This window comes from Heterodontus francisci, chromosome 26 (assembly GCF_036365525.1).
Source record: "Heterodontus francisci isolate sHetFra1 chromosome 26, sHetFra1.hap1, whole genome shotgun sequence".
Classification (NCBI taxonomy): domain Eukaryota; kingdom Metazoa; phylum Chordata; class Chondrichthyes; order Heterodontiformes; family Heterodontidae; genus Heterodontus; species Heterodontus francisci.
This window is the reverse complement of record NC_090396.1, coordinates 58,168,843-58,457,200: the sequence shown is the minus strand read 5'-3', so window position 1 is coordinate 58,457,200 and position 288,358 is coordinate 58,168,843. Positions and strand designations below refer to the sequence as shown.

The 288,358-nt window shown below is 43.5% G+C and overlaps 2 protein-coding genes across 8 annotated transcripts; both read left to right on the top strand.

The window, feature by feature from the left end:
- Positions 1-55,018: 55,018 nt before the first annotated feature.
- On the top strand, positions 55,019-233,632 carry LOC137384377 (inward rectifier potassium channel 16-like). Of its 4 annotated transcripts, XM_068058331.1 has the most exons (3): positions 55,019-55,107; positions 95,481-95,543; positions 230,032-233,632. In XM_068058331.1, the coding sequence occupies exon 3, from the start codon at positions 230,162-230,164 to the stop codon at positions 231,377-231,379; it is 1,218 nt and encodes a 405-aa protein (XP_067914432.1). In that variant the 5' UTR covers positions 55,019-55,107; positions 95,481-95,543; positions 230,032-230,161; the 3' UTR covers positions 231,380-233,632. The 4 variants fall into 4 exon arrangements, with proteins under 4 accessions (XP_067914432.1, XP_067914431.1, XP_067914433.1 ...); XM_068058330.1 differs by lacking the exon at positions 95,481-95,543; XM_068058332.1 differs by lacking the exons at positions 55,019-55,107; positions 95,481-95,543 and adding an exon at positions 188,880-188,979.
- LOC137384376 (inward rectifier potassium channel 2) lies at positions 55,021-266,231 on the top strand. Of its 4 annotated transcripts, none has more exons than XM_068058326.1 (2): positions 55,021-55,107; positions 261,259-266,231. In XM_068058326.1, the coding sequence occupies exon 2, from the start codon at positions 261,488-261,490 to the stop codon at positions 262,775-262,777; it is 1,290 nt and encodes a 429-aa protein (XP_067914427.1). In that variant the 5' UTR covers positions 55,021-55,107; positions 261,259-261,487; the 3' UTR covers positions 262,778-266,231. The 4 variants fall into 4 exon arrangements, with proteins under 4 accessions (XP_067914427.1, XP_067914428.1, XP_067914426.1 ...); XM_068058327.1 differs by lacking the exon at positions 55,021-55,107 and adding an exon at positions 250,396-250,487; XM_068058325.1 differs by lacking the exon at positions 55,021-55,107 and adding an exon at positions 250,539-250,705.
- The last annotated feature ends 22,127 nt before the right edge of the window (positions 266,232-288,358 follow it).

Genomic DNA, 288,358 nt, shown 5'->3' with positions numbered 1-288,358 from the left:
CTGAGTTCAAATACTTCATTTTCTTTCAGGAACATGAATTATTTTACATAAAACAGGCTCTCTGTGTAACTATTTAAAATTTAGCAAAATGAGTTCTAGGAAGTCATTCCCTTTAGATTTTGTGGTTAATCCATTGTCATGCAGACCCCCACCTGCCAAGAATGAGGCATATTAATTTTGTCATATGAACATTGATTTTAAACTGTTGTTGGAGCTAGGAAATGACTTGTTAAGCAGATCAGCCATGGCTGGCAAAAACATTTTCATACTAACAGACAGTGCTTGGAGGGATAAAAGGACTATTCTCTGCTCTAATTTAACCCATAATGGACTTTGAGCACGAGGTATTGTGTGTAAGAAGAGACATTCCAGGATTGGCCAAGACAAGAGAATTGACAAACACTCATGGTCAGACCAGCTAGTCACATGACTAACCTGCTTGGCAACCTGGGTTTTTCTGAATTGTACAAAGAGTTTGAACAGAGAAAGACTTTTTGCTTCTGGACTGAGAAGACTTCTCCTGTCTGCTTTCATTTCTTTCGCACAAGCCTCTGTACCCACTGAGGACACATGAACCGCAAGAGAGAAAAGTCTTCTACATCCATCAAGGTTTAAGAAGAATGCTGGGCCCCAACGAAAAGCAAGACCTACCTACAATCAAGAACCTTGCAGCGAGCTTGGAGACCAGTAACCAAAACCATCTTCAGGTATTGCCTCAAAGTTTTCCACTTTATTTCTTCTGCTCTTTTCTGTCTCTATCTGCATGTGTGTATCGCATATGCATGCTAGCATGGGTGCATTGTGTATCCATAGGCGTTAACTGAATTAGAGTTCAAGTTTAATAAAGTTCAACCTTTTTTCTTTAAATCTAAGAAAACCTGTTTGGCTAGTTTCTTTGCCTTATAATTGGAAGTTCGTGAACAAGGGTTCACTAAGGGGAATCTAATAAAATGGTGTATTTCAAACAAAACCCTGTTACGGTAAGACTGAAGGCTGAGAGGAAACCCTAGACCCCTTCCACACCTGGTCGAAACACCATATTCTCTTTAATCACATAAATCTGTGACCACATTGGATTTAAACTATAAAATGTGAAGTACAGACCACCATATGTAGCTCCTCAGGTATTTAGGTCAGAATAAAAGGAGCTCTAATTAGTCTCATTTCTATTTAAAGAGACTGTTTCATTTTGCAGAAAGGTGTTAGAAGAACTAAGCAAATGTATATGTGGGGATGACATAATTTGTAATGTGATTATATTTGAAGCTTGGCAGCTACTTTGAGAAATAACTAATATTTTACTAATGCAAAGACAATTTCACAAAAGTACTTTGGTTAATCTGAATTTCAGCAGTGCATCCACTTGTAAAATAGTTAACATGATGTTGTTTGGGTCTAGATAGTTTTCAGATGTTCCAAGAACTGTACTGGGCCATGAATCTTTCCCCAAAAGAATGATGGAGTCATTTAGCCATCTGCAGCCAACAATAGCTATGTAACCAGGTGTTGAGTATAAAGGAAGCTAAAAGAACCCCATTGGGGACTATATCAATTCAGTGGAAGGCCAAAAAATAGCAGATGGACTTCAATGTGCAACACAATGGAAAAGGAAACATAAAATGCGTACATAAATGAAGGAATGTCTATCAGCAAAGATGAAAATGGTTCTGATCATGGATCATAGCTGAAATGTTTGCCTCACTTTCTCTTTCAGATCCTGTGCATTTCTCGTATTTTCTGTTTCTATTTCAGCTTTTCAGTTTTCTTTTTTTGTATGTGTTATGACCTTAGTAGAGATGGTTAACTTTAAAACGAGAGATATGAACTCGCCAGATCAATTAAAGAATTACACGACAGGTTTTCACGTTTTAAGACTTTTACTGTAGCAACTAAACTAAAAATCAACATTAACTAAACTGTATTTATTAGGAAGCTAATACGCTAAATTACAGAGAAAGGCATTTCCCATTAACTTATGAACGCACTTGAAAACCCCACCCCATATTTATATGTTACACTGCGTTCTCAGCAAAAAAGGTATCCTTGTGGTTAAAAGTCCCAAACTCCTCCCAGTTACAATGGGTTGGATCAGTGCCTAGAGAGAGATTTCTAATGATGTAAAATAAAGTTTTTGCAGGTCAAAAGATTGAGTCCATGGGTAGTTGAGTTACTACAGAGGAAAATGCTGTTGAAAGTATGTTGGGCCACTATGTTGAATTTACAATTCTGGAAAGATACCTCAAAGAAGGAGGTCATTTAGCCATTGAGCCTGTGCTGGCTCTTTCTGCTACATACAATCTTAACACTTTGAGTAGATGTTGCACTTGCTAATGATCTCATTTGTGAAAGTTTGCCATTTGGCTCTTGCTGCTTGCAAAGTTGTTTCAGCAGCAATATCCGCCAGCTAACTGTTAGTGTCTTCCTCTACTCTGCAGGTGGTGTTCCTTCTCCACCTGCCTCTCTGGATGAATTGGACAACCCTCAAAAGAATATCAGGAATATGGGTGCATATTCACCATTGCCCCAGCAGTGAGCAGATAACCCTATTGATGTGCAAGAAAATTCAATTTTTATTACTTTGAAGTAACATTTTTGTTGCACCAACCATAGATAGCTCACCACCTCCCATGACAGTATGAAATGAATGTTAAGATATGGTTGCAGTATGATCAGAGGGTTGTTTGTTTTGTTTGTCACAATGTTTGAAGGTTAAACCAACCTGAGACCATGAGCTGAATTTTCACTATGGAGGTGGGAAACAGGAGCTGGGTTTGGAAACCCACCTCTGGTGGGAAACTGATTAAAGTTAAGATTTTTGCATGGGTAAGCCCGTAATTGTTATAGAGATGGGTTTGCTGCCTATTTAGAGCCAGTGGGGGCTGGAACAGAGGTGGGTCAGATGAAGTAAGAGATTGATGTAGACTCCCCACAGCAGCCATCTCTGAGGCTGCTGGCTGTTCTAAGGGAGAAAACTGTTGATTTTGCCAAACCCTTCTACAGCACCAGAGGGAAGCGAGATATCACGGGGGAGCCGAAAGCCTGGCACCTGGGGCAGGGCAACCTTTTGCTTCATTGATGCTGACCTGGATCTATGGCTGGAGGCAGTGAGGGAGAGGATGGAGGTCCTCTTTCCAGAGGGTGGCAAGAGGAGGCCACCTTGCCGTGCACTGGGGCACAACTCTATTCAGCAACATCACTTTCCGCCACCTCTTCTTCCTCCTCTCTCACCTCTTGCTCTTACCTGGTGAACTGTCTCCTCCCTGGGACTCAGTGTCCTCAAGGTCCACACCTCTCTGGAGGACCATGCTATAGAGAGTGCAGCAGACCACAGCATTGACCAAGACCCTTGCAGGAGGGTATTATAGGCACCGGAATCGCATCTTCAGAAACCAGATGGCCTGCTCAATGGTTGTCCTACTGAGCAGGTGGCAATGGTTGTATTGCCTCTGTGCCTCTGTCTGGGGCTCCCGCAGAGGGGTCAGTAGCGATGTCTTCAAGGAATATCCCTTGTCCCCTAGGATCCATCCACGAACTCTGGGGTTTGATGTGAAGATCTGAGGCGGCCTAGATTGCCTGGAGCATGAAGGAGTCATGGCAGCTGCCACGAAGGTGAGCACACATATAGAAGAAGCTCTTGTTGTGGTTGCAGACAAGTTGGACATTGAGGAAGTGGAAGCCCTTCCTATTGATGGATCTGAATGAGCAGTCGCTGGGTGCCTTGATGGCCACATGGATACAATCGATGATGCTCTGGACCTGGGGGAATCTTAATGCCCTCGGTCCCTGGGAGGCCTCATCTGTCATGAAATTAATGTACCATTCAGGCCTGGCAAAAAGGGCACCAGTGATCAGTGAGATGTAGTGGTGTGCAGGCATTTGCGAGATGCCACTGAGGTCCACAGCTGATCCTTGGAAGGAACCAGAAGCGAAGAATTTCAAGGCCACAGTGACCTTGACGGCCACTGGCAGGGCATGGCGACCAGTGCTGCGAGGTGCGAGGACTTTGGTGACAAGGACACAGATGTCTGTGACCATCTGCCTGGAGAGTCGCAGTCTCCTGCAGCACTGGGTCTAAATCATCTCCAGGTAGCTCCGTCATTGGTGATAGATCCTATGTTGAGGGTATGGCCTCCATTGCCTTCCTGCTCCTCTTTCCTTCAACATGCCTTGTTGCTGCTCGTGGTTCTGCCGTTCCTGTGGAGGGTGCTGCCCCTCATTGCCACTGGGCCCAAAATCTGAGATCATCCTCCCATTGCTATCTGCAGCTATCGTTTTGGACAAGTGGCTGTCAAATTGTCCTTGGCAGCCTTGCATCCTACTCTTCTTCCCCTCGATGCCAGGGGGTTGCCTGGGTGCTGAATGCCCACTCTCCCCGCTACCTGCACACCAAGTGCTGAATCCCCTTTTGCCCCGCTGACCCTCTTATGGGGATGGGGTGATGCCCCGGGCCATCCTTGACTGGCTCACCACTCTGTACCCGCCTCCCTTCAGCTGATCAGAAACAGTTCCTGAAAGGTGTGTTCCCCTTTAAAAATTCCACCCTGCTCCCTAACAAGCTCATAATGAGCTTTTTAACTAATTTAATCCACCTCAATTGGGACAAAGCAAGGTCCCTGTCCTGCTCTACCCCCGCCCTGGTGAACATTGCTGGCGCCGGGAACAGAGCCCGATAACTGACACACCCCCGGCGCCAGTATGTTCAGTCCCTCCCCAACCTTTGTTCCTGACTTCGAGGGGTGGGCCCGAAAATTCATCTCCAGGTGACCTACACTGTGGATTATCTAAGTATTTATGAATTTACTTCAAGTGACCTATTTCTATAAGATTGAGTTGCCACCAAACTCAAGTGTCAGATATTCAAATTCTCAGCCTCTTTCAGCATCTTCCACACCCATGGCCTCTACCACCTAGAAGGATAAGGGCAGCAGGTGCATGGGAGCCTGCAAGTTCCTCTCCAAGTTACACACCATCCGGACTTGGAACTATATCGCTGTTCCTTCATCGTCACTGGGTCGAAATCTTGGAACTCCCTCCCTAACAGCACTGTGGGTATACCTACACTACACAGACTGCAGCGGATCAAGAAGGTGTCTCGCCACCAGCTTCTCAAGGGTATTTAGGGATGAGCAACAAATGCTTGTCTTGCCACATTCCTTGAAAGAATAAAAAAAGTACAGGAATAAATCATCATGCTTATGAGTTATTAATAATAATTAGGGCACATGATTTGTTATAGTGCCATTTTCACTGCCTTCCAGAATTTTTATCTGTTGCTGTACCTTTGAGGGAGACCCCCCCCACTTACACTTGTAAACAACATCTCTGTTGAACTACCAGCAAAGTTCCAGTGGGAGAAGGAAGAATCCTGAGGAAATTTGCCCTTCATGGGCTGGATTTTGTGCTGAAGGCGGAGCTCCCGGTGCCAGGCCAAAAAGGTGGGAGGAGCCCCACCTATGCCTTTTAGTGACACCCGGAGCAATCCTCCGGTGTTTTTAAATGTACGTTTCAGGAACCAGGATCCCTGTCCCTGTAAAGGGGATCCCACCACCAAGAGCTGCCGGCCAATCAGAGGGCTGGCAGCTCAGCAGCTTTGGCAGCACCATCAGCGCTGGAACCCCAGACAAGAGGTAGGTGAGGTGGGGTTGCCAGGACCTGGCTGAAGACCCCGGTGAGTAAGGGGTTGGGGGTGGGAGGGGTTGTTAGTGATGGTTGCGCAGTCTGGGGAAAGGGAACCGGAGGGGTTAAAATTGTTTCCGGTGGGTGTCCTCCATGGGCCACAAACTGCCCACAAAGGAGGGACATCCCCAAGCCTGCAGGGAGGGCACCTCATGTTGCAAGATGGAGGCACTCTCGGCTGCTGGAAAGTTCCCAGCAGTGGCAGGAAGAGGAGCTTAATTGGCCATTAATAGGCCACTTAAGGGCCTCAATTGGCCTCTGGGTGGGAAGGCTGTTGTTAGCCTACCCTGCTCCTGGGAAGATCACTTGTTGATGGGTCCTCCCCACCGCCTCCTGTCGTGATACTCCGTGCACCCCCATCCCCGACTCCACCTTGGGGCCAAACAAAAATCCAGGCCCATGTGTCTGAGAATCGGCAGGAAGAGTCAAATAGAGAGTGCATTTTAAAACCACTAACAGTCAGCTGCACGTGAACTATTTTCCTTTATGTACTACCTGCTTGGCTCTTTATAATCTTTTTTCCAATGGAATTTAATACTAATACTTTGATCTCTGACATGAAGAAACTGAAGTAGGATTTTGGCAGATAAACCAGCAATATGCCTTCAGCATTTCTTGGTAAACCTTTTATCTCTTTCTGATCTGTCTACATTAAAAAACAATCAAAGCAAAGACTTTACTTTCCAAAAGAATTGATTTGGTTCAATCATCTACTCTTCAGTACTCGATGTTTATGAGTTAATAATAATAATTATGCCAGATGATTTCTAGAACCATTTTAACCATCTTTCAGAATTCATATCCACGTTTAGGAAATATAATCAATTGATTACATTACACATGGAAATTTTCAGGATTTGTTATGGATGTCATTCTGTCCTATCAAGATTATTCCAAATATGCTCAAATTGATTCCTTTTCATAACAACAGTAGCTGCATTTTAAAAATAATTCACTGATTGTAAAGTGTTTTGGAACATCCGAGGACATAAAAGGACTTAAAAGCAAGTTCTTCCTTTCTTCTGAATAATTTTTAAAAATCCAAATTCACCTTTCTTCAGTACTTTCCATGTCCATAGCACTCGCTACACTGCTACCTTTATTTGTCTTTGTTTCATATGATGATATTGTGCAACATGAGGTACAGGCACAGTCAACATTTTCACAGTTACACGTGTGGAAGCCCAGTATTGATCTTTTACCATACTAGAGAATCGAGTTTCCTCAATCACCTGGTGAATATATTTTCTTTGCAACATTCAGAATTAACAACATTCCTTTTGTAAATCCAGTAATTTTTGCAATGTGCAATAAAAGAGAGAACTTCCAGAATTCCATCTTTTAATTGTTTTTCCTCACCACTCTATGCCAATTGGTTCACTGGTACAAATGGATTGTTTGGCCCAACTGTCCCAACTTATACTCAAAAATGAGGCTGGTTTAGGGAGGTCTAAATGCAATCCTTGTTAATTAACCTTCGTCAGGGAAAAATACATTAATATTGACTTTATAAGAAATATAACATAATTCTATAATGTTTCCCACATCTCGCTTAAATGCCTTTTAGTGTTTGACTTGAATTCTTTGGCCTCCTTGTCTGGAGAGACAATGGGTAAGTGCCTGGAGGTGGTCAGTGGTATCAGTGTTAAAAAACATTATATAACCTCGGACCTTTTGTTAATACTGCCACGAAAATTATTTTAAACCAGTGCTTAGCATAAAATCATACATTGCAATAGGTTAAAAAAATCATGCTTCATTTTTTGAAATTCTAATTGTTTGGTATTTTAGGACAAACATTTAACAGTGTTTGGCAATAATTCATTAAAAATATTATACTAAGGGTGAAACATTGAAACCCATCCTGAAATATGACCACAAATATCAGTAACATCTGTTTACTTGGTCCAACATATAATTATTGGCCGAGAGTTCTTCTTATTGTTTAATATTACATCTAACTTGCCTGAATGTCAGTAATTTACACAAACTAGTCAATAATTATACAGAGATATTAATATCTGGCGTCAATAGCATCAGTGAATTTGTAGAACTATCAGTGAATACACTTGTTAGTTAATTCTGTATAATACTGTTCCAATTAAAAAATCAAATCTGGAAAATGCACACACATATACGTATATTATAACACAAAATAGTATACATTTCAGACTTAGCGACATACTTTCACAGTCTAGGTGCCGGCTGGAATTTAGACAACCAAAATGCTTAACAGTTTTCTTATATCTCTTGATTTATTTTAATTAGGAGCACTGAGTTTTCACTTGAACAGTCTCCAGTTTTTTTGCCAGTACATTATGTAACTGCTTAATCTAACATCAAGCCTGCATTACCACATGCATCAACTTCCCTTTGATATCTTACACCAGTGTTTGAAAATATTCAATCAAAATAACTCTTTGTGTGGTACAAATCAGACTAAATCATTTACTGGAAAAATGAAACTGATTGGAAGTAATGCAAGTCAGTGTGACCTCACAACTCACAAGATCCTGTGAAGCTATGAGGCTAAAAGTTGGCCTGCATCCGTTTACGGGTGTGGGGGTCGCGATTCGTGATCTGCCATGCCTGCTGCCATTGAGGCAGGCCAAGGAAATCTTGTGCTGCCTCCTCATTTCCATGATTGTGGTGTTCAGCTGAGTGCAGCCTGTGCTGTTGGCTGGCTGAATGCTCCACAGAAGGCCTAACAGTGCGTAAGGCTAACATGTGTTCTAGCTAGCCTCCAGCTCTTAAAGGGGATCTGATGCTGACTGCCCGCACTGCAATTAGCTGCAAGAAGAAACAAAAAAAAAGAGCACCAGGGAAGAGAGAGGGCTTCCAGGTTCACAGATGTACCACTAGAGGCCTTAGTGATGGAGGTCGACAGAAGGAGAGAGGACATGTTTCCGTAGGGGGCCAGGAGGCCCTCAAGGAATGCCCTCTGAAGGGAATGAGAGCAAGTGGCCAGGGAGTTCAATGCCTGGAGTCGGACGCTGAAGACATGGCAACAGTATGGAAAAAGTTCAATGACCTCACACAGGTGGTTAAGGTCAGAGAATGAAAATTCACGTGACATCCCCTATCCACAACACCATCCTCCCATGCTATTTAATGTACCACATGCTCAGCAGTCCTTAGCAGTCAAGGCTCAGGCCCAACATTCAGATGCTCCAGCTCACCCTCACACACTTTCCAATGCAACCACCTCTCGCAGCCTCCACATACCTCTAGCTATTCAGCTATGACAGGCACATTAACCAAACACAGTGCTACACAATCATTGACATTCTTCTCTCCCTCTTGCAGGACAAGGTCACACACAATAGAAGGGAGCAGTGTGGAACCAGTGGGGGGCATGCATGCCTGCATCACCTAAGCCCTGCAGAAGAGATGGTGCTCTGCATTAGGGTCCTGCTGTGACAGAGCTCGTTACGGCCAATGTTGCCATGAAAATTGAGGATGACAGCATATTCCTGCCTTCTGGCTGTCTCAAATCCCACCGCGCCTTCATCCTGCTATCTGGCATGAAGTGCCAGATGGTGTGAGCCTGGACCTGTTTTGCCTCATCCCTGTCCATCACCCCAACCCTCCCCTTGGGATTTTCTGATTTCAGCCACCCAAGATCTGCTGTCTGCCCAGCTACAGCAGCCTCAGGAGGAAGGGTGAGAGCAACACCCTGATGAAGAAGCACCGTCACTTGATCTGTTGCTTGCAGCTGCCAGCTCAGACTTTAGAGGCATGTATGGAGTTAGGATCTGCAGTCAGGCTAGGTGGGGGGAAAGGATAGCTCATGTGCCAGCTCATGGAAGGTAAAGTCATAGATAACCTCTGCTACAGGAGACTCAGATGAGGACTTTGATGGGGCAGCCTACAGGAGAACGCTAACGAACATGCATACTGAGATACTTGGTGCATTAGCAGGCCCGCCAGACAGCCTGTTGTCACTGTCAAGGAGCATGGAGGAGTCCGGCTCCAACATGGCACAGAGATTCATGCAGAGCTTGGGGTCCATCCTTTCCAGCATGGAAGCGGTAGCCAACTCCGTGGCAGCATTTGCGGACCCCACCACGATGGAGCATCTAGGGGCTGCTGTCTCAGTTTCCATTGCAGTACAGGTGGAAGCCACCCAACGTCTCAGTGCTGCAGTGAAAGTTCAGACTGACGTCATGAGGTCATGCTTGTTGTGATTCAGGCTCCGACTGCTGCCATCATGGCTGCAGATTTCAATGCATGAAAGGGTCATGCAGGTGCTCACAGCAGTGCAACAAATGTCTTCCAGCAGATTGGTAGGATTGCTGAAGTCCTGTCCAGAGGAATGGAGCGACTCTGTAGAGCATGAAGCTGCTAACCTCAGGCAGGATGACAGCATTTGTCCTCTCACTCCTGCCACTCTGCCTGTGCCTTTGCTGTTGCCTGTCAATCCACCATCTCAGACTGCTGCCCATGCTGATGCGGTACAGTCCAATGCCAGGTCCTCATGGCACAGAGCTGCTCGAGGGTGTCCTGCAGGTCCATCAGCAGTCTCCTTCCGTGAATGTCAGCAGCCCTCCATCAGCCATGCTGTAGCCACTGGGTAGCACTGTGTAAGAGCACTAGGACTGGCAAAGGTACCTGCAAGACAGGCACTAAGGGAATGCACAAGGGTGAATAGTTCATTGTTGTTAGATAAAATGTTATGGAAAGGTTTGTTTGTGCCTTTTATTGCAGTACCTTGACCAAGAGGATGCTGGGGGATGGGTCTCAAATGGATGGGAAGGTGGGAAACCATAGTGGTGAAGGGATGATTTTTTAAGAGAAGCAGAATCTGATTAGGCGCTCCCAGACAGCCCATCAGGGGTGAAGGGATCCCAGGTGCCTCCTCCTCCTATTACTCCTCCTCCTGAGGTGACCTCCCGATGCCTGGTGGCAATGGCTGCATCCTCATGGTTATGATATTGTGGAGGATATAACAGAACACCGTGATCTTTGATACATAAATGCAGAAATCCAGAAGCTGCTGTCCATGATTTCTTGCGCTGTTAAAATGCCCACAGATGGCAATTTTTAGAAAACACTGAACTGACAAGGACTTCCCATATTATGCTGTAATATTGCTGCGAATCCCCCCCCAACCCTCGCCGAAAAATTAGACCTTGTTAATGAGGTGAAACTGGGTTTTTAAAGGTGTAATAATTCATAACTACTGTTGAAGAGCCTCTCTGGCCCTGGAAAAACAATTTTATATCTGTGTGTTGTCAAATTTTTCCAATATGATAAAAAATCCATTGTTTTCTAATATAATAAACATTTTTAAGTTGCTTTATAATATTTCATCTTCTAGTGTGTAAGTCCCAATATTCATTTCACTCTCTGTAAAAGTAAAGAATAATCAGTGCATTTTACTGCAGAATAACGTATATTAGCTGTTGCTGAGTAGATTATATATATAGACCTTAAACATCATCACAGGATGTGATGTCATGTGTCTGAACCTTGTATTGCTCAGTGTTAATGTAGATGTCTAAGAGATAAGACCCCTGTAAATAAACTCCTGTTACTTTGATCCAAAGTCTACTATTCTCATTTAATAGTAACGGCACACTGACCACTATAGTACATTTACTTCCTGGTTTGCTGGCTGTGAGAATTCTTCAATGTGATTGGCTGCTTAGCTTGCTTGATCCCATAGTGTAGCTGGGTGCCTGGAGATCCCCTTGACTTGACGCCATTATATTAACATTGGGAAAGGTGAAATCCATGCCACAGTGATCACTAGCTCTTTGTGGGCAACTTTCTTCAAGTTCAACAGCGAGCACTGTTGCTTCTCTGCTGACTTCAAAATCCAGGTCCTTATTGAATCGCTTCCATCACCCTTCCAGACAGTGCATTCTCGATCATAACAAGTTGCTGCATGAATTCTTTTTACCTCATGTCTCTTGTTCTTTTGCCCTTACCTTAATTCTTACTTCTAGTTACTAGCCCTTCACAGATTTCAAAAGGCTGGTCTCACATTAAATGAGAAGTGTGCATTCTCACACTCGACAATGAGGTTCTTTGGCCATATAATTGGTGAATCTGGTATCAAGATAGATCCACACAAGACAAAGTCAATAAAGGATTTCCCAGAGCCAAAGAATGTAACAGATTTACAGTGATTTCATGAGTAAGGTTAAACAGGTAGGTACATTCCGACCAAATCTAACGACTATTAATGAGCCTTTACGACAACTGCTAAGCAGCAGCAATGTCTAGTGCTGGGGAGACTACCAGAAAAATTATTTTGAGAAAATCAAGGAAATGTTAAATTCATCAGAAATATTAGCACACTATGATCCCGAGCTCATGACCATTATTGCAGCAGACACACGGCAACAGGATTAAGTGCAGTCTTATTTCAGATTCAAAAAGATGGATGACGCAGGCCTGTGTATTTTACCTCTCATTCATTCACAGAGACAGAACAAAGATATGCAATAACTGAGAGGGAGGCATTGGCAGCAACATGGGCATCAAGAAATTTTCGGGCTACATACTGGGCCTGAAGATTAAGATCGAAACTGACCATAAGCCACTAGTGATGTTGCTTAATTCAAAGGAGCTAGCAAAATTACCCCCAAGGGTACAGAGATTTCAATTACAACTAATGCGATATAACACAACAACTGAATATGTCCCAGGTAAACAGCAGGTAACAGCTAACATGTTATCAGGAGCATCAATTACTATACCTGAAGTGGGAGATGTATGTCTCATTCCTGGACGAAGTGGAAGTCTCTGCTTTAGCTATAACCAAAGATTTGCTGGCAATTGCTCAAATATTATACCAAATTAGAAACCTACAGAAAGAGGACGAAGTCTGTGAAAAAGGAGGACAGTTTTGCCAATAAGGTTGGCCAGAATATATGCCTAATAACTCGGTTTTTAGAAAATATCAGAGCAAAGAAGCCATCTTACTTTTGTGGACAACTTACTAGTCTATGAAGAAAGACTAGTTATTCCAAGGGCTTTAAGGTTGACATCCATTAAGATTCATCAGACTGATTCCTGAGATGGTGGGATTGTCCTATGAGGAGAGATTGAGGAGACTGGGCCTGTGTTCTCTGGAGTTTAGAAGAATGTGAGGCGATCTCATAGAAACTTACAAAATTCGTAAAGGGATAAACAGGGTAGATGCAGAAAGGATGTTTCTACTGTCTGTGGGGTCTAGAACCAGGAGACACAATCTCAGAATAAAGGGAAAGCCATTTAGGATTGAGATGAGGAGGGACTTCCTCACTCAGAGGGTGGTGAATCTTTGGCATTCTCCATCCCATAGGGTGGTGAAAGCTCAGTCACTGAGTAAGTTCAAAACAGAGATCGATAGATTTCAAGTTGCTAATTTACATCAAGGGATGTGGGGATAGTGCGGGAATATGGCGTTGAGATGGACGATCAGCCATGATCTAGAATGATGAAGCAGGCCCGAAGGGCTGAATGGCCTACTCCTGCTCCTATGTTCCTATGTACTCTGGAGAGTACTGTAGGGCTCCCTCCAAGTGGTCCATGCAATGAAACCTTTGCTTGAGGACGGTGATGGTATGCTCCTGGTGGCAGCATTGCAAGCTTTTTTTTCCGTGAATGGTCGTGTGACGGAGGGGGTTGTCAGCCATGTGTAGAGGGGGTATCCCTTTTCTCTGAATAGCCACCCTCTGGTTCTTCTTGGTGATTCAGACGGTGGGAACGGCAGACTGCCTCAGGATGAAAGCATCGTGGTTGCTGCCAGGATGCCGTGCATTCACTGACATGATGGTTTGTGCATGATCACACACCAACTGTATATTGATGGAATGATAGCCCTTGCAGTTCCCGTACCTCTCCTAGTTGACATGGGGGCCTGCAGAGCCATGTACCTGTAGTTAATGGCTCCCTACACCTTTGGGAATCCTGGAAAATTCACAAGCCCACTGATCCTGCTTCTCTCTGCTTAGAGACAACATGATGAGCTTGCTTGTCTTCAGATACAGGGCCTTGGCCACCTCTCAGATCAGTGATTGATGGTGAACTGGGAGATATTCGCTATGTTGCCCGGTCCTGCCTGGAACAATCCTGAGGCATAGAAATCGAGGGCCACTGTGACTTGATGGCCACTGGCAGTACCATCCTTCCCCTGTTGCTAGGCTGCCAGTCCCATTGAAGAAGGTGGCATATTTTGGGCCCACCTCCTTGTTGAATCTGAGACACCTCAAGCATTGTGCCCCTGGGTGAGGTGAAGGTAGGAGAAGTTCTTTCTTAAAACCTGTGGTGGGTAGGGCTTTCTATGGAGAGCTCTCTTCCTCCTCCATCTGTGCAAAGATTCCCCTCTCTGCAGCTTCAACTCCATTTCACAGACTAGAGGTCCTTCAACTACAGCCCAAATACCTCTTGCAGAGTTGGCAAGGACAGTTGACCAAAATCTCTGCTCTCCCTGTAGGGATACATTAACTGACCACAACACCTCCAAAAACAATCCACAGTACTTCCACAAACTTTGCTACAGCAGAAGTAAGTTGACCTGCAAGTTGGATGGCTGACCCTTTAAATAGGCATCAGTGAGAGGTCCCTCATGCAGCTGAACGTATGTTCAAGAGTGAGTGATCAGCACAGGCATTCACTGGAACTGCATGGCCCAATTTACCAGAACGTACATCAAATCAGCTGGAATGGATTGATGTCACGATCCGACCACTCCTGACACTTCTGATGCACGCAAAACGCACCCGGGCTAGCACCCTTCCCAGCATGCAGCTCACGCAGGCCATGCTAAAAACGCATCATGTGCCATTTTCTTATTTCAGGTCTTCTGTAGTGCTGACACCAGTGGTGCTATGAAGCTCAATTTCACAGCCTATGTCACTTGCTGTCACTTCCCTTATTTTATCATAAATGTTTAGTTTGGGGCCTCTAGATGTTGTGTGCTTATGCACTAGTAATTGCAATTAGGCTGACTAAACATGTTCTGGTCTTACTTCATCCTCCCACCTCAGCAAGAAAACATGCACTTTAAGCTCTCCAACTTGAATTTGAAGGTTTCATCTTCATGTTCTTTTTTTCACTTTTCACCCTTTAGTAACCGACCATCATGCAGTATGCTGTTGATGGGGGACCACTGTACTGTGGTACACTAGCACTGTTTGTTTACTAACTGGACATTGTTCAGTTTCTCCTTTCTCAAGGTGGCATAATCATTCTCATAATGTGCTCTATCTTAGAGCCAAGTAGGTACCAGGTGTGGCTCAGTTGGTAGTATGCTTTCCCCTGTATCAGAAGGTTGAGGTTTCAAGTCCCACTCCAGACCATGAGCACATTATCCAGCCTGGCATTCCAGTACAGTATTCAGGAAGCACTGCACTGGTGGAAGGTGTATTGGATGAGCAGTTAAGCCAATGCTTCAACTGCTCGTTTACATAGACGTAAAAGTTCTCATGGCACTATTCAGAAGAAGAGCAGAGAAGTTATTTCCTAGCCAATATTTATCCCTCAACCAACATGACTGAAATAGATTGTCTGGTCATGAATCTCATTTCTGTTTCTGGGATCATGCTGTGTACAAATCAGCTGCTGTGTTTTTTACATTACAACAATGGCAGACTCCAATAAGAGAGAGTCTAACCACCGTTGATTGACATTCACTACCAACACCAAATCCTCCAATCATGGGAGTCACCGATGACCAGAAATGTAACTGGACCAGCCACAGAAATACAAGAGCAGGTCAGAGACTGGGAATTCTGCAGTGAGTAACTCCCCCCCCTGACTCCCCAATGCCTGTCCACAAGGCACAAGTCAGGAGTGTGATGGAACACTCTCCACTTGCCTTGATGGATGCAGCTCCAACAACACTCAAGATGCTCGACACCATCCAGGACAAAGCAGCCCACTTTATTGGCAGCCCATCTACCACCTTCAACATTCACTCTCTCCACCACTGGCGCACAGTGGCAGCAGTGTTCACCATCTACATGATGCACTGCAGCAACTCACCAAGGCTCCTTCGACAGCACCTTCCAAACTCGCAACCTCTACCACCTGGAAGACGGGGGGCAGCAAACCCATGGGAACACCACAACCTGCATAGTTCCCCTCCAAATCACAACTATCCTAACTTGGAAATACATAGTTTTTCCTTCATCGTCGTTGGGCCAAACTCCTGACACTCCCTGCCTAACAGCATGGTGCCTGTACCTTTATCACAAAGACTGCAGAGGTTCAAGACAGCAGCTCATCACCACATTTTCAAGGGCAATCAGGGGCGGGCAATAAATGCTGGCCCTGCCAGCAAAACGGGCATCCCATGAATGAATAAAGAAAAGGACTGGAAAGCACTTTGGGATGTCCTGAGGTTGTGAAAGGTCAATGCTAGTCTTTTTTTAAGAATGAAATGCCTGACTTGAACAGCCCATGTTGACAGTGTGGTACTATTTTAGTGATGGAGCAATTTTGAAGCAACAATGCTTTAAGAATAGCATGTGACAGCTGGTGTTGATGCTATTGCTCATTTTCTGCTGCAAAATAGTTTTTCAGAAATGACACAAGTGCTGTTTTATTGAATTGCATAGGTTTTTGCAAGAGTGCACAACGTAAGGAAAGCTAAACTCAAATATCAAATCCAATCCAAAGTCATGAAACATAAAGAACGAGAATCAGAATATTTTAAACAGGAAGAAGAGTCAGCATTTTTCAACAAGACCCAAACTGGACCTGCAATTTACTGGCCACTAAATTCTTAATGTTGAGGCTGCCAGACATTGACACTGCAACACGAGCTCCATTTTGCATGGTTACATTTACTTCTGTTCACTTTGCACTTCTGTCACAACCCAACAGTTGCATGATCCAATTTTACACATTTATGGGCCAATTTTCTGGGGGCCAGTGGGAATGAGCATAATGCATTTGAAAAACAAAAAATAAGTTCTCCCCTAATGTAAGGATTGTGTGCCTGCTGGCTTTGATGTGGGCAGGCGCTTAGGTGTTCCGCTGCAGGCAGTAGTGATGGCTTAGGAAGTAAAGTGGTGCTGCTGGCCATTAAAGGCTGATGCATGCTTAAAGGGCAGGAGAGCCTCAGGGCCATGGAAAAGGATGGGAGGAAACAGTGAACTCTGAGATGGGATGGACATTTTTCAAGCCCATAAACTGCCAGATTAATTGTAGAGTGCTGCTGTGGACTTAGTTGTGCCAGCACATCATTTTACAATTGGTCGTGCTGAAAGACGAAGCAGTTGGAAAAACACTGATAAGAGCATGGGTTGCCTAACCTGCTTCGATGACAAGGTCATTGAGCAATGCCTTGGGGAGGTGGAACAAAGGAGAAATGCACTCTTTTCCAGCCATGTGATAAAGGTCCTGAGGGCTGTAGCACGCAGGGCATGGCAAGAGGTGGCTGCAGCCATCAATAGCAGAAGAACTGCACCAAAGACATGGATCCAATGCAAGAAAATGTCCCATGATCTCTCCAGGAAGGAGGATAAGTGCAGATCTTTACATAGATGTAACATGCTTTATTTGCCTGTGCCTACTCCTGAACGTCTCCTGTCATTCATAGTTTGTTCCTTGGTGATGTAACAATCTGTAAGATGGTATAGACTGTTGTCCACCTAAGAAACACTCCTTGGCCATAAGTCTCAGAGACTGCACATAAATCAGTGCAAGGGTTTAATGCATGAAACAGCAACAACTTAGCACCACCCTCACAGTCACTGCTACTCATTCTTAATGCAAAGAGAAAAAGATGGGCAAATAATTGGTTACCCTGAGGCTGCTTCTATCCAGGAAAGTGTAATATTTCTCTGCAGAAGGATGCATTTACCAAAAGGCAGGTCACAGATATTGGAGGAGGACCTCCTGTAACACAGGCAATCTTCCCATTGAAGAATGGCTAATGGGGTGCCAACAAAGTAATTGACAGAGGTCGCAGGAGATGGAGATGGGTGGGCATGCCTCCACTTCGTTCCCTCTTTCCCATTCCTGGTTATTATTTCTGAAAATCTCAATGCTCAGGAATTACCCCTGCAGATGACAGTCATGATGCAAGCCCATGAGTGCACATGAACATAAATATTAATGTGCCTTTCTGTTCATTCATCTTTATGTCTTCACAGGAACATCAAGAAATCAGAGGTCACACCCTCCAAAGCACCTGCAGGAAACAAATGTCTGGCATTCTGTCCTAATTCCGAGACCTAGCAACAATGGCCCAGCTATATCCACTGGGAGGGATGTAGATAAAGAGCATGAGGGGAGCATTGAGATTGAATTACTAAGCATTGGAGAGCAGGAACAGGAAGAGGTGGACCATCCTTGGAGGATGGGAGTACCTCTTCCAGCAGCTGCACCAGCAGTGGAGCCAGATCATTGTGACCCTGTCTTCAAAAGAAGATTGCTTTCAGAACATGATAGACTGTTGTAGTCATTGGGTGATGTAACGAGCAACATATAGCACCATGGTGACATGTATGGAGGAATACAAATTCCACAAGAGAGGAGATGATGCATGGTATTGAAAGTATGCAAACATCTGGAAAGTCAAATTAGGCTGGATAGCTCTTTGTCAGCAGGTACAGACACAATGGGCTGAATGGCCTCCTCCTGTGCAGTTAATGTTCTATATGTCTATACATCCCTGAATAAAGTTCCAGAACCATTTCTGCTCACAGCTAAGGTCTTAGGTTTTCTGTGGGAGCCTCCACAGGCAGACTTGCAGAAGGGGAGCCCAGACAAGGAAAGAAATAATTGCCTGTCATGCACCCTGCCAATCCTGTGATGGAGCTGACCACATCAGACCTACAAGCAGAGAGGTTAGGAGGAGGGGAAGGTTACAATAGACCTTGAATATTGGTGCTCATTCTCCTGACGGCTCTACATTCACAGCTCCAAATCTCCCCTCTGACAAGGGTCTGAAAGCTTGCCAGGGCCAGGCTGTCGCCAGCATAGTTACAACTTGAAGCTGATCTGTCTGTTCGCGAGCTCACAGAAATGAGGTGTCACCTCACCTCCCAGACACTCACAATGAGACACAGCGACCATCCTTCTGTCCTTATCGTGCCTAGGGAGTGACTTAGACCGAACACCAGACCATGCACAAGACAACAGCCAGTGTTAGAATGGGGAAGCACTGTGGTGGGAAATGTTAGATTAACAGTGACATACTGTTATTTTGTAAAATAAATGTATTATATAGAAATGATGCATTGTGCAGAGTTCATTGAAAGATTTGGGAGGTAGGGCAACATTTCCAGATTATCAGAATTCGGGTTTTTGTTTAGCAATTCAGCTGGTCCAGGCCTAACATGATCTTTAACTTTTCACAGTGTCTCCTTTTTATGGGGACAGCTTGCCTGCAACCTATGATTGGCACTTTGCCTGCAAATCAGGGAGATGGTGGCGTAATGGTAATGTCACTGAAGTAGTAATCCAGAGGATGCTGAGTGGTTCCAGCATTTCTTGTTTTTATTTTATTAATCCAGAGGCCCAGGCTAATGTCTTGAGTCAGGATTTCAAATCCCATGGTAGCTGGTGGAATTTAAATTCAATTAATTAATAAAAATCTGGAATTGAATGCCAGTCTCAGTAATGGTGCCATGAAACTATCATCGATTGTCGTAAAAACCTATCTGGTTCATTAATGGCCTTTAGGGAAGGAAATCTGCCGTCCTTACCTGGTCTGGTCTACAGAACCACAGCAATGTGGTTGACTCTTAACTGCCCTCAGAAATGGCAATTAGGGATGGGCAACAAATGCTAGCTTTGCTAACGGTGCCCAAGTCCCGTGAAAGAATAAAAAAAAGCTGCCTGTGATAAGATATACGTGATGTAAATTTGGATTGGCATCATGGAGATTACCTGAGGAGCAGCGTTATGGGATTTGTCAACAATCAAGCCAGGATTACAGGTCCACGCCCATATTTCCAATTGATTTAGCTTATTCTGTGACTGCTCCTGGGTGCTCGGGAGAGAAAAATTATCTATGTGAATATTTAGACTGTGGAACTTGTTACCAGAAAGAGTGGTTGAACCAAATAGCAAAGATGTATTGATGTGGAAGTTAGATAAGTACATGAGATATAGAGAAATAGAGGGATATGTTGATGGGGTGAGATGAAGTAAGGTGGGAGGAGGCTCATTTGCAGCATTAACACTGGCATAGACTAGTTGGTCTCAATGGCCAGATTCTGTACTGTAAAGGCTATGTAATTCTATGTTTGAGAACAGACAGAAATCTGATACCTTCGGCTTAAATAATTGTACTTAATTTTTTCTGTAAAAATTGCAGGGAAGTGCAAGTGATTTAAATTTAGATAGGGGAGTACATTTTTCTGTGATTGATTGTCAGGTTATAAATGTTCTGGTAGAAGTACGCAAAATGTCATTTATGTTGACTGTTTAAAAGTCTCAAAAGTCTTTATCTTTTTACTGCAGACATGTAGAGGTGTTTGGTGAGAGTGGGAGGGATGGTATAGGCGGCAGTGGCCTTAGAAAGGCTGGCAGCAGTTTTGGAAAGGAGTGGCAGTGTTGAAAAGAGACTGTTGGTAGCATTTACTTTGGAGCGAGAAATAGTGCCAAGGGGAGGGAAGCAGCAGATAGGAGACAAGTCTAGATTTGAGCGAGCACAACTATACACTCCGGTCTGATTAGGATCAGCTTATTGTTGTTTGTTCATCTTATCTTAGTGAATATAGGGTGTGCACTCAAAAAGTAAGCAATTAAGAAATAATTAGCTGAGAAAAGCTCTTTCCAGTCAATGTCCTGTGTGGAAAGACAGAATAATAATAATAGTTGAAAGCAAGAGTAAAGACAAGAATAAAATTAATTGTTCGCTAATTTGTTTTATTGTTGAATGAATTTGTATGTGAGGTGTGGACTCCTGGAACTATTTGTACAGTAGCTTTCAGCACTGAAGGCTCAAATCTCTGAACATCGCATTACCAGCCTTGCACATAGTGCTAACTTTCTGGTAACTCAATCAGCCCTTCAGTTCCTCACAAAGAAATATGTCACGGCAAACCTGACACATTTTACCACTACTGATGGCCCCTAAGGGTAATGTAATGGTTATGGTAATAGACTAACAGCTCCACGTGATATCTAGAAACAGCCGAAGACTGTGGGCCCTGACAATATCCCAGCAGCAGGACTGAAGACTTGTGCTCCAGAACTGGCTGCACCCCTAAGCCAAGCTGCTCCAGTACAGCTACAACACTGGCATTTACCCGACAATGTGGAAAATTGCCCGGGTATGCCCTGTTGACAAAAAGTAGGACAAATCCAATCCAGCCAATTACTGCCCTATCAGTCTACTCTCAATCATCAGCAAAGTGATGGAAGGTGTCGTTGACAGTACTAGCAAGCAGCACCTACACAGCAATAACCTGCTCACCATTGCTCAGTTTGGGTTACGCCAGGGCCACTCTGCTCCAGATCTCATTACAGCCTTGGTCCAAACATCGAGAAAAGAGCTGAATTCAAGAGGTGAAGCGAGAGTGACTGCCCTTGACATCGAGGCGGCATTTGACTGAGTGTCGCATCAAGGAGCCCTAGCAAAACTGAAGTCAATGGGAATTGGGGGAAAACTCCCCACTGGTTGGAGTCATACAGAGCACAAAGGAAGATGGTTGTGGTTGTTCCAGGCCAAACATCTAAGCCCCAGGACATCACTGCAGGAGTTCCTCAGGGTAGTGTCCTAGGCCCAACTATCTTCAACTGCTTCATCAATGACCTTCCCTCCATCATAAGGTCAGAGGTGAAGATGTTCTCTGTTGACTGTACCATATTCAGTACCATTCCCAACTCCTCAGATAATGAAGCAGCCCATGTTCATATGCAGCAAGGCCTGGACAACATTCAGACTTGGGCTGATAAATGGCAGGTAATGTTCGTGCCATACAAGTGCCAGGCAATGATCATCTCCAGCAAGAGTGAATCTAACCATCTCCCCATGACATTCAACAGCATTACCATCTCTGAATCCCCCAACATCAACATCCTGGGGGTTACCATTGACCAGAAACTGAACTGGGCTAGCTATATGCAGAAGAGCAGATCAGAGGCTGGAAATTCTGTGGCGAGTAACTCACCTCCTGACTCCCCAATGCCTGTCCACCATCTACAAAGCACAAGTCAGCAGTGTAATGGAATACTTTCCACTTGCTTGGATGGGTGCAGCTCTAACAACACTCAAGAAGCTCGACACCATCCTGGACAAAGCAGCCTGCTTAATCGGCATCCCATCCACCAGCTGAAACAGTCACTACCTCGACCACCAGAGTATAGTAGCAGCAGTGTGTACCATCTACAAGATGCATTGCAGAAACTTGCCAAGGCTCCTTCAACAGCACCTTCCAAACCTATGACCTCTACCATCTAGAAGAACATGGGCAGCAGACACATGGGAACACCAACACCTGCAGGTTCCCCTCCAAGTCACACATCATCCTGGCTTGGAACTATATTGCTGTTCCTTCACTGTCGCTGGGTCAAAATCCTGAAAGTCCCTTCCTAACAACACTGTGGGTGTAACTACACCGCATGGACTGCAGCAGTTCAAGAATTCGGTTCACCATCACCTTCTCAAGGGCAATTAGGGATGGGCAACAAATGCTGGCTTAGCCAGCGATGCTCAAATCCCATGAAAGAATTATAAAAGCTACAGAGGTGGCCTTAATATTCGACGGCTATTATCCATTAAAGAATTTGATTTTTTAAACAGATAGAAAGTGGTTATACCACAAACCATGAATAAAGAGGTTCAAAACTCAATAAAGATTTCACTGTTTATGCAAAGAATTTGGAATATTCCAACACATTTTGTGACTCATTGCGCTGGCAAATATATATACAAGAAGCTTCTGAAAGCAGTGTGACTGAATTTGTTTCTGTCCTGTTATCAATTAGTAAAATTTTCTAACACACATACCCACAGTAAAAGCCTAAATTAACTGGTTTTGTGCATTGACGGGATAGTAATTTTGCTTCCACAGCATCATGCAATCCTGTAAGATGACTCTGTGTTAACAGCATGCATTGTTCAATAATACGGAAGTTAATTCAAACTGTAGACATTCTGGAATTGTTTTTCTTTATGCTTGAGTTTTTATAGGCAGTGTAATTGTCTTAATTTCTGTCCTATGATCCAGCAGTATAAGTTTATTATATCCTATCCTGGCAAGGGAAACATACATTTTAGAATTTATGGTGCTTAAGTTTTGGTATGGCAATAATGATATGAATATCAGGGCTAATTTATTCTCCTGGCTCAATCTTGTGTATCGGGCCTTTTGGGCTTTGCATAGTTTGTTTCTCTTTGACACTGACTCTCCTATCAAGGAGTTAAAGAAAAGGATCGTTGGTCTTTCTGGCAAGCAATGGACGAGTGCTGTTGGAACGTTGCTTCTCCATTATTTCAATTCTTCTTTGTCCCAAGCTTTATTATCTTAAAATTATGTTGGCATGACATGGTTTTATTTCATATCCATCATTATTTGGCAAAATAATTACACCCATTTCTTGAGCGAGTAAGTAAGTTCTTGGATGTTAATCCTAAATTCTCTGTGCAGTGCAGATTCAGGTTACTTCCTCCACTACAAACAACAAGTACTTGCATTTTGTAGCACCTTTTGTAGCTCTTCACAAAAGCATTATCGAACAAACTTTGACACCAAGGCACATAAAGAGATATTAGGACAGTTGACCGAAAGCTTGGTCATGGGCTAAGACTCATTTATAATTTTTCAAATCTAAAACTTGGCAAATGTTGTAAAGTACAACGATTATCTGAACTGACTGGTGATGCATTATAGCATGATAGAACATCAAATGGCTCGAGAAAATTCAAAAGATTAGAGATTTTGTATGCTTTGAAGGACATTACGACCTAGGTAAATCTGTTTTTTAATCTTAATAGTCCGGCATCAATCTGGGTAGTGGATTTTCATTTACCTGAAATTGCATGACCTAGTTAAACTCCTGAAAGAGTCCCATTCAGAAATTTCAGGTCTAGTTTTCAAGCTCTATAATATCTATTCTGGAGCAAGGACTACTGCTTATATATTTTAATGATATTTTAACTTTCCAGGATACCAAAGAAGATAGACATCTAAACAAGGAGTATCAAAACAAATATGATCATTGATTATAACATTCCAATTGTTTAAAAAGATCAGTGGAAGCATCCAGTCCTATCTTCCTGGAATGAAATAGAGGGGAACATTCAACTTAGGAGCTATTACTTGGAAAGAGACAGCCATAGCAACCAACATTCATAGCAGGAATTCGAAATCCTCCCAGGTACTGACAGAACCACTGCACAATTCCAACCTCTTTAACCCATATTATAGTGCCTTGTTTCTGAGCCAGTCCAAATGTGATAAAATTATCCTGTTATGTCCTACAGGTGCCATGTAGTTGACAATATATGTTTTCTACTCAATCACTTAATATTGCTCATTCTTGCAACTACTAAAGGTTGTCCTGCATCTTACCAGTAGACTAACCACTTACTGAACCGTATTTCAAAATATTTCAAATATATGTATTGCGAAATATGAATTCATGCCCTCCATAAACACTTAAAGAATGTTTATGATGAACAGTTCTGATCAAGGGTCATGGACCTGAAAGATTGGGGGTAATTTTAACTCACAAAAATGGGTGTATTTGCTTTGGGTGGGAAGTTGAAATTAAAAAAATTTCAAACATGGCCCCAACCCGCCTCTAATCTACCCATGACCTGTTTTAATGGAGGCGGGACAAGTGGCGGACGGCCAATATGCTCTCAGGAGGCCGATCAATCAGTAAAACTTTTTAAGGAGGTTGTGTGTCTCCAATTTAACAGTATTTCTATTTTTAAGCCATATTGGCAGGGTTTCCCTGCCTTGGGAAACATGGCAGGTAAAAGGAGGCACAAAGGACCGGATCCATAAGCTAAATGTCTTTACAGCATTGCTGGTGGGCCAGCAGGAGCAGGAGCCTTACTGCCAGGCCTAACAAGCTAATCAGTAAAACCCCTGCTTCTGTGATCTGTCTGAAACTCCACCTCCATGATCTCTGTGCCTGATCTACCCCCTATGCTGAACAACCCTAGTGTCTCCCCTCCACCATCTCCCCCAAGATCTCGCCCCTCCCCCCATCTCTCCACTCCATCCATCAATCTCTACCCACGTTCTCTCCCCTCCCTGATCTCTCCCCTCTCTGATCTCACCCTCCACATCTGTCTGCTCCATCCATTGATCTCTTCCCCATGATCTTGTCCCTCCCCCCATCTCTCTGCTCGCCCACAATCTCTCTGCTCCTTCTGATCTCTCCCATCCCTGATCTCTCCCCTCCCCCAATTTCTCCCCTCCCCCAATTTCTCCCCTCCTCCAATTTCTCCCCTCCCTGATCTCTCCCCCCACATCTGTCTGCTCCACCCATTGATCTCTCTCCCACAATTTCTCCCTTCCCCTAATTGTAGTATAAGTCTTTGAAAGGTTTAATGTTTGGGACACGGTTTGTTTTACTAACCTATTTATAAAAAAAAATTAACAAATCTCCCACTATGATGAAGTAAGAGATCACATGAGAGACACTTGAGGGAGAAGCAGCATGGCATCAGTGGAGTTAGATGTACTTGTATAAAGCTGTATATGGTTCTCTAATTATGCAATAAACTAGTTATTGTTAAACCTTACCTAAGACTCAGTAATTTCTCCTAGCTAGACTAGCCAAACATACAACACTGATCTCTCCCCTCCTGATCTCGCTCCTTCCCCACAATTCCTTCCCTCCCCCGATCTCTCTGCTCCCTTTGATCTCTCTGCTCCTTCCCATTTCTCCCCTTCCCACAATCTCTCTGCTCCCCCAAATCTCTTCCCCTGATCTCTCCCCTCTCCTCAATAGATCCCTTCCCCAATCTCTCTGCTCCCCAAACTTTCCCCTCCTCTCTGACCAATTCTGAGCAAAGGTCATCGAGCTAAAATGTTAACTCTGCTTCTTTCTCCACAGATGCTGCCTGACCTTCTGAGCATTTCCAGCCTCTTCTGTTTTTATGTCAAACTGAAGAGGGGAGTCAGGGCAGAGCAGTGGAGTTGCCGTTGCATGTCTGATTGACATGATTGGTGTGGATAGATTACTTTTAGATATGTCATTATGTTTTACACAGGAATGCAATTACATTCTTAGCATTTCAGTCTTGTGCTTCAGTGGTACTGGGGAAAGGGTTAATCATTAATTTGTACTTTAAAATGAATGAAAGCAGATGTTACCTATTTAAAATATGGACAGACCATGGGCAAAGGAAAATTACTGTGGCAAACAATCTAACTACCTTCTACAGGCAATAAAACTCAAGCTATCCATTTTCTGCTAATCTTTTTCAGTTTTGAATGCATATTGTTAACACCAAATCATAGGAAAATAACAATAACAATTATTAGTTAAAGAGGAAATTGCCTATTGTTGTAACCTCAATAGCCTGCTGAAGGTAATATGCTTCATTTTGTTCCTATTTCCTAATAACCCATGTGTGACAGAAAGTGATTTCCTCAGCCAGATGCCCTGCTTTAAACTCCAGTTTCTTGATAAAAACCAGCCACTTCCTTTTAAATATATATCATATTTGCCGTGACTTGTCGTACATCTACCCCGATGTACAGTTTAAAAGGTTCAGCCAGTTTGAAGTTGGGCCATTTGGGTCCAAATTTGGTTTAGTCAGCCAAAGGAATGATTCGACCATCTGTTGCTGTTAACCTTAAACTGTGGAAGAATTGCAACCTTTAACTGTAGGAGATTGTTAATATTAACGTGTGGATGAGAGCTCACAGAAATTATAGTGGCTACTAATTCTTTTCAATTTTATTCTTTACTTAATGATCTAATCATCCCAATTACCACTTTCTTGCTATATGCACTAATGAAATAATTATTAATAACCCAATTATTAACATCTCATAACAAAAATTAATAAACAATTTTTAATAATGTATAAAAACTATAGCAAATTGGCATTCTATATATGTTTAATAATACAATAATATGATAGTTAAATTACTTTATTCTTCCTTAAGTGCCTGTTTTGGGTAAGCAGTGACAATATTGTGAAAAGTCCAGCCTTCCTTCAAAAATCACCACTGAAAACAGATTAACTGGTCATTCTCTCATTACTGTTTGTGGGATCATTCAGTATAAAATGGCTGTCATACTCGCTTACATAACATGTCACTGCATTTCAAAGGCATTCATTACACAAAAAAAATTGAGATGTTTCTGAGAGATGCAATAATGCATTATATGTTAATGAAGATCTCTTTTTACTCTAATAATGTGTTTATTTAGCTCTATGTATCAGAGGTAGTTGTGCAGTGACAGTTTTAATACACTTGTCCCTGGTCTAATAGCCTCTGCTCAACTCAATACCTCTCAACAAGATAATCTCTGGTCCCCTCTTGGAATCCAGGCTTTGATACTATGAGTCGCAATATTAGATTGCTTATTAGCATATATCTTTGCAGATGTGTCCCCACCACCTTAGTCATTTTATTTAAAAAAAGAAAGACTGCAGAGGGCTTATTGAACATCTTTGTCTTGGAATTGCTGCTTTTTCAACATTCCAAGAATGTGTCACGCAAAAGACATCTGGAACCTGTCTAGCCATTTCTCATAGATTACTTTCACAGCTCAGACCTCGTAGCCATTTTTATTTAGGGAAGTTAGAGCTGTATATTTTCTCTTTTTCTGGCCACACGCACTTCATTGGATAGTGATCAGAGCGGAAATCCTGGCCAATTTGTTTCTTCCCAACCCAAGTGTTCTGAAATCAATTCAACTGCCCCTACCACCATCTGGATGATCAACTAACAACACAGACTGTAGATCAATCGTTCCTGAACTGTTGCTGTACTGTTGAGCACTTTCCTGTTATGGCCATTTTATTTCTGTAACAAATAAGCAATCAGGAATGATTTCTTCTTTTGTATTCTGCATTGCATTTTTCTGAAAAGACTGTTGGAGAAGCTGATTGAAAACAACATCCAAGATGTAACTGGAACAATGTTCTGGTCCATTAAACAAGTACTTTTTCAGTATTGAGAAATGCATTAGAACTACTGTACAGGCAGAAGAATTCACATGCATGCTGTCAGTTCCAATTATCGAAGCATTTCAATCCCTTCAGTCATGCTTCAAATAATAAAAGTTCCTGTGTTCAATTTTTTAAATAAGCCTTCAAGATAAAATGTGGTAGATAATTGTCTTCACCACCTGTCTGCTAATCTGGTGAAGCAGAAGAACACCCATTATAGAATGCACCCAACCTCCATTGCATTAATTTCAAGAGAATGAAAATTGGCGGGTTCTAGAAAGCGTGGAAGATCCACACCTTCCAGATTACCATTGAGGCAGTGAAGATGAAAATTAAGCCCACTGTATTTTAACATAAAAGAAAAAAGAAAAAATTGTATTTATACAGCACCTTTCACAATCCCAGGACATCCCAAAGCATTTTACAGCCAATGCAATACTTTGGAAGTGCAGTCACAGTTGCAATGTAGGAAACATGGCCATTAATGTTTGCACAGCAAGCACCCAATGTTCTATTGGGGAGCAATGTGATAATGACCAGATAATATGCTTTTGGGATGTTGATTGAAGGCTAAATATTGGCCAGGACACCAAGGATAACTCCCCTGTTCTTCTTTGAAATAGTGCCATGCGATCTTTTATGTCCACCTCAGACAGCAGAGATGGCCTTGGTTTAACATCTCATCTGAAAGACAGAACCTCTGACAGTGCAGCACCCCCTCAGTACTGCATGGGAGTGTCAGTGTAGATTTCTGTGCTCAAGTCTCTGGAGTGAGACTTGAATCCACAATCTTCTGACTCAGAGGTGAGAGTGCTACTCTAGACTTAATTGCATCTACAGCACAGAAACAGGCCATTCAGCCCATCTTGTCTATGCCTGTGTTTATGCTCCGCACGAGTCTCCTCCCATCCCTCTTCATCTAACTCTATTAACACATCCTTCTATTCCTTTCTCTGTCATGTGCTATCTAGCTTCACCTTTAGTGATAGTCTTTAAAAAGACTAACTTTTCTTCACGGGGAAAAAGAAAATACACAAATATTTCCCATGGATGTCTACACTTCTATGCATCATTAACTAGTTGATTTTCTCGAGGGAATTTTTTTTACAAGTTAATTGCATTAAAAATTCCCTCCATCCGTTGAGATGTGAATGGATAGAAGCTTTCAGACTCATATTCGAGGCAATTTGACTATCTAAAATGTAAGGCAAATGTCAAAAGCAACCTAAACCCATTAAATGCTGGCAGTCTGCTATTCACACCTAGCTACATAAATGGTAAAATAAATGAATAACATGATTGCCAGCATAATGGGAAAGGATTTCTTTAACCTGTTGTGCCAAACTCCTGCTCTGCAGTTGGATTAGTGCTTTCCCTATTATCCAGGATCCCACTTGCTTTCCCATTGCATATTGGGACAGTGGTAGAGGCCACAAGGACCTGGTTGCATTCCTTAAACTCATCTGACACCCAATCAGAAGATTCTGAAGTGGACACTAGTTTCTGGGCTATATTATTTAGTTAAGAAGTGGTTAATTATTGTCTGAGTTAAATATTGCATTGTTGTTTACTGGTTGTATTCCTTTGCTTCATTGTAATTCTCAGGGTAATTGATGTCCTGATGCAGCACTTTGCAGGTCACAATTTCTCAATGTCAGAAAAATACATGTTTAACGGACCAGAACATTGACCATATCTAAGAAGTAACTGGGACTCCAACAGTCTCTTCACCAAAATTCAATACATAATACATAATGAAGGATTTGCATTTCATGACCTCAGAACACCCCAAAGTGCTTCATAGTCAATGAAGTGGTATTTTGTGCCAATTTGCACACAACAAGATCCCACAAACAGCAATGTGATAGCGACCAGATCATCTGCTTGTTAGTAATATCGGTTAAACAATAAATATTGATCAGGACATGAGGGAAAACTCCCCTGCTGTTTTTCAAAATAGTGTCATGAGATCCTTTGTGTTCACTGTGTGCTGAAATGGTTCATAATTCCACATTTGTTGTTGAAAACAAGTGAACATAACAGGAAAGGTTAAATTGATCCCACCCTCAAAATCTGTACATCACAAACTTTGGTATGGGAGGGGAGCAATATTTGCCGAGCCTGGAGATCTCCGCTCCTGAATTCGCCATTGCTCCCGATATGCAAAGCTTTGTGGCAGAAGAATGATTCAGAAAATATACCTGAATATTCCTTGTAAATAAATCTGACCAGCAGCTTTAACCTGAGCCATGTGGTCTCACAATGGGTGTTTTCTGCCTTTTGGATTAGACAAGAGAACACAGTGGGCAGCCGACAATGCCTCCAGTGCATAGTGCCACAGGAAAGAGTAACTGTTAGCCCTATGATTCACTGACCCATTCACTTCACACATAACATAGCAACTTCAGCAGATACAGTTGTATTTGGATTAAAGAAAGGAGAAGTGTACAACTGACACACGTGGCTTACATATTCTCCAGCAAATAGGGTAAAAACTATAATAGCTACTAATAGAAGAGAATAAGATGTAAAATAGATGGTGTTTGAAATAAAGGCCACTGAGAAGAACTGTCCATAATAAAAGAAAGAGCTTGCATTCATGACTTCAGGATGTTTCAAAGTACTTCACAGTCAATGAAGAACTTTTTAAACTGTAGTCACTGTTGTAACGTAGTGAAACATCTACTGAACAATGCTATTTTTATATTACGCTTGACATGGTAAAGACCAAGGGAAATGTAAAATTATTTATAAGTCTTAAATATAAATGTAACATTTTAGTTTTGCCATTTATACAGTTGATCAAGACAGAAAATCCCATTTGAAACATTGTGCTGAGTTACCTGAAAGCTGTGGTGGCAGCTAGGGTGCAATAACTGGCCTCTATGTCCCTGAATTGGGAAGGTAAATATCAGCTCAGATTTCTGCTCCTCATTGTTGATGTCTGGACAGAGTGAGACATAGGGCTGGATTTTACGTCGGGTGGACGGGAGCTGGCCACAGACGAAAAAGTCGGTGGCGCACCCGCTGCCGCCCAGCCCAGGGATCCGACCTGCATTTTACGGGTCCCCTGGCTTTAATTGTTCCGAGGCGAGACTTCCATCCGCTTGAGGCCAATCATCGGGCCGGCAGCTCTTAGTCCCAGCAGCACCACCAGGAGCGGTGGCCATTGTTGGGACTGCAGCCCAGCCGCAGACATGGAGCCAGGAGTCCGGGTAAGTTAGGGTTGCCTCGCTGGGCTAATCGGTCGCACCCTGGTGAGGCAAGGATGGTCGTTTGAGGGGGAGGGGGGGCATCTCAGGTCCTGGGGGTGGTTGGGGAAATGGGGGCAGGCCTCAATTGGGCACCCTTTGCTTGTTTGTCCTGCCCCAGTGCACTGAGAGGCTGCCAGGTTTCACTGGGCAGCCTTTCACGTCTCCCGGACGCCCGCTTGCCATGGGTAAAATCCCCGTGGAGGTGGGCTAAGGCCCTTAAGTGGCCGTTAAGTGGCCACTTAAGGGCCTTGATTGGCCTGGGGCGGGCAGAGGCGGGAGGGGTTCGGGAAGGCCTCCCGGAGCCTCCCGCTCAATTTTACGCCATGCCCCCACTACCATCCGGCTCGCTGGGGTGACGTAAAATTCCAGCCATAGCCGTGATACCTTATCCATAGTTAATAGCCTGTTACCACAAATTCACACAAAAACAAAATGGAGACTTGAATGTGGTTGTGGAGAGGAACAGCAACTGATCAACTATATCTTGCCAGCACTTATAGGAGAGAAGGGAGCGGGGTAGGGGGGAGGTGGTGGGGCAGGATGAAGGAAAAGCGGTAAGAATTATCAAAAGAAATGTTATAATTAACTTGCTTCTGATCCTCTGAATCTTCCCCCTCCGACAAATGCATTTCCTCTTCTCTCTCACTTTTACTATTTTTTCAACCTAATCTACAAACCTATTTATTTACAAAATTAGCTCTTAAACTTACTTGCCTTGTTTGTGTTTCCTCCTGTATCACACCAACTAATGAGAGGTGAGAAGAGTTGGGGACAGTTTGGGTTTTAATTGTCAAAAACAAAATGATTCCAATGGCTATTTTTGTAGCCCAGTGAAAGTCGGAAGGCTAAGGAACGATCCATTGAAATATAGCAAAACAGAAAGAGATTCCAGCAAGTAGCTCCTTGAACAAGTAAACTCATCTGCAACATGTGAAAGGTTAATAAACAACAACAACTTATATTTATATAGCCCCTTCAATGTAATGAAACATTCCAAGGCGCTTCACAGGAACGTTATAAGCCAAAATTTGATACCGGGCCATATAAAGAGATATTAGGGCAGACGACCAAATCTTGTTCAAGGAGGTAAGTTTTAAGGAGTATCTTAAAAGAAAAGAGAGGTAGAGAAATTTAGGGAGGGAATTCTAGAGCTTAGGAACTAGGCATGGCCGCCAATGGTGGAGCAATTAACATTGGGGATGCTCAAGGGACTAGAATTAGAGGAGCGCAGATATCTTGGAGGGTTGTAGGGCTGGAGGAGATGGGGAGGGATGATGCCATTGATGGATTTAAAAACAAGGATGAGAATTTTAAAATTGAGCCATTGCTTAACCGGGAGCCAATGTAGGTCAACGAGCACAGGGGTGATGAGTGAATGGGGTACGGTGCGCGTTTGGACACGGACAGTAGAATTTTGGATAACTTCAAGTTTACAGACAGTAGAACATGGGAGGACAGCCAGGAGTGTGTTGGAATAGCCAAGACTAGAGGTAACTAAGGCATGGATAAGGGTTTCAGCAGCAGCTGAGCTGAGGTGGGGCAGAGTCGGGTGATGTGACAAAGCAAATAGGTGGCCTTATTGACAGCGCGGATGGGTGGTCAGAAGCTCATCTTGGGGTCAACACCAATTAGAAAATAGAGATGATTTAAAGCTCTTAATGTATTATCGGGATGTGCTTATCAAGGCTACACTTACCATAATTTTTAGTCGACATATTTATACTTTGAGTCCAATCTATAAAATGTTTGAAGTATAGAATAGAGCTATAAATTGCTCTCTATTAAAAACTTCATTGCATTAACGACTAGAATTACAAGCCTAACCTATTAACAGAGAAGAGATGTATGATAACATCATTGGTGACTGCAACTTGTTTTAATGAATGGTCTGCAACTGAAACACTACAGCCTATCTTTCCTTTAATGCTGACAGTCCTGCTGTGTATTTCTATCATTTTCTATTTTCATTACAAATATTTCAGCCTTGCATGGAAGGTAATGGACTAGCCCAAATCCTCAACTGGTTAATGGCTGGTCAAAGAAACAGCCAGAATTTATAAAGATGTTGTGTTTTAGGGTCCAACTAAATATAAAATTGTTCTTGTGGAAATATATTAGTGCAAACTATGTTTGAGCAAGCATTCTCAACAATCAAGATTCTAAGGCGTACGACTGGCTGTTCAGGAATTGAACATCCTACAAAGAATTCTTATCCATTGCTCCTTAATTTTAAAGACTTTTAGACTTTGAGCTTTATAAAGTTTTGTACTGCAACAATGAACTCACTATGTTCACTGTGTGTGTTATATACTGTTAATCTTTTACCTGGAAACTTCTTCAATCACCAATCTGGATATGAATAACAAGGTTATTGCGTAAGAGCTTTGCTGCTGTAAAAGGTGCCTCTATGTCTTCATGGTCAGTGCAATTTACATCAGATCTTGCTAATTCAATTCGCTATGTGTGACATTCACATTGACCTGGGCTTCTTGGAAAATTCAACGGATCTCAATGAAGTGAAATATCATGCATACAGGACTTCCCAGTTATCTCTATTATCACATGGATACATGAGACTCCAGAACTTTGTGAATTTAAAAAGTTTGTTGAAGTCCATCCTCATCTGATAAAATTAAAAGACAATTTCTTATTGAGCACAAAATGATTGTTTGGATGCATTGAGAGTGAAGCTGGTCTTTGGTGCAAGCACAAAATAGATGATTGCATATTGCAAAGCTATGTCACCTGCAGCCACAGACTCACCCATGGACAGCACTGTCTGTTGCTGTCATGATCACTGTGGCCTTATTTACAATGCAAAAGTCTCCTTTCAGGCTGCAGCAGATGGTATCTCCCAATTTGCAGTCCACTGTTGTATCAGAGAGGACATTGAAGCTCTCTAGGAACCTCCACTTGCTTTCCCCATGGACAGAGCAAGGCAGGATGAGGCAGCACTAGGCTTTGCTTGCATGGTAGGCTACCCCCAGGGTTCAAGGTGCCGTAGACTGCACACAAATTGCCTTGCATGCTCACGATCGCCATCTTAATAGCATTCTGAAAAGAAAGGGACCCCACTCCTTCAATGTCCAGCTTGTTTGCGACCACAGGTGTGTGCCGGGCTTTCTGGCAGTATTCACAATGTATTCATCATACACCAGTCCTATATTCCAACCAGGTCAACAGGATACAGGCTGGTTACTGGTGACATGGATCATGACATTTGTCAGGGACCCGGGCACCGCTAGAGTTGGTCTACAACAAGAACCATGCTGCCATCAGAAACTGCATTATATAGACATTTGGATTGCTCTAGCAATCTTCCACTGCCTGGCCCAGTTGGAAAGAGTTTTGCAGTACATTTCTGATATTGAGATGTTTGGTGGTCTGCTGCATGGTTCATAATTTTATCATCATGAGGGAGCAGCTGGCAGAAAGAAGTGCAGCAGGAGGAGAAGCATCAGGTTCAAGAGGAGGAGGTCAGTCGCATGTAGAGGCAGAAAACCACCATCAGCATCGACCATTATTGACCCCAGCTGCAGAACTCTCAGAGAGTGGCTCGTCCAGAAGTACTCCACATGAACCAGCCCTTTCATTCCCAATACAGCAACAGTCCCAAAAACATTATTACTACCATCCGATTGCCTATCTTCAGTCCAGTCTTTTTTTTTTTTAGAACATTACAGCGCAGTACAGGCCCTTCGGCCCTCGATGTTGCGCCGACCTGTGAAACCATCTGACCTACACTATTCCATTTTCATCCATATGTCTATCCAATGACCACTTAAATGCCCTTAAAGTTGGCGAGTCTACTACTGCTGCAGGCAGGGCGTTCCACGCCCTTACTACTCTCTGAGTAAAGAAACTACCTCTCACATCTGTCCTATATCTATCACCCCTCAACTTGAAGCTATGTCCCCTCGTGTTTGCCATCACCATCCGAGGAAAAAGACGCTCACTATCCACCCTATCTAACCCTCTGATTATCTTATATGTCTCTATTAAGTCACCTCTCCTCCTTCTCTCCAACGAAAACAATCTCAAGTCCCTCAGCCTTTCCTCGTAAGACCTTCCCTCCATACCAGGCAACATCCTAGTAAATCTCCTCTGCACCCTTTCCATAGCTTCCACATCCTTCCTATAATGCGGTCTTATAGGTTTTGACTTCACCTCACTACAAATATGAACATCAGCACCAAATCCAGGACAAAAAACAAATGTATTCAACAACTCAATTCCATCTGTGTCTAATAGTTAATAGAAATAATTGTGAATCACCCTTGTGTAAGTTCTTTGTGCCTGCCTTCAGTGTTTCTTTACCTATCCTAATGCTCCTACAAGGCATATTCCACAATGGCTACTGCTTGGGTGGTAGATGGCTGCTAAAATTCCATTGAGAACACTTCAGATGGATTGGAGCTGGGCTCGGGCCTAGAGGATACGCTGATACACTGCAGCATCTCAGCATGGGTGTACAGCCTTGACACAAGTTGGAGCCAAATTTCCTTCATGTTCTGTGACATTGTGCACAAGCTTGCTGGAAGGATGTTTAGTGCACCCAGTGTTTCCTGGTGTGTGCCCAACAGTCTTCTTTGGTGGCCTAGGCTCTCAAACTCAGCATCTGAATCCTCTGCGGCAGAGTTAAATATGATGTCACCCTCTGGCGAACTGGCACCTGCAGTTTCCTGTCCCCTGTTGTTTCCTGTCCCCCTGCTCTAACACCAGCACATGCAGTGATTCACCACGGGAAGACCTCTCCTCTAATCTAACCTCTAAAGTACGTGTCTCACTTTCTGAGCTGGTGTTTGCTAGGGTCAGATCAAGTGACAGTGCATCTTCAGGAAGGCTGGGCTCCTGTTCCTGAAATGACAGACGGGCACCCACATTTTAAGCACTTGAAATGAAAAAGATGGGCAAGGGTTAGCTTTAGTGTGAATGAAAGCAGAGAGAGAAGTGCCTGGTGAAAGAAGCTGCAGTTTATTATTCTATATGTGTAAGTGAGATAGGAGAGAAGAGGATAAGGTGATAAAGAAACCCTGTGTGATGTTCCTTCAACATTACATGAGAAATCTAGCAAAGAGAAAGATCCTGAAGAGTGACTAATTAGACATTTTCTAGTCCAGTCAACAGGTAATGTCTACTATATAACTAATGTTTGAGGAGCAAACAAAAGTGAATATTGAAAACTGCCAAGAAATACAATAATTATTCAACTTCAAAGTTAGACAGTGCTGCCAGGCTTACATTTTGGCATCCCTCACCACCTTCCAATAAACTATCACTGACATGCCCTAAAATTAAACCAACATTCCCTTTTCTGAAATCAACTCAATGCCTAAAGGTTGGTTCATTCAATTAAATTGATTTGAAGTTAAGAGTGAATGCTTAGAAATGTTTGGCAAGCTGAATCCAGCTATTTGAAGTGAACATCCAGAATGATGAAACACATCTGACAAGAAACCAGGATTTGCGTGTCACATTTTGCAGACCAGCTAGTAATGTTGGAGATAGAACCCAAGAATACTCAATCATGTTCAAGGATAGAAAGAGTCATGGCTCACAGCTATGCAAAGGTAGTGAAGCTGCTAATTTAAGTGCATGTGTGACTGAAGCATATCAACAACCACAAGGACACAAGCATTTTACTCTGGATCAGGCAAGAACCAACTTCTCTTGGATTCATGGTCCCTTCCTTAAAGATGCTTTGTAAAGTTATAGGCCCTGGTAGGCGAGAGGCAGAACCCCAGCTTAATATCAGAAACAAAGTCTTTTTATTAATTGCAATTATTTTATAGGGAGCCAAAAAGTACAGAAATGTGTTGACAGGCAATCCTTGGACCCCAGCTCATAAACCTATGCTGGATTGTAATCAGATGCATGTGGAAAAAGCTGTGCATTCTCAGCTTTCAGATGCACAGTTGCTTTATACTACTTTTCTTCAAAGATTTCTATGGTCTATTTTCTACCTACTGCATTAAAAAGAAAGACTTGCATTTATATAGTGCCTTTCATGTCCCAAAGTGCTAAGCAGCCAATGAAGTACTATTGGAGTGTAGTCATTGAGAGTGAGAAACATGGCAGCCAATTTGCACACAGCAATGTCCCACAAACAACAATGTGATAATGACTAGATAATCTGTTTTAGTGAGGTTGGTTGAGGGATAAGTATTGGTCAGGACACAGGGGAAAATTTCCCTGCCTTTCTTTGAAACAGTGTGAAGGGCTCTTTTACATATACCAAAGAGGACAGATGGGGCCTTGGTTTAACCTTGGATCCGAAAAGTGGTACCTCCGATTGTGCAGCATTCCCTCAGTTCTGCACTGCAGTGTTAGCCGTACGGGCACATGAGAGTATAACTGCCCTTCTGACTTATATGCTACAGGCATTAGTATTTCAGTCATTCAGTTTATCAGAGGCCAGAAACATTGCTGTCTATACCAGTACAGTGCTTTGTGTTCATGTCTGAGGACGTGATACTACTGGGAGAGGTCAGGTCCTTGTGATAGTCCCAGTAAACTCCTTTACTTACTGGCTTATTACAGCAGTCAGAGCTGCAGTTAGTGGTAAAGTGCCAAGAAAATGCACTCTCGCTTCATCACCTGCCTCTCTGTTATAAAGATCACTGATAGGTATCATTTTATATACCTGCATAATTATAGTATTCCCTGAACCCTTAACAGATTACAACAAACAAGGTCATTGCATCAATTATTGAATAACATAATTCACAAGAAAATAGTTTTACTTTTTTATTAACCCTGACTTTATAGAGGGTTAGCGAACCTACCTTGACTCCTGCTTAAGCAACGCCTTGATTTTAAAATTCTCCAGGAGGAAAGAGAGATAGAGAGTTGGAGAGGTTTAGGGAGGGAATTGCGGAGCGTGGGGCCCAGGCAGCCGGAGACATGGCTACCAATGATGGAGTGATTATATTGGGGACGCGCAAGAGGCCCGAATTACAGGAGTGCAGCTATCTTGGATTGTTGTAGAGCTGGAGTAGGTTACAGAGATAGGAAAGGGCCAGGCCATGGAGGGATTTGAAAACAAAAAAAGAAATACTTGCATTAATATAGTGCTTTTCACAACCATCTGACATCTCAAAGTGCTTTACAGCCAATGACAAGGATGAGAATTTTAAAATCAAAACATTGCTTATCCAGGACTCAATGTCAGTTCGGGAGCAGTTCAGTGAGCACAGGAGTGTTGAATGAATGGGACTTGGTACAAGTTAGGATACAGCTGCAGAGTTTTGGATGAGCTTAAGATTATGGAGGATGCAAGATGGAAGACCAGCCAAGAGATCAATGGAATAGTCAAGTCTAGAGGTAACAAAAGCATTTATGAGGGTTTCAGCAGCAGATGAGCTGAGGCAGTTGGGTGATGTTATGGAGGTGGAAAAAGATGGCCTTAGTGATGGGGTGAATATGTAGCCAGAAGCTCAGCTTGGGAACAAAATTAACACCAAGGTTGCAAATAGTCTCGTCTTCAAATCTCTCTCAAATCTGTATTCACGATACCCTCTGAACTTCCCCTCTTTGATTCTGAACAATTTGTCCTCATCGAAGGCCTCAATTTCATCCTTTTACGCCCCCACCTCAATGAATTTTGAGCTCGGCATGATGCTGAGACCTTCTTCCGTCACCTCCACATCTGCGTTCACTCCTTTGGCCAGGAGTCATCCCCTCATGCAGCGGACCCTTTTATCCATCTCCAGTACTCTCTGACACTTCCCCTCCCTTCCTCGACTTCTCTGTCTCTATCTGTGGAGATAGGCTGCCTACTAATATTCATTATAAGCCCACCAACTCCCACAGATACCTCGACTACACTTCTTCACACCATGCCTCTTGTAAGGACTCCATTCCATTCTCCTAGTTTCTCTGTCTCTGACGCATCTGCTCTGATGATGCAACCTTCCACAACAGTGATTCTGATATGTCTTCCTTTTTCCTCAACCAAGGATTCCACCCCCCCAACTGTGGTTGACAGGGCTGTCAAACGTGTCCATCCCATTTCCTGCACCTCTACCCTCACCCCTTCCCCGCCTTCCCAGATCCGCAACAGGGTTCCCCTTGTCCTCACTTTCCACCCCACCAGTCTCCACATCCAAAGGATCATCATCCGCCACGTCAAGTGTAATGCCACGACCAAATGCATCTTCCCCTCCCTTCCCCTATCAGTATTCCGAAGGGAACCTTCCCTCCGTGACACCCTGGTCCAATCCTCCATTATCCCACCACCTCGTCCCCTTTCCACGGCACCTTTCCCTGCAATTGCAGGAGGTGTAATACCTGCCCATTTACCTCCTCTCTCCTCACTATCCAAGGCCCCAAACACTCCTTTCATGTGAAGCAGCGATTTACTTGTACTTCTTTCAATTTAGTATAATGCATTCGCTGCTCACAATATGGTCTCCTCTACACTGGGGAGACCAAACGTAGATTGGGTGACCACTTTGCAGAACACCTCCGCTCAGTCTGAAAGCATAACCCCGAGCTTCCAGTTGCTGGCCAGTTCAACACACCCCCACTGCTCTCATGTCCACATCTCTGTCCTGGGATTGCTGCAGTGTTCCAGTGAACACCAACGCAAGCTCGAGGAACAGCATCTCATTTACCGATTAAGCACACTACAGCCTGCTGTACTGAACATTGAATTCAATAATTTCAGAGCATGACGGGCCCCCCTTTTTATTTTTATTTTTAGTTATTTTTTTCTTTTTTCTTTTAGTTTGTTTAGTTTGTTTCTACTGTGCCTACCCACTGTTTTTTTCATGTTTGTGCTTGGGGCCAGGGCTGTTCATTTTTCTGTCAATTAACACCCTTTCATTCTAACGCTTTGTCTTTCAGCACACCATTAATATACCGTTTGCCTTTGCTCCATGACCTTCTGGTCAGTTATTCTCTGTGACCTTGTCCTATCAACACCTTCTCTTTTGTTATCTCTGCCCCACCCCCACTTTACTTGCTTAAAACCTTTTACATTTCTAACATTTGCCAGTTCTGATGAAGGGTCACTGACCTGAAACGTTAACTCTGCTTCTCTCTCCACAGATGTTACCAGACCTGCTGAGTATTTCCAGCATTTCTTGTTTTTATTCCAGTACTCTCCCTCCACCTGGACCCCTCCTCTGGCCTCTAACCATCCCTTGTTCTTTTCATTGAGAACTCCCGGTGTGACATTGCCTGCCTCAATTTCTCTGCTCCCCTCACTCACTGTTACCTATCTCCCTCTGAACTCACATACTCTGTCCTCTCAGGTCTAACCCTAACATTGTACTCAAACCCGCTGACAAGGGTGGTGCTGTTGTTGTCTGGCCTCTACCTAGCAGAGACTGAATGTCAACTCTCCGACACATCCTCCTACCTCTCCCTAGACCATGACCCCACTACCAAACACCAAGCCATTGTATCCAGGACTGTCACTGACCTCATCTCCTCTGGAGATCTTCCCTCCGCGGCCTCCAACCTCATAGTTCCCTAACCCTGTACAGTCTGCTTCTACCTCCGTCCCAAAATCACAAACAAGACTTCTCTGGTAGACCCATTGTTTCAGCCTGTTCCTTCCCCACTGAACTGATTTCTTCCTATCTCCACTATACTTTTACTTCGCTTCTCCAGACTCTTCCCACCTACATCCGTGACTCTTGCGATGCCCTCCGCTACTTCAACAGTTTCCAGTTTTCTGGCCCTCACTGTCTCCTATTCACCATGGATGTCCAATCTGTCTGCACCTCCATCCCTCACCAGGATGGTCTGAGGGTTCTCTGCTTCTTTCCTGAACAGAGGTCCAACCAGTCCAAATCCACCACCACCCTCCTCTGTCTGGCTGAACTTGTTCTCACATTGAACAACTTCTCCTTCAACTCCACCCACTTCCTCCAAATAAAAGGTGTTGCTATGGGTACCACATGAGTCCTAGCTCTGCTGCCTTTTTGTGGGATATGTCGAATATTCCTTGCTTCAGTCCTACTCAGGCCCCCTCCCCTCCCCTCTTCTTCCAGTGCATTGACGACTGTATTGGTGGCCCTTCTTGCTCTGGCCCTGAACTGGAAAATGTCATTAACTTTGTTCTCTCACCTTCACATAGACCATCTCTGACTCTTCCCTTCCCTTCCTCAACTTCTCTGTCTCCATTTCTGGGGATAGACCATCAAGCAATATTCACTATAGCCCACGGACTCCCACAGCTACCTGGACTACACTTCCTTATACCCAATTTACTGCAAGGACCCGATTCCATTCTTTCAGTTTCTCCATATCTGTCGCAGCTATTCAGACGATGCAATCTAGCGCTTCTGATCTGTTTTCTTTTAGTTTAGTTTAGTTTAGTTTAGAGATACAGCACTGAAACAGGCCCTTCGGCCCACCGAGTCTGTGCCGACCATCAACCACCCATTTATACTAATCCTACACTAATCCCATATTCCTACCACATCCCCACCTGTCCCTATATTTCCCTACCACCTACCTATACTAGGGGCAATTTATAATGGCCAATTAACCTATCAACTTGCAAGTCTTTGGCATGTGGGAGGAAACCGGAGCACCCGGAGGAAACCCACGCAGACACAGGGAGAACTTGCAAACTCCACACAGACAGTACCCAGAATTGAACCCGGGTCGCTGGAGCTGTGAGGCTGCGGTGCTAACCACTGCGCCACTGTGCCGCCCCCGAGGATTCCCCCCACCATGATTGACTGGGCCCTCGATGTGTCCAATCTATTTTATGCATTTCTGCTCTCACCCCTTCCCCTCCCTTCCAAAACCATGATATGGTTTCCATTGTCCTCACCCTCCACACCACCAGCCTCTGTATTCAACGGATTATCTTTCCCAATTTCCACTACCTCCAGCATGATGCCACCACCAAACACATTTTCATCTCCCTTTCCCTTTCAGTATTTTGAAGGGACTGTTCTCTCCGCAACACCCTGGTCCATTCCTCAGCCACCCCAACACCTCTCCCCTTTCCTGCAGCACCTTTCCATGCAAGCGCAGGAGATGCAACACCGGATCTTTTACCTCCTCCCTTCTCGCCATGCAGGGCCCCAAACACTCCTTCCAAGTGAAACAGTGATTTACTTGTAGTTCTTTTAATTTAATATACTGCCTTCGCTGCGCACAATGTGGTCTCCTGTACATTGGGGAGACTAAACACAGACTGGGTGACCACTTTGCGGAACACCTCCGCTTAGTCCACAAGCACGACCCCAAGTTTCCTTTCACTTGTCATTCCAATTCTCCACCTTGCTCCCACTCTGACCTTTCTGTCCTTGGTCTGCTACAGTGTTCCAATGAAGCTCAATGTAAGCTCGAGGAACAGCACCTCATCTTTTGACTGGGCACTTTACCGCCTTCCAGACTCAACACTGAGTTCAATAATTTTGGATCATAATCTCTGCCCCCATTTTTTTCTTTTGTTGTTCCATGTTAGTTGGAACATTTCCTATACCTACGCCCCACCCACCACCCACATCTGTTTCTTTCTTAATCCCTTCACTGTGTGTTTGGATGGCTGCTCTCCTGCCATTTTCACCTCATCCAGACATATCCTTTGTTTCTTTACTTGTCCCATGACCACACCCCTTGGCTTTGTACCATGAAATCTTTTGTCATTTAATCTCTCCTCCCCTCCACCCTATCACAGACCTTCCCTTTTGTTCTTCTTCCCCACCTCCTGCATTTTACTTGCTCAAAACCTATTACATTTCTAACTTTTGCTGGTTCTAATGAAAGGTCACAGACCTGAAACGTTAACTCTGTTTTTCTCTGCACAGATGCTGAGTATTTCCAGCATTTTCTGTTTTTGTTGCAAATAGTCTGGTTCAACCTCAGACCATTGCCAGGGAAAGGGACGGAGTCGGTGGCTATGGAACGCAGTTTGTGGTGCGGACTGAGCCAATGGGCAACCATGCCAAAGGCTCCAGACAAGTGGAGAAGGAGGAGGAGGGCCAATGGCTTCAGTCTTCATAATATTTAGTTGGAGGGAATTTCTGCTCATCCAGTACTGGATGTCGGCCATGCAGTCTGAAAATTTAGAGACAATGGAGGGGTTGAGAGAGGTGGTGACAATATGTTGTCAACACATATGTGGAAACTTATGCTGTGTTTTCAGATGATGCTGCTGAGGGGCAACTTGTACCAGAGAAATAGTTGGGAGCCAAGGATAGATCCTTGGGGGATTCCAGAGGTAACCCGCGAGAGCTGGAAGAGAAACCATTATAGGTGATTAGCTACGACTGAATAGATAAGAATGGACTAGGTGGATGGTGATGGAGAGGCATTGGAGGAGGATGGTATGGGCAACCATGCCAAAGGCTCCAGACAAGTGGAGAAGGAGGAGGAGGGGCAATTTGCCTTGGCCACAGCTGTGGCTCAGTGAGAGCACTCTTGCTGCTGTATCAGATGATTGTGGGTTCAGGTCCCATACCTGGACCTGAGCACAATCATCTATACTAACACTGCAGTGCAGTACTGAAGGATTATTACTGTCGGAGGTGTTGCCTTTCAGATGAGATGTGAAGCTGAGGTCTGCTCTGCCCTATCCATTGGATGTAAAAGATGCTACAGCATTATTTTGAAGAAGAGCAGGGGAGTTATCTCTGGTGCCCTGGCCAATATTTATCCCTCAATCAACATCACCAGTAAACAAATTATTTGGTCACTAGCACACTGCTGTTTGCAGGAGCTTGCTGTGTGCAAATTAGCTGCTGTGTTTCTTACACTACAATAGTGACTACACTTCAAAAGTAATTCATTAGCTGTTATTTGCTTTGGGGCATCTTGAGATCATGAAAAGTGCTATAAAAATGCAAGTCTTTCTTTCTTTCTCGGAGTTTTGGCACTGAGGCGGGGCAGAAACCTAATCGGAGGGATTCAAACATAGAGTTTCAGGAATATTATAAATGATGGGAAAAGAAGATCCAGAAAAGGTGATTGTGATCATTAGGTCACGTTTCAAGAATGAAAATGATCTGCCTTCAGAGGTACATGTAGCAAGAAGCCAAGGGAGACTGAGGAAGATAATGTCAAGTTTGACTTGTCACAGAAAGGGATACAGATGACTGAAACAGGTTCAGAACCAAAAACAATGGTGTGAATTCATTCAGTCCCATTGTCACTGATGAGCTGATGGAGATAAATTTAGCAGTAGTATGGGGAAAGAACTGGCTGCAGTGTGATTTTCTTTACGTTAGGCAAATACAATTGAGCAAAGTCAATTGAATTGATATCCAAATTGGTTATTGTGTGTAGCGATATTGTAAGTGCATTTAAAAAGAACCTTTTCAAATTGCACCAATATAGAGTGCCCACAGCAGTTCTAACCCTGCACAAATGCTGAAAACAACCTTCGAATTGTTATCGAATGCTCCAAGTTAAAGAGACAGATTTGCAGTATTTCACTTGCAGGCTGATGGTGTGCCAACTATTCCTTCTGTTACAACCAGTTGAGAAATGTGTCCAGGGGTCCCTCTCAACCTTCACCTGGTCTTACCGTAGCAGGGTTTAATTTTAAACACACCGTGTTTTTTTAGCTCCCCCTAAGTGAATCCTTGTTCACCGTTTTCCAATTATAAGGCAAAAAAACCAGCTCAAACAGGCTTTCTCAGGTATCAAGAAGAACAGTCGAAAGTTATTAAACTTAAACTTTAATTCAGTTAACACCTATGGATGCATGACTTACCCACGCCCACCTCTGTGTCCCTGAGAATCACCATGGGCTTGCTTGGCCCATTCGAGGAGTATGGGGTTACTTTCCCTTCGGACACAAAACCTTGATCGCCTTCAGGAATCCTATTAAATTTTCCTGCACTTGCAGTGTAAACTTCCTGGGTTTCACTTTTACTGCAGTTAAAGCTACAGGTTGTTCTGTTGCGCTCTCCTCCAGGATTTCTTCTTCACTGAGCGAATCTGCCCTCATTAACCCTACAGGTTTTCCCTTTAGTTTCCAGCAGTCAGCTTTCAGCTGATCTGCCTTATTACAATAGAAGCACACAGGTTTCTGGGTCTCACTCTTGCTCATAGCACCTTCCTTTTTGGCTAGAGGAGGGCCCCCTGTGACTCCTGCTTTTCTTTCTCTCCCAGGACTAATTGGACTCCTATCACCTTCTCACCCTTTGTCCTTTTTGGAATTGTGGGGGTGACTAGGAAAGGTTCTCCCCTGAGAAACTGACTTATAAATTAAAACAAACTCATTGGCCAGAACGGCCGCTTGCCGGGTTCTCTGGACCCGCTGCTCCTCTACATGGGTCTTTATGGAGAATGGGAGAGAATGTTTAAATCCCTCTGAAAGAATTACTTCTCTGAGATTCTCATAACTAAGCTGTACTTTAAGAGCCCTCAGCTACTGGTCAAAAGCCAGCTGCTTACTTCGTTCAAACTCCAGATAAGTTTGATTAGCTTTCTTCTTGAGGGTTCTAGACTTTTGGCAATAGACCTCAGGTACAAATTCATATGCTTTACGGATAGCATTTTTGGGTCAGTTCATAATTTGATGAACTCTCAGCTGGCAAAACGGAATAGACCTCATGGGCTTTTCCAGTTAGCTTGCTTGGCAGTAAAAGAGGCCAGGTCTCAGCTGGCCATTTAAGCCGCCTTGCCGGTTTCTCAAAGGGCACAAAAATCTTCTACATCCTCCTCATTGAATCATGGAATTATTTGAGCCATTTTTAACAATTTTGTACCCAGCCCTGAATTATGCTCCTCCGTAATGGCCATGCTTTCACTGGGGTTACTCTGTCACCCCCTATTTAACTCAAACCACTTCAGCTCCCTTTCTTCGCATTCTTTCTGGAATATTCTTTCTCTCTCTCTCCTCTCACTCTTGTTTCTTCTCCTGTCCTTTTCTCTCTCTCTCTCTCTCCTCTCTTTCTTTCTCTTCACATTCCTTCTGGAAGGCTCTCTCTTTCTCTCTCTCTCTTTTCTCAAATTCAAGTTTCCTCTGTCCCAATTCCTCTGTATCTTTGCTAGCAGTACCCTCTCTGGGTCTGCTTCTAACCCTGTTTCTGCTTCTTCAGATTCAAGGGAAAAATGGTTGGCCACTAGCCTTATGAGTTCAGACCTCCTGGCCTTGCCACGTACAGTGATCCCACACGGCTCAGCCATTTTCCTGAACTCCTCCATAGACAGTGCTTTTAACTTATCCCAAGTTACTTCACCCTGGCTTGGAGAGTTACCAGCTTCAGTTGCAGACATGTTAGTATTCAAGCACACACAACCACAAGAAAATGTGTATTGAAATCTTGCTCTTTTTTGATTGGGAACGATTTGGCTTCCCACTTCCAATTTCTCTTGTTTGTCTGTGGGTCAATTCCCGACACTAGCACCCAGATTTCTGTTTGTAGCTGGTGAAAAATGTGTCTAGGGGTCCCTCTCAACCTTCACCTTACCGGTCTTACCGTAGCAGGGTTTAATTTTAAACATACCGTGTTTTTTTAAGCTCCCCCTTGTGAATCCTTGTACACCGCTTTCCAATTATAAGGCAAAAAACCCAGCACAAACAGGCTTTCGCAGGTATAAAGAAAAAAAGTTGAAATTTATTACATTTAAACTTAAACTCTAATTCGGTTAATGCCTATGGATACACGACGTGCCCATGCTAGCAAGCATACGTGATGCACACATACAAATAGAGACAGAAAAGAGCAGAAGAAAAATAAAGTGGAAAAGTTCGAGGCAATATCTGAAGAGATGTTGTTACGGTTCTTCGAGCTCACTGTAGAGTCCTTGATTGTAGGTAGACCTTGCTTTTCGTTGGGGCCCAGTATTCTTCTTAAACCTTGTTCGCTGTAGGAGACTTTTCTGTTTTGGTGTTCATGTGTCTTCAGTGGATTCAGAAGCTTGTGAGAAAGAGATGGGAGCAGACAGGAGTGAGATCATCTCACTCCAGGAGCCAACAGACACTCTGCCTTCGAACTCTCTGTGGCCAGTTCAAAAGAAAACCCTGGAACAGCCAGGTAGTCATGTGACCAGCTGGTCCAACCAGTCTTGGCCCTTGTGGATTGTATCCTCCCTAGCAGGCCCTAGAATGCGCTTCCTAACCTTCGATGTTTGTTAGTATGTAAATAGTTTCTTTTTCAGCCACGGCTGATCTGTTTAACAAGTCATTTCCTTGCTCCAACAACAGTTAAAAATCAATGCTCATGGCAAAATTGATGTGCCTTATTCTTGGCAGGTGAGGACCGAGCATGACATTCTATTCTTCCATTTTGATGTAAATTTCTCTTTTTGGCACAGACCATCAGCCAATCGTTAGCCTCTTCCAGACCACAGGTAGCATTTAATCTCTCAGTGAAGCACATTGAACTTTCACTTACTTTCTAGTGAGTGTAACTTGAGAACTTCAGAGAAGCAACTTTGTCAGTAAATTAGAAGGTCATGGAAAGGGCTTTAGAGAATGGGACAGCTTCTCAGTCATTCCTTTACTAAAGTTACTACAAAACAATGCAATTGTGACTTTGAACCAGTTCTAACAAGCTCTCAGAAGTAGAGAATTACACCTGGGTTAAAAATCTCAGGATAATCTTACATGCAATGTGTATTGGAGATGGTTGACAATATTATTTAAGTTTTCCTAGTTTCCTTTGTTTTATGATTTAGTTCTTTATTAGTTGTGCCCTTTCTAAAAAGGGGACACTGTTGTTATGTTTTTGTCACCCCTGTGCTCACTGATCTACGTTGGCTCCCAGACCAGCAACACCTCAATTGAAAAATTCTCATCCTTGTTTTAAGTTCCACTCTATCTCTGGAAGCCTCTCCAGCTCTACAACCCACTGGGATCTCTCTGCTCCTCCAATTCTGGCCTCTTATACATTCCCGATTTCCATTATCCCACCATTTGTAGTCGTACCTTTAGCTGCCAAGGCTAAGCTCTGGAATTCCCTTCATAAACCTTTCCGCCTCTCTACCACTCTCTCATCCTACAAGATGCTCCCTAAAACCTCTCTCTTTAACCAAACATTTGGTCATCTGCCCTAGTATCTCCTTATGTGGGTCACTGCCAAATTTTGTTTGACAATGCTCCAGTGAAGTGCCTTGGGACTGCATTAAAGGTGCTATATAAATGCAAGTTGTTGTTGTTTCATGACACTTTGGTAACTCAATATCTCCGATGGGTTTAATTAGAAAAGGAATTCTACTTTTATCTGTAATCATTCAATTTTGTGAAATATTGGCAATTCAATGCTTGTGTTTATTTTGTTTGGGAAATCTCATTAAGTATTCAGCTTGATATAAGCCTTGAGACTCACAACCGACTTCTTGTGCAGTATCCAGAAGTGGAAGTACAATCAAATGCTTAACCTTTACACTATTCATACTGTTCAGTGAACCAGCAGCATTCTAACCGCAAATGCAAATTTGCAGTTGTAATGTTGCAGTGGAGGTTATATCTGATGACTCATTTCAAGCAAACATGGATGTTAGTCTTGTCAGAATTTGCAAATATTTCCTTGTAAGTTTACAAAACCACTTGCTTATATTGAATGAATTTCGCAAATCAGTAGGCAGGTAAAATAAGCACCAGTTGCTATTCTTCTGCTGTCACATAACCATCTCATTCATTTGCCTCATTTCAAGAAGATGCCAATTAAAATTAAGAGAGAAAGCAATTCAAAGGGATTTCTGTATGAAACAAAGCAAAGAAATTATTTCAGAGTTTTTTCTTTTGTCCCTTGTCATAGCCAGGTGGGCGATGGCATGGCTAATTTCCACCTCCCAACTGACTACAGCAAGTATTTTTATTACTAATGTTTTAGCCCCTTGTATTTTATTTGCCAAACACGCCCCCTTGCTCTTATGTAAAAGCAAAATACTGAAGATGCTGGAAATCTGAAATAAAAACAAGAAATGCTGGAAATACTCAGCTGGTCTGGCAGCATCTGTGGAGAGAGAAGCAGAGTTAACGTTTCAGGTCAGTGACCCTTCTTCAGAACTAGCAAATATTAGAAATGTAAAGGGTTATAAGCAAGTAAAGCAGGGGTGAGGCAAGAGATAACAAAGGAGAAGGTGTAAATAGGACAAGGTCACAGAATAGCAGACCAGAAGGTCGTGGAGCAAAGGCAAACAATATGTTAATGGTGTGTTGAAAGACAAAGCATTAGCACAGATAGGGTGTTAACAGACTGAAATTGAACAGCTGCAAGTACAAACATGAAAAAAGTGGGTATGCAAACTGAGCAAACTAAGATAAAATAAAATAAAATAAACACAAAAAATATATTAAAAAAGGGGAAAAGAAAAAAAACTGAAAATAAAAGTAAGATGGAGCCCGTCATGCTCTGAAATTATTGAACTCAATGTTCAGTCTAGCAGGCTGTAATGTGCCTAATCAGTAAATAAGATGCTGTTCCTCGAGCTTGTGTTGATGTTCACTGGAATACTGCAGCAATCCTAGGACAGTGATGTGAGCATGAGAGCAGGGGGGAGTGTTGAAATGGCCAGCAACCGGAAGCTCGGGGTCCTGTTTGCGGACTGAACGGAGGTGTTCCGCAAAGTGGTCACCCAGTCTGCGTTTGGTCTCCCCAATGTAGAGGAAACCACATTGTGAGCAGCGAATACAGTATACTACATTGAAAGAAGTACAAGTAAATCGCTGCTTCACTTGAAAGGAGTGTTTGGGGCTTGGGATAATGAGGAGAGAGGAGGTAAATGGGCAGGTAGTGCACCCCCTGCGATTGCAGGGGAAGGTGACATGGGAAGAGGATGAGGTGGTGGGGGTAATGGAGGAGTGGACCAGGGTGTCACGGAGGGAATGATCCCTCCGGAATGCTGATAGGGGAAGGGAGGGGAAGATGCGTTTGGCAGTGGCATCATGCTGGATGTGGCGGAAATGGTGGAGGATGATCCTTTGGATATGGAGGCTGATGGGGTGGAAAGTGAGGACAAGGGGAACCATGTTGCGGTTCTGGGAGGGAGCAGAAGGGGTGAGGGTAGAGGTGCAGGAAATGGGCCAGACATGGTTGAGGGCCCTGTCAACCACAATGGGGGGAGGGGGGGGAATCCTTGGTTGAGGAAAAAGGAAGCCATATCAGAAGCGCTGTCATGGAAGGTAGCATCATCAGAGCAGATGCGTTAGAGACGGAGAAACTGGGAGAATGGAATGGAGTCCTTACAGGAGGCAGGGTGTGAAGAAGTGCAGTCGACGTAACTGTGGGAGTCAGTGGGCTTATAATGGATATTAGTAGACAGCCTATCCCCAGAGATGGAGAAAGAGAAGTCGAGGAAGGGAAGGGCAGTGTCGGAGATGGACCATGTAAAGGTGAGAGAAGGGTGAAAAAAGTTGATAAAACTTTCCAGTTTTCCAGGGCCCCCTGCTCTTATGCCTATTTATATCTGTTCTTGGCCTGCTGCAGTGTTCCAGTGAAAATCAACGCAAACTCGAAAAACAGCACCTCATTTCCCAGTTAGGCACTCTACAGCCTTCTGGACTGAACATTGAGTTCAATAATTTCAGAGCATGACTGGCCCTTTTTTATTATAATTTTTTAAAATCTATTTTTTACCATGTGCCTGCCTTAAACTTGATTTTTCATGTTTGTGCTTTTGGACAGAACTGTTCATTACTCTGTCATTATCACTCTCTCTGCACTAATGTTTTGTCTTTCACACCAATAGAACTCCCTTTGCCTTGGCCCCATGACCTCCTTGTCAGTTAATCTTTCTTGCCCTCTGCCTATCACACACCTTCCCTTTTGTTCTCTTACCCCCCACCCCCATTTCACTTGCTTAAAACCTATTACATTTCTAACGTTTGACAGTTCTGATGAAAGTTCACAGACCTGAAGTGTTAACTCTGCTTCTCTCTCCACTGATGCTGCCAGACCTGCTGAGTGTTTTCTGTTTCTGTTGGCACTATCTGTTTTTATTTCAGATTTCCAGCATCCACGGTATTTTGCTTTTATTTTAGTGACAGGTTTTCTGGTAGGTTTAAAAGAGCAGATTAACAATTGAGCAACACCACTCATGCATCCATTCACTCTCACATGCACACTCAAGAGAAGATAGAAAGAAAAGTACAGGGTAAGAGGTGTTCAGAGTTCAGGTGATAAAAGTCTGTTGTTTCAGGCATAACCTGTGGGATCCCCTTGGGAGGTGAATTTTAAAGTTGCAGGCCTGTTTGATGTTTGTCTGGTAATCATTGCGCTGTTGTAGTCTGGCATTTCATTTTGGGTTGAAGACAGTGCTGATGTCTTAGGTCAATTCTCACTGTTAGAAGAGTCATTTTTACAAAGGCACTCTCTTGTCTCTACTGTAGCTAGCTTCCAACTTGTCTCAGCAGGATTCAACTGTATTGGCTGGAATCGATCTCTCTCTCTCTCTCTCATACCTCTCAAAGCCTTGCTTTTTTGTTGTGCTGCGTGGCTGAGGATAGACCAGATTGATGATGTTGTCTCCAGTTCCTGTCCTGAACACTCCCTCTTTTGTTCCTCAAAATGATTACCATTTAAGGTGAATTTTACAAGGGTTGGCTTCATCCATGTGACTTCAGGTTTTAGTCCGAGCTGGGCTGCATAATGACAGGGAGAAATTATTTCCTCTGGTGGGAAAGTCCAGAACAAGGGGATTTAAATTTAAAGCAAGGGCTTTTTAAAAATTATTCATTTGTGGGATGCAGGCTTGGCTGGCTAGGCTAGCATTTATTTCTTTTGAACTGAGTGATTTGTTGACCATTTCAGAGGGCATTTTAAGAGTCAACCATATTGATGTGGGTCTGGAGTCACATGTAGGCCAGACCACGTAAGGACAGCAGATTTCCTTCCCTAAAGGACATTAGTGAACCAGATGGGTTTTTACAACAATTATTTCATGGCCACCATTAGTAGCTTTTTAAAAAAAATTCCCAGAGTAATTGAATTCAAACCCATATCCCCAGAGCATTAGCCTAGGTCTTTGGGCTACTAGTTCAGTAACAGAACCACCATCACCACCACCACCATCACTGCCGCCACCACCGCCTCCCCTTTCAGGTATGAAGTCACAAAGTACTTCTTCACATAAAGGATAGCGGAAATCTGGAACTCTCTCCCCCCATAAAACCTGTTAAGGCAAGATCAACTGAAAAGGTTAAAACTGAGACTGATAGATCTTTGTTAGGCAAGGGTATTAGAGGGTAGATGGAGTTAAGATACAGATTAGACATGGTCTCATCAAATGGTGGAACAGACTTGAATGCTAAATGGTCTCCTGTTCCCACATTCCTATGTTTGTATTTTTATGTTCCCATGCATGCTTCATGTGTCAGCTGTGGCTCAGTTGATAGCACACTTGTCTCTGAATTATAGGGTTCAAGTCTCAGTCCTGAAGTTAAGCACAAATATCAAGTATGACACTCCCGTGCAGATCTGAAGGATGTTTAAACTGAGGACCTGCTTGCCCTCTCAACTGCACATAGAAAGTCCTTGGCACTCTCTCAAAGAAGAGCAGGGAGTTTTCATTGGTACCCTGGCCAAAATGGGGACAGTAGCAAAGTGGTAATGCTGCTGAATTAATGCTCCAGAGACATGAGTTCAAATCCCACAGCAGCTGTGGGAATTTAAATTCAATTAATTGATAAATGTGGAACAAAATACTAGTTTCAGTAATGATGATCATGAAACTACTGGATTGTCATAACAACCCATCTGGTTCACTAATGCCCTTCAAGGGAGGAAATCTGCCATCCTTGCCTGGTCTGGCCTACAAGTGGTTCCAGATCCACAGCAATGTGGTTGACTCTAAATGCCCTATGAAATAGCCTAGTAAGCCATTCAGTCGTACCTACACCACAAGGGTTGCAGCGGTTCAAGAAGGTAGCTCACCACCTTCTTGAGGACAATTAGGAATGGGCAGTAAATGCTGGCCTTGCCAGTGATGCTCATATCCTAAGAATGAATTTTAAAAGAAAAATTGTCCCTTAATCAGCATCACAAAAAAAATTACCTGGTCGTTATCATATTGCTGTTTTTGGGAGATTGCTGTGTGCAATTGGCTGCCAAGTTTCTTACATTACAATGGTGACTACACTTCAAAAATACTTCATTGGCTGTGATCGTGAAAGGCGCTATATAAAGTCTTTCTTTCTATATGTATGACAAGAAACCAAGTAACTGACATGCTTTCCCCTTGAAAAACAAATCTGTAACTGATGATTATTATCATAAATGCAAGTTGTCATTGTTTACAATTAATAATCTGTAGTTCAATCATTTTCTTCTGTGAGCAATTTAAAAATGTTCATATCACCAATGATAAGAACATCTACCACATGAAGGGCAGTTTGCTAGCTGTTCTGTTCTTTGCAATGGGAATACTTTCCTTTCAGCATCAACCTTTCATTGGAAAAAAACAGGCTGAATTTTCCCAGGCTTTAACTGCAGAAAACCTGCAATCTGTTACCAGTGATAAATTCAACAGCTTTGTACCGTTCCAATTGAAGTGCACAATAGCTTTTGATGAGATTCATGTTGCATGTCATTAACAGTATAATAATACCTGCAATCCTCCAGCTCATCGAAACAGGCCATCGCCTGTGCCAAAAGCCTTTTTGGATGAGCTGGTAAATACATTCGCATGGCTGGGGAAACAGTTATAGTTCAATGTCAAGGTTGTTAAGGTCCTTTCAACAGTTTCAGCTGATTGTGTGAATAGTTGTGATGCTACCAGAAATGAATAGCTCAGGGCAAAAGTTCAGTAAGTGGGTGATGGTCTGTCTTGGATGGCCACAGTCACAATTTGAGCTGGTCCTCGTGTTCCACTTGTGAAGCAAGTGTCCACATCTTTCTTGGCCTATCCTTAAACAGTTGAGGGTTGTCCAGCTTTTCTGTGGGAGGTTGAAACCTGGGACTTCACCACTTGGTTCAGTTACCAGGTTGTGGTTGGTGATGTTAGCAGTCAACGAGGAGATGCGTCATCATCAGTTTGTAGGGTGTGAAGTGTGTTCCAATAGGGGCTATGAGATTTCAGGCAAGTGTGTGGAGTTGTTTGAGGTCCTGTATCAATGGGAGTGCTTTGTTAGCTGCCAGCCGATGGTGTTCTTCGAGGAGAATGTTTTCTCTGTGGACATCAGGAGGTTCAATGTGTGCTAGCACAGGAAGCCACTTGAGCTGTGTTGGTCTCAACATCTCAGAAATAATCCTCATGATTTCTGGGAGGTGGATATCTACCATGTTCATGTGGCGGCTCCTGAGCCAGGTTGAGCAGCAGTACTCTGCTGTTGGATAGACCAGGGCGAGTGAGGCAGTGCTTAGTGTGTTGGCTCTGCTGCCCCAGGTGGTACCCGCCAGTTTCCTTATGAGATTTACTCTTGTCTTGACCTTGGCTCTGCTGTTCTGAAGGTGTTGCCGGTAGGTCAATGTACGGTCAAGAGTGATGCCAAGGTGTTTTGGCGTTGGATCATGGGTGAGTGTTCGGCCTCAGAACTGGACGTGAGGTTCTTCCCTGGCCTTCGAGTTGTTCAGTTGGAAGGCTGAAACGACAGTCTTGGTGGCATTTGGTCAGAGTGTCCATTTCCTGAAGTAGGCTTCCAGAGAACTTAGACCTTCAGTGAGTGTTTTCTCAATGTCCTGAAGTTCTTTAGCTTGGAAAACCAGAGCCAAGTCATCAACATATACGAAAAGCTGTGACTTTGTGGGAAGGAGGCCGCTGAGTCACGTTTAAGTCTTTGTTCTCAAAATTAGTGTCTCGACTAGATGTTTATCTTTATATGACTGCATCAGATTATTATCAGCAAATATTTATGCAACTCGTAGGTCCTGATAAGTGGCCGTGGTACAAAGACTAAACATTACAATCACCTGAAATTCTTCACCAAAACCAGAATTATTTACTTTTATCGACTATTATTTTTTTTTAGAAAACTGAAACAAACAACCAAGCATCATGTATTTATGCAATGCAAGCTAACAATAATTTATCAAGCTGAACCCACAAGCCAGGGTTTGAGAGACAGCCTCCTATGGGAGGTGTCAATGTTTAACCTAAATGCTGTTTCGTAGGCTTTTCTCATAATGAACTAATCCTTACAGTCAGTTTATGACTCTGCCAACAACTCACCAGGTGCACTGTTGCACCAAGGCACTTTTTTTTTAAGCAACAACATTTCACTGACTCCTCACAATTAATCGAGAATTTAAAAAGAGGAAGCTGTTTTAAAAGGTAGGAACACATTTCACTCTTGCTTTGATATGTAGCACTGTTAAAAAATTAGGTGATGAAGAATGGTGATGCGTTGTAAAGCAGGGCTAAATTGTATCGAATTTATGTGACAAGAAATAAAACTTAATACGTAAAACCGATTCTGAAACATTTTAGTCGATGTATAAATAGGATTCGGGTAACAGTGTTATTTTCAACTATCAATGATGCTGTGATGTGTAATGGCTTTAGTGACTGAAAATAGAATATTTGAGGAGTTTTATAGGACTGAAGCTATCACAACAAAAGATATCTTTTCATTATGACCATCAGTTCCATTTCACAATGTTTAACACAAGATCGGAGTTTTCTCTGTATATTCAATTATTTCATATTGTGCACCACATAATTACAGGCATGCGGTAAATCTGATACTCAAGCCAAAGTCTGCAAGAAGGTGTGAGTTAATGGGTGAATAACTCAGGGCTATAGGTATGAGGGTTTATGGACAACTTGTGCCCTTCTGTGAAGTGTAAAATATAGATGTTAGCGTCAGAAAACTATATTGATTAAACTTTTACCTAAAAATTACAGTGAGTGAGCAGTCACTGAGTTCATAATTATCACCAAAATAATCTCGACACCGCAGTCTCTGATGCTAAACTGCTGAATAGTATCTAAATTGAAAAATATAAATGTTTTGCTAATTGTTTGTTCATATGCATGTATTGCTGTTGTCTTTCAGTTAGATTGTTTGGTGCAGACATATGTAAATGAGGCTAACCATTACATGCTGATGTTTGATCGGATGATACGACAGGGACTTTGGACTACTTTCTGAAGAATTAAATATGCTTTAGCTTTAAGTTTAAAATGTGGCCAGTCTAAGGGCCAAGAGGAAAGCAACAAATTAAGGAAAATGAAATCCTTGGACCATTTAAAAATGAATGAATAAGAAAATAGTGAACAAGGTATTTGAAAAATTATGGATTGGTTTACCTGGAAACTAGATAGGATAAACTTCTATTTAGAAATACTTTGGGATGAATTATCTCCGGTTGGATTTGTAGGGGGTGGGGTTTGGGAGGGGAAGTCAAGAACAAGGGAACATAATTTTAAAATTAGATCTGGGCGATTCAGGAGCAAAATCAGGTAGGATCTTTAAACAATGGTAGAAATTTGGAACTCTCGCCCGCAAAATGGTGTGGATACTCGGACAACTGGAACTTTCAGTAATGTGATTGATAAGAATTTTGTTAGGTAAGGATATTGAGAGATATGGAGCAAAGATGGGCAAATGGAGTTGAGATGCAGTTTAGCCATGATCTATTAGAATAATCGAGCAAGTCCAAATGACCTGTTCCTATGTTCCTAACTAAATCTCTGCTTTCTTCTGCACTCCTCACCTCTGCTAATGGGCCTGTTCTGCTTCATAGAATATTTCATAGAATGTCGGATCAAATCAAGAGCACATTCTTCATAAAAGGCACGTGAAAAATCTACTGTTGAAACTACCCCAAATGATATTGAAAGTAAAAATGCCAACAGAGTTGGTCTGGCTGCCATCATCACCTCCATCGCATTATTAATTTTTGTGTAGGGAATAGCTTTTAGGTTGCATGACATGATATGTGGCTTTTAGAAAGTGCTCGCAGTAAATGTACCATATAAGTACAATTAAATGAAACCTTGTACTCCTGCATAACCCTATTTTCCATTGTTCTCCTTCATAATTTGCTACTTTTGTGGCAAATATCCAATAGTTTTTTCTGGTAAATTCTGCTGTGTAAAAGCAAAGCTGACAATGTTTATCTAGCAACGGTTAGCAACGGTTGTCTTCCAGATCTAAACAGATGTCTTGTCCGGGATGTTCTCAACACCTTTTCCACATCCCGTAAGATTATAGTGATTTTCGCAAATCTGCTCAAAGCTTAATACGTCACAAATGTGCTGTACACTGCCTCACAAAACACTGACTGACAACCTTAACTCAGAGATTAGACAATTTTATTAATGATCTTAGGGCTCTGCTGGTGAAGCAGAGCTTGTGTTGGAATGTCTGAGAAGTCCTGTCTCTCACATTGAATACACTCCTTGCAGAGCTATGAATACTGCTGGGCTGATCTCTTCCCTTCTTTACATGTAATTAAATTAAATTATATTTAAAAATGAAATGAAATGTTTGGCTCATTTGTAGTTCGCTGAATTGACCAAAAACAGCTGATCATGAAACCAGGGCCAATGAGTCTGCATAGTTTCATATTTATTACCGAATGGTTGATTATAAATTAAGTCTTTGCCCCTGTACAAGTGATCAGAAGGTCAAATTTGTACTGAAAGCAATGACTCTCAATCTAGAAATGTTCAGCGTAGGGTATTTACATATTAATTTAGAAAGAAGGAAGAAAGGAAGACTTGGATTCATATAGCACCTTTCACAGCCTCAGGACACCCCCAAAGTGCTTTACAGCCAATGAATTACTTTTGAAATGTAGTCACTGTTGTAATGTAGGAAATGCTGTGGCCAACTTTCCACATAACAGCAATGTGATAATGACTAGATAATCTGTTGGTTGAGGGATAAATATTGGCTAGGATGCCAGGGAGAACTCCACTGCTCTCCTTCGAAATATTGCCATGGAATTCTTTAAGTCCACCTAAGAAGGCAGTCATGGTCTCTGTTTAACGTCGCTCTTTATTTGTGTCAACTGTTCTGGCCAAGTTGCAAGGACTAGCTGCTTGTTATGTGAGTTAACAAGCACGGAAATAAATGCATTCAATTAGTTAACCATTAAAATGAAACACTAGCAGGAAGGCAATTATACCCCCAAAGTTAACAGCATTCCCCACGAGGTGTGGGTTCTGCTGTATAATTTTTTGGTTAACATTAGTTCTCAGAGGCAAGGTTATAACTTAAATGGTTTTTCATGTCACTAAAATACAGTCTTGATTATTCAGCTTTAGATCTTGTGATCTGAAAACAGTGGATTGGAAATCTACATCATCCAAATATGACTTTGCATTGCCAAAGTCAATGAAAGACTGTTCCATCCAAATATCCAATTGCTTATTAAGTTGCGTAAGAAATATATTCACAAAAGGATATTTTAGCCTCTTCTGCATTGATTTTAACCTTGCTGTTTGAGTATTTTACTTTCAGCTTTTTCATACTGGTTCTGTGCCTCAATCCTCTTGTAAATGAATCTTTAACTTTTAGCCTGTAGGTTTGAAGTAGTGTATTTGCATTTTTGAAAGGAGCAAGGAGAATATGATGAACATACCAGTAGCTGATTTCATAACAAAAGGATAACTGTTAATCCCAGGTGCCCTATCTCAGACACACCATGCATACAGGCATAGGTTTCAGATCATAGTAGGCACGATCTGCTTATGGAACCTACAGGAACTATTGAATATGAACACACAGCTATAGCATATGGTGAAAATCATAGCCAATGATTACGATGGTAAATATTAGTTGGTGTGTGCACGTGTTCAATGTTATCAAGCCTAATTCAAATGATAATCGCTCTCCCATTAGCTTCATTATTCTTAGTTCCAATGAAGTGAATTATTTCCCCTGGGTGATTCCACCACCTGTTGCACTTCTTGTCCTTGCACTGTGTGTTGACTTAGCCCATAAATTAAGCCTCAAACAGCTGTTAGGCCCCTTACTTGCATATGCTTCAGGCACCGACCCTAGATGGCACTTTTTTTGCCTTAACCAATATGGCAGGTGGCACACTTCCAGAGCAGTGTGTGCATGTGCCTGAAATATTGGACATTAGAGCACCCATTTTATGCCTGTAAAATTGGTGCGCTGTCAACCAATTTCTAGGCCTTTTTTTTAATGGTATCTTTTCTTACTCAGGCTTAACTTTAATTTCAAATGAGCCTTCATCCCCGCATTAATAAAGTCTTGCTTTACCTTTTTGATCTTCTCCCAGTTCCACTCAATGTTTCAGCCCAGGTTCACATGCTGTGTGATGTCCTGCCAAATATTTCTGTTGCCTACTTGTAGGCTGCCGATCTGTACTAAAAAGGTCAGGCCTTTTCAACACTATGCAACCTACAAGAGCCCCTATGTCATTGTCAGAGAAATAAGCTTTTCTTAAACCTTCCTGTACCTTTACTGCAAAGTTTTGAGCTCTCAGCCCCCATATTGATAAAGTGTTCATTATTTATACCAAGTAGATGGCTTGTTCGCTTAGAAAGTGTGAAAGGAGGATTACCACTGCTGCATTCTTTTCTTTAGTTTTTTTTCTGGAAAAATCAAATTAACCAGAGTAAAGTTACCTTCACCCACCAATTTGATTGGCAGTCATCAAAATGATCATTAACCCACTTTCTACCAAATAAAGGAAAGCATAGCCCCTATTTCACTTTAAGGAACATCCTTGATTGCAAAGTGCTATGAAGCATTGTGGGAATAGGGTAAGGCATTATAGAAAGACAAGTTTGATCCTTAGTTCCAGTCACATTAAGTTATATTGAAAAATCAGTAACAATGGATGCAGTTCATATTTACTCAATACCGAAGTGCCACAATAATTCTTAATATGTTCGCTGCTTTTCTTGTTTGGTTTGTAATTTAGTAGGAGAAACAGACCTTTGATGCAAAGTAATCTAACTGGCTTCTTCATTCATAATGTGACTTAATCATCAATAAAAAGCATGATATATATATATATAGACATCTTGGAATCCTAAGCACAAATGAGATTTTGTAGTTGAAACGATACGGCGAGAATTTTTGTGCCAAAAGACATTTAGTTTCTTAAATTTGTAGTCAAAAATTAATTATTATTAATTATTAGTATGTTTATACTCTGATTCTGGGCAGGGGAAGCATCTGAACAGTGTACTGAAAGAATATTCTTAATAATCAAGTGAAACCTTTTGATCTGATGTAAACATCTAAACCCTGTTTCTAGCCATTTCTAATCCATGCAATGGACTGTTCCCCTTGACAGCTACTTCTGTAACAAATAACCAATCAATTCCAAATGAAAAGTAAGGAAATACACACAGCACAGTCACAAATTAAATATTGAGTGTTAAACACATATTTGTGGATGGCTCATATTCCATTGTGAAAGACTTGACAATAAGTAGCTGGGAAGCTGTGACCCATTCCCTGAAGTGAGTATCAATTTCAAATAAAATATCCAGAGTTTTAAAGCAAATGGTTATGACTCCAAGGCAGTGGTATTCAGGGTTAGGATTTGCTGTAATATTTATATTTCAAAACAAAATACGCAAATTTAATCCTGCGGCAAAGAGGCTGTTCACTTACATGGGATTGGTGACAGAACCATTCAGAAGGGTAAAGGTTAAAACAGCAGCAACTGCAGAATGTTTAAAATATTTACCACTATCAGCTAGTTTTACATGAGTGGCGTAGGTAGCATTTTGTGAAGCTTGTTTTAAGAGGAACAAACTGGTAATGAGACAGTCTTTCCTCTCCACATGACCTATTAAAATAACTTATTGGCACCGGGTTAAAACAGTGAGCATTCCTGAGAAGTGCTTTAATAACATACTAAATGCAGTTATAAAGTATAAGGAACAATGCTTACCCATTTTACGATCACTTAATGAACAGTAGTTTGATCCACTGTTACAACACCAGGAAGTAAACCTATGGCCCGGCTGGCTGCGTGAACAAAATGTTACTGACTTTCTATAGACGAGTATGGGGCAAGTTGCTCAGAGAGATAACTCCAGATAATAAAAATATTTCTGTTATATTTATACATTCCATTATTTTTGCTTCTTTTTTATCTTGTTGCAATTTTTTAATGTTTCAATTGCATGGATTTCAACTCTGATGCCAAGTGCAAGATACTCACAGACTGCTCTCTGCTGGGTCTGAGTCTGACTGTCTAATCTCTGTGCTGGGTCTGTGTCTGACTGTCTAATCTCTGTGTTGGGTCTGTGTCTGACTGTCTAATCTCTGTGCTGGGTCTGTGTCTGACTGTCTAATCTCTGTGCTGGGTCTGTGTCTGACCACTCTCTGTGCTGGGTCTGTGGCTGACCGCTCTATGTGCTGGGTCTGTGTCTGACCGCTCTCTGTGCTGGGTCTGTGTCTGACTGTCTAATCTCTATGCTGGGTCTGTGTCTGGCTGTCTAATCTCTGTGCTGGGTCTGTGTCTGACTGTCCAATCTCTGTGCTGGGTCTGTGTCTGACTGTCTAATCTCTGTGCTGGGTCTGTGTCTGACTGTCTAATCTCTGTGCTGGGTCTGTGTCTGACTGTCTGCTCTCTGCCAGGTCTGTGTCTGACCGCTCTCTGTGCTGGGTCTGTGTCTGACCGCTCTCTGTGTTAGGTCTGTGTCTGACTGTCTAATCTCTATGCTGGGTCTGTGTCTGGCTGTCTAATCTCTGTGCTGGGTCTGTGTCTGACTGTCCAATCTCTGTGCTGGGTCTGTGTCTGACTGTCTAATCTCTGTGCTGGGTCTGTGTCTGACTGTCTAATCTCTGTGCTGGGTCTGTGTCTGACCACTCTCTGTGCTGGGTCTGTGGCTGACCACTCTATGTGCTGGGTCTGTGTCTGACCGCTCTCTGTGCTGGGTCTGTGTCTGACTGTCTAATCTCTATGCTGGGTCTGTGTCTGGCTGTCTAATCTCTGTGCTGGGTCTGTGTCTGACTGTCTAATCTCTGTGCTGGGTCTGTGTCTGACTGTCTAATCTCTGTGCTGGGTCTGTGTCTGACCACTCTCTGTGCTGGGTCTGTGGCTGACCGCTCTATGTGCTGGGTCTGTGTCTGACCGCTCTCTGTGCTGGGTCTGTGTCTGACTGTCTAATCTCTATGCTGGGTCTGTGTCTGGCTGTCTAATCTCTGTGCTGGGTCTGTGTCTGACTGTCCAATCTCTGTGCTGGGTCTGTGTCTGACTGTCTAATCTCTGTGCTGGGTCTGTGTCTGACTGTCTAATCTCTGTGCTGGGTCTGTGTCTGACTGTCTGCTCTCTGCCAGGTCTGTGTCTGACCGCTCTCTGTGCTGGGTCTGTGTCTGACCGCTCTCTGTGTTAGGTCTGTGTCTGACTGTCTAATCTCTATGCTGGGTCTGTGTCTGGCTGTCTAATCTCTGTGCTGGGTCTGTGTCTGACTGTCCAATCTCTGTGCTGGGTCTGTGTCTGACTGTCTAATCTCTGTGCTGGGTCTGTGTCTGACTGTCTAATCTCTGTGCTGGGTCTGTGTCTGACTGTCTGCTCTCTGCCAGGTCTGTGTCTGACCGCTCTCTGTGCTGGGTCTATGTCTGACCGCTCTCTGTGCTGGGTCTGTGTCTGACTGTCTAATCTCTGTGCTGGGTCTGTGTCTGACTGTCTAATCTCTGTGCTGGGTCTGTGTCTGACTGTCTGCTCTCCGTTAGATCTGTGTCTGACTGTCTGCTCTCTGTGTTAAGTCTGTGTCTTACTGTCTGCTCGCTGTGCTGGGTCTGTGTCTGACTATATGCTCTCTGAACTGGGTCTGTGTCTGACTGTCTGCTCTCTGTGTTAGGTCTGTGTCTGACTGTCTGCTCTCTGTACTGGGTCTGTGTCTGACTGTCTAATCTCTATGCTGGGTCTGTGTCTGGCTGTCTAATCTCTGTGCTGGGTCTGTGTCTGACTGTCTAATCTCTGTGCTGGGTCTGTGTCTGACTGTCTAATCTCTGTGCTGGGTCTGTGTCTGACTGTCTGCTCTCTGCCAGGTCTGTGTCTGACCGCTCTCTGTGCTGGGTCTGTGTCTGACCGCTCTCTGTGCTGGGTCTGTGTCTGACTGTCTGCTCTCTGTGCTGGGTCTGTGTCTGACTGTCTGCTCTCTGTCAGGTCTGTGTCTGTCCGCTCTCTGTGCTGGGTCTGTGTCTGACCGCTCTCTGTGCTGGGTCTGTGTCTGACCGTCTAATCTCTGTGCTGGGTCTGTGTCTGACTGTCTAATCTCTGTGCTGGGTCTGTGTCTGACTGTCTGCTCTCCGTTAGATCTGTGTCTGACTGTCTGCTCTCTGTGTTAAGTCTGTGTCTTACTGTCTGCTCGCTGTGCTGGGTCTGTGTCTGACTATATGCTCTCTGAACTGGGTCAGTGTCTGACTGTCTGCTCTCTGTGTTAGGTCTGTGTCTGACTGTCTGCTCTCTGTACTGGGTCTGTGTCTGACGGCCTGCTGTCTGTGCTGGGTCTGTCTCTGACTGTCTGTGCTGGGTCTGTGTCTGACAGTCTGCTCCCTGTGCTGACTGTCTGTGTCTGACTGCCTGCTCTCTATGCTGGGTCTGTGTCGGACTATCTACTCTCTGTGCTGAGGGTCTGTGCCTGACCGCCTGCTCACTGTGCTGACTAATTGTGTCTGACTGTCTGCTCTCTGTGTTGGGTCTGTGTCTGACTGTCTACTCTCTGTGCTGACTGACTGTGTCTGACCGCCTGCTCTCTGAGCTGGGTCTGTGTCTGACTGTCTGCCCTCTATGCTGAATGTCTGTGTCTGACTGCGTGTTTTCTGTGCTGGATCTGTGTCTGACCGTCTTATTCCTGTGCTGTGGCTGTGTTTGACCATCTGTGTCAGATCTGTGTCTGACTGTCTGCACTCTGTGTTGGGTCTTTGTCTGACTGTCCGCTCTCTGTATTGGGGCTGTGACTGACTGTCTGCTCTCTGTGTTGAGTCTGTGTCTGACCATCTGCTCTCTGTATTGGATCTGTGTCTGACTGTCTGCTCTCTGTACTGGGTCTGTGTCTGACCGTTGGATCTCTGTATTGGGGCTCTGTCTGACTGCCTGCGCTGGGTCAGTGTCTGACTATCTGCTCTCTATGCTGACTGTCTCTGTCTGACGGCTGCTCTCTGTACTGTGTTTGTGTCTGACTCTCTGTGTTGGGTCTGTGTCTGACTGTCTGCTCACTGTGTTTGGTCTGCATCTTACTGCCTGTGTTGGGACTGTGACTGTCTACTCTCTGTGTTGGGTCTGTGTCTGACCATCTGCTCACCATGCTGGGTCTGTGTCTGACCGTCTGCTCTCTGTGATGGGTCTGTGTCTAACTGTCTGCTCTCTGCAATGGGTCTGGGTCTGGTTGTCTGCTCTCAGTGCTGACCGTCTGTGTCTGACTGTCTGCTCTCTGTGTTGGGTCTGTGTCTGACTGTCTCTTCTCTGTGCTGGGTCTGTGTGGGACTGTCTGTTCTGAGCTGGGTCAGTGTCTGACTGTCTGCTCTTTGTTGGATCTGTGTCCGACTGTATGCTCTCTGTGCTGCATCTGTGTTGGACCGTTTGCTCTCTGTTAGGTCTGTGTCTGACTGTCTGTGCTGGGTCTGTGTCTGATCATCAGCTCTCTGTGCTAGGTCTGTGTCTTACTGTCTGCTCTCTGTTAGATCTGTGTCTGACTGTCTAATCTCTGTATTAGGTCTGTGTCTTATTGTCTGCTCTCTATGCTGGGTCTGTGTCAGAATGTCTGTGCTGTGTCTGTGTCTGACAGCCTGCTCTCTGTGCTGTGTCTGTATCTGACCATCTGCTCTATATGCTGTCTGTGTCTGACCGCCTGCTCTCTGTGTTGGGTCTGTGTCTGACTGTCTGCTCTCTGTGCTGGGTCTGTGTCTGACAATCTGTGTTGGATCTGTGGCTGATTGTCTGCTCTCTGTGCTGGGTCTGTGTCTGACTGTCTGCTCGCTGTTAGATCTGTGTCTGACTGTCTGCTATCTGTGTTAGGTCTGTGTCTGATTGTCTGCTCGCTGTGCTGGGTCTATGTCAGAATATCTGTGCTGGGTCTGTGTCTGACTGTCTCCTTTTTATGCTGACTGTCTGTGTCTGACCGCCTGGTCCCTGTGATGGGTCTGTGTCTGACCGTCTGCTCTCTATATTGGATCTATGGCTGACCGTCTGCTTTCTGTGCTGGGTCTGTAGCTGTCTCTTTGTGTTGGGTCTGTGTCTGACTGTCTGCTCTCTGTATTGAGTCTGTGTCTGACCATCTGCTCTCCATGCTGGGTCTGTGTCTGGCCATCTGCTCTCTGTGCTGGGTCTGTATCTGACTGTGTGTTGGGTCTGTGTCTGACTGTCTCTCTCTGTGTTGGGTCTGTGTCTGACTGTCTGCTCTCTGTGCTTGGTCTGTGTCTGACAATCTGTGTGAGATCTGTGTCTGAATGTCTGCTCACTGTGTTAGGTCTGTGTCTGACTGTCTGCTCTCTGTACTGGGTCTGTGTTTGAATGTCTGCTGTCCGTACTGGGTCTGTGTTTGACTGTCTGCTCTCTGTGCTGACACGCTGTGACTAACCGTCTGCTCTTAGTGTTAGGTCAGTGTCTGAACATCTGCTCTCTGTACTGCGTCTGTGCCTGACTGTCTGCTCTCTGTGTTGACTGTCTGTGTCTTACTGTCTGCTCTCTGAGTTGGGTCTTTGTCTGACTGCCTACTCTCTGTTCTGGGTCAGTGTCTGACTGTCTGCTCTCTCAACGAGGTCTCTGTCTGACCATCTTCTCTCTGTGTTGGGTCTGTGACAGACTGTCTGTGCTGGCTCTGTGTCTGACTGTGCTGTGTCTGTATCTGACCATCTGCTCTTTATGCTGACTGTCTGTGTCTGACGGCCTGCTCTCTGTGCTGGGTCTGTGGCTGACTGTCTGCTTTCTGTGCTTTTCTGTGTCTGTCTGTCTGTGCTGGGTCTGTGTCTGACTGTCTCTGCTGGGTCTGTGTCTGTCTGTCTGCTCTCTGTGCTAGTCTGTGTCTGTCTGTCTGTGCTGGGTCTATGTCTGACTGCCTGCTCTCTGTGCAGGGTCTGTGTCTGACTGTCTCTGCTGGGTCTGTGTCTGACCGTCTGCTCTCCGTGCTGACTGTCTGTGTCTGACTGTCTGCTCTCTGAGCTGGGTCTGTGTCTGACTGTCTGCTTTCTGTGCTGGGTCTGTGTCTGACTGTCTGTGCTGTATCTGTGTCTGACCCTCTGCTCTCTGTGTTGGGTCTGTGTCTGACCGTCTTGCTTTCTGTGCTGGGTCCATGGCTGACTATTTGCTCTGTGTTGGTTCTGCATCTTACTGTCTGTGTTGGTGTTTTGTCTGACTGTCTCTATCTGTGTTGGGTCTGTGTCTGACTGTCTGCTCTCTGTGCTGGGCCTGTGTCTGACTGTCTGTGCTGGGTCTGTATCTGATCATCTGCTCTCTGTTTTGGATCTGTGTCTGACTGCCTGCTCTCTGTGCTGGGTCTTTGGCTGTCTGTCTGTGCTGGGTCTGTGTCTGACTGCCTGCTCTCTGTGCTGGGTCTGTGTCTGACTGTCTGTGCTGGGTTTGTGTCTGTCTGTCTCTGCTGGGTCTCTGTCTGACTGTCTGCTCTCTGTGCTAGTCTGTGTCTGTCTGTCTGTGCTGGGTCTGTGTCTGACTGTCTCTGCTGGGTCTGTGTCTGTCTGTCTGTGCTGGGTCTATGTCTGACTGCCTGCTCTCTGTGCAGGGTCTGTGTCTGACTGTCTCTGCTGGGTCTGTGTCTGACCGTCTGCTCTCCGTGCTGACAGTCTGTGTCTGACTGTCTGCTCTCTGAGCTGTGTCTGTGTCTGACTGTCTGCTCTCTGTGCTGGGTCTATGTCTGACTGTCTGTGCTGTGTCTGTGTCTGACTGTCTGTGCTGTGTCTGTGTCTGACTGTCTGTGCTGGGTCTGTGTCTGACCATCTGCTCTCTGTGTTGGGTCTGTGTCTGACCAGCTTGCTTTCTGTGCTGGGGCTGTGTCTGACTGTTTGCTCTCTGTGTTGGTTCTGCATCTTACTGTCTGTGTTGGTGTTTTGTCTGACTGTCTGCTCTCCGTGCTAGGTCTGTGTCTGACTGCCTGCTCTTTGTGCTGGGTCTGTGTCTGACTGTCTGTGCTGGGTCTGTGTCTGACCGCCTGCTCTCTGTGCTGGGTCTGTGTCTGACTGTCTGTGCTGGGTCTGTGTCTGACTGTCTGTGCTGGGTCTGTATCTGATCATTTGCTCTCTGTTTTGGATCTGTGTCTGACTGCCTGCTCTCTGTGCTGAGTCTTTGTCTGTCTATCTGTGCTGGGTCTGTGTCTGACTGTCTCTGCTGGGTTTGGGTCTGACTGCCTGCTCTCTGTGCTGGTCTGTGTCTGTCTGTCTGTGCTGGTCTGTGTCTGACTGCCTGCTCTCTGTGCTGGGTCTGTGTCTGACTGTCTGTGCTGGGTCTGTGTCTGACTGCCTTCTCTCTGTGCTGGGTCTGTGTCTGGCTGTCTGTGCTGGGTCTGTGTCTGACTGCCTGCTCTCTGTGCTGGGTCTGTGTCTGGCTGTCTGTGCTGGGTCTGTGTCTGACTGCCTGCTCTCTGTGCTGGGTCTGTGTCTGGCTGTCTGTGCTGGGTCTGTGTCTGGCTGTCTGTGCTGGGTCTGTGTCTGACTGCCTGCTCTCTGTGCTGGGTCTGTGTCTGGCTGTCTGTGCTGGGTCTGTGTCTGACTGCCTGCTCTCTGTGCTGGGTCTGTGTCTGGCTGTCTGTGCTGGGTCTGTGTCTGACTGCCTGCTCTCTGTGCTGGGTCTGTGTCTGGCTGTCTGTGCTGGATCTGTGTCTGGCTGTCTGTGCTGGGTCTGTGTCTGACTGTCTCTGCTGAGTCTGTGTCTCTGTACTGTTTCCCTGCACAATCTCCATTTATGATCCTTATTTTCCCATGTTTTACAATAACAATATTATTGCTCTTTCATCTGCCATTTGAGGTTCCAAGTGGTTTCTTGTTTCCAAATGTTTCTTGAACTCAGTGAACCCAAGTCTTCACCCTTTCCATCACAGTCGTGCAACCTCCTTACTCCTTTCTTTCTGGTCACCTTTACATCATTAATGTGATGCACTTTACCACATCATTCATTCCATAATGTTCATAGAACCAAAGAGTTCTCACGATGGGCTTGTAAAGCATGAAGTACCATCGACTAATCAACAAGAAGTGCAGGCCACATTTCTCCCTGATTTGCATAATACTGGTAGTAAAACACAATATATAATTTGTTCCTTCAGGCAAATTTTAATCAGCTCCAATATGCTGGTGCAAGTGATTTTCCATCAGCCAGCTGACTGTTGTAAAAGCTATCATTGTAACTATTATATGCCAAATTTAGAAAACAAGGGCATTTGAGAAAAGGGATTCTTGTATTGCTGTAAAATTAAATATGATATTACTTATGACAGAAATTACAGCGAAGTACAAAGCATTGCGAATAAGGCTTTACAATGTTAGCAGCCCATTTCAAATCCTGACACTGAATGGATCTCATATTAAAATCCATAGAAGTTCCAAATTCTGAATATTTAATTTTTATTGCCAAAAAAGAAATGTTCCTTCCCTCCTGATACATTAACTGTTTCACTTGGCGATTGACCTAAAATATCTTACATTGAACTGTTAAATTTGGCAGTGACGTTTAAGATATAAAATTCAAGTCTTGGAACTTATAACCATTATGGTTTTAATAAGGATCTTATTATTTTTGTCAGAGTTTCAAAGTATGCCATTAGCATAGTAATGAAGTGTAAGTTATTCCACATGACCACTAAGCTTTAGCTCTGGGCTCCACTCAATTTAGATTACAACAGAGCTGTGAACCAAAGTGCTGACTGGTGAAGGGCCTATTATCATTGTTATTCCTGTTATCCCTGTTGCATAGAAATCCCAAATGACAACTGTGATAGACTCTTTGTTACCTCTAGACTTAACTATTACAACAAGCTCCTGGCCAGCCTACCATTTTCTACCTTCTGTAAACCTGAGGTCATAACCTGCATGACGTCCCGGTCACCTATCACCCCTGTGCTCACTGACCTACATTAGCACCTGGTTAAGTGACGCCTCGATTTTAGAACTCTCATCTTGTTTTCAAGGCTCTCCGTGCCTTGCCCCTCCTTTTCTTGTAATCTCCTTCAGCCCTACAACCTTCCGAGACATCTGCGCTCCTCCACGTCTGGCCTACTATGCATTCCTGATTTTAATTGCTCCACTATTGGTGGCCATGCCCTCAGCTGCTGAGGCCTGAAGCTCTGGAACTCCCTCGCTAAACCTCTCCGCCCTCCACCTCTCTTTCCTCCTTTAAAATACTCCTTAAAACCTACCTCTTGTTTGCCCTAAGATTGCCTTATGTGACTTGATGTCAAATTTTGTTTGATAGAGCTCCTGTGAACCACCTTGGGACGTTTTACTGCATTAAAGGCATGAGATAAATACAAGTTGTTGTTGTAGATGTTCTATCTAACCCATTGCACTTTATTTCTATTCCTAGTTTTTTTGCTCTCCCGTCAGTAGCAAGAGTCTTTGGGTCCTTGTTAAACAAAAGGCTATCACAACTGAAACCAGGGCCCTGGAAGCACAATGTGCGAACACTAGCCAACAAACTCTTCAAGCATTTGTATGAAGTTCCTTTGTCTCAAATGCTAAATGGAGGCATCAACCTATTCAAAATAAATGCTTCAGCTGGGCTGGAGACCTGGACTTTCTGATTTGATTTGGTACACAAGATGACGACTGCAAATCTTTCAGTTGATTCTGACTAATGATAGTATTGCTGTGTCACAAAGACTTTCAACCTCTTTAGGACCTGTCATTCGCCCTTACTCAAAAGCTGCCACCCTGGCCTGCTCAATTGATTGCCCAAATTTATATTTGAACAGGGTCTATCTGAAGCAATACACACAGGCTGACAAACATTGCAATGGGATTTTGCCAGTGAACGATTGTGGGGGGCAGAGTTTCCTTAGCAGCTCCATTGATTCCTGATGTGTCTCCGATGGGTAGGACTGGAAAAGCAGGAGTGGGAGGTGCATTCTGACTCCCTGTAAACCGCTGCTACTTCCCGCAACTCCTGGTGGAAATGATGTCCTGTTTTCAATATGCTTTGCCCAAATACAGGTAAGCATATTGAAATAAAATGAAATGTAACTGAAGGGAATACGTCTCTGAGAATCATAGAAAGTTTAAGGCACCGAAAGAGGCCACTTAGCCCATCGTGTCTGTGCCAGCCGAAAAACAATCCACCTATTCTAATCCCACTTTCCAGCATTTGGTCTGTAGCCCTGCAGATTACGGCACTTGAGGTGTATATCCAGACTCCTTTGAATGAATTGAAGGTTTCTGCCTCAATCACCCTTTCAGGCAGTGGGTTCCTGACCCCCACCAGCCTCTGGGTGAAAAAAGTTTTTCCTCATCGCGCCTCTAATCTTTCTACCAACCACTTCAAATCTATGTCCCCTAGTCACTGACCTCTCTGCTAAAGTGTATAGACCCTTTACCTTCACTCTATCCAGGCCCCTCAAAATGTTGTACATTTCAATCAGATCTCTCCTCAGCCTTCTCTGTTGCAAGGAGAACAACCCCAGCCTATCCAATCATTCCTCATAGCTGCATTTTTCCAGTCCCGGCATCATCCTCGTAAATCTCCTCTTTACTCTCTCTAGTGCAATTACATCCTTTCTGAAATGAGGTGACCAGAACTGCACACAGTACTCAAGTTGTGGCCTAACCAGTGAGTTATAACAGTTCCAACGTAATCTCCCTGCTCTTATATTCTATACCTCGGCTAATAGAGGAAAGGATTCCATATACCTTCTTAACCACCTGATCGACCTGTCCTGCTACCTTCAGGGATCTGTGGACATTTACTCCAAGGGCCCTCACTTCCTCTACAGAAAGTAGGAAGGAACTTAAGCAAGGAGTCAGGAGAGCTAAAAGGGGTCATGAAAAGTCATTGGAAAACAGGATTAAGGAGAATACCAAGGCTTTTTATACATATATAAAGAGCAAGAGGGTAACCAGGGAAAGGGTTGGCCCACTCAAGGACAGAGGAGGGAATCTATGCGTGGAGCCAGAGGAAATGGGCGAGGTACTAAATGAGTACTTTGCATCAGTATTCACCAAAGAGAAGGACTTGGTGGTTGATGAGTCTAGGGAAGGGAGTGTAGATAATCCGGGTCATGTCATTATCAAAAAGGAGGAGGTGTTGGGCGTCTTGCAAAGCATTAAGGTAGATAAGTCCCCAGGGCCTGATGGAATCTACCCCAGAATACTGAGGGAGGCAAGGGAGGAAATTGCTGGGGCCTTGACAGAAATCTTTGTATCCTCATTGGCTACAGGTGAGGTCCCAGAGGACTGGAGAATAGCCAACGTTGTTCCTTTGTTTAAGAAGGGTAGCAAGGATAATCCAGGAAATTGTAGGGAAATTGTTGGAGAGGATTCTTCGGGACAGGATTTACTCCCATTTGGAAACAAATTAACTTATTAACGAGAGGCAGCATGGTTTTGTGAAGGGGAGGTTGTGTCTCACTAATTTGATCGAGTTTTTTGAGGAAGTGACGAAGATGATTGATGAAGGAAGGGCAGTGGATGTTGTCTACATGGATTTCAGTAAAGCCTTTGACAAGGTCCCTCATGGCAGACTGGTGCAAAAGGTGAAGTCACACGGGATCAGAGGTGAGCTGGCAAGATGGATACAGAACTGGCTCGGTCATAGAAGACAGAGGGTAGCAGTGGAAGGTTGCTTTTCTGAATGGAGGGCTATGACTAGTGGTGCTGTGCAGGGATCAGTGCTGGGACCTTTGCTGTTTGCAGTATATATAAATGATTTGGAGGAAAATGTGGCTGGTCTGATTAGTAAGTTTGCGGACGACACAAAGGTTGGTGGAGTTGTGGATAGTGATGAGGATTGTCAGAGGATACAGCAGGATATAGATCAGTTGGACACTTGGGCGGAGAAATGGCAGATGGAGTTTAATCCGGACAAATGTGAGGTAATGCATTTTGGAAGATCTAATGCAGGTGGGAAGTATACAGTTAATGGCAGAACCCTTAGGAGTATTGACAGGCAGAGAGATCTGGGCATACAGGTCCACAGGTCACTGAAAGTGGTAACGCAGGTGGATAAGCTAGTCAAGAAGGCATACGGCATGCTTGCCTTCATCGGTCGGGGCATTAAGTATAAAAATTGGCAAGTCATGCTGCAGCTGTACAGAACCTTAGTTAGGCCACACTTGGAATATTGCGTGCAATTCTGGTCACCACACTACCAGAAGGATGTGGAGGCTTTGGAGAGGGTACAGAAGAGGTTTACCAGGATGTTGCCTGGTCTGGAGGGTATTAGCTATGAGGATAGGTTGGATAAACTCGGATTGTTTTCACTGGAATGACGGAGGTGGAGGGGCGACGTGATAGAGGTTTACAAAGTTATGAGTTGCATGGACAGAGTGGATAGTCAGAAGCTTTTTCCCAGGGTGGAAGAGTCAGTTACTAGGGGACATAGGTTTAAGGTGGGAGGGGCAAAGTTTAGAGGGGATGTGCGAGGCAAGTTCTTTACACAGAGGGTGGTGAGTGCCTGGAACTTGCTGCCAGGGGAGGTGGTGGAAGCAGGTATGATAGCAACGTTTAAGAGGCATCTTGACAAATACATGAATAGGATGGGAATAGAGGGATATGGACCCCGGAAGTGCAGAAGGTTTTAGTTTGGACAGGCATCAAGATTGGCGCAGGCTTGGAGGGCCGAATGGCCTGTTTCTGTGTTGCACTGTTCTTTGTTCTTTGTTTTTTGTTCTCAGTATTTTCCCATTAATCGTCTATTCCTTTGCCTTGTTTGACCTCCCCAAATGCATCACCTCGCACTTCTCCAGGTTGAATTCCATTTGCCACTTTTCTGCCCATTTGACCAGACCATCAATATCTTCCTGCAGCCTACAGCTATCCTCCTCTCTATCTACCACACGGCCAATCTTTGTGTCGTCTGCAAACTTCTTGATCATGCCCCCTACATTTACATCCAAGTCGTTAATATATACAACAAAAAACAGGGGATCCAGTACTGAGCCCTGCAGAATGCCACTGGAAACAGCCCTCCAGTCACAAAACCACCCATCAACAACTACCCTTTGTTTCCTGCCACTGAGCCAATTTTGTATCCACCTTTCTGCATTTCCCTGGATCCTATGGGATTTTATTTTTTTAACCAGTCTGCCTTGTCAAAAGCCTTGCTAAAATCCATGTAGACCACATCAACTGCACTACCCTCATCTATCTTCCTTGTTACTTCTTCAAAAAATTCGATCAAGTTGATCAAACAAGATCTTTCTTTAACACATCCATGCTGACTATCCTTGATTAACCTGTGCCTTTCTAACTGACAGTTTTCCTGTCTCTCAGAATAGATTCCAATAATTTGCCCACTACTGAGGTTAAATTGACTGACCTGTAATTATTCGGTCTATCCCTCGTTCCCTTGTTAAACAGAGGTACAACATGAGCAGTTCTCCAATGCTCCGGCATCACACCTGTATCCAGTGAGGACTGGAAAATGATGGTCAGACCTTCTGCTATTTTCTCTCTTGCTTTTTTTAACAGTCGAGGGTACATTTCATCTGGCCCTGCTGATTTATCAACTTTCAAGGATGCAAATCCCATTCATACTTCCTCTCTCCCTACATCCAATACTTCACATTCCTCCTCCTTAACTACAATATCTGCATCGTCCCCCTCTTTCGCCCCTACACATAGGTTACCTTTTTGGTCTTTTATGGGCCCTACTCTCTCCTTAGTTATCCTCTTACTCTTAATGTATTGATAAAACAGCTTTGTGTTCACCTTGATTTTGATTACCAATATTCTTTCATGCCCTCTCTTTGCTTTCCTAATTTTCTTTTTGATTTCACCCCTCCACTTTCTATACTCCTCTCGGCTTTCTGCAGTATTGAGTTCTCGGTGTCAGACATAAGCTTTCCTTTTCTGCCTTATCTTACCCTGTAAGTTCCTTGACATCCAATGGACTCTAGATTTGGCCGTCTTACCCTTTTTCTTTGTGGGAACATGTTTATTCTGAACCCCTTGAATCTCCTAATGTACATCTCATCATTTGTGCCATGAACCTGGTCGGAATGGTGTGCAGTGGTGAAATTGATATGACGTGCAGAGAGGTGTTGAATATATAAATCCCCCCCATCATGACTCAGCCCCCGATGTCTCCTCGATGATCATCCCTATGACCCTTCAACCCATAGTCTATCCAACTCCACCGTCATGATCTCTGTCCCGAGTAGCACGAAACGTACCTGCTCCTGGGCTGAGACCTCCTCTGCAGCGTTCTCTGCCTGACAGGGAGCCATGCATGTCAAACAGATTGGTTTCCAGGCAGGGAACCTGTGAAAAAAAAAGAGTTTGGAAATCCTGTGCCAGTAAATTAGAGGGCCTCTGATTCTCGTGCAGTCAGACTGCTGCAAGCCCATCCCATCCCTGCCACAGCTCCAGTGGGAATTGTGGCAACAAATCTGAGTTTTTGAGGAAGCTTATAATTTCTGAGATTTCTATCAGCTGCTGATCTGATTAGGTCAGCTCCTCTCTTCAGTCTGATCGCAGGTGCACTTTGCTGACATGTTATTATTTTATACTGAGCTCTACATATGGACTGAGTTGGATTATACTCAGTCTGGCTGGATTCACTGCATTGACCAGTTCAGCCAACAATTACAACCCCACCAAGATACTACCTGATGTACAATGACTTGCAGTTAGACAGCGCCTAGCAAAATATCCCAACACACATCACAAGAGTGTTAGGAATCAAAATTTGCCCCCGAGCCACATAAGGAGGTATCAGGACAGGTGACCAAAGGCTTGGCCAAAGAGGTAGGTTTAAAGGAGTGTCTTAAAGGTGGAGAGGTTTAGGGAAGGAATTATAGAACTTAGGGCCTTGGCAGCTGAAGGTACAGCTGGAGTGATTAAAACTAAGGATGCTCAAGATGCCTGAATTGGAGGACAGCATAGAAGTTCGAGGGCTTGTTGGAGGTTACAGAGATTGTGAGGGGCGAGGCCATTGAGGGATCTGAAAACAAGAATAAGAATTTCAAGATCAAGGCACTGCCGGCCAGGGAACCAATGTAGGCTGGTGAACAGAGAGGAGACGGGTGAACAGGACTTGGTGTGAGTTAAAATACAGGCAGTAGAATTTTGAATGAGCACATATTCATGTATTGATGTAGGGTGAAAGATGGGAAACCAGCCAGGAGAGCATTGGGATAGGAGGTATGGAAGGCAATCGAAGAGGGTTTCAGCAGCAGATGAGCTGAGACCCTAAAATAGTGAATTACTGACAGAAATCTACCAGTAGGAAGTATAATTCTACCATGAAGATGCCGATCTAAATCTGTACAGATCAGGTGCTGTCAGTAGACGCCAATGCTGTTTTCAGTTTTGTTGTGCTTTTTATTGCTATCTGCACCGAATCCTCTCCTATTGACTTACAGACCACCACCTAAAATATTTCACATGCCTCATTTCACACAGACCCTAAGGATTGACCCACATGGTTTGATCCTGTACTGAGGCGTTACAGTTATTTAGATCTGAATTCAAACTGTATTAGACTGCTATAAGTTTGTCTGGGGCCTTGGACCGGTCAGTTTGTGGATCAGACTAGAGGGGCTGAATGGTCAATACCTGTTCCTCAACAAAGAAAAGTGAGGACTTGAGTATTGCTGAAAACAGAGAAATTTTGTCGAAGTTTTTTTTCTTGCACTCATCAGGACAATTCGCAAGAATACCAATGCAAGGGAAAGCAAAATATTTTTACTATATGAGAAGAGAGTGCTGATTGGTTGGCAAGTGGATTCTGATTGGTAACGGCGTTGCCATGGAGAATACAGCAGTTTATGGCGACCGACAGTTAACTGCCACGCTTTGTTTGAAATTTAAACTGGGCAGCTTGACTCTGATTGGTCAAGGCATTGCCCTGAGGAATGAGCCAGCGAATGGCTGTCACTTATTTTGTTTAGCTGAAACAGGCACAATGTGGGTATATGTTCTTTCTGTCTGGCAGATCGTATCAAACAGCATGTCTCTTTTGCTGTTCACAATGGGCAAAGTACACACTGTAGCCAACCAGCCCGTGCTTGCAAAACTCAAAACACAGTGTCCAACATTAGATGTGATATTGCGATTGGACAACATTTGCTAAATAATCCTCAATGTGCAAAGTTTTACACTGACAACCAATTTAAGATTGTCAGTTGGGCTCACAGTGTGAAGCATTTGGGGTGATATGAGAGTGACTGCCCTTGACATCAGGGCAGCATTTGACCAAGTGTGGCATCAAGGAGCCCCAGCTAAACTGAAGTCAATGGGAATCAGGGGGAAAACTCTTTGCTGGTTGGAATCAGACCTAGCACAAAGGAAGATGGTTGTGGTTGTTGGAGGTCAATCATCTCAGCTCCAGGACATTACTGCAGGAGTTCTCCAACCATCTTCAGCTGCTTCATCAATGACCTTCCTTCAATCATAAGGTCAGAAGTGGGGATATTCGCTGATGATTACACAATGTTCAGCACCATTCGTGACTCCTCAGATACTGAAGCAGTCTGTGTAGAAATGCAGCAAGACCTGGATAATATCCAGGCTTGGCTGATAAGTGGCAAGTAACATTCATGCCACATAAGTGCCAGGCAATGACCATCTCCAACAAGAACGAATCTAACCATCTCCCCTTGACATTCAATGGAATTCCGATTGCTGAATCCCCCACGATCAACATCCTGGGGGTTACCATTGGCCAGAAACTGAACTGGAGTAGCTATATAAATACCGTGACTACAAGAGCAGATCAGAGGCTAGGAACCCTGTGGCAAGTAACTCACCTCCTGACTCCCCAAAACCTGTCCACCATCTACAAGGCACAAGTCAGGAGTGTGATGGAAGACTCTCCACTTGACTGGATGGGTGCAGCTCCAACAACACTCAAGAAGCTCGACACCATCCAGGACAAAGCAGCCCGCTTGATTGGCACCCCATCCACAAACATTCACCCCCTCCACCACCGACGCACAGTGGCAGCAGTGTGTACTATCTACAAGATGTACTGCAGCAAAGCACCAAGGCTCCTCAGACAGCACCTTCCAAACCCGCAACCTCGACCAGCTAGAAGGGCAAAGGCAGCAGATGCAGGGGAACACCACCACCTGCAAGTCCCCCCCGAAGTCACACATCATCCTGACTTGGAACAATAACGCGTTCCTTCACTGTCGCTGGATCAAAATCCTGGAACTCCCTTCCTAACAGCACTGTGGGTGTTCCTACCCCAAAGGATTGCAGTGGTTCAAGGCAGCTCACCACCACCTTCTCAAGGGCCATTAGGGATGGGTAATAAATGCTGGCCTAGCCAGCGATGCCCACATCCCGCGAACCAATAAAAGAAATATCAGTTTAGGCGAACGGCCTCTCGTCTACATTTTCTGACACCCACATTCCATGAACGAAGCATTAAAAAAAACTGGAAGCTATATATATTAATACACAGGGCCTTGTTCTTTGCAGGCAGAAAGAACATGTACATACATTGGGCTGGATTTTATGTGGTCACTGTCGAGTACGGCGGCGGCCCACATACACGGCATTCACTCCGCGGTGCCACCGTGATCTTAAACGCGGCGGCTCATTAACATGCCCTGGGCGGACCGCCCCTCCCTGCCCGATGATGTGGAGGGAGCAAGCGAGCTGCCCCCGGCAATGGTGTCCGGTGCCACTTTTAAAGGGCTCAGAACCCTAAATGACAATTTGAATTTTTAAAGGAACAGTTAATTTACAATTATTAAAAGTAATTCAAAAAATCTCTCGGGGTCTGTGGTCTCCTGTGAGCGGTGACATGCAAGGTACAATGCAAATAACATATACGTGGGTTAGGCTAACCACACTCCTTTAGGACAGCCTGCCAGAGCTAATTAATCATGACTATTGCATTTTTATGTAATCAGCAATAATGATTCTCTTGCACTGGGACCCCGAACTCCATGTCTGAAATGGCAGTCTGAAAATGTGGCATACCATGTAGTGACAACCAGATCACACCAAGCAATTTTGGAATGTGCCACTTACCTTTGCTGAACGCAGGAAGCCATTGACCCTCTTCCTACACTGGACCCAGTTTCATTGGGTGACCCCACAGCTACTAACCTCCTTTGCGATCTCCGTCCAGGCTTGCTTGGTCAGGTGGGAGGACCTCTTCTTGCCATTGCTGCGTTTTCCTTGTAGCCTGGAGGACAGTAAGCAGGGAGACATCACTGTGGGACCTACCTGGCTCAGACCTCCGACGTGATCAGAAGAATGCCCAGTGGAGTGGCTTGCTGAGTTTTAACTTTTTGGAACAGCACAGAAGTATTGCTTCAGTGAGCTTCTATACAATGCAGGGCTGGCAGGCTTTTAAAGATGGCACCAGCACCTGGTCCTTCACCATTTCCAGCCGTGCCACATGACTGGGGAAGATGCCCACCTCCATTATGCAAAATGGCCACCCACTGTATAATCACAGCGGTGCGGGGATCACAGGACAAGTGGGAGCGCTGCCATTTTGCTGTACCTGCTGCTGCTCCTGGCGGCATGATCAGAAAATTCAGCCCCATGAGTGCATTACCATTAGAATGCAGAGGGAATTCCAAAAAACAGATGGGAATCCCCTGGATTTGCACAGGAATAAGATGCACAGGTGCGTGTCAGCCCATTTGAGACAATTACATCCTGTTGGTTGTGTAACCTTGGTGTACAGTCACTTTATTCCACAGATCTTATTCCTTATGCTCTCCTGTGCTATGTCCTACAGAGGGCATTAATGCACAAGTTTTGTTTCATCTTATGTCATCAACCTTCAATACGTGATCACAGGATTTTATGCTAAATGCTTCTCTTCCTAAAACATTATTTCTGCAAAGCTTATTTTCCTAACAGGTAAGGTAGCTGTTTGCTAGTATCACTCTGTGACTGGCTATCAGAAGCCTGTTTGCCAGGTTTTCTCTCTACTTCTGATGCAGAATCCTAATACCAGTAATATCAAAAGAAGACTCTTATGTTTTGTTGCCTGGCACAAATCACTTCAGGTAACTATGGATCCTTGTTTCCAAGAACAAAATCAAATGATGTGAGCTATTTCTGAATTCAAAGCATTACCAGCAGCATTCAGCATTTGTCAGTCTTCACATAGAGCTTGTTACTAGAACATAATAGAATTCAGTGCCAACTCATGTAATATTCTCAGATCTTTCATGACTTCTACATAAGTATGCATTATTCAATGGATAATTGAACAAATGGAACATCTAACAGCTTAGGTTCAAGCTAATGTCTACGTGTTCTAAAAATGGTTTCATGTTCCTTAAAGAACCACCATAAAAAAGCAATGAGCAAAGTATTAAAAGGATAAATTTTACATTTCTAGTCATTTACCATTTTTTTGCTGCTGGCATCTTTAACTTATTTTACAAGTAACATGTAGTGCTTGTCATTTTACAACGAGACAACTGCATCCTCCAGACTGAACCTAGTCTTCCAGATGTTTCTACCAGCTTGCCAACACCTACACAAATTTTCAAAAGGCAAGAATAACTTGTTTGGTGGTAAATTCCATTAAGTTCAGTCAGGCTGGTTATTTCAGATCAAGGCTTTGTTCTTTTCCTGGTGCTGCACCATGGGTAATCATTTCTGCCATAGTGACTTCATTCCACAATAACTTCATGTCAATCATCCCTGGAATAATCTCTCAATTGTGCAGAATAGAAGCTGTCTTTATTGTAAACAATGCAAACCAAGTATGTACACGTCGAGGCATGGGACAGAGAACCTATACACAGACAAGGCAGGGAGAGGGGACACTGAGAGAGAAGGGAGAGGAGATACTGAGAGACAAGGGCAAGAGAGGAGACACAGAGAGACAAGGCAGAGAAAGGAGACATAGAGAGACTTGAAGGAGAGACAAGGGGGAAAGAGGAGACATAGAGAGACTTGAAGGAGAGACAAGGGGGAGAGAGGAGACACGGCGAGACAAGGCAGAGAAAGGAGACACAGAGAGACACGGGAAAGAGAGGAGACACAGAGAGACACGGCAGAGAAAGGAGACACAGAGAGACAGGGCAGAGAAAGGAGACACAGAGAGACAAGGCAGAGAGGAGACACAGAGAGACAAGGCAGAGAGGAGACACAAAGAGACAAGGGAGAGAGAGGAGACACAGAGAGGCAGGGCAGAGAGAGGAGACACAGAGAGACAAAGGAGAGAGAGGAAACACAGAGACAAGAGAGAGAGAAGAGACACAGAGAGACAAAGGAGAGAGAGGGGACACAGAGAGACAAGGGTGAGAGAGGAGACACAGAGATGAGAGAGAGAGAGGAGATACAGAGAGAAAAGGGGGAGAGAGGAGACACAGAGACGAGAGAGAGAGAGGAGACACAGAGAGACGAGGGCGAGAGAGGAGACACAGAGATGAGAGAGAGAGAGAGGAGACACAGAGAGACAAAGGAGAGAGAGGAGACACAGAGAGACAAGGGGAGAGAGAAGACACGGAGAGACAAAGGAAAGAGAGAGAAGCAGAGACAAGAGGAAAGAATGGGGAAAAGGAGACAAAGAATGGAAGCAAGTTGAATAAAATGGAGCAAACATATAAAATGATTGCCTGTTACAAGAGAAACAAAGCAATTCATTTTCAGAGTATGTGCTGGTGGACACGTTGTCCATGAACTTCCATCCATTGAAATCAATGAATGGAAAATCATATGCTGTTTGCACATGATTTTCTGATATACGCTGCCAGTGTGTAAGGATTCCCATCACTCACAATGCCCTGAAAATTGCACCAAAAATCCGAGCTCAAGACTCATTGCTCAAAACAGACTCACTGTTGGCAGTGAAATGATTTGGTTCGGATCTGTTAGGCATGCAACAAAAGGGCATCTTTCAGTCTATGTGTGACGTCTTGTACCGCAGATTGAGTTGAGGCAAAAAGCAAAGCAGTTGCATGGAGAGAAGGCCACAACTTACACTGGCCTGTTACTCAATGCCCCCACTCCCCAGTAGGGGAGTTTAGCCTCACAGTAAGCTTTGCTAAAACCTTTCACAAAATTAGGCAGCTGATTATGAGTAAGCCTGGCACAAGCTACAGAACATGCATATCGAGAGCATTGCTACGATTTTCGTAAGTTTTGGACGAAATATTTTCTCAAAAAGAGCAACTCTGCTCGCTGCCATTAGCAGACCTTGCATCTCTTGCATGTATTGGCAAGTATAATCTCGTTATTCTGCACATTGTCTTGTCTTTACAAAAGGCAGACTGAAAAGTGCTCTAGTGGGAAGAGATACAGTTTGTAAACCAACAAACTGGTCTATTTTACATTAAGAACTGCATATAGCTCTCACAGTGAAATCCATCAATTTTCTATTGCTACCTGTTCTGTGTGAAAGAAAACAAAAATTCAGCAACTTAATTTCAATCTAGCTGTTCCTAAACTATTTGCTACTGTGTTTATGTTACAAGCTGTATAGGTTTGCATTTTCCAATATGATGTGTCTAAGCTTTCTCTGATTCACTTAACTGACAATGGGTATCCAACCCATCGGACATGTCTGCAGGATGGAAAATGGTCGCATACCCAAGGACATTCTGTACGGTGAGGTGGCCAGGGCCAGATGACCAGTGGGGCACCCAAAGCTCCGCTTCAGGGATGCTTGCAAGTGTGACATGAAGGCCCTAATGTCGACTATCGCACTTGAGAGTTACTAGCTGCCAAAAGAGGAAAACGGACAATATCCGCTGGACTGTCGTACATCACCATAATGACCAGTGGCTACAGCAGCTTGGCAATAGGCGCCAACATCACAAACAACAACTCACAACATCACTTGGCAGCTTCACGTGCAGCACTTGTGGCAGAACCTGCCTTTCAAGGATTGGCCTTCACAGCCATCAACAAAGGTGCACCAAGAGAAGACACCCCGACTAAATGGATTGTTTGCTGTGTGTCCATCATCTTTCGTAGATGGAAGGATGCCAACCAAGGGTGTTCAACCCACATTGATTAAAATGACCATCCATTTGATGTACCACGATATTTTCTCGATGATATGCACATTTTAAGTGACCAATTCCTAAGGTTCTTTCCATTGTTTGAAAGCTATAGTAACATGGAGAAAAAGTTTCATGACTGTCCTTCTCTGTTTAACACATCATTAACACATCAATCATCCTAGTCTCATGCCTGACAATTAATGTTACATTTAAAATGCTGCATTAATATATATATTTATATGTATATAAGAAATATAAACTGACAAACTATTGCTTGTGCAATGCCAGTAAAATACAAAATGTTGCAACCATGAAGATATTTGGTGTTTTGTTCGCTGCCCTGCGTTGGTCAGTGAGCATTTTGCTGTTCACCATGGAGTTCCTGCTGAGTTATTTAGCTCATGTGGGCTCAAACCTATACTTATTAATTGTCCGATAGTCTAATCCTCTGGTGGCTATCCTCCTTAGGAGTGGAAGGGGGGAATGTGGGGTCACGTTGGTGTTGAGTTTGCTCCAAGGTAATATATCTTTGATGGAAAATGGGAAGACCTGTGCCAGATTCAGTATTCTGACACCAAATCCAGGCAGATCCACAGTAGCTCAGGACAGTATTGATGGTTGCCCAGCCAACCTGGTTCATTAATGGAATCTGAATGATTAGACCTGCCACAGGAGCTGGAATTATTCCGACTCAGCTCCAGATACTAATGCATCCCAAAGACCCAATAAGGAGAATGGTCCTATCTGAAAAAATATTGGGATGTTTATTGGTGATCTGGATGGTAAGACATGTTGCTTCAGATGGTTGAACTCTAGCATTATCCCTACAAACTCTTTGAGATTTCTCCGACTTGGCTCTTGCTAACCTGTGCTTGAGCAACCTGGATTTAGTTAAGTAGGGTATTTATTTTTGAGAAGGGAGTATTTACTCCATATTGGGCAAACAGAAGCTCTGTGAATTTCTTGATATCATGGTTTGGGAACTCTTAACATGATGATGTGTTTCCCACATGTCAAACGTCTCCCTGACCAATTTTGCTTTTAATTTGATTCAACTCTTAGGGACAGTGACTTCAATCCATTAATGGGGCTGAAGGAAAAACTCCATTCAACTGACAAGCCCCACTGGAATGGGGAAAAGAGAATCCCAAATTGGCCAGAGATCAATATTTGTTTGTGTTTTCCTGGGAGAAAGTGTTAGTTATCGCAGTGTGAAAGGACTCATGGCAGAATAAAAAGGTCCAGTGGAGAAGTTTAACTGAATTTCTGTTTCCAAAATGGTTTTCAATGAACTGATACCCAAGCCTGGAATAATGCATACTGGAATGCCTTGGTTTTCTTCTGCATAATCAATTTAATGATCATGGTACACCATATTAAATGATCTGCTTCCATCGACAGGATCACAGAATTCCTCAGTCTTTTTTAAGAACACATTTTTAATTTCAAATGCTTGCATTTAGGTGGCCTGACCTAAATAAAATGGTGCATCTTTTAATATATATATATTTTTTAAAAGAGTAGGCCCTAGGTCATTTTCATGTAAAATTACTGCTGAGTCGAATTCAGGCGAGAGTGACATAAATAGTGAATGATGTGAACTTCATGGTAAATGCGCAGTTCTATTCTAGTTGTAAGATATACCTCTGTCAAAGGCCATTTAATCAGATAGAAATACAACATCTGCCCGTTTAAATCTCCTATGTACAGATATGATATATCCATTATAAGCATTTACATAGAACCTTTCATGCACTCAGAATATCCCAATAAACTTCACGTCCAATGAATTATTTTCTAAATATAACCACTACTGTTATGCAGTCAAATGCGGTGGTCAATTTGTTTACTGCAAGATCCAACAAACTACAATAAGATAAATGTCCAGATAATCTGTTTTGGTAGGAAGGGGAATAGTGGGGGTGGGGTATTTGCCTAGAGTGTGCGTAATGAGAATGTTACAAAATTGTGATAGCCAAGCAGAATGCTGCTCTCCTTTCATGAGTAATTTAAAGCCATTTTGTTTGTTTGGTTATCTTATCTTAGAAGTAACATTTCTCAATGGAGGTACAGGTGTTAGAGAATCTGAGCTCCATTAATAATAATTGATGAGAACAAAAAATGCTTCCTTTTAAAAATAAAATGTGAGATCCCTTTTACAGATCTTCATTATTGGTTCTGCATTGAATTCTAACACTAAAAACAGCAAAATCGTATTACTAAAGTTCAGTCACTTTTCCGTGTCATTTTATTTCAGTAACCTAGCTACTAATTGTTAAATTCCAGAAAGCTGGTTGTTGAAGGATAATGCTGGAGCTAATCTTTACTCAGTGTAACATTTATTTAATAGAGTTAAATGATAACAAACATGTAGCTCCTTACTCAAAACTTCCACCAGGTTCAGTAAGTGTCTCTTTATATGTGCTCCAGTAAGAATCCAATTAACACCACCATCTCCCATCTCCCCATGACATTCAATGGCATTATGATCGCTGAATCCCACACTATCAAAATCCTGGGGGTTACCATTGACCAGAAACTGAACTGGAGTAACCATATAAATACTGTGGCTACAAGAGCAGGTCCAGGGCTAGGAATCCTGGGGTGAGTAACTTACCTCCTGACTCTCCAAAGCCTGTCCACCATCTACAAGGCACGAGTCAGGAGTGTGATGGAATACTCTCCACTTGTCTGGATGGGTGCAGCTCCAACAACACTCAAGAAGCTCAACACCATCCAGGACAAAGCAGCCAGCTTGATTGGCACCCCATCCACAAACATTCACTCCCTCCACCACCAATGCACAGTGGCAGCAGTGTGTACCATCTACAGGATGCACTGCAGCAACACATCAAGGCTCCTTAGACAGCACCTTACAAACCAGCAACCTCGACCAGCTAAAAGGGCAAGGTTGTTATGTTTACCCTGGATTACTGGTTTTAGTTCCTATAGCCGATTTAACTCTGAGCAATGCAGATATCACACTGTGTTAAATATCCAACTGGTTTATTACAAAACAAAATTTAACTATAAAAGCTGGAAATACTCAGCAGGCCTGGCAGCATCTGTGGAGAGAGAAGCAGAGTTAATGTTTCAGGTCAGTGACCCTTCATCAGAACTGGCAGAAATGTAATAGGTTTTAAGCAAGTAAAGCAGGGGTGGGGCAAGAGATAACAAAAGAGAAGGTGTTGATACAACAAGGTCAATTGGGGAGACCAAACACAGACTGGGTGACCGCTTTGCAGAACACCTCCGCTCAGTCTGTAAGCATGACCCCCGAGCTTCCAGTTGGTGGCCATTTCAACACACACCCCCGATCTCACGCCCACATCTCTGTCCTGGGATTGCTGCAGTGTTCCAGTGAACATCGACGCAAACTTGAGGAACAGCATCTCATTTACTGATTAGGCACACTACAGCCTGCCGGACTGAATATTGAGTTTAATAGTTTCAGAGCATTACGGGCTTCCCTTTTTATTTTTATTTTTAGTTATTTTTCCTTTTTCTTTTTTCTTTTTTATGTGTTTATTTTATTTTGTTTAGGTTGTTTCTACTGTGCCTACCCACTGTTTTTTTCATGATTGTGCTTGGGGCCAGGCTGTTCAGTTTTCTGTCAATTAACACCCTCTCTGTACTAATGCTTCGTCTTTCACCACACCATTAACATATTATTTGCCTTTGCTCCATGACCTTCTGGTCAGTTATTCTCTGTGACCTTGTCGTATCAACACCTTCTCTTTTGTTATCTCTTGCCCCACCCCTGCTTTACTTACTTAAAACCTATTACATTTCTGGCTCTGTCAGTTCTGATGAAGGGTCACTGACCTGAAACGTTAACTCTGCTTCTCTCTCCACAGAAGCTGCCAGGCCTGCTGAGTATTTCCAGCATTTCTTGCTTTTATTCCAGATTTCCAGCATCTGCAGTATTTTGCTTTTATTTAACAATAAAAGGTCTTACAGATTTCGGCACATGTCTTCACAGCAACCTATGTTCAGTGAGATAGATTCAAAATGTCGTGGTGGCGTAGTGGTAATGTGGCAGATGATAGGAAACTTGGAAGCATTGTGAACTGTGAGGACAGTGTAGAACTTTAAAAGGAAATAGACAAGTTGGTGGAATGGGCAGTCAGGTGGCAAATGAAGTTTAATACAAAGAAATGTGAGGTGATTCATTTTGGTAGGAAGAACATGGAGAGACAATATAAAATAAAGGGTACAATTCTAAAGGGGGTGCAGGAGCAGAGGGACCTAGGTGTATGTGTGCATAAGTCATTGAAGGTGGCAGGACAGGTTGAGAGAGCAGTTTATAAAGCATACAGTATCCTGGGCTTTATTATAAGGGCATAGAGTACAAGAGCAAGGAAGTTATGTTGAACTTGTATCAGACATTAGTTCAGCCTCAGCTGGAGTATTGTTCCCAATTCTGGGCACTGCACTTGAGGAAAGAGATGAGCATTGGAGAGAGTACAGAAGAGATTCACAAGAATGGTTCCAGGGATGAGGAATTTCAGTTATGAAGATAGATCGGAGAGGTTAGGACTGTTTTCCTTGGACAGAGAAGGCTAAGAGGTGATTTGATAGAGGTATTCAAAGTCATGAGGGGTCTGGACAGAGTAGATAGGGAGAAACTGTTCCCACTTGTGAAAGGATCGAGAATGAGAGGGCACAGTTTTAAAGTATTTGGTAAGAGAAGCAAAAACGATATGAGGAAAACCTTTTTCATGCAGTGAGTGGTTGAGGTCTGGAATGTACTGCCTGAGAAAGTGGTGGAGGCAGGTTCAATTGAAGCATTCAAAAGGGAACTAAAGGAAGAATGTACAGGGTTATGCAGAGAAGGCAGGGTAATGGGACAGAGGGAATTTCTCGTTCAGAGAGCCAGTGCAGATATGATGGGCTGAATGGCCTCCTTCTACGCTGAAACAATCTGTGATTCTGTAATGTCACTGAACTAGTAATCCAGAACCTAGGCTAATGCTCTGGGGGCATGGGTTTGAATCTTATCATGGCAGATGGTGAAATTTGAATTCAATTAATAAATCTGGAATTTAAAAAAAAGCTTGTCTAATCTTGACCATTGTCAATTGTTGTAAAAACCCATCTGTTTCACTAATGTCCTTTAGAGAAGGAAATCTGCCATCCTTACCTGGTCTGGCCTACATGTGACTCCAGACCTAAAGCAATGTGGTTGTTTCCTTCAATGCCCTCTGAAATGGACTAGCGAGTCACTCAGTTCAAGGGCAATTAGGGATGGGCAATAAATGCTGGCCTGGTCAGCGATGCCCATATCCCACAAAAAAAATCTTAGTTTAAAACGCATTACTTAAGAGTAAGTGAAAAAGAAAATGTTCTTGTTTCATGTGAATTTAAGGTATCAGATTACTCTGATGAGAACAGGTCACATTCAACAATTGGTGCATTAAAACAGAAAAGCAAAAGCTTTGGCACCATGAAATAGAAGTTCAGGGACGATTCCTTTAAAACCTGAATATGTAAAAAATAAAAACTAGAACCAACTGTAAAAAAAAACACTTACGACAGGGTGGCGCAATGGTTAACACCACAGCCTCACAGCTCCAGTGACCCGGGTGCGGTTCTGAGCACTGCCTGTGCGGAGTTTGTAAGTTCTCCCTGTGAACGTGTGGGTTTCTGCCAGGTACTCTGGTTTTCTCCCACAGCCAAAGACTTGCAGGTTGATAGGTAAATTGGCCATTGTAAATTGTCCCTAGTGTAGGTCGGTGGTAGGAGAATGGTAGGGAATATGGGATTAATGTACGAGGGGATGTGGTAGGGAATATGGGATTAATGTAGGATTGGTATAAATGGGTGGTTGATGGTTGGCACAGACTCAGTGGGCCGAAGGGCCTGTTTCAGTGCTGTATCACTCTATGACAGAACAATATCTTCATACCCAATCTAATGTCTATGTTTTTTCTAAATACTGAGTGAGATTAGTAATATTGTGATGAAACAGTGATATTAAATAATATATCAAAATGGGAATAAAACATTTGTGTGTATTGACACAGGCACGAACAGTCGATTTGCCTCCTTCTATGCTGTATCACTCTATGATTCTGCTCTTTTAGTTTGATTAAGATCCTGAACAGTCAGGAGCAGCAGTTAAATTCTTTGCTTGTCTATCGACGAGGTAACGGTGGAGAAGAGCTTGTGGAGGAGCAGGATAACTCAAATAGCAACTTCCTGATCTCTACGCATGTGCGGACTCCATAAGTTCCATAACAACAGTGAGCACTGTTAGCCTCATTGAAACGCTTAACACAAAATCTGGGCCGATATCATCTCTGAAGTACAAACTACATTGTGAGAATCCCAGAATTAAATCAGAATTTAAACAGGCTGAGTCAAAAAAAACTGTCCTAAATCCTGGGGAGAACTTATATACCATTACTCGTTCTATTTAAACTTTGAAAAACAAACCATATTTATTCAGAACACACTGTTTGCACTGGTACAGCACCAATGGGTTTGGCCAGAATTTGATATGTATGAAGGGCTGTAACCTTCGAAATGCATTTCAGTGTATATGTACTATTTCTAAATTGCAAATTCCCCGCTGCAGTTGATAAGGTACTCATCGAGTTGCAAGCACTGGAATCCGACTGGTAGTGGCCAGTTTGCACTAGACATTATTGTACAGCAGACAGAGGCAGCATTCATTGCTAAAATAAAACCAGATAAAACTTGTACTGAAATGTATCTTTGAGAATTGATCATAGCTTGTGAAAATAGAACACAAAAATGTTTGTTAACTGATTCAGTGATAACATCTTTTGAGTGATATGGTTATTAGATAGCTCATTAAACTAATCCAATCAAAATATTTGCAACTTCTCAGATACTGAAGCAGTTTGTGACCACATGCAGCAAGACATGGACAAACATCTAGGCTTGGGCTGAGAAGTGGCAAATAACCTTCACACCACACAAGTGCCAGGCAATGACCATCTCCAGCAAGAGAGAATCTAACCATCTCCTCTTAACCTTCAACAGTTTTACCATTGCTGAATCCCCCAACATCAACATCCTGAGGCTTACCATTGACCAGAAACTGAACTGGATTCGCCACATAAATACTATAGCTACAAGAGCAGTTCAGAGGCTGAGAATTCTGTGATGAGTAACTCATCTCCTGTCTCCCCAAAGCCTGTCTATCATCTACAAGGCATAAGTCAGGAGTGTGATGGAATACTCTCCACTTGCTTGGATGAGTGCAGCTCCAACAACGCTCAAGAAGCTCGACATCATCCAGACTTCTCAATGTAGTTGAGTGTTTGGCATGCTGTCATGGGAAGGAATGCATTCCACCCCCTTCATCTACAGATCGCAATTATCTTTTCACCCTTTCCTTCAGGTATGCCCATCTCTCCATCACTCACTTGGTCCTGCAGGGCCTGGTGATTTCCATTGCTGCCTCATCCATCGTACTCATGGTTGCAAGCTGGGGCAATCCTTCTCCAGTGCGTGCCATCTCCCTGGCATATTGTGCCTTTTTCTCCTTCAAGGACAAAAGAGAGAGAGATAAGGCACTGCTGATCTCTTTGACCAATGCCCAGTGGCTCATTTACATAAGAAGCTGCAAGTATCAGTGCTGCCAGGTCCTCAACAGTGTTAGTGCTCTGGGTCTTGCTGAGGGGTCATTAGGTACCCTGGGTACACACTCCTCCCATGTTCAGCATGCACCCTCAGGCTGCTCAGCTGGTGTGTCTGCTGGCGATTGAATACCCAGAGGCATGTCATCAGGTTCTTGTGCTGCGCTCACCTTGAGTCTGTTGAATTTGTTGCGGCACTGCACCCAATTGCTCCGCACGACGCTTCTGCTGCTCACAGTCTCAGCCACCTCCAACCATGCGTGTTTTGTTTGGCTGGGTGGCCTTCTCCTGCCACACTCTGGAAATATGACCTACCTCCTCTCCGTCACAGCCTCCAGGAACAACTTAGGGTCAGCATCAGTGAAATGAGGGGAAGCCATGTCCAGGTTCCATGCCTTTCCTGCTGTCACCCTGGTGCTTGTATCCTGCTTCTAAATGGCTGCCTCAACAGTGGCTACCATGATGACTTTAAATCAGGCCCACACTTTAGAAGTCCTGCCTCCATCCCGCACCGACCTCCACTAATTAGCCGCCCAACCCGCCCACCAGCCAATTAGTAGTGGGCTATGTGAAAATGTGACTACTTCCCCCCAACCCCCACATATCTGGTTGGAGTCGGGACCTGGAAATGGTCCTGATGTTGGATTCCCAACCCCAGAGGCAAAATCCTGCCCACAGTGTCAGCCATGGATCAGTTGGTAGCAATCTAACCCCTAAGGCGTTAGGTTCTGGGTTCCGGTGCCACTCCAGAGAAATGAGCACAACAGTCTCTACTTTCATAGTCTCAAGGCATCACAAAGCACATACAGCCAATGAAGTACTTTAGAAGTGTGGTCATTGTTGTAATTAGGTAAGTAGATAGGGGGAGACTTCAACACATGGGTTATTGGTTTAAAGAGTTCCTCTATTACATAGAGCTATTCCAATACAGAGTGGATCTTATTGGAGGTAGAGCAGTACTGAGGAAGTGCTGCACGGCCAGAAGTGCCATCTTTCAGATGAAACATTAAACCAGTGAACTGAAAAGATCCCTTGGCACTATTTCAAAGAAGAGCAGGGAGTTATCCCTGGCCAACATTTATCAGTCAATCAGCATCGTCAAAAGAGCACATTATCTGATCATTATCACATTGCTGTTTGTGGGAGCTTGCTGTGTGCAAATTTGCTGTTGCATTTCCTACATTACAACAGTGACCACACTTCAGAAATATTTCATTGGTGGTACAATGCTTTGGGATATTCTGAGACTGCAAAAGCGATAAATCAAGGCAAGTCTTTCTTTTTTAACTCCTAAAAACTCAAAGTGCTGAATATGCTCATACTAAATGTCATACAATACTAGACAGTCTACATGCACTTTCATTTTTAAGTTCTTTCATGGGATTTGGACATCACTGGCATGGCCAGCATTTGTTGCCCATCCCAAATTGCCCTTGACAACTGAATGGCTTGCTAGGCCATTTCAGAGGGCAGTTAAGAATCAACCGCATTGCTATGGGTCTGTAGTCATATGTAGGCCAGACCGGGTAAGGACAGCAGATTTCCTTCAATAAAAGAGATTAATGACAATCAATGATAGCTTCATAGCACCATTACTGAGACTAGTTTTCAATTTCTCATTAATTCATGAATTTTTGAAATTATTTAATTGAATTTGAATTCCACCAGCTATGTTGGCTGGATTTGAACACATGTCTCAGGACACTGGCCTGGGCCTCTTGATTACTAGGTCAGTGACATTACCACTATACCACCAACTCCCCTGTAACATATTTTCAGCTATATCTGTAGTCCCTTATTATTGCTTTCAGAATCATGCAGTAATTGGGAGTTGGGAGCCATTGTGTTAAATGATATAACAAAATTGCCAAAATTCACTCCTCCCCCGGCGATGTTGCTTGTGTTGCAGCACTGACTTACACTGGCAGATAACTCAGGGATGTTTAGTGGAGTTTCTGCAGCAGGTTGCTCTTGGTTGTCATTTCATTTTTTTCCCCCCCGAACATATACTTTATTCATAAAAATCTGTATAATATACATTACAAAACAGTTCAAAACAGCTCCAAGTTGACATTCCAAAAAGTGCATAGGAAATCAGTTTTCTTCAATACAGGCCTCACAACCCTTCCATTCCATTTTACATGCCAGGTACATTTTATAGCAAACCCATATTTGGTGTATACAGCCCAAGGGGTTTCCCATGTGTCCAGACCCTCAGTTCACTATGGCAGGAGGACCTTACACAGTGGTCTTTCCCCATTGAGCCTTTGCAGCTGCTGCCCCAAGCTTTAGTGCATCCCTCAGCACGTAGTCCTGGACCTTGAAATGTGCCAGTCTGCAACACTCGGTCGTGGACAACTCTTCGCACTGGAAGACCAGCAAGTTTCAGACAGACCAACGAGCATCTTTCACCAAACTGATGGTCCTCCAGCAGCAGTTGCGTTCCTGGGAACAGCCCGCAGAGCACAGACTGCTGTGTTACAGAGCTGCTTGGGATGAATTTCAATAAAAACCACTGCATCTTTTTCCACACCTGCTTCACAAAGGCACATTCCAGAAGGAGGTGAACAATGGTCTCTTCCCCACCACAGGCACCTCGAGGGCAGCGTGCGGAGGGGGTGAGACTCCGGGTGTGCAGGAAGGATCTGATGGGAAGGATCTCACCACCAGCCAAGCTACGTCTTTGTGCTTGTTTGAAAGTTCTGGTAATGAGGCATTCTGCCAAATGACTTTGGCAGTCTGCTCGGGGAACCATCTGACAGGATCCACCATCCCCTTTTCCTGTAGGGCCTTGAGGACATTCCGTGCAGACCACTGCCTGATGGATTGGTGGTCAAAGGTGTTTTCCCGCAGAAACTTTCCCACGAAGAATAGATGGTACGGCACGGTCCAACTGGATGGAACGTTCCGCAGCAATGTGACAAGACCCTTCCTTCACAACACCGGGGACAGATAGAACCTCAGCACATAGTGACAATTGGTGTTTGCGTACTGGGGCTCCACACACAGCTTGATGCAGCCACACACGAAGGTGGTCATCAGGATGAGGGCGACGTTGGGTATATTTTTATCACCCTTATCCAGAGGTTTGAACATCGTGTGCCTCCAGACCCAGTCCATTTTGGATCTCCAGATAAAGCGGAAAATGACACGGGTGACCGCCACGGTGCAGGAGTGGGGTATGGGCCAGACCTGTGCCACATACAGCAACAAGGTGAGCGTCTCGCACCTGATGACCAGGTTCTTACCCACAATGGAGAGAGATCGTTGCTCCCACATGCTTAGTTTATTGTGTACCCTGGCTACTCGCTCCCTCCAGATTTTGGCGCACGCCCTGGTCCTTCCGAATCATATCCCCAGCACCTTCAGGTAATTTGACCTGACGGTGAAGGGGACAAAGGATCGGTCAGCCCAGTTCCCAAAGAACATGGCCTCACTTTTGCTGTGATTAACTTTGGCTCCCGAGGCCAGTTCGAACTGGTCGCAGATGCTCATCAGTCTGTGAACGCACAGCGGATCCGAGCAGAAGATGGCGATGCTGTCCATGTACAAGGAGGCTTTAACCTGAGTGTCTCCGCTGCCTGGGATTGTCACCACTCTTATGCCCGCATCCTTCCTAATGGACTCATCAAAAGGTTCGATACAGCAAACTAAAGTCAGTTCATGCAATACCTTTGATATGGGCAAAATGCCCTTTGAAGCTATGGTGTCAGCTTGACAGGACATTAAGTCAGAGAGCCTTACTGTCCACTTCTCATTTATACTGCTTTGTAAAATTAATCCTGCTGTGAGCATGCTGAATTAAAACAATCTCCATGATTTATCCATGATATGCCAGTAATATCTTCTGAAATCAAACACTGAGCAGTATGTATTGGCACAAACTAATTTGAAATTCACCTGCTCTGCCTCCAATAAGATCCACTCTGTATTGGAATAGCACTATGTAATGGAGGAATTCTTTAAACCAATAACCCATGTGTTGAAGTCTCCCCCTATCTGGCCAAAGAAGAAGAAGAATTACAACAGTGACCAGACTTCGAAAGTACTTCATTGGCTGTAAAGTGCTTTGTGATGCCTTGAGGCCAGGAAAGTTACAAGGTTCTTTTCCTCCTTCCCTCCCTTCCAGCCTGCCTTCCTTCCTTCTCTCCGTCCCTCCTGGGCACTGGTAAACAGGTTTGAAGAATGTAGAGTTGTTAGAAAGTTGCTTTCCATAGCTTGTCCTCTATTTTACTTCCAAACTTGGAGCTCCCCTAAACTTGTGAACACAGAGATCACACGTGGCATGGTACATATGCACTTTGGCATGCAGGGTGGCACTCCAAGTTTTGAGGTAAGTTGAACCCTGACAGGTTCTACATGTCTGCAGTAGGTATGGTACAACCCACCAGGGGAAGCTGGGCAGCTTTCGGCTAATGCACAGCATCCATACCAGTCCTTAAAATCCTCAGTTTTACTCTGGCGTAAAACAAATCCTTCAGGACATGCTTTGGTTTCTTTGACATGTTACTTCTTATTATTTTTCAGTATTCAGGGAATGAACATGTTGGATGAAAATTTTAACAAGGAAGGTCATGTTGACTTGCAGAATTAGATAGGAATTATGTATTAAATTAGCTCCAAACAACTTAAATATTAATTAGCTTTCTAGTATCTGACTGATAATACTCACTGAAACTTTATTAAATTGGAGTGGAAAAACCTTTTAGAAATGAATGTGATCATATTTTCCTGCATTTGTTGAAGTAAGTATGACTTCAAAATTTACTCAAATTCTTCTAACAAAAGTCTTCTTGATTACAAGGTTAGTCTACTTATGAATGCTTTGGAGTGATACAAGATAGGTTATTTTGTCAGCCCTGTTACTTGATGTAGCAACATCTCCTCTGTGAAGTATTTATTCCTTTACACAAATTTTCAGGGATTTGCACAACAGGAGCCAAAGAATACAATTGCTATGTGCACCAAGCAGCTGCTTTATTGAGAGTTGTTGGCCTGGATTTTGCAGTCAGTGGCAAAGCAAGGATGCTTGCTGCTGAGCTCAAAGAAAGCTGTCCACAAAGATCTAATGATCTACACAATGACTTGGATACTGAAATACAGAATAAAATTTCTAAACTTGTTGCTGATACCAAACTTGGAGGTATGGCAGACAGTGAGGATGATACCAATCAACTGCAACAGGACATAGACAGGCTGGCAGAATGGGCAGACAGGTAGCAGATGGAATTTAATACAGAGAAATGTGAGGCAAAAGGGATAGGGAGAGGCAATATAGACTAAATCATACAGTCTAAAGAATGTACAGCGACAGAGGTACTTGGGGGTTCATGTGCATAGATCTTGAAAGGTGGTAGGACATATTGAAAAAGTAGTCAACAAAGCCTGGGAGATCTTCGGCTTCATAAAGAAAGGTATTGAGTACAAAAGCAGGGAGGTTATACTGAGCCTTTATAAAGCTCTGGTTCGGCCACAACTAGAGTATTGCGTCCAGTTCTGGTCACCAGAATTTAGGAAGGATGTGAGGGTCCTTGAGAGGGTGCAGAGGAGATTTAACAGAATGGTTCCAGGATTGAGGGATTTTAGCTACAAGATTAGATTGGAGAAACTGCAGTTGTTCTCCTTGGAGCAAAGGCGGTTGAGAGGAAATTTGATAGAAGTGTACAAGATTCTGACAGGTTTGGATAGGGTAGACAAAGAAATGCTATGCCCATTAGCTGATGATTCAAGGGTTAGGGGACACAGATTTAAGATTTTGGGCAAGAAATGCAGGGGGATGTGAAGAACTTTTTTACGCAGTGAATGGTAATGACCTGGAACTCGCTGCCTACAAGGGTGGTGGAAGATGATGAATGATTTCAAAAGGAAATTAGATGGGCACTTGAGGGAAATAAACTTACAGGGCTACGAGGATAGAGCTGGGGAATGTGACTGATTAGATTGCTCTACAAAGAGCTGGCATGGACTCAATGGGCTGAATGGTCTCCTTCTGTGTCATTGTGACTCTATGACTCTACGACTTTGTAGTGTGGATTTCCTCTTTTCCAATGGCAGTTTAACCCTGATGCCAAGTCAAGAGATCTCCAGGCGTGCAGCAGCAGGGATGTCAGCAAGCAGGTAAGGAACCAATCACATTGAAGTATTTGTACATAGCAAACCAGGAAGTTAAATGCACTGAATATCCTTCAATTTTAATTCAAATTTTCATATAGCAGAATAAATAACTATGATTGGATCAGGATAGAAGCTAAAATAAAGAAAAACAAACCTTTAAAACAAGGATTTTTAAAAATTATGTGTAATTTTTTCTCATTATGGAGAAAATTCACAAAAATAAAATTAGCTTTTCAGGGCCACCATTTAGCAGTAATTAAGAAGTTAGTACACTGCTAAAAACCCACTTACACCTCGTTCAACAAGATGCAACTTTTTCATGGATTTTTACAATGAGTAAAGAGCTTAAGAGTGGAAGTTCTTGTCAATTTCAAGATTTCCATTGATTGCAGTTTAGGGAACCTCAACAGCGTACCCTCTGGGGAAGCATAGAATCACTGACAGTAACTTCTGCGTTCCTCGTTATTGCACATATCCAGACTCCCAAAGTCGCTGTCAGTTTCAGTGGAATAATGACAGTGAACGCTCATAGTTTCACCATTATTACCATCTCAAAATCCAGACTGATGTGTGCAGAAAGGAAAAGTTGTAATGAACAATATCTGGGCTGCTGAATGTGGGTTAAACTAACAAAACCACACCAAATACAACATTTTGAAGTCGATGATTAAAGCATCAATAAAAAGTAGAAAATTATGGGGGAAACTCATGACAAGTTAGCAAAATCCTCTTGTCAGAAACATCTTCCACTTGGGGATCAGTCTCATTCAGTCCTACCCAAAAACAGAACACACAGTTTCTGATGACACAGATGGCACATAAGACAGGAAGAACCAAAAAGCCGAGTATGATCCAAGAAAGATTATTTCAATTGTTGATACAGTCAAAGCTTATTTATGGCCTTTGACTTCTGATAGCTCTAGGGGTCAGGTGTAAATATCTTTATTTTCCACACACTTTCTTCTATCATTACAATTTCTGTCTGCACTCCATTTCAATAAAAGCTTGAGTTTCAGTTCCATGCATTTATTCAGATACAATGAGCCTTTGTGTTAAGTGCAGTGTATTTTTTAACATAAACAGGCTAAGTACAGCTTTCACCACCTCTTTCTTTTGCATAACCTCTTCCCACTATCATGAATCCGTTATAATGGGCTCCATATTCCATATTAAACTCAATTGTCCCCAGTATAAACCTGTTGAGCTAATGGCGCAGTTCCTAACCATTTAAAATCCGTTATTAATAACACTGTAGATAGGATAAGAAATAAGACGATAGGAGTATGTTTATAATACATCTCTTAGGGTTAAGTTAACATTCTTAACCCCTTAAGTAACCTAACCCCTGGTGTTATTTATATTTAATATACATCTCAACACCTCAATATAGCAGTTGAAGTCTTGCTTGAAATATGTAAATACTATCTCTAGCTTGACACCAAAATGGACTATTTTCAAAATAAATTAATATTATCGCAGGAATGCTCTGTTAACCATATGAAGAACACAAGTGCTACACCACAACACAGATGTGTGGAGTCCTGTTACTGAGCTGAGGGATAAAGGTTTCTCCAAGCAGTTTCCAGTAGATGAGGGCAGACCAAAAGCAGAAACGTCATTGGGACATGTTGTTGCTATGATATTGTTTTTATTGTACTAAGGAGGGAAAATCCAGGATCTGCTCTGTGACATATAAGCAAAAAGAAAGTAAGATAGGATGATCTTGTAAAGGCTGTGTAGATAGTAAATAAAGGCTAATCATGCACATTCACCTTAAGTGAGAAACAGCTGTGCCCCAATGCAAAGAAAAAAAGACTTGCATTTTTATAGTGCCTTTCATGACCACCGGATATCCCAAAGCATTATACAGCCTATGAAGTACATTTGAAGTCATCATCACTGTCTGTCCCTCGATTCGAGGATGACGTCTACTCGAGCCGCTAGTTTCTGCCATGGGTCTTCAGGTGACTAAACAGGCTGATTCTCGACCCGCAGATATTTGGGCACACGGGGCAGGACGTCTCATGGGGTAGTGGGATCTGGAGTGAAGGAATTGCTTCCTTTTCTTTCCTTCTCTGTCGCTGCTTTGCCTCATCATTAAGGCATTTGAAGTATAATCACTGTTGTAATGTAGGAAACTCACAGACAATGTGATAATGCCCAGATAATCTGTTTTTGTGAAGTTGAGTGAGCGTTAAGTATTGGCTCGGACACCGGGGATAACGCCACTGCTCTCCTTTGAAATGGTGCCAATGGAATCTTATACATCCATCTGAATGGGCAGATGGGGTCTCTATTTAACCTCTAACCTAAAAACAGCACGGCACTCCCTCAATACTATACTGGAGCATCAGCCTAGATTTTCACACTCAAGTCCTGGAGTGAGACTTGAACCCACAGCCTTAGAATTTATAGGCAAGAGTGTGACCAACTGAGCCACAGCGAACACAAAAATGAGTGCCCCTCCCAGGCAAATCCACACACTGTTATGACTCATGACTCATGCATGTTTACAAAAGCAGCCTGAAACTTTCCATGCAACTTTTCACCAGCAACAAAAGGGAGAAGCAGGCAGTGGCAGTGGGAGAGCATTTTGGTGGTAGTGATCATAATTCAGTTTGTTTTAACATAATTATATAAAAGGACATAAATAGAACAACAGTTAGAGTTTTCAATTGGGGTAAGGCCAATTTTACTAAACTGAGGAGTGATTTAGCGAAAGTGGACTGGAAACAGCTACTTGAAGGTAAATTAGTTCCAGAGCAGTGGGAGGTATTCAAAGGGGAGATTCAAGAGGATCAGAGTAAACATGTTCCCACAGGGTGGGATGGCCAAATCTAGAGCCCCCTGGATGTCAAGCAGCTTACAGGGTAAGATAAGGCAGAAAAGGAAATCTTATGTCCGACACAGAGAACTCAATACTGCAGAAAGCCGAGAGGAGTAATAGAAAGTGGAGGGGTGAAATCAAAAAGGAAATTAGGAAAGCAAAGAGAGGGCATGAAAGAATATTGGCAAGCAAAATCAAGGTGAACCCAACGATGTTTTATCAATACATTAAGAATAAGAGCATAATTAAGGAGAGAGTAGGGCCCATAAAAGACCAAAAAGGTAACCTATGTGTAGGTGCGGAAGATGTTGGTATGGTTCTTAATGAATACTTTGCGTCTGTCTTCACAAAAGAGGGGGAACGATGCAGATATTGTAGTTAAGGAAGAGGGGTGTGAAGTATTGGATGTGATAAACACAGGGAGAGAGGAAGTATTAATGGAATCAGCAACCTTGTAAGTGAATAAATCGTCAGGGCTGGATGAAATGTATCCCAGGCTGTTAACAGAAGCCAGGGAGGAAATAACAGATGCTCTGACCATCATTTTCCATTCCTCACTGAATACAGGTGTGGAGCCAGAGGATTTGAGGGCCTCTAACGTTATACCTCTGTTTAAAAAGGGAGCGAGGGATAGACCAAATTATTAAAAGCCAGTCAGTCTAACCTCAGTAGTGGGCAAATTATTGGAATCAATTCTGAGAGACAGGGTAAACTGTCACTTAGAAGGGGACGGATTAATGAGGCGAGTGCAGTTGATGTGGTCTACTTGGAATTTAGCATGGCTTTTGACAAGGTCCCACACGGCAGATTGGTTAAAAGCAAAAGCCCATGGGATCCAGGGGAATGTAGCAAGGTAAATACGAAATTAGCTCAGTGGCAGGAAACAAAGGGTAATAGTTGACAGGTGTTTTGCAACTGGAGGGCTGTTTCCAGTGGCATTCAGCAGGGCTCAGTACTGGGTCCCCTGTTTTTTGAGATATGATTTGGACACAAATGTAGGGGACATGATCAAGACATTTGCAGATGACACAAAAATTGGCAGTGTGGGTTAATAGCTGTAGACTGCAGGAAGATATCAATGGACTGGTCAGATGGGCAGAAAAGTGGCAAATGGAATTTAACTCGGAGAACTGTGAGGTGATTTGGGGAGGTCAAACAAGGCAATGGAATACACAATTAATGGGAGAATACTGAGAGGTGTGGAGGAAGTGAGGGACCTTGGAGTGAATGTCCATAGATCCCTGAAGGTGGCAGGACAGGTCGATAAGGTGGTTAAGAAGGCATACAGAATTCTTTCCTTTATTAGCCGAGGTATAGAATACAAGAGCAGGGAGATTATGCTGGAACTGTATAACTCATTGGGTAGGCCACTAATTGAGTACTGTGCGCAGCTCTGGTGACTTCATGACAGAAAGCATGGAACTGCACTAGAGAGGCTACAGAGGAGATTTATGAGGATGTTGCCACAACTGGAAAAATGCAACTATGAGGAAAGATTGGATAGGCTGGGGTTGATCTCCTTGGTTCAAAGGAGGCTGAGGGGAGATTTGATTGAGATGCACAAAATAGTGAGGGGCCTGGAGAGAGTGGATGGGAAGGGCCTATTTACCTTAGCAGAGAGGCCACTGACTAGATTTAAGTGATTGGTAGAAAGATTAGAGGGAAGATGAGGAATGGTTTTTTCACCTAGAGGGTGACAGGGGTCTGGAACTCACTGCCTGTAAGGGTAATAGAGGCAGAAACCCTCAAATCATTTAAAAGGTGTCTGGCTATGCATCTCAAGTGCCGTAATCGGCAGGGCTACGGACCAAATGCTAGAAAGTGGGATGAGGCTGGGTGGCTCGTGTTTTGGCTGGCGCAGACACAATGGACTAAGATGCCTCTTTTTGGGCCATAAACATTCTAATAGAAAGTGAGATGATAATGTCCAAATGCAATTGTTTAAAAAAGGGGAATGAGATGCTTGAACCCTGTGAAGCTTCATGCACAGATGTCACTGCCAGCACACCTAATTTCATTGTAAAGTATTTGGAGTGGCCCTACTACATCGCGAGGTGCTGAGATCATCCATGTAAAGTACAAAAGCTGCCGCTGGGCACTGGTGACCTTCAGTCACTCAAAATGACAATGCAGGCTGCTCTGACTATTGTGGATCTAATACAGGCCCTAGGGAAGCTCCGGTGGCCAACAATTCAAGTTATGAACGGCAGCTTTTGAAACAAATGGACTGCCGCAAGATTTGACGTACACAAATGTTCTTTTGTCATGTTCAGGTACTGTGGAATTTGCCACGCAGTATAAACCAGGCAGATTCAATAAGGTCAGGAGCCTCCAAATATATTAGACAACAATTTTAAGAAGCAATTCTTTCTGGTCCATGCTGACTTAATTAAATTTGCCCATGGCGGAGCTAATGCTGTTTTAATTGACTGGATAGGGAGTAGAAGATTGACCTGTTTCTGATTGTTAGACAATATCCCTCACTAGAAGTGCATGTGATGGATACTTGATCATCTAAAACCCTGCTGCCCGTGTCCGAACTCGCACCCAGTTCCATTCACTCATCACACCTGTCTTCACCAACCTACATAAGCTCCCGGTCCAACTAAGCCACGATTTTTAAATGCTCATTCGTGTTTTCAAATCCGTCCACGGCCTCATCCCACCCACCCCCCCCCCCCCCCCCCCTTATCTCTGGAACATCCCTCAATCCTACAAACACCAAGATCTCCCTGTTCCACCAATTCTGGCCTCTTGAACATCTCCGATTTGAATTGCTCCACTATTGGTGACCGTGCCTTTAGCTTCCTAGACCCTGAACTCTGGATTTTCCTCCCTAAACCTCTCCACCTCTTGACCTCTCTCATTCTTAAAACCTACCTCTTTAACCAAACTTCTGGTCACTTGTCATAATATTGCCTTACGAGGCTCAGTGTCAAATATTGCTTGATAACACTCCTAGGAAGCACCTTGGGGTGTTTTACATCACCGGTGCTATATAAATGCAAGTTCTTGTTGTTAGATATGGCTTGAGTACAGGATCATACTTGGCTGTGCTGTACTTCACAACCAGATGTTCTATAACCATTTTCTATTAAGTCTCACATGCCCTGTATTGAAATAATGAAATCCATCCATGGAACTCTCCTCAAGTGTGAGTATCAATGTAATAAAAATTTGTCTGGGCTGGTTTTCCGGCCTGGAATCGTGGACACCAGCAGGAGGTTGCAGGTCAGCCTGAAATTGGCCTTCGGACCTCATTTCAATAATAGAGGGTAAGCTGTCGGTACTTGTTGTGCCTCCATAGGGCAGCTCACCCATCTCTGAACATGAATTTTCAGTTAAGTGCCAGGAAGGGGAAGAGGGTAAGACAACAGGGTGGGGGTTGTGATTACAGCTGGTAAAGGCCCTCATGTGTGCCATGGAGACAGGAGGAGCACTTCTGCTCCTATTGACCCACCTGAATTGAAAAGTGAATACATTTACTTACCTTCTCAGAGGCAGCCATCAAACAGGCCACATGCCGTACACCTGAGGCCTGAGGCCTGCTCCGCTCAGGTCAGCTCAATTTCCCTGTTGGGCCCTGAAGCAGGTGTCAGGTTCTTCATCAGCATTTGCAAGAGGCTGAATATCTGCTTTAAGTGGCCACTGTGCACGCTTGAAAGTGGCTTAACCTAATTGCACATGCCACTCTGCTATTTAAGAAAGGTGAGAAAGGAAATGTAAGGGATTATAAACTAGTTAACCCAGGGATTGTAAACTTCAACAACAAGAAGATCCATTTTTAAACATTTAGTCAAAGATGCAATATCTCAAGAGCCGCAATGCTGTTACTCAAATGCAAACATAACAATGAAAATCAAGACAGAGACGTATCTACCCCTGAATTAGTCTAATATCTGTTGTCAGGAAATTGCCAGAGTCTATAATTAAGGATAGAGTGACTGAAGAATTTGAAAATTTTCAGCTGATCAAAGAGAGCCAGCATGAATTTGTAAAGGGTAGGTCATGTCTGATGAACCTGATTGAATTGTTTGAAGAGGTGACCAAAGTAGTGGACAAGGGAACTGAGTATGGCTTCTATTTATATGGAATTCTGGAATTCATTTGATAAAGTCCTTCATAAAAAACTGCTAGTTAAAGTTGAAACTCATGGAATTGAAGACAGGTTATTGACCTGGTTAGGAAATTAGCTGAGTTGCAGGAGACAGAGAGTTGGGTAAATGGACAGGTACGCAAATTGGCAGCATGTGACTGATGGTGTCTTGCAAGGATCTGTACTTAACAGCATTCAGGCCTCAGCTATTCACCATATTTATTCATGACTTTTTGGTGATGGGATAGAAAGCCACATGTCCAGATTTGCTGACAACACAAGGATTGGCAGCATTGTAGATGGAAGCATAAAATTCCGAAGAGATATTGATAGGTTATGTAAATGGGTAAAATTTTGGCAAATAGATTTCAATTTAGGCAAATGTGAGGTCATCCATTTTGGACCTAAAAAAGGATAGAACAGGGTACTTACTAAATGGTGAAAAGTTAGAAACAGTGACAGTCCAAAAAGACTTGGGGCCCATGTACATCGATCAGACAAATTTCATCAACAGATAGTCAAAAAGGCTGGCCTTTATATCTGGAGGACTAGATAACAAGGTAGTAGAATTAATTCTTCAGCTACACAAATCCTGGTTAGACCACACCTGGAGTACTGTGAGCTGTTCGAGGCACCATATCTTAGGATGGATGTATTGGAGGGAGCATAGCATAGGTTCACCAGTCAAAGGTTAAATTATCAGGAGAGATTACACAAAGTAATGTTGTATTTCCTGGAATTTAGAAGGTTAAGGGGTGATTTATTGAAGTTTTTTTAATATACGTTGATGGGATGTGGGTGTCACTGGGATGTGGGCAGCATTTATTGCCCATCCCTAATCGCCCTTGAGAAGGTGGTGGTGAGCTGCCTCCTTGAACTGCTGCAGTCCATGTGGGGTAGGTACCCACAGTGCTGTTAGGAAAGGAGTTCCAGGATTTTGACCCAGCGACAGTGAAAGAACTGTGCTACAGTTCCAAGTCAGGATGGTGTGTGGCTTGGTGGGGAACTTACAGATGGTGGTGTTCCCATGCATCTGCTGCCCTTGTCCTTCTAGGTGGTAGAGGTCGCGTGTTTGGAAGGTGATGTCTCAGGAGTTTTCAAGATATTAAGCGGAACAGATAAGGTAGATCGAGAGAAACTATTTCCACTATTTTGGGAATCTAGGACTCGGGAGCACAGTCTAAAGATTAGAGCCAGAACTTTCAGGAGTGAAATTAGAAAATACATGTCCACAAAGGGTAGTAAATGTTTGGAACTCTCTTCCGCAAAAGGCAATTGATGCTGCATCAATTGTTAATTTTAACTTTGAGAGTGTAGATTTTTGTTCGCTAAAGACAGTTAGAGATACCGGGCAAAAGCAGGTATATGGAGTTAGGTTCCAGATCAGCCGCGATCTCACTGAATGGTGGAACACGCTTATGGGGCAAAATGGCTGACTCCAGTTTCTATGTTCCGATGTTCTGAATTTCAGTCAGAGATTTTTTCAAGTAATTTTGGGGTGCAGAACAATGGCTTCCGAAATTTGGCCTCATTGTGCTTGTTTTAAGGTATTGGTAAAATGGACACCAATGAAGCCCAATTTCTACCCCAACATCTTCGGGGGTAGGGAGGAGAGAAAAGCATTTCAGTTTTCTAGAAGCATCATCGCTGATTCTGTCTTAATTTGGACGTCTTGTACCTGAAGTAAAATGACCACATTGAGGAACAAAATGTGTTTTCAGTAGCACAAAGTTCATATTCCAAGGAAAAAGAAATTAAAGCAGATGCATTGTCCCACGCTACTGTTGACCATCCTACACAACAGGATGGTAACTTCATTAATGAGATTGAATCATATTCTCAGTTTACTGCATCACAATGGCTGACAAGTTCCAAAAAACTCCAAGAAATTTGTCATCCTCAATTTTCACCAATATTGCACACAAGGTTTGCTACAGCACCATCCCATTGGTGAGGAATTGAAAATCTTCTTTGAGTACAGAAAGCAGTGGACTATCGTGGGTGATTTGCTGGTATATGACGAGAGGCTGGTGATTCCGGTCTCAATCCGGACAGATATCTTGGGAAAAATACACCAGGGCCACATGGGTATCCCGAAATGCAGAACACGGGCACAGTCATCCATGTGATGGCCGGGAATATCAAGAAATATAGAAGAAATTATTTCTAATTGCCAGGTATGCGCAGTGCACAGACCAGACCAGAGAGAACCCCTTATCTTAAACCAATTTCGAACCAGACTATGGGAACGTCTGGGGATTGGATCTATTCATGTTTAATGGAAAGTCCTACCTGATTGCTTTTGATTATTTTTCCAGGTGGACCAAAGGCAAACATTTGTACACAATGACTACTGAGACTGTCATTAGGGTTTTATCGGAGATCTTTGCAACACATGGCATTCCTGACCAGATTGTTTCTGATAATGGTCCACAATTTGCAAACGACTACTTTACGCACTTTGTGGAAAACTGTGGATTTGTACAACTTACAAGTCCCCCTAGATAATATCCTCAATTTAATGGCGAAGCTGAAAGAGGAGTCAGAACTATAAAACCACTGTTAAAAAAATGAAGATTTTCAAACAGCACTCTGAATCGACTCCATTGCAATGTGGATTAGCACCAGCAGAACTGTTGATGGGAAGGAAGCTTAGAACACAATTTCTCATCCTACCCAAAAAATTACTTCCAGGGCTAGACGTCCAGGATTACCAGAGAGTTCAAGACAGAGAAAACAACAAGCTTATAACCCTAACAGGCGATAGCATACCAGGAACCTACCCAAGTTGATGGAAGGAGCTAAGGTATGGGTATGAGAGCAAGGCAGAGAAGGAGTAATCATCCAGAGAGATGATAATCAACGGAGATCTTATTTAGTACATACTTCAGAAGGTACGATGAGAAGAAACAGGAGAAATCTTATTTCTATTCATCAAAGACATGAATCAGTTATATATTTAAATGAACCAGATATTGAACCTGAATTTCAGAAAGCACCAGATACTACAAACCTCAATGAAGACCGTCCAAGTCAAGAAACAAGAGTTTAGTGAAAGACTACTGATCTTCCGAGAGTCACAACAACACGATCAGGGAGAGTTGTGAAGCCTCCTGACAAGTTGAGTCTGTGATGTCAGACATTGCGGAGAGATGGGGTAATATGTAAAAGTAAAAATGAATGTAGAAAAAATTATATGTACAAAGGCTTGGGGCTGGATTTTGTGATGGAAGTGGGGCTCCCGGCGCTGGGCTGAAAATGCAGAGAGATCCCCGACTCTGCATTTTCTCGGCTCCCCCAGAGTGATCCTCCAATTTTTTATGTCAATGTTTTAGAAGATGGGATCACTGTCCGTTTAAAAACTTTTAATCGACGGAGATCCTGCCTCCAAGAGGTGCCGGCCAATCAGCTCAGCTGTATGAGCAGTGCCACTAGGAGCAGTGGCCATTGGCGGAAAGGCCCAGCCGAATCATTTTGCACACAAGTGTTTGGCTAGAAGGATGCACAACAGGTAGGTACAGATGGTCACTGGAGAGATATCAGCCGAAGATTCTGACAAATCACTATACGGCATACAACAGGTTAGTTGAGTCAGGTCAATAGGTGATAAATGGTTTGTGATTGTTGGAATGATGACTGCAGAAGGAGAATATCAAGTCAACATAAAGTGACAGATAGACACCGGTACGTCATGCAACATCATGATCTTCACAGACCTGTGCAAAGTGGCTCAACAGGGCGATCCAAAAATGAAGTAAGGTTGATGCTATTTGATGGCATCATATTAGTGCTGAGAGGACAAATTACTCTGATAGCCCAATGCAGTGTCAAGAATGAAGATCTGGAGTGCCAGATCACAGATGGCAAGCAAAAGCCATTCATCTCAGCTAGAGCAAGTCGAAAGCTTGGACTGGTAACTCTCAACGTGCAAAAGGAGGTTTGCAATGTGTCACAGCACACTAAACCATTGACCCCAGAGCAGATCCGAGTAGAGTTCAACGATGTGTTTACAGGTTTAGGATATCCTCCTGGAGAATATCATCTCAAAGTAGGTGAAAGAGTAAGACCAATTCAGCATCTGCTGAGGAAAGTTCCAGCTGCACTCAAGACCAGTCTGAAAGACGAGATAAAAGAGCTGGAAATGAAAGGAGAAATCAAGAAAGTGACAACCCCTACAGAATGGATTAGCAGCATGTTGCCAGTGAAATCAGCTGGAAAGCTGAGAGTATGCATAGACCCAAAGGATCTAAATAAAGCTCTGAAGAAATCTCACTGCCCTATGCCGACCATTGAAGGAATTTTGCCACAACTTGCAAGGCATAATTCTTCACTACCCGAGATGCGAAGGATGGTTCCTGGCAAGTGAAGCTGGATGAAAGCAACAGCTGTCTAACTACATTCTGGACACCGTTCAGGATATAGAGATGGTTGCGCATGCCATTTGGCATTTCCACGTCTCCCGAGGAATATCAACGCAGACAGCATAAGATAGTTAGTAATCTTCCCGCAGCGGAAGCTATAGTGGATGATCTGCTGGTTTATGGATGTGGAGATTCAAAGGAAGAAGCCTTTGATGACCATGATCAAAATCTAATGCGACTGCTAGACAGAACTCGTCAGATGAAACTGAAGCTGAACAAGAAAAAATTGCAATTAAAGATGCCTGAAGTCAAGTACATCGGTCATGTACTGAGAGCAAAATGTCTTTGCCCGGATCCCGAAAAAGAGAGAGCAGTAGCAACGAGGCGGCAACCAACAGATGTAAAAGCAGTGCAATGATTTGTTGATTTCGTCAACTATTTAGCAAAATTCTTGCCCTATTTGCTGTCGAGTGTAAGCCATTATACCAACTCATGCCAAGGACACACTATGGTTTTGGGGCACAGAACAAGAAACAGCATTCACTAAAATCAAGCAATTAGTGACAGCAACACCAGTGCTGAATTACTACGACGTAAATGATGAAGTCACCCTGCAGTGTGACACCAGCGAGACAGGACTTGGAGAAACCCTAATAGAGCAAGAGCAACCGGTTGCATCTGCATCCAGGGCTTTAAAGCAAACAGAGCCAAGAAAGAGTGCCTGGCCATTGTCTTTGCTTGCAAACATTTTCATCAATTCCTACTTGTAAGAGACAAAGTGACAGTCGAGTCTGACCACAAGCCACTCCAAAGCATTTTCCTCAAGCCGCTACCACCTGCTCCAAAGTGTCTGCAAGTTACAGAGATATCATCTGGACATGACATAAGCAAGGCAAACAGATTTACATTGCTGACATGCTGTTGAGAGCAACACTCCCTGTGAAGGAAGTGGAGGATGCTACGACAGAGTGTGAAATCTTCCAGATCCAACGTGAAGCTGCAGCTCGACATGCTCTGGAAATCAACAACCCAGCAGAGACATTGAATCTGACAAGCACATTGTGCAAATCAAGCAAACGACCCAACAAGAAGTAACTCTCCAAGTGTTGCAAGTAATAGTGATGAAAAAATGGCCTGAAAGCATCAAGGACATTCCTGTGGTCACAAGAGCATATTGGGCTTACAGAGATGAATTGACAGCCCAGGATTGCGTTGTGTACAAAGATAATAGAGTCATTATCCCGAAGGAGTCGGGAGAAGAGATGCTAAAGCTCATTCATGCAAGCCACCAAGGAATTGAGTTGAGTCTGAGGAAGGCAAGAGAAGTGCTCTACTGGCCAAACATGAGCAATGAAATCAAGGACCACATCAGCCATTGCAGTGCGTGTAACGAATACCAAGCTAAGCAAGCAAAAGAGCCGCTGATGACACATGACATTCCAGACAGATCATGGATGAAGCTGGGAGTAGACCTCTTCACTCTCACAGGAACTGATTATCTTGTCACCGTAGACGACAATTCTGACTACTGGAAGGTAGACCAGCTGACCTCAATGACTACTGGTGAGACTGTAGAATGCCTGAAAGCACACTTCAGTCATTATGGCATTGCAGACATGGTCATGAGCGACAATGGCCCTCGGTTCATAAGTAACGAAATCAACCACTTCATAAAGAATTGGGAAATTCAACACCATACTGTATCTCCACACTAACCCCAGCCAAATGCAAAGGCTGAGGTAACAATGAAAATTGCCAAAGGAATCATAAAGAAATTGAGCAAGTCCAGCACAGATGTACACAAGGCAATTCTTGAGTGGAGAAAAACACCTACCTAAGGCATGAAAAGTAATCCAGTACCATCACGCCGCATCCAAACTACTCTTCCTGTAGCAAAAAAGCTACTGAAGCCAAAAGTAGTTAACAGGCGTGAGTGACAAAATCAAGGAGAAATGGCAGAAAGCCAAATTTCATTTTGACAAAACTGCCAAACCAGAATTAGCATTGGAGAGCCAGTCAGGGTACAAACTTTCAACACTCACAACAACAGTCAACAGCCCATGTGGCAACTTGGGACCCACGTAGAGCAATTATCACCTCGACCATATGCGGTGGAACTGAACAACCAGATATACCGTTGCAACCGCAGGCACTTACGCACAACTGAAGAAGTTGTTCCGTCACTCCAGGTAGCCGATCAGGAAGATGTGAACTCACCATCTGCACAGACCACTGATCAACCATCTGTCCCAGAGGTCCACAGCACCCCAACAACTAAAATGGAACATAGATTTTGAACAGACCTAGCAATGCAAAACTGGGCATCTATGAGGTGCTGTGCGCTATCAGCAGAATTGTACTCAACCACAATCTGTAACCTCATGGCCTTGCATATACCCCACTCTACCATTACCATCAATCTACGAGACCAGCCCTGGTTCAATGAAGAGTATAGGAGAGCATGCCAAGAGCAGCACCAGGCATACCTCAAAATGAGGAGTCAACTTGGTGAAGCTACAACACAGGACCATTTGTCTGCCAAACTGGTTAGCAGCATGCGATAGACATAGCTGAGCGATCCTATAACCAACGGATTGGATCTAAGCTCTGCAGTCCTGCCACATCCAGCCGTGAATGGTGGTGGACAATTAAACAACTAACTGGAGGAGATGGCTCCACAAATATCCCCATCCTCGATGATGGGGGAACCCAGAACATCAGTGCAAAAGATGAGGCTGAAGCATTTGTAACAATCTTCAGTCAGAAGTGTCGAGTTGATGATCCATCTCGGCCTCCTCCTGAAGTCCTCAGCATCACAGCTGCCAGACTTCAGCCAATTTGATTCACTCCACGTGATATCAAGAAATGACTGAAGGCACTGGATACTGCAAAGGCTACGGGCCCTGACAATATTCCAGCAATAGTACTGAAGACCTGTGCTCCAGAACTTGCTGTGGCCCTAGCCAAGCTGTTCCAGTACAGCTACAACACTGGCATCTACCCGGTAATGTGGAAAATTGCCCAGGTATGTCCTGTACACAAAAAGCAGGATAAGTCCAACGCGGCCAGTTACCGCCCCATCAGTCTACTCTCAATCATCAGTAAAGTGATGAAAGATGTCATCAACAGTTCCATGAAGCGGCACTTGCTTAGCAATAGACTGCTCAGTGATGCTCAGTTTGGGTTCTGCCAGGACCACTCAGCTCCTGACCTCATGACAGCCTTGGTACAAACATGGACAAAAGAGCTGAATTCAAGAGGTGAGGTGAAAGTTACTGCCCTCGACATCAAGGCAGCATTTGACGGAGTATGGCATCAAGGAGCCCTAGCAAAACTGAAGTCAATGGGAATCAGGGGGTAAACTCTCCGCTGGTTGGAGTCATACCTAGCGCAAAGGAAGATGGTTGTGGTTGTTGGAGGTCAATCAGCTCAGCTCCAGGACATCACTGCAGGAGTTCCTCAGGGTAGTATCCTAGGCCCAATCATATGCAGCTGCTTCATCAATGACCTTCCTTCAATCATTAGCTCAGAATTGGTGATGTTTGCTGATGATTGCACAATGTTCAGCACCATTCGCGACTGCTCAGATACTGAAGCGGTCTGTGTAGAAATGCAGCAAGACCTGGACAATATCCAGGTCTAATTCAGTACCCTGTTCCCGCTGTCTCTCCATATCCCTTGATCCCTTTGGCATTAAGAAATATATCTATTTCCTTCTTGAATATATTTAATGACCTGGCACAGACACAATGGGCCAAGTGGCCTCTTTCTGTGCCGTAAACATTCTATGTTTGAAACATTCTATGAAAGCATCTTTAGCTCACTTAATAGAAAGTGAGCTGATAATATCCAAATGCAATTGTTTAAAAAAGGGGAATGAAATGCTTGAACCTTGTGAAGCTTCATGCACAGATATCACTGCCAGCACACCTAATTTCATTGTAAAGTCAATGGAGTGGCCCTACGACATCACGAGGTGCTGAGATCCACCCATGTAAAGTACAAAAGCTGCCGCTGGGCACTGGTGACCTTCAGTCACTCAAAGTGACAATGCAGGCTGCTCTGACTATTGTGGATCTAATACAGGCCCGAGGGAAGCTCCGGTGGCCAACAATTCAAGTTATGAACGGCAGCTTTTGTAACAAATAGAATGCCGCAAAAATTTGACGTACACAAATGTTCTTTTGTCATGTTTAGGTCCTGTGGAATTTGCCACGCAGTCTAAACCAGGTGGATTCAATAAGGTCATGAGCCTCCGGATATATTATACAACCATTTCAAGAAGAAATTCTCTCTGGTCGATACTGACTTAAATAATTTTTCCCATAGTGGAGCTAATGCTGTTTTAATTGATGGGATAGGGAGAAGATTGACCTGTTTCTGATTGTTAGACAATATCCCTCACTAGAAGTGCATGTGATGGATACTTGATCATCTAAAACCCTGCTGCCCGTGTCCTAACTCGCACCCAGTTCCATTCATTCATCACCCCTGTCTTCAACAACCTACATAGGCACCCGGTGCAACTACACCACGATTTTTAAATTCTCATTCCTGTTTTCAAATCCATCCATGGCCTCACTCCCCCTTATCTCGGGAATATCCCTCAATCCTACAAACACCAAGATCCCTCTGTTCCATCAATTCTGGCCTCTTGAACATCTCCGATTTGAATTCTTCCACTATTGGTGACCGTGCCTTTAGCTGCCTAGACCCTCAACTCTGGATTTCCCTCCCTAAACCTCTCCACCTCTTGACCTCTCTCATCCTTAAAACCTACCTCTTTAACCAAACTTCGGGTCACTTGTCATCATATTGCCTTACGAGGCTTAGTGTCAAATATTGTTTGATAACACTCCTGGGAAGCACCTTGGGGTGTTTTACATCACCGGTGCTATATAAATGCAAGTTTTTGTTGTTAGATATGGCTTGAGTACAGGATCATACTTGGCTGTGCTGTACTTCACAACCAGATGTTCTATAACCATTTTTGATTAGGTCTCACATGCCATGTATTGAAATAATGAAATCCACCCATGGAACCCTACTCAAGTGTGAGTATTAATGGAATAAAAATTTGTCTGGGCTGGTTTTCCGGCCTGGAATTGTGGACACCAAGCAGGAGGTTGCAGGTCAGCCTGAAATTGGCCTTCGGACCTCATTTCAATAATAGAGGGTAAGCTGTTGGTACTTGTTGTGCCTCAATAGGGCAGCTCACCCATCTCTGAACATGAATTTTCAGTTAAGTGCCAGGAAGGGGAAGAGGGTAAGACAACAGGGTGGGGGTTGTGATTACAGCTGGTAAAGGCCCTCATGTGTGCCATGGAGACAGGTGGAGCACTTCTGCTCCTGCTACCCACCTGAATTAAAAGTGAATACATTTACTTACCTTCTCAGAGGCAGCCATCAAACAGGCCACATGCTGTACACCTGAGGCCTGCTCCGCTCAGGGCAGCTCAATTTCCCTGTTGAGCCTTGAAGCAGGTGTCAGGTTCTTCATCAGCATTTGCAAGAGGCCAAATATCTGCTTTAAGTGGCCACTGTGCACATTTGAAAGTGGCTTAACCTAATTGCACATGCCACTCTGCTATTTAAGAAAGGTGAGAAAGGAAATGTAAGGGATTATAAACTAGTTTGCGCAGGGATTGTAAACCTCAACAACAAGAAGATCCATTTTTAAACATTTAGTTAAAAATGCAATATCTCAAGAGCCGCAATGCTGTTACTCAAATGCAAACATAACAATGAAAAACAAGACAGAGACGTATCTACCCCTGAGTTAGTCTAACATCTGTTGTCATGAAATTGCTAGAATCTATAATTAAGGATAGAGTGACTGAAGAATTTGAAAATTTTCAGCTGATCAAAGAGAGCCAGCATGAATTTGTAAAGGGTAGGTCATGTCTGATGAACCTGATTGAATTGTTTGAAGAGGTGACCAAAGTGGTGGACAAGGGAACTGACTATGGCTTCTATTTATATGGAATTCTGGAATTCATTTGATAAAGTCCTTCAGAAAAAACTGCTAGTTAAAGTTGAAACTCATGGAATTGAAGACAAATTATTGACCTGGTTAGGAAATTAGCTGAGTTGCAGGAGACAGAGAGTTGGGTAAATGGACAGGTATGCAAATTGGCAGGATGTGACTGATGGTGTCTTGCAAGGATCTGTACTTAACAGCATTCAGGCCTCAGCTATTCACCATATTTATTCATGACTTTTTGGTGATGGGATAGAAAGCCACATGTCCAGATTTGCTGATAACACAAGGATTGGCAGCATTGTAGATGGAAGCATAAAATTCCAGAGATATTGATAGGTTATGTAAATGGGTAAAATTTTGGCAAATAGATTTCAATTTAGGCAAATGTGAGGTCATCTACTTTGGACCTAACAAAGGATAGAACAGGGTACTTACTAAATGGTGAAAAGTTAGAAACAATGACAGGCCAAAAAGACTTGGGGCCCATGTACATCGATCAGACAAATTTCATGAACAGGTAATCAAAAAGGCTGGCCTTTATATCTGGAGGACTAGATAACAAGGTAGTAGAATTAATTCTACAGCTACACAAATCCTGGTTAGACCACACCTGAAGTACTCTGTGCTGTTCTAGGCACCACATCTTAGGATGGATGTGTTGGAGGGGGGTTTACCAGTCGAAGGGTTAAATTACCAGGAGAGATTACACAAAGTTTTTTATTCATTCATGGGATGTGGGCATCGCTGGCTAGGCCAGCATTTATTGCTCATTCCTAATCACCCTTGAGAAGGTGGTTGTGAGCTGACTTCTTGAACTGCTGCAGTCCACGTGGGGTAAGTACACCTGCAGTGCTGTGAGGAAACGAGTTCCAGGATTTTGACCCAGTGACAGTGAAGGAACGGCGATAAAGTTCCAATTCAGGATGGTGTGTGGCTCGGTGGGGCACTTGCAGATGGTGGTGTTCCCATGCATCTGCTGCCCTTGTCCTTCTAGGTGGTAGAGATCGCGTGTTTGGAAGGTGATGTCAAAGGAGTTTTCAAGATATTAAGCGGAACAGATAAGGTAGATAGAGAGAAACTATTTCCACTATTTTGGGAGTCTAGGACTAGAGAACACTGTCTAAAGATTAGAGCCAGAACTTTCAGGAGTGAAATTAGAGAATACATGTCCACACAAAGGGTAGTAAATGTTTGGAGCTCTCTTCTGCAAAAGGCAATAGATGCTGCGTCAATTGTTAATTTTAACTTTGAGAGCGATCGATTTTTGTTATCTAAAGACGGTAAGGGATACCGGGCAAAGGCAGGTATATGGAGTTAGGTTCCAGATCAGCCACGATCTCACTGAATGGCGGAACAGGCTTGAGGGGCAAAATGGCTGACTCCTGTTTCTATGTTCTGATGTTCTGAATTTCAGTCAAAGATTTTTTCAAGTACTATGTCGGGTGGCACAGTGGTGCAGTGGTTAGCTACACAGCTCCAGCGACCTGGGTTTGGTTCTGGGTATGCCTGTGTGGAGTTTGCAAGTTCTCCCTGTGACCGCGTGGGTTTCCGCCTGGTGCTGCGGTTTCCTCCCACAGCCATAGACTTGCAGGTCGATAGGTAGATTGGCCATTGTAAATTTCCCCTAGTGTAGGTAGGTGGTAGGAGAATGGTGGGGATGTGGAAGGGAATATGGGATAAATGTAGGATTCGTATAAATGGGTGGTTGTTGGTCGGCACAGACTCGGTGGGCCGAAGGGCCTGTTTCAGTTTTGTATCTGCCTCTCTAGAACACTGGCTCCCGAAATTTGGCCTTATTGTGCTTGTTTTAAGGTAATGGTAAAATAGAAACCAATGGGACCCAATTTTTGCCCCAACATCGTCGGGGGTGGGGAGAAGAGAAAAGCATTTCAGTTTTCTAGAAGCATCATCGCTGATTCTGACTTAATTTGGATGTCTTGTACCTGAAGTAAAATGACCGCATTGAGGAACAAAATGTGTTTTCAGCAGCACAAAGTTCATATTCCAAGGAAAGAGGACTTTAAAGCAGATGCATTGTCAAGGGCTACTGTTGACAGTCCTAAACAATAGGATGTTAACTTCATTTATCAGATTGAGTCATATTCTCAGTTCCCTGCATCACATTGGCCAGCAAGTTCCAAAAAACTCCAAGAAATTTGTCATGCTCAAATGCAAGATGAGGAATGCATCTGTATTCACCAATATTGCACACAAGGTTTGCCACAGCAGCGTCCCATTGGTAAGGAATTGAAAATCTTCTTTAAGTACAGAAAGCACTGGACTATCGTGGGTGATTTGCTGGTATATGACGAGAGGCTGGTGATTCCGGTCTCAATCCGGACAGACATCTTGGGAAAAATACACCAGGGCCACATGGGTATCCCGAAATGCAGAACACGGGCACAGTCATCCATGTGATGGCCGGGAATATCAAGAAATATAGAAGAAATTATTTCTAATTGCCAGGTATGCGCAGTGCACAGACCAGACCAGAGGGAACCCCTTATCTCAAACCAATTTCGAACCAGACTGTGGGAACGTCTGGGGATTGGATCTATTCATGTTTAATGGAAAGTCCTACCTGATTGCTTTTGATTATTTTTCCAGGTGGACCAAAGGCAAACGTTTGTACACAATGACTACTGAGACTGCCATTAGGGTTTTATCGGAGATCTTTGCAACACATGGCATTCCTGACCAGATTATTTCCAATAATGGTCCACAATTTGCAAACGACTACTTTACGCACTTTGTGGAAAACTGTGGATTTGTACATCTTACAAGTCCCCCTGATAATATCCTCAATCTAATGGTGAAGCTGAAAGAGGAGTCAGAACTATAAAACCACTGTTGAAGAAAAATGAAGATTTTCAAACAGCACTCTGAATCGACTCCATTGCAATGTGGATTAGCACCAGCAGAACTGTTGATGGGAAGGAAGCTTAGAACACAATTTCTCATCCTACCCAAAAAATTACTTCCAGGGCTAGACGTCCAGGATTACCAGAGAGTTCAAGACAGAGAAAAGTCTTATCGAAAACAACAAGCTTATAACCCTAACAGGCGATAGCATACCAGGAACCTACCCAAGTTGATGGAAGGAGCTAAGGTATGGGTATGAGAGCAAGGCAGAGAAGGAGTAATCATCCAGAGAGATGATAATCAACGGAGATCTTACATACTTCAGAAGGTACGATGAGAAGAAACAGGAGAAATCTTATTTGTATTCATCAAAGACCTGAATCAGTTATATATTTGGATGAACCAGATATTGAACCTGAAATTCAGAAAGTACCAGATACTACAAACCTCAATGAAGACCGTCCAAGTCAGGAAACAAGAGTTCAGTGAAAGACTACTTATCTTCCGAGAGTCACAACAACACAATCAGGGAGAGTTGTGAAGCCTCCTGACAGATTGAATCTGTGATGTCAGACATTGCAGGGAGATTGGGTAGTATGTAAAAGTTAAAATTAATGTAGAAAAAAATATACGTACAAAGACTTGGGGCTGGATTTTGTGATGGAAGCGGGGCTCCCGGCTCCGGGCTGAAAAGGCAGAGAGATTTCTGCATTTTCCTGCCCCCGCCCCCCCCCCCCCCCCCACCCCGGAGTGATCCTCCATTTTGTTCTGTAAAGTTTTAGAAAGTGGGATCACTGTCCGTTTAAAAGCTTTTGATCGACGGGGATCCTGCCTCCAAGAAGTGCTGGCCAATCAGCTCAGCTTATCAGCAGTGCCACTAGGAGCAGTGGCCATTGGCGGAAAGGTAGAGGCCTTGGACCCAGGCCCAGCGGTGGTAATCTGGAATAGAGGTAGGTGAGGTGGGGTCGCCGGGGCCATGGCAGAGGGAACCACCCGTCAGCCCGCAGGGATGGTGCCGTGATTTACAAGGCGTCCACCCCGTGTGGTGGAGGCATGGCCTGTTTGGGAGAGAAATGCAATACTTCACTAATGTGCCTCCTGGCTTGCCATAGTCATGCAACCTCTCCCATGAGGCACTCACTGCAGGCAGCCATCAGATGGCAGTTCAATAAAGACAAGTGTTGTGCTGTAAGCTCATAATATGGTGTCAGAATGGAGCTGAGATTGAGTGTTGAAGAGCTGTATTGAAGCACAGCTACTAAAAGAAGAACACAGGAATGTTCAGAGCTGCTAAAAGCTGCTAAAAGCCACAGGAAACCACAGAGAAGGAACAAAGAAGTACTGAAAGCACTGGATAATACACAATGGCTGCAAGTCTTCCTCTCCTGTCGTCAGTGGAAATGAAAGCTGATATGAAGCAGAACTGGCAGTTTTTCCATCACAATGGCAAAATTACAAAATTGCCACAGATTTAATTAACAAACCAGAGCAGCCACAAGTAGTTACACTTTTATCATTGTTGGGAAGAGACTGTTACAAAATGTATTCCACACTAAATCTCGCTGAAGAACAAAAAAAATGAACAGCAGAAATGTTGAAAGCCTTGAAGGCACGCATTGAACCACAAGTGAACATAAATTATGAACGGTATGTCTTCAGTATTAGGGCCCAATGTAAAAAGGAGTCCATTGATCAATATGCCACTGCATTTACACAGCTTGCAGTATCCTATACATTTGCACAACTAAAAGATTATCCAACTAAAGACAGGATTTATTAGGCATAAGAGATCCTGCAGTGAGAGCATGTCTACTGAGAGAGGAGAAACTGACTCTCAGGAAAGTGATCGACATGTGCAGAAGGGCTGAGGTTGTTAAGAACAGCGAAATCAGATTCAAGGCAGAACAGACCAGGCCTTGCATAATGATAGGCATTCTAGGCCGAAAGGGCAGAAAGTTCATGGACTATGGGAAGTATGAAAGTACTGTGGAGGACATCACACAAAGGAAAAGAAGGTATGTTCAGCGTGGGAAAGCACTGCAAGAAGCCAAATAGTTTTGCACACAAGTGTTTGGCTAGAAGGAAGAATAACAGGTAGGTACAGATGGCTACTGGAGAGATATCAGCCGAATATTCTGACAAATCGCTATACAGCATACTACAGGTTAGTTGAGCCAGGTCGATAGGTGATAAATAGTTTGTGACTGTTGGAATGATGACTGCAGAAGGAGAATATCAAGTCAACATAAAGTGACAGATAGACACCGGTACGTCATGCAACATCATGATCTTCACAGACCTGTGCAAAGTGGCTCAACAGGGCGATCCAAAAATGAAGTAAGGTTGATGCTATTTGATGGCATCATATTAGTGCTGAGAGGACAAATTACTCTGATAGCCCAATGCAGTGTCAAGAATGAAGATCTGGAGTGCCAGATCACAGATGGCAAGCAAAAGCCATTCATCTCAGCTAGAGCAAGTCGAAAGCTTGGACTGGTAACTCTCAACGTGCAAAAGGAGGTTTGCAATGTGTCACAGCACACTAAACCATTGACCCCAGAGCAGATCCGAGTAGAGTTCAACGATGTGTTTACAGGTTTAGGATATCCTCCTGGAGAATATCATCTCAAAGTAGGTGAAAGAGTAAGACCAATTCAGCATCTGCTGAGGAAAGTTCCAGCTGCACTCAAGACCAGTCTGAAAGACAAGATAAAAGAGCTGGAAATGAAAGGAGAAATCAAGAAAGTGACAACCCCTACAGAATGGATTAGCAGCATGTTGCTGGTGAAATCAGCTGGAAAGCTGAGAGTATGCATAGACCCAAAGGATCTAAATAAAGCTCTGAAGAGATCTCACCGCCTTATGCCGACCATTGAAGGATTTTTGCCACAACTTGCAAGGCATAATTCTTCACTACCCGAGATCCGAAAGATGGTTCCTGGCAAGTGAAGCTGGATGAAAGCAACAGCTGTCTAACTACATTCTGGACGCCGTTCAGGATATAGAGATGGTTGCGCATGCCATTTGGCATTTCCACGTCTCCCGAGGAATATCAACGCAGACAGCATAAGATAGTTAGTAATCTTCCCGCAGTGGAAGCTATAGTGGATGATCTGCTGGTTTATGGATGTGGAGATTCAAAGGAAGAAGCCTTTGATGACCATGATCAAAATCTAATGCGACTGCTAGACAGAACTCGTCAGATGAAACTGAAGCTGAACAAGAAAAAATTGCAATTAAAGATGCCTGAAGTCAAGTACATCGGTCATGTACGGAGAGCAAAATGTCTTTGCCCGGATCCCGAAAAAGAGAGAGCAGTAGCAACGAGGCGGCAACCAACAGATGGAAAAGCAGTGCAATGATTTGTTGATTTCGTCAACTATTTAGCAAAATTCTTGCCCTATTTGCTGTCGAGCGTAAACCATTATGCCAACTCATGCCAAGGACGCACTATGGTTTTGGGGCACAGAACAAGAAACAGCGTTCACTAAAATCAAGCAATTAGTGACAGCAACACCAGTGCTGAATTACTACGACGTAAATGATGAAGTCACCCTGCAGTGTGACACCAGCGAGACAGGACTTGGAGAAACCCTAATAGAGCAAGAGCAACCAGTTGCATCTGCATCCAGGGCTTTAAAGCAAACGGAGCCAAGAAAGAGTGCCTGGCCATTGTCTTTGCTTGCAAACATTTTCATCAATTCATACTTGTAAGAGACAAAGTGACAGTCGAGTCTGACCATAAGCCACCCCAAAGCATTTTCCTCAAGCCGCTACCACCTGCTCCAAAGTGTCTGCAAAGAATTTTACTCCAGTTATAGAGATATCACCTGGACGTGACATACAAGCAAGGGAAACAGGCTTACGTCACTGACATGCTGTTGAGAGCAACACTCCCTATGAAGAAAGTAAAGGATGCTACGACAGAGTGTGAAGTCTTCCAGATCCAACATGAAGCTGCAGCTCGACATGCTATGGAAGTCAACAACCCAGCAGAGACATTGAATCTGACAGACAAGCACATTGTGCAAATCAAGCGAACTACCCAACAAGATGCAACTCTCCAAATGTTGCAACTAATAGTGATGAAAAGATGACCTGAAAGCATCAAGGACACTCCTGTGGTCACAAGAGCGTATTGGGCTTACAAAGATGAATTGACAGCCCAAGATGGCATTGTGTACAAAGAAAATAGAGTCATTATCCCTAAGGAGTAGGGAGAAGAGATGCTAAAGCTCATTCATGCAAGCCACCAAGGAATTGAGTCGAGTCTGAGGAAGGCAAGAGAAGTGCTCTACTGGCCAAACATGAGCAATGAAATCAAGGACCACATCAGCCATTGCAGTGCGTATAATGAGTACCAAGCTAAGCAAGCAAAAGAGCCGCTGATGATACATGACATTCCAGACAGATCATGGATGAAGCTGGGTGTAGACCTCTTCACTCTCACAGGAACTGATTATCTTGTCACCGTAGACGACAATTCTGACTACTGGAAGGTAGACTAGCTGACCTCAATGACTACTGGTGAGACTGAAGAATACCAGAAAGCACACTTCGGTCATTACGGCATTCCAGACATGGTCATGAGCGACAATGGCCCTCAGTTCACGAGTGACGAATTCAACTGCTACATAAAGGATTGGGAAATTCAACACCATACTGCATCTCCACATTATTCCCAGTCAAATGGAAAGGCTGAGGCAGCAGTGAAATTTGCCAAAAGAATCATAAAGATATTGAGCAAATCCAGCACAGATGTACACAAGGCAATTCTTGAGTGGAGAAACACAACTACTGAAGGCATGAAAATTAGTCCAGTACAAAGACTAATGTCACACGACACCCAAACCACTCTTCCAAGAGCAAAAAAGCTACGTAGAGCAGTTATCACCTCGACCCTATGCGGTGGAAGTGAACTACCAGATATACCACCTCAACTGCTGCAAGTCAGGATGGCCGAGCAGTCTAAGGCACTGTGTTCATGTCGCAGTCTCCCTTGGAGGTATGGGTTCTGACACATTTGTTTTCAATTAAATGCTTTGTTTCTATGGTGGGAACAGGTTACTGAGTTGGATGATCAGCTATAATCATAATGAATGGCGGAGAAGGGCCGAATGGCCTACTCCTGCGCCTATATTCTATGTTTCTATGTTTCTAACCACAAGCACATATGCACAACTGGAGAAGCTGTTCCTTCACTGCAGGCGGCTGATCAGGAAGATGTGAACTCACCATCTGCACAGACCAGAGATCAACCATCAGTCCCAGAGTTAAAATGGAACATAGATTTTGAACAGATCTAGCAATGCAAAACTGGGCATCCATGAGGCGCTGTGTGCTATCAGCAGCAGCAGAATTGTACTCAACCACAATCTGGAACCTCATGGCCCAGCATATCCCCCACTCTATTATTACCATCAAACTAGGAGACCAATCCTGGTTCAATGAAGAGTGTAGGAGGGCATGCCAGGAGCAGCATCCAGCATACCTCTAAATGAGGTGTCAACCTGGTGAAGCTACAACACAGGACTATTTGCGTGCCAAACTGCATAAGATGGTTATGGTTGTTGGAGGTCAATCAACTCAGCTCCAGGACATCACTGCAGAAGTTCCTCAGAGTAGTGCCCTAGGCCCAACCATCTTCAACTGCTTCATCAATGACCTTCCTTCAAACATAAAGTCAGAAGTGAGAATGTTCGCTGATGATTGCACAATGTTCAGCACCATTCGCGACTCCTCAGATAATGAAGCAGTCCGTGTAGAAATGCAGCAAGACCTGGACAATATCCAGGCTCTGGCTGATAAGTGGCAATTAACATTCATGCCACACAAGGGCCAGGCAATGACCATCTCCAACAAGAAGAATCTAACCATCTCCCCTTGACATTCAATGGCATTACCATCGCTGAATCCCCCACTATCAACATCCAAGGGGTTACCATTGACCACAAACTGAACTGGAGTAGCCATATAAATACCATGGCTACAAGAGCAGGTCAGCGGCTAGGAATCCTGCGGCGAGTAACTCACCTCCTGACTCCCCAAAGCCTGTCCACCATCTACAAGGCACAAGTCAGGAGTGTGATGGAAAATGCTCCACTTGACTGGATGGGTGCAGCTCCAACAACACTCAAGAAGCTCAACAACATCCAGGACAAAGCAGCCGGCTTGATTGGCACCCCATCCACAAACATTCACTCCCTTCACCACCGACACACAGTGGCAGCAGTGTGTGCCATCTACAAGATGTACTGCAGCAATGCACCAAGGCTCCTTCGATAGCACCTTCCAATCTCATGACCACTACCAACTAGAAGGACAAGGGCAGCAAATGCATGGGAACTCCATCACCTGCAAGTTTCCCTCGAAGCCACACACCATCCTGATTTGGAACTATATCGCCGTTCCTTCACTGTCGCTGGGTCAAAATCCTGGTACTCCCTTCCTAACAGCACTGTGGGTGTACCGACATCACATGGACTGCAGCAGTTCAAATAGGCAGCTCACCACCACATTCTCAAGGGAAATTAGAGATGGGCAATAAATGCGGGCCGAGCCAGCGATGCCCATATCCCATGAATGAATTTAAAAAAACAGTTAGGAACATAGGGACATAGGAACATAGGAGCAGGAGTAGGCCATTCAGCCCTTCTAGCCTACTCCACCATTCTAGATCATGGTTTCTCATCTACCTCAAAGCCATATTCCCGCACTATCCCCATATCCCTTGATGTCATTAGCAACTAGAAATCTATCGATCTCTGTCTTGATCTTACTCAGTGACTGAGCTTCCATCAGCTTCTGAGGCAGAGAATTCCAAAGATTCACCACCCTCTGAGTGAAGAAGTTCCTCCTCATCTCAGTGCTAAATGGCTTGCCCTTATTCTGAGATTGTGTCTCCTGGTTCTAGACCCCACAGCCAGGGGAAACATCCTTTCTACATCTCCCCTGTCTACACCTTTAAGAATTTAGTAAGTTTCTATGAGATCGCCTCTCATTCCTTCTAAACTCTAGAGAATACAGTCCCAGTCTCCTCAATTTCTCCTCATAGGACAACCTCTCCATCCCAGGAATCAGTCTGGTGAGCCTCCGCGGCACTCCCTCTATGGCAAGTATATCCTTCCTCCGGCAAGGGGACCAGAACTGTATACAATATTCCAGGTGCGGCCTCACCAATGCTTATAAAATTGAGCAAGACTTCTTCTGTTGTCAAACCCTGTGGCGATAAAGGCTAACTTATTGTTTGCCTTTCTAATAGCTTGCTGCACCTGCATGCTCACTTTCAGTGACTTCTGAACAAGGACACCCAGGCCCTTTGGACATCAACACTTTCCAAGCTCTCACCACTTAAGAAATACTCTGCACCTCCGTCCCTTCTACCAAAGTGGATAACGTCACACTTGTACACATTATATTCCATCTGCCATGTTCTTGCCCACTCACTCAGCCTGTCCAAATCCCCTTGAAGCCTCCTTGCATCCCCCTCACAACTCACATTCCCACCAAGTTTTGCATTATCCACAAACTTGGAAATACTACAATTGGTCCCCACATCCAAATCATTGATATAGATTGTGAACAGCTGGGTCTAGGCACTGATCCTTGTGGTACGTCACTGGTCACAGTCTGCCAAGCTGAGAATGACCCATTTATCCTATTGTCTGTTTTCTGCCTGTTACCCAATCCTCAATCCATGCGAGTATATTACCCCCAATCCCATGCACTTTAATTTTGCTTAGTAACCTCTGATATGGGACTTTCTCAAAAGCCTTCTGAAAGTCCACATCCATTGGTTCCACTTTATCCACTCTGCTGGTAACATCCTCAAAAAACTCTAACAAGTTTGTCAAACATGATTTCCCCTTGGTAAATCAATGTTGACTCTGCCCAATCAGACCATTATTTTCCAAGTGTCCAGTCAGCACATCCTTTATAATAGATTCCAGTATTTTCCCTACTACCGATGTCAGCTAACAGGTATGATTGTAGTTGCCTGTTTTCTCTCTCCCTATTTCTTAAACAGTGGGGTTTACATTTGCAGCCTTCCAATCTGCAGGCACCATTGCAGAATTTATAGAATTTTGAAAGATGATCACCAATGCATCTACTATCTCTGTAGCCATCTCTTTCAACACTCTCGCGGTGAAGATCATCGGGTCCTGGGGATTTGTTAACTTTCAGTGCCATTAATTTCTCCAATACTACATTTTTTCCTAAAATAATTTCTTTTAGTTCCTCGTTCTCAATAGACCCATGGATCTCAGTTATTTCAGGGAGTCTTCCGTGAAGACAGATAGAAAGCAATTTAAATTTTTTAAAATTATTTAGCTTCTCTGCCGTTTCTCTATTTCCCATTATAAATTCTCCTGTCTCTGCGGGTAATGGGACCCACATTTGTCTTCACTAATTTTTTTCCTTTTTACATGCCTAAAGAAGCTTTTACAATCTGTATTTATATTTCTTTGTAGTTTACGTTCACATCATTACATTCTCTCTTTCTTTATCTTGGTCCTCCTTTGCTGGATTCTAAACTTCTCCCAATCCTCCGGCTTACAACTTGTTTTGGCAAATTTATAAGCCTCCCTCTTTGATCTAATACGATCTTTGACTTCCTTTGTTAGCCTGGACTGACTCACTTTCCCCATTGGGACCTTTTGCCTTAAAGGAATGCATGTTTTTTGAAAACCATGCATTAATTCCTTTAGTACAAGCCATTGCCCATTGACCATCAAACCTTTTAATGTATTTTTCCAATCTACCACAGCCAACTTACTCCTCATACTTTCATAATTGCCCTTGTTTAGATCTATAGTTATGACAGCAACAACAAGTGACACGGGAACGACACTCCCCGGAGAAGGCAAATCACCCTGATGAACAACCATGAAGAGACTGGCATGATTTAAGGACTATGGGCTGGAGTTAGTTCTCCCCCAGGCGTCACGGTCTGTGGCGGGGGGGGGGGGGGGTGCCGGAAGATGCATCCGGGAGAGGGCCACCACACAGCCTGCCCCGATATTACTGGTGGTCTCGTCTCAGACCTCCGCTCACCAACGCACAGCAACAAGACCTCCATTTTGCACATTTAAATAAATGAAAATGAATGCATTAATGATACTTACGTCACCACCTGAGTTCCCGCTCGCTCTTCGGCCCAGTGGCCGGCATTCCAGCGCCTTCGGATCTCCGTCCGGGAAAACGAGGCACCACACTGGTGGAGAGGGGAGGAGGAAATCTTCTCAGTGCGGGGGTTGGGGGGAACGGGGTCAAAGTAACATCATTGGTGTAGGGGATGATGAGAAGGGTTTGAGATTAATGTTTATACTCTTTGGGGGTGGGAAGGTCAGGTGGACAAGGTAAGTGGTTTGGGGGCGAAGAGGACAAGTAATTTATTAAATTGTTATGGGGGGGTGAGAGAGGGGCAGAATAAATTTACTTATCTATTTTTATTTACTTGCACTTTAAATATTTAATTTTACCGGTAGGGCTCAAAGCCCATTAAAAATGACGTCAGCACCTGTCCACAGGCAGCTGATGCCATTGCTGGGGACGGACAGACTGCCCTCTCCATGTGATTGGGGAGAGGGGTGGCCCGTCGTGGCTATTCAAATGAGCTGCTGCATGGAAGACTGTGGCCCGCTCCGCGACATGTGGCCAGCATGGCAGGCTGCCGTTTTTCCGCCTGTCACCCACATCGGTGGCAGGCACAGAAGATTCAGCCCTACGTGTGCAATGCACGTGCAGAGACTAACGAGAATAACGAACTACTAATGCACCAGAACAGTCGTGTACACAGTGGGTAACTTGAGCAACTCACAGTGAAAATGACAATGTTTGCAAATTCTTTTTTGTTTTTTTGTATGAAAAGGGGAAGTTTGTGAGAAATGCATTACTGTACTAAAGTGCTTCCTGGCTTGTCATAGCCATGTGACCTCTACCATGAGGCACTCACTGCAGGCAGCCATCAGAAGGCAGTTCAATAAAGACAAAGTACAAGCAAGACTGTTGTCCTGCGAGCCCGTAACACTACCCCCCACACCCCCGCCGCTGGTAAGATCCCAGCAGCAGTGGGAAGAGGCTGTAATTGGCCGTTAATAGACCACTTTGGGGGGAGATGTAGTATAAGGGTTTGAGAGGGTTAATGTTTGGGACAGTGTGAGTAATACCTCCCATTATGACGATGTAAGAGATCACATGAGAGTGAAACTTGAAGGAGAAACTGCATGGCATCAGTGGAGTTAGACACATTTGTATAAAGCTGTATATAGTTCTCCAATATGAATCAACTAGTTATTGTTAAAACTTACTGAAGACTCAGTAATCTCTCCTGGCTAGAGTAGCCAAACGTACAATAAAAACAACACTCCTTCAATGTTAACTGGAGCATCAGCCTAAATTTTTGTGTTCAAGTCTGAAGTGGGATTCAACCCACAGTCTTTCAACTTGTAGGGGAGGTTGACCAACTGAACCATAGTGACACCCAAAGAGTTCCCCTACCAGGCAAATCCACGCACAGCTATGATTCATATGACTCATACAAGTTTACAATCAACACTCTGAAACCTTCTGCGCATCTTTTCATCAGCAACAAAGCCTCTTTAGCTCACTCAATAGAAAATGAGATGATATGTCCAAATGCAATTGTTTTAAAAAGTGGAATGAGATGCTTAATCCTTGTGAAGCTTCATTCACTTTGTTCCGATATCACTGCCACCGCACCTAATTACATTGTAAAGTATTTGGAGTGGCCCTGCTACATCGCGAGGTGCTGAGATCACCCATGAAAAGTACAAAAGCTGCCGCTGGGCACTGGTGACCTTCAGTCACTCAAAATGACAATGCAGTCTGCTCTGACTATTGTGCATCTAATACAGGCCCTAGGGAAGCTCTGGTGGCCAACAATTCAAGGTATGAACGGCAGCTTTTGAAACAAATGGACTGCCGCAAGATTTGATGTGCACAAATGTTCTTTTGTCATGTTCAGGTCCTGTGAAATTTGCCACGCAGTATAAACCAAGCAGATTCAAAACATTCAGGAGCCTCCGGATATATCAGATAACCACTTCAAGAAGCAGTTGTTTCTGGTCTATGCTGACTCAATTAAATTTGCCCATGGCGGAGCTAATGCTGTTTTAATTGACTGGGATAGGGAGTAGAAGATTGACCTGCTTCTGATTGTTCGACAATGTCCCTCACTAGAAGTGCATGTGGCTGGATACTTGATCATCTAAAACCCTGCTGCCCGTGTCCTAACTCGCACCAAGTCCCATTCATTCATCACCTCTGTCCTCACCAACCTACATAGACTCCCGGTCCAATTATACCACGGTTTTTAAAATCTCACTTGTGTTTAACAATTCCATCCACGGCCTCACCCCTCCTTATTCCTGTAACATCCCTCAGCCCTACAAACACCAAGATCTCTCTGTTACACCAATACTGGCCTCTTGAGCATCTTCAATTTTAATTGCTCCATCATTTGCAGCCGTGCCTTTAGCTGCCTTTTCCCTCAGGTCTGGAATTCCCTCCCTAAACATTTCCGCCTCTCTACCTCTCTTAGATACCACTTGAGTATGGGCTTATACTTGGCTCCACAACCAGATGGTCTACAACCATTTTCTATTAAGTCTCACATGCCATGTATTGAAATAATGAAACCCTACTCAAGTGTGAGTATTTTTGGAGTAAAGATTTGTCTGGGCTGGTTTTCAGGCCGTGAATTATGGACACCAAGCAGGAGGTTCAGGTCAGCCTGAAATTGGCCTTTGGTCCTCATTTCAATAATCTAGGGTAAGCTGTCGGTACTTGTTGTGCCTCAATAGGGCAGCTCACTCATCTCTGAACATGAATTTTCAGTTCAGTGCCAGGAAGGGGAAGAGGGTAAGAAAGCAAGGTGTGGGTTGTGATTACAGCTGGTAAAGGCCCTCATGTGTGCCATGGAGACAGGAGGAGCACTTCTGCTCCTCTTCACCCACCTGAATTAAAAATGAATACATTTACTTACCTTCTCAGAGGCAGCCATCAAACAGGCCACATGCTGTACACCTGAGGCCTGAGGCCTGCTCCGCTCACAGCAGCTCAATTTCCCTTTTGGGCCTTGAAGCAGGTATCAAGTTCATCATCAGCATGTCCAAGAGGCTGAATATCTGCTTTAGGTGGCCACTGTGCACACTTGAAAAATGGCTCAAACAAATTGCACATGCAACTCTGCTATTTAAAAAAGGTGAGAAAGGAAAATTAGGAGATTATACACCAGTTAGCCCAGGGTTGGCTACTTTAATAACAAGATGATACATTTTTTAAAATGTAGTCAAAAATGCAATATCTCAAGAGCCGAAATGCTGTTACTTAAATGCCAATAATAATGAAAATCAAGACAGAGATGTATTTTACCCCTGAGTTAGTCTAACTTCTGTTGTCAGGAAATTGCTAGAGTCGATAATTAAGAATAGAGTGACTGAAGAATTTGAAAATTTTCAGCTGATCAAAGAGAGCCAGCATGAATTTGTAAAGGGTAGGTCATGTCTGATGAACCTGATTGAATTGTTTGAACAGGTGACCAAAGTAGTGGACAAGGGAGATGACTATGGCTTCTATTTATATGGAATTCCAGAAGTTACTTGATAAAGCCGTTCATAAAAGACTGTTAGCTAAGGTTGATACTCATGGAATTGAAGACAAATTACTGACCTGTTTAGGAAATTGGCTGAACAGCAGGAGACAGCGAGTTGAATAAAAGGACAGGTATACAAATTGGCAGGATGTGACTGATGGAGTCTTGCAAGGATCTGTAATTAACAGCTTACAGGCCTCAACTATTCACCATATTTATTAATGACCTTTTGATGATAGGATGGAAAGCCACATATCCAGATTTGCTGATAACACAAGGATCGTCAGCATTGTAGATGGAAGCATAAAATTCCAAACAGATATTGATAGGTTATGTAAATGGGTAAAATTGTGGCAAATAGATTTCAATGCAGGCAACTGTGAGGTCATCCACTTTGGACCTAAAAAAGGATAGAACAGGGTACTTTCTAAATGGTGAAAGCAGGGAACAGTGAGGATCCAAAAAGACTTGGGGCCTGTGTACATAGATCATAAAAAGGTCATGAACAGGTAATCAAAACAACTGATGGAATGCTGGTCTTTATAACTGGTGGACTAGATTACAAGGTAGTAGAATTCATTTTGTACACAAGTGTTTGACTAGAAGGAAGCACACAAGCTGGAACAGATGATCCCTGGAAAGAGACATCAGCCGAAGATTCTGACGAATCACTATATACCATACAACAGGTTGGCTGAGTCAGGACGATAGGCGATAAATGTTTTGTGACTGTTGGAATGATGACTGCAGAAAGAGAATATCAAGTCAACATAAAGTGTCAGATAGGTACCCGTGCATCATGCAACATCATGGCCTTCACAGACCTGTGCAAAGTGGCTCAACATGGTGATCCAAAAATGAAGTAAGGTTGATGCTATATGATGGCATCATATTAGTGCTGAGAGGACAAATTACTCTTAACAGCCCAATGTAATAACAAGAACGAAGATCTAGAGTTCCAGATCATAGATGGCAAGCAAAAGCCACTCATCTCAGCTAGAGCAAGTCTAAAGCTTGGACTGGTAACCCTCAACATGCAAAAAGAGATTTGCAATGCATCACAGCACACTAAAACATTGACCAGATCCTACAGGAGTACAACAATGTGTTTATAAGTTTAGGATGTTTTCCTGGAGAATATCATCTCATAGATGAAAGATTAAGACCAATTCAGCTTCTGCTGAGGAAAGTTCCATCTGCCCTCAAGGCCAGCCTGAAAGACAAGATAGAAGAGCTGGAAAAGAAGGGAGTAATCAATAAAGTGACAACCCCTACAGAATGGATTAGCAGCATGTTGCTGGTGAGACAACCTGGAAAGCTGAGAATATGCATCGACCCATAGGACCTAAATAAAGCTCCGAAGAGATCTCAGTACCCTTTGCCAACCATTGAAGGAATTTTGCCACAACTTGCAAAGGCAAAAATGTTCACTACCCTAGATGCAAAAGATGGTTACTGGCAAGTGAAGCTGGCTGAAAGCAACAGCTTTCTAACTACATTCTGGACCCCGTTCGGGAGATACAGATGGGTGCGCATGCTGTTTGGCATTTCCATGGCTCCAGAGGAGTATCAACGCAGACAGCGTGAGATAGTTAGTGATCTTCCCACAGTGGAAGCTTCTGTGGGTGATCTGCTAGTTTATGGATGCAAGATTCAAAGGAAGAAGTGATTGCCGACCATGATCAAAACTTAGTGCGACTGTTAGACAGAGCTCGCCAGGGGATCCTGAAGCTGAATAAGTAAAAATTGCAATTAAAGATGCCCGAAGTCAAGTACATAGGTCATGTACGGAGAGCAAAACGTCTTTGCCCAAATCCCGAAAAGGTGAGAGCAGTAGCAATCACGTGGCGACGAACAGATGTAAAAGCAGTGCAATGATTTGTTGGTTTCGTTGACTATTTAGCTAAATTCTTGCCCAATTTGCTGTCGAGTGTGAACCATTATGCCAACTCATGCCAAGGACGTACAGTGGTATTGGGGCACAGAAGACAAAGCAGAGTGCACTAACATCAAGCAACTAGTGACAGCAACACCAGTGCTGAAATACTATGACATAAATGATGAAGTCACCCTGCAGTGTGATACCAGCGAGACAGGACTTGGAGAAACCCTAATGCAGCAAGAGCAACTGGTTGCATCTGCATCCAGGGCGTTAATGCAAACGGAGCCACGCTACGCTCAGATCAAGAAAGAATGCCTGGCCATTGTCTTTGCTTGCGAACATTTTCAATAATATCTACTTATAACAGAGAAAGTGACAATCGAGTCAGACCACAAGCCACTTCAAAGTATTTTCCCCAAGCCGCTACTACCTGCTCCAAAGCGTCTGCAAAGAATTTTACTCCAGTTACAGAGATATCATGTGAAAGTGACATGCAAGCAAGGGAAACAGATTTACATAATAAATAGAAGAAATGCTGGAAATACTCAGCAGGTCTGGCAGCATCTGTGGAAAGAGAAGCAGAGTTAACGTTTCAAGTCACTGACCCTTCTTCAGAACCGACAAATATTCGAAATGTAAATGGTTTTAAGCAAGTAAAGTGGGTGGTGGTGCAAGAGATAACAAAAGAGAAGGTGTTGACAGGACAAGGTCACAGAGAATAACTGACTAGAAGGTCATGGAACAAAGGCAAACGGTATGTTAATGGTGTGCTGATAGACAGTTATTCTTTGTGACCTTGTCCTATCAACACCTTCTCTTTTGTTATCTCTTGCACCACCACCCACTTTACTTGTTTAAAACCATCTACATTTCGAATATTTGTCAGTTCTGAAGAAGGGTCACGAACCTGAAACGTTAACTCTGCTTCTCTCTCCACAGATGCTGCCAGACCTGTTGAGTATTTCCAGCATTTCTTGTTTTTATTTCAGATTTCCAGCATCTGCAGTATTTTGCTTTTATAAAAACAGATTTACATCGCTGACATGCTATCAAGAGCAGCACTCCCTATGAAGAAAATACAGGAGGCAACGAAAGAGAGTGAAATCTTCCAGATCCAACGTGAAGCTGCAGCTCAACATGCTCTGGAAATCAACAACCCAGCAGAGACATTGAATCTGACAGACAAGCACATTGTGCAAATCAAGCGAACTACCCAACAAGATGAAACTCTCCAAGTGTTGCAAGAAATAATGATGAAAAGACGGCCTGAAAGCATCAAGGACACTCCTGTAGTCACAAGAGCATATTGGGCTTACAGAGATTAATTGACAGCCCAAGATGGCATCGTGCACAAAGGCAATAGAGTCATTATCCCAAAGGAGTTGAGAGGAGAGATGCTAAAGCGCATCCATGCAAGCCACCAAGGAATTGAGTCAAGTCTGAGGAAGGCAAGAAAAGTGCACTACTGGCCAAACATGAGCAATGCAATCAAGGACCACATCAGCCAGTGCTGTGTGTGTAACGAGTACCAAGCTAAGCAAGCTAAAGAGCCACTGATCATACATGACACCCCAGACAGACCTTAGATGAAGCTGGGAGTAGACCTCTTCACTCTCACAGGAACTGATCATCTTGTCACGATAGACTACTATTCTGACTATTGGAGGTAGACCAGCTGACTTCAAAGTCTACCAGTGAGATTGTAGAATGCCTGAAAGCACACTTCAGTCGTTACTTCCAGACATTGTAATGAGCAACAATGGCCCTCAGTTCATGAGTGAAGAATTCAGTTGCTTCATAAGGATTGGAAAATTCAACACCATAATTCATCTCCACACTATCCCAGTCAAATGGAAAGGCTGAGGTGGCAGTGAAATTCGACAAAGGAATCATAAAGAAATCAAGCAAATCCAGCACAGCTGTATACAACACAATCTTTGTGTTTAGAAACACACCTACTGAAGGCATGAAAAGTAGTCCAATACAAAGACTAATGTCACGACACACCCAAACCACTCTACCAAGAGCAAAAAAGCTACTAAAGCCAAAAGCAGTTAACAGGTGTGTGTGACAAAATCAAGGTGAAACGGCAGAAAGCCAAGTTTCATTTTGACAAAACTTCCAAACTATTGCCAGAATTGAGGATTGGAGAGCCAGGGAGGGTACAAACCTTCAATGCTCACAACAAGAGTCAGCAGTCCAAGTGACAACTTGGGACCTACGTAGAGCAGTTATCACCTTGATCCTACACAGTGGAAGTGAACAACCAGATATACCATCACAGCCACAAGCACATATGCGCAACTGGAGAAGCTGTTCCTTCACTGCAGGCGGCCGATTAGGAAGATGTGAACTCATCATCTGCACAGACCACAGATCAACCATCAGACCTGGAGATCTACAGCACCCCAACAATTAAAATGGAACAACAACACTTAGAAACATAGGAACAGAGGAGCAGGAGTAGGCCATTCAGCCCTTCGAGCCTGCTCCGCCATTCTAGATCACGGCTGATCATCTACCTTAAAGCCATATTCCCGCACTATCCCCATATCCCTTGATGTCATTAGCAACTAGGAATCTATCGATCTCTGACTTGATCTTACTCAGTGACTAAGGTTCCATCAGCCTCTGAGGCAGAGAATTCCAAAGATTCACCACCCTCTGAGTGAAGAAGTTCCTCCTCATCTCAGTGCTAAATGGCTTGCCCTTTATTCTGAGATTGTGTCTCCTGGTTCTAGACCCAACAGCCAGTGGAAACATCCTTTCTGCACCAACCCTGACTATACCTTTAAGAATTTAGTAAGTTTCTATGAGATCGCCTCTCATTCCTTCTAAACTCTAGAGAATACAGTCCCAGTCTCCTCAATTTCTCCTCATAGGACAACCTCTCCATCCCAGGAATCAGTCTGATGAGCCTCCACTGCACTCCCTCTATGGCAAGTATATCCTTCCTCAGGCAAGGGGACCAGAATTATACACAATATTCCAGGTGCGCCCTCACCAATGCTTATGAAATTGAGCAAGACTTCTTCTGTTGTCAAACCCTGTGGCGATAAAGGCTAACTTATCATTTGCCTTCCCAATTGCTTGCTGCACCTGCATGCTTTCAGTGACTTATGAACAAGGACACCTAGGGCCCTTTGGACATCAACACTTTCCAATTTCTTACCATTTAAGAAATACTCTGCACCTCCATTCCACCTACCAAAGTGGATAACGTCACATTTATCCACGTTATATTCCATCTGCCATGTTCTTGCCCACTCACTCAGCCTGTCCAAATCCCTTTGAAGCCTCTTTGCATCGCCCTCACAACCCACATTCCCACCAAGTTTTGCGTTATCCGCAAATTTGGAACTATTACAATTGGTCCCCACATCCAAATCATTGATATAGATTGTGAACAGCTGGGTCCAAGCACTGATCCTTGTGGTATGTCACGAGTCACAATCTGCCAAGCTGAGAATGACCCATTTATCCTATTGTCTGTTTTCTGCCTGTTACCCAATCCTCAATCCATGCGAGTATATTACCCCCAATCCCATGCACTTTAATTTTGCTTAGTAACCTCTGATATGGGACTTTCTCAAAAGCCTTCTGAAAGTCCAAATACACCACATCCACTGGTTCCCCCTTATCCACTCTGCTGGTAATATCAACAAAAAACTCTAACAAGTTTGTCAAACATGATTTTCCCTTCATAAATCAATGTTGACTCTGCCCAATCAGACCATTAGTTTCTTTATTATTTCCCATTATAAATTCTCCTGTCTCTGCTGGTAATGGACCCACATTTGTATTTGCTATTTTTTTTCCTTTTTACATGCCCAAAGAAGCTTTTACAATCTGCATTTATATTTCTTTCTAGTTTATGTTCACATTCATTACATTCTCTCTTTCTTTATCAATTTCTTGGTCCTCCTTTGCTGGATTCTAAAATTCTCCCAATCCTCCAGCTTATAACTTATTTTGGCAAATTTATAAGCTTCCCTCTTTGATCTAATACTATCTTTGACTTCCTTTGTTAGCCTGGACTGACTCACTTTCCCCATTGGGACCTTTTGCCTTAAAGGAATGCATGTTTTTTGAAAACCATGCATTAATTCCTTTAATACAAGCCATTGCCCATTGACCATCAAACCTTTTAATGTATTTTTCCAATCCACCACAGTCAACTTACTCCTCATACTTTCATAATTGCCCTTGTTTAGATCTATAGTTATGACAGCAACAAGTGACATGGGAACGACACTCCCCGGAGAAGGCAAATCACCCTGATGAACAACCATGAAGAGACCGGCACGATTTAAAGACTGTGGGCTGGAGTTAGTTCTCCCCCAGGCGTCACGGTCTGTGGCGGGGGGGGGGGGGTGCCGGAAGATGCATCCGGGAGAGGGCCACCACAGAGCCAAATGTCGGCAGGGCCCAGCCCGATATTACCGGTGGCAGCGAGGTCTCGTCTCGGAAACTGCACCCCACCCCCCACCCCCCCGACCCCTCACTGCTTGGTGACAGGACCTCCATTTTGCAGATTTAAATAAATGAAAATGAATGCATTAATGATGCTTACGTCACCACCTGAGTTCCCGCTCCGATCTTCGTCCCAGTGGCCGGCATTGCAGCACCTTTGGATCCCCTTCGGGGAAAATGAGGTGCCACACTGGTGGAGAGGGGAGGAGGAAATCTTCTCACTGCGGGGGTTGGGGGAAAGGAGTCAAAGTAACATCATTGGTGTAGGGGATGGTGGGAAGGATTTGGGGTTAATGTTTATGCTCTTTGAGGGGTGAAGGTCAGGCGGACAAGGTAAGTGTTTTTGGGGCAAAGAAGGCAAGTAATTTATTAAATTGTTATGGAGGGTGAGAGAGGGGCAGAAGAAATTTATTCATTTATTTTTATTTACTTGCACTTTAACTATTTAAATTTACCGGTAGCGCTCAAAGCCCATTAAAAATGATGTCAGCGCCTGTGCACAGGCAGCTGGCGTCATTGCAGGGGACGTACAGCCCGCCCTCTTCATGTGATCGGGGGGTGGGGGTGCGGTCTGTCGCAGCTATTCAAATGAGCTGCCATAAGGAGGACTGTGGCGGCTCTACGACATGCGGCCTGCATGGGCTACCCGCCGTTTTTCCGCCTGCCACCTACCTGGCACAGAAAATTCAGCCCTATTTGTGCAATGCATGTGCAGAGACTGGCGAGAATAACAAACTTCGAATGCATCGGAACAGTCGTGTGCAAAGTGGGTAACTTGGGCAACTCACAGTGTAAATGACAATGTTTGCAAATTGTATTTGTTCTTTTGTATGAAAAGGTTTGTGAGAAATGCAATGCTGTACGAATGTGCTTCCTGGCTTGTCTTAGTCATGTGACCTCTACCATGAGGCACTCACTGCAGGCAGCCATCAGAAGGCAGTTCAATAAAGACACATAACAAGCAAGACTGTTGTCCTGTGAGCCACCCCCCACTTCCCCGACGCTGGTAAGATCCCAGCAGCAGTGGGAAGAGGCCCCTAATTGGCCGTTAATAGACCACTTTGGAGGGGAGATGTAGTATAAGGGATTGAAGGGGTTAATGTTTGGGACAGTGTGAGTAACAGGTCCCATTATGATGATGTAAGGGATCACATGAGAGAGAAACTTAAAGGAGAAGCAGCATGGCATCAGTGGAGTTAGACATATTTGTATAAAGCTGTATATAGTTCTCCAATATGAATCAACTAGTTATTGTTAAAACTTACTGAAGACTCAATAATCCCTCCTGGATAGTGTAGCCAAATGTATAATAAAAATAACACTCCTTCAATGTTAACTGGAGCATCAGCCTAGATTTTTGTGTTCAAGTCTGAAGTGGGATTCAACCCACAGTCTTCTAACTTGTCGGCAAGCATGACCAACTGAGCCACATCGACACCCAAAGAGTTCCCCTACCAGGCAAATTCACGCACTGTTGTGATTCATATGATTCATACAAGTTTACAATCAACACTCTGAAACCTTCTGCTCATCTTTTCATCAGCAACAAAGCCTCTTTAGCTCACTCAATAGAAAATGAGATGATATGTCCAAATGGAATTGTTTAAAAAAGTGGAATGAGATGCTTAATCCTTGTGAAGCTTCATTCACTTTGTTCCGATGTCACTGCCACCGCACCTAATTACATTGTAAAGTATTTGGAGTGGCCCTGCTACATCGCGAGGTGCTGAGATCACCCATGAAAAGTACAAAAGCTGCCGCTGGGCACTGGTGATCTTCAGTCACTCAAAATGACAATGCAGTCTGCTCTGACTATTGTGCATCTAATACAGGCCCTAGGGAAGCTCTGGTGGCCAACAATTCAAGGTATGAACGGCAGCTTTTGAAACAAATGGACTGCCGCAAGATTTGATGTACACAAATGTTCTTTTGTCATGTTCAGGTCCTGTGAAATTTGCCACGCAGTATAAACCAGGCAGATTCAAAACATTCAGAAGCCTCCGGATATATCAGATAACCACTTCAAGAAGCAGTTGTTTCTGGTCTATGCTGACTCAATTAAATTTGCCCATGGCGGAGCTAATGCTGTTTTAATTGACTGGGATAGGGAGTAGAAGATTGACCTGCTTCTGATTGTTCGACAATGTCCCTCACTAGAAGTGCATGTGGCTGGATACTTGATCATCTAAAACCCTGCTGCCCGTGTCCTAACTCGCACCAAGTCCCATTCATTCATCACCTCTGTCCTCACCAACCTACATAGACTCCCGGTCCAATTATACCACGGTTTTTAAATTCACACTTGTGTTTAACAATTCCATCCACAGCCTCACCCCTCCTTATTCCTGTAATATCCCTCAGCCCTACAAACACTAAGATCTCTCTGTTACACCAATACTGGCCTCTTGAGCATCTCTGATTTTAATTGCCCCATCATTGGCAGCCGTGCCTTTACCTCCCTTGTCCCTCAGATCTGGATTTCCCTCCCTAAACATCTGGACTGGTTTTCATGCTGAGAATCATGGACACCAAGCAGGAGGTTTAAGGTCGGCCTGAAATTGGCCTTCGGACCTCATTTCAATAATCTAGGGTAAGCTGTTGGTACTTGTTGTGCCTCAATAGGGCAGCTCGCCCATCTCTGAACATGAATTTTCAGTTAAGTGCCAGGAAGGGGAAGAGTGGAACAAATTGGGGTGGGGGTTGTGATTACAGCTGGTAAAGACCTCTCATGTGTGCCATGGAGACAGGAGGAGCACTTCTGCTCCTCTTCACCCACCTGAATTAAAAATGAATACTTTTACTTACCTTCTCAGAGGCAGCCATCAAACAGCCGACGTGCCGAACACCTGAGGCCTGAGGCCTGCTCCACTCTGGGCAGCTCAATTTCCCTGTTGGGCCCTGAAGCAGGTTCTTCATCAGCATATCCAGAGGCTGAATATCTGCTTTATGTGGCCACTGTGCACGCGTGAAAAATGGCTCAACCTAATCGCACTAAATCCGCTATTTAAGAAAGGTGAGAAAGGAAAGTTAAGGGATTATAAACTAGTTTTCCCAGGGTTGGCAACTTTAATAACAAGAAGATCAATTTTTAAAATTTAGCCATAAACGCAATATCTCAAGAGCCACAATACTGTTACTCAAATGCAAATAATAATGAAAAACATGACAGAGACGTATTTTACCCCTCAGTTAGCCGAACGTCTGTTATCAGGAAATTGCTAGAGTCTATAATTAAGGATAGAGTGACTAAAGAATTTGAAAATTTTCAGCTGATCAAAGAGAGCCAGCATGAATTTGTAAAGGGTAGGTCATGTCTGATGAACCTGATTGAATTGTTTGAAGTGGTGACCAAAGTAGTGGACAAGGCTTCTATTTATATGGAATTCTGGAGTTCATTTGATAAAGTCCTTCATAAAAAACTGCTAGTTAAAGTTGAAACTTATGGAATTGAAGGCAAGTTATTGACCTGGTTAGGAAATTAGCTGAGTTGCAGGAGACAGAGAGTTGGGTAAATGGACAGGTACGCAAATTGGCAGCATGTGACTGATGGTGTCTTGCAAGGATCTGTACTTAACAGCATTCAGGCCTCAACTATTCACCATATTTATTCATGACTTTTTGGTGATGGGATAGAAAGCCACATGTCCAGATTTGCTGACAACACAAGGATTGGCAGCATTGTAGATGGAAGCATAAAATTCCAGAGATATTGATAGGTTATGTAAATGAGTAAAATTGAGGCAAATAGATTTCAATTTAGGCAAATGTGAGGACCTAAAAAAGGATAGAACAGGATACTTTCTAAATGGTGAAAAGCTAGAAACAGTGACAATCCAAAAAGACTTGGGGCCCATGTACATAGATCATAAAATGTTAATGTTTATAACTGGAGGGCTAGAATACAAGATAGTAGAATTCATTTTTCAGCTACACAAATCCTGGTTAGACCACACCTGGAGTACTGTGAGCTGTCCTAGGCACCACATCTCAGGATGGATGTATTGGAGCGACTATAGCTTAGGTTTACCAGTCGAAGGGTTGTTACCAGGAGAGATTACACAAAGTAAGGTTATATTAGATGGAATTCAGAAGGTTAAGGGGAGATTTGATTGAAGTTTTAAAGATGTTAAGTAGAACAGATAAAGTAGATAGAGAGGACCAAAACAGTTCTGATGAAAGGTCACAGACCTGAAAGATTAACTTTGCTTCTCTCTCCATCGATGCTGCCTGACTTGCTGAGTATTTCCAGCACTTTTTGTTTTTGTTTCAGATTTCCAGCATCTGCAGTATTTTGTTTTTATTTTATTGTAGATAGAGAGGAACTATTTCCACCAGTTTGGGAGTCTCGGATTAGGGGGCATATACTGAAGATTAGAGCCAGAACTTTCAGGAGTGAAATGAGGAAATACATGTCCACACAGAGGGTGGTAAAATTTGGAACTCTCTTCCACAAAAGGCAATTGATGCTGCATCAATTGTTAATTTTAACTTTGAGAGTGATAGATGTTTGTTAACTAAAGACAGAAAGGGATACAGGGCAAAGGCAGGTACATGGAGTTAAGTTTCAGATCAGCCACGATCTCACTGAATGGTGAAACAGGCTTGAGGGGCAAAATGGTCAACTCCTGTTTTTATGTTCCTATGTTCTTAATTTCAGTCGGAGATTTTTTCAAGCACTTTTGGGGTTTTCAAGCACTTTTGGGGTGCAGAACACTGGCTCCTGAAATTTGGCTTCATTGTGCTTGTTTTAAGGACATGGACACCAATGGAGCCAAATTTCTATCCCAACATCTTTGGCGGTGGGGAGGAGAGAAAAGCATTTTTGTTTTCCAGAAGCATCATCACTGATTCTGACTTAATTTGGATATCTTGTACCTGAAGTAAAATGGTCGCATTGAGGAATGAAATGTGTTTTGAGCAGCATAAAGTTCCAAGGAAAGAGGAAATTAAAGCATCGAAGGAAATTTCCCTGAGTTAAGGTGGTGCTGATATATCTCAGCTGAAATCATGAAAATAATCAACAAAATCTCAAAACAGACCATAGTGTTTTGACCTCAAGGGGTGAATTTGATTTATAGCAAAGATATCTGAAAAGGTGTCAACGGTCAAAGTCCACCAACAAAATACAGTCCTGAGGAAAAACACCAGTAAAACTAATTGGGGTACATTTTATAAATTTGCATTCTCAGTGAACAGACTTTTTAACCAGCTTTGTACAGCAGGAACATTAATGCCAGATTTTAATAGATGCAAATCTCTGGTGACCCTGTTGACTTCTGCATCCAAATTTCTAATTGGTAATCCCAGCTTGCAAACTTCAATGCTGGGAGCAAAAAATTCACAGGGGCAAATTTCCACAGAGTTCTCCTGCTCTTAGGGTTGCCATACCCTCCATAATTGTCCTGGAATCTCCAGGAATTAAAGATTCATCGACAGGACACTGCTTCAAGCATCCCCAGGAGAAAAATCATAGGGGCAATAAATAAAATTATGCTTTTTAAAAATATTCTTTAAGACTTTTGTTGATTAGTTGTAAAAAATGCTAGAGATGGGGGAAAGAGGCTGTTCGACCAATAGCCAAGAATCATCCAATGGGGTAACAAAGAGTCTGGTTGAAGGTGAGAGGTCATGTGATGAAACCTCCTGGGATACCTCCAACCAGTGTTGGCAACTCTATCCTGCTCAGCCCATCATATCAATGGTGGAGAGGCCCGCACAATCCCCAGTTAGAATGAAAGTGCAGGGGAAGCTCCGGAAGAATTTACCCTTGCAAAGTCTATTTTTGTTATTCTAGCTCATGAGTGACAGCACTGTGTCAACTCTGGATTCCAGTATTACACATTCCATCATGTAAATGATATATTGTATTAAAAGTATCCCATTGTGTGGACCAATGAATGTAGTGCAGATACAGTAACACATAACATCTTCTTTGGCCTCCTTATCTCGAGAGACAATGGGTAAGCGCCTGGAGGTGGTCAGTGGTGTGTGGAGCAGTGCCTGGAGTGGCTATAAAGGCCAATTCTAGAGTGACAGGCTCTTCCACAAGTGCTGCAGAAAAATATGTTTGTCGGGGCTGTTACACAGTTGGCTCTCCCCTTGCACTTTTGTCTTTTTTCCTGCCAACTGCTAAGTCTCTTCGACTCGCCTCACTTTAGCCCCGCCTTTATGACTGCCCACCAGCTCTGGCGAACGCTGGCAACTGACTCCCATGATTTGTGATCAATGTCACAGGACGTCATGTCACGTTTGCAGACGTCTTTGAAGCGGAGACATGGACGGCCGGTGGGTCTGATACCAGTGGCGAGCTCGCTGTACAATGTGTCTTTGGGGATCCTGCCATCTTCCATGCGGCTCACATGGCCAAGCCATGTCAAGCACCGCTGACTCAGTAGTGTGTATAAGCTGGGGATGTCGGCCGCCTCGAGGACTTCTGTGTTGGAGATACGGTCCTGCCACCTGATGCCAAGTATTCTCCGGAGGCAGCGAAGATGAAATGAATTGAGACGTCGCTCTTGGCTGACATACTTTGTCCAGGCCTCGCTGCCATAGAGCAAGGTACTGAGGACACAGGCTTGATACACTCGGACCTTTGCGTTCCGTGTCAGTGTGCCATTTTCCCACACTCTCTTGGCCAGTCTGGACATAGCAGTGGAAGCCTTTCCCATGCGCTTGTTGATTTCTGCATCTAGAGACAGGTTACTGGTGATAGTTGAGCCTAGGTAGGTGAACTCTTGAACCACTTCCAGAGCATGGTCGCCAATATTGATGGATGGAACATTTCTGACGTCCTGCCCCATGATGTTCGTTTTCTTGAGGCTGATGGTTAGGCCAAATTCATTGCAGGCAGCCGCAAACCTGTCGATGAGACTCTGCAGGCACTCTTCAGTGTAAGATGTCAAAGCAGCATCGTCAGCAAAGAGGAGTTCCCTGATGAGGACTTTCCGTACTTTGGACTTCGCAAGGTTGAACAACCTGCCCCTGATCTTGTGTGGAGGAAAATTCCTTCTTCAGAAGACTTGAATGCATGTGAAAGCAGCAGGGAGAAGAAAATCCCAAAGAGTGTGGGTGCGAGAACACAGCCATGTTTCACGCCACTCAGGATAGGAAAGGGGTCTGATGAGGTGCCGCCATGTTGAATTGTGCCTTTCATATTGTCATGGAATGAGGTGATGATACTTAGTAGCTTTGGTGGACATCCAATCTTTTCTAGTAGTCTGAAGAGACCACGTCTGCTGATGAAGTCAAAGGCTTTGGTGAGATCAATGAAAGCAATGTAGAGGGGCATCTGTTGTTCACGGCATGCATAGATGATTAGATTAGATTTTAGATTAGAGATACAGCACTGAAACAGGCCCTTCGGCCCACCGAGTCTGTGCCGAACATCAACCACCCATTTATACTAATCCTACACTAATCCCATATTCCTACCAAACATCCCCACCTGTCCCTATATTTCCCTGCCACCTACCTATACTAGTGACAATTTATAATGGCCAATTTACCTATCAACCTGCAAGTCTTTTGGCTTGTGGGAGGAAACCGGAGCACCCGGAGAAAACCCACGCAGACACAGGGAGAACTTGCAAACTCCACACAGGCAGTACCCGGAATCGAACCCGGGTCCCTGGAGCTGTGAGGCTGCGGTGCTAACCACTGTGCCACTGTGATGCTCAATATTCTCTCCGATTTGTGTCGCTACAGTTCTGAGTAAAGCTAAGTTGCAATCTATTTTGGAGCCTTCTGGAAATCCACCTTCTGGAAATCCACCCTGCTGTCCTATGATGCAAAGTCATATGTTTATGAATCATACTTTTCAGCTAAGTTTTCCATTATGATTGTTTGGGCAAAGGTACTATCATTAAGTCAGAAAAGGGCCATGAAGGTAAGAAGGAAGAAGAGGCGGAGGGATAGGGGAAGGATAAATACTGTACCATCATGGAATGTCATCCCACATCTGTCGGACTAAACAGCTGATAAGTGAGAAAGCATGACCCATCACTCACAAGACTTTCCACTGGGTCACCTCACAAAAGGAAGTGGTCACACTTTCTCGTAAATGTTAACAGATATTTTGGTTTCAGTGTTCATGAGCTGCTCCTCAGCCCTCTTTCCTGTACATTTTGATAGACCAGAGAACAGTTTCCTGACGGTTCAGACTTGGCTGTGAGGATGTGTACACTGGCTGCACAGTCACATTGCTCTCTTGCGTAACAAAAATGAAGTGGCTCAGCGAGAGTTAAATGATCCCAGCAGTCGTCAATCTGCTGAATAGCCTAATCCCCAAGTGTCCAAGCTTTTTCTCATCATGGACTGCTTGTGTGCGGATCATGGAATTTCAGAGATCACATACAAGGGGTGCATTTAGTCTTCAGCAATAGCCCAAAGTGGGCAACAACAACAACAGCTCATAGTTATATAGCGCCTCTAACAAAAATAAAACATTCTAAAATGATATACATGTGCATTATAAAATAAAATATGACACTGAGCCACATAAGGAGATATTGGACTGAATTTTATCAGCCCGCTAAGATGGGCTGGGAGGCCAGGATGTCCGTAAAATTGCAAGGGAAGGCAGGGGGTGGAATGTCCATTGCTTTTTGTTGGGGGCAGGGAAGGCTGAACATGGCCTTCCCACCAGAGGCCAATTGAGGCTTTTAAGTGGCCAATTAATGGCCATTTGAGAACCTCTTCCCAGCTTCACTGGCATTTTACCAGTAACACCAGGTGGCCTCCCTGTGGGCTGCGGGGAGGGGGCACTCCTGCATGGGCATTCTGTGAACCACAAAGGGCCCCTGGAAGAAAAGGCCACCCCTTTGCCGACAATCCTCTCCCCACCCACAATGACCACCCTTCCCCCCCACCTCGTCGATGCCTGCCGGGCTGGCTCCAACAAGCCAGCCACACTTACCTGAGGTCCAGGGCTCCAGCACTGCTCCTTGTCCTAAGCCTCTTACTATACCAGCAGTGGCCACTGCTCCTGATGGCACTGCTGGTACTGCTGAGCTGGTGGCCCTCCGATTAGCCGGCAGCTCTTGGAGGAGGTGGAGGGGAGGAGGGGGCAGGAACCCCATTCTTAAAGGGACAGAGACCCGCCATGGAATTCGGGGGTCCGAAACAGGGCCAAGATGGGGTCACCACTGTCCACCTCCACCCCCCCCCCATCCCCCACCTTCTGGCCTGTTGTGGGATACCTGCATTGGGGTAACATCCAGCCCATTAGGTCAGCTGACCAAAAGCTTGGTCAAAAAGGTAGGTTTTAAGGAGTTTCTTAAAGGAGGAAAGTGAGGCAGAGAGGTGCAGGGAGGGTACTCCAGAGCTTAAGGCCAAGGCAACTGAAGGCATGGCCACCAATGGTGGAGCAATTAAAATCGAGGATGCTCAAGAGGCCAGAATTAGAGGAGCACAGACATCTTGGAGGGTTGTGGGGCTGGAGGAGATTACAGAGATAAGGAAGGGAAAGACCATGGAGGGATTTGAAAATAAGGATGAGAATTTTAAAGTCAAGATGTTGCTTGATTGGGATCCAATGTAGGTCAGCGAACACAGGCGTGAAGGGTGAATGGGACTTGATATGAATGAAGACATGGGCAGCAGAGTTTTGGATTACCTCAAAATTATGGAGGGTAGAGTGTGGAAGACAAACCAGGAGTGCACTGGAATAGTCAAGTCTAGAGCTAACAAAGACAGCAGCAGATGATACAGAGGTAGAAATAAGCGGTCTTAGTGATGATGTGAATATGAGGTCAGAAGCTCATCTCAGCATGAAATGTGACATCAAGATTGCAAACAGACTGGTTTAATCTCAGACTGTTGCCAGAGAGATGGATGGAATCGGTAGCTAGGGAATGGAATTTGGAGCAGGGACCAAAAACAATGGCTTCAGTCTTCCCAATATTTAATTGGATGAAATTTCTGCTCATCCTGTACTGGATGTCGGATAAGCAGTCTGATAAATTAGCAACAGTGGAAGAGTCAAGAGCGGCAGAGTGGCGCAGTGGTTAGCACCGCAGCCTCACAGCTCCAGCAACCCAGGTTCAATTCTGGGTACTGCCTGTGTGGAGTTTGCAAGTTCTCCCTGTATCTGTGTGGGTTTCCTCCGGGTGCTCCCGTTTCCTCCTACATGCCAAAGACTTGCAGGTTGATAGGTTAATTGGCCATTATAAATTGACCCTAGTATAGGTAGGTGGTAGGGAAATATAGGGACAGGTGGGGATGTGGTAGGAATATGGAATTAGTGTAGGATTAGTATAAATGGATGGTTGATGGTCGGCACAGACTCGGTGGGCCGAAGGGCCTGTTTCAGTGCTGTATCTCTAAACTAAACTAAACTGAATTGGTGGTGAGGTAGAGGAGATCAGTGTCATCAGTGAAAACTAATGCTGTGCTTTCGGACAATGTTGCCAAGGGGCTGCATGTAGATGAGAAATAGTAAGGGGCCAAGGTTTGTTCCTTGAGGGACACCAGAGGTAACGATGTGGGAGCAGGAAGAGAAGAGAATCCATTGCAAGTAATACTCTGGCTATGATTAGATAGATAAGAATGGAACCAGGTGAGAGCAGTCCCACCCAGCAGGATGATAGTGGAGAGATGTTGGAGGAGGATGGTGTGGTCAATCATGTCAAAGACTGCAGACAGGTCGAGAAGAATGAGAAGGGACAGTTTACCTTTGTCACAGTCACATCAGATGCCATTTGTGACTTTGATAAGAGCCGCTGCAGTACTGTGGCAGGGTGGAAACCTGATTGGAGGGATTCAGACATGGAGTTCCAGGAAAGATGGGAACAGATTTGGCAGGTGACAACATGTTACAGGACTTTGGAGATGAAAGGGAGGTTGGAGATGGGATGGTAGTTTGCAAGGATGATGGGGTTAAGGGTTGGATTTTTGAGGAGAGGGAACCGTTAACAATATCGGCTAAAATGGGGACCAGGAGGGGATGTTGGGTGGTCAACAGTTCAGTAGGAATAGGATTGAGGGAGTAGGAGGTGATTCTCATTGACAAGCTGAGCTCGGAAAGGGCATGAGGGAGATAGGAGAGAAACTAGAGAAAGATGTGAGTTCAGGGCTAGGGCAAAGGAGGGACGTGGCAGAGGCAGCTGATTGAATGCTCTTAACAAACATGTAGTCGGCAGCACGTTATACACCCAATTTGATCTTCAAAAATCTTTTAATTCCTGGGCAGAAATGCTGTTAAAATAAGCGCCCTTCCAGTCTGGGAGCAGTAGCAGTGTGGCTTGATCGACATTAAATGGCGGGGCCAATGTGTAAATCCACAGTTCCACTTCAAGGATCACATCTTGTGCAGGGTGCTTGCCTAACTGGCCAGGCAGAGAATCATGCAAGGCTCTCTTCAAAGGCTATAGTTTTAATTTATAAGAGTGCACCCACTTGAAGATAAGGGGATACATATTGGATAAAAATTCTATGAAACTTAATAACAGATTGAAATGAGTTAGCAAATTCTGCTATCTTGGGTCCACAGTGACAGACAATCTGTACCTTGATGCAGAGCTCGATACACGCATTGGGAAAGCAGCTACTACCTTTGGCTGACTTGCGAAACGTGCGTGGGTTAACACCAAGTTGACCCTTGGGACCAAGCTGATGGTTTATAAGGCCTGTTTTCTCAGCACCTTGCTGTATGGCTGTGAAACATGGGCGACTTACAGCTACCAGGAAAAGAAGCTCAATCATTTCCATCTTTATTGTTTGCGGCACATTATGGGTATATCCTGGCAGGACTAAATCACAAATGTGGCAGTCCTCTCAAAGGCAGAGCTCCCAAATGTGTTGGCATGACTCAAACAGAGGTGGCTTCGGTGGATTGGGCATGTCCACTGGATGGAAGACAGTCGCATATCCAAGGACCTTCTGTATGGTGAGGTAGCTGGGGCCAGACAACCAGTGGGGCGTCCAAAGCTCCACTTCAAGGATGCTTGCAAGTGTGACATGAAGGCCTTAAATGTTGACTATCGTACCTGGGAGTCACTAGCTGCTGAAAGAGGGAAATGGCAACACATCCTGTGGACTGGTGTGCACTACCATGGTGATCAGTTGCTACAGCAGCTTGGCAACAGGCACCAATATCAAAAACAACAACTCGCACCATCACTTGGCAGCTTCACATGCAGCACTTGTGGCAGAACCTGCCTCTTGAGAATTGGCCTTAAGAACCATCAGCAAAGGTGCATCAAGAGAAGGCACCCCACTTACGTGGATTTTTTGCTGTGTGTATAAAAAGGTAGGGTGCCAAGGCATGACTAACTGTACCTGAGAGGATTCTTTAACTTTATTATTATTTTCACAGTTAGATGCTGTTTTTCACTCATAAACAGTCAACAACATCATCACTGCAATGCGGACTGACCTTCATTTTTGAGCTCAGGTATATCAACAGCTTGACTTTTGATTAGACAAAGTCTTTCAGAATTTAAATAATATTAGTAATGGAATACAGCATAGAAATTCTAACGATTCCCTCATCAGTTTTTTTTTATTTCACTTATCGATATTTATGCTTGTTAAATTCTGAGGCCATTTGTTCCCACCAAAGTAGTAACTCTGACAGCTATGACAGTCAAAGGCACTTAAATCATTGGTGTTCAATAATGGAGACTAAAATCCTGACAGTTTGTTGCCAAAAACAAACATGTTAAGCTCTCAAATGACAGTATCACCTCCCACTATTCTACGCTTGGGTATTGCAGTTATTTTCTCTAATTAAGCATGTTTTAATACTATTGCCAAAATTTTACCAGCCCTTTGGAGACATCACATGGATGCAGATGGGCAGGGTTCTGAATGAGTTTTTTGCCTCTGTCTTCACAAAGGAGAGGGATGATGCAGACATTGTAGTAAAAGAGGAGGAGTGTGAAATATTAGATGCGATTCGCATAATGAGAGAAGAAGTACTAGAGGGTCTGTCATCCTTGAAAGTGGATAAATCACCAGGGCCGGATGGATTGCATCCCAGGTTGTTAAAGGAAGCCAGAGAGGAAATAGCAGATGCACTGAGGATCATCTTCAAATCCTCACTGGATACGGGCAAGGTGCCAGGGGATTGGAGATCTGCGAACGTTGTACCATTGTTTAAAAAGGGTGCGAGGGATAGGCCAAATAATTATAGGCTGGTCAGTCTGACCTCAGTGGTGGATAAACTATTAGAATCAATTCTGAGGGACAGGATAAACTGCCACTTAGAAAGACATGGACTGATCAGAGATAGCCAGCATGCATTTGTTAAGGGAAGGTCATGTCTTACTAACTTAATCGAATTCTTTGAGGAAGTAGCAATGAAGATTGATGAGGGCAGTGCTGTGGATGTGGTCTACATGGACTTTAGAAAGGCACTTGACAAGGTCCCACATGGCAGACTGGTCAGTAAAATGAAAGCCCATGGGATACAGGGGAATGTGGCAGGTTGGATCCAAAATTGACAGGAAGTAAAGAGTAGTAGTCGACGGATGTTTTTGTGAATGGAAAGCTGTTTCCAGTGGCATTCCACAGGGCTCAGTGTTGTGTCCGTTGGTGTTTGTGGTATATATTAATGAGTTGGACTTAAATATGGGAGGCATGATTGGGAAATTTGCTGATGACACAAAAATTGGTTGTGTAGTTGATAGTGAAGAGGATGGCTGCAGACTCCAGAATGATATCAATGGTTTGGTTGAGTGGGTGGAAAAAGCGAATGGAATTGCATCTGGAGAAGTGTGAGGTAATGCACTTGGGGAGGGAATACACAATAAACGGGAGGATATTGAGAAGGATAGGAGAAGCGATTGGAGTGCATGTCCACAGGTCCCTAAAGGTGGCAGGACAGGTCGATAAAGTGGTGAAGAAGGCATATGGAATGCTTTCCTTTATTGGCCGTGGGAGAGAATACAATAGAGGGATGTAATGCTGGGACTGTATAAAAGCTGGTTTGGCCACAGTTGGAGTATTGCATACAGTTGTGGTCGCCACATAACAGGAAGGACATAGTTGCTCTGGAGACAGTGCAGAGGAGATTTGCAAGAAGGTTGCCAGGGCTTAAAAGTTGCAGCTATGAGGAAAGATTGGATAGGCTAGGGTTGATTTCCTTATAACAGAGGAGGCTGAGGGGTGACTTAATTGAGGTGCACAAAATGATGAAGGGCCTAGAAAGAGTAGACAGGAAGGACCTGTTTCCCCTAGTGGAGAGGTCAATTACCAGGGAGCACAGATTTAAGGTGATTGGTAGAAGGATTAGAGGGAACATGAGGAATAACTTTTTCACCCAGAGGATGGTGGGTGTCTGGAATTCACTGCCAGGAACGGTGGTGGAGGCAGAAACCCTCAGTTCATTTAAAAGGTACCTGGACATGCACCTGAAGTGCTGTAACCTGCAAGGCTATGGACCAGGTGCTGGAAAGTAGGATTAGATTGGGCGGCTAGTTTTTTCAGCCAGCGCGGACACGATGGGCTGTATGGCCTCCTTCTGTGCTGTAATTTTTCCATGGTCCTATGGTTCTATCTAGAAGGTGGGAGGGATGGTAAAATGGTGACGGAAGGGGTCGGGAATATTTCCAGAAGCAGGAATCCACAGCTGGGGATATTCCCAGGAGCGGGAATGGCAGCAGCTCGGCTGCCTGTTGACCAGAGGTGTGTGGCCAACTAATCTAATTAATTGGCCTATTAGTGGCCATCTTATGACCTTGACAGCATTTTATCAGAGTTGGAATGGTCCCCCACCTCGTGAGGAGTCCAGCAGCTTCATCGAGGCAGCCTCCCAGTGGCTTTCTGGGGGGGCCTTCCTTTATGGAGTCTCAATTGCTCACGGAGGGGCCCACTGGTGGCAATGGCAGCCCCGACAGCTCTGATGCCACCACTGGAGGGTGCACTCCTCTGATCAATGGGGCCTGCCTGACCCTGGCACACAATTTCCACTTACAGGCCGTCGTTTATAATTGGACGGCAGTCCTGCTGGCAGCTTCTTAATTGGCTGCTGCCGGTAAAATAGCCTCCGCAGTCCTGCTGCCCACTGGCACGGGCTCAGGACACGCATTTCGACCCGACAACGGGTAAAATTCTGGCCTATATCCCACATTCCAGCTTTTATGTTAAAATACATATCCTTGAGTTGAATTTAGCCTTTAAGTAACTTATACTTTCCTTCTTTCTGTAACTTGCAATACATTGTCTCTTGGGGGAGATGTTGGTATAGTGGTAATATCCCTAAACTAACAATATAGAGGCTTATGCTAATACCCAGGGGCATGGGTTCAAATCCCACAATAGCATCTGATAGAATTTAAATTCAATTAATTAGTAAAAATCAGGAATTAAAAGCTAGTCTTAGTAATGGCGTCATAAAACTATCAGTGATTGTTGTGAACATGCATCTGGTTCCCTATTGTCTTTTAGGGAAGAAAATCTGTCATCCTTACCTGGTCTGGCCTCCACATGACTCCAGACCCACAGCAATCTGGTTGACTCTTATCTGCTCTCTGAAATGGCCTATCAAGGGCAATAAGGGATGGGCAAAAAATGCTGACCTTGCTAGCACACCCACATCCTCATGAAAGAAAAAAAAAGGCCATGTTTTTCTATAAGGTAAGCTCCCAGTCACTGGTACGATTCCCTGAACAAGAAGGTAGATACTCTTCTTCACATTAGAAGTTTAGTTTAGAGATACAGCACTGAAACAGGCCCTTCAGCCCACCGAGTCTGTGCCGACCATCAACCACCCATTTATACTAATCCTACACTAATCCCATATTCCTACCACATCCCCACCTGTCCCTATATTTCCCTACCACCTACCTATACTAGGGGCAATTTCTAATGGCCAATTTACCTATCAACCTGCAAGTCTTTGGCATGTGGGAGGAAACCAGAGCACCTGGAGGAAACCCACACAGTCACAGGGAGAACTTGCAAACTCCACACAGGCAGTACCCGGAATTGAACCCAGGTTGCTGGAACTGTGAGGCTGTGATGCTAACCACTGCGCCACTGTGCCGCCCGTAGAAAGGAAGAAAAAAAAACTTGTATCCATATAGCGCCTTTCATGACCTCAAGACATAGCAGATGCTTTACAGCCAATGAAATAATTTTGAAGTGTAGTCCTGCTGTAATGTAGGAAATATGGCTGTCAAATTACATACAGCAAAATCCCAGAAAAAGAGGTATGATAACAACCAAGTAATCTGTTTTAGTGATGTTGATTGAGGGATAAATGTTGGCCAGAACACCAGGGAGAGTGCCCTTCTTCGGAATAGTGCAGTGGGATGTGTTATATCCACCTGAGAGGGCTGCTGGCCAGGCTCTCAATCTGAATGGCTGCCGGGCAGGAAACAGAGTAAAAAATTTCTAATGATGGTAGGACCTCTCTGTTCCCGGTACGGTTTCCCGGCCTCAGACACATGTCTCCACGAGCTTCCCACTTCCCCTTAAATAGCAGGGCTAAAGTGTTAGTTCAATTTCCCCCAAGTCACTAATATTATGAAATGAAATATACATATTGAGAAAAATACCTTTTATATGAATATAAATCTGTTCTTTCATTACATGGCAGGTTCACTAAACTCACATTATGAGATCCAAAATTTGTGATTTGGATCTAGGTTTCAGTGGCTTATTGTGACAGAGAATGTAGTTAAGGAACAATTCCACAATTCTGCACTCCCAGTGGGAGTAGGATGGAGACAGATTACAAAACCATAGACCTCGTTCTCTAAATCATGTCCAATTGCAAGCAGGGCTGTCTTCTGGGAGTATGAGACTGTAATATTCCCCTAATAGTATTGTGGATAGGACATGTTGTAGCACAGGATCCCCTTGGTGTTTTGTGCTATGTATAATATTAATGTGCCAATTTTAATACCTATGGTATGGATTGTGTTGATGCAGGATTGCTGCACTTAATCCCCTTCACTTTTATTGTGACTGAACTCTTCCTCATGCACAGAAAAGTAAAGTTCAAAGCTCTGACCAAAAACTTGTTGAACCATGAAATTACTGTACAGCTGTAGAGACTGGTTGATTTAAAATGTCATCTAACACTTGTTCAGTGACGCTGTTCCAAGAGCAGACAGTCTGACATTCAAGAATATTCTGCATATTACTGAAACTCTTTTGTATGGATTTTATGCTGAATTTTGCTGAATGCCGCAGAAATGAAAATACTTTCCATTTCAAACACCCCTAGTTTCAGCAACAAGCTCCTTCAAGCCATGGTGAGATGCCAAGAAAAGCTCTTTCTGCTCTGTCTCGACAATGTGCCTCAGCCTCAATTTCCACAAAGCACCCTACTGCGACATTAATGTATTTTCCACAGCATCAACATTGTGGCCTCTCTGAGCAAGATTGCCAATTTCAATGCCAATTACTGTTCAATTTCAATCCACTGGAAACTTTACTTTTAAAATAATTGCTTAGGGTGAGCTATGAGATGGGCTGTGTGCTTTGCGGTGATTTGAAAAGATCAAAGGTTTCAATATCAAATGCACGGTTGCAAGTGTTGAGGAACAGAAGCCGTTCTTTTCTGTATCTCGCTGTTAGTGTTTGCGCAAACGTAGGGCATTTTTAAATATTCTACCATTGGCATTCTACAATTTGGATGGATTGGAGGTGGCAGCTACCATCTGTAATGGTAACCACAATAAGAGAGAACATTTGAACATATGCAGATTAAGCATCCCTGTTCCCAATGGTGCTAGTGGGCTGATGTTCCTTTTTATTTATTCATTCACAAAATGTGGGCATCGCTGGCAAGGTCATCATTTATTGCCCATCCCTAACTGCCCTTGAGAAGGTGATGATGAGCTCCATGTTTAGAGCAAGGCTGGAATGAGGCCTGGAGCTGGCAGAATCCAAAGTGAGCATTGGTGAGCAAGTTGTTGGTGAGTAAATGCCACTTGACAGCACTGTTGATGACACTTTCCATCACCTTGCTGATGATTGAGAATAGGCTGATGGGGCGGTAATTGGCTGGATTGGACTTGTCCTACCTTTTCTAGACAGGAGATACCTGGGTGATTTTACACTTTGTCAGGTAATTGCTAATGTTGTAGCGTCTTAAAGGAGAGAGAGGTGAAGGGGTGGAAATGTTTAGGGAAGAATTTTTAAAGCTTACGACCTTAATAGCAGAAGACATGGCTGCCAACTGTGGGGTGAAGGAAATTTGGGATGCATTAGATTGGGAGTAATTCCTTGCCATGTTACGGAGCATTTCCGATTTCTGCTGCAGTACAAGTCAGTATAGATTATAACTTTAACAACAACTTGCATTTATATAGCCTCTTAAACATTGTAAAACACCCCAAGGCGCTTCACAGAAATGTTATCAGACAAAATCTGACACGGGGCTGCCTGAAGAGATATTAGGACAGATGACCAAAAGCTTGGTCAAAGTGGTTTGTTTGAAGAAGCATTCTAAAGGTGGAGAGAAAGATGAAGAGGCGGAAAGGATAAGGGAAGGAATTCCAGAGTTTAGGGTGTAGACTGCTGCATGCATCGCCTGCCGCCAGTGGTGAACAAAGGAAATTGGGGATGCACAAGAGGCCAGAATCGGAGCAGCACAGAGATCTCAGACGGTTGTAGTGCTGGAGGATGTGACAGAGATAGGGAGGGGTGAAATCATGGAGGGATTTGAACACAAGGTTGAGAATTTTAAATTCGAGGAGCCAATGTAGTTCAGCAACCACAGAGGTGATTGGCAAATGTGAGTTAGGCTATGAGCAGCAGAGTTTTGGATGCGCTGAAGTTTATAGAGGATGGTAGATGAGAGGCCGGAAAAGACAGCGTTGGAATAGTTGAGTCCGGTCTGGAGTATGTTGCATTAGAAGGGATTTAACTGTATCTGTGCTCCAGTCTGTGACTTCAGAATTAAATCTTTAGCTTCAAATTTCTAAATCTCTGAAATTTACTTGCGTCAAAGCAGAAACCAGAAAATATGAACTGCTCATAATTTTTTTTTTCTAAAATCCAACAGCCAAACCACCCAACAATCTGCACTCCCACATCCACTAGTCATTGAAAATTAAGTTAGTTTAAATCATTTAGCAGTGTGAGAATAGCAGCTTCTATATTTAAGGGCAAAATCCCATTACTTTCCATTCATTACTATGTCAGTACATTCCTGTTAAGATTAAGTTGGTCCTCTTTAGCTGCAGTCAAATGGTCTGAGACCAAATTTCACCCTTTCATCTTTGTTGTAAAGTGCATTAAATTGATGAACAGAGCCCGCTTTTGTTATGTTTTTAAGATTAACTGTCCAGTGCTATATTCTGCAACCCAAAAGTGGCGCAGTGTTTGCAGCAGATCTTGTTTGATGTCAGGGTAGAGTAGGTCAGCTAGGTATTTTCCAGAGCTAATCACAACTGTTCCATTATTATTTAGTTACATCTCAGAGAGATTATACTGTTCCTGCAGCTGTCTTTATGTGTGTTCACTTATGGGTGTCACCGGGAAGTGATCAAAGATTGCAGGAAAATTACAGGGGAAAATAAGGCACTTCTGATTGTGATCTGGGAACAATATCTTATAGATTGGAAAATAAGTTACAGAATGATCCACTTTAGGCAACTATGACTATTCCAGACCTCTCTATTCTTTGTATGGAAATACAATACTTTCATCGTCTGGGGATGCTGGGCTTTAGCACTTCCTGACTCTCACTGTGATCATAGAAATGATCAGCCTTTCAACAGGGGCACATTGAGCAGAGGAGTTGATATAGGGAAGTCGGTGAGCAGAGAGGAAGGTAGCATCCACTGGGACAAGGGGATTAAAACAATACAAATACTTAAACTGTAATAGAAACAAGAATGGGTGGAAATAGACAGCAGGTCCATCAACATATGTAAAAGTAAAAGCTGAGTTCATACTTTGGGTACAGCTCATTCATTAGGGAGCATTTGAGCGATCAAGAGGGAGGAACACCACAGCCAATAAGGAGGGAGAGGGATCTAGCACCAGAACAGAAGAGAGAGGGATCTAGTAGCAGATCAGGAGGGAGAGGGTCCCAGAAGCAGATCGGGAGGGAGAGGGTCCCAGAAGCTATTGGAAGGGAGAGGATCCCAGAAGCCGATCAGGAGGGAGAGGGTCCCAGTGGCTGATCAGGAGTGAGAGGGTCCGAGAAGCAGATTGGAAAGGAGAGGGTCCGAGAAGCAGGTCGGGAGGGAGAGGGTCTCTGAAGCAGATCAGGAGGGGGAGGGTCCCAGAAGCAGATTGGAAGGGAGAGGGTCCCAGAAGCAGATCAGGAGGGAGAGGGTCCCAGAAGCAGATCGGAAGGAGAGGGTCCCAGAAGCAGATCGGGAGGGAGAGGGTCCCAGAAGCAGATCGGGAGGGAGAGGGTCCCAGTGGCTGATCAGGAGTGAGAGGGTGCCAGAAGCAGATCGGGAGGGAGAGGGTCCCAGAAGCAGATCAGGAGGGAGAGGGTCCGAGAAGCAGATCGGGAGGGAGAGGGTCCCAGAAGCAGATCCGGAGGGAGATGGTCCCAGAAGCAGATTGGAAGGGAGAGGGTCCCAGAAGCAGATCGGAAACGTGAGGTTCCCAGAAGCAGATCAGGAGGGAGAGGGTCTCAGAAGCAGTTTGGAAGGGAGAGGGTCCCAGAAGCAGATTGGAAGGGAGTGGGTCCCAGAAGCAGATCGGGAGGGAGAGGGTCCCAGAAGCAGATCCGGAGGGAGATGGTCCCAAAAGCAGATTGGAAGGGAGAGGGTCCCAGAAGCAGTTTGGGAGAGGGTCCCAGAAGCAGATCAGGAGGGGGAGGGTCTCAGAAGCAGTTTGGAAGGGAGAAGGTCCCAGAAGTAGATTGGAAGGGAGAGGGTCCCAGAAGCAGATCAGAGGGAGAGCGTCCCAGAAGCAGATCGGGAGGGTGAGGGTCCCAGAAGCAGATCCGGAGGGAGATGGTCCCAGAAGCAGATTGGAAGGGAGCGGGTCCCAGAAGCAGATCGGGAGGGAGAGGGTCCCGCAAGCAGATTGGAAGGGAGAGGGTCCCAGAAGCAGATCGGGAGGGAGAGGGTCCCAGAAGCAGATCGGGAGGGTGAGGGTCCCAGAAGCAGATCAGGAGGGTCCCAGAAGCAGATCGGGAGGGAGAGGGTCCCAGAAGCAGATTGGAAGGGAGAGGGTCCCAGAAGCAGATCGGGAGGGAGAGGGTCCCAGAAGCAGATTGGGAGGGGGAGGGTCCCAGAAGCAGATCAGGAGGGTGAGGGTCCCAGAAGCAGATCGGAGGGAGAGGGTCCCAGAAGCAGATTGGGAGGGAGAGGGTCCCAGAAGCAGATCGGGAGGGAGAGGGTCCCAGTGGCTGATCAGGAGTGAGAGGGTCCCAGAAGCAGATTGGGAAGGAGAGGGTCCGAGAAGCAGATCGGGAGGGAGAGGGTCCCAGAAGCAGTTTGGGAGAGGGTCCCAGAAGCAGATCGGGAGGGAGAGGGTCCCAGTGGCTGATCAGGAGTGAGAGGGTCCGAGAAGCAGATCGGGAGGGAGAGAGTCCCAGAAGCAGATCAGGAGGGAGAGGGTCCGAGAAGCAGATCGGGAGGGAGAGGTTCCCAGAAGCAGATCAGGAGGGAGAGGGTCCGAGAAGCAGATCGGGAGGGAGAGAGTCCCAGAAGCAGATCGGGAGGGAGAGGGTCCCAGTGGCTGATCAGGAGTGAGAGGGTCCCAGAAGCAGATTGGGAAGGAGGGTCCGAGAAGCAGATTGGGAGGGAGAGAGTCCCAGAAGCAGATCAGGAGGGAGAGGGTCCGAGAAGCAGATCGGGAGGGAGAGGTTCCCAGAAGCAGATCCGGAGGGAGATGGTCCCAGAAGCAGATTGGAAGGGAGAGGGTCCCAGAAGCAGATCGGAGGGAGAGGGTCCCAGTAGCAGATCGGAAGCGAGAGGGTCCCAGAAGCAGATCAGGTCGGGAGAGGGTCTCCGAAGCAGTTTGGAAGGGAGAGGGTCCCAGAAGCAGATTGGAAGGGAGTGGGTCCCAGAAGCAGATCGGGTGGGAGAGGGTCCCAGAAGCAGATCCGGATGGAGATGGTCCCAGAAGCAGATTGGAAGGGCGAGGGTCCCAGAAGCAGATCAGGAGGGGGAGGGTCTCAGAAGCAGTTTGAAAGGGAGAAGGTCCCAGAAGCAGATTGGAAGGGAGAGGGTCCCAGAAGCAGATCGGAGGGAGAGGGTCCCAGTAGCAGATCGGATGCGAGAGGGTCCCAGAAGCAGATCCGGAGGGAGATGGTCCCAGATGCAGATTGGAAGGGAGAGGATCCCAGAAGCAGTTTGGGAGAGGGTCCCAGAAGCAGATCGGGTGGGAGAGGGTCCCACAGCAGATTGGAAGGGAGAGGGTCCCAGAAGCAGATCGGGAGGGAGAGGGTCCCAGAAGCAGATCGGGAGGGTGAGGGTCCCAGAAGCAGATCAGGAGGGTCCCAGAAGCAGATCGGGAGGGAGAGGGTCCCAGAAGCAGATTGGAAGGGAGAGGGTCCCAGAAGCATGTCGGGAGGGAGAGGGTCACAGAAGCAGATTGGGAGGGGGAGGGTCCCAGAAGCAGATCAGGAGGATGAGGGTCCCAGAAGCAGATCAGGAGGGTGAGGGTCCCAGAAGCAGATCGGGAGGGTGAGGTTCCCAGAAGCATATCAGGAGGGTGAGGGTCCCAGAAGCAGAACAGGAGGGTGAGGGTCCCAGAAGCAGATCGGGAGGGTGTGGGTCCCAGAAGCAGATCGGGAGGAAGAGGGTCCCAGAAGCAGATCGGGAGGGAGATGGTCCGAGAAGCAGATCGGGAGGGTGAGGGTCCCAGAAGCAGATCCGGAGGGAGATGGTCCCAGAAGCAGATTGGAAGGGAGAGGGTCCCAGAAGCAGATCGGGAGGGAGAGGGTCCCGCAAGCAGATTGGAAGGGAGAGGGTCCCAGAAGCAGATCAGGAGGGTCCCAGAAGCAGATCGGGAGGGAGAGGGTCCCAGAAGCAGATTGGAAGGGAGAGGGTCCCAGAAGCAGATCGGGAGGGAGAGGGTCCCAGAAGCAGATTGGGAGGGGGAGGATCCCAGAAGCAGATCAGGAGGGTGAGTGTCCCAGAAGCAGATCGGAGGGAGAGGGTCCCAGAAGCAGATTGGGAGGGAGAGGGTCCCAGAAGCAGATCAGGAGGGAGAGGGTCCCAGTGGCTGATCAGGAGTGAGAGGGTCCCAGAAGCAGATTGGGAAGGAGAGGGTCCCAGAAGCAGATCGGGAGGGAGAGGGTCCCAGAAGCAGTTTGGGAGAGGGTCCCAGAAGCAGATCGGGAGGGAGAGGGTCCCAGTGGCTGATCAGGAGTGAGAGGGTCCCAGAAGCAGATTGGGAAGGAGGGTCCGAGAAGCAGATCGGGAGGGAGAGGGTCCCAGAAGCAGATCAGGAGGGAGAGGGTCCGAGAAGCAGATCGGGAGGGAGAGGTTCCCAGAAGCAGATCCGGAGGGAGATGGTCCCAGAGGCAGATTGGAAGGGAGAGAGTCCCAGAAGCAGATCGGAAACGTGAGGGTCCCAGAAGCAGATCAGGAGGGAGAGGGTCTCAGAAGCAGTTTGGAAGGGAGAGGGTCCCAGAAGCAGATTGGAAGGGAGTGGGTCCCAGAAGCAGATCGGGAGGGAGAGGGTCCCAGAAGCAGATCCGGAGGGAGATGGTCCCAGAAGCAGATTGGAAGGGCGAGGGTCCCAGAAGCAGTTTGGGAGAGGGTCCCAGAAGCAGATCAGGAGGGGGAGGGTCTCAGAAGCAGTTTGGAAGGGAGAAGGTCCCAGAAGCAGATTGGAAGGGAGAGGGTCCCAGAAGCAGATCGGAGGGAGTGGGTCCCAGTAGGAGATCGGGAGGGAGAGGGTCCCAGAAGCAGATCAGGAGGGGGAGGGTCTCAGAAGCAGTTTGGAAGGGAGAAGGTCCCAGAAGCAGATTGGAAGGGAGAGGGTCCCAGAAGCAGATCGGAGGGAGTGGGTCCCAGTAGGAGATCGGGAGGGAGAGGGTCCCAGAAGCAGATCCGGAGGGAGATGGTCCCAGAAGCAGATTGGAAGGGAGAGGGTCCCAGAAGCAGATCGGGAGGGAGAGGGTCCCAGAAGCAGATTGGAAGGGAGAGGGTCCCAGAAGCAGATTGGAAGGGAGAGGGTCCCTGAAGCAGATCGGGAGGGAGAGGGTCCCAGAAGCAGATTGGGAGGGTGAGGGTCCCAGAAGCAGATCAGGAGGGTCCCAGAAGCAGATCGGGAGGGAGAGGGTCCCAGAAGCAGATTGGAAGGGAGAGGGTCCCAGAAGCAGATCGGGAGGGAGAGGGTCCCAGAAGCAGATTGGGAGGGGGAGGGTCCCAGAAGCAGATCAGGAGGGTGAGAGTCCCAGAAGCAGATCAGGAGGGTGAGGGTCCCAGAAGCAGATCGGGAGGGTGAGGGTCCCAGAAGCAGAACAGGAGGGTGAGGGTCCCAGAAGCAGATCGGGAGGGTGTGGGTCCCAGAAGCAGATCGGGAGGAAGAGGGTCCCAGAAGCAGATCCGGAGGGAGATGGTCCCAGAAGTAGATCGGGAGTGTGAGGGTCCCAGAAGCAGATTGGGAGGTTGAGGGCCCCAGAAGCAGATTAGGAGGGTGAGGGCCCCAGAAGCAGATCGGGAGGGAGAGGGTCCCAGAAGCAGATCAGGAGGGAGATGGTCCCAGAAGCAGATCGGGAGGAGAGGGTCCCAGAAGAAGGCCAGATGTGAGCAGAATCCAGTGGCAGTATAAATAGGAACTGTATATATTGGGAACAACTGGAGCTGTGCCAGGTTGTTTGAGATACAAAGTGAGTGCCACGTAAATGGCCTAATTAACCATTGAGATGATACGGGTGGTAGGAGGGGTAAAATTCGTCTTCACCAGTATTATAAAACAATTCCATAACAAGTCGGCTGTATGACGTGATCAGGAAAGACAATGGGGTGTGGTGTAAAGTGGGCAGCTGAATCATTTTGAGCTCATTTTGCACTGTTGTCTAAAACCAATTTCACCCTCAGGGTCTTTAAAAGGAGATTGATCACATCAGAGAGTGAAATATATTTTAAATAGCCTGCATTGCACAACATGGAAAGTAGCAGTGAGAACAAGTGATTTCCAGAGCGACAGTGGTCACATGCAGAAGTATAATTTTTGCTCAGTGTTCGGAGGGCAGTTCGGTGTGTTTGTGTATTATTTTTTAGTCCTCATAGCTTCAGCTCCCTACACAACAAGAGATAAGATTGTAGAGTGGAATTATGATAATTGCTGTGTCAACAAATGCTGATATTTTACACCAGCTGGTGCTGATTATACTCAATACCCGTTTGCATTTTATTTTTGCAATGCAAACTAGGTGGGCTGAAAAGTGTTTAATGAAATGATGCAACTTCCTGTTGATATCTCCAGTTAGCAGTTACCTAGTGAGAATAATGGTAGGGATTAGATATCAATTTATTCCATTAAGGAGACAGGATAGATAAGGCCAGTGGGTGGCGAATAGTCTGGAACAGATTAGCTCAACATGCAGAAAGTGCCTTTACATTGCAAACCATGGGGAGGGTCCTGCATTGTGTAAAAACTTCCTTTAGATAACACCGTACTTGTTGAATGATTGCTTGAGTTGAGAAAAAAGTATTGTTAATCACATTTACCCAACTATTCTGAAATATTAAATATGGAAAAGGGAATCGACCAGCCTACTTTATATTAATATTTTCAATTTTTAACAATATGCTGTTGAGGGCATTTTCAATGGAAACCATTACAAATATGAACTGAACATATTGAAAGGTTTCTGATTGAATGAGTGCCTGCAAGAGGACAACATCTGCTGCAGCCTGAGATTTGCAAGTTGGAATTCTTGGCTAAAATAGTGAATGATGAGGGTTGGAATTTGGGTATGCCCGTTCCTGGGCATGCAGTGTTTGTGGGCGGGGGGTGGGGTCCGCAGTGTTCATTTCGTACGTATGAATGTTGAGGCCCGAGGCCTCCCCCACCCCACCACCCCACCCCACCCCCCCTACCCCGCCCCCGATTTTGGGCATTGGGCCTCATTTCAATGGAGCTGGCCTGATGCAAGCAGCCAGCCAGGAAAGACGAAACCAAGATCAGGGCCTCTCCTTGCACTGCAGTATGAGAAAGCAGAGGTTGGGAGTTCGGACACCTGGGTGGGGGGAGCGAGGAAATTGGAGGTCAGGGGTCAATGTTCGGAGGCTGGAGTCGGGGCTTAGGACATCAACGGTTGGGAGTTAGGTGAGCAGAGAGGGATATTCAGATGTGGATCCTGGACACCAAGTCTTTTTCCATCACCAACTTGGAGGGCATGACACTTCCCTCCAAAAATGCACACTTGCTTCTTGCCCATCATGTTGGGAACGTAGTCCGCCAGTTAGCGCCTGAAAAACAGCTCATTGCACAGCTGATTTTATAGGATATTGTGTCGTGTCCAAGTGCATGTCTCCCATGATAGCCTGACAAAGTAATTAATACAAGAAGACAAAATGTGGTAGGCAATTTCAATGACACAACTCTCATATGAAAACTTTTTAACATGCACTAGATCTGCCCCGACGGCCGAAATTTCCGTGGGGGTTTGGCGGAAGATTGGTGGAAACTGCGTAAACAGCTAAACACTGCATTTTACTCTGCCTAGAGATTTTTGCTGATGTTCTGCCAAAGTTGCAGCAGGAAGTCAGGGGAACGCCCATGGAAATTCTACTGCCAGATCTATGAGGCCTTCCAGTACATTTCAGTCAGATGGTTATTAGAGGTGGTGATTCTGTTAAATAATGTCTATGTCAAGCCATGTACCACCAATAGCATATAACAATGTGCAAACCAAATACTTTGGCTCCACTGCAACAGTCTTCGACCATGGTGTGGAGTCTTACTGGTGGTGGGCATGGGCTAGGAAACTGCCCTTGACTTCATGTGCCCAAATCACAGCACATCTAATCTTGCAAGGAGCAATAGCGACAGGAGCAAAGAGGAAAGTGTTACTGACAAAAGAGCCCTCTGCAAATCAAGTTCCCATGTTGAATGTCAGGAGTTCAGGCACAGATCCACTTCCCCAGCTCTTCTCAAACTTATAAAATGGCCACATGACAGGGAAATTGGTCTTTTCCTGCTTTGGCATGTCTCTTAAAACAATGGGCTGGGTTTTGCATTCAGCAGTGAAGCAATAGTGAAGCAATGGTGCTCGTTGCTGACCTTGAGGGAAGATGCCTACAAAGAGCGAGCAAACTCTGTGGCATGTAGTTCCCCTTTCCGAATGGCAGTTTAAATCTGGTACCAAATCAAGGGGATCTCCAGGCATCCACCAGCAGTGATGTCAGTAAACAGGGTAAGCAGCCAATCGCATTGATATATTTTCACAGCCAGCAAAACCACTTCGTTTTTAATTTAAATATTTCAGACAGAAAAACAAATGATTATGATTACATTTGGAAAGAAGCTAAAATATCAAGAACAAACTTTAATTTATTTAATATTTTAAAAATATGTGGAATTTTTGAAAAATAATGGAGAAATTTAACATTGCACTAATATGTAATTAGTTTTCAGAGTCAGTGAGGGTGTTTAGCAGTAATTATGAACTTAATACATTGTTACATCATATTCAATAAGGTGCAACTTTTTCAAGAGCAGAAGTTCTCTTCAGTTCAGTGATTTCTAATTGATTGCAGACTGGGGAAACTTCAACAGCACAGCCTATGGAGGAGCATAAAATTACTGACAGCAAGATTTGAATATTTCTGCATTATTCTGCACATGTGCGGACTCCCGAATTTGCTATTGGTTTCAGTGGAGTAATGATGATGAATGCTGGCAGATTACCACAGCACAGTCCAAGCCAAGATTGCTGCAATTGTTTTTCAGACAGTTTTGATATCTGCACTGGAATTTTACATCCCCCACCACCCCCAACCTGGAAGCAGGCTGGGAGGCAGGGTGGGCTGCGTAAAATCATGTAGTAGGTGGGGTGGGAGGGGTTGCTGCTGTGCCCGATCCCCACTCACCTGCTCCAAGGCTGGTGTCCATTGTGGCTCCTCCCACTGGATGCCGTTCCAGCAGTGGACAATGCTTCCAGTGCTGCTGAGACTGAGGAGCTGCTGGCCTTCTGATTGGCTGGCAGCTCTTGGAGGTGGGACTTCCTGTCTCAGAGGGACAGAAGTCCCAACCAAGGCCAATTAAGGGCCTGGGTCACGTGCCAGGCCCAGCAGAAGTGGGCTCACCCCCAACTTTTCAGTCAGTGGGCAGGGCCTCCACCTTAATATTAAATTCTGCCCTAGTTTGTTTGGCAGTGAGCTCTTCTCTGCTTGTGTGTTGAAAATTCTGCATCAATTTCTTTCCACTTTTTATCGCTGCATTTTTGCTGATATATTCCGGCAAAGAGACACTTTTTTTGGAGACGGGAAATGTTCATAGATTTGACTTTGTATCCATAGTAAAGCACAGGGTGGGGTAGTAATTTTGACTTTGGTTGGTAGTGTAAAAAGAGCAATATCGATTCATATACATCTCTCCTGATTTACAATAGTTGGCCCAATAGCTGACTGTCTGGGCTTGTGAACTATTAATAATAATCACAATAATGTGTTTACAGGAAATTTCTATGTTATTTTAATGTAGGACTGAACCTATTTAAAAAGGGAGTGATATTTCCATTGACATGGCAGACATTAATATCACACAGAATGATATCAACTCTTCAAGGTTAACATTCCAGTAGTCTTCTCTGTTCCTTGTTGTTCTCTCCTCCCTTTTGTGTTTTGCTCGGCCCTTGAAGGTGTTGTCCCACTTTGCCTCTCCCACACTCTTTACCCCTCCTCATTTTTTGTTGTTTGATGCTGTAGACCTCCTAAGAATTGTCAGCGTTTCTGTTTTTCTTTCAGCTTTTAGGGTTTTTATTTCATTTCATCACTTACTTCATGGACTTGACCATCTGGCTCCCAGCACCAGAACCACCTGACAGTCGGGACTCATTAAGGCACATTTGCAGTCACTAGGGAGAAGTACAGATTGAGCCTGAGTTTCAAAATTATCCAAACTTGGGCAAGTTCAGAAGAATGGAGCCAAAACTAAGATTTGCAAGGTTTGGATTGAGCTCAGCCTTTTTTTCTCTTCTCTCTCCCAGTGGTGAAATGGAAACTTGGAGCTGAGCCAAGAGTTCACTTTGTCGTGGAGCTGGTGGAGAGAACTGTGGTTTCAGCAGTTTGAGTTTGCTTCAGCTTCTCTGGGAGTTTGGCCACTTGTAGATTGGGGTGAATTCATTCTGTTCTCATGCAGATCAATGGTTGCAAACTTAACCACTCTCAAACAGGTGTGTACCTGTTGTACAAATCACTGGGACAGTAAGATTGTGGCTAAATCTGTTGCTTGTTTACTAGTTAAACCAATTGGTGTAAAACTAGCAGCTGGCAAAAAAAAAACAGAATAGGGAGAAGGAACAGGTAAAGGTGAAAGAAGAAAGAAATGAGGATTCTGGTTGTGTCAATATTTTGTCCGGATTGAACCTTACAATGCATTATCACAAGGGGAAATGGCAATGCTGTCAGTGTTATAAAGTTTAGAGGGCTTAAGTGCACTGTCTCATACTGAATCTGACAGACTGCCAGCCCAGCTATTTTGGAGACCACATATCCTCCCAGACTGTCAGAATCCACCCTAGCGCAGACAACACATCTCTGTTTGTATGACGCATCAGAGATAGGAGGGAAGTTCTCAGGACAGCCAAGCTGAAGCAGTGTGCTGATTACATTTACATCATTGAGCTGATTACATGGTTGCTTGAGTTGCTTAGTGTAAACCAACAGGCCCGGGTTCTGTGCACACCACCTACATTATTATGAAGCAGAATAAAATAATAAAACAAACTTACTGCCCCAAATTGCTCTCCTTTACAGAGCTTCTCGATTCCCAATAAAACAAATGATGAATACATCTGTTTTGTGTGACTTTCTGTTAGTATTATATGTTACTGTCTAATAACCTTTTCACCCTCAATTTCTTCATAGTTGCTGCTCAGCAGCAGGCAGCCTGCTTTAGTCAGAAACTCATGGAAATCACCCCATGCCACATACTGTGCACCACAGCATGCACTATATTAGAGGAGATGTTGTAGTGGGGCAACTGGCTATGGTGGCTTTGTACATCAGCAGTTACTATCAGGAAAGACTGAACAGGCTATTGAGCTGCACTTCAGAGCAATACGATCACTGCACAGTAATATGACCACCAGACAGCAATACAATCACAGGACAGCAATAAAATCACTGGACAATACACCTTTTTATTTACAAGAATTGAGAGGGTAAAACTATCTGGAAAGACGGAACAGGCCTGGGCTTTTGTCTCTAGAGAGAAACGTAGGTTGAGGTGGGACCTCATAGAATCTTTTTAAATTATGAAGGGTTTTGATAGGGTAGACATAGAGATGTTTACAGTTGTAGAGGAGTCCAAAACCAGAGGTTATAATTGTAGTACAAGGGTCTGAATGGGTTAATGATTGAGACAGTGTAAGGAATACCTCCCACCATGATGATGTAAGAGATCACATGTGAGAGAGACTGGAGGGAGCTGCAGCATGGCTTCAGAGGAGTCACACAGACTGGTGAAAAGCTGTACATAGTTAGAATGTAATAAAGAATTAATGTTCAAAGTACAGAAGACTCAGTAATCTCTCTAAGCTAGACTAACTAGGTATGTTAAGGTGGCAGCAGACAAACCAAACATACAACATGGTGAACTGCGGTGGTTCTTACCATGCAACACCCAGAAGAAGAATTTGAAGAAATACTTTGAAGAAGGCTGACCTGAAAAAAGTGCCAAAACTGCCAGAACTCAAGAAGAGGCTGTGAAAAAGCTCCCGAGCTGTTCCGTGGACGAAGGAGGCAGGGAGAGTCGGGGAATCGGGTTGTAGAGGCATTCAGGCAACACCACAGAGGCAGATAGTCTGTGAAAAAACAAAATCCAGTCTAGCAGACTTCGAGTCGGAGAAGCAAGCAATGATCGGGGATCTGGTGAGCAACTCGTAGAGAGGGTAGAAAAAAAAAACTTTGTTCCTAACTAGGCAGGCAGCACTGGGAAAATCAAAAGTCCTTAGTGAGGACGGATCCGAAATCAACGTCATTACAAGTGGTAACCGGAGCAAGGAGAAAAGAAAACAAAGAGGCTGCAAATACTCGATACTCTAAGTGAAGGGTGTAAAAACTGTAGCAGAAATGCTACAAAACTGTGACTAAAACAAGGAGAAAATAATTCTCAAGTCTAGCAGCAAGATTTTACAGGAAGAAATGATGACCATAGCAGGGGTCAGCGCGAGGCTGAAAAGCACGGGAAACTTCCAATACTGGAAAGAAAATTTTAAAAAGAAAGTAAACTGCATAGAAAGCCATGGATCTTAAATTCACAATACCAGAGAGGTTTGAGATATAGAATTGCTTCCTAGACAGACAGTCTATAGCATAGCAAGTTAACACAATGCTGTATTCCATTAGGGCAATAGCAGACGATGCAAGACGTCATTAAACCCTGCCAGAGATGTGGTGGCAAAAAGACCCACAGGCGCGAACAGTATCCTGCAAACAAAGCAGAATGCTTCCACTGAAAGAAAATCGGCCATTTTGGAAAGATGTGCCAAAGTAAAATCTCTACTCCCACATGTTCAAAAGAAAAAGACTTCAAGGATCGAGTTGCTAATGAAGTTGAACAATTTTCATCAGGAGGAAAATCAGAAAACTTCCTTGGTGAGATCAACAATCCTAATCAGGCATTTTGGTCTGCAGATACGTCAACAGACATATCACTAATTTTAAATTAGACACTGGAGCAAGTATAACGGTCTTATCAGACAACGAACCGTGGTTATCAACACATTACCTGCAACCAGCAGAAACTCAGTTATATAGCCCAGGAGAGACTGAGCTAAAAGTCAAGGGAAAGCTACGGGCAACACTCCAGTACAAGGTAAAGCAGATATTGGCAATACTGTATATTCTACGGAATCAAGATTTCTCTCTCTTAAGTAGAAGAGCTTAATCCAGGAGTCACTTCCAAAAAGACTTCCCCAAATTATTTACTGGTCTAGGAAGACTGGAGACCGAATATAGTATTACTTTACGAAAAGATACTAGACCAGTATGTTTTTTCATGTCTAAGAAGATTCCATATCCACTAATGAAGCTAGTCCAACATCAGTTCGAAGAGAGGACCAGGATGGAAGTTATGTCTCCTGTCACTGATCCTACAGAGTGGTGTTCGAGAATGGTTCCAGTTCCTAAACCTAACTCTTCAAATTTGGGTAGACTTAACTCAAATTATTAAGGCTGTCACAAGAGAAGTTCATCCAATGTCCTCAGTGGACGAAAGCTTGGCAAAGTTATCCAAAAGTACCATGTTCACGAAGCTTGATGTGAATAGTGGCTTTTGGTAAGTACCACTAGATAGGAAGTCAAGGTTATTGATAACCTTCATTACTCCATTCGGAAGATTTTGTTTTAATCGTTTACCATTTGGAATAACATCAGCACTGTAAATATTCCAAAGAACTATGTTGAACATTCTACAGGGCCTTAATTGAGTAATATGCCATATGGACAACATCTTAGTCCATGATGAATCCATTGAAGAATATGACCTGAGGGTTAGAGTGATTTTAAATTGTCTACAAGAAGAAGGCCCCACACTTAATAAAAAGTGTGCATTTTCAAAAATGTCTATTCATTTTTTAGGACACATTGTCAGTAGCATGGCATAATGGCGGACCCGCAAAAGACGAGAACCAATAGTGAATTCCCACTTCCTACTTCTCGCCAAGATCTTCAATGATTCCTTGAAATGGCCAATCAGTTGGCAAAATTTTTACCCAATCTAGTGCAAATTACTGAACCCTTACGACAACTTTTAATAAAGCTCAAGCATGGTGCTGGGATGCACATCAGGAGCAGGCATTTCAAAGGATCAAGGAGATGCTGATTTTGCCGGATATCTTAGTGCATTATAACCCCTCACTGCCTCATCTACAGGGATAGGGGCAGTCCTTTTTCAAGAACAGCCTGATGGATGTTGAAGACTGGTTTATTATGTGTCATGGGTATTGTCTGAGACTGAGATGAGGTACACCGTCATAGAGAAAGAAGCTCTCACAGTCACGTGGGCTTGTGAGAAGTTCTCAGGTTATATTAGCGGCTTAAAGGTTGTTACGGAGACAGACCGCAAACTGACTCGGATGCCTCAGAGAATCCAGAGATTCTGGTTGAGGCTAATGAGGTTCATGTACGAAACAGTATACATACAGGGCAAGCAACAAACGATAGCAGATGCATTGTCCAGAGTTACTGTTGACCATCCTACACAACTCCGTACTGCCTGTGTGGAGTTTGCAAGTTCTCCCTGTGTCTGCGTGGGTTTCCTCCGGGTGCTCTGGTTTCCTCCCACATGCCAAAGACTTGCAGGTTGATAGGTAAATTGGCCATTAGCAATTGCCCCTAGTATAGGTAGGTGGTAGGGAAATATAGGGACAGGTGGGGATGTGGTAGGAATATGGAATTAGTGTAGGATTGGTATAAATGGGTGGTTGATGGTCGGCACAGACTCGGTGGGCCGAAGGGCCTGTTTCAGTGCTGTATCTCTAAAAAAAAAGGATGTTAGCTTTATTCATGAAATTGAGTCATATTCCCAGTTCACTGCATCATCAAGTTCAAAAAAGCTCCAAGAAATTTGTCATGCTCAGATGCAAGATGAAGAATGCATCTATATCCACCAATATTGCATGCAAGGCTGGCCAAAGACAGTGTCCCAATGGTAAGAGGATGAAAATCTTCTTTGAATACAGAAGGCACTTTACTATTGTGGATGATTTGCTGGTATATGACGAGAGGCTGGTGATTCCAGAGTCACTCTGGTAGACATCTTAGAGAAAATACACCAGGGCGACATGACTATAACAAAATGTAGAGCACGGGCTCAGTCATCTGTGTGGTGGCCGGGAATATTGAGAGATATAGAAGAAATTATTCCTAATTGCCAGGTATGTGCTGTGTGCAGACAGGATCAGAGGGAATCCCTTATCTCGAACCAATTCCCAACCAGAACATGGGAACATCTGGCAATGGATCTATTCAAGTTTAATGGGAAATCCTACCTGATTGTCATCGACAACTTTTCAAGGTGGATTGAGGTCAAACGTTTGTACATAAAGATAACAGAGTCAGTCATTCGAGTGTTACAGAAATCTTTGCAATGCACGGTATACCTGACCAGATAGTGTCTGATAATGTACCACAATTTGCAAACCACTACTTCACGCACTTTGCGGAAAACTGTGGATTTGTATATCTTACAAGTTCCCCTAGATATCCACAATCTAATGGAGAAGTCAAGGGAGGAGTCAGAACTATCAAAGCACTGTTAAAGGGATGAAGATTTTCAAACAGCACTCTTAAACTATAGAACTACTCCATTGCAATGTGAATTAGCACCATCAGCACTGTTGATGAGAAGGAAGCTTAGAACACAACTTCCAATCTTACCCAAAAAGTTACTTCCAGGGCTAGAAGTCCAGGACTATCAGAGAGTTCAAGACATTGAAAAGTCATACCAAAAGCAACGATACTATCATTATAATGGGAAACACCGCACCAGGAACCTACATAAGTTGACTGAAGTACAAAAGGTATGGGTACGAGACCAAGGCAGAGATGAGAATCAATGGAGATCTTATTTAGTACATACTTCAGAAGGTACTATAAGAAGAAAAAAGAGGAATCTTATTCCTATTCATCAAAGATGTCAATTGGTCATATATTTGGATGAACCAGATGTTGAACCTGAAAACTCTCTAAGCTAGACTAACTATGTACATTAAAGTGGCAACAGACAAACCAAACATACAACAATAAATATGAGATAGTCACTAATAGATCCAATAAAGAATTCAGGAGAAACATCATTACCAGAGAGTGGTGAGAATGTGGAACTACCACATGGACTAGTTGAGGTGAATAACATAGATGCATTTAAGGGGAAGCTAAATAACAACATGAGGGGGAAAGTAATAGAAGGATAAGTAGATATGGTAAGATGAAATAGGGTGGGAGGAGCTCATGTGGCGCATCAGCAACTGCATGGATAAGTTGGACTGACTAACCTGTTTCTATGGTGCAGATTCTATGTAATTCTATGTCGATGAGTTTTTAGATTATTCAGATCTCTGGTTAGCAGGCTCAGAAATTGACCCCTCAATTCAAAATTTAAATATTAAATAGTTTGGAAAAACCTTCTCAAACCCACTATTAGATAAATACCTGCAACATTTGCCAGGAAACAACTAGATATACCTACTTCCACTAAACAGTCTGCAGTCGGATACATCCTTAAAGCAAGATTGAGTATTGTAAACATAAATATATACTCAGTTTTACTCGTTTTGACTGAGAAAACCTGCAAAGCACATGTAGGATTTTAGGTATATATGTGTGGGAGTTTGCACTTTGTTTTTACTCATGTACCTTAGAGTTCATTTCTCTGCTATGTGCTCCTTTTAGCACTGTAATTAATGTGCCCAGGTAAAATTCCTTTCTATGCTATTTTAACAAAGACATTAACCTATTAAAATAAAGGAATCTGGTTAATGAAAGGATTACCGATAGGGTTGGGCTTTCACCATTGAGTAAACCAGTGTGCTGAACCTGACACAGTGGAATTCCAACCCAGGCAAAAATATTTCTGGGTCAGAAATAAACAGCTCAGCTTGAGTACGTACAAAGTGGAGATGGGGAAATAGAATCAAATCAGTTCGCTTGTTGAGTTCTAAATGTAAATGTTTAGTTAAAAAAAAGGTTAAGTGACACACTCTGAGCAATCTGTTATTTTCTGTCTGATGATTAACCAAAGGATGGTCGTTTTGCTTATGTTGGCAGTCAAGTTAACCAGTATCTGCTAATATTTGTGTCTTAGGAAACCACAAAAAAGCTAATTTTCCTTTGTTATTTTTATTATAAAAACATTTTTTTAACTCAGCCACATGCAGTCTTACACCTTGTCTAGAACATGAATCTGATTCCAGGGAAAAGATTTATATTGCATGGAGATTTGTCCAGGTTTTGGTTTAGCAAGCAGAACATAATGGCTTGTTGTGTGTGTTATGACCACCAACTTGTCCCTCAAGCTTAAACCTCACTTCCTGGTGCTAGCACTGAGTGAGGAGTATATAGGTCCAATGAGACTGGCACTGGTTCTACTTTTGCATCAATACTGACAAGAAACCACTGGCAGTAAATGAAATGCCAGCCCAACCCTACCGGTAATCCTTTCATTAACCAGATTCCTTTATTTTAATAGGTTAATATCTTTGTTAAAATAGCACAGAAAGGAATTTTACCTGGGCACATTAATTACAATGCTAAAATCTACATAACTGAAACAAAAAGCAGAAATGTGGAATTTTCCAGATTTGTAGATGAAATTTAACACTAAACCACAGCTTGACACAGAGCTTCCATTTATTGAGGGTTGTTTATTAATCAGAAATGAGGTCTGCTTTACAATTTGCGTCACACATAGGTGGATTCCATTAAGATAAGTTAAGAAGTCCTGTAGAGAAGTTACTTTGTGAAAACAGTGAAATGGGAAATTATAACTTTAGGTTTCGTTGCAAAAAGATGACGCTGCTCAGCAAAATGTCAGTCAAGACCAGAAACCTCAAGCTTCCGAGTGACAAGAATTTATATCTCCACACTGCCTATCAGTCAAGGCCACCGGTAACAGTTGAAGTGGAGGGCTGCTATTTGTTAGTCCTTGGCCTTTGCAGCAGTGACAAAATGCTCCATATTTAGGAAGTAGAAAGAGAAGATACCAGCAGAATTGGCTTTGCATGTTCCAGCTACACTCCCTGTCAAACTGTTTGGCCAGCACAGTGAAGCTAAATATGTGCCTGTGAGTGACTCATGGAAAAATAAAAGGGAAAACTGTGGATTGAGAGAAATGTGTACAGTCATGTAAAAAAACTACAATACAATTGGAGATCAATATTATTTAACTCTGGCTTCCCCCAAGTTATAAATTAGCCATGAAAATCATTATAGAAGACTACAAGGCTGGATTTCACCAAGACTCCCAACAAGGATGCTGATAACTATCCATTTACCTATCCCCCCATTCCTCACAATACAGTAACAATTATTTTCTGAGGTCTTTGCCTCCATTTCTCTGTTTGGGGGACCACTACAAATTTTCGCCACACTACCAGAAGGATGTGGAGGCTTTGGAGAGGGTACAGAAGAGGTTTACCAGGATGTTGCCTGGTCTGGAGGGCATTAGCTATGAGGAGAGGTTGGATAAACTCGGATTGTTTTCGCTGGAACGACGGAGGTGGAAGGGTGACATGATAGAGGTTTACAAAGTTATGAGCGGCATGGACAGAGTGGATAGTCAGAAGCTTTTTCCCAGGGTGGAAGAGTCAGTTACTAGGGGACATAGGTTTAAGGTGAGAGGCGCAAAGTTTAAAGGAGATGTGCAAGGCAAGTTCTTTACACAGAGGGTGGTGAGTGCCTGGAACTTGCTGCCGGGGGAGATGGTTGAAGCAGGTACGATAGCGACGTTTAAGAGGCATCTTGACAAATACATGGATAGGATGGGAATAGAGGGATACAGTCCCCGGAAATGCAGAAGGGTTTTAGTTTAGACAGGCATCAAGATCGGTGCAGGCTTGGAGGGCCAAATGGCCTGTTCCTGTGCTTTACTGTTCTTTGTTCTTTTGTTCTTTGTTCTTTGCATCCAGAAGTTGTTCCTGAAATTTGTTCTAATATTTCCCTTCACCAGTTTTAACCTAAACCCCCTGCCTATCGTTTCCTGGCATACCTTGACACAGTGCTCCAGATTAGCCTAATTGCTTCTGTTTTATGTCTTGGATGCTCAACTAAGTCCTCTCTCAAGGCCTCCTTTCAAAGCTTAAGAGTTCCAATTTCTTTGTAACTTAATATTTTGATGGTAGGGATCTGCCTTTGACTCTTCCCTGCACCTCCTCCATGGCTTGAATCTTTTCATTGTCTTGATGAGCAAAACTGAAGACAGTTCTCAAGGTACATACAGCCTGACCTGGGCACTGGATAATTTTAACATGACCTTTTGTGCCTTATACTCAGCCAACTCAGATATATAAGTAAGCATTCTGTCAGCTGCTAGACAGTGATTAGACTTGTTAAGTGCCAAAGTTACAATTAACTCCAAGATCTCCTCCATTCTCTCTCTCAGCAGTTTTCTAGTCTCTCAAGGTCCAGCTGGGCATCTGTCTTCTTTAACCTCATTCTTTATCACCATGAAGTTACATAATTTCAGTTATCCTTCTAAACAGTTGACAATTCTGTGTTCTATCCTTTGTAATACTTTTTTTTTACCACATTCTGCTTTTTGAGCAATCCAGGTTTTCTTTTTCATTTCCTTAAAACTGGTAGTAAAAAAGTCCATAATCCTTCAACCTTCAGTTAATGCTGTACATTCCATAAATTACCAATGGCATCCGCTTCTTCCTTCCGATGTGCACTATCTTCCACATACTAGTCAGTACTGAATTTCATCTGCCGCAGTTTTGCCGAATTTAGAGATTTAATTCAACCCCTTTTGCAGATTCCTGACTGCTTCTTCCAACTCAACTGCCTTTCACGTCCTTTAAACAGTCTTATATCACAAGGTGTTGTTAAATAGCGACGCTTGCAAGTCGCCTGAATTACTTTGAAGAAGCCTCTCATTTAGCAGTTGTTTACTTTTGAAGAAAAGAGATTGAAGATAAAAAAGCCTGTCATTCTTTGCTGTGCTCAGACCCATATTTTATTGCTAACCCGTTGATCCGTTAATGTGTTTTAAGGGTGTAAGTGCTTAGTTTGTTAGCTAGATTTTTGGCAGATCCACTTTGTTGTGGTTAATAGTTGGTCATTTGTCAAAAAATGGCCACTGTTTTTGTAAAGCAAGGAATCTGCATATTAAAAGAATATTAAGAAAGAAGATTTGATGTGAGTAGCACATGAACACAAGGACAATAAGGATGGGCACTCCAGTGGAAGATTGTTGAATTGTACTCATGTACTCCTGTGGGTGCTAGTAACCATTCCTGGCATTCCCTGGATTTATCGCTGTCACTTCATATTCCTTAATAGAAAGATCCTTACATGTCATAGTAACCACAACATAGGACTCCCGAAATTGCAACCAATGGAGAATTTGATAATAACTTAGAGCAGCCTGTTACCAATAGGAAAGGCAGTATCTGTGGATCACTGCAGTTGAAAGGCCAGATGGTGGCATTAGAATGATTTATGAAGAAATGAATTAGGAGCAGAAGTAGGCCATTTGGCCCCTCAAGCCTGCTCCGCCATTCAATTTGCCATATTGTCTGGAGATAAGTGGTGCAGATCAAGCACATAAGTTTGCTTAGGCCAGTTTTCAATGGCCAAATGGACTCAGGGAACGATCCCTATGCCTGAAGACAAAGGCCCGAGAATTGGAAGAAATTGATCCTCAGGCCTTATATACATAATCATGGAGAGCTGCCGATGTCCAACTGAAAAATTAAATATTGGACGCCTGTCCCAAGTAACCCTCATTCCTGCTGGCTCCACATCAATTGAAAATCAATTAAACTTACCTTTTAGGTGGTGGCTGTTGGCACGGCCTTATCCATATTTATAGAGCAGATCCAACTCCTGCTCTGCTCAGGACAGCCTAATTTCCCAGATAGGTCCTAAAATAGACACTGGGTCACTTATTAGCATATGCAAGAGGCCAACTCTTGCTTTAGGGAACCCCGAATGCCTGAAAAGATGATGATATCCAATTTCAGTCGGACACTTTTCAGGCATCCTTGGGGGTGCAGGGCATTGACCCTAGCACTTCTCACACTTGTTTTACACCCACAATCTCCAGTGTACCTCCAGTCCTGTGTTCACACAGTGCTGATGCCATTTTAAATCCAGTATGAACTCAAAGGGTTAGGCAAAGGTTAGCATAACATCATTGCATGGACTTCACTGTGTAGCTACACTTATAAATATCTGTATGATTAATGATCCCTCAGATAGTAATGAGTTGAGGTATTGAGGTATTGAGCAAATATAGCAAAACTGTTTTTATGCATTTAAGGAATTTAGTTTTTGGGAACATGAAAAAATGATGGACCACAAAAAACTCTGGCCCTTTTTCTCAGATCAAGCTCTTCTCTCTTCATAAGGTGTCCAGTTCTACCAAGTCCATTTTTACTGTCTGTCTCAATGACCCTTCCTGATAACATGTTCCACAACTTTTATTACCATTTGGCTGAACACCTTCCACCTGACTTCCCTTTGTGTTTCTATATTCCAATTTTAATCTCCTGATCGTTGAACCATTCACCATTATGAATAACTTGCCCCAGTCAGTTTTACCAATCCCTTGGAATATTTATACAACTCAAAATCTCTGTTTGCCCAATTAAAAGACCATGTGACTAGAATGCAGAATATTTCCCTGACTGTAAAGTGCCAGAGGCTGTCAAAAATATGAATGTGATAACAAGCAACAATAATTTGCATTTATATAGCACCTTTAATGTCGTAAAATGTCCCAAGACACTTCACGGGAGCATAATGCATTGACTTATCCTCCAACCTGCTGGAAATGAGTGTCATATAGAAACAGTCCCTCTTTTCTGTGTCTCTGTCCCCTTTTTTTTCTGTAAATAATGCCATGTGAACTGGTGCACACAACAAAAATTGTCCCCCATGGTTGCACCATAGTACAGCACTCCATCTAGTGGCTTAGCCACGAATGGCCAAAGCTGGCTGCTGACCAATGGTAGGCAAGTTTAGTGATGGGCAGCCCAGTAGACTTGAAACTGTTGCTATATAGTAGTGAGGCCTTCACTGCTTACACTACCCGGCCACGAGTGAGAGATACTCTGAACTGGCCTCACAACTGCATTGCCTCTCACTTACTGCAACAGAATTATGGTAGAGTTTTAGTTCATTCTGAAGGTGAAATGTAGTTTTTAACTATAGCATCTGAAAACTGTGTAAAAGGGTGGCTATTATTAGATTAAATGGTGATTCCATTTAATGTTAATATAAACACATAGATTCGGTAAAACATTTTGTCTATGTTATAGAGATGAGCCAAGTGTGCTTAGGATAAAGCCGTAGTTAGACCAGCCCTGGAGTACTGTTGTCAGTTCTGGGAACTACACCTTAGGAAGGATATATTGGCCTTGGAGAGAGTTTTAACAGAATGATACCTGGACTCCAAAGGTTAAATTACGAGGAAAGATTACACAAATTATGGTTGTATTCCCTGGAATTGAGAAAGTGGAGGGGTGATTTGATTGAAATTTTCAAGATATGAAGTGGAACAGATAGGGTAGATAGAGAAAAACTATTTCTGGTAGTTGGGGAGTTCAGGACCAGGGGGCATAGTCTAAAAATTAGAGCCAAACCTCTCAGGGGTGAAATTAGGAAAGACTTATACACATAGAGGATGGTACAAGTTTGGAACTCTCTTCTGCGAATGCCAACTGATGCTAGATCAGTTGATAACTTTAAAACAGTGATTGATAGATTTTTGTTAAACAAAGGTATTAAGGGGTATGGGGCAAAGGTGGGTATATAGGGTTAGGTCACAGATCAGCCATGATCTCATTGAATAGTGGAACAGGCTTGAAGGACAAAATGTCCTACCCCTGTTTCCATGTTCCTATGATTAACTAACTAAGGTACAATGGTTATCTTGTGATCCATAGAATTATAGAATAGTACAGCACAGAAGGAGGCTATTCAGTCCATTGGGTCTGTGTCAGCTCCTTCAAAGAGCATTTTTGTTTCATGAGCAACAACACAACAGTCTTCAGATACCAACTTCTCTGATTTAGATCTGATTTAGAAGAATTTAGATTGATCTCAATTACTAAAGTGTGGGCTTTAAATTAATTTAGAACTCACAACCAGCTATCTAATTTTATTATAAAAGCAAAATACTGCGGATGCTGGAAATCTGAAATAAAAACAAGAAATGCTGGAACCACTCAGCAGGTCTGGCAGCATCTGTGGAAAGAGAAGCAGAGTTAACGTTTCGGGTCAGTGACCCTTCTTTTTATTATATCTAATTTTATTACTGTGATTGGTTATTTGTTTAATAAAGACAACAAGGTGGTTAATATTACAATGAACAGACTCTGCTTCCTACCATTCTTCTCAAACTGGAGCTGTCTTATATGATGTACAGTGTAAATTTTCTAAACTTGGTGAGACCAAAAGTTCATACAGTGTACGTAAGCAGTAGGTTACGCAATAGTTTTGCGACTTTGCAAAACCTTGAAAACAATGACAATGTTTTTTCCATTTTCAAACCAAGTGCAATGATGTTGCTTCCAAAGCACCAAATCCCTATCGGAATTACATCATTTTATGGTCAACTGTTGTTTAACAGAAGGCGGCTAGAATTTCAAGAATAACAGTTTGCTGTGGTCAGTGCTGTCTAATTAGCCATTTATTTCTGTATTTCAACATCAGATGCTCATTTTGCAGAGATTTATTTTAAAACTTAAAAGCCGTAGTCTTATAATACCTGCGCTAAAGGAGTTGAGGTAAAAACCTTCCAAAGATTTTTCAATTTAGCCATAATAGAGGAAATGCTGGAGCACAACGGTTAAGACATAAATGTTAGCAAAAGAATAGAAGGCCAAATCAATATACCAGTATGCCTCTTACAAAGCTGCTCACAGTAAGCCAGAACATACACTGTTTTATAAGGTCGAGAATACTGCAGTTCGTAAAATGTAAGCGTCTTTTTAAGTCTATAAAGTTTCATTGCTGCTAAATGAACACTGAGGTCCCACAGAGATCAGGCTATTACTGTTACACAAATGCTGAGTCGAGGTCATTTTGACTTTAGGTGATTGCACAAAACAGGTGATCTCAGATCAGCCACTGGTAATGCACTTGTCCCCATTTCACACCATTGCAAAATATTAAAACTAACCCCCTCCCCCAATGAGTTCAACACAGCAATCTCGAGGGCTGTAGACATAACGGGTGGAAATTGTTTGGTCTGCGTTCTGTCCATTTTGTGGGCAGACAACAGAGGCAAAGGGGGATCAGATTTCAGGGCTCAACATGCTGTGTGCTGACCTGTGCCTGTATTAGCATATGGGTAAAGTCTGTTTGCCAGGAGTCCTCGGTGCCCACCTGAAACAGGCATTCGGCCCAATGCAGAGGCAAATCAGGGCCTACTGCCTGTTTGAGGACTCCCGACAGAAATTCATTTGTCCACAGAGGAGCAGGGACTGCTCGGCTCAGGATTACCATTTCTACATGCAGTCTAAGAGGCAGTCCTTAATGTGACTGCTGGACGCCCAAAAAAAAGGTAAGGTTTTCTCGATACATGCCTTCATGTACAGCTGGGAAGAACAGGAATCCTCCCGCCAGCTCAACAGCACAACCACAGGCCACATTTCAGCTTCTGGGAGCCTGCTGTGCGCAAATTGCCTGCTGTGTTTTCTGCATTACAATGGTGACTATACTTCAAAAGTACCTCATTGTCTGTAAAATGGGTTGGGACATTCTGAGGTTGTGAAAGGTGCTATTTAAATACAAATCTTTCTTTCATTGTGTTTTCCTTACTCTGTGAAGAAAGCAGATGAGACGTTATTAGCAGTTAAGCAAACTTGTATATTTGGGCCCTGTATTATCATTGCATTGTCTATGCTTGTGCCCAATCTGTGTGTATGGATATATTGATGTAATATATCATGCAAATCATAGAAGATATGGTAAATACCAATTGGTTTAAAGCACTTTGGGAATCCTGATGTTGTGAAAGGTACTGGATTAATGCAGGTTCTTTCTTTCCTTTTTATTGGCTTATATCAGTTCTCTTTAGCAGACACTGGCAGAATAGGCTGAATGATGGAGTTAGGCAGGAAATCAGTTTGCCGGAAACGACACAGGTCATCCAGGGTTTCCCTGCTGAAGCACTGCTTAGGAGCTCTTAAAGTGTAGATAGTGTTAGGAAAGTGACTGTTTTGTTAAAAATATTTTTAAAAAAAAAGAAATTTATAGTTATGCTAAATAAATGTTTTAATATCAAGGGGACAGTGAGGGCTGGAATGGCAACAGTGTTACTGTTTGTTACCTGGCTTGGGCTAGGCTTAGGGCAGAAGCCATTGCAACAGGGGCAGAAAATTGACAACTCTCCTTTGATTGGACAAGCCCAGCAGCAGGCATAGAACATCTGGGTGGGCAAAAACTGCCAAGCTGTTTGGTTGTTAGTCAGTGCATGTGTCAAGCCTGGAGAAGAAGTCAAGAAAAGAAAAAGGCCACAATCCAGCTTCATTATCCAATATCTCTGAAGGATCCTGTGAAGTCCACTGTGAATTCATCTTGTTTCTTGTATTTCAAGATGGCCTGCTAAATTACTTTCAAAGCCATCTGAAGAGAACTGTTCTGGTAGTGACCTATCTGCAGGTGCTCGAAGGTGCCGGTTTGAAGCAACATATCTCATGTGCTGTTTACTTCAAAAAATGAGCAAGTAATCTACCCAAGCTCTTTTTGTTTGTAACAGAGCTCTGATCTAAAAATCCCTTTTTGCTTTTGCGCTTAACCGGAATATATATGGGTGTGTGAGTGTGAAAGGACTAAGTTAAAAATGGACTTTAAAAATGGTTAAGGCAGAAAAGAGGACCATGAACAATTTAATGTTGGATTTTTAAAAATTTGATCTATGTGATATTGTTTCACTTCATTACTAGTTAAGAATTGTTTTGTAATAAACTTTTAATTTTGTTGTTCAGTAAAGAAACCTGGTTAGTGTGTTCTATTCTGGGGGACAATAGTGTATCTGATTAACTGTTTCCACAAGTGAGAAAATTTAAAGAATATGTTGTGACTTGTGGAGAAGTGGGACTGAATTACAGTGCACTTCTCCCACCTTGGTCGTAACAATAGGTGCATTGGAGTTTCTAGATTCAGGCTAGTGGATACAAGCAGGAGGGGCTCTTCCTCTTCCTGAGATGCCTCATGGGTCTTGCGTGCTACATGCCTCTTCTTCTTCAAGATACATCATGAAGAGAGGGATTCCTAAGAGGGGACCCATGATACTGCCTTTCCAGTGGGTTTAGGGGAAAGATCCAGAGATTTTCAGCATTAAGTGATGTGAAGGCCAAGTCAATAGCTCTCACACAAAAAAATAATCCAATTGAAGCAGAGATATTTAACAAACAAACATAATTTGTTAAGGATTGTCCCTTTGAGCGCCATTTTGTCTTCATCAGATTATACTGGAAAGAAAATTTGCCTGTTTCAGACCGGTGTCCATTACATTGAGAGCAACTGAAATGAAATGTCAGGACACTGGAATTGTGACATGATCCCATCATCACCACATCATTTACTTACATTTGTACAGAAGAGACTGGTGTTTCGTGCACTCGTTCCCACTTCCGGCAGAAATTGTGACATGATTAACCATGGGCAGCTTTTTGTACCCAACTTAATGGATTCCCAGCACATTTTGCACATCTGCTCACTAAGATCATGCCATTTTTCTGGCTCGATGCCTGTGGGAATTCAGCGCCAAGACCGTAGATATATTAGAAATAGGTGAGGGTTAACTACCAAAGCAAACAGCAACTCAACTGCTTACCTTGTCATGCTGAAGGAGGGGAATGTGTAGAGTGCAAAAGATGGATCAAGTTTCTTAGGGAGAGAAATTGCATCTCGCACATCTTCAAAGTGGGCACAGCAAAGGCGTTCTGCTGTGCATATACCACATGTTGTTCCGGGTGCTCCGTCGACGTCCATGGCTCTTTTACCGACTCAAGTGTTCCTACGAAATGATGACAGCTTGGCAGGTGGAACCTCTGCTGAACTTCTGCTGAAGGCACTTCAGGCGACCATGGTGAGCATCCTTGAGGAATTCTGGCTGTTGATAACCCAACTACAGACTGCTGGGTTATGGCTATGGATGGGGCAGTCTGGTGCAGTTGGCTGTCTGGTATCCACAAGGATACTACTTGGGAGGCTGGAGAGGATATTGTCATCCTGAGAGATGGTGGAGCCAATGCATCGTGATAAACCAGTGAATATTTTATTATTTGCTGAACAGTGTAACCAACCCACATCAAAGTATTAAATAAAATCAAAGCAGAGCATTCATCAAGTAAATAGTAAATTATTTTAAATTAAGTTAAAATAAACTGTGCTGGATAAAAATGTAGCTTCTGGCCTTGACACTTAAAATATACTTGGTAACAATCACAAGCAAACAATTAGTTTGTTTATTTGTTCTTGCAATGCACAAAATGGGCTGGAATCCCATTAAGGAGAGAACCCACCCATTTTTGTTGATGGGACAATTCTTGTGGAACTGTGAATGGGTGCAGGGTGGGATCGTGCCATATGCCCAATTACCACCTCATTTTCCCCCAGTGTCATGTACACCTGTATAAAACAGGTTACATAGAATTACATAGACTTTACAGCACAGTAACAGCCCACTGGTTTCTGCCAGTGTTTGTGCTCTACTTGAGTGTCCCCCGACCCTACTTCATTGAGCCCTACCTATCAACATAGGGCTTGCTCATATCAGCTAATCAAGACAGTTAATAAAGCAAATAAATGAAGAGTCTCAAGGAACAACCTTCACTTGCATGTCATTTGGAGGTGTCCAAGTTTATATAATTTGCCTTCCCTGGAGCCTAACTGTCGCAAGTGATTATGGAAATGCACACAATACTGCCTTTGTTTATTTTCCTAGTTTTGCATTTCACTCTTTATGTACTATTAAAACTTAGACAAAATAGGCTGGTTATGCATAGTCTAAATCAACAGTGTAAAATCCATTGAAGATATGGAACTTGTGTGTTGCATTCTGAGACCAGGAGCTGGCAGTATTGGTTCCAGCCAGGCAGCACTTTCTTTATACTTCCTGACTCCAGTTAGAATTTGCCCACTCAGAAGGAATCCCGGCAGCTCAAATCTAAATGCTTTGAGAATGTGGGTAGAAACAACTACTCTCTCAACGGTTAACTGGAACTTGGAGCAAGTCTTGAAAATACCAAGAGGCAAAAAGAGTCTTTTTTAAAACTGCTTGGACACCTTGCTGGTGATATATTCCATGCAAAGAAAACAATACCAACAACTTGTATTCACATGACGCTTTTACCATAGTAACACGTCCCAAGGTGCTTCACAGGAACGTTATCAAATTATGACACCAACCATTCAAGGAAATATTAGGACAGGTAACCAAATGCTTTCTTAAAGAGGGATGTGTTAGGAGTGTCTTAAAGGAGGTGAGAGGTAGAAAGGCGGGGTTTTATGGAGGGAATTCCAGAGTTTTGGCCCTAAGCACAGCCACCCATGATGGAGCGATGAACATTAGGGATGCACAAGAGGCCAGAATTGGAGGAACACAGCGATCTTGAAGGGTTATATGGCCAGAGCAGGTTACAGAGATAGGGATGAGCAAGGCCATGGTGAGATTTGAAAACAAGGTTGAGAATCTTAAAATTGAGGCATTGCTGGACTAGGAGTCCATGCAGGTCAGCAAGCACAAGGGAGATGGCTGAAAAGGACTTGGTGTGAGTTAGGATAGGGGCAGCAAAGTTTTGGATGAGTCCAAGTTTACAGAAGGTGCAAGATGGAAGACCAGCCAGGAGAGCATCGAACTAACCTGTTGTGAGATTGCACCCCACTCAGGGAGGCCAGCACTTGAATCCACAGTTATGTTGAAACATCAACCTTACTGTAGAATGGAAAAATATCCCATCAGTTGGCAAATCAGAAGTGATAAGGATACAATACAACTTCAATCGCTTTTTGTCTAGGCTAAAAAGGTGCAAGTCAGCAAAGGAATTTGACTGTTCTATACAGTTCAACTGGTTTCGTTTTAAGAGACCTGTAATCATGTTATATGTTGACAAAATGAAATGCATAGGAATTTAAAGTCAAAGATAAGACTAAATACAGTGGCCTAGACAGGAAGTGGCATTATTTGTTCCTCATAAACTTTAATTAATTTTGCTTTTATCAAGTGTGCACACAACAAATTTGTACACACATCAAAGCACAGCTTCATACATTTTCAAGGATATTTTCTTCATGTATTTTCCAAAACTAAATGAGATTATCTGTAATTACACACCATACAGTGGCAGTCAGATACTAACATTTGAACATCTGAATTTAGGCTTAACTTGTTCCCACTTTACTTAGATGTTTGCCACTAATAATATAAAGTTCTCTAATTACTATTTTTGTACCACAAATATGCGTTCTATTGTTTGGATTTCCCTCCATATTTGAGCCCAATCTCACAAAGTCTCTTGTTTTGACACAAACCTCCTTTAGCGAAGAGGCCACAGATCACAGGACTTCCAAAAATTTAACTCCTGTTTGTTCAATGCTTCCATTTGCTTATTTTTTGATTTTTTCATAAATTTGGAATTGTTTCAGAATTAATGTAAAATGCCCATCTATCACAGGGATTTAATCATCAGTCTTCAGTATGAGAGATCTGTCAGACAGCCATGCTTTCCTGAATTGGAACAACTCAGCTGAGTTAGCATGGATCTGAATAGGTAATTCTATAATACGTGGGCATAATAAAACATTTGGGAAAGATGGATCATATCACAGTGCCTAGAAATTAGCCTTTAAATGCCAGGTAAGTATAGGGCCCAGGGAATGATCCAGGGCTTGAAGGCAGAGTCTCGGGAATCACGTCAAGTTAGTCCCCAGGCCTTACCTGCATAATTGTAGTAATTTGCCAGCTTCCTGTCTCACTTCCACAGGCAACTCACCTGACTAAGTGCTCGAATTTCAGATTGTGGCCCTCTGCTACATACTGGGCTGGTGGAAGACAGTGCCAGGGAAGGTCAGTCATGGCCAGCAGCAGCTGACAGGAGTACTGTGGAACTGGGAGGAGCACTCCTGACTCTGACTCAATTAAATAAAGGTAACATATGTTTCTGGTGGCGGCCGCTGGTTAGGCCACTTCCACGTGCAGACCGCCTGATGCCTCGAGGCAATTTGGTGGAGGGGCCATTGTATATGCTAATGTGGGGCCTAACGCCCATATTAACCTGCCACATCAGACACATGAGGGGGCTCGTGGTGATCCTTTAATAGCATGCACCTGACCCTACTCAGGCATCTACTGAGTAGAACATGAATCTCCAATCCTTGGTGTGTGGCATGTATGCCTGACTCTAAAGTGGAATCTTTAGCAAAATCATGATAATATAGTGGTAGACGGACATGCCTGATCTCTGGGAGTCTGCTGAGGCAGTAAATAACTCCCTTGCTGATAATTAGATTAGAGATACAGCACTGAAACAGGCCCTTCGGCCCACCGAGTCTGTGCCGAACATCAACCACCCATTTATACTAATCCTACACTAATCCCATATTCCTACCAAACATCCCCACCTGTCCCTATATTTCCCTACCACCTACCTATACTAGTGACAATTTATAATGGCCAATTTACCTATCAACCTGCAAGTCTTTTGGCTTGTGGGAGGAAACCGGAGCACCCGGAGAAAACCCACGCAGACACAGGGAGAACTTGCAAACTCCACACAGGCAGTACCCGGAATCGAACCCAGGTCCCTGGAGCTGTGAGGCTGCGGTGCTAACCACTGCGCCACTGTGCCTGTGTCTTAAGTGTGATCTAATAAGGAGGTGTCTGACTTTCTTGGCGAAGTCCGAAGTATAGATCATAGCTCCTTCTGGTCCAATGCTAGTACATGTCTCAAACAAGGCTAGTGATTCTGTGGGAATGAGGCACCGCACCCCCCACCCCTCCCCATCGCCGATCCCTTTCAGTTCAGTAGAAGAAATGTACCCAAAACTGTGGCAATTTCCTAGTGAAAGGTATTGCTTTTGACCTTAGGGTGAGAACACCCTTCCCCATTTGGTAGCCAGTCTTTTAACTTTAGATTCAGAATGCCCCAAATCTGAACTGGAATTCTATCATATCTGAATGCTCACTGTGCCTGTGGTGACAGTTGCCGCTTTACGAGTGGAGTCAGTGCTCTATGTGAAGGGTGTCTTGGCCTCAGATTATCAAAGAGGAATTTGGCTCAATAAGAAATGTTCTACCAGCCCACCACAGAGAACAGCACTCGTGCCAGCCATTGTTAGGTCTATAACCCGATATATCTTACTGTTCCAATTAAATAATGGGAGCTGTATTATGGCAACTTGAGCTGGAAAACCAAATAAGGTGGGGCTGGGGGCAGGTTGAGGGTGACGCAAGTAGTGCCAATATGTAAAAATAATCATTAGCATTTTTAAAGATCTTTTCTGTTCAAGGTCTATTAAAAGAAAGTCAGCTGACAGCATATTGATTCTTTTTCATATTTTGAAACTACTTACAACGATGTTTATTTCAGGTTTTGTGTTGCTGACTTAGAAGTTTTCTATTTTCTTCACAAACATTGGATGTGTTCAGCTTGTTCCTCAATTCAAATAATTTCAGGAGGTAATAATTTAAATTGGTAGAAGCAACATCTTGTAGGATAGCAAAGTATTGAAAAAAACTAGCTCTTTAGAGGTGTGTTTTCTTTTTGTTATCGCGAGTCCACTTGTGATTGGTGATAAAGACAATTAATAAAATAGAAGGACAATGATTAAAATTATAAAATTGGTGGCAGTTAGTACAAAAGGGTTAAAAATGCTTCTGGGCCAGGTGCACAGATGTGGAATTTTAATTCCTATTTGCCAGAAACTGGTTGAAACTCTCCAATGAAATTTAATTCAGGGCCTTGCAACCATCAGACATAAGACACTTTCCTCAAATCAAAACTTAGTTGAACTCAGTCCTGGGTCCCAATGATGCCTCTAGTTTCCCATTTTATGGATCTATCCTAATCTCTTGTAATTGTAGTTTAACCCTGGAAAGGAGCACTGTACTGCTGCTATAGTCCTAGATCTGCGAGCTGGTGATGAGATTACATCCCCCCTATGCTATGAATATCCTTGACTCAGCATGCAACTCTATTCCAATCTAAGCCATTACTACACCACTTTGTAAGGTCAATGATGTATTTTGTTTTTGTTTGTGTTAATGTCAAGTACATAAGTACATTTTCTGACAGGGTCATACACACACATGACCTCACCATATATCAGTGTATTTGATTATTTCCACCAACCTATGCTTTATTTCCCAATTTTCCACCCATCTCTCCTGAAAACAGCAATTGATGCCAAGGTATGGCTCCATGGACACCAGAGCTCCTTGGCTTTCTAAACTGCAAGGAAAGTTTTAACAGCTCAGCCAGTAACAGCCAGAAAACAAGCTGCCTCAGAATGCAGGACCCTTTACATGTCAGCTGTGGTTCAGTGGCAGCATTCTCACCTCAGAAAAACTAGCACAAAATCAAAGGTGACATCCCAATGCAGTATTGAGCGAGTGTTGCACTGTCGGACGTGCCTCTTTTTGGATGAGATGTTAAACCGAGCACCCATCTGCCCTTTCAAGTGTAACTATTAGATCCCGTGACACTATTTCAAGAGAGGAGTGGAGTTCTCCCCAGTGTCCTGAGTAATGTTGATCCCTCAACCAATATCACTAAAAACAAATTATTAAGTCATTCTCTCGTTTGTCTTTGTTGGAGCTTGCTGTATGCAATATGGCTGCTGCATTCCATACATTACAATAGTTACTACACTTCAAGTACTTCATTGGCAGTAAAGTGATTTGAGACAGCCTGAGGTTGTGAAAGGAGCTATATAAATGCAAATTCTGTCTTTGGTTACATTTTCATCTTTGCTCTGTTGCTTATAACTCACTAACAAAATAGATGGAAATGGGTTGTTTTGAAATGTGCAATTGTAACGAGGAGCCAATCACATTGTACCTGTAATAAGTCTCTCCAACGCTTACCCAGAAACTAACAAACCACTTGGATGGCAATTCAACTGTGAAGCATACAAAATAGTTTTGAAATGGTCGACCGGAGATTTCACAAAGCTGTTCTCCCTGAAAGTTTGTGAACAGAACAATGGAAAATGTCAATCGCAGGGTGTGTGTTGGGGGGCGGTGGTGGTCTAGCGGGGGGAAGGTTCCCAATTATCATGCAAACAAAATATGTGGCAAGTTGTCGCAGAAAATGTGAACTCTCTACAGTGGGGAGCTGGTGGGACCTGCAGAAGAAGCTGCACAACATAAAACAGGAAGTCCATAATATTTCTGAAAAGTAACAGCACAAAGTATTTATGGAAATGATGCAAAACTGAGAAAAGCACACTACCCAGACAGAGATATTAGTAAGGTATAATAAATAAATAAAGTTGTAAAAATGAAAACTTGATGGTTATGCAAGGAACTTGCATGGTTCAGATTGTCCAATCAACATTGTTCTTGCTTTTAAAGGTTGAATTTATTTATAACCATAGATGGCAGAGTGGAAGAGGTGACATTTCTCACTGAATGTGAGGAGAAAATTATTGATCAATTCAGGAGACTGTGCCTGAAAAATGCAGCAATGCAAATGTTGAAGATTTGTCTGGATTAATCAGTATTTACCATAACTTCTATGATTTGCATGATCTTCTTCTTCTTTGGCCTCTTTGTCTCGATAAAAATGGGTAAGTGCCTGGAGGTGGTCAGTGGTTTGTGAAGCAGCGCCTTGAGTGGCTATAAAGGCCAATTCTAGAGTGACAGACTCTATTTCTGCATATTTAGATTTGCATGATATATTACATCAATGTATCTATATACACAGATTGTGCATGAACATATGAAATGAAATGGAACAAGGCCCAAATATAGAAGTTTGCTTATGTACTCGTACAGTCCATCTGCTTTCTTCACAGAATAAGAAAAAATACAGTGAAAGAAAGTCTTTCATTTCCATACAGCCTTTCACGACCTCAGGTCATTCCAAAGTGCTTTACAGCCAATGAAGTACTTTTGAAGTGTAGTCCGTGAGAAGAACAGCAAGAGAAAAACACACCACAGAAAGAATGAGCAGAAGCTACACTTGAACCGAGCACCGACACAACTATAGATACTTCGTGATAATTAGGTAGGGGCCTGGTTGAGGAGGACAGGATGAAGCACATAACAATATCTGTGTGGGGATTGATGAAGGGCCAGGAGGTACAGGAAGATGGTCCAGTATGATGACTGCACCTTTGGTGATCCAAACTACAAGAAGCAGATGTGGCCATCTTTAATTGACTTGGACAATGCAGTTAATCTGATGAGGATTCCAGCACTTCCTAGGTGTCCAGTGTTCGGCGCTCACACAGATCTGTAGATCACGTAACGCTGCAGCATTAAGTGGAAGCAGACAGCTGCTGTCAGTGGCCGTTTGATGCCATCTGACATTCCCCCACAAGTGACAGTACATCTAGTTTCCGATAGCCCACAGCAAAGAAAATTTGTGACAATTACGCAGGTCGATCACTGATTGTCACAGATACAGTTAACAAGCCTTCTTGGAATCTCACCATTTGGCCATTTACCTACCAATTGGTGACAACACTTCGACTAAGGAAGCACATAGCAGCAGAATATATCAACCAGATGTCCACTACACACAAAGGGAAAAAGCACCTAAAAACACACTTAACACATGCACCAAATCACACACCCCACCTAGATGGAAACATGAAATAAAACGTATCACATTTTTTACAGTTATTCTTCCATTGTGTAGGAAATAAAGCATCAGTTCACTAAAAATAAACCTAATGAAACATTAGTTTATAGTGGCCAACTATTGAATGTCTGGAGGAGTCAAACAATGGGGGGAGGTTTAACTTTAAAAAGTGAGTGGCATAGGGGGTGGGTGGGATGGGGGAGGGGTGTTAAAAGAGCTGAAATTGACAGTACTCTGGAACGCCGGCTCCAACCCGCCAACATCCACACTTAACTGCGGCATGTTTGGCTGCGTGCATGCAATCCCCTCAGGAGAAGCAGGTTGTCGATTTAAATATAGTGAGAGGTAATAAATGGCTATTTTAACAGGGGTTTCCAACTTTACCTGTGAGTGTAGGGGTTTCCTGCGCTTCCTGGAACTCACCAGCAAAAGCAAGGCAAGAGGGCAGTGGGAATTGAGGGAGCTGAACAAATAACAGGCAAAAAAATCCTGTAAGTACTGAGATCTCACATCTCACGCCTGCTTCCTTAGTTAACTGAATGGGTTTTGCTCACAGTACTTGTTCTGAGAGTGTGTTTTGCTACTTGGGAGATGATTGCGACTGCTGTGGAGGTTTGTGCGTCTGATCTCTACTTTCCATCTGTCAGATCAGCATGTGTGCTGCTTATACTGCTTCACCTTGGACCTCAGATGAGGACCAAGATGAGGAACAGCAGCAATAGCACCAGCAGCAGAGGGACCAGCAGCAGCAGCAGGAGCAGGAGCAGGAGCAGCCTTCTCCACACAGACCTGCCGCTCCAAAGGTAAGAGGGGCTGTGCATAGCGGTACAGCTTGCAGGAGGCAATACCCATAGTACAGGGTATATATAAACAGTGGTCGTGATTCCTGGACATGTCTAAACACCAGTGCATCAGAGGCTCAGAGTCTTGTGTCAGGTCATCGCAGGCATTTGCTGGAAGATGCCCAGTGGACCTGGTGGCCATGTTTTACCTGTGACTGTCAAAGTGACCACTGCTCTCAACTTTTTTGCGCCAGGCTCCTTCCAAGGATCTGCAGGGAGATATTTGCAGGACTTTGCGGTCAGCTGTCCACAATGCATCACCCAGGCGACAGATGCCATGTTTGCCAGGGCCAGCAATTATGTGCACTTTGTCACTCATGAGACCAGTCTGAATGAGAAAATGCTTGGATTTGTGGCTCTGTCCGGGTTCCCACCGCTGCAGGGTCTTATCGTCTGCATGTATGTGGCAATTAAGGTATCTATAGGACACCCAGGAATATTCATCAACCATAAGGGGTCCACTCCATTGATTTGCAGCTCGTCTGCAACTACATAAAGATCATTATCCAGTTGTGTGCAAGGTTCCCAGGGAGCTGCCATGATGAACTTTGCTGGCTGGGATGCCCTTCCATTGGCAGGATACTCCTTGTGAGCCTTGACACAATGTGGCATCAGATCTAGGGAGGCATCTGTAAACCAAAATGCAGCCTTGCCACATTGGGAATCAATTAGTACAATGGCTTCCTCTGTTCCCCCATTTCCACAATCTGTCAACTATTATAAGAACATAAGAAATAGGAGCAGGAGAAGGCCATTCATCCCTTCGAGCCTGCTCCACCATTCAATAATATCATGGCTGATCTGATCATGGCCTCAACTCCACTTTCCTGCCTGCCCACCATAACCCTTGACTCCCTTATAGATTAAAAATCTATCTAGCTCAGCCTTAAATATATCCAATGAGCCAGCCTGCACTGCTCTCTGGAGAAGAGAATTCCAAAGATTAACAGCCCTCTAAGGAAAGAAATTCCTCCTCATCTTCATCTTAAAAGAGAGGCCCCTTATTCTGAAACTGTGTCTCCTAATTCTAAATACCCCCACAAGGGGAAACATCCTCTCAGCAACAACCCTGTCAAGCCCCCTCAAATCTTATATGTTTCAATAGGATCACCTCTCATTCTTCTAAACTCCAATAAGTTTCGGCCCAACCCGCTCAACCTTTCCTCGTAAGACAACCCCTTCGTCCCAGGGATCAACCCAGTGAATCATCTCTGAATGGCCTCCAATGCAATTATATCACTCTTTAATTAAAGAGAGCAAAACTGTATGCCGTACTCTAGGTGTGGTCTCAGCAACACCCTGTACAGTTGTAGCAAGACTTCCCTACTTTTATACTCCATCCCCCTTGCAATAAAGGCCAACATTCTGTTTGCCTTCCTAATTATACCTGCATGCTAACTTTTTGTGGATTATGTACAAGGAAACCCAGATTCCTCTGTACCACAGCATTCTGTAGTCTCTCCAATTAAATAATATTCTACTTCTCTATTCTTCCTGTCAAAGTGGATGACCTCACATTTTCCCACGTTATACGCCATCTGCCAAAATTTCGCCCACTCACTTAACCTATGTCCCTTTGCAGACTCTTTGTGTCCTCCTCACAACTTGCTTTCCCACCCATCTTTATATCGTCAGCAAATTTGGCTACAATACGCTCAGCAACTCCAACAACACTTATTATCCAGTATACTGCTATTATTTTGCAGACTTTCTCTGGGCATATTGCAATCCCATTCACCCAGGCCAGTTCAATCACCTGAGACATTAGGTAGCACCCTAAATATTTGCTATTAGTGGCTCAGTTAGTAGCACTCTTGCTATTAAATCCAATGATTGTGGGTTCACACTCCACACCAGGCCTTTAGCACAAAATCCAGGCTGACACTCCAGTATAGAGTGAGTGTTGGCTTTTGGATGAGATGTTAAACCAAGGTCCCATTTGCTCTCTCAGGTGGATGTAAAAGATCCTGGGTGTTCTCCCCACCGCCCTGGCCAATATTTATCCCTCAATCAACATCACAAAAACAGATCTGGTTATTATTATAATTGTGGTTTGTGGGATCTTGCTGTGCACAAATTGGCTACTGCATTTCCTACATTACAACAGTGACAACATTTCAAAAAGTACTTCATCTACAGTAAATTGCTTTGGGATGTTATGAAAGGTGCTATATAAATGCAGGCACAGTGGTTAGCACTGCAGCCTCACAGCTCCAGTGACCTGGGTTCAATTCTGGGTACTGCCTGTGTGGAGTTTGCAAGTTCTCCCTGTGACTGCATGGGTTTTTGCTGGGTGCTCTGGTTTCCTCCCACAGCCAAAGACTTGCAGGCTGATAGGTAAATTGGCCATTGTAAATTGCCCCTAGTGTAGGTAGGTGATAGGAGAATGGTGGGGATGTGGTTGGAAATATGGTATTAATGTAGGATTAGTATAAATGGGTGGCTGTTGATCAGCACAGACTCAGTGGGCTGAAGGGCCTGTTTCAGTGCTGTATCTCTCAATGACGCCAATCAGTGAGACCCTTGTTTATCCAGGTGCCTTTTTATAGCTCTTCTCTTCTGGGACTGGAGTTTTGCTGAGCTGTCATCACCCAGTGTTGAAGCTCACACCACATATCTCTGAAGAGCTAGTTGTCGAGGAGCATTAGGCTTTCTACAATTTGTAGAGTGGGAAAACATTGCTTTGTCCAAATCATGTAGAATTTAGTTTCACAAATACCTCTCTCCCTCTACCATACTTTTAGTAAAATTCTCTTTAAACTACTTTCTACTACTTGTCCATCATGAGTTGATAATTACTGAACTATTCAGATAGATCAATGTGAGTCATTTGTAAGTATTTTGTATATGAAAATAACTTTGGTGTGAGTGTACACGTTAGTGATATAACAATCCTGCACAGGAGGAAAGTTTCATTATTTTGCATTGGCAAAATCGTGCCAGTTTTACCATTAGGGCCCACCATGTTGAACATCCAGTGCACTTACCTGACAGATGGCATTGGGGTACTGAAGTATGTCAAAGAGTTCCGCACTGACACACTAAACCAAAGCCCCCTTCAAGATTTTCCAGGCACTGGCATCAGATGAAGTTGAACATTTCCCTCTTGTTTCAGAACAATTTGTCATAGTGTGCTTAAAAGAATTGTCAATGTACATTAGCAAAATGCCAGAAGTGTCAGACATGGGACAAAACCATAGAAAATTTACAGCAGGCGGAGGAGGCCATTCAGCCCATCATGTCTGCACCGGCTGAAAAAGAGTTATCCAGCCTAATCCCACTTTCCAGCTTTCGGTCCATAACTCTATAGATTACAGCACTTCAACTGCACATCCAAGTAGTTTTTAAATGTGATGAGGGTTTCTGCTTCTACCACCCCTTCAGGCAGTGAGTTCCAGATCCCCACCACCATCTGGGTGAAAACATTTCTTCTCAACTCCCCTCTAATTATTCTGCCAATTACTTTAAGTTTATGCCCCTACTTATTGACCTCTGCTAAAGGATCCACTCTATCTCGCCCCCTCATAATTTTATGCAGCTCTTTAACTGAGGTTGTTAAAATATCATTATATATTTTGACGGCAAAAATGTTTGCTGCATAAGACTATTATGTAAATAGCTCAATTCAGAAGGAATTTCAAATCTATCATACATTGTTTGTTGCAGAGGGGTGGGGGCGGGGCTTATAGCACCAATAGAAGCTTAAGGGTTTTGCTGCATTAAATATTAACAACTCAAGTGACTGATCATGTAGAATTTGAGAAATGCAAAAATCTAATTCCAGATACTTAAGAAATGTTGCTTAACTACCCTGAAAGCAAATTTATTTTAGTTTTGTCTTTTTTTTATCCAGGAACTGCTCATTGAAGTAAATGCCGTTACTTTCATTGACAGTCAATATGATTGTTGGCAAATTAAAGGCTAGTGCAGCTGCACAGTGTGAGGTGTGTGGTGTCCTGATACCACCTCTTACACTCCATAGGCAGGTACTTACCACAGTAATGCTTATTTTTTTTGAGAAAGAAACCACAAATTGTATCGGCTTGCACTCACTGCTTTAAGAATAAGGTTTCAGTCCAGAAGAGGAAGTTGATGCTGGCAGGAAATGTCTGGGTTTGGTAAAACATAAAAGTCACAGAAACTTCCATCAACTTGCTGAATGTATGAAAAAGAAGCTTCTGGAATTGTCAGCCTGTTGTTAACATGAAAAGTGTTGACATTGAGAGAGGTATACCCCAACAGTTATTAATTAAGATGCAATATATCTCATTTTGCTACAGAGATGCTCAAAAAGCAGTTGAGCTGAATCTACAGAATATTTTTCTGATAAACCCTGATTGGAAAGAGAGCAAACAGTACTTGTGTAAATGTCAAAGTTATATTTGTGTGACCTGGTCCACATGTGGACTCATTTGAAAGTATCAACTTGTATGAAGTGTTGCAAGTAGACAATGCATTACAGTGCTGACTACATAGAAAAAAAAACTAGATTAAAAACAAAACAAATTTTAGATGTACTTTTCCATTGTGGAAAGGAAAGGATGCAGCATTCCAGTATCTCCTCTTGAGGAGCGCTACTTTGTAAAATATGGGTCTTTGACTATTCCGACCCATGGCTGGATCCCACGTCTGCCTCAGCTACACTGTGACATGCTTGCACTTATTTTTCTCATGGTACAAGAGAAAGAGGATGTAGATATGGAACTTAGAGAGAGATACTGTGAGTTTCTTGAGCAAATTATCGTAGGGAGTGACAAGGTATTGGAGGTTTTGGAAGGCTTAAAAGTGGACAAATCTCCAGGCCCGGACGATTTGTGTCCCAGGATGCTGTGGGAGGTGAGGGTGGAGATTGCAGGGGCTCTGACCCTAATTTTTAATTCCTCTCTGGCCACGGGGGAGGTGCCAGAGGACTGGAGAACAGTTAATGTGGTCCCACTATTTAAGAAAGGTTGTAGAGATAAGCCAGGGAACTACAGACCAGTGAGTCTCACGTCAGTGGTAGGGAAACTATTGGAGAAAATTCTGAAGGAGAGAATCTATCACCAATTGGAGAGGCAAAATTTGATTAGGAATAGTCAGCATGGCTTTGTCAGAGGGAGGTCATGCCTAACAAATTTGATTGAATTTTTTGAGCATGTGACTAGGTGTGTAGATGAGGGTAGTGCAGTTGATGTAGTTTACATGGATTTTAGCAAAGCCTTTGATAAGGTCCCCCACATGGGAGACTTATCAAGAAAGCAAATGCACATGGGATACAAGGTAACTGGATAAGGTGGATTCAAAATTGGCTTAGCTGTAGGAGACAGAGAGTGATGACAGACGGCTGTTTTAGTGACTGGAAGCCAGTGTCCAGTGGCGTACCACAGGGATCTGTGCTGGGTCCCCTATTGTTTGTCATTTATATAAACGACGTAGATGACTATGTCGGAGGTAGGATCAGTAAGTTCGCAGATGACACAAAGATTGGCCGAGTGGTTAACAGTGAGGTGGAGTGTCTTGGGTTACAGGAAGATATAGACGGGATGGTCAAATGGGCAGAAAAGTGGCAGATGGAATTTAACGCTGAAATATGTGAGGTGATACACTTTGGAAGGAGTAATGTGACACGGAAGTATTCAATGAATGGCCTGACACTGGGAAGTTCCGAGGAACAAAGGGACCTTGGCGTGTTTGTCCATACATCTCTGAAGGCAGAAGGGCAGGTTAATAGGGTGGTGAAAAAGGCACTTGCCTTTATCAATCGAGGCATAGATTACAAAAGCAGGGAGGTCATGTTGGAGTTGTACAGAACTTTGGTAAGGCCACAGCTGGAGTACTGTGTGCAATTCTGGTCACCACATTATAGGAAGGATGTGATTGCATTGGAGGGGGTGCAGAGCTGATTCACCAGGATGTTGCCTGGGATGGAACAATTAAGCTATGAAGAGAGGTTGGATAGGCTTAGGTTGTTTTCACTGAAGCAGAGAAGACTGTGGGGTGACCTGATCGAGGTGTACAAGATTATGAGGGGCATGGACAGGGTGGATAGGGAGCAGCTGTTCCCCTTAGTTGAAGGGTCAGTTACGAGGGGTCACAAGTTTAAGGTGCGGGGCGGGAGGTTTAAGGGGGATTTGAGGAAGAACTTTTTTACCCAGAGGGTGGTGACGGTCTGGAATGCCCTGCCTGGGAGGGTGGTAGAGGCAGGTTGCCTCACATCCTTTAAAAAGTACCTGGTGAGCACTTGGCATGTCATAACATTCAAGGCTATGGGCCAAGTGCTGGAAAATGGGATTAGGTAGACAGGTCAGGTGTTTTAATGCATCGGTGCAGACTCGATGGAACGAAGGGCCTCTTCTGCACTGTATTATTCTGTGATTCTGCGATATGGAGACCAGCACCATATGCCCAAATTGGACATCAAACACTCTAAAAAATGTATACATTTCATTACAAATTTGAAAATAATGAATTTCGACCTTGCAGAGGAATTGGGGAGAAATGGGAATATCTTCCCTCTAACTTGTAAACTGTGTGGTCCCTTTAAACTGAACGGTGAAGTGACAAAGCTGCTATTTTTATTTGTTCTTCCAACGTTTGGAATGTTTAAGGATAGATGTTATAAATTCGAACTTCCAGCATGGAGCTTAGAGTCCATCACAATGGAAATTTTGCCACGCAGGTCAGTGGTAAAATAGGCAGAAAATCGTGCCGGGCCTACTAACCTTTCGTTCCGATTCATGGGGAGAGCTCCGTTGTAAAATCTACCCTAAAATAGACTTTACTTAAAGAATGAAATAGTGAAGTCTAAAAGCTTCCTTAAATTGATGCGTGTCTGAAGAAGCCAGCCAGACACAACACAGCACTGATATTATGGAACTTAAACCCATATCATGCCAACATACTGTATTTCACACCATGGCCCATAGCCTTTCTTAAAGTTCAATGCAATGCCAAATACTGATTTTAAGTTATAAAATTCCAATTTTTTACAAATCTTGTACAGAGCTCCTGCTTTAACTATCAAGGCAGTACTGAATGCAACTATATTTTGAGATAATGTGAGAGAGGATTTGCTTGGAGCATGCTCACTCTGGTGCAGGAAAGCAGTAAAGCTCCTTTAGAGCTCTGGAAATCATAATACAATTTGGGGACGATTTACGACCCATCTCCCTTTGGTTCCAGGTTGACGTGTTGCTCCATGTTACCAATGGGTCTTTATTGATGGCCATTTGGGTGCCCATTGAGCTGGGATTCAGGGCAGTTCATTTTTCTGTTCTTGCTGCACACCAAAAGAAAGGCAGGAAATCTTATTAGGGAGGCAGGAATATCCTACTTTTGTTAACAACAAATGAAGGGGATCGGTTTCGAAAGAACTATCTAATCAAACTGTTGGTCTGATAAGTTTTTGATTCCCTTTTTGTGAGAAAGTAGCGTTTGGCAACTGCTGTCAGTGGCATGACAGAAATCAGGAGCTCACTGTGCAGAAAATTGCGGGCTGGAATTTTATGCCCCCATGGGAGTGGGTTGGAGGTGGGGTGGGGAGGGGCGCGTAAAATTGAGTGGGAGGTTGAGGGTGCCATTCCATTCACCTTCCTGACCCCACTGCAATTTTTCAGCGCTGGGGGAGGTGACAAACGGCCTGGCTGCCCCAGGCCAATTAAGGCCCTTAAGTGGCCAATTAATTGTCACTTAAGGGCCTCCTCCCACCACCACTGATATATTACCAGCAGCGGGTGGGTGTCTCAGCACCTCAGGAGGTCGCCCAGTAAAACCTCCCACGACACGGATCCCCATGGCGCAAGCTGCTCCCACTGGAGCACATTCCCCCCCACCCACCAACTCACTGGGGCCAGCCAATTGTCCCCAGCAAGGCCCCACACACTTAACTTCATTCCAGGGCCTCGTCCATTGCTGCTCCTCTTGCTGGGTGCAGTCCCAGCAGTGGACACTACTCCCAATGGTCCTGCTGAGTCTGTGAGCTGCCAACCCCCTGATTGGCCAGCAGCTCTTGGAGGTGGGGACTCCTGCCTCAGAGGGGTGGAGGTTCCCCCCTAGGCCAGTTAAGGGCCCGGGCCTCGCACAATCACTGCGTGGCTTCCAGGCCCGGCGGAGGCGTGCTCGCCCCGACTTTTTACCCATTGGGCAGGGTCTCCGCCTGACATAAAATTCCAGCCTTGGGCAAGGACTTGCATCTCATTATTCCATGGCGTACCATGTTTAACAATTCAGAAGGGCACATCTCGGGGAAGATACTGAATGAAATCATGGCCCCTGACAATAAAATAAAAGCAAAATACTGCAGATGCTGGAAATCTGAAATAAAAACAGAAAGTGCTGGAAATACTCAGCAAGTATAGCAGCATCTGTGGAGAGAGAAACAGAGTTAACATGACAATAAGTTACTTGGTAACATTGTTTCAGAGTGCGATAATGGACAGTTGTACTTGATTTTTCGCCACTTCTGTGCGATGCTAGCCCACAATTGCTTTTTAAAGATCCTTGTAGACACTGAACTCAATGGCATTGCAGGGGCAGAAGATCATGGGATCCTTTTTGCTTCAGTCACTCCTTCACCACTGTATTGCTTCACACTCCTGCACAAAGCTTTCAGTTATGTTGATACTGACCAACCAAACTTACTGCGGACCAGATGTGTACCAGTCGCTAACCCCTTTGCCCAACACATCACATCTAACACCAGATCTTGGCCCAGATGGAAGAATCTTGGTTGGACACAGAGAAGAACATTTACCTCTCCACTACATTCAAGGCAGGAAATTTTAAAGATCCTACTGCTTCTCCAAACTATTTTTTTCTTTATCCGAGCTGAATTTATTTTCCAGTTTACCCCATGAACTAAAATAAGTCAAATTCAGACCAATTCATATTCAGCCCTATAACCCTCTGAAATCTCGGCACTCCTCCAATTCTGGCCTCTCGTGCACCCGATTTTCTTCGGTCTACCGTTGGCGACCATGCCATCAGCTTTCTGGGCCATAAAATTCTCTCCATAAACCTCTCCAGCTCTCCATCCCACTCCTCCTTTAAGAGGTTCCTTAAACTTCCTTTGTAACATTGCCTGAGTCTGCCCCTCCTTAGCTTATCTACTGGTGAAACTTTCATCCATGCCTTTGTTACTAGACTTGGCTATTCCAACGTTCTCCTGGCCAGCCTCCCACATTCTACCCTCCTTAAACTTAAGGTTATTCAAAACTCTGCTGCCCTGTCTTTATTCTATCAAGTTCTGTTCACCAATGACTCTTGTGCTCGCTGATCTACTTTGGCTCCTGATCAAGCAACGCCTCTGTTTTAAAATTCTTGTCCTTGCTTTCAAATCCCTCTATGGCCTCAACCCTCCCTATCTCTGTCATCTCCTCAAGCCCTACAATCCTTTCAGATTTCTGTGCTCCTCTAATTCTTGCCTCTTAAGCATCTCCGATTAATCGCTCCACCATTGGTGGCCTTGCCTTAAGCTGCCTAGGCCCTAAGCTCTGGAATTCCGTCCCTAAACCTCTCCACCTCTTTACCACTCTTTCTTCTTTTAACACACTCTTTATAACCTACCTCTTTGAGCAAGCTTTTGGTCACCTATCCTCATACCTCTTTCAGTGGCTCGGTGGGAAACTTTGTTTGATTATTCCTCCTGTGAAGTGCCTTGGAAAGTTTTTACTACATTAAATGCGGCACAGTGGCGCAGTGGTTAGCACCGCAGCCTCACAGCTCCAGCAACCCGGGTTCAATTCTGGGTACTGCCTGTGTGGAGTTTGCAAGTTCTCCCTGTGTCTGTGTGGGTTTCCTCCGGGTGCTCCGGTTTCCTCCCACATGCCAAAGACTTGCAGGTTGATAGGTTAATTGGCCATTGTAAATTGCCCCTAGTGTAGGTATGTGGTAGGGAAATATAGGGACAGGTGGGGATGTGGTAGGAATATGGAATTAGTGTAGGATTAGTAAAAATGGGTGGTTGATGGTCGGCACAGACTCGGTGGGCCGAAGGGCCTGTTTCAGTGCTGTATCTCTAAAACATAAAACTAAAACAAATTGTTGTTGTTGTTGAGGCTCAGTGCACAACTTTACAGATTGAGGCACTCATTAACTGACAAACTCAGTAACAGTCCAGGTCATGTGTGTAGTGTTACCTAAGGTGAGAATAAAACTTGAATCTATGAAGGGGAAAGAAATTGCCTGCCACATTGTACACACCTTCCTGCTCAATGATGCAACAATGTTGACAGAGTTTGAGGAGGTACAGGATCTACAAACAGATGCGAGGGCTCCCAGAGGACACAGAGGATGGGAAAAAACACGTACAATATCATAATGACTGGAAGACTAGGAAACAGGTGGCATTGACGAATGAGGACACCAAACTCCTTCAAGTTTTAAGTCAATTCAATCATTTTTCTTTGGGTTCAATGTAATGTACCAATTTTGGTTTTAGCTTTGAAAAGAATTTTCCTCTTTTCTAACTGATTCAAGTAACTGACGCAGTTCAATCAGATAACGTGTAAAATGTTCCAATAGAAAGCATCATCTCAGTATTCTGGATAGGCCTGACGTTGAGTCATGAAGTGTTTTGGGAGCTTTGGCCTTTGACATTCAGCATTGTGGTTTAATTTAGAATCTATTAGTGTTTGCAAGCACATCATTAGTGTTGTAGAAAGAATATTTAGAAACCGATGACTACCGCTGAGTACATTTCTGTTGATTGTGGGATACAGGAAGACAATTTATAACAGACGTCGCAAGAGGACGAAAGAAATTGGAAGGTGATCAAGAGTCTCCAACTGACATCGCTGATTGCTGCTCGAACTTTAAAAGTACTATGGCTTTTTACCCATCTTAGCCTTCTCTAGTAGTGCTCACCCACCTCAAGTCCTCTCCACATTAATTGGTCCCAATGGTAAGATTAACTCACATTTGAACAGCCAGCCCATCAACTAATCTGTCAGTCACTTCTCACCCACCAGAGATTCCAACTGTAATCCTGGGCACAGGCTCAAGGTAGCCAGTAAATCACACCCCTCCCGCACCACCCCCATCTATAAAGCATAAACCTCCAGCTAAAGAAGCAAGTGCGAATAGCAGTTACACACTCACCATCTGCCTTCCTGCCAGCAGCTTCGGCAATGCTGGTCTAGGTCGAGCTGCCAATTTTACAATCCAATCGTAGCTTTCAGAAGGGAATTGGATAAGCCATCTGAAGAGAAAAAAAATTGCAGAGTAAAGGAGGGGCAGGAGTGGGACTAGCTAAGTGCACTTGCAGAGAGCTGGCATCCTGCAGTGACGGGCTGAATGGCCTCCTTCTGTGCTGTTTCCATTCAATTATTCCATCATTCAGTATAGACGTAGCAGCGTGTCTAAATATACTCCTGTGACTTCACACCCCAAAGCACTTTGCTCTGAAGCAAGCTACACAATGCACAGAAACAAACTCAGAAGACAGCATGGTATTGCTGCCCCTGTCCATCATTACCTTCATCTTTTCTGCTGACAGGAGGACAGCTAAATTTATGACCTGCAGTTGGTAGAATGCACTGCAGAAAAGGCATCATGTTTTATGAATAAACGTTAATGTTATATAAATACTGACTGTACTTGAGCTCTATAGCAGTAAACCTGAGATTGTTCCTCTTAATGGTTGAATCTGAAAAGAGGCAGATTTTGACAGTCATGTGATCATTTCTTAGCCCACAGGAAATCAGATCACATTTTAATCTCCAAGTTACATTTAATATTTATGTTATTATACCTCTAATTGAAGGTAAGCACTCAGTCCTCCAGTTTGCACAGGCTTTCCTATACTTTCCAACATCATCAGCTAAGGCCTCTGTTCTATTGACTGTCATGAAGAATTTTCCATGCTTCCACAAATACAGCAACCAAAAAGATTGACTTCCTTTGTGCTTGGGCAAAAAGGATCCTTTTGGGCAGAGGAATATCGGGAGAGGAAGATTGCATGCCTGTCATGATTGCCCTTTAGTTTTCCTCTCTGCACTCTGCCAAGGTGATTATTTTAACTCAAGCACTGGAAGAGGCAAATCTGCCTTTGATACTCTGTTTCAAGGGGACCAGATTTTTCTCTTGCTCCCCTTTTACAACTTGCAGCAGATACATGACAATTCATCCAAGGTCAAACTGAAATCTTTTGCTCAAAACATTTTCAGCTCTTTTGCCATGTTCAGGTAGAGGGGTCTGTACCGTGCTATGGTTTAGTGACCTGTGCCATGCTCTAGTATAGGGGCCTGTACTGTGCTATGACACAGGGACCTCTACCATGCTCTGGTATAGGGGCTTGTACCATGCTATGGGTATCGGGAACATAGGAATAGGAACATAGGAACAGGCATAGGCCATTCAGCCTGTTGGGCCTGCTCTGCCATATAATTAGATCATGGCTGATCACCTAATTCAATACCACTTACCCACACTATCCCCATATCCTTTGATGTCATTAGTATCCAGAAATCTTAGTTTGATTAGAGATAGTCAGCATGGCTTTGTGAGGGGTAGGTCATGCCTCACAAGCCTTATTGAATTCTTTGAGGATGTGACAAAACACATTGATGAAGGAAGAGCAGTGGATGTGGTGTATATGGATTTTAGCAAGGCGTTTGATAAGGTTCCCCATGGTAGGCTCATTCAGAAAGTAAGGAGGCATGGGATACAGGGAAATTTGGCTGTCTGGATACAGAATTGGCTGGCCCATAGAAGACAGAGGGTGGTAGTAGATGGAAAGTATTCAGCCTGGAGCTCGGTGACCAGTGGTGTTCCTCAGGGATCTGTTCTGGGACCTCTGCTCTTTGTGATTTTTATAAATTTTTAGTTTAGAGATACAGCACTGAAACAGGCCCTTCGGCCCACCGAGTCTGTGCCGACCATCAACCACCCATTTATACTAATCCTACACTAATCCCATATTCCTACCTCAATGATGCAACAATGTTGACAGAGTTTGAGGAGGTACAGGATCTACAAACAGATGCGAGGGCTCCCAGAGGACACAGAGGGTGGGAAGTTGTTGAGCGAGGGAGCCGTGGTTTACTCAAGAAGTTGAAGCGCTTGTCAAGAGGAAGAGGGCGGCTTATGTTAGGATGAGACGTGAAGGCTCAGTTAGGGCGCTTGAGAGTTACAAGCTAGCCAGGAAGGATCTAAAGGGAGGGCTAAGAAGAGCAAGGAGAGGACACGAGAAGTCATTGGCGGATAGGATCAAAGAAAACCCTCAGGCTTTCTATAGGTATATCAGGAATAAACGAATGATAAGAGTTAGAACAGGGCCAATCAAGGATAGTAGTGGGAAGTTGTGTGCGGAATCAGAGGAGATAGGGGAAGCGTTAAATGAATATTTGTCGTCAGTATTTACAGTAGAAAAAGAAAATGTTGCCGAGCAGATTACTGAGATACAGCCTACTAGGCTAGATGGGATTGAGATTCACAAGGAGGAGGTGTTAGCAATTTTGGAAAGAGTGAAAATAGATACGTCCCCTGGGCCAGATGGGATTTATCCTAGGATTCTCTGGGAAGCCAGGGAGGAGATTGCAGAGCCGTTGTTGTTGATCTTTATGTCGTCATTGTCGACAGGAGTAGTGCCGGAGGACTGGAGGATAGCAAATGTTGTCCCCTTGTTCAAGAAGGGGAGTAGAGACAGCCCTGGTAATTATAGACCTGTGAGCCTTACTTCGGTTGTGGGTAAAATGTTGGAAAAGGTTATAAGAGACAGGATTTATAATCATCTTGAAAAGAATAAGTTCATTTGCGATAGTCAGCACGGTTTTGTGAAAGGTAGGTCGTGCCTCACAAACCTTATTGAGTTTTTCGAGAAGGAGACCAAACAGGTGGATGAGGGTAAAGCCGTGGATGTGGTGTATATGGATTTCAGTAAGGCGTTTGATAAGGTTCCCCACGGTAGGCTATTGCAGAAAATACGGAAGTATGGGGTTGAAGGTGATTTCGAGCTTTGGATCAGAAATTGGCTAGCTGAAAGAAGACAGAGGGTGGTGGTTGATGGCAAATGTTCATCCTGGAGTTTAGTTACTAGTGGTGTACCGCAAGGTTCTGTTTTGGGGCCACTGCTGTTTGTCATTTTTATAAACGACCTGGATGAGGGTGTAGAAGGGTGGGTTAGTAAATTTGCGGATGACACGAAGGTCGGTGGAGTTGTGGATAGTGTCGAAGGGTGTTGTAGGGTACAGAGGGACATAGATAGGCTGCAGAGCTGGGCTGAGAGATGGCAAATGGAGTTTAATGCGGAGAAGTGTGAGGTGATTCACTTTGGAAGGAGTAACAGCAATGCAGAGTACTGGGCTAATGGGAAGATTCTTGGTAGTGTAGATGAGCAGAGAGATCTTGGTATCCAGGTACATAATTCCCTGAAAGTTGCTACCCAGGTCAATAGGGCTGTTAAGAAGGCATATGGTGTGTTAGCCTTTATTAGTAGGGGGATCGAGTTTCGGAGCCACGAGGTCATGATGCAGCTGTACAAAACTCTGGTGAGGCCGCACCTTGAGTATTGCGTGCAGTTCTGGTCACCGCATTATAGGAAGGATGTGGAAGCTTTGGAAAGGGTGCAGAGGAGATTTACTAGGATGTTGCCTGGTATGGAAGGAAGGTCTTACGAGGAAAGGCTGAGGGACTTGGGGTTGTTTTCGTTAGAGAGAAGGAGGAGGAGAGGTGACTTAATAGAGACATACAAGATAATCAGAGGGTTAGATAGGGTGGATAGTGAGAGTCTTTTTCCTCGGATGAGGATGGCAAACACGAGGGGACATAGCTTTAAGTTGAGGGGTGAAAGATATAGGACAGATGTCAGAGGTAGTTTCTTTACGCAGAGAGTAGTAGGGGCGTGGAACGCCCTGCCTGCAACAGTAGTAGACTCGCCAACTTTAAGGGCATTTAAGTGGTCATTGGATAGACATATGGATGTAAATGGAATAGTGTAGGTCAGATGATCGGCGCAACATCGAGGGCCGAAGGGCCTGTACTGCGCTGTAATATTCTAATTCTAAAAATTCTAATCCCGACCTGTCCCTATATTTCCCTACCACCTACCTATACTAAGGGCAATTTATAATGGCCAATTAACCTATCAACCTGCAAGTCTTTGGCATGTGGGAGGAAACCGGAGCACCCGGAGAAAACCCACGCAGACACAGGGAGAACTTGCAAACTCCACACAGGCAGTACCCAGAATTGAACCCGGGTCGCTGGAGCTGTGAGGCTGCGGTGCTAACCACTGCGCCACTGTGACTTGGATGAGGAAGTGGAAGGCTGGGTTAGTAAGTTTGCCGATGACACAAAGGTTGCTGGAGTTGTGGATAGTTTGGAGGGCTGTTGTAGGTTGCAACGGGACATTGACAGGATGCAGAGCTGGGCTGAGAAGTAGCAGATGGAGTTCAACCTGGAAAAGTGTGAAGTGATTCATTTTGGAAGGTCGAATTTGAATGCAGAATACAGGCTTAAAGACAGGATTCTTGACAGTGTGGAGGAACAGAGGGATCTTGGGGTCCATGTCCATAGATCCCTCAAAGTTGCCACCCAAGTTGATAGGGTTGTTAAGAAGGTATATGGGGTGTTGGCTTTCATTAACAGGGGGATTAAGTTTAAGAGCCGCGAGGTTACGCTGTAGCTCTATAAAGCCCTGGTTAGACCACACTTGGAATATTGTGTTCAGTTCTGGTCGCTTCATTATAGGAAGGATGTGGAAGCTTTAGAGAGGGTGCAGAGGAGATTTACCAGGATGCTGCCTGGACTGGAGGTCATGTCTTATGAAGAAAGGTTGAGGGAGCTAGGGCTTTTCTCATTGGAGCGAAGAAGGATGAGAGTTGACTTGATAGAGGTGTACGAGATGATGAGAGGCATAGATAGAGTGGATAGCCAGAGACTTTTTCCCAGGGCGGAAAGGGCTATCACCAGGGGGCATAATTTTAAGGTGACTGGAGGAAGGTTTAGGGGAGATGTCAGAGGTAGGTTCTTTACACAGAGAGTGGTGGGTGCGTGGAATGCACTGCCAGCGGTGGTAGTAGAAGCAGATACATTAGGGACATTTAAGCGACTCTTGGATAGGTACATGGATGATAGTAGAATGAAGGGTATGTAGGTAGTTTGATCTTAGAGTAGGTTCAAGGGTCGGCACAACATCGTGGGCCGAAGGGCCTGTACTGTGCTTTACTGTTCTATGTTCTATGTTCTATGTTCTATGTTCTAAATCTATCCATTTCTGTCTTGAACATGCTCAATGATTGAACTTCCACAGCCCTCTGGGTTAGAGAATTCCAAAGATTCACCACCCTCTGAATAAAGAAATTCCTCCTCATCTCAGTCTTAAATGGCCTGCCTCTTATTCTGAGACTGTGTCCCCTTGTTCTAGACTCACCAGCCAGAGGAAACATCCTATCCACATCCACCCTGTCATACCCTGTTAGAAATTTGTAAGTTTCAATGAGATCACCTCTCATTCTTTGAAACTCTCGAGAATACAGGCCCAGTTTCCTCAATCTCTCCTTATAAAACAATTCCACCATCCCAGGGATTAGTCTGGTGAACCTCCGTTGCACTCCCTCTATGGCAAGTATATCCTTCCTTAGATAAGGAGACCAAAACTGTACACAATACTCCAGGCACAGTCTCACCAAGGCTCTATACAATTGCAACAAGACATTTTTACTCCTGTACTCAAATTCCCTTGTGATGAAGGCCAACATACCATTTGCCTTCCTAATTGCTTGCTGCACCTGCATGCTATCTTTTAGTAACTCATGAACAGGGACACCCAGGTCCCTTTGAACATCAATGCTTCCCAACCTCTCACCATTTAAGAAATACTCTGTCTTTCTGTTCTTTTCTACCAAAGTGGATAACTCCACACTTATTCACATTATATTTCATCTGCCATGTTCTTGCCCTTTCACTTAGCCTGTCCAAGTCCCCTTGAAGCCTCCTTGCATCCTCCTCACAACTTACATTCCCACTTATTTGGATATCTTACATTTGGTCCAAATCACTTATATAGATTGTGAACAGCTGTGGCCCCAGCACTGATCCTTGTGGTACTCCACTAGTAACAGTCTGCCATCCTCAGAATGACCAGTTTATTTCTCATCTCTGTTTTCTGTCTGTTAACCAATTCTCAATCCATACCAGTATATTACTCCCAATCCCAAAGGGGCCTGTACCCTGCTATGGTATAGTAAAAAGTAGATTTAAAACATATCAAGCAGATTTTTAAAAAGTTCTGTTTCCTGCTTTTAAATCAACTTATTATAATGACTCACCCTCTCCCAGCAGTGTTAGTCTCACTCAAGTCGGTAGTGTTAAACTCATTTCTATTCACCAGTGTTTTACTCATTGGGGATCAGCCCCCCATTATATCTCTCTCCCAATTTTCCTTTGTATCGAAGTCAGCAGGAATGAAAATTGTGAGAAATGTATATTGGGTGGCCAATCCAACATTGCCCTCTTTGTACCGTTACCCAAAGTCAACATGACCTCCATCCCCCCTGCCAGTGATACCCTCACTCCTGAACCACCCACAGGTGTTAGCCCAATCTCACCTTGCTCATATTCATATTGCCCTCCTTGTAGGAACTTCTGGAAGTGGAATTAATGAGATCAATTTGGATACCAGCAGTGGAGCCTTTTGCACCAGTCATGTAGATCAGTGTCAGCTCCATAAACATAGTCTTGTCCCACAAACCCCTCTAATCAATTAAGGCCCTTTAACAAGAATCAAATGTAAAAAAAAACCAAATAATTATATAACATCTCTATTGATATAGCACCTTATTACATTACATTTTTGTAGCGCAGTGACTATTATGTTGTAAGTGTATAGAAATGCTATGAATTCTACAAATCCACTGAAAACAGTATCAATAATTACAAACATTACAAACCCACACACTGGCAGATAATGACTGTCACAGGCCCAAATCTCAACTATTCCGACAGGTAAATAAAACTGTTTTGACAGCACAGAGGCCAATCCCAGCTGTCTGTAATGTCATTGATTGTTTATTGAGTGAGCAACTTACAACACAGTTGGCGTTCAATTCTTTTGAGTGGCTATTTAAGATGAAGTAAACTGTTTCATTTACTTGGGTTGCAGCAGGTGTAGCCTTTCCAAAGTCTGTTTGTTTACTGCAAAAGTTGTCACCTAGTACGAGTTAAAATATATTTTTCTCTGGTTAGGGGAGACAGTGGCATGGTGGTAATATCACTGGACTAGTAATCCAGAGGCCCAGGCTAATTCCCTGGGGGCATGGGTTTAAATCCTATCAAGGCAGTTGGCAGAATTTTAATTCAATTAATTAATTAAAATAATCTGGAAACCATTTTTTTTCCTGCGGGTTTTTATTGCTTGGACCATGAGACCGGTGATCAGGATTCAGTCGCCTTCTTGACAGCAGTAGTTCGCAGGTTTTCAAGTTGGAAAACTTACTTCAACAGGCGGACCATGTACTGTCTCCACCCTCCCTTCCCCCACTGCTGGGCCAGGGAAGATGTGGCCACTTGCTCCACAAGTGGAACATGAGGACCAGCTCAAATTGTGAATGTGGCCATCCAAGTCAGACCATCACCCACATATTGAACTAAAAGCAAAATACTGCAGATGCTGGAAATCTGAAATAAAAACAAGAAATGCTGGAAATACTCAGCAGGTCTGGCAGCATCTGTGGAGAGAGAAGCAGGGTTAACGTTTCAGGTAAGTGGCCCTTCATCAGAACTCACTGACCTGAAACGTTAACTCTGCTTCTCTCTCCACAGATGCTGCCAGACCTGCTGAGTATTTCCAGCATTTCTTGTTTTTAGTAACCCACAGATGGAACTCTTGCTCTGAGAGATCCATTCTTGGTGACATCACAACCATTCACATAGCATCAGTTGAAGCCGTTGAGTGGATTGTTAACCTCGACATCGAATTATAACTCATTCCCAAGCCATATAAATATATATATCTGGAATTGGAAGCTAGTCTCAGTAATGAAACTATCATTTTTTGTCATAAAAACCCATTTGGTTCACTAATGTCCTTTAGGAATGGAAATCTGCCATCCTTACCTAGTCTGGCCTACATGTGACTCCAGACCCAGAGCAATGTGGTTAACTCTTAACTGCCCTCTAAAATGGCCCAGCAAACCACTCAGTTCAAGGGTAATTAGGGATGGTCTTGCCAGTGACTCCCACATCCCATGAAAGACCTAAAAAAAAGTTCTTCCAGTCCACATATGGGTTTGTGCAATGAAATAAACTTTCATTCAGTCTTGCATTGACATTTCCTCTTTCTGTGCAATTAAAGGCTCTGAGGAAACCTGCTTCATAACTGTTTTTTGTTGGCAGCTCATTCCAGAATACTAAGTAGCTGTACTGCCAACTACAATAGACACAATACCCTCATAGATTAACAGACAGGCAGCAGGGTGGTCATGTGACACCAGTCACTTGTATAGACCTTTCTTGATAGGAAAATCCAAAGTGTAATCCAAATGGAACCTAGTTAGTCACAATATACTGTAGCCTAGTTCCAACAAGATACGCCATACAGCTATGGTCTAGGAGCAGTGGATTTAGCGGAACTTCAGCTGTTATCAGCAACATTATTGATCCTGAGTGACTCAGACCAACAGAAAAAGAGATAATAGTTAATCCATACACCGTGGAAAGTCAAACATGACACAAGCAAACAAGATCTTACTGCTGAATGACTCTGACATCTCTGATTCTTACACTTGACCTTTGTGGGAATTAAGCTAATTATTTCTATCAGCAGAACCAAGCAGAAGGTAATGGGAGCAAAAGGCACGGTTTTGCATTTATTATCCAAACCTACATGGTGGAAACTGGCTTGAAACAAAACCAGATGTAACCAAATCCACTGCGCTCATATAAATACAATTCACATCATGCTGGACCCAATTTCACTGAAGTTAATTGCAACGAAATCTGATACTTCTGATACCACTTCCTTATCATGTTTTCCTTGTTTCCATTGATTAAATATCCTTGAAAAGGCTGTATTCCTGTTAGAACCACTTTCTGGTAAGGATAATTCAAATGTTATTTTACATTCTAGATAAAAGCAAAGCTGTGATTTTAATCTGGGATGGATTCAGGGTGGGCAGAGTGCAGTGTGTGTGCGAACCAGAAGAAGCAACCTGGTAGCCTCCCACGAGCAGTTATATGAGGTATTGAAAGGCTTGCCAAGGAGTTTCAGCATTTTCACTGAGAATGTGGAGGAGTCCGCTTCCAGCCTCTGTGTGTCATCTCATATGGCATCACCACCACGATCTACTCTGGACACAGTGGGCATCTCCAGAGATGCTATAACCAGATCCTTACAACAGATATCCAGCTCCGAAGAACGGTCACTGACCTGAAACATTAACTCTGCTTCTCTTTCCACTGATGCTGCCAGACCTGCTGAGTATTTCCAGCATTTCTTGTTTTTATTTCAGATCCCCACGCTCACCTGCTTTGCAGCTTTGGTTTAAGACGCACCTTTAAACCTACTTTTTTGATCATGTTTTTGGTGACCTGTTCTAATATGGCTCAGTGTCAAACTTTGTTTGGTAACACACTTGTGACGTGCCTCAGAAGACTATATAATTGCAAGTTGTTTATGGATGGATGCTATAGCAGCTGCCATACCAACCGTGGGCTCTACAGTGGTGATATTGATGGATCATATTGGTAGATGCTTTGAAGGGGTAACTCATCCTCCACTGTCTACTCTCCCTTAGATCAGCCCCACAGGAGGGGCAAGTGTCCTCCTCTCTTAAGATATGTGGATCATTGGGATACCTTCTGGGGAAGGTGGGACCTGTACAAGAAGGACGGGTTGCATCTGAACTGGAGGGGCACCAATATCCTGGGCGGGAGGTTTGCTAGAGCTCTTCGGGAGGGTTTAAACTAGTTTGGCAGGGGGATGGGAACCGGAGCTACGGATCAGTGGATGGGGTAGCTGTTGAACAGGCAGATACCGAGTGCAGAGAGTCTGTGAGGAAGGTTAGACATTTGACAGGGCAAAGTTGCAGCCAGTATGATGGGTTGAAGTGTGTCTATTTTAACGCAAGAAGTGTCAGGAATAAGTGTGATGAACTTAGAGCATGGATCAGTACTTGGAGCTACGATGTTGTGGCCATTACGGAGACGTGGATATCACAGGGGCAGGAATGGATGTTGGATGTTCCGGGGTTTAGATGTTTCAAAAGGAATAGGGAGGGAGGTAAAAGAGGTGGGGGAGTGGCATTGCTAATCAGGGATAGTATCACAGCTGCAGAAAGGGAGGTTGTCGAGGAGGGTTTGTCTACTGAGTCATTATGGGTGGAAGTCAGAAACAGGAAAGGAGCAGTCACTTTGTTGGGAGTTTTCTATAGACCTCCCAATAGCAACAGAGACATGGAGGAACAGATTGGGAGGCAGATTTTGGAAAGGTGCAGAAGTAACAGGGTTGTTGTCATGGGTGACTTCAACTTCCCTAATATTGATTGGAACCTCCTTAGTGCAAATAGTTTGGATGGAGCAGTTTTTGTCAGGTGTGTCCAGGAAGGTTTCCTGACTCAATATGTAGATAGGCTGACTAGAGGGGAGACGATGTTGGACTTGGTGCTTGGCAACGAACCAGGCCAGGTGGCAGATCTATCGGTGGGAGAGCATTTCAGTGATAGTGATCACAACTCCCTGACCTTTACTATAGTCATGGAGAGGGACAGGAGCAGACGGGATGGGAAAATATTTAATTGGGGAAGGGGGAATTACAATGCTATTAGGCAGGAACTGGGGAGCATAAATTGGGAACAGATGTTCTCAGGGAAATGCACGACAGAAATGTGGAGGTTGTTTCGGGAGCACTTGCTGTGAATGCTGGATAGGTTTGTCCCGATGAGGCAGGGAAGGGATGGTAGGGTGAAGGAACCTTGGATGACAAGAGATGTGGAACAGCTAGTCAAGAGGAAGAAGGAAGCTTACTTAAGGTTGAGGAAGCAAGGATCAGACAGGGCTCTAGAGGGTTACAAGGTAGCCAGGAAGGAACTGAAGAATGGACTTAGGAGAGCTAGAAGGGGACATGAAAAAGTCTTGGCGGGTAGGATTAAGGAAAATCCCAAGGCGTTCTACACTTATGTGAGGAAGAAGAGGATGGCCAGAGTGAGGGTAGGGCCAATCAGGGATAGTGGAGGGAACTTGTGCCTGGAGTCGGAGGAGGTAGGGGAGGTCCTAAATGAATACTTTGCTTCAGTATTCACTAGTGATAGGGACCTGGTCGTTTGTGAGGACAGCGTGGAACAGGCTGATATGCTCGACCAGGTTGAGGTTAAGAGGGAGGATGTGCTGGAAATTTTGAATGATATGAGGACAGATAAGTCCCCGGGGCCAGACGGGATATACCCAAGGATATTACGGGAAGCGAGGGAAGAGATTGCTGCGCCTTTGGCGATGATCTTTGCATCTTCACTGTCCACTGGAGTAGTACCGGATGATTGGAGGGTGGCAAATGTTGTTCCCTTGTTCAAGAAAGGGAATAGGGATAACCCTGGGAATTATAGACCAGTCCGTCTTACGTCGGTAGTGGGCAAATTATTGGAGAGGATTCTGAGAGACAGAATTTATTATTATTTGGAAAAGCACAGTTTGATTAGAGACAGTCAGCATGGCTTTGTGAGGGGCAGGTCATGCCTCACAAGCCTTATTGAATTCTTTGAAGATGTGACAAAACACGTTGATGAAGGAAGAGCAGTGGATGTGGCGTATATGGAATTTAGCAAGGCATTTGATAAGGTTCCCCATGGTAGGCTCATTCAGAAAGTAAGGAGGCATGGGATACAGGGAAATTTGGCTGTCTGGATACAGAATTGGCTGGCCCATAGAAGACAGAGGGTGGTAGAAGATGGAAAGTATTCAGCCTGGAGCTCGGTGACCAGTGGTGTTCAGCAGGGATCTGTTCTGGGACCTCTGCTCTTTGTGATTTTTATAAATGACTTGGATGAGGAAGTGGAAGGCTGGGTTAGCAAGTTTGCCGATGACACGAAGGTTGCTGGAGTTGTGGATAGTGTGGAGGCTGTTCTAGGTTGCAACGGGACATTGACAGGATGCAGAACTGGGCTGAGAAGTGGCAGATGGAGTTCAACCTGGAAAAGTGTGAAGTGATTCATTTTGGAAGGTCGAATTTGAATGCAGAATACATGCTTAAAAACAGGATTCTTGGTAGTGTGGAGGAACAGAGGGATCTTGGGGTCCATGTCCATAGATCGCTCAAAGTTTCCACCCAAGTTGATAGGGTTGTTAAGAAGGCGTATGGTGTGTTGGCTTTCATTAACAGGGGGATTGAGTTTAAGAGCCGTGAGGTTATGCTGCAGCTCTATAAGGCCCTGGTTCGACCACACTTGACATATTGTGTTCAGTTCTGGTCACCTCATTATAGGAAGGATGTGGAAGCTTTAGAGAGGGTGCAGAGGAGATTTACCAGGATGCTGCCTGGACTGGAGGGCATGTCCTACGAAGAAAGATTGAGGGAGCTGGGGCTTTTCTCATTGGAGCGAAGAAGGATGAGAGGTGACTTGATAGAGGGGTACAAGATGATGAGAGGCATAGAGTGGATAGCCAGAGACTTTTTCCCAGGGTGGAAAGAGCTATCACCAGGGGGCATAATTTTAAGGTGATTGGAGGAATGTTTCGGGGAGATGTCAGAGGTAGGTTCTTTACACAGAGAGTGGTGGGTGCGTGGAATGCGCTGCCTGCGGTAGTAGTAGAAGCAGATACATTAGGGGCATTTAAGCGACTCGGATAGGTACATGGATGATAGTAGAATGAAGGGTAGGTAGTTAGTTTGATGTTACAGTAGGTTAAAGGTTCGGCACAACATCGTGGGCTGAAGGGCCTGTACTGTGCTGTACTGTCCTATGTTCTATGTTCTATGTCAGAATGTCTGCACTTTTGTTACCCGTCAACCAATACCTGTCATGGTGCCAACATCAGCTGGACCGCACTACCCTGGCAGTAGTCGAGGGACAGCATTCTGTGGATGGGCCCTCACAGACTCGAACATCTATAAGTCACTGACCAGGAGCATCTCAAGGGTTCCCAGATAAGAAACAGCATTCTTTCACCAACTCTGCTGGTGCCACTAGGGGAACATCTCATAGGAGTAGTAGAGGCAGTAAACCTTCTTTAAAGAAAAGCACTATGGGTTAACCACTTGGATGATAAATGAATGGAAGGCATTTATTACATGTGCCATGACAACTACATGTGCCATTTTCAAAGATATTGCTGGGATAAATTTGATGATGTCAGCTGGGGCAGTAGTTAGCATGACACTGTGGACCCTATTGCCTGATATATAACACAAAGCAGCCCGAAGTTCCATGGCTGGTCACCAACGAAGGATTTGTAATGGAAGGTTCATGGGGTAGATCTGACCTTGTGGGATGGTGTAAAATGTGGATTAGTGAATTGTCAGACCATTTTACATCTCTCCCCATTTCAATTGAAAAGAAAGTGGGGACAGATGTAAAACTGTCTATTAATTTGCCAACACCTGTTGTACACTATTGCACAAAGTGAACATCTATTCTCATGAGTGTGCTGGCTGAATGCAGCATCGGGTTCGGGTGTGATACCCTTCATGAACTAATAGGGGTGGAAGTCGGTGCTGGACAATAGCACAAAGTGGGTGGATTTGAATCAGGTGCCTGTTAAACTCCTTGCCCAATATCCATTTTCATTCAATAGAACTGACTAGCAAGAGAACAGCTGACTCAATTTTATACCCCATTGTCTGCCTAACCTCTCCCATTCTTCATGTGTGAGTTATGAGGAAGTTTCCAATCCCTAACAAACTATATCCATAGGTGGATCTTTCTCCTGCCCTCCTGGGCCAGGGGGAGTTAAGGGGCTTCCCATGAATTCTGCCTTTTACATCCTTGAAAGACCTTAGCAGAACATTCGCCAAATTATGAGGAGCCTGTGAATGAGTAATTCATCTGACAGGCCCCAAAGCTAGACTAAGGCCATTTAGTTTAGTTTAGTTTAGTTTAGAGATACAGCACTGAAACAGGCCCTTCGGCCCACCGAGTCTGTGCCGACCATCAACCACCCATTTTTACTAATCCTACACTAATTCCATATTCCTACCACATCCCCACCTGTCCCTATATTTCCCTACCACATACCTACACTAGGGGCAATTTACAATGGCCAATTAACCTATCAACGTGCAAGTCTTTGGCATTTGGGAGGAAACCGGAGCACCCGGAGGAAACCCACGCAGACACAGGGAGAACTTGCAAACTCCACACAGGCAGTACCCAGAATTGAACCCGGGTCGCTGGAGCTGTGAGGCTGCGGTGCTAACCACTGCGCCACTGTGTCGCCCCCAGAGGGGATCACGTACTTTGTCTCGAGGCAAAATGGCTCCTTTCGGAGCCATAGAATCCAAATAATTTCCTCTTTATTTCAACTCCAAAAGTTAGACCTCAGTGGAGTTGAGGAGGCTGTGGGCTTCTCCAGCTGAGAAGGGTGGACTGGGTTGAATGCTGCTTATATGCCTCTGCAGATACTGGATACCCATCCCGTCCATACGAATGGCCTCTTTCCTACGCTACAGATGGGTTCTCTGGCTAAGGGTACCCAGGCTTTAGTTCCACCTCAACTTGTGCCAGTAGAGTAAGTGCTCAGGAATTTTAGTTCAATGGCATTATAAGAGCAAGAGAGAAAATTGGAGAACAGAACACCAGTAATATGCATTGCAGTTGTCGGCAGCTTAATACCCTAACTCGAGATTCAATTGCAGCTGACATTTAAGTTCTCCTGCCCTCACTTGATAACTTTTTAGTAGCTTTTATTAGTTCAACTGCTTGGAAGTCTGTAGCTCTCTAGGGATGGAAGGAAAGTTGGCAGTATTAAGCTCCACATTTAGTGCACCTCACAGCATGCCATTTGTGTATGAAGAAGTCCAAAGGTCAGCTTGTCCCATCCTCTTTGCTAGTGCAAAAGTCGGAACTTAAAGGAAGCAAAAGAGGAAAAGATAAGTAAATTTAAAAAGCGTGCAGCCTAATTAAGTGGAAAAAATTGGCACAGGTTGTGAACAGCTGGTCCTTTGAATGATATTGCTAAATCCAAACCACGGTTAATTATCAACACTACAGTTGGAGGCCCTGCAGCAACATTTGGTGACGTTCTCTGCAATATTCAATTTACTGTGCATTTCTTTTTATGCCCTGTTTAATATTCAGAAAGCTCTGAGGAATATCAGAGGTTTCTACAGAAGCATTACTCATTCAGAGGTTTCGCCTTGTGCTTTGATTAGCAGAGTGCGGACAACCTGTTCAAGGTTGTGTTATTAGAAATATTATAATTGATGTCACTGAATTACAAGTTGATAAAAATGAGAAACCAAGTTGGTTATGTAGCAGTATAATGGACAGAATCGATCCTATTATTTGCATTTAAAATGTTAACATTCAGGAGAATATCTGATTCTAGCATAAACCTGTCTTAAAGTGAATCATTGAGTGAGGTATTATCAGTAAGTTCTATTTGTCATATGGCTGTAGTTGATTTGGCTAATCTTTCTTTGCAACCTCTGATGTGTATCCAAACAGATGATCGCATTCCTTTATCCAATTAGGTGCCACTTCAGAGAAAACAAAGCTTTCGCCTCCTGGAGGCACACAAGCACTTTGAGGCTACACAGAATTTACAGCACAAAAATATGCCATTTGGCCCAACTTGTCCATACTGGTGTTTATGACTTCACATGAAACTGTTCCCATCCATTTATCTTACCTTACCAGCATAATCTGCAACTCATTTTTCTCCTTATGTTTTTTTAAATTCTTTCATGGGATGTGGGCATTGCTGGCATGGCCAGCATTTGTTGCCCATCCCTAATTGCTAGGCTATTTAAGAGGGCAGATAAGAGTCAACCACATCGCTGTGGGTCTGCAGTCACATGTAGGCCAGACCAGGTAAGGAAAGATTTCCTTCCCTAAAGGACATTAGTGAACCAGATGGGGTTTTACAGCAATCAATGATAGCAAGCTGCCATGAAACTCAGACTAGGGGCTGAATTTTACGCCCCCCACCAAAGAGCAGGAAGGTGGCGGGGTGGGGGGGTGGGGGCGTAAAATGGAGCGGGAGGCTCGGGGGGCCTTTCCCAACCCATTCCCGCTTCCGCCACCACTTTATGCAGGGTGGAGGGGGCGAAAAACTGCCTGCCACCCCAGGCCAATCAAGGCCCTTAAGTGGCCACTTAACGGCCAATTAAGGGCCTTCACCCTCCGCCATGGGGATTTTACACCTGGCTGGTTGAGCAGCCGAGGCCTGAGAGAAGCCGCCTGACAAAAGCAGGCGGCTCTCTGACGGCCTGGCGGGGCACTCATGATCAGACACCCTGTGCCCGATGGAGGGCCGCCCCTGCTGCCATAACCACTTCCAACACGCACCCCTGTCCCCCCAATTGACCACCCTTGCCTCGCCGGGGCCTGATCGATCACCCTCAGCAAGACAACAAATACTTACCTGCAATCCGGGGCTCCCCGACATCTTCCTCACGAAGCTGGGCTGCAGTCCCAGCAGTGGCCACCACTCCCGGTAGCGCTGCTAGGGCAGAGAGCTGCCAGCCCGCTGATTGGCCGGCAGCTCTATTAGGCTGGACCTCCTGCCTCAAGTGGGTGGAAGTCCCGCCTCAGAACAATTAAAGGCCGGGGACCCGCAAAATGTGGTCAGATCCCCAGACCAGGCAGAAACAGGGTCGCCACCCGACTTTTCAGTCAGTGGACGGCTCCCGTCCACCAAGGGTAAAATCCCAGCCTAACTTTCAATTTCAGATTTTTATTAATTAATTGTATTTAAATTCCCCCACTTGCCATGGTGGGATGTGAACCCACGTCCCCAAGCTATTAGCCAGGGCCTCTGGATTACTAGCTCAGCAACATTACCAGTACATCACTGTCTCCCATTTATCTAGTTTAAATGCATCCATACTATTAACTTTAACTGCCCCTTGTAATGGCGAGTTGTGTCACCTGAGTTCAGTTGGGAGTCTAAATACAAATGCATTGCTACTAGGATTTAAACAAAAAAAGCCATCTCTCAGAATAGTAATACATGCCAAGCCTTCAGCCTTGCCCCTTAGAGCACTATTCCAGGAACGTGAGAGGTGAGTCCAGGCTACCCAGGAATGAGCTCCAGAGATGCAGCTGGCAGCATTTCCCAACTAGGATCAAGCTGCCATGAGACAATGGCCTCGTCATTTCCATGAGCCTTTTGTAGAGCATGAGCAGCCAAACACCTCTCATGATCCTGGCACACAAGTGAGACCTGGTAGAATCTCAAATGTAGGGAAAACAAAAAAGCATGGGTAGATACCCAGGAAAAGCATGGTGATGAAAAAGTAGATTGATTGTGTTTATTTTGGAATTTGCTGTAATTTAATAGATTGTGTGCTGTCGTGGTGCTTTCTTATTGAAGGAGGTTAGAGCCATATGGAATGGGTGTATTTAAACGGTGCTGATATCACTCAGGTTATGATCATTGGCACAATCATGTAGGCGCATAAAGAGCTGATCGTAGTAAAATAGGTAATGATTTGAGGAAATGATCCTTAATTTAAAGAGGGTGAGAAGGAGGTAAGGCTTGTTGTTGTAGTTGTAGCATAGCTAGGGCATTTGTTGACAAAGTCTCAGAGTCTGGATAAGGTCCACTCTTATTATTTACACATCTATGTTTACACTCCCCTCAAGCCCCTCTAACTAGCATCCTTCGTGCTGTTACTCTCTTCTTCTAAAGTCCATTACCATGTGACTATTACACAATCTTCACAGTGGGAAGGGTTGCTCTCACTGTCTTCAGCATTAACCCTTTTAGGTCTTTATACTACAAGGCTGTGGTAGACTTAGCTCCACAGAAGAGAAGACTTCAGTGAAGCCATGAGTTGTGATGCCTCTTGCAATAAATGCTGCCTGAACATCCTTTGCTCCATTCTGTGGTTCCGGTCCTCACCCATGATAAGGACATACAGGTGTATTCCCATACAGAACGCCGTACCTACTCCTTTGAAGCCCTGACAATGAGTAGTGGATGTGCAGGTGGTGTCTGAAAATTTGCCAGTGGTCCAACGCAGTGAGAAGCACTTCCAGGCATCTAGTTTTGGGGGAAATCACTAGGGAGGAACTATTGCTACCCTGAGACAATATCAGAAGATGTAGCTTGTTTTCCATAGAAGGTATTGGTTCAAAGTTCAGATTAATAAACATCAAGCTCCATGTTAAATAACAGATACCCTGATAGGGGTTCTTGGATCCAGTATATTATTGATAGAACACAGCTGGTGTTTTATGGAACAATAATCACCAGGTAACAGAAAGTAATCCATGAGTCAACTTATTGTACCAGATATTACCATGGCATAGGAATAAACAGAACAAAAATTCATAAGCTTAAAATTCTGGACTTGTGATTGTCTCCTTGCAATATGAAAAATATTACTTATGGTTGTAAAAAGAACCAGTCTTTAAAAGTATGGTCCGTCGGTTAAAGGAGAAGGCAGCCAATATATTTATACATGGATAATCAAATATTACTAGCCTTCTCCCTGGTTTTATGGAGAAATGCAGGTCGAGTAGGTTAAACAAAAATTTTTGGGATGGTAGATATGGCCAGGAAATCCTATGTATAATGCATACCTGGGTACCCTATTGTCTGACTGTTTTTTAAAGACAAAATAACTGATTCACAGGAAGCCCACTAAACATGGAGCTGAAAAGCAAGCTACCAACCACTTCACAAAACCCAGTTAGATGCATTAATGATTAGAGAGAAGTTCCTTTTCCTGCAGGATAGTTAACATGTAGAACAAATTCCCAGTATCGATTCTGGGCTAATTGTCATCTTTAAAAAGGAGTTGGATCGATAGTTATGCAGAAGTAGGATTCAGTGTTTTCGAGATATTCAACAGCATGACCTGATTTTGTTTTTTAAAAAGTCAGAGATAATAAAGTAAATAATCAACAGGTAGAGCGAGTCCACATTAGAATAATGATACATAGACCTTGGATGGAAAGGACTTGGTGGATAGTGTATCCTTTCTTTCCTTCTAGTTTTCTTGTGTGTAAGAATGCAAAAGGCTTCATTATGTGTTACAGATGTTCCCTGTTTTGAGTTCATAATGCATACAGTTTATAGATACAGTGAAATGACAAAATAAAATATGTAATTAGAATTGCCATATTTTGTCAAGTATAAAACAAAGCTGCGTATGAAGCATGAGTGGTTGGATCATTACTAGGATCATTACTAGGATCATAGCTTGAGGCCTGATGCTTTTATTTAAGCTGCTGCTGAAAATTCTTTGAAAACTTTGATAATGTTAAGTGATTTGGCAGCATGAGACACTGAAGTAGGTGAACAAAATGGTGTTGCCACTCCCTTTAAAGAAAAGTGTCCAGTTTACACTTTAGAATATTCCAAACAGCAAACCTCTTTAGCCAGAGCGTGGTTAGAATATGGAACTCACTACCACAAGGAGTAGTTGAGGTGGCTAGTACAAATGCATTTAAGGGGAAGCTAGATAAATACATGAGTGAGAAAGGACTAGGTTATTCTGATAGAGTTAAATGAAGAAGGGTGGGAGGAGGCTTATGTGCAGCATAATCTCCAGCATGGACCTATTGAGCTGAATGGCCTGTTTCTGCACTGTACATTTTATGTCACTGAAAAACTAGATAATCTGGTGTGAACTTAATGGTTGATACCTTTATTATGAACAAGATTAGATCAAAATGAAATGCCCACTTAAAGTATAAGTAAAAAATGCTCTTCATTTGACTCCACTCTAGATAAGATGAGCAAGGTAAGACATTCAGCCTGAAACAGAGATAGTCTGCTGTTCGCTTACTGTCACCATCCTTCTGCTAAGTCATGCTTAATTCTAATTTCCTCTTCGTAGGTGAAAACAGAATTCCGAGCTGGTTCAGCATGAGAAATAAACATTGTACAAAAGGTGTTCTTTTATGGAAGAATACAAGCAATGAAAAGCATGCAAATACTGACCATGAGGAGAGCAGTATATTCTCAGAACCACACTCCATTTACAATCAGAACTTGGCTCAGTTTTGAAATTGAGGAAGGGCTACATGCTGTCTTAGCACTAACACATTGCCTCATCATTTCTGCCACTGTGACAAGTTACTGTAAATAATATGTTGTGGACATTTTAAACAAATGTGCCAGAGTCTCAGGAATCAATCAGGAGCTGTCTCTTCGAGGAATGTTAAAGGTGAGGGCCCCCTCCTTTGGCTATAGTATGGCTTTTTTTGCCAGGGTTCACATTCCACTGCTGCCCTTAAATTTCAAACAGTTGCTATGGACCACATAAATCATACGGCCCTTTTCAGATCAATAAAGCTTTTTTCTGCATTCCTTGGCATCCTTTGACATACTCACTTCAGTCCAAGCATTAAATATTGTTAAGATGATGTCGGCACATCTTTAGGAGAAGAGACGTCATCATTTTATTTAAGGAACTCTTGAACTAGATTAGGTAACTCTGAAGATTTGTGTCTTTGTGAACCCTTGTAAATGTGCTACTGTGCTAAGGCCTATGTCCAGTGGAATCATCACATTTACAAGCAAAAGTCAAGTGTTTTGCTTTTTGTTTGTTAGGTGACAAACGGGAATGATTTAATCTAAATCACTGCAAATGTGAATTAGATGTCCATTGGAAGATTAATTACAGCATAATGAGCTTACATAGGCAGTTTCCATTGTAACTGTGAACATAGGAATTTAGGATGGAGGAAATTGAGAGGAAGTACACATAAACATAAGAGCAAAATTCAACTTTAGCAGGAGATACAAAACAGACGGTAGTGGACTGGACACCATTATATATCCATTACTTCATTGGAAAGGTAAATCAGGCAGGGTACATCACAGGCAGCTGATTTTCCAGCATATGTTTTGACCCTCCTCTGAAGTTACATGTTACCCCCAACGTATTAATGTATTATATAGACAGATATATCTGGACTTTATATTTGTAACGCCAACGTGTTTTGTGGAATGATAATTTTCTTTGGTCCACTGGCTGGAAATCTGAATTTATAAATTTTTTTAAAGACATTTTTAAAAGACAAGCTGCCAGCAAAGTCATTCTTTCAGTTTAAAATGATCAATTAATTTGCTACACTGTATCCTACACTGCGATGCTTGTGAGGAGAGGGACAAAATGTCTGCTAATATCCCAGCAAGAACTAAGATCCAGGAAGTTTAAGGAACTGTTTGTTCTCTTTCTTTCAGCAAGCAGATAATTGATATGTTTGAATGACTGAGTGACTGTAATGCGACAAGCCCCTCCCCGATCTGTGGTTTTAAACTGGTGTTTTTCTCTGCAGCAAAGGAGAAGCTTTTGGACTCTGAAATGAGCAGACCCTAATTGGGGGTCCCTCTCTCTCTCTCCAATCCAGCTTGAAAGCTTTCAAATCCTGCTTGTTGACTGACCACCTTTGTATACTCCAGCGTCAGTCCAAAACCCCGTTGGGGAAAATCATCCGCATCACTATCTCCACGAGACTCACTGAAGCACTCATCTACCTCTTTAAACAGCATTCAAATGTGCAGAAAAAATGGAACTAATTGTAGTACCTTCCAGAGCAGGACTGTCACACAGTACAGAAGGCATTTTGATAGGGACTATATCCCGCAACCATCTGAAGTGAATTCTTTGCATGAACCGCCTATGCCAGGGCAGTTGTCAATTTGTACTTTGCTTGGTCAGTGAAGATTTTATGCAATATTTCATCAATCAACATGTGATTCCTTTCACAGAGCCCATTGCTGAAAGGACTTTCAGCTGTGGTATTCATAACCGTAATGTTCATGTTTTCACACATGTCTCTGAACTCATCATTGGCAAATTCCCTCCATTATCAGTCAAAAACATAGCTGGTGCCCCAAGACCAGTCCATATCCATTTCTCCATGATTTTATCTGTAATCACCCTTTTGTCTTTGCTATGAATTATTATAGAATGACTAAATCTAGTAGCTAGTTTTTTAAAAATGTAGAATGAAAATATTCTTGTCTTTCTCCCATACCTTTAATTCTGTGGCAACTGCCTTGTTAAAGTCACGTGCCAATGGAAGGCTGACAATAGGACGTGATGATGTCCTCCGAAATTTTTTACAGATTTCACACTTTTCACCAATCCCTTCTATTATCCTCATATACTCTTCATCAATCACACCTGCATCTTTTAGCAGTGTTTTTAATCTTTGACAAGAAGGTTGAGCAAATTATTTGTGCAACTTTAAGACAATTTGCTTTTTTTCTCTGATTCTTATCACCTGCTGCCATTAATACTTCTCTAACACTTTGACTAGAAACATCAGGCTTTGTTAAAGGGATACGATAAGGCCCTGACTGGGTATACTGCAAGTTCACTGACTTTCCAAAAACAATTGTCTTTTCATGCTCCATATCAATTTTTATTTGTGCCTTTTTCATTGAAATTTTATTCAACAGTAAAGGTATCTCACTACATCAGTACAGATAAAGTAGTTTACTCCAGCTATTTTACATGGAATTATTACTCTCTTCAGTAATTCAATGTGCTGTCATCACCAAACTGAAAGCTGGTAGAACTTTTATACTCCCTAACCTTGTGTCGATCCTCACTACTGAGTGAATCCAGGTAATATTGTAACCAATCAGTTCCACACACTGTCAACGTGCAAGTACTATCTAATACAGCATAGTTGAACCACGCCACAACCCTGGCACGTTCATCATATGATGAAAACTCTTTGTGACTAGTACAATTAGTTCAGATTCATTAGTATCTTAAAAGCAAAATACTGCAGATGCTGGAAATCTGAAATAAAAACAAGAAATGCTGGAAATACTCAGGAGGTCTGGCAGTATCTGTGCAGAGAGAAGCAGAGTTAATGTTTCAGGTCAGAGACCCTTCTTCAGAACTGACAAATATTAGAAATGTAAAAGGTTTTAAGCAAGTAAAGCAGGAGTGGGGCAAGAGATAACAAAGGTGAAGGTGTTAATAGGACAGGGTCACATAGAATAACTGACCAGAAGGTCATGGAACAAAGGCGAACGGTATGTCAATGGTGTGCTGAAAGACAAAGCATTAGGACAAAGCATTGTGCACTCCAAGCACAAGCATAGAAAAACACATTAAAAAAAGCAAAACAGTGGGTAAGCACAGTGGAAACAAACTAAACAAACTGAAAAACCTAAAATAAAATAACCAAATAAAAAGGGAAAAGAAAATATACACTAAGCATAAAAAGGGGGATCCGTCATGCTCTGAAATTATTGAACTCAATGTTCAGTCCAGCAGACTGTAGTGTGCCTAATCGGTAGCTGTTCCTCGAGCTTGCGTTGATGTTCGTTGGAACACTGCAGCAATCCCAGGACAGAGATGTGAGCATGAGAGCAGGGGGGTGTGTTGAAATGGCAAGCAACCAGAAGCTCGGGGTCATGCTTATGGACTGAGCGGAGGTGTTCCGCAAAGTGGTCACCCAATCTGCGTTTGGTCTCCCCATTGTAGAGGAGACTCTTCGATCTCAGAATTCTGTGTGCCATGTGTTATTTCAAGGACTCCGCTCCTCCACTTTGGGCAGTTCATTGCATAAAGATACTTTGAGTCACACCTGAAGTACCTATTAGCTGTTCCTTGGGCATTCGTAGGATTCAATCGCCTATTATTGCTGTTCCAATTCTGTCTTCCCTGTAATAGTCAAACCTACTCAAGGTGCTTTTATCCTCAATCGTCCTGTCTTTAACTCTTCCATTGTACTTATGCCTGCATCCAGTATCTGAACCATTTCAAAATCCAGTAATAATTGAGTCCTCCATTCTTTGTGTCACCACAGAATGCCCTGTTTGTTCTACCAAGGCTGCAGGAAATGACAGTTTCCCCAGGAATTTCAGCAGACATCTGATCTAACAGGGAGTCTTTTTCCAAGAACCGACCCCAACTAGAACCAGGAGCCTGTCCATATGCGAACCCTAGCACAATCTAACAATTTAGCCTACTGCTGCTCCTGTGTTCATATGTCCTATGTCCTAACACTGAACCAAGGATCTTGAATTTGAATTTCCTCAATCTTCTATACAGTCTGTTAAATTCCATGATATATTGCTCCACTGAATAACCATCGTTGTCTGAAATCTATCAAAGTCTGACCATGACTCATAAGCATTCAATAGGTCATCTTCCTTGTAAATTTCATTCAAGAATTCTAACAGAAGATCCAAACCTTCATCAGTATCTAACTGACAGGCATCCAGTTCACAAAATACTTTACTTCTGATTTTACTTTTGGTAGGGACGTAACCCATGTCCACATATCCACTTCATTCTTCCACTGGCCATTGGTTCAAACTCAGAGAATATCGGAGGGTAATCATACCCTGACAATTTACACTTGCTTTCTGCCATATTTTTCACAATAGCCCATGAGATTTTCATTTTCTATGTAAAACAATATTCATAGTTTCCAACCTTCAGCTTTAGACAACCGTCCTCTGCTACTATGTTAATTTCCAGAAAGCTTGTTGTGGAAGGATGGTGCTGGAGCCTATCTTTACTCAGATTCGCATCTTTTGTACAGAGTAAAAGGTTTACAAATATGTAGCTCCTCACTCAAAAACCCTTCACCAATCTCAGTAAGTGTCTCCTTATAAGTGCTCAAGTAAGACCCCAATTAACACCTTCCACCTCATATAATTAAACAATTGATACACAATTAACAACCGTCTGACTCCCTAAAGCCTGTCAATCATCTACAAGGCAGAAGTCAGGAGTGTGTTGGAATACTCTCCAATTGCCTAGATGAGTGCAACTCCGACAATACTCAAGAAGCTCGACACCATCCAGGACAAAGCAGCCCACTTGATTGGCATCCCATCCACCACCTTAAGCATTCACTTCCTCCATCACCAACTCACCATGGCTGCAGTGTGTACCATCTGCAAGATGCATTGCAGCAACTCCATAACGCTCCTTCGACAGCACCTTCCAAACTCATGACTTATACCACCTAAAAGGACAAGGGTAGCAGATGCATGGGAACACCACCAACTGCAGGTTCCCCTCCAAGTAACTATCCTGACTTGGAACTATATCGCAGTTCCTTCACTGTCGCTGGGTCAATATCCTGGAACTCCCTTCCTCACAATAATGCGGTGTACCTACACCATATGGACTGAAGCGATTCAAGTAGGGGGCTCACCACCACCTTCTCAAGGACAATTATGCATGGGCAACAAATGTTGGCTTTGCCAGCGAAGCTCACATCCCATGAATGAATAAAGAAAAAAAAATCAATATTGATGGGTCTAAAATGTTTAACATTATACAGAATTACTAGTTGGAGTCTACCTGATGCCTACAAAATTTTGTACTGTCATAGTACTTGTGTAAATTGGCCTGGAAGTAGGGGGAAGAGGGAAAATATTTCAAAGATATTTTTCACCTGGCTTGCACATTAGTGCTCAACTTCAATTCACCAGTAGCATTTTGCAACATATATCAGGTATTAAAACACATGGGTAGTGCTAGGAACAAATTAAGTTCCTTAAATAATATCCTAACTCTTCTGTACCATTCATGAACCATTTGCAGAGTTCAAAATCCCAGCCTTGAAGACAGAAAACCCTCTGCCACATTCACAATATGTATGTATTCATTGCTCACAATAGTACAACAACAACCTTTATTTTTATAGCACCTTTAACATAGTAATACATCCCAAGGTAATTCACAAGGGAGTTATCAAACTAAATTGACACATAGCCACATAAGGAGATCTTAAGACAGGTATCTAAAAGCTAAGGGAAAGTGGTAGATTTTAAGGAGTGTATTAAAGGAGGAAAGGGAGGTAGATAGATGGAGAGGATTAGGGAGGGAATTCCAAAGCTTAGGGTCTAGGTACCTGAAGGCATGGCCACCAATGGTGAAGTGATTTAAAATAGGGGATGCGCAAGAGATCAGAATTGGAGCAGTGCAGAGATCTCAGAGGGTTGTCAGGTTAGACGAAGTTACAAAGATACTAAGATAGGGAGGAGTGAGACCATGGAATGATGTGAAAGCAAGGATGAAAATTTTAAACTCAAGGCGTTGCCAGAACGTGAGCCAATGTAGATTAACGAGTAGAGAACTGATGCCTGAACTCAACTTTGGTGACAGTCCACCTGTAGGAATAATATTCTGTGCATTTTTAATACAGAACATGGTATTAGAGAATGAGTGAAATGTAAATATTTGTACTAAACTCCTTGTCTCCAGTTGTTTAAGATGCCATCTTGCATTTTAATTTGGGCCACTGCAGAAAGGGTAATGCAATCATCAAAGTGTTAATAGACCATCTGTGTTCAACAGGGTGTCTCTATCTGAAAAAGTGGCACTCAAAAGCCAGTTTTATGACTTGAGAAAGGACAACTTTTGAATGTGCCACTCATGCTAAAGAATGCTGAGAAACCTGCCCTTCCTCCAAAACATTTATGCATCTGTCATTTGAAAATTTCCAATGATTGAGTGCTGAGGGTTTTGAAAAGCTTGAGTGCATTCATAAAAATACATTTCTGAAAATAAAGATTTTTTATTCATAATGTTATCCTGTGTCCCTAACCTGCAGAAAGCTTCTTACCATCAGAGTGATGAAATTGTTTCAGAGTTTTAAAAGTTATGCAATTACAAAGGATATTTTCTCCCGCCTCAAAATGCTCATTGCATTTACAATTTGCGACATACAGGTTATTTTACCAGGTTAAGGTGATTGAAGTTTTGAATTCCACATCATTGGAATGCATGCTCATGTTTTATCTTTTCTTCTTTAAGTTTACATTCACACTCTATTCTTTTGGAAATAATTTGTTCAAATGCATTTCCACCATTTTGAGTGGGAGTTTGAAGCATGTTATGTTTCTGTTTTGTGACTGTTTATTTGTTGGATACGACAGAATGGAGATGCTGCAGAGTGCTGATGCGATCAGATGGAGCCTTAATTGCAGCTTGGCTCCGCTTAGAATTTCTCATTAAGATAAATGGTGTTGCACTGGGCAGGAATCTGCCTTGAGGAAATTAGAATGTGCATTAATTTCACAAAACATTCCAATGGTGGTCCTCTGTCATAAAGGAGTTCTTTTAGAATGAGCTAAAAATTCCTGCATACAAATACAGTCTGAATTCCTAGACTCCCTAAATGGCAGCAGCAATGAAGAGTCCACTATCATCTTCACAGTAATAGGGGCGGGAAATCTATCTTTGAAAATGTTCAAAACAGCTTCATTTTCTGTAGCAACTGAATGAAGTTGTGTTTTTACTGGCTCAACTTCTAGAGATCCAAAGTGGACCTAGTTTTGAATTGGATTGACTCGTCCCATTAAAAATAAATGGGAACACGCTGACGGATAGGGAATAAAATGGTCTCCTGCCACACCCTGTAATTTGTTTTCTGTCATTATCGTGAACAAAATAACAAAAGAAATAGTTAACATCACTTTGTACCATAGTGTTAGTAAGTGGTTCTTGGCAGTTTAGTCGTGAATACAGTGGTGACTTCCTATCTGTATTCTTGTTCTCTGACAAACTAGCCAGTTGTTTTTTAAGTGAGAATTCTGTGTCCTTCCAATGCCTGTTGCTTAGGACAGTTTCTTTTTTTTCCAAAAATATACTTTATTCAGAAAACTTTATAAAAAAATGCAGTACAAAATAGTTCAAAACAGTTCCAAGTTGACAGTCCAGAAAGTGCAAAAGGAATCAGTTTTCTTCAATACAGAACGTTAGATGCCTCACAATCCCTCCATTCCATTTTACATGCAATGTACATTTGCATTACACAGCAAAACCATATTTTGGTGCATACAGCCCGAGAGGTTTTACATGGGTACCAGCCCCTCGGTTCACTATGGCGGGAGGACCTGACACAGTGGCCTTTCCCCATTGAGCCTTTGCGGCGTCTGCCCCAAGCTTTAGTGCGTCCCTCAGCCATAGTCCTGGACCTTGGAACGTGCCAGTCTGCAACACCCGATCATGGACAACTCTTTGCCCTGGAAGACCAGCAAGTTTTGGGCAGATCAATTTCTGTGTGTTTTTGCCTCAGCGGAGTGGGGGCAGGGTGGGAAAATACAGCTACGCCCTCCAACACAGTAGGGAATCTCATGCATTTTTCAGTAAGATTGTACCTCCTCTTTTGATTAATAATCACTCCAATTCTGCAGAGCTGAAAGCAAAGCCGAGGGATCAAGGCACCAAACTGATGTTTTCTTGAGTTTGGGCAGCTGAACTCAACCCCAACAGAGCTTTTTTAATATTCATTTAAGGGATGTGGCTGTCAACCAAATGAGCATTTACAACAATCTGGTAGTTTCATGGTCACCATTACTAATGTTAGCTTTTTAATTCCAGATTTATTTATAGATTGAATTTAAATTCCCCCATGGTCATGGTGGGATTTGAACTCATGTCCCTGCATCATTAGTCCAGATTTATGGATGACTGGTCCAATGATATAAACACTCTGCTACCATTCCCTTACAGTTGCTTAGTTAGACTCACACACATATTTATGGGGCAACCATCAATGTGATGGTATCCATAAGACCATTATATTCTCCACTTCACACCTGTTAACTGGGCAATTGTGGCAACTAAATTATCATGAGTACTTAGTGTGTTAGACATAATTCCCCGCAGCTTGTTTTAATGATTAAAGGGGGAAGAAAAACTATTCAGGCACAAAAAGGTGCTTCACTTCTTTTGGGGCTTAACTTAATCTGCCTTACAGGAAGGAACTCACATGGTAAGTGAACTCCAACTTGTGAAGCAATTAATTTCTAAAGAGTTGCAAAACTTTCAACATGATTGTGACGCAAATGTAAAGATTGATGCCACAAGATGTTTAAAATGTGAAGCAGACCTTAATTGTGTAAACACTGAAAGACAGAGATCTTTTTATTGTAGAATCATAAAATCTTCGAATGATACAGTGCAGAAGGAGGCCATTTGGTCTATCGTACCTGTGCCAGCTCTGTGGCAGAGCTTTCACTTTGAAAGGTAGAAATTGCACTTATAGTGCCTTTCCTGTCCTCAGGGTGCCCCCAAAATACTTCACAGCCAATCAACTACATTTTGAAAGGTAGTCACTGTTTCACACAACTTGAACACAGCAAGATCCCACAACGAATAAATGAGATGAAGGATCATATGATTTATTTTGGTGATGTTGACTGAGGGAGGAATGTTGATCAGAAGAACATCTGCTTTTATTTGCATAGTGCCAGGGGAGCAATCACATCCATCTGAACAGATAGGCAGGGATCAGTTAACACTTTGTCTACAAGGCAACACATCTGACAGTACAGTGCTGCTCAGCACAGTATTTTAAGGATTGGATTTTGGGCTTAAGTCATGGTGTGGGACATGAACACTCAACCTACTGGCTTAGACTAAGAATGCTACAACTGAGCCAAGCTGACAGGTCTTTTATTACAGTTGGGAAACCCAAGTTGCTGAAACTTTCTTTCAGCTGCTGCTCCAATCAATAAGGAAGCAGTTAGATATCACACTGTTCGATGCCTGATGCTCTTCTAGAAAGTGTAGTATGTCATCAGATGCCCCTTCTGTCCCATCCAAGCATTATACTGGAATGGGAGGAAGACACCTATTTATGTTAGTCCATCAGATGTAACTGGCTCTCATCCATGGTTCCTTTACATAGATGATGCCATTTCATTAAATTACATCCAGTTAGCACTTTGTAGAGTAGTTTCCTTTACCCTGTGGGGTATCAGTAATAATCACTGTCATTTTTCTATTTGTATAGTTTTATCATTAAGATTTAAGAACATATTTGTAAACAGGGCTCCCCCCCCCCCCCCCTCCTTCATTAAAATATGCCATTTGCCAATAATACTATGCACATATGGCCCATAAAAGGAGTGTTGTTACATATGTGTAATCCTATCAAAGTCAATATCTCCAGGCTGATGGTTAAACTAACATTTATCATCTTGTTCCTCCAGGCCATTGTGATTGCTGGAAGAGACATTTACCTTTCACAAGAAGCTATTTAGAAGGCTTAAACTTCCCAAAGATAACCTGCAACCAACTGTGAGCGAGTCAGCAGACCGACCGTTAACAGAAGAATCTAAAATGAATTTCATCAATTTGAATTACCAAACCGTATATTCTGAAGAAGATCGTAAGAAGTTTTTAAAAAATGGTTGTTATATGCAAGTCAACAAAAGGAGATATAGGAAACGATTTCTCCGCAAAGATGGAAACTGCAACATCCATTTTAAACGTACATTTAGTGAATGGGAAAGTTATTTTTCCGATATCTTTACTACACTCATAGATCTCAAATGGAGACAAATGTTTCCGATCTTTTCTCTGTCCTACATACTGTCATGGCTGTTTTTTGGTTTTGTTTACTGGATCACAGCAGTTGTCCATGGAGATTTGCAGATTGAGGAAGAAGATCATATGCCCTGTGTTGTTGAAGTTCACAGCTTCACTGCTGCTTTCCTGTTTTCCATCGAAACACAAACAACTATTGGCTATGGATCTCGCTGTGTGACAGAAGAGTGCCCTTTTGCTGTTTCTATGGTGACTTTACAATCAGTGATAAGCTGTTTAATTAACGCATTTATCATTGGCGTTGTAGTGGCCAAAATGTCTAAGGCTAGAAAGAGAGCTCAAACAATAAGGTTTAGTAACAATGCGGTGATAACTGTAAGAAATGGGAAACTCTGCATGATGTGGCGGATTGGAGATTTCCGTGAGAGCCACATCATTGAAGGTACTGTTAGAGCTCAATTACTCCAATTTAAGGAGTGTGATGACAATAAATTGTCCATGGAGCACCAGGACTTGCACATAGACACAGGCAATATCATCCTTATTAGTCCTGTCACTATTGTACATGAAATAAATGAAGACAGTCCACTCTATGACCTTAGTAAGAAAGACTTAGCTGAAGCTGACTTTGAAGTCATAGTTACATTTGTCTATTCTGAGGACTCAACAGGAAATACCCATCAGTCTCGGAGCTCGTACACACCTTTGGAGATCCTATGGGGTCACCGCTTTAACGAACTTCTGAAAGAAAAGCCAAATTACTATAAAGTTAACTACTCCCAGTTTCACAAAACTCAAGAAGTGACGACGCCAGATTGCAGTGCCAAAGAGCTGTCTTCCATATCGGAACATAGCATCAATGTGCTCACAGTGGCTGGATTAGACAGCGAAGATGGGAAATGTGAGAGCACAGTCATTCCAAGTGACAATGGAGGGAATGGCGAAGGACAGTATGTGTACCAAAAGCCTGCTTTTGTGTTCAGAAGCCTCTCCATGGAGTCAGAACTTTGACTCTTGTCTATTACTACTGCCCCTTTTGAACACTGCAATAGGATTTTTGCAGCATTAAAAAAGGGGAATTAGTGATTCAGAAATAAAATGAATGAAATGACCTTTTGACTCCTTACATTTCTGTAATTCTGATTTATAATTCACACAGGAAGCATTCAGATGCAGCCTCCTCACTCTGTATCATCACAGATAATAATTATAATGAAGAGCCCTTTCAAAGTAAATGCTAACGCTCCATCATTCTCAAAATTTTACCTTCATCTTTTGTTTTACAACAGACAGTATACAAATTGTCAAATCTTCAAAAGATAATCACAGCTAGAATCACAAAATTGGATGCGAGCACCCATTTTCTCATTGTAACAGGTGCTGTTCTGCGCATGCACACCTCTGATGCTGGCTGTGATGGATGCCATTTTGGTGTGGGCATGCTGAGAGCCAGAAGTATGCAGAGTAGGCATGACGTCAATGAGCATGTATCGCTGATTTGATGTCACCGCAGCCATTTTGGGGCTCAACACTCCAGCTAACCCCCTCCTTTAACCATGCACATCTGAGCGTACATTCAGCAGGAGGAAGGAACCATGATCAGCACTATTTAAAGGTTAGCTACCGATTGATTTCTACTGGCTTTTGCTGTGATTGTAAATGTGTTTCGTGGTTTGCAATGTTTTTAAAATTGCTGAAGTCTACAGGAAGTGGTGTAGCATGTGCTGAAGGACTTTGGCCTGACTTCAAGGTTTCTGCACAAACTACTTGCTCTTAGACATAGGTGCAGTAGTTTGCATTCCCCTTGACCTACAGCATGACAGGGAGAATGAACAGAAGTGACACAGAACATGACAAGCTGCTGGAAGAGGGAGAAGCAGGAGGAGGGGTGAGCGGCTCTCAGCAGGAGACTATATCCAGCTAGAATGTTCAGGGAGCAATTTTCCTAACTGAACCTCAGCAAGTAACAGTGTGTTGAACATCTCTGCTTCACTAAGGAGGTCCTTTCTGAAATCTGCCACCTGCCACAGCCATAACTGGAACCTCAGACCAGGGTGAGGATGGCATCGTCAATGACTGTGAATGTAACCATAGCCAAGAAGTTTTATGCATCTGCTTCCTTTGTGGCTGGAGCAGGTGATATTTTTAACATTTCCCAGTTTGCTGTCAACTGTTGTAGCGAGGAGATAGCACAACAGAGGTGAACAGATGGAACACTACAAAGGAACATTGAAGGCCATACTGAAATTTTGCTGTATTAACCCTGACACCTGCGAAAATGCAGCCACCGACAAATCATGAAGGCAGCATGTTGGTTTGAATGAATTTCAGGTTGCAAGATCCGGCTGCCTAGCATGAAAGGTATCTCATCTACCAACCTCTCCTGACTTTCAATGTGATATGTGGTTCAGGACTGGGCTCTTCTCCCACCAGCATACTCACAACAACTGAGACTCACCAATCACTTTAAAGGGAGACCCAATTGTATGTAGAAATCTAACAGAAATAGTACACTACATAAAACTTACCTGCATCACTAGCACCAAGAAGAACTTTCCATTACGAACAGCAGCCCCAACACCAAGTTTCTACAACTAAATCTTCATGTGATGACAACACCAAAATTTAAAGCCTGGGGTAGTCTCATGAATTTTTTAATTCAGTTCCCTTTCTGGTATTTTCAAGCTGGATGATGGACTCTTCCAGAGAGATCTGAGACAGCGAAGGTGACACAATAAAGAATATTAAAATATCCTCACTATGTACAGTAAAGCTTACTGGAGACGGAATGGTAGTTGTCTAGACAATGCACTTTTACCTTTGGGTTTCAATACATTTCAGATTGATAGGTTAAAAGTATCTTCTGTTTGTTATAAGGGTCTTACATGAAATCTATTGAGACTGCCTCAATCCGGTTTGTGGTAGGCATGGAATCAAAACTGTGACTAATTTGCCAATAATGGCCAATCTCACTCAGCGATGAGCTGAGACATGAAATGGAAAATGCGACACTGGTGCCCCGAGGAGTGCTGTTCCCAATTTGGAGCCAAATCTGCTGCAGAATAGACAAAACTTTATTCATATCAAATTGTGCTTTACCTGACTTGGGAGTGCTTGATGCTGACACAAGCTAACTGAAAAGTGGGAAAGACCTTGTTTTCGACTACTAACATTCCTCACTTAAATTGTGCAAAATGTACTTTAAATCCTATTTTAAATCTAATAAAGAGAACTTGCTTGTATAAGTAGAATGCACAATAAGAACAGAGAATTATGCAGATTTTTCCATTTGAAAAAATGTGATGAAGCTCCGAATGAATTTGTGTGTTTTTTCAATGCTGAATCATTGTCCCCATAGTCACCCTATATAAAAAAGAGGATTCGGAGTTTGAATAAGGTTACTGATGAACTGGCTGGGTCTGAAAGTGTTAACCAAGAGACTCCAGTTTTCACTGTGCTATTTCAAAACCACTTAGTGATGTCAATCGGACATTTCCAATCCAACCAAATCTTCATCAAGCCCTAATTTTTGTTCCTAACATTGGTCTCTATTCACAAGCCTTTTCTTTTTGTGCCAATTTTCTAAAATGCTACTTTTTCTACGATGCTTCTGCAGTTTCCCACAAAAATATTCTGTAAGCGATCGCTTTCAAAAATAATGTTGGATAACCAGATTTTATCTATAGCTTTGCTAATGGGCCCTTAGTGAACCAGTGCACTCATTCCTGCTATCAGCAAATTCACGTTAGAAGCAACTTTTTGAAGAAAAATTGTCCTGACTTGTAACAAAGAAGAGGAATGTGATATATATCCCTCTACGACAAGATGCCAAAACAATGTGTAAAACATCTGTTCAACATTTTCTCTGAACTTGCTAAACAACTAATATTGAAGTGTAGATTTTTTGATCTTTGAAATAAGAATGATGCTAAAACAAATTCCACAAATGTTAATCATTGCATTCCATTCCCCCCCACCCCCCCCCCACCACCAAATTGTAAATTAATACTCACTCAAGGTGCTTTGAGCAAGACAGATTCCTGTCACTACATCTGTAAATTAGTACAGTTGCTGAAATCCATCATGTTCAAGGTGAAGAATAGGTTTTGAAACTTTACGGATTTAGGCAGATTGCAACAGAACTGCTCCAAGTATTTGCATCACCAGAGTCACAAGGTTGAGGGTGGTGTTTATGGTCAGCTCGTGTGTGACCTCCAAAAAGAGAGCTGCTGTCTCTGTGAAACCATCTGCAGAAAAGCAGAGCAAAAAAAAAGGATTCAAAAAGGAGCAAACTCTGCAAGGGCGGGTGACAAACAGCAGCACAAAGGAAAAGTAGGAACAGGAACTGGTGAAAGGTGTGCCTGTATCGATAAAGAGAAAAGAATTGTTAAATAAGCTCAAGTACTTGTTCATCAAAATCAAATTGGGAAATGAAATAATTCCATATAATAACAGTGGCTGTTGATCTTGTCCGGGTTATGATATGTTTTACACCAATATTAATTGTGAAACGACCAGGACTGAGATAAGCCTGTGATGTTTCCTTTTCTTCACAACAAACCTTGGAAATTCCAAAGCCCAGCCAAGCAGATAGGTGGGATTGACGGCAATGTTGTAACGGTACAGGGCCACATAGGTGTCATCTGTTGCCAGGAGGAAGAAAACAGACACAAATTGAAGAACGTGTGCCAGTCTGAGCCTGCATTGGATTTGCAGTGAGACTTATGATAGACCAGCATGAAACCCATTGCCAGACTGGAAAGTTTTCTACCCAATACAGAGGTTAACCCACTCCCATTCAGTGCAGAAAAAAGACATGCATTTTAAAAAGCGGCCAAAGAAAACAGGGAATTCTGTTCGCAGTAAGTGCGAGTTGATGCATCTTGTTAAAAAAAATATGAAAAAACTTTTAATAGAAGTAGACTCGGTTCTGTGAAAGAGCAGAGGATTTGGGGCTATAGCTTTACAGGACATTAAAGGCAGCACCACAGGTTGATAAGATGGATAAAATCTAATAAAATACTTAGTTTTATTTCAGAGATATAGAATATAAAAGCCAAGAGGTAATAATGAGCCTATATAACACCTTAATTAGACTTCAGTTAGAGAACTGTGTGCTGTATTGTGATAGCCGTTATCAGAAGGATTTTGAGGCTACAGTGAGGGTCCAACATAGAATCTCGAGGATGATGGTATGAAGAAATTCAGATATGAAGAAAGACTTGAAAAATGGAGTCCTTTTAAAAAAATATCACAGTTTATGGGATGGTATGATAGAAGTAATCAAAATTATGAAAGGATGGGACAGGATCGGTTGAAACAGACTCTTTCCAATAATCGAGGGAATCAAGAATGAAGGGCCATAGATACAAGATTAAAGATAAAAGATTAAAAGGAAAAACTTTGTTACACATTGAGTGGGCTGGATTTTAAGCGCACGCCGCTGCTCGGCAGCTTGCATGCGCCAACTGCGTGGTGGCTCATTTAAATATCTCGTTTGGCCCCCCCCACCCCCCAATCATGAGGAGGGGGCGGACTCTCCGATGCCAGCAGTGGCATCAGCTGCCTGTGTGCAGGCGCTGGTGCCATTTTCAAAGGGGAACCAGCCCCGCCAGCTAATTTAAATTTTTAAGGGAACCACCCCCCACCCCTCCCCGCACCGTTCAAATCAAAATTCTATTAACCCTTTCCCACTCCCCAAGTACAATGAAATTAAATATCTGCCCTCCCCCCCAAAACACTTACCTTTCAAAAATGACCTGTCCCCCCCTGCCAAAATGAACAAAGTTCACAATTCACCCCTTCCCACCATCCCCTACACGAATGAACAAGGTTTGACCCTGTTGCCCCCCCTACCCCCCCACACTAAAAATCTCAAGTTCCCCCTTCCCCACCACTACAGTGCATGCTTTCCCCAGAGGGGAAAGCCAGCCGCCGCTTTGAAGATCACAGCCCATTAGATCGCAGGTAAGTGTGTTTAAATGTATGCATTTAATTAATTACCGGGCCGCTCCCGGAACTATCTTCTGGCCACCCCCACCACCCCCCCACTCCTACCACGGAGCCCGACATCAGGGCTCCTGTAAAATTCAGCCCAGTGTGTGGAATTTACTCCAGGGTCAGTGGTTGAACAACAATATACATTTATAGAGTGCCTTTAACATAATGAAACATCCCAAGGTGCTTAACTATATTGAGGCAGTACCTACGGCAACATTTAAAGTTGGGTGGGATAGGTCGATGACAGAAAAGGGGCTGAAGGGATATTGTGGAAAAATGCAATTAAAGCTAATTGTTCACATGGAGGGTAAATGTTGACACAGACTAGTTGGGTTGAATGCCTGCTTTGTGTTATAACTTTTGCCTAGTTCTATGTATCACTCAAGGTGTGTATTCTAACTTCAGATTTTGTAATTCCAGAGCTTCCTCACTCACATCTGGTCCATTACCAAAACTAATTTCTTCCATCTCCACCTCTCCTTACACTACCCCGCCCCCACCCCCCCCCCCACTCCATCTTCCACACTGCTGCCGTTAGAACTTTAAGGCTCGAGTTTTACAATGCTCACTTTGCTGACCTCTACCTTTCACAAAGTCCAACTTATTACCATAGCCTGCTGCCCTCATTCACACTTGCACCAAAAACTCCACTTTTTCACTCAGTTAATGCCTGTCCTTGCAAAAGTCCACTCACTCTCTGTGTTTAAGTAACTTGTTTCCAAGATCCTTCTCCCTGCCTTTACATTCCCCCATGACCTGATCTCACCCTACATGAGAATACTCCTGCAGCAATATGACCATGTATGTATCCTCCATTCCTCACACACTGCATTATTCCCTGCAGTCTACTACACCACTGGCAGCAACTCCCTCAGCCACTTTTCTCTGGAAGTCCATTTCCTAAATAAATTCACCCTCCTCCCTTTTCCAAAGCCAATGAGAAATCTTTCTCTTAAACTGTGCTTTCACCTCTCCCTTTTTCTCATTGTCTACCTTTGCCCTCTGCTCTTTATGATGCTCCGAGATGCCTTTTCCCACATCAGGAACATGGTAGAATTGTAAAATGTTGTTTTTTGATGTAAGTGAATAAATACACCACTTTTGTGCAACTGCGTGAAACAGAGCAGTTTCAATCCCAGTTCTGTGCTGAGTTTGTTGATCACTGTCAAGCAGCAGTAAGGCAGTACAATTGACCTCAGAGTCTTGCACTAGGGAGCAGAGAAACTAGCCAGGGGTTCCCATTCCTGATCACTGTCCCATGGCCCTTGCGGGAAAGTGCGCATGTGAACACGGAGTGGATTGACTTTGGGTATGATGTTCCAATAGTCAAATAAAACCAAGATGCTTAATTATGTTGAGGCAGTAGCACTGCTAAGGTACACCAATGAAAAATGGTCAGTGGCCTAAGGTACCAGAGGGTCACAAAAAAGATTCATACCTTTTTTTGAAGGGAGGTAATACAATCAAAACGAACAAGCCAAATAAAAGTGGCACTACAGGTAGGAAGGATTTTAGAGAAAAAATAGGACTGAATTCCAGACTGAACGCCACTCTGCATACAGGTTTAACAAAGAGAAAATATTTGTCGGGTTTTTTGTTCTGTTTTCTGCTTGTAGAATGTGAAAATACATAAATATCAGCAAATACACTGGGTTTCAAGTATCGTCTGGATTTATACTGAGAACAGTTGATATAAAATACAAATATTCAAGTTGTTTGAATCAAGCCTCAGGTGATCAGTGCAAACACATTATGAAAAAAGATTGGAATTTGCTTTGACAGTATACCAGCACCATTAGTGATATACCTTTTTTTTATGTTGAAACTTTGAAACAATCCTTATTTTCATTGGGGCCAGTTTTGCTGCTTTCAGACTGCTACAACAGGCCGGAGACAGGAAATGATAGGGACATACCTGTCATTACAGAAACAACATTGTTGCCTATTTAAGAAATGCTATCAGCAGATATAATCATGCCAAAGGAGATGTTGATGTGTGAGAGACACTCCTCCCTTGCCCCAATTGCACCAAAGCGCTGATCTAAAACGTACCCGATCAACTGCCAGGAGCACATATTGAGAAATTGTGAACACTCCAGGCAGAAAATAGTGGAAAGTGCCCTCACAATTTCTGTGAATGGACTCCCCACTGGGAGAGTGTCGTTGTAAAATCGACACTCGAATGTCAATGCAAACCTGAATTTGTTTTCATTAAATAAAAGAATATTAAGGAGAGACATGTGATTCAAGTTTTTAATTGTTGAGGGCAGGGGGCTGTGGGATTGGTGAATGAATTGAACACAATACACTAGTTGAAGTCTCACAAGTGTAATGTAGTGTAATGGTGACTTCACCTTTACGAAACTGTGCCTATAAGAGACCAGGCCACATGCAACTGATGACATCATAAGGAGACACCACTTTGAGAGAGACACTCAACACATGACTTGCTAAGAGCACACACACACCAGTGAGGAAAAGACCTGAACCTGAGATCATACAATATAAATAAGTAAGACATTAAATAGTGGGTTGGATTTTGTGTAGGAGGCAGGGCTCCCAGCGCCGGGCTGGAAAGGTGGGGGGAGGAACACCACCTCTGTGTTTTCACACCCCCCAGGAGCGATCCTCCAGTCTTTTTAAATCAAAGTTTCAGGAGGCGTTATCCCACCTCCATGAGCTGCCAGCCAATCAGAGAGTGGTGGCCATTGCCAGTACTGCAGAGGCCTTGGACTCAGGACCAGGGCTGGCACCCTGGACAAGAGGTAGGTGCGGCAGGATCTCCGGGGCCAGTCCAGAAGCCCTGTCGAAGGGGGCTGGGGGGTTGTCTTGTAGTTCAGGGGGAGGGGGTCCCGGGGGATATACTTGTTCCTGGTGGGGATCCTCCATAGGCCACAAATTGCCCACGGAGGAGGGAAACCCGCACAAGCCTGCAGGGAGGATGCCTCGCTTTACATGGCGGAGGCCCCCCTCCCTCACTGGTAAGATCTCAATCGGCCTTTGGGTGAGAAGGCCATTGGCCAATCCCAGCCTCGGGAAGATTGCTTGGCGATGGACCCTCTTCCCCGTTGCCCCACCACCACCTGTCGCAATACTCCATGCTCCCTTCACTTTCGACACCGCCTCAAGGGACCACACAAAATCCAGTCCAGTGTGTATGTTGAATCTGATTGTAAAGCCTGTGATCATCATTTAATGAAGACTTAAGAACACAGCACAACACTACAACAAGTAATTTATAAAGGTTTAGCATATCTTCAGTGCTTTTGCACTCTACACATATATTTATGATCCAAGGATCCCATATGTCTTTTTAGCAGCCGTCATATGCACCAGCGAATGGCTGTCACTCTCTTCTCATACAGTACAAATTTGTTGCCTTCCCTTACATTGGTATACTTGCGAATTGTCCTGATACGAGCAAAACAAAAAGCTTCAACAAAATGTCTGTTTTCAGCAATACTCAAGTTCTGTACTACCAAATGTTTACTTGAATACCTGACCTCTGAAGCAAGATCACTGCCAGGCATCTTTCTCCCTTAACAAGATAAACACCGAGGACAATTGATCCCTTTAAGGGCATATTGTTTCCTGCAGCAATGGGCATTATGCTATCTACAGATGGTAGATACAGATCTACAGTGATCTGCATGGTTGCATATACAGACGGCACAACTGATGGATTACCCAGAGAGTAGTTAGAATGAGGAACCTGCTACCACATGGAATAGTTGATTGGGAATAGCATAGATGCATTTAAGTGGAAGTTAGACAGGCACATGAGGAAGAAAGGAGTTGAAGGTTATGCTGATCGGGTTAGATGAAGATGGATGGAGGCTTGTGTGGAGCAAAACCACCAGCATAAACCAGTTGGGCTAAATGGCTTTTTTTCTGTATTGTATATTCTAGGAAATGTTTATCGAAATGTGGTCATTATCCATTTATAGAGGGATAATCAACAGCTGATTACTGAGGTATAATATAATCAATTTACATTTATTTAACTCCTGACAAGTTTGGAATGGCAATTATGTATGAGAAGCTAATATGCAAGCCTATTGCTTGTCTCAGTTGGTGGCACTCTTGCCTCTGAGTTAGAAAGTTACAGCAAGCCCCACTGCAGGACTTAAATCTCCAGTGCAGAAGTGAGAAGTCCTGTATTGTCAAAGGTAGTATGCTGATTACTTGTTCTGCTCGTTCACTTAAAATTCCACAAGACTATTCAAATAACATTCCAACATCATTTTCTGAGGCAAACTTTTTTCTATATAGGAAAAGAATCTAACGTTTCCCACAGCGGCTCGCAAGTGTTAATAAAAATGGACCGCACCGTTCATTATGTACTTCCCTTTAGGTGATACATACTTGTTAAGCACTAAATATACACTTTTTCTGCCCTTTGATATATATCAAGTTATTATAAAAAACAATAACTGGCAAAATTCTAATAGATAAATTCTAATAGATTATCATAGGACCATTACCAGAGATTAGATTAAGGATATCCTTTGTACTCTGCCTTTTATCACAGTACTATAGAATCATGCAGCACAGAAAGAGGCCATTTGGCCCATTGCCCTTGTTCTGGCTCTTTGAAAGAGCCAGTTTCATTCGCCTGCTCTTTCCCATAACCCTGCAAATTTTTCCTCTTCATGTATTTATTTAATTATATGACTGCAAATTCTTTCTCTTGATCCTCAAAATGTCTTGAGCGGTGGAAATGTAGGACAAAGGTTTCACAACAATCCTTTCTAGAGATGGCAATAGCAGAGTGCTTAACTGCCCTATTGTAATTGGGATATCCTGAGGGTAAACTGTGTCATTCAGAAATCCGCAGTATCGCACAACACTCCCACACTGGCAAAGGCAGCTGATTTCCAATTCTATGTGAAAACCCCTCCCCTGAAGCACCAGCTGAAATTCCATCCTTTCAACGTGTGGAGGGTTTTCAGGTGCTGTATACTGGGAGCTGAGTAAATTATTGGTTGGGACCTGGCTTCTCTTTCCAGGGATCCATGGCAGATGCTAAATATGAAGTTACTTAAAAAGTAAACGTTCCTCAGTACATCGAGAAGTGTTTACCTCTGTATTTATAGCATAGCTCCCTTAACTTTCCCACCACAGAATGAAGCTGCTTGACTGACATCTTGCAGTTCTTCAAACTGGAAGGACATCTTTAGGCAGCATTGTAAATGTCAAGAACTTCCAGATTATCAGTTGTATGAAAAAAAGAGTCTGCGTATTTTTCTTTAAATCTTTCTTTGATGTTCAACGTTGACACTTTATTTCTATTACTTTGGCAAATTTGAACCATTTCTCGTCCACATTGTGATGAAATGGTGAAATTGTTCCATTTAATCACTCACATCACCAAATCTTTAGGTAGTATAAAAAGTGCATATGATTTTGAACTTTAACCCTTTAAAACTTTATTATTACCAATCTATCATTGTCTATCTATCTATTTAATAAAAAGCATGTGTCTGACATGGCTGCAGGGCGCACATCATTTTGATTGGTTTAAATTTCAAATTCACTAAACAAACTGTCTCAATTAATATCCATTCACGAAAAAGAACCTGATCACATACCACAAAAAAACATTTAAGTTGAGAAAAGATTTCTTGCTGTGACAGTTTTTCACTCCTCTCTTTTTTATTTCTCCCCCACCCCACCCGCCATTTTAGGGACAGCTGGGCCGGAATTTTACAGCCCCACCCCACCCCAACGAGCGGGCTGGTGGCGGGGTGAGGTGCGTTCTGACCCTCTTTTGCTGCAATATTACGCGGGGTGGCAGTGATGTGAACCGGCCCACTCGCCCCAGGAAATCAAGATCCTTAAGTGGCCTATTAACTGCCACATAGGGGCCTCCTCCTGCCGCTGGGGTTATTTTACCTTCAGTGGCCAGACTGCAAAGGACCCAAGAATCCTGCCTGGTAAAACCTGGTGGCCTTCTTGCAGGCTGGGATGGGGGGTGGGGGAGGGGGGTGGCCCTCCTGATCGGGCACCCCGTACCCCACGGAGGGCTGCCCCCAAAGCCCCAACGGCACCCAATGCACAACAGTACCCCCCCCCCCACTCCACTAACTGACCCCTCCCCCCCCACCCCACCTTGCCTCGCTGGGGCAAAGCCAATTGTCCCTGGCGAGGCCCTAAAGCTTATCTGAGTTCTGGGACCATCCTTCCTGTTGCTTCCATTGGCTGGGTGTAGTCGCAACAGTGGCCACCACTCCCAATGGCGCTGTCGGGACTAAGAGCTGCCAGCCTGCTGATTGGCCAGCAGCTCCATTAGGCAGGACTTCCTGCCTCAAGGTGGTGGAAGTCACACCCACAAGCAATTAAGAGCGAAAAATCTCAGCCTGGCTCCCCAGGCCCGGTGGAGCTGAGCTCACCACCAACTTTTCAGCCGGTGGATGGACCCTCCCACCCAATGGAAAATTCCATCCCTGATGTAGAATTGTTGCACTATCTGCCACTATGTCTTCCTCCTAGAAACTCTTGCTGGTCCTAGCCCTATCATGGGCCTTTCCTCTCTTACCAGTCTTCACCTTGCATTGTCCCAATTCCCAAAGCTCCCATTGTTGACTTATCCATACTTTTTGCGTCCAAGCTCAATTTTCCCAGACCATACAAACTATTTGTTGCTCCTTCAGTTCTGATGTTTGCCTCTCTGGCACAAATGACTCATCCAGTGATGTGCTCTACGAGACAGGAGATGAGGTGGCAATAAATTGACAAAGCAAAAATAAACCGCAGGACTGAGGAGACAAAACAGTTCATAGAAGTGAGAAAAGCAGAATTCAGGAGGACAAGATCAAGCATTAATGACAATTAAGAGAAAAGAATAAGAGAGGAAAGTACTAAGAACAGAGAGCAAAAACAGACCTATGAATATATTTTAGTATTTAGTATGTCACTCTTGCAATGATAAAACTAGTGTTAGGTACGCATCAACACAAAAATGCCAGCATAATTCTAGATAACGACATGTTCTGACTCCGGAATTCCCTAAATCAAAGCAGTGTACCACCCACTATAGGACCTGTCATAGGTTTGCAACTGGACGCAGTATAACTCCAGTCCATACCGTAGTCAGCCTCTGTCATGAATTTGTTTAATTTTTCTTCTTTTGATGGGGTTGATTTTCAGGACTAGCGGACTTTGGGCTCAGTGATCAAGCAGCCCACCCCATGTCATCAGTCACAGTCCTGAACCATTGCCATCTCATTGGGCCGGCTGCTCATGGGTTTTCACGATAGGCAGCACACCAAGTTATTGGGGGCGGGGAGAAAGGTTGGTTGTGTTGGGCCTGGCATCTATTTAAGATGAGCTTGCACCTCTTCAAGTCGTGAGTCTTTTCACTGTGCTGAAATTGTCCCGATTCTGAGATCTGGAGTGAGAGAGATACTACATTCAAGAGCACCAAGGTATAGTGACGCAGCAATGGAGGTCATTGTGCAGCGACTGAGGGATAGTAAATAGGTCCTCTTCTCCTACAAGCCACCAGGCATACACATGCAGCAAGTCAAAGGGAGGCGACAGAGAAAATAAAATGCCAGAACCATCAGTTCTAGGACACGTGTGCGATTCCACAAGAGTTTCAATTCCCTTATAATAACATCTTGCATTTATACAATGCCATTAACATAGTAAAACATCACAAGGCATTTTACAGGATTGGTATCAAACATAATTTGATATTGAGCCACATAAGGAGCTTTTATGACGGGTGACCAAAAGTGTTGGCAAACATAATAAAAACAAGAAATGCTGGAAGCACTCAGAAGGTCTGGCAGCATCTGTGGAGAGAGAAGCAGAGTTAACGTTTCAGGTCAGTGACCCTTCTTCAGAACCCAGTTCTTGTCTTTATTTCAGATTTCCAGCATCCGCAGTATTCTGCTTTTAATTTAGTGTTGTCAAACAGGTAGGTTTCCAGGAGTGTCTTAAAAGGAAGAGAGAGAGGCAGAGAGGTTTAGAGAGGGAATTCCAGAGCTTAGGGTCTAAGTAGTTGAAGGCACAATGCCAATGGTGGAGTGATGAAAATGTGGGATGTGAAAAGGCTTGGATGCTGGAATGCAGAGATCTCAGACAGCAAGGGTGAAAATAATGTCTGACTATCTTTATTTCTCAGCACTGGACCTTTGTATGACATTTTCCCCCTCATTCCCAAGTTGCTCAACAAATAAAGTGACATGTGCAAGCACAGTACTAGGTCCCCGCAACAGATGCCGACAGCTTTCTGTTTTTACCGGTATCAGATTGGAGGCATTTCAATCCTCTGCGGACTAGTTCACATTTCACACTGGAGCCACTTTTGTTTTCACATGCTCACAACGTGCTGCTTCTCCCTGGAGAGGACCAGGACCAGGGGAAATGGCAGCCTCCATCCAAGCCTTACCTTAACGGAGCAGAAAGCTTTTCAGATCTTTGGTGCATGGGGAGCTTTGGGGATGGCAAAGGCTACAGGCCATGTATAAAAAGACATGCACTTATATAGGGCCATTCATGACCTCAGGGATGTTCTGAATTGCTTTATAATCAATGAAGCTCTTTTGAAGGGTGCTCACTGTTGTAAGTAGAATACATGGCAGTCAAGTTGTACACAGCAAGGTCCCACAAACAGCAAAACGATAATGACCAGGTAGTTTATTTTGTAGGTGTTGGCTGAGGAATAAACTTTGGCCAGGACATCAAAGGGAACCCGCCCTGCTCTTCCATGGAATAGTGACACAGGATCTGTATTGCACTGGAGTGTCAGCCTAGGTTATGTGCTGAAGTCTCTTGAGTGGGAATTAAACCCATGACCTTCCGACAGTGGGACAAATTTATGGGTCCCTAGGGACGGGCTGGGAGGGATGGGGGCCCACAAAATTGCGTGGGAAGGCAGAGGGTAGAGTGCCCGTCGCCTTCTCAACTCCTTTGAATTTAGTCTGGGGCGGAGAAGGCAGAGGATGGCCTTCCCACCCAGAAGCCAATTGCGGGTCACTTAAGGGCCTCTTCCCACTGCCGCTGGTATCGAGGATGCCTCCATCATGTGAGGGGGGAGGGGAAGAGTTCCTCCTCTGTGGGCAATCTGAAAAGGCCACTGCTGCACCATTACACTCTCCTCTGCCCTAACTAACCCACACCACCTCCCCCATTCGCTGGGGCCTGCCTGACTGGCCTGGCAAGCCCATCCCACTTACCTGCAGTCCAGGGCTCCAAGACTGCTCCTGATCTGGTAGCTGCTGCAGTTCCAGCAGCGGCCACCGCTGCCCGTGGCGCTGCTGGGACTGCTGAGCTGCCGGACCTCTGATTGGCCAGCAGCTCTTGGAGGTGGGATCCCTGTCCTTAAAGGGATGGCAACCCTGGCACTTGGACAATTAATTGCCCAGCGCCGTAAGATGCAGCCAAGGGTCCCCAAAACGGCCGCGGTGGGGTTTCCCTCACCTCTTTGGGCCTGCCTAAACTGTTTGTACAAATTCAAAAAACTCAGGTTGCCCAGCATGTTAGTCATCTGACTAGCTGGTTTGACCATGTCCGTTTGTGTATTCGGTCATTTTAGCAGTCAACCTGGAATGTGAGCTCCCCCACCTTCAACATAGAGTTATAGAATCATAGAGTTTTACTGCACAGAAACAGGCCCTTTGACCCAACATGCCTGCGCCGACCATCAAGCACCCATCCAAAACTAACCTCACTTCCCCGCACTTGGCCTATAGCCTTGTATGTTATGGCATTTCAAGTGCTCATCTAAATACTTCTTAAATGCCATGAGTGTTCCTGCCTCTACCACCCCTTCAGGCAGTGTGTTCCAGATTCCAACCACCATCTGGATGACAAAATTTTTCCTCAACTCCCCTCTAAACCTCCTACTCCTTACCTTAAATCTATGCCCCTGAGTTATTGACCTCTCCGCTAAGGGAAAAAGTTTCTTCCTAACTATTCTATCAATGCCCCTCAAAATTTTGTATACCTCAATCAGGTCCCCCCTCAGCCTTCTCCACTCCAAGGAAAACAACCCTAGCCTATCCAGTCTCTCTTCATAGCTGAAATGCTCCAGCCCAGGCAGCATCCTGGTGAATCTCCTCTGCACCCTCTCCATTGCAATCACATCCTTCCTATAGTGTGGTGACCAGAACTGTACACAGTACTCCAGCTGTGGCCTAACCAGCATTTTATACAGCTCCATCATAACCTCCCTGCTCTTATAGTCTATGCCTTGGCTAATAAAGGCAAGTATCCCGTATGCCTTCCTAACAACCTTATCTATCTGTGCTGCTGCCTTCAGTGATCTATGGACAAGCACCCCAAGGTCCCTCTGACCCTCTGTACTCCCTAGGGTCCTACCATCCATTGTATATTCTCTTGCCTTGTTAGTCCTCCCAAATGCATCACCTCACACTTCTCAGGATTAAACTCCATTTGCCACAACTCCGCCCATCTTACCAGCCCATCTATATTGTCCTGTAATTTAAGGCCTTCCTCCTCACTATTGACAACACCACCAATTTTCGTGTCGTCTGCGAACTTACTGATCATACCTCCTATATTCACGTCTAAATCATTAATGTACGCTACAAACAGTAAGGGTCCCAGCAACGATCCCTGTGGTACACCACTGGTCACAGGCCTCCATTCACAAAAACAACCCTCACCCATTACTCTCTGCCTCCTTCCACGAAGCCAATTTTGAATTCAATTTGCCAAATTGCCCTGGATCCCGTGGGCTCTTACTTTCTTAACCAATCTCCCATGCGGGACCTTATCAAAAGCCTTACTGACGTCCATGTAGACTACATCAACTGCTGTACCCTCATCTACGCCTCTAGTCACTTCCTCGAAAAATTCAATCAAATTTGTTAGACACCATCTCCCCCAGACAAAGCCATGCTGACGATCCCTGATCAATCCTTGCCTGTCCAAGTGCAGATTAATCCTGTCTCTCAGAATCTTTTCCAATAATTTCCCTACCACTTACGTTAGACTCACAGGCCTGTAATTACCTGGTTTATCCCTGCTACCCTTCTTGAATAACATCCGAATAACATCTGGTGATCAAAAGTCCATTGTGGGTTGAATGTGAGGGAATGGCTGCTTTGTCTTTCCAAACACTGTCTGTTAATATGCAAATGTCTTTTTCCGCCAGGGCTGATCTGTTTAACAAGTCCTTTCTTCGCTCCAGCAACAATTTAAAATCAATGTTCATGACAAAATTAATGTGCCTCATTCTTGGCAGGTGGGGGCCGAGCATGACACTGACACATGCAGCTAAAGTGTTCTTATATTATTTGTGTACAAATATTACTTTAGAGAAATACAGATTGGAAAAAAAATGTTTATTTCTCGGAAACTAAAATGTCCCTAAAAAGACTGACGTGTAGCTGACCTCAGCAGAAGCGGTCGGTCCATCAGTCAGGGACAGACAGGCTCAGGATTTCTACCTTCCACTTGCACCATCTTGTGGTAGAACCAGAGGGTTACAAGCAACAATCGCGAAACAGACATCAAAGCCGCATTTTTTGCCACATCAAAGTATAAACCCGCCTAATACAAAGTATTAGGCAGCAATTACGGGAAAGGCCATAATAAATATCAAGATTTTGCAAGTGCAGAAAATTAAGCCCTGCTGTAAACACACTTGAGAAGTGAGTTCAACTAAATGTCATTCCGATTGATACATTGCTTGTGGACCTGGGTTTGTTCATTTCTTAACCTCTAATTACAACATGATGGGTATGTTCAAAATTAAACACTGGAATTAACATTTAAGCTTTTTAAAAAAAGTATCGGACAGCTGTATCCCGAATTGCGCACCAATCATAAATTCAGGATTATTTGTTACACCGCGAGATTATTCAGACTATTTAAAGATCGTATTTTTTTGTATGAAAATTCAAACTGGTGTTTCATTTTCACGATGGAAAACATACGAACTACCTTAATTCCTTCTATCCCATCTATTTCTGTTACTCTCCAATGCGAATGTATTAGTATTAAATGTCAAAGGGTTTGTTTTGAAATATAAACATTGGAACTCAGCCCGCAGTTTCCCAGCTGCGGTAAAATATACTGCGTTTATTGCAAGCGATTTGCGAAATGCCCTAAAACAGGTGCAAACATTCGCGGAACCGTTTTGTATCGTTTAACCTCATTTCCAGCGGATTTGGCGCTACTTGCTGCGAAATTGCAAGCTCAATGCTGTCGGGACACTGGTTATACCCCTGCCAGGTCCTTGCACCATGAACATTTTGTCTACGAACCAAGACAAACACAGTGCCTGCCTCTTTACAATGATTAACTGTTTCATGGTAACAGGCACACCGCGTCTATCAGCCAAAGCACTACAGGTGATTTTCTGATTCGTTATGCAAACCAGTCAGATAACCAGGGAATCATACTGCACAGAAGGAGGCCAATCGGCCCATCGTGCCTCTGCTAACTCTCAGACAGAGCTATGCAACTGGTCCCACTCCCCTGCTCTTTTCCCATAACCCTGTAATTTCGTTTCTTTCCAAACATCTACCCAATTCTTCTTTAAACATGACTGTTGCATCTACTCCCACCGCATTCCACATTATAACTCGCAGTGCAACTTTTTCTCCTCTCATCTCCACTCTGGTTCTCTTGCCAATTACCTTGAATGGGTGTCCTCTAGTTACCCACCCTCCTGCCAGTGGAAACAGTTTCTCCTCATTTATTCTATCAAAACCCCTCATAATTGCGACCTATAACCAGATAAAAAATTATGTGTCAATGAACACATCTCTTGGTCGTTCACGTCGATAAAATATCAGCACAAGACTCTGATCTTCTCAGGTAGATCGATTTTGAGATAGTTGCTCTATATGAATCGATTGATTTGAAATTGCAGCACTGTTGTATAATTTAAAAATAGATATATTGTTTGTACAGAAATCTCACTCATGTTCCCCTAATGATCTGAAATAAAAGGTCTTTTTCATCGCTCAGCGTCAATTTCATTAACTTGAATGCAAAGAGGATCATTTTTCATTCATAAACATTTTATCGAACAGTCCCAGTATTGGACACAGCTGATTGTCAGTCTGAATCCCGATCTTGGAACTAGTACATATTTAAAACTACACAAGCGCCAGCTTGTATTATGGTTAATTGCTTCATTGCTGTTCGATGGCTTTATACTCACTGGAGGGCGAATTTATTGTTATTCTTATACCTATCACAACTTTATCATTGTTGCCATCGAACGCCTTTGCTACTTAACAAACACAGTTAAAAAAGGAGAAACTCGCTGCCTTGAAGTAAGTTCAACTAAGCAGAGCATTTAACCTATGAGAAAGTCACCTTGGGAATATCTTCAAACAACGGTCTGGGAGATTTAAGGAACAGAAAAGGGGTTCTCGCCAGCGGGCATATTATCAGCAGTTTGCTGCAGCAGCTCCCAGATCTTACAATCTCTTTCATGTTTAGGATTTTGGCGCTGGGACCGTGTCACGATATTCCTAGGAATAACAATGAAAAAAATACACCGTCCAAAAATTAATACACTTACACCATTCGATCAATGATCGGTTAGCATTAGTGATCGGTACTGATAACACACACAGCAAGTAAGGAAGAGGAGGAAGGTCCAACTGCATAGACTCGGTGAGATTATCACAATTACGGACAGTACTTGTCGTCAGGCACTTCAGCCTGATGTTAGACTCCGCTCCTCCACCTGATCAATAGTACACAGAGCCATCAGCAGGGGCACTTTCACAATTAGCTGTAACCTTTCCTAATAAAACCATAAGGAGACACTGGGGTTCCCCAGTATCATTAAAACCAACAGAACCGTTCCCCTTTTAAGAGGGGCGTAACTATTAGAGAACTAAAGCAAATAAACCGAAGCACGTCAATGTGTGATTTCATCGACTTTATTTCCATTGCTAGCCATGTGGCTCTTGCCCCTGCTCTGATGTTATTCATATATATTTACATAGATAACCCTGCGGTTTTGCTCCAGCTACCAGTCCTGCAGGCAAGTGCATCGCCAGTTTCGAACAGTTGAAATCGACGCGAGAGAGACGGCGAGGGGGGAAGCAACCGAATGGTTTGTCGGTGATTGGCGAAGCGAACTGTCAGTTATCCGGAGCGCCGGCCTATTGGTGGAAAGGTGTGTTAGGGGCGGGGCTGCTGACCCAGCCGGCGCGCTTTATATCTTAGTGAGAGAAGTAAGTGGTGTCAGAAAGAGATGAGACACAGACCGCAACAGGCCAGGATATATATACATGTACCACCCACCTCCCCCCCAAAAAGTTACTGCAAACTCCGACCTAGCACAGGTACAGCCGCTGGATCTCAAATGACACACTCGCTGCAAACATTGAGCAGGTAACCTGGATTAAAATCAAGTCTTTTCTTCCACTCAACCACTGATTTGAGGTTGTTGTCACTGATGTCACCAGAGGCTTAAAATGTCTTTTGCAGCTATCCAGACAACCACGCAAGTAAAACCGATTTTGCATTAATTTGATTTGAGTGCTGTAATGAAGAGGGGTGGAGAATCGGGCAGTATAATAGATCTGTCAATGTGTTAAGAATTTCACATTTCTTCTGGGGGCTGGGGAATGAGCGGCGAATGTCCACACAGGGGGTGAAAAAAAAACCCTCCTCTCGGGGCAAACGACCTGACAAGCGGCGGCGTTGTTGCATCAGATGTATTTCGACTCCCGGTTTCGCTCTGCTGAGCACGGAAGCCAGCAGTTCAATCCCAGAATGTGAGTCTTAAATAATTTGGTTTTATAGCTGGGAGTTTGGGGGATTTTATTCAGAGATGCCGTCCGATTCGTTTAGTGTTTTTTTTTTAGCCCAGTTTTTTTAAAAAGTTTTGACAGGAGAGTCCCAGTTTAATCTTGTTTTGAACGTTTAAAAAAAAGAGCGGTCGAAGCCTTCCTTCCGCAGCACTCAGTTTAAGCCCATGTTGAAAGGGACGGGATAGTACTAAGGTTCCGGCCGAGTGGGAGCTCTGATCTACTCTGATCTGATCGAGCAATAAGTTAGCAGCTGAAGTAGGAAGTTCGGTATTTGCAAGGGCGTTAATAACAAAATTATATTTTGAAATTGGCATTACTGCATAGGAAAGGGAAAATTCTGCCTCGGGCCGAAAGATTTTCGTAAAACCGGTCCCGTCAATACCAGGATGAGGTTTTTTTTTCTGTTCTCACGCGTGGGATGAGTCATTCAGACAGCTTTCTGTAGACTGGTGTAACTAACTCGTCTTGAACACGGGCAGCAAGGCGGTTAGAAAGGGGGGGGGGGGGGGGGGAATGTGAATCAAAAGTGTCCGGGCAGCTGAAGTAATATCAGCACTTCAGTGTTTCACATACTCGGTGAACTCAAACCAATCGCAAGTCCCTTTTCTTGTCTTCAAAAGGTTTTCTATTTACACTCTTTGTACAAACTGCAGTCGAATTCCATGTCTAGTCTAAACAGCTGAGTTTGTCTGCCAGATAACACGTGTACCTGGGTGGGTAGGGGGTGTGGGTGGGGAGTGGGTGCTGCAAAAGTTGCAGGAAGGTACCGAATGAATCCGGACCAGAATTCGAAACTGGGCGGTTCGACATGAGTCACACGGCGTAAAAAACTCAAAGCAAAACCCACAACCCCAGACTGAGCTGCATACCAAGCACCCTCTTAACCTTCTCCAATCCACCCCATGCCTTCCTGCTCCACACATTTTATCCTCAAGCTTCCTAACTTTCCACTGGGAACCTCCAATTTCATGTCCTTCATCCTTTTACACTCTATCTTCCTACTCGAAACATTCGAACTACCCTCCCCCAATCCCCTCCTCCCCTCCTCCCACCACCCTATCCCCATTCCCCTCCTCCCACCACCCTAATCCCCTCCTCCCACCCCCCAATCCCCTCCTCCCACCACCCCCAATCCCCTCCTCCCACCACCCTATCCCCATTCCCCTCCTCTCACCACCCTATCCCCATTCCCCTCCTCCCACCACCCTCCCCTAATCCCCTCCCCCATTCCCCTCCTCCCACCACCCTATCCCCATTCCCCTCCTCTCACCACCCTATCCCCATTCCCCTCCTCCCACCACCCTCCCCTAATCCCCTCCTCCCACCACCCTATCCCCATTCCCCTCCTCCCACCACCCCTAATCCCCTCCTCCCACCACCCTCCCCCATTCCCCTTCTCCCACCACCCTCTCCTAATCCCCTCCCCCATTCCCCTCCTCCCACCACCCTCCCCCATTCCCCTTCTCCCACCACCCTCCCACTCCCTGTGCTTTATCCCTTGCAGCAATCTCCCTGAGACGAAAGTCACCAGTAGCCGGAATTGCTGCTGCAGTTTGCTCCCCCAGGCTGTAAGTAATGTATGGATTTGTATCTGGGCGGAAGCCCTGGTCACAGCCCGGCGCTGCTGTTCTAATCGGTTCTACAGCAACAAGTGCACAACTGCAAGTCCATGGAGTCAGCTGAGGAGCTACTGCCCTGAGCACCATCCCCTGATTACCAGGGCCTGGCTGCTTCCTCCTCCAGACAGAACCTCATTCGGACCGGGGCGGGGCGGGGGAGATTACCCGGGGGGTGATGAGGCAGCCATCGGGCAGCTGGGACAAGTACTGCTTTTGCATAATGGGGAAGGGCAAATGGGATTTGCGAAAAGGCACTGATTGGCATTGATGTGCTGTTAGGCGGGGAAAGGCGGAAGGCTGACGGTTGCTTGTTCAGCCTTGGAAGCAGATGGGAATCAGGAAGAACACAATGTAACAGATGGAAAGAGGAGAGCACCTTCCAAAGGCACTCGCTGACATTCCACAGTCTCGGTGTCATGCAGTCGCGGGCAGCTCAGACACAGTTATTAAGACAGGACTTTAACTTTTCACTGGAACTGGAGAGGCTGGCGAGTGTTCAAATTCAATTAGAAGGCATGCTTTACCGAGTTCGATCTCGCTGGCTATTTTAGTTCCCTTAAGTCCACTTCCTTCCAGTTTCACTGGTGTGCAGTAAAGGGGTGGTCACAAGTTCTTGACTGGATGGATTTTTAACTCTTTCGTTCGACTATTATATTTCCATCAGAGTAGCTGGCATAGATTGCGAAAACACTACTGGCAAATAATAAGGTTGGGACGCTGGCGAAGAAGGGGTTAGCAGCTAGACCAGTGAGAGAGAGAGCTGGGGCTGGGTAGGGGGGAGGTGGTGGCGAGAGAGAGAGAGAGTGGAGACTGCGATGGACGCCAAGGGAAAAGCTTACAACTGAGTTAGGAAAAAGGAATAGTCGGGGGAGAGAGAGCCAGTTTGAGAGTGGATAGGCATGGAGAGAGCACTAGAAATATCGCGTACAAAAGGGGTTTTAGAAACGGTAAGCAGGAATTGGACTCTGGAGAGAGAGATACCAGCAAGTGCCTTTGGACAGGAGAGGGTAGCAAGAAGGCTTGATGGAACAGTTGCATCGTATCACTGTTACCTCTCAGAATGGGGTTGAATGATCAGAATCTCCTTTCCCTGCTCGAGCCCCATGGCAGAACTTGGTCAGTTTTTCTGCCCTGTCTAGCAGGTACGGTATCACAGCACAAAACCACCCATAATGTGCACAGAGACAGTTAGGAGGACTGATGCAGAAATTGGCGAATTGATGTTGGTGCAGTGCACGGCGCTATAGTGAGGTTGATGCAGTGGGGAAAGGTTGTTCCCAGTCTGAATCCTGACTGTGGGTGGTAAGAATAACATTTGCTCCAAAGCCTGCTGTTTGCGGGCCTGATCTCCTGCTTACCCATGAGAAACGAATGCCTGGAGGTGGCAATGCAGACTAGTTTCTTCCACAGCAGGGCAGCATAAAACATGTCCTATCCACAATATATTCAACTCTGCATTATGAGCAAGATACTTTCTGCGCATGCTCTGGCTTGTCTTCAATGCAGATCCAACACGGCTCTCAACTGTTGAGGGTTATGAGGCACCGCTGACTACAGTGTCCTGCTTACCCAGCTCATTGGATTTGCATTGCAAATTCAACAGGAAGGTCCATCACTGAGTAGAAGTAAGAGGCATCAATGTTATGTGTGTGTGTATTTGACCGTAAGTTAAGTTCTACAACGATTCGAATAATGTACATTAGCACAATAAAATCAGCCTTCCACAAAGCATTCGTATGGGAATGGCATATAACTCCATTCAAAAATGAAATGAACAGATAAGAGATATCAAAGGAGTTTGCTGTCTGTAAACATTGTTGATTCATTGCGTTCTCACCCTTTCACTAATCTCTCTTCGTGATTCTCTTTCCGTACCTGACTTTTTTTCTCTACCGGTCTCATTCATGCACTCTTGTTCTCTTCCCGACTCTGTCCCTTTTGCACCTGTCCTTGTAAATGTTGTACAAGGCATTGGGTTTCATCGGCAAAACTCGGAGGTGAACAAGGAATTGGCTGAAAAAAAAGAACAGGGTTAAAGGAGTGATACCCAGGTAGGCAGGTATATTGAGTGGACTGCAAGAAATGGTAAAATAAAAGCAAAATACCGCAGATGCTGGAAATCTGAAATAAAAACAAGAAATGCTGGAAATACTCAGCAGGTCTGGCAGCATCTGTGGAGAGAGAAGCAGAGTTAACGTTTCAGGTCAATGACCCTTTATCAGAACTCACTGATCTGAAACGTTAACTCTGCTTCTCTCTCCACAGATGCTGCCAGACCTGCTGAGTATTTCCAGCATTTCTTGTTTTTATATGCAAGAAATGGTAGCTGGTCTCCTTCTGTTTCTAATAGACATATTACTAATTCTGTTTGCACTGGCTGGAGGGTTGGTCACCAAAGGGCACAGATTTATGATTGACACAAAAAAAATCCAGGGAGGCAATGAGGAGGATTTTCTTTTAATAGATAAAGTTTTTATGATCTGGAATGCACTGCCTGGAAAGATGGTGGAAGCAGATCCAGCAGTAATTTTCAAAAGGAAATTGGATGTATACTTAAAAAGAATTTGCAGGGCAATAGGGAAAGAAGAGGAGAGTGGGACTAATTGATAGCTTTTTCAAAGAGTTGATACAGACATGATGGGCTGAGCTGTCTGATTCGATATATGCAGATGTTCTAAACTGGGAAAGGGACGAGGGAACATACGGCCCCACAAGCCTGTTCCATCATTCAATATGATCATAGCTGATCTTCAGCCTCAGCTCCACATTTCTGGCTGCTTCCAATATCCCTTGATTCCCCGAGAGACCAAAAAACTGTCTGTCTATCTCAACCTTAAATATACTCAATGATGGAGCATCAACAAACCTCTGGGGTAGAGAATTCCAAAGATTTACAACCCTTTGAGTGATGAAATTTCTCCTCATCTCAGTCCTAAATGATCAGCCCCTTATCCTGAGACTGTGCCCCCATGTTCTACATTCCCCAGCCAGGGGAAACAATCTCTGTGTCTATCCTATCAAGCCCCTTCAGAATCTTGTACGTTTCAATGAGATCACCTCTCATTCTTCTAAACTCCAGAGAGCATAGGCCGAACTTCTCATCCTAGGACAACCCTCTCATCACAGGAAATAATCTAGGGATCTAGGTGTTCTAGTGCATGAGTCACAAAAAGGTAGTATGCAGGTACAACAAGTCATAAAGAAGGCTAATGGAATGCTATCCTCTATTATGAGAGGAACTGAAAATAAAAGTAAGGATGTTACGCATCAGTTATACAGGGCATTGTTGAGACCACATCTCAAATACTGTGTACAGTTTTGGTCTCCTTATTTAAGGAAGGATGTAAATGCATTGGAGGTGGTTCAGAGGAGGTTTACCAGATTGATACCTGGAATGAGTGGGTTGTCTTATGAGGAAAGGTTGGACAGACTGGGCTTATTTTCACTGGAGTTTAGAAGAGTGTGGGGAAACCTGATTGAAGTATGTAAGATCCTGAATGGTCTAGACAAGGTGGATGTGGAAAGGATGTTTCCTCTTGTGGGTGAGTCCGGAACTAGGGGACACTATTTTAAAATTAGGGGTCGCCCTTTTAGGATAGAGGTGAGGAGAATCTTTTTCCTCTCTGAGGGTTGTGCAACTTTGGAACTCTCTGCCTCAGAATGTGGTGGAGGCGGGAACATTGAATATTTTAAGGCGGAGTTAGATAGATTCTTGTTAGGCAAGGGAATCAAAGGTTATCGGGGGTAGGTGTGAATGTGTAATTCGAGGCACAAACAGATCGGCCATGATCTTATTGAATGGCGGAGCAGGCTCAATGGGCAATGACATACTTCTGCTCCGAGTATGTATGTTTGTATGTTAGTGAATCTTCGCTGTACCACCTCCAAAGCAAGTATATCCTTCCTTAAATATGGAGGCCAAAATTGCACACAGTACTCCATATGTGGTCTCACCAAAGCCCTGTACAATTGTAGAAAGGCTTTCTTATTCTTGGACTCCAATTCCCTTGCAATAAAAGCCAACTGCCATTTGCCTTCCTAATTGCTTGTTGTACCTGCATGGTAATTTTCTGTGTTCCTTGTACAAATACATGCAAATCTCTCTGAACATCAACATTTAGAAGTTTCACGCCTTTTAAAAAAATACTGCTTTTCTATTCTTACTATCAAAGTGAATAACCTCACACTTCCCCACCTTGTTTCTCTGTCACGTAACCTGTCCATATCACTTTACAGCCTCTTTGTGTCCTCCTCACTGCTTGCATTCCCACCTAGCTTTGTATCATCAGCAAACTAGGTACATTATTTTGTTTCTTCATCTAAGTCATTAATACGGTTCTATCTGTCCCCGGTTTTGCGAAGGATGGGCCTGGTCACATTGCCGCGGAACGCTCCTTGCAGTTGGGCGGTGCCGTACCACCTATCCTTCGTGGAGTAGTTTCTGCGGGAAAACACTTTTGACCACCGGTCCATCAGGCAGTGGTCTGCACGGAATGTCCTCAAGGCCCTACGGGAAAAGGAAACGGTGGATCCTGTCGGATGGTTCCCCGAGCAGACCGTCAAAGTCATTTGGCGGAATGCCTCATCACCAGAACTTTCAAACAAGCACCAAGACGTAGCTTGGCTGGTGGTGAGAAGGGCCCTCCCCGTCAGATCCTTCATGCACACCCGAAGTCTCGCCCCCTCCGCACAGTGCCCCCGCGTTGGCTGTGGTGGGGATGAGACGGTCGCCCACCTCCTCCTGGAATGTGCCTTTGCAAAGCAGGTGTGGAAAGAGATGCAGTGGTTTTTGTCAAGGTTCATCCCAAGCAGCTCTGTAACACAGGAGTCTGTGCTCTACGGGCTGTTCCCAGGGACGCACACCGAGACAAACATCAACTGCTGCTGGAGGACTATCAATTCGGTGAAAGACGCCCTTTGGTCTGCCCGAAACTTGCTGGTCTTCCAGCGCAAAGAGTTGTCCACCACCGAATGTTGCAGACTGGCACATTCCAAGGTCCAGGACTACGTGCTGAGGGACGCACTAAAGCTTGGGGCAGCCGCAGCAAAGGCTCAATGGGGAAAGACCACAGTGTAAGGTTCCCCCATCAAGCTGGACTGAGGGGCTGGATCCATGGGAAACCCCTCGAACTGTATCGTTAATATTCTCAATTGCTGTAAATGTAAAACTGTAATTGACATGACAATTGTGAAACAGAAGGGTTGGGAAGAAACTCATGACAGTATTGAAGGAAACTGATCTCCCTTGCAATGTTTGTATTTTTTGGTGCTGTTTGGAAACTGTTTGGCAATGTAATTTTTACAGATTTTTATGAATAAAGTATATTTTGGAAATAAAAAAAAAAAATCTAAGTCATTAATACAGATTGTAAATAGCTGAGAGCCAGCACTGTTCCTTGCGGCACTCCACTAGTTACAGCCTGCCAACTTGAAAATGTCCCGTTTATCCCTACTCTTTGCTTCTGGTAGTTGAGGCTGACTAAGCAGGCAAAGAACTACAGAAGGACCAAGAAAAATGTTTGCATGGAAGACTAGCAAATGAAGCTTAATACAGATATATGCAAGGTGTTTCACACACTGGAAGGGGGGAAAAGGGGACCTCATTAAATCCACTGGTGTCAAACTAGCCAGGAACAGGTTGATAGAGATCTGGGAGCAATAGTGATTCAGACATTGTGGAGCAACAAAAGAAAATGGAAACAGGATTAGCTTATCAAGTCAGAAATGTTATAAATCTGAGCTATCATGCTACAGCTGTACAGAGCATTAATCAGACCTTGTTGTGAGTTCTGAATGCATTCAGTCATTAAAGCACAAGGGAAATGTTAGTCTTGGATGAAGTGCAGAAAAGTGCAGGTGGATGATCCCTAGTGTCAGGACAGAGTTATGAAAAAAAAAATTATGAGAAATCTGGAGTTTTCAGCCTTGACTTGAAAGGACAATGAAAGGGATCATTAAAGAAGTTTATAAAATACTAAATGGAATAGGAAATGTTAATCCTGAGTATATGTTTCAAGTTAAATCAGAAACTGAACTGGACCAGCCACATAAATGCTGTGGCTACAAGACCAGGTCAGAGGCTAAGAATTCTGCAGTGAGTAACTCACCTCCTGTCTCCCCAGTGCCTGTCCACCATCTACAAGGCACAAGTCAGGAGTGTGATGGTAAACGCTCACTTGCCTGGATGGGTGCAGCTCTAACAACATTCAAGAAGCTCAACACCATCCAGGATAAAGCAGCCCGCTTGATGGCACCCCATCCACCACCTTCAACATTCACTGCCTCCACCACATTGATGCACAGTGGCAGCAGTGTGTACCATCTACAAGATGCACTGCAGCAACTCACCAAGGCTCCTTTGACAGCACCATCCATACCCATGACCTCAACCACCTAGAAGGACAAGCGCAGCAGATGCATGGGAACACCACCACCTACAAGTTCCCATCTAAGTCACACACCATCCTGACTTGGAACTATATCGCCGTTTCTTCACCTTCGCTGGATCAAAGAACTCCTTTCTCAACAGCACTGTGCGTGCACCTACACCCCAAGGATTGCAGCAGCTCACCACCACATTCTCAAGGGCAGTTAGGGATGGGCAATAAATGCAGGCCTTGCCAACAACCTTGCCATGAACGAATAAAAAAAGTCTATAGGAGAAGGCCACATCATTTAAAAACTATTAAAGGAAATTTCAAGACTGTTGGGAAGCAAGGAGTAATTAATACCTGGATAAGGAAATGGTGGCCAAAACACCGGATCCCAGTTATATAGTACCATTCATGACCTCAAAATGTTCCAAAGCACTTCACAGCCAATTAAGTATTCTTTGAAATGTAGTCTCAGTATTCATGTAAAAAATGTGGCAGACAATTTGCACACAGTGTTCCATGAACAAAAATTAGGTGAATGACCAGATAACCTGTTTTAATGTTATATAAATGTTGGCAATGGCACTAGGAGAACTTGTCAACCCTTCTCTGAATAGTGCCATGGACCTTTTACATTCGTTAGAGAGGAAGATAGGAGTTTAGTTTGGTCTCATCCAACACTCTAAGTCCTGACCTGGGGCTTGAACCTTCAATCTTCCCTCTCAACTGAGAGTGCTACCTACTGTAAGTTCTCAGATAATATCTCATCAAATGATGTTAACAACTTGATGTTCAGATTGGTAGTTTAAAATATAATTAATATGTTACTACTTTGTAGCACATTCCTGGTTTGTGTTATCCTCTCTTAACACATTCCCAGCTCTCTATCCTAGATGGATTCAGATTTGTCTAGCTTCACTTACAGTTACACTGTCATATTTTGGTTGGAAAAAACTCTCGATTATATGTAATGCATACACCTCTTTATGTAAAAGTATCTCACTCTTTAAAACTTACAACTACCCATTTTCACAATACTGATGACCCAAAGGAGGGAGTGAGAAGGAAAAAATGTTAATGAGAGCAGCAAGAGGGTCCCAGTTGAGATTTCATCGTGATCATCAGTTCCAGACGCAACATTTGAAAATACTGTGTGTCTAATGTGCTGAGATCTAAAATTAGTTGCATTACTGTGTTTCATTGGTATTCTTTTATTGTGGTGAAGCGTTGTTTGGCAATCACAGTAAAAGTGTACACTCTTATAAACATTAAGTAGCTTATTTAACAATCTGTGTAAAACAGCATTGCTTTTTCTAAAATGCCCTCTCCAGTCGTGAAATGTATTTATATATTAAAAATAATTATGAGGAGCTGTTGAATATGTGGCACATTCATGCTACAAAGCACATATTAGAGTAGAATGAGATTCACATCGGCCTCCTCCTAGGTCATTGCAAATAGAAAAAAATGGGAAGGCATATTACGATATCACCTGCATTGTTCGCTGTATATAATTAGACTGAGATAATTATTTGTACTTAAGCTCACTTTAATCTGATGTAGGATAAAGTAGAAGTGTCAGGCTCAGCCACTTTGAGAAACTATAATGTTGCCATTTCAGCATGTGTGTACCACAGCCCAACTTGTACGCCATTGGGATTTGATAGTAAATTTGTTGTTAGGTGCTTCAATTGTACTTTAAAGCCCAAAGGTTTACATGGTTATGTGCATCCACTGCTACGCAAATGCTGGATTGTGTTCAAGTTAATTGGATCACATTGATCCATTGCAACAAATGCCCTAATTTACCATGTGCTGCAAATGTTTTGACCGTCCTTGCATTGCTGTAACAGTACACAATGTGCTTTCCATCTTTGATCATCAATAAACCAGAGTGACAAAAGAATTCTAACCTGTATTAGAACTTAATTAAAATACTAAATTAACTTGTTATTAAGATTTGGTTCTGATCACTCTCTTAGCTGGCAATCTTTAATTATCCCTTATAGTTATCTTTACCATTTTGTTACAGTAACACAAGCATTTCCTATAAATTATTTGGATTATTTAAACTTTCGAAGGTGATTCTAGTGCTATGATTTTATTTGACTGTAAATTTGATTTTCTTTCTTTAACAGATCATACTCCAATGGGTTCTAAATTACAGTAGATTATTGGGTTACCATTGGGTTATTGCTCATCTACATAGGAGACAGCTTGGTGGAACCAAGGATACCTGCGGAGATCTACCTTCGCAGACGTGGTCTGTTCTTATAGAAAGTTCAAAACTGTTTCTTCAAAAGGTTGCTCCAGAAATTTTCAAGACTGTATCCCAAAGTAGAAACGCAACGGTCCCAGGCGTTGGCAATGGGCAGCGTGCGTGCCAACCGCTACAGCATTGTGTCTTCAGAGGAAGACGGGATGAAACTGGCTACGATGGCAGTTGCCAATGGCTATGGCAATGGCAAAAGCAAAATCCACACCAGGCAGCAGTGCCGGAGCAGATTTGTGAAGAAAGATGGCCATTGCAATGTTCAGTTTGTAAATATGAGTGAGAAGGGACAACGCTACCTGTCGGACATCTTCACAACGTGTGTGGACATCCGCTGGCGATGGATGCTGGTCATCTTCTGCCTGTCCTTCATCTTGTCCTGGCTGTTGTTTGGTTGCATGTTTTGGCTTATTGCACTAATGCATGGTGACTTGGACAAGAATAATTACAATAAAGAGTACAAACCATGTGTTTCTGAGGTCAAAAGCTTTACAGCTGCATTTCTATTCTCCATCGAGACCCAGACCACTATTGGATATGGCTTCCGCTGTGTAACAGAAGAGTGCCCCATAGCCGTGTTCATAGTGGTCTTTCAGTCCATTGTGGGCTGCATCATTGATGCTTTCATCATTGGTGCTGTCATGGCCAAGATGGCCAAACCAAAAAAGAGAAATGAAACGCTCATCTTCAGTGACAATGCTGTGATCGCTATGAGAGATGGAAAGCTCTGCTTAATGTGGCGAGTTGGAAATTTACGCAAAAGCCATCTAGTGGAAGCCCATGTACGAGCCCAGCTGCTTAAATCTAGAATAACACCAGAGGGCGAATACATACCATTGGATCAAGTAGATGTTAATGTAGGCTTTGATAGTGGAATAGATAGAATATTTCTGGTGTCGCCTATTACAATAGTACATGAAATTGATGAAGACAGTCCTTTCTATGACTTGAGCAAACAGGATATGGACAATTCCGACTTTGAAATAGTCGTGATTCTTGAAGGAATGGTGGAAGCTACAGCAATGACCACTCAGTGTCGCAGCTCGTATCTTGCCAGTGAAATTCTCTGGGGTCACCGATTTGAGCCAGTGCTCTTTGAGGAGAAAAACTACTACAAAGTTGACTATTCCCGCTTTCATAAAACCTACGAGGTGCCTAACACACCTCTTTGTAGTGCCAGGGACTTGGCAGAAAAGAAATACATACTCTCCACACCCAACACTTTCTGCTATGAAAATGAGGTGGCCCTCATGAACAAAGACGAAGAGAACAGTGAGAGTGGGACACCAGAGAGTCCGAGCACAGAGACACTAACTAACACGGACCATAATCAGGCCACAGTTCCACTAGAGCCTCGGCCGCTGAGGCGAGAATCTGAAATCTAACACCTAAAAGTATCTTTTTTAAAAAAAAAAAGTATCCATCAAAGCATATTGTGCTTAACTGTGCCCGGAACAGCAAACCAAGAAAAGGGTACTGTTGAAGTCAGGCTTTGCTGAAAGAAAGTCCTACACAGGTTCTTCTTCTTTAGAGACAGACAGCAGGAAATCAGTTCTTTCAAACAAAGCACTAATAATAATTTCTAACGTGATGAGGCACATAATAACATATGCAGTAGCATACATAAAACGTATGGCAAAACTTGAACTTGCAGGAAAGACTGGATGGATGTAAGTTAACCTAATAACATTATCTACGCTGAACAAAATGGCTTTCAATAGAAACTTATAGCCCTGAGCAAGGTTTTCATTTGCTCTGAATGGTTTAACTAAACACCTGAAAGAACAGTGACCACTGAAGAATGATTTAATAGACAAAGGTCTTGCTGTTTATAAGTGAAGCTGCAGCTTAAATATTTATTTAAGTTTTCTTCTATTGATTTATTGTGAACAAATCAATCAGTATTTATGATTACTGTATTTTTTTAATACCATCAATTAAAAATGGGTTTTCTTTCCTGCTAATTCATTGGAAACTAAAATAGGTTAATTTTAAAGAATTGGCTGACTTAGTTCTTGATGGTAGTGACCCATGTACGAATACTTTGACAGATCGCCACACTGACTCTGAAGTTCATAGTTCCACTATTCAGAAAGAATTTAAGTGGATATCTTTGGCCATTGTTCTCACATAATATGGCTGCCCTTTTCTCGAAGGAAGTACATCATTAAAGTCAAGTTAAATGAATGACAAAAGGCAAGCATGGTTGGCTATCCCACTACAGTAAATGTTGGGATGCTTTTCTTCCCCCATAATCTTAATGTGAGAAGGTTCAGTGCCCAAAGCTGAGACTTGAGTTTGCTGAGCACATTCTTCTCCTTTTAAATAATTAAAGAAACTCTATCTTGCTCATTCACCAGCCTCTTGCTGTCCCACATCTCCTTTTAGTTGAAAAGTGGCATGCAGGTTTTCCTAGCTGTTGGTATTGTTTTTGTAATCACTCAACAGGTGTTGTGACTTGGGTGTGGCAAGATGATGGGAAGTCATTCCTCCTTTGCCCTCTACCCCCTCCCCACCCTCTCCAAGAGATAGAACTACTTTCTTGAAACACTGATAGCAAATGAGACATGGTAAATGGTAGCAATACTGTCCTGAGACTTGGATTTGAGCCACCTTGGCTGGAAGTCCAGAAATTAACCAACTGAGTACCATAGCAAATTGGTACAAATAGAAACAAACCTGAACTACATTGCTGACTTTCTGAGATGTTATGTGGCATGATTTTGCTGCAGCAAACTAGCTGACATCAGCGTAGTGTTGAAGCAAACCATCCAGTGACCAAACTCTCTGGTACTGACCCTTAGAAACTTTGAGGATCTGTGTCTTATCTGACCTGCTCATGTGAATGAGGCTGCACAGAGATGAGAACTATGGAGGGGTCAAATTTAGACTTTAAAATATCAAGATATTTTTTATGGAAAGTTCCAAAGAATTTTTAAAGTCTTTTGTTTTCCACTATCTGCTCTTTGAAAGAGGGCTCCCAGTTTCTTAATTTATTTTTCACACCTGTTCAGCTGAATTGGCTGCCATTGATGTCACAGCACTAGTTCAAGTCTGTCACTCCACATTCCAGTACTGTTTATTCAGAGAAAGAAGACTGTTACAGCCGTGTCAACATACTTGGACCAATCTCCCAAGTGTTCACAGGCCCTTTACTTATTCTATGATAGCAACAGTTATGTCAGAACAGCTTTAGGTCCTCAACAAAATTTCAGCAGAATTAACTAAATTAACTTCAGGCCAGCTCGTAATAGTGAAAAGGGTCAACTGAACTTTCTGGTATTAACTCTGCATATTATTTACTTGGTAACATGCACAGTTAAAAAAAATCTTTCAATATTGTTCATTTTTAAATTGAATATTAAGGGCATTGGCAGTAAGACAGAACCTTTTTTTTTAATTAACAGTATTTTTTGGGGGGGGGGGGAAGGGAGCAAAATTAGAAAAACCCAAGACTTGTTTTGAGCTGGTTTATAAAGGTTACTGACATTCTGAGAGCAGAGATTACAGTGGGATCAGCACATATACCAATTGCAAGTGGTCTTCTTGCCAAGTCTAAGTATAGCTTTGTTGGCAAACAGACTCCTAGAGGACTTTGAATCACCTGTTTAGGAAAATGACAGCTTTCAGTATTACAAGTGGTTATCAGTCCTACAGAAATGAACAGTGAACAACTATATTATGGCTTGGAGCTTATAATGGGCTTGTCTGGGGATGGGGGAGGGTGGGCTAACCATTACATGCAAATAACTGACTAGTTGAGTATAGAGAGAAAATACGCACAAGGCAACTTGAAGACGGATGCCATGAGTCAGTATAAAAATTGCAAAAAATACTGCACATGCTGCTAAAATTGCATCCCTCAGTTCCTCAAAGTGGAAATTCAACCAAAGAGTATTTAAACCAGCAAATAAAGCATTGGAAAAGAGCAGAACACCAAGGAGCTGGCTTACACCACTTTGGACTCAGCCTGCAAAATGCTACCATTTCACTGAAGAGAAATTAGCAAACTTTAAAAAAAAACACTTTCTTGAACACGTCAGGCCTCAATTGCCTGATGCATATATTTATCAGGAAAAAGAAACAGCATTTTTACAAAAAAAAAACTCTTGCAATATATATAGTTTAAAAAAAAATGTACAGTTTATAAAAGTTTAACAAATATTTTCATATTTAAAGCCAAATGTAAATAGATTCAAAATAAGATGCCACATGAGGATTAAAACTGGCAATTCAGTATCTTGTATCAACCAGTAGACCCTAGATGCTGCAGGTTAGCGCAGGTCACTTGATTTTAACATTGTTCAAGCTTAATAGGGTTTGTTACAACTATGAGCTTTCGTTATTTATTATTTAAGCATGACGTAAAATTAAAATTCATAGAATATCATAAATGACAAAAAAAAAACTGGTTAGAATTTGGAATGTTGCAATCTTGTCAAGACATGACAAGCTAGTTTAACTCTCATGCACTCTTTGTACGAAATATTTCTACTAAAGATATATTTTTTGGCCTTCCTACAAGGCATGTTGGGATAACAAAATTGTGAAGTACTGTAATGTCTATAAAGTATAGCTGCTCTCGACCATTTAAATTATTTAGTGCTGCATGGTGGTCACCTCTCAGCCATTAAGATTTGTTGTCTTATGAACTCCTTAGCTTTCCCTACAGACACTTGCAGCTTGAACAATCTAGGTTTTTGACAATGTTCTTGATTTTATTGTACTTGTACCATTTTTGCAGCCTTTTGTATCGACGTCTTCCTACTGTACTGCACAGACCCACCAATTGTACAGATTTTTAAAAAAAATGTATGTCTTATTTTCTGGTTGAAATAAATTTTTTGTGAAATATTACACACAACTGACTTTATGATGCATCTTGTATATTTTAAAATAAGATCACACCATGCCCTTGGCTGTTCACAAAGAACTGAGCAGAATTCCCAGACTTTTCCTGCAGACTGCACTTCTCTTTTTATTTGTTCTGTACATTTTCTTTGTAAACACTAAAATGGAACATAACACGCTATAGAAATGATGGAGAGAAAATCACTGACAATATAGCAACAACAAGAAATCGCATTTCTCCAGTACTTTGTAGATATTATCAGAAAATCTGTCACTGAAAAAAAGTAAGCTTTATCCCAGTGCCTCAGTTTAGCACATGTGACTTGTTGGTTCATTTATTTGAACAAGATGACTGCAAGGTTGGCTTTTGGGGACAATAGTTACTTATTGAACCTATGGCTTGAGATATCTCCACTGTCCCTTCCCAACCTCACAAATGTCAGCATTGGTAAAACTCCCATTGTACAGTAAATTGAGACTGATTTGAAATTGTATCGTACTTCAGGTTCATTCATTTGCATAAGGGAGTACTTTGTAGATAACATTGGCTCTTCTAAGGCGGAGTCACCCTCTCTGATTGTGGCCATTGCACAATAAGCAGGCCCAAGGAGCCATATGACATACTTCTGCTCTGGCTAATGACCGAAATGAAGAGATAGCAACCGAGATCGGAGATGGTAAATAGCAAAGATTTCAGCCACCTGTTGACAAAACTGTCTGTCACCGAACCAACTACATTTACTCAATTTTCACTTGCAATTTTTAAGGAGCTCATTAGCGATTCGACAGATATAAAACTGACCATAACTGCAGGTACATGCTGATTGGCCGGTTTCTGACAACTAAGTTTAATAAATTCATATTTCTTAGAACATGCTAGCAGGAAAGCCAGAGGCCAGTTTGATGTCAGCAGCGATGGGAGCAAAGAAAGAAACCATTGCCGGTGGTCTGGACATAACAGACAGACAGCTGACTTTTCTATCCTGTTGCGGACTTTGCACAATTTCATTCAGACGATGCTAAGTCGTCTTATTGATCTGGCTGAGTGACATCCCTCACCTCTGCCGATCTTTCTCTTCACGCTGATTGCAATAACTCTCCAATACGTGGCCAAAGCTTGTTCCACCTTAATGCAGCTGTCATAGGAACTGGACTAGGCCATTCAGCCCCTTGAGTCTGTTCTGCCATTCAATTAGATCTGTATTTTAACTCTCTCTACCCACCTTAGTTCCATATCCCTTAATACCCCTGCCTAATAAAAAAGGAATCAATCTCAGAATCTCAGTCAGAGTTGTGAGCAATATTACTACATTGCCCTGCCCAACAATAATCCCTCAGTCAAGATCACAAAGAAAACCGATTATCTGGTCATTATCACATTAATGTTTATGTGAGCTTGCTGTGCACAAATTGGCTGCCGTGTTTCCTACATTAGAATGTGACTGCACTTCAAAAGTACTTCAATGGCTGTAAAGTGTTTTGAGATGTCCTGTGGTCATGAAAGGTGCTATATAAATGCAAGTCTCTTTTAACACCTGTAAATAATTAAGGATTTCATTGAAATCATCACTTTGGATGACAGGCCATGTATATTAGATTCACTGCCTAAATCTTAGAAACAAAGCTTTGGAGACCACCCCCACCTCTGGTCTATTACATTCTGGAAAGAATATATACATCCTGCTGCTGCTCCAACCCACTCACTGATCTTTTAACCTGTCTGTTCACGATATACCTGGAGTCTATAATGTTTGCATGCAAATCCTTAATCTAGCTGTGTCTAGCAAATGCTCATGTTGTGGGGGGGATACAGTGCAATGTGTTTGTACAAGTATCTGAATCCCTGTGCTATTATTTGCTGATGTGGTACTTGTGCTTGTGCAACATAAGCAGGGTTTTAATTTCATGCCGATACTGTTTGATGTTTCCTATTACATGAATATTGTACGTGGAGGCAGCATACATTGGACTATAACTTATCACTGTGAGTGGTCGTCCTTCCAAAATCACCCTCTTCATTATCTTCCAGGTCTCCAAACATTGACCCCTGCACAGAATTCGGTAATCCTTCAGTTTTATGGATTATAGCCAATTGTTCCACTAACTTGGTGTTTGACTTTTCAGTTTATTTTTCACACCAATGATCTCTATCCGGCCACCTTGTCAGGTCATTTTATTTCTGGATGTTCCATTCAATCATTAAGTAATCATCATGCTTCCTCGGTATTATTACAATTTCAAATCTGATCTTTTGGCATTTTAATGTCCTGATAGAACAGGAGTCAAGAGCTTCATTTGAGGTGCTTATCAATAATGTTTGTTAATCTGCACTGATTGGATGCCTTAATCAGAGCTTAAAATAGCTGCAACTGACTTGGCAGTAAACATATAGGGTTAGCACAGCACCCAATGGTCCAAAAATAGGGCACATAGTGTTACCTCATATCAGTTTCAAATGTCAGTCATTCTCAGTTAAAGGGCACTATCACCTGATAGAGTGTCTTGTGATTGTGTTGTCCAATCAGAACAACTTAAAAGACATAAACAGATCATTGCTCTTTCTGTTAGGTGGAACTAAAGCAGCTAAAACTCAAAAAGCACTTTGAAACAGTGGAATTAAATGTTAATAAATAATCTGAACATGCATTTTCACTGTAAGATGCATCATTTAAAATTTCCAACAATTAAAACATTTGATCTAATTTTTAATTAATGTTTATCCATTCAGGTAATACAAGGGGGCAATTTGCAAGAAACAGAAGCATGTTAGAGTAAAATAAACAACATAACACAATTCTACAGAGAGCTGTGATCTCTAGCGTTACACCCGAAGGCAAGATTAAATTGTTGCTGAGGCCTCTCGTATCCCACATAAATGTATGTGGCAATGACAAGAGTCAATCACACCAGCTTCATGTGGCTTTAAGTTAAGGCTGACTAAGCTCTCAACATGAAAAGAGCACAAGGTACCCAACTGACTGGGGATGGGTTGAGACAAACACTTATTTATTTAACGACCTTTGCAGCCATCCAAATGAAGTTGTCTGAAATAATATGCAGTCAGACTTCATCATGTTTTTACTACTGGTTATCAAGATTTAATCTTATTCTTTTTAATGCTGAGACATCGTAAATTGTCAGTTTTATATGAGAATTATGCTAATCCTAGTACACCTTGCTCCTTGCTCAGCATGATAGAGCCTCCCTCAAATGGCTCGGAACGCATACTGTCCATCCGACTGCTCACCACCTCCAGTACACCTACTCAGCATCTATGCTCCAACACTCTGCTCCTCACCTGAAGTTAAAGACCAGTTCTACGAGCAACTCCATAACATCATTAGCAGCATCCCCAACACCGAACACCTATTCCTGCTGGGGGACTTTAATGCCAGGGTTGGGGCCGACCATGACTCATGGCCCTCCTGCCTTGGGCGCTATGGTGTTGGAAGGATGAATGAGAACGGGCAGAGACTGCTTGAGTTGTGTACCTATCATAACCTCTGCATTACCAACTCGTTCTTTCACACTAAACCCTGTCACCAGGTTTCATGGAGGCACCCAAGATCGCGTCGTTGGCACCAGCTAGACCTCATCGTCACAAGGCGAGCCTCCTTAAACAGTATTCAAATCACACGCAGCTTCCACAGTGTGGCCTGCGACACCGACCTCTCACTGGTGTGCAGCAAGGTTAGACTCAGACCAAAGAAGTTGCATCATTCCAAACAGAAGGGCCACCCGCGCATCAACACGAGCAGAATTTCTCACCCACAGCTGTTACAAAAATTTCTAAATGTACTTGTAACAGCCCTTCAAAACACTCCCACAGGGGATGCTGAGACCAAGTGGGCCCACATCAGAGACGCCATCTATGAGTCAGCTTTGACCACCTACGGCAAAAGTGCGAAGAGAAATGCAGACTGGTTTCAATCTCATAATGAAGAGCTGGAACCTGTCATAGCCGCTAAGTGCATTGCACTGTTGAACTACAAGAAAGCCCCCAGCGATTTAACATCCGCAGCACTTAAAGCAGCCAGAAGCACTGCACAAAGAACAGCCAGGCGCTGCGCAAATGACTACTGGCAACACCAATGCAGTCATATTCAGCTAGCCTCAGACACCGGAAACATCAGAGGAATGTATGATGGCATGAAGAGAACTCTTGGGCCAACCATCAAGAAGATCGCCCCCCTCAAATCTAAATCAGGGGACATAATCACTGACCAACGCAAACAAATGGACCGCTGGGTTGAGCACTACCTAGAACTGTACTCCAGGGAGAATGCTGTCACTGAGACTGCACTCAATGCAGCCCAGCCTCTACCAGTCATGGATGAGCTGGACATACAGCCAACCAAATCGGAACTCAGTGATGCCATTGATTCTCTAGCCAGCGGAAAAGCCCCTGGGAAGGACAGCATTACCCCTGAAATAATCAAGAGTGCCAAGCCTGCTATTCTCTCAGCACTACATGAACTGCTTTGCCTGTGCTGGGACGAGGGAGCAGTACCACAGGACATGCGCGATGCCAATATCATCACCCTCTATAAAAACAAAGGTGACCGCGGTGACTGCAACAACTACCGTGGAATCTCCCTGCTCAGCATAGTGGGGAAAGTCTTTGCTCGAGTCGCGCTGAACAGGCTCCAGAAGCTGGCCGAGCGCGTCTACCCTGAGGCACAGTGTGGTATTCGTGCAGAGAGATCGACCGTTGACATGCTGTTCTCCCTTCGTCAGATACAGGAGAAATGCCGTGAACAACAGATGCCCCTCTACATTGCTTTCATTGATCTCACCAAAGCCTTTGACCTCATCAGCAGACGTGGTCTCTTCAGACTACTAGAAAAGATCGGATGTCCACCAAAGCTACTAAGTATCATCACCTCATTCCATGACAATATGAAAGGCACAATTCAACATGGTGGCTCCTCATCAGAGCCCTTTCCTATCCTGAGTGGCGTGAAACAGGGCTGTGTTCTCGCACCCACACTTTTTGGGATTTTCTTCTCCCTGCTGCTTTCACATGCGTTCAAGTCCTCTGAAGAAGGAATTTTCCTCCACACAAGATCAGGGGGCAGGTTGTTCAACCTTGCCCGTCTAAGAGCGAAGTCCAAAGTACGGAAAGTCCTCATCAGGGAACTCCTCTTTGCTGACGATGCTGCTTTGACATCTCACACTGAAGAGTGCCTGCAGAGTCTGATCGACAGGTTTGCGGCTGCCTACAATGAATTTGGCCTAACCATCAGCCTCAAGAAAACGAACATCATGGGGCAGGACGTCAGAAATGCTCCATCCATCAATATTGGCGACCACGCTCTGGAAGTGGTTCAAGAGTTCACCTACCTAGGCTCAACTATCACCAGTAACCTGTCTCTAGATGCAGAAATCAACAAGCGCATGGGTAAGGCTTCCACTGCTATGTCCAGACTGGCCAAGAGAGTGTGGGAAAATGGCGCACTGACACGGAACACAAAAGTCCGAGTGTATCAGGCCTGTGTCCTTAGTGCCTTGCTCTGTGGCAGCGAGGCCTGGACAACGTATGTCAGCCAAGAGCGACGTCTCAATTCATTCCATCTTCGCTGCCTCCGGAGAATACTTGGCATCAGGTGGCAGGACCGTGTCTCCAACACAGAAGTCCTCGAGGCGGCCAACATCCCCAGCTTGTACACACTACTGAGTCAGCGGTGCTTGAGATGGCTTGGCCATGTCTTTGGATCCCCAAAGGCACATTGTACAGCGAGTTCGTCACTGGTATCAGACCCACCGGCCGTCCATGTCTCCGCTATAAAGACGTCTGCAAACGCAACATGAAATCCTGTGACATTGATCACAAGTCGTGGGAGTCAGTTGCCAGCGTTCGCCAGAGCTGGCGGGCAGCCATAAAGACAGGGCTAAAATGTGGCGAGTCGAAGAGACTTAGTAGTTGGCAGGAAAAAAGACAGAGGCGCAAGGGGAGAGCCAACTGTGCAACAGCCCCGACAAACAAATTTCTCTGCAGCACCTGTGGAAGAGCCTGTCACTCTAGAATTGGCCTTTATAGCCACTCCAGGCGCTGCTTCACAAACCACTGACCACCTCCAGGCGCGTATCCATTGTCTCTCGAGATAAGGAGGCCCAAAAGAAAAGAAGAAAAAAAGAAAAAGTACACTCCCCAGAGTTATAAACAGGAACAGAAAAAAGTTCTCAGGAGATTACATGGCTGTGAAGGAGAAGGGTTGGTGCGGTGAGGAAGAGGGAAGAAGTGCTCGGTCAGGATGCTCTGGTCATTATGGTGCGGAGCAGCCTCAATGGACAAGCGGGTATTTTCTTGCCATCAATTTTGTATGTTCGTATGTGAAGATCATTGACAGAGGGCATGAGCTATTGTGAAAACGATCCTGATAATTTGAAAAGAGTTGATTCTCACTCTTTTAAACTTTTCTCGAAGAATATTTTGTTAAATATTTTATTAAATATATATTTCATTTTTGTGTCCATTTGTGGTTCGAACCAACTTACCAAACAGCCAAAGCTCGTAAAAAGGCTCCATGCTGTTCTTTTTAAACGGAGTCCGCTTTTCTTTGATGAAACTTCTGTGAAGCATCGACTATATACGCAGATTATCAAACTTGCTGAAATTTCAACTCTAATCTTGAACTTGTCTGGCATTTAAAACTTGTACTTACAGAGTGTACCCTGTGAAGTTCATTGGAGCAAATTTCAATTAAAACCAGTGTACAATCACCTCCAAATAACAGATGTTTGTCAGGCAAGTAGCACAAGAGAACTTGCTAAACTGGCATAAAGCAACTTCAAATTAATAGTTTTTTTTAAAATTTGGGGTGTTATTTTGTCTTGCTGAATGTATTATGGCTCATGAGTGATAAAATATTCATTTGAGAACTACAGTAGGAAATTACAGATTTTCTAGTTTGAGCTGAGATTTTCTGATTGGCATTATTTTAATGCTGCCGTTCACCTAATCAGGAAATCTAGGCCTGGCCAATATCTTGGAGTTAGAACTTTAGATAATGTAATGTCATAGCTATTATGCTATCTTGTAAATATGTTCTGATAGTATAAAAGGACTGTTGACATGAAAAGGGTTCAGGTTTGAGTACTGTCGGTGCATATTTTTATAGGGAGTTACCACTTCCAAATGCACCTTATTTTTTTAAAAGCTGTGGAACAACTTTTTTTTAATCATCATCTCTAAATAATGAAACCTCCATTATCCCCATTCCAATTAACTGGGCTGAAATTTACAGACACCCCCCCCCACCGATGTCAGGGGTCGCAGCAGGGTTGGGGGGGTTGTGTGGGGGGAGGTGCCGGAAAATGCTTCTGGGAGAGGGCTGCCATGCACCCTGATGCCAGGAGGGCCCAGCCCAATATTGCCAGCGCAGCGAGGCCTCATGGCGGTCTCCCCTGCCAGTTGGCGATGGGAATGCCATTGCAGTAAATTAAAATCAATGAATTAATTACACTTACACTCCCACCATCTGTCCTGGTGCGATCTTCCTGCCGCTGGCCGGCACTTCCGCACCCTCGGATCCCCCTCCGGGGAAACAAGGCTGAACACTGTTTGGGAGGGTGGAGTAGGTAAGTTTCTCAGTATGGGGGTGGGTGGGGTGGGGGGACACGGGGTTAAAGAAACATCATTGGTGTAGGGAATGCTGGGAAGGGTTTTAGGTTAAAGTTTATGCACTTTGTGGGGGTGAAGGTCAGGTGGTCAAGGTAAGTGTTTTGGCAGGAGAGGGCAAGAAATTAATTTTATGGTTATTGGGGGGTGGGATGGGGCAAAATAAATGTATTTAATTTTTAAAATTAATTTATCTTTAAATATTTAAATTGGACCTAGGGCTTAAAGCCCTTTAAAAATGGTGTCATGCCTGTGCACTGGCAGCTGATGCCATTGCCAGGGACGGACAGCCCACCCACTCCATGTCATCAGGGGGAGGGTGGTGGTCCGCCCCGGCTATTTAAACGAGCCACCGTGCTTAGGATCACGGCAGCTTCACGACGTGTGGCCCGCGTGGACGGGCTGCCATTGTTTTTGTCTCCCGTCAGTGGCGGGAATATAAATTTCAGCCCACTGTCCTCTTAAATTATCCACCAGAAAGTTTGAGACAAAGCTTTATGCAGAACATCACCTGATCATCAGTCTTGTCCTGTATGATATAAATTAATCATACAGCCAACAAAAAACAGTTATTTGTATTGTACTGGACTTTAATCCACCAGCAACACCACATGCAGAAGAGCAAAATGTGGGAACTCTTCACTTTCTGGTGGTGGGAGATGAAAAGGATTGTTTGTTCCACTGCAATCATATCACACATTTTGCTAATATTTCCATGGTCCCTGGTCTTTATCAACACCAGCCCTTTTATTTGTTATCACCAATAATGCCACCACTTTAGTGCTCACATTTGCATGGTGTGAACAGCTATTCAGACACATTAAATATTGGCTGCCCCTGCAGTTTGGTGTCACTCCAGACTAGCTGCCCATCATGTGGCATAAGTGCTTGAATGGAAATGTTAAGATTAAATCATGGTTATTGTTTCGGGATTAACACGCATTACTCGTGGTTTTGAATGCTGTTAGGCTTGTGAAAGAACTAAAGTGGACCAAAAGTTAAAAATGTCTGTTCACCCCAGTGCTCAGGCTGATATTTCAATCTCATATGCCATTGTGACATTTGAATTTGGCTCCTCACACTGGGTAAGCAATGTACTTTTGATTTCAGGGAATGAAACACTTCATATACTTGGTCTGAGAAAGAAAAAAAAGAGAAAAAATGCATCGGTAGTCCAGAAATCCGAAAGACCACTTCCTACTGCTTTCTTTTATATAGATTCATCACGGCTGAGCTGTCAATGCACCATCCCCTTAGCTAAAGCATGATTCATGGGGCTGTTCTGTTTTTGGGTTTTATGTTAAACATAGTCCTTGGGATCCTCGTCACTTGCTATTCTCACCTGCAGATTTTGGATGCCTGGAGAATCAAAATGTGCCTTTTTATGCCAAGTGTTTAAGTAAATGTAGCAAGACACAGGGATCAAAGAGAGAAACTTTGTCATTGTCTTCTGATCTACTAGAATATATCGCATGCTGCCTTGTGAGCTCCTGACTTTAGTAGGTGGAAGATGACACATTCTATCAAACTGTGCCTCAGGCTACAAAGTACAAAAGCTTTATTGAACAGTAAATAGGTAAAAGAACAGCATATGTACAGTTATTACAAATTTCACTAATCTCCTTGAAATGCAAAAACAACAAACGCTTCTCCTACATTAACTGTCAATGTTGGACAGATCCTTGGAACATTATTATTCATTTCGTAGAAGGCTATTGCTACCACACAGTCTCTGATTCAGTTTGCTCCTCCTGGTTTGCAAAAGCATTCTCATTTACCTTGGCCTGCTGTTGCCCGGATCTTTGCTGCTGCTAGCTGTTGTCATAGAGTCATAGAGTTATACAGCACAGAAACAGGTCCTTCGGCCCATCGCGTCTGTGTCGGCAGGTTGGGGACCACGTGGGCCTTGGTCGGGCCTGCAGTTAGGTTGGTATGTGCATCCTGATGACACCATCAGGACACAACACTGCCATTTAAACTAGGTCCTCATTCCTCTGGGACAGGCGGCCTTACTGTAGCTAACTCCAGGCAAGTAAAAATGGCAGGATGCAGGAACACAACGTGGCAACCCTACCCCTCATCCCCTCTGCCCTACCATCTTAAACTCCCAGCCATACTGCTCTCACTGGGCGGGGTTCAAATCTGACCGTTAATCTCTGCAAGGCAAGATGACATCTCTCGCCTTATGGAAGTGACATGCAAACACTGAATAATAATTTTACAACATGAGTCATCTCAGCGATGAGACCATTGTGTTGTTAGTTTACAAAGAGACAAAACATTACAAGTGCAACAACATTTCTTCAAATACCAAGCAGGGAAGAAAGCACAGCATGTTATGTAATTCAGTGGATTCCCCAATTCAAAAAATGAAATAAAATCCTATTTCAGCAATTGGCTGGAAAGAAACAGCTAAAAGTCTGTTGATCCCAATAGCAGATGTCTGAGTCACAACAACCATAATACCTCTGGTTTAGAACCAGATTGAAATAATGAATAGTCATGTTGTCCAGATACTAATAAAATATAAGATTGCAGCTACTGCCCCGACACTCTTATCAATTACAAGTCACTTCTGACCGGTCAGATACTTCAGGCTTTTCTCACACAAAAAAACTCAGAAGTATTTCCACTTTTTGCTACTTTGTTGCATACATAATAGCAAATACGATAGGGTCATGCTTTATGCCCTTTTCCAAGTAGGCAATACTCATCAATAGTAGAAAGCTCCATTTCTGGAACAGACTAGTGCAGAGCCAAGGAGATTTGGTCTCACTGCTGAACGGGACATGGAACGGACTTTATTCGTATGGCATTGCTGCAACATAGCAATAGCATCATAGTGTAGTCTTGTTTAACAAGCTGGAAAACAGTGACAAATTTGAATCTCTCATCAGATGGGGGTTAGGAGTTTTGCATCATGTGGTTAGAGGCAGCAGGGATAGCCAAAATCATAGAGTCATTTATGGCACAGAAGGATGCCATTCAGTCCACTGAGTCCATGCCGGCTCTCTGCAGAGCAATCCAATCAGTCCCACTCCCCGCTTGACCCCTATAGCCTTGCAAGTTTATTTCCTTCAAGTGCCCATCCAATTTCCTTTTAAAATCATTGATTATTTCCGTTTCTATCAAACTTGTGGGCAGCGAGTTCCAGGGCATTACCACTTGCTATGTAAAAAAAGTTCTTTCTCACATTCCCCCTGCATCTCTTGCCCAAAACCTTCACTCTGTGTCCCTCTTGTCCTTGTGCCATCAGTTAATGGGAACAGATTTTCCTTGTCTGACTTATCCAAGCCTGTCATAATCTTGTACACCTATATCAAATCTGCCCTCAATCTCATTTGCTCCCAGGAGAACAAGCCCAACTTTTCCAACCTAACCTTGTAACTAAAATCCCTCATCTCTGGGACTCTTCTGGTAAATCTCCTCTGCACCCTCTCGAGGATCCTCACATCCTTCCTAAACTGTGGTGACCAGAACTGGATGCAATACTCTAGTTGGACTATATTGAGCGTCACAGATGCATGACAGGGTGAAAATGACTGTGTTCCTTAGTGTTAAGGCATGCATTATTTGAGTGTGAATGATCAGTAATTTTCAGAATGCACTACAGTGCAAAATTGAGTCTTGTGTATCAAAACTGTTGGTGGGGGCAAGTGGCTAATGTGCATTATAAAGAGTGAAAAGAGGATACCTGCTGCATCAATCAGTCTGCTGTACACAAATATATCAAGGGCATGAAGGAAGATTTATTCTGCAGGCCCCAAAGTATCACCAACTTTCCGACTGATTCACAGAGCCAGCTGGCTGAGGCAGTACAATTCGGCAAGTCCATTGGTTTTCATAAGAGCTTAGGCTATCATTGTCCATTTGTGCTCATGTCCACTGTCATTGGAACTTAGAAACATGTGGAGGTCATTCAGCCCCTTGAATGTATTCCATTGTTCAGTTACATCATGGTTGATTTGTATCTTAACTCCATCTACTTGCCTCGGTTCCAGAACCCTTAATACCCTTGACTAATTATCCATCACAGCTTAGACATTTTCAATTGAAATAGCCTCAACAGGTTTTGGGGACAGAGTTCCAGATTTCCACTACTGTCATGCCTTATTTCAATTATAAGCACTCTTTTCCATAAATGACCAGCTAGTGAGGTAGAATAAAGCAGCCGATTCCTTCTTTCCCAGTAGCTTCGAAAATGCCTTTGTGCCTCAGCAGACAGACAATTGGCTGCTGGAAGCCCAGATCTTTCCAGAGTAGTCATGGTTCATGACATCTTTGCTTCTAATATGGACAAAAGCAGGACACAGTTACACTAAGACTCACGCCACAGTAAGGATACTGATAGCAAGAACCAATGGCATCCTCAAACAGTGCTTCAGATGTCTGAGCAGTTCGTGAGTGGGGCTGGGGGTGGGGGGTTGCTGTTGGGGGGTTGGCTGCAGGGAGCGTGGGGCAGGATGGGGAGATCAGAAGTGCCTTCTTTCTTCTACATCTCTTTGTATAATTTGGCTCTGGAAAGTGGCATGACTATGGATGAGGACATACAGAACACAAAGCCGTGACACAGCAGGAGGACAATGTTATAACGATAAGACAGCGGTGATTCTCCCAGAGGAGCAAGGAGCACTAAAGCACTTATAAAGGATTCCTCTCTTTAGTTTCCAGACAAACTCATCCTAGGATGACTCTGCCGTTTGACAATACCACACTCTTTCTTGCTTCTCTGCTCTGCTCCACACACACCCTCTTGCCACCTTAAAGTCTGGTCTGCCAGTACTTCCTAAATGTCACACTGAGCATTGGGGTTGCCAAGCTTCTGGAATTGACTTACAGTCTTTAGGTAGAAGAGTCTTCAGAAGAAGGGTCACTGACCTGAAACGTTAACTCTGCTTCTCTCTCCACAGATGCTGCCAGACCTGCTGAGTATTTACAACGTTTCTTGTTTTTATTTCAGATTTCCAGCATCTGCAGTATTTTGCTTTTATTATATGAAGATGGACATGTTGGGCAACCAATGGCAGGAATGTGGGGGTGGGCATCTGAAGGTCATGTGATGAAATCTCCTGGAATATTTTCCAATCAGAGTTGGGAACCACACACAATGTACAATTACAAAATTCCCTTATTTTAGCAATTAAATGTGTCATTAATATTAACGTGATTTGTGATGGTGCTTTCCCCTGTGGCAGTTTGCATGGCATAATGACCTCAAACGTTCTTTGCGATTGCCTAATGGAAGAGGCAGGTATGTGGGCAGGCTCCAGTTTGGCACCACAATCCTGCTGGTAATTCAACTCACACAAGGCCTCCAGGAGACTTGAGCACAGACTACTCCTCTGTTAAGCCAGGCAGATCAGAAGCTACTGTGCCTGACAGTTCCTGCATGCTTCCAAGCACCTTGACATTCTTTGTGCAGAAATGCGGATGATCCTGGGGACAATTTAAAGGAAGATCCAACTGACTGATGCTTGGATAAATGCTAGAGGATACCTCTACATGTGAACACTGCTACTTCGCTCTTCTCAATTGATACCAGGCAGGTCACTGGTTTGATAACTAGTTGACAAAGCATGCTTCTCTACAGCAGGCTGAAGATAGCAGATGATGTACAAAAGAAGGCAAATCAGCCCAGCTGTATGACAATATCAATAAACTTGCTAAGCTTAATGAAGGAGTAGTTGTCACAATTCAGCAAAAGAGGGAAAAAGAAATTAATGATCGCCTAAGTGCAATGGCAAGTGCATGTCAGACCCTACAATGGAAGAACTGGAGGTGAAAAAAATCTTTGGAAATAATTGGACAGACCTTGTGGAAAACTGAACCAACATTTTCAGGGAGCGTTGAGAATCCAGCTCTAAACACATTGGTGCTCTTGGCTAGTCCATGGCGAAGAGGGACCACAGCCACAACAGCTCAGCATAGCAAGAGAAAAAGACTTGGCTTATAATCAGCCAAGACACGTGCTAAACCTCAATCCAGCAGAGCAATGGAAAGGACACCTATCTTCATTACAAAGAAGAAGACCTCCCCTCCATCCCCCGTCTCCACTCCACTGTAACAACATGGGATGATAGATAAGTGTAAATATCACTTTATATATTAAGGAAAGCTTTTAGAACTGTTCATCATGAAACTTAGAGATTTCATATTTTATTGCTGAGGAGTCTTATGTAAATATTTATTTTCTTTTGAGGATGGAACATATCAATATTGCTGTAGTTTTATATCGTTAGTCAAGCACTCTTAGGATGCCATTAAAAAGAATTAACAAGGCAGTAAATTGGAAATAAAATCATAGAATTCTGGAAAGGTATAACAGGTTCAGACAGGATCTGCAAGGAGAAAAAACAGTTATGATAGTTCAAGCATGTAGCCTTCACCAGAAATCCTTGGCACTAACCTTGGTTCATTTCTTGAGACCTTCCATGTTCCAGGAGACCAGGGCATAAATTTTCAAAACTGAAATCAACGAGAATGAAAAGTGAGCAGTTTCTATGATTGAGGCCAATTTGCAACACCAGTTTTATACACAGGCAGTAAGTTGATAATCTACCCCCAATATTTAATGAGTTATCTATTTCTAGCCATGCTTGTTAAACCTGATATTTCTATTGTTGACCCCTCTCTTCCTTACGTAATTCCCTCTATCCACACACTCTGTAGACCATTGCCTCTGGAGCCTGATTATCAAATCTATTTATTTTCCTTTCTCTGTGCTCCATTTGAACAGCTAATTGTGCACAAACAGATGCTGTTATTGCCTACACTTTTCAACTACCTTAATCATTTATTAAGGCCCTTAACATGCTGTTTCAAGCTAGATTGCAGCCACAGTCAGATTGGTTCCCTTGTGAAAGCACTATAGTGCACAGACTAATATCCATGGAAAAAAACAGCAAGCTTATGCCTTCAGCTGTGTACTTACAGTTATTACAGATCAAAAGCTGGGCACAATTAATGTCTATTTTTGGCAAAGAAAAGTCATTTCTGCATATTTTGTCAACAATGTACCACATTGACTTGGTGACACCAACAGTGCTATCCCATAAGCAATGTGTGAGCTCCATCAGCCCTGTTTTTTTTTGCGGGGGGGGGGGGGGGAAGTAAAACATTTTACATATCATCTGCACAACAGTTAATGTGCCTGTTTCAATAAACCAAAGGAAACAGTCCTTTAATAAGTGGCAGCATGTGTGACAGTCCTTCCTGGCATTGCAGGATAGTGATGATGACAGTAACTGAAAACACATGGCAGAAAGATATATGTATCATAATTGCATACTCATTGACTAGTATAGAAATTCATTTTACACTTACACACAAATACCATTGTAAGGATCGCAAGTAATGGAACATGATTCTAACTGCAACATTAAAATCTGATCTATTCCTCAGAAAAAACAAGAGATTGAAAGTTTTCACTTTGATACCCTCAGGTAGTGGTCACTGATTATAATTCCCCCTTAAACTTCAAAATGAGTCACGTATCCAAATGGTCATGACTTAAATGGATTTGAGCTGTCTCGTGGAAATGTCCAGTTTCTGATGGCCAAGTGTATATGGGTTATCATTTGACTAGAAACTGAACTGAACCAGACACATAAATGCTGTGGCTACAAAAGCAGGACAGAGGCTAGGAATTCTGTGGCAAGTAACTCACCTCTTGACTCCCCAAAGCCTGTCCACCATCTACAAGGCACAAGTCAGGAGTATGATGAAATACACTTCACTTGCGTGGGTGACTGCAGCTCCAACAACTCAATATCATCCAGGACAAAGCAGCCTGCTTGATTGGAACCCTACCTACCACCTTCAACATTCACTCCCTTCACCATCGATGCACAGTGGCGTCAGTACGTACCATTTACAATATGCACTGCAGCAACTCACCAAGGCTCCTTCGACAGCACCTCCCAAACCTGCGACCTCTACCACCAAGAAGGACAAGGGCAGCAGATGCATGTGAACACCACCATCTGCAAGTTCCCCTCCAAGCTACACACCATCCTGACTTGGTACTATATCGCCGTTCCTGTCCCTTCACTGTCGCTGTGTCAAAATCCTGGAACTCCCTTTCTAACAGCACTGTTGGTGTACCAACACCCCAAGGACTGCAGAGGTTCAAGAAGGCAGCTCACCACCACCTTCTCAAGGGCAATTAGGGATGGGCAATAAATGCTGGCCTAGCCAGTGATGTCCACATCCCACGAAGGAATAAAAAAAGTAGTTCTGAAGTATAGCCACTGTTGCAATGTAGAGAAACACAGCAGCTAATTTGCACACAGCAAAGTGCCACACAGTGTAATGAAATGAAGTGGCAAAGAATTTATTGTAAGTGATGTTGTTTGAGGGATAAAGGTTGACCAGGGCTACACCCCTGCTCTTTTCAAGTAGTGCTATGGGATCTTTTATGTCTACCTGAGAAGGCAAACAGAGCCTCAGTTTAACATTACACCTGGAAGTTGGCACCTCGGACTATGCAATACTCCCTCAGTATCGTCAGTCTAGATTACGTGCTGACATTTCTGGAGTAGGGCTTGAGCTCATGGCTTTCTGATTCAAGACAAGAGACTGGTAAATGTCTGTGCTTCCTGATATTCTAGTAGGAATCTAATTCCTCGGTGCCTAGAAGGGACACCTAGTTTCTGCTGGTCTAATTTAGTGGCAAAATGGTTCATGGGTGTCTGTACTTCCCGGTAACCTGACAATTTAGAGATCTCTGGGAGTTTGGTAGGGAATTATGCATCAGTTCCCAGTGTTGGGAGGCTGTTTGGCAGGGAAATATCATGTGGTAAGCACATATCTAATTTCCCAAGCTATATAATGAACGTCTATTGGAACTCCCATGCTGTAGTGCAGCAGGTGGTCATAATTTCAGGTTAAGGCAACGCAAGATGCAAAAACATGCAACTAAAACCTAGGTTTTGCCCTGTGGAACATATAATAAATGTGAAAGCAAAATACAGCAGATGCTGGAAATCTGAAATAAAAACAAGAAATGCTGGATGCGCTCAGATGGTCTGGCAGCATCTGTGGAGAGAGAAGCAGAGTTAACATTTCAGGTCAGTGACCCTTCATCAGAACTGGCAAATATTAGAAATGTAACAGGTTTTAAGCAAATAAAACGTGGGTGGGGCAAGAGATAACCAAAGAGAAGGTCATGGAGCAAAGGCAAACAGTATGTTAATGGTGTGGTGAAAGACAAAGCGTTACTGCAGAGAGGGTGCTAATTGACAGAAAAATGAACAACCTGGCCCCAAGCACAAACATGAAAAAACAGTGGGTAGACACTGTGGAAACAAACTAAAAACTAAAAGAAAATAAACAAATAAAAAAGAAAAAAGAAAAAAATAACTAAAAAAAAAAGGGGGGCCCGTCATGCTCTGAAATTATTAAACTCAATGTTCAGTCTGGCAGGCTATAGCGTGCCTAATCGGTAAATGAGATGCTGTTCCTTGATCTTTTGTTGATGTTCACTGGAACACTGCAGCAATCCCAGTACAGAGATGTGGGCATGAGAGCAGTGGGGTGTGTAGAAATGGCCAGCAACTGGAAGCTCGGGGTCATGCTTTCAGACTGAGCGGAGGTGTTCAGCAACGTGGTCACCCAATCTACGTTTGGTCTCCCCAATGTAGAGGATGAATATAATAAATGTAAATGTATTCCAGTACTTTAAACATCAACACTTTCAGGAAGTACTACACTAATCCATTATCCAGTGACTCACAATGATTATACCGTATATAATGGTTGTAATTTTCATGAGTACAATTAATTTACAGGAAAGTCCAGATAGCAGGACAACACCAGTGGAGGCTACCATACTGATTGCTGGAGCAGAGGGGTAACTTGACTGGCAAATACATTTGAACAGCAGTTTTGCTGCTCATCATTCAGATTGGCCAGGTAATCACCCATCTTGAGTGATTCAGTAGGCACATTTGTTGACTTTTTTGCTGGAGGGCAAAGTTGGACTGGCAGCCATATTCAAAATAACGATAATAACTATTTCAAAAGTGCAATCGACAACATAGTTAAATCAGAATCTCTGGTTTTTCAGTCTTTCCCTTTTTTGTAAAGCTAGGGATGAGATTTTTGCAATGACAGCAGAACTCCCAACACATTTTCCGATTAAATGGACTCAGTAGAAGTGTATGGGAGCAATGCACAAAAACAATAATGGGCACACCTGAGAACTGAAAGAGTCTGTCAATTCTCAAAGGGCCAACGCTCCCATTCTCTGTAGGGATTGACAGAACTGTTAGGATTGATGGGTTCAACACTGTTAGTTTCAAAAAAGTTGGAACTTATTGAGCATTTAGCCAAGAAACTGGCCTAGAAGCTGTAACATTTGGAGCCATTAATAGGTTACATCAGCATTGCATAACTGGAATGAGGAACATTCCTTTAACACTTCAGTCTATAAACACCAAACACGTGCATGCTTACTTATTTACTGTCAGGTTCTGATGGTAGGTTTAGTAAACATATTTTGGTTCAGTTATCACTCCACTTTTAGTCACTCCATTTTGGGTAGGAGAGTATGTGTTGCTCTTCATGAACTGGTATTGACAGGTTCAAGCCTTGGGACATGCCTGATAACCTGCAATTACAAGGAGCTTTTTTTGCTCAGAACCTAGCCTCTGTGCAACAGAAACATTCCATCTAAGGGGAAAGAAAAATATGAACAAGAGGAGCTCAACTCCTTTGGGGCAAAATATGGTTGTTAATAGTTTGGCGGGTCATGACCTTAAACACTCTGTTTATATTCAGTATTAAACTAAGTCGAAGAGACTTAGTAGTTGGCAGGAAAAAAGACAGAGGCGCAAGGGGAGAGCCAACTGTGCAACAGCCCCGACAAACAAATTTCTCTGCAGCACCTGTGGAAGAGCCTGTCACTCCAGAATTGGCCTTTATAGCCACTCCAGGCGCTGCTTCACAAACCACTGACCACCTCCAGGCGTATATCCATTGTTTCTCGAGATAAGGAGGCCCAAAGAAGAAACCTTAATGCAAAACCATGGTATAAGATTCAATTAAAACTGGTCCACGTGAGGTAACAGAAGGGAAAATGAGCATATTGACATTATAGAGGCATTTGTGAAATGAGATCCCAAGGTGCAGCTTTTTTTGCACATGCAGTAATGTGTTCTTAATATTAATGATTTTTTCCTAGGTTAGTTTGGTCAATCGCACCACCTGTGGTGCACTCTTTACTAAAAAATATTTCATGCTGCCAAAATCTTTGGAACACCACAGGACACAAGATTTAAACAAAATGAACCCTCAGAATTCTAAATGTTCCAGGCGATGTTGTCAATATTGAAAGCAAATTTTCTTTACTCATTATCTACTGGAACGAGATTTTACTAAAGATAGTTAACTTGCTTGAAATTGACTAAAACGTATCTGTGATATATCTGCCAGCAATCCAAAATAGGCATGTTAAAAAAAAAAAATCACAGTGCGGTTTTAGCTATATTTCTAACACGGCACTAGTCTGAGTTAAAACCGAACCCCCAACTACACAATTACTCACAAAGGGGTGAAATTAAGTTTAACGTACAGCCAGTGTGTTAACTGAAAATTTAAATGGTGCAGTTCTTCCACACACACACTCAGGAGTGTGCAACTTTGCTCTGTGCGCTTCCTGCCCGATGGTATACATGCACTGGAAGTAATGCATAACTTGAGTGGCCAGCTGGAAAGCACCTGCAAATAATGATATCCGCCAGCCCCACAGTCACTTAACCAGCACCTTTATCATGGGAATCATTAAAATGATCTGGAAAGCAAGCAGGTGCAAATTTGAATTTAACCTTTAATTGCCGCTTAACAAGTCCAACTAAAAAAAGCTAAGGAAATATGTGTGCATTAAATCAAGTCAGTCATGGGTGGAATTTTGGAAATATGGGCAATAATGTGCTAATTCTCTATTAAAGGCAATCACCCCACAACACCTCATGATAACGCAAGCTTAGCATTTGCATTAGCTCTAATGAGCTAATGGGATCCCAAAAAGATTTAACAAATTGGCAGCAAAAGTTAAAGAAATCTTGAACTGATTTGTCAGTGGGGGTGAAATAAGTGTAAAGATCTTCTTTTTGATGGTTCTCTGCTTTCCTTGTTAATATTTGAGTGAAGATGTAACTATAGCGTTGTGCATGTGTTGTGCTGTTTCTGTAAAGGGAGCAGTGCTGAAAACAGGTCATGGTGAACTTCAGTGCAAACTTTAAAGATAAATATCTGAGTGTTTCTGCATCCAAGCTGACCCAACCTGAACTCAGTTCAGATCTAACTATGAAGTCCTCAAATTGTAAGGTTTTACTGCTGGCATGGAGTCTTGCAGCAGGAGAGCATGGAGGCTGCAGGCCTATGCACTTGATGCATTGTGTGACGCATTTTATGGTAAAGGAAACTGGCTGGCTTTTAGCAGGCTGTGTTGCTGGCCACCCGTCAGCCTCAGTATTGCCTCAAAAATGATACTAATTGCTCCCGTACTAAATTTCACCTACTTCTGGCGAGTTCTAGCCTTCCAACTGACCGCATAAACTGATCCGAGCACCTGGTCTGCCAAAGTTGGATTCTTAATGCTAATCTTCTGTTGGAAAAGTTGCCGCTAGCATTTTGTTTCAAACTACTTAGTTGTATTTTGTTCCCGGGATTAGTTTCTTGTGCTGAAGGGGGCTTCAGATTTCTTTTTAAAAAACTAGACTTGCCTCCAGCTGCTCACTGTGACAAATTGGAAGTGCAGCAAAGTGCCGAGGATGGAGATTTCTTTGGTATTTCTATAGTGTTGCACGAGTTAGATGAGGAAAACATGGCTATGAGCCAAGAAGGCTAAAAGGAGATTTGATAGACATGTTCAAAATCATGAACAATTTTGATAGAGTGAGTAAGGAAAAACTGTTTCTAGAGGCAGAAAGGTCAGTAACCAGAGGACACACATATAAGGTGATTGGCAAATGAACCAGAAGTAGCATGATTAAACTTTTTTTTACAGAACGAGTTGTTGCAACCTGGCTTGAAAGGGTGGTGGAAGCAGATTTAATAGCACCATTCAAAAGGGAATTGGATAAATACTTGGAGTCATAGAGAGATACAGCGCCGAAACAGGCCCTTCGGCCCACCGAGTCGACACCGACCATCAACCACCCATTTATACAAATCCTACATTAATCCCATTTTCACTCTCACATCCCCACCTTCCCTCAATTCTCCTGCCACCTACCTACACTAGGGGCAATTTTTTTTTACAATGGCCAATTTACCTATCAACCCACAAGTCTTTGGCATGTGGGAGGAAACCCATGTGGTCACAGGGAGAACTTGCAAACTCCACACAGGCAGTACCCAGAACCAAACCTGGGTTGCTGGAGCTGTGAGGCTGCAGTGCTAACCACTGCGCCACTGTGCCTGAAGGTAAAAAAATTTATAGGGCTATGGGGAAAGAGCAAGGGAGAAAAACTAATTTGCTGACAATATGAAGATAGGTAGGAAAGCAAGTTGTGATGATGATACAAAGAGTCTGCAAAGGGATATAGATAGGTTAAGTGAGTGGGCAAAAATTTGGCAGTTGGCGTATAATGTGGGAAAATGTGAGGTTGTCCACTTTGGCAGGAAGAATAGAAAAGCCGAATATTATTTAAATGGAGAGAGACTTCAGAATGCTGGAGTACGGAGGGACCTGGGTGTCCTTGTACATGGATCATAAAAAGTCAGCATGCAGGGACAGCAAATAATTAGGAAGGCAAATGGAATGTTGGCATTTATTGCAAGGGAGATGGAGTATAAAAATAGGGAAGTCTTGCTACAACTGTACAGGGCATTGGTGAGACCGCACCTAGAGTACTGTGTATAGTTTTGGTCACCTTATTTAAGGAGGGACATCTTGCATTGGAAGCAGTTCAGGGAAGGTTCACTAGGCTGATTCCTCGGATGAGGGGTTTGCCTCATGAGGAAAGGTTGAGCAGGTTGGGCCTATACTCATTGGAATTTAGAAGATTGAGAGGTGACCTTATTGAAAAGTATAAGATTCTGAGGGGGCTTGACAGGGTAGATGCTGAGAGGATGTTTCCACTAGGGGGCTCAGTTTCAAATGAAGGAGATGAGGAGGAATTTCTTCTCTCAGAGGGTCGTTAGTGTTTGGAATTCTCTTCCCCAGCCAGCAGCGGAAGCTGAGTCATTGAATATATTCAAGGCTGAGTTAGACAAATTTTTCATTGACAAGGGAGTCAAGTGTTATAGGGGGAAGGCAGGAAAGTGGAGTTAGGCCACAATCAGATCAGCCATGATCTTATCAAATGACAGAGCAGGCTCGAGGGGCCGAATGGTCTCCTCTTGCTCTTATTTCTTATGATTGTATGTTCTTATGCTTCCACCAAAGAGGGGCTGATGGGTTGAATGGCTTCTGCTGTATCATTCTATGATCCAAGATCCAAATATTTGATGTGAATCTGTATCATCAGAGGACTGAGTTATGAGGAAA

Bases quoted from the DNA above. Each gene is read 5' to 3' on its own strand.
- LOC137384377 (XM_068058330.1), top strand. From the start codon at position 230,162: ATGAATTTCATCAATTTGAATTACCAAACCGTATATTCTGAAGAAGAT.
- LOC137384376 (XM_068058326.1), top strand. From the start codon at position 261,488: ATGGGCAGCGTGCGTGCCAACCGCTACAGCATTGTGTCTTCAGAGGAA.